The sequence below is a fragment of the Macaca nemestrina genome, chromosome 6 (genome assembly GCF_043159975.1).
Source record: "Macaca nemestrina isolate mMacNem1 chromosome 6, mMacNem.hap1, whole genome shotgun sequence".
Taxonomy (NCBI): Eukaryota; Metazoa; Chordata; class Mammalia; order Primates; family Cercopithecidae; genus Macaca; species Macaca nemestrina.
In genome coordinates, this window is record NC_092130.1 from 118,011,789 (window position 1) to 118,230,520 (window position 218,732).

General features: G+C 41.2%; 1 protein-coding gene, 1 long non-coding RNA gene and 2 pseudogenes across 5 annotated transcripts; 3 read left to right on the top strand and 1 right to left on the bottom strand.

Annotated features, from left to right (window-relative positions):
- Positions 1-1,324: 1,324 nt before the first annotated feature.
- Positions 1,325-4,097, top strand: LOC105499415 (actin beta like 2). 4 transcript variants are annotated; one of them, XM_071097893.1, is made up of 2 exons: positions 1,420-1,651; positions 1,757-2,550. In XM_071097893.1, exons 1-2 carry the CDS (start codon positions 1,420-1,422, stop codon positions 2,548-2,550), a joined length of 1,026 nt encoding a protein of 341 aa, XP_070953994.1. The 4 variants fall into 4 exon arrangements, with proteins under 4 accessions (XP_011770276.2, XP_070953994.1, XP_011770277.2 ...); XM_011771975.2 differs by having other exon boundaries at positions 1,420-1,548; positions 1,675-2,550; XM_071097894.1 differs by having other exon boundaries at positions 1,432-1,554; positions 1,639-2,550.
- A 7,165-nt stretch (positions 4,098-11,262) lies between these two features.
- On the top strand, positions 11,263-20,509 carry LOC105499413 (uncharacterized). Its single transcript, XR_011624285.1, has 4 exons — positions 11,263-11,493; positions 11,672-11,914; positions 15,946-16,025; positions 20,398-20,509. It is a non-coding gene; the product is annotated as an uncharacterized lncRNA (long non-coding RNA).
- Positions 20,510-64,233: 43,724 nt separating this feature from the next.
- LOC105499503 (sal-like protein 4) lies at positions 64,234-150,211 on the bottom strand (annotated as a pseudogene).
- Positions 150,212-150,761: 550 nt separating this feature from the next.
- Positions 150,762-164,525, top strand: LOC105499502 (pre-rRNA-processing protein TSR1 homolog pseudogene; annotated as a pseudogene).
- The last annotated feature ends 54,207 nt before the right edge of the window (positions 164,526-218,732 follow it).

Here is a 218,732-nt window from a genome sequence, read left to right on the forward strand (position 1 = left end):
TCTTACAAAGTGAGCTTTATTGGGAAAGTGAATGAATGAGGAACCCAAATAAAGATGATTTTGGAGAACCCAGATGTAGACATGGAAAATTTCTTTGCTTTACAAGAGCTGACAGAGATAATGATATTCTATTTGCCTAACACATAGGGGAGCAGAAGTAATGAGCTTTCTTAAATGCTGTTTCTCTGTAACACATTGCTGATGTCCTACATTTTACCGTCATACACATCTTTCCAGGTAGTCTGTATTTCTATATGAAACATGGAATCCAAACAAATTGTTGCTATGAAGTGATCAGGGTGTAATATATCTTGAAATGGAAGGAAAGCTGATATAATTCTAGTTGTATATATTTTAATAACCACATAGAGGTTTAATGTTATAATATAGTATATGTATTTTGAAGACCAAAATGTTTTAAGGATTAGTTTAAATATATAATATTTCAAATTTGTCTTATCATTTCATTTTGTTCATTGTTGTAGAACTTAAGAGTTGTTGCAAACAAATAAATTTTTATAACCTTCATCTTAATAAATTATGCAAAATAGTTGACTTTCAGTCATTATACAATTAACATGAACCCAAGGAATCTGGTTCTATGAACAATGTCTAGACACAGTAAATGTTTAATGAAATTTGGTTACTAGAAATTTATATCAGAAAAAAATATCTGTAGGGGTTAAATTTAGTGATCATTCTATTGCTTTCTCTTGATCTCTGATGGAGTAGAAGTCTATTAAATATCTCTACATTTTGCTTGACACAAGTGCATTGTAATTACAGCCATCACGCCATCGTTAGCCATTTATTATTTTCATTTACTAAAACAGTCTCTATGATGATGACATCCTGTGGGATTAGGAATCTAATGGAAACAAAAATCTTGAAAAAGTGAAGTTTGCAGGGTAAGACCCCTCATCAGAACAATATCTTAAGAATGAAAAGGTAAAGCTGGTGTAGGTAAAGTGAAGCCTCAGGGATGCTAAGGAGGGAGACTTCCTCCCAGCAGAGTTGCCATACCTAGCACCAGCTTTCTTTCATCTTGCTTTTATATCCCCCACTGCATCATCATAGGTATCTAGAGACCTCACGAGGCAGGCTGACGGTCATGTGTGGGTTGCCTAATTACAGGAACCTGAGATTTGACCACTCGGTAGCCAATTTTCTCTTTATGTAGAAAGATCTGATGATTTATATAATCATCATCATCATTAATACCTCAAAGGTGACCTCACCCAGAAATGCTGGGAACTGGTGGAGTAGGACAGGGGTGGGGCCAGTGTGTTCCTTTAAATTCCTGTGTTCCCAGTGCAGGCTCCTCTGTCTGAAGGCATTTCTGGAGTGTTTTCGGCCTGTTCACTTTCTCTTACTGTGTTTGACTTCTGTTCATTCGTTTGGAAGATCCCAGCCAGCACCATGACTGATGACGAACTGTCTGCCTTGGTAGTGGATAATGGGTCAGGGATGTGCAAGGCAGGCTTTGGTGGTGACGATGCCCCCAGGGCTGTGTTCCCCTCCATGATAGGGCGTCCTCGACACCAGGGCGTTATGGTAGGCATGGGCCAGAAGGACTGCTATGTGGGAGACGAGGCTCAGAGCAAGAGGGGCGTCCTGACCCTGAAGTATCCTATCGAGCATGGCGTGGTCACCAACTGGGACGATATGGAAAAGATCTGGTACCACACATTCTACAATGAGCTCCGTGTGGCACCAGATGAGCATCCCATCCTCCTCACCGAGGCACCCCTGAACCCCAAGATTAACCGGGAAAAGATGACTCAGATCATGTTCGAGGCTTTCAACACACCAGCGATGTATGTGGCCATCCAGGCTGTGCTGTCCCTGTACGCCTCAGGACGTACCACAGGCATCGTGATGGATTCTGGGGATGGAGTCACTCACACCGTGCCCATCTATGAAGGTTATGCCCTGCCTCATGCCATTCTCCGCCTGGATCTGGCAGGCAGAGACCTGACTGATTACCTCATGAAGATCCTGACAGAGCGAGGCTATAACTTTACCACCACCGCTGAGCGGGAGATTGTGCGAGATGTCAAAGAGAAGCTGTGCTACGTAGCCCTGGACTTTGAGCAGGAGATGGTCAGGGCAGCCGCATCCTCCTCACTGGAACGGAGCTATGAACTTCCTGATGGGCAGGTGATCACCATTGGGAATGAACGCTTCCGATGCCCTGAAGCCATTTTCCAGCCTTCCTTCCTGGGCATTGAGTCCAGTGGGATCCATGAGACAACCTTCAACTCTATCATGAAGTGCGATGTGGATATTCGCAAGGATCTCTATGCCAACACCGTGTTATCTGGAGGCAGCACCATGTACCCGGGCATTGCTGACCGGATGCAGAAGGAAATCATAACCCTGGCACCCAGCACCATGAAAATCAAGATCATAGCTCCCCCAGAGCGGAAGTATTCTGTTTGGATTGGGGGCTCCATCCTGGCCAGCCTGTCCACTTTCCAGCAGATGTGGATCAGTAAGCAGGAATATGATGAGGCTGGTCCTCCTATCGTTCACAGAAAATGTTTCTGAATGGGCTTCCATATTCGTGGGCTTACATTTTCCCTTTTCCTAGGTCACAGTGATGGTACTGCTTTTATCCACTTTCAGTAGAGTACATCACTCTTCCTAGCGTAAACCAGCAAACCTATCACTCCATCCAAGTATCCTGGGCTTTTACCCAGATAACCACATCTGGATCTCTGGCAAGTACAGGTGAATTCTAATACCATGTTCTATTTTCTTTGTCTATACTGTTCAAAGATATGTAGACCAGCTTAAATACATATAAGTGACAAGGAGTAAAATCATGAGAAATGTCATTTCAGAATGGATAACTATAATTATCAAGCTTTAAAACCTAGTTCTCGCTAAAATATTTAACAAGAACAGGCTATATAAACTTGTTTTAAAAAAAGGTGTGTATGCATTTAGCAACCATGTCTTACGTGTTAAGTATCTTTGTTTTGTTTACTTCTTTGTATGGAGATAATGAATTATAAAGTTCAACAATATCCATATATACATAAGCACCAGGAAAATAAAATATATTGTGAAATATACTGATGCATCTAGCTATCTGAACAGCTAATGTGAATTTCTTTACTCCCAAAAGTCATCATTTTAATAGGTACATATTTTAATTGTTTCCCTTGCTAAATAAGCATAATGAGACAGCCATCATTCCATTAATGTTTATAAATCATCTAAATGTTCAGCTCATAGTGGAGTTCTGCTGCTCAAATCATATTTTAATATCTTTCTTATTGAACCTCCTCATAACAAAACTACAGACAACATCTAATTATTAAAAGAGATAGATATGATAATATCAAATTAATGTCATTATGTTACAATTTGACAGAGCTAATATTATTTCTATTTCTTAGCATAATAGCACATCTTGAACAATTTCTGTAGACCAGGATTATAGATATTTCTCTTATGCAAGGATTTCACTGTCGGAAAATATAGCTGCAGCATCTTTATTAATTATAAATTTTACTACCAGTATAGCAACACAATTTTATTCTTGGAAAGCTTTTAGTATAATTCTACTTTATTATGTCCAATAACTAGCAATACTTATTTATGCAAACTGTCTCTGAGATACTAACATCTTTGAAAATATCAATGTATCTTCCTATAATGTCTAAAATATTTTAGTTACTCCAGTGGTGATTTATCAACCAATTTTAAGTACCAGTATATTTATTCCAATCTATGCTTTGATTTCTGAATATTTGGATATCAGCATTATTTGTATTTTTCAGGGTAATTTCTGAAAATTTAAAATATTTATTTGGATTGCTTATTCAGGCATTATCAGGTACTCTGGAGGGAGGAGTCGCTTCTCTTTTCTTCTTAGTTGGGAAACTTGTACTTACGTTATAAATCTTTAAAATGGAATCAGTAAGAATTTTTTGTTTAAGATAATGCTTTTCAAATAATATGATTATTCCTTATTGCCTTTATCTGACAATGTAATTTTTAAAATGCATGTAAGCAAAATTAATCTCCAAAAACACTTTATTTTATATAACTTGCTTTCAGTACATTAAAATTGCTTCATACTTGTATACTTGGATTTCCTGTTTTTTCTCCTCAACCATTCCCTTAGAATTAGAGAATGATCCAGATAGCATCTCTTTTTATATGTGTGACCTATTCATCTGTATGTTACAATTTTGTACCTGATACATTTAATTATGTAAACATTAAAAGACAAATTTTAAAAAAAGGATAGCTAGCCATTTAATATTATATAGATTTCTCATAATCTAAATTTTAAAGCTGGGACTCAGTGGACAAACGGATCTTCAGGTAATTAATAGGCAGAGACAATGTCAACAATAATAATCATAATATTTTGGATTTATATGCTACAATGCATTCCATTTGGAGAGTGAGTAGTTCTCACAAACATTCTGACCTGCATTCTGAATTACCAAAAAAAAAAAAAAAAAAAAATACGACTTCCCACCCACAGAATATATATGGAGCAGGTAATGTGAACATACAAGAGAGTGAGCTATAGAGCCCCACAACATTAGGTGAAAATATGAGCCCCATAATGCAAACTATGCATTATAAATCTTAAATTACTGTGGTAATTTAAGAGTTTATTATAAATAAAATCCACAATTTCTAGATAACAAGTTGGTAAAATGCCAGACACTTAAACCTAGAGTTTTGGGATATTCTCCTCTTTATCAACATTGTCTGACTTATGGATGAGTTCAATGAAGAAACAGCCCATTTCACAACGTTACGTTTTAGAATCAAAGAATGTCATCTACATAGGTAATGCGATTAACATGTTATTCATGTATCACTAGCCTGGCTCATCAACCAAGTTATTTAGAGAACTTTATATAAATATAGGGTCCCTGGCCCTGGGCTCAGAAGGTCTGGTTCAGTTGGTCTAGAATGAGCACTAAAAATCCAAATGCACAGCCAACTAGAGGAATCACAGCTCCACGGAATTCAAAATCCCAGCACATTACAGGCTCCATGGACTGGAAAGCACTCCAGACATTCGCTTCATCCATCTTCCTCCGAGGATGAGACAGCACTGAAGCAGACTTCTCAGATGAATTTCATACCTTTGTAAATGATTTTCATTCTCCCTCTGTGATGCCTCCTGAGTAGCAATATAAAGCCGGGGCTGTATCACAATCCCCTGCACACTGTTGTTATTTCCCAATCACAGGTAATGTTTTTCTGAAAGCATGACTGATCCAAAGCCAGTTCTACTCTTCTTTCCTAACATATAAATGTGCTTAATTTTCAATAGTGAGCTACAGTAATCCTAGGATACAGGTTGAACTATATCCTATCTAGATATGCAGTTCACAATTCTGTAATACAGAGGCCCTAAATATGAGTATTACATTATCCAGGCAATCAAAGGATAATCCTTTCGATGACAAGGACGTTGCCACATTTATTCACTCATTACACAATTATTAATTCAATGTCTTATGCCAGAATGTGCTTAAAGAACAAGTTGTACTAAACACAAAAACTTTTCTTAGGTGTCTCTGGCAGCATTATGATCACTAATTACTGGGGTTGGTATGGTGATCAATTCTTATTTTGAATACTTCTATTGGACTGTACCAGAAACTCATTTTTAAAATGTAAAACAAAAATGTTCACAATTTTAAAGGCTCATTTCAAAAGGATCCTTCAAAGTCTAGAGAAAGATCCCCTCTTCCAAAAAAAAATGACAACTCCTCCCTTGAATCCCTACTGTATTGTTTACATGCATACAGCCTCACAAACACATTGCAAATATGTGTCCTCCATTCCCACCCCCAACATCATCAATATGCACCTGAGGGACAGAAATAGGGACAGCATTTATTCCCTCTTTGAATCCTCCAGGCTTTTCCTAGTGCCAGGCACATCATATTGATAAACATGGTTTGAATTAACAAGTTAGTGAGTTCATGGATTCTGATGTACCTTGTGAACCCAGTTCTGCACTGCCTATTTTTTACCCATCTATTCTCAGCTCCTGGTCTGTTAGCATCTGCTCCTAGTCTGTTAGCATCTGTTTTGTTGGTAGTATATTTCCTCTGAAGCATATTTTCTCTTTTTTATTTCTTCCTCTCTTTTCTTTCCTTTTCCATCCACTTCTCCCATGTTTCTCAACATGTAGAGCTAGATTTTATTTTTTCCCCATCATAATGTTATTTATTCCATAGTCAAAATTATCGCTAACATCATTTTTTAACAAGACATGGGGTTTTATTAAGGGCTTACATACAGGAAAGAGAGTCCAGCAGCAGTGGGCTAGACAGGAGAACTGCCTTACATACAGAAGTGGTCCAGTGGTGGCAGGCTGGAGAAGATACCCACCTTCCATATGGTCTAGTGGTGGCGGACTGGACAACATAACCACACAGCCCAGACTAACAGCATTTTAATACCACTCATTTATCTTGATTAACCCTGATCATCTCATGTAGTTTCTTTATTTTAACTGTTATTTTAGAGTCAGAGGGTACATGCCTCTGACACAGGTTTGTTACCTGGATATGTTACATGATGCTGAGATTTGGGGTACAAATTAGCCCATCACCCATGTAGTGAGCATAGTACCCAATAGTTTTTCAACCTTTGTATCCCTTCCCCGCTCCAGTAGACCCCGGTTTCTATTGTTGCCACCTTTATGTCCATGAGTACCCAATGGTTAGCTTCCACTTATAAGTGAGAACATGAAGTATCCAGTTTTCTGTTTCTACATTAATTTGCTTAGGATAATGGCCTCCAGCAGAGCTGGGTTTTAATAGTCTTTTACTTGTCCATTAAAGTTTGCTATTATTCTGATTGGTCAAAGTATCACCAACTTCATCTTTTGGAACATGTGCCATCTATGTGGCTGCTGAAATTTAGAAGAAAGAAAGAAAGAGAAAGATTTAGAGAGAGAGAGGGAGAGAAATGAAAGAAAAAGGGAGAAAAAGAAAGGCTTTCACAGAGTACAGTAGTATATTCAGCTCTTTTAATCTATCTTTAATCTATCGGCATTCTTGCTGATATTTTTCTCTTTTTGCTAAGCTCCAATTACTCTAGAGTTGACAGTTTCAGATATGTGACCCTAACAATTCAGACATTATAATACATTTAAAAGTGTGCCTTTCTGGTAACTATTCATAGCCTCCTTCCAGAGTTTACAAAAGATTCCTTTCAAAAAATGTTTGAAGTTAGGAACTAAGCATGTGGTTTGCCCAATACTGCTTCCAGATGTTGATAAGTACAGTTGGAATGTCTTTAAAGATATATATGTACATATCAGTAGACAGACTTCTCATTAAAACTAATTTATACTTTAAGACTTCCTTTTTAAATGTAAAAGGAACTGTTTGAGTTATAACTGTCATTAAAAAAAAAAAACTAATCCCATAAGTAATGAAGACTCTAGAGCCTCCTCAAGTTTTCCTGCTTTGTTTTTCTTCCTATTCCTCTGATGTCCTAATCACCTTATAATTTTAAGTTCAGTTATATCTCTTCAACAGATGTTCCAGTATGATATGATGACAGAAATTTTATCTAGACAACACCATAACACTGCTTTAAAAATGGAAAAATCTTATTTAGTTGGCTATTTGACAATATATGTTAAAAGGTAAGTTATTCTCTCAGGAATTGGGAATGAGACATTCATAATCACATGTATACTAAATGACACTGTCTGGTTCAAAAGGAGCAGAAACAGAGCCGACCCAGCAAGAAGGATGAAAGCTTCTACTCATGTCCCCTTTGTGGGTGTATTCCAGTTAAGAAGACTTTTCTTAGCCATTTTATAAGTCGAGAGGGAACAGGCAAAGCCAGACACCAATATGATATTTTAACATGGCTCCATCTCACACCGCATAATCTCTGTGACCCGCTCAAATGTCCCTAAATGTCAGCCTTTCTTGTAGCAGAGAAATACTGGGTTGATGCAAAAGTAATTGTGATTTTTGCCATGAAAAATAATGTAGCTACTCGACGTTGTTTTTTTTTTTTTTTCCATAGTTGGCTGTCAAAGGAAAAGCTGGCCTCAGCAGTAAAGACAAAGTCATGTTCTTTGGTGGAAATGCTGGGATCTTCTAAGGCAGCACAGCGTATTCATAATGGAAGTTTTCCACAGAAATATAAAGTTTTTTTTAAAATCTTGAATTACTCTGGTAATTTAAGAGCTCATTACATGTGAAATCTATGATTTCTAGATAATGAGTTGGTAAAATGTCAGAAGAAATGTAGAACACATCCTTATTTTTTATGAAAATGGCATTTATTCAATGATGAGAATCAAAACATTATATATTTGGCTAAATTAGCCAATTTTATCAAAATGGAAGAAATTATAAGCAGTAAAATAAAGACAAAATGTACAATTTTAAAATTTTGATGGACTCAGAGAAACAAAAGTTGATGTAGAGAAAGGAAATTTCATCAGTGAAAAAGATGGTAAAATACCAATTAAAAAGAAAATTCTTGTGCTACCAAACTCCAGATCTTATTCCTTCTATCTAACTGCATCTTTGTACTCACTAACCATCCCCTCTTTATCTGCACTCCTTCCTTCCACCCTTCCCAGCCGCTGGTAACCATCATTCTACTATCTCATGAGTTCTAGCTTCCACACATGAGTGAGAACATGCAATATAGTTAAGGGTAATTTATCGTATATCTCAAAATAACTAAAAGAGTGGAATTGGAATGTTCCTGACACAAAGAAATGATAACTGCTTGAGGTGATAGATACCTCAATTACTCTGATTTGATCATTATACATTAAATGCTTGTATCAAAATATTACATGTACCCCATAAAAATGTATTACTATTATGCATCCCTGATAATTAAAAATGCTTTCTTAAGTCTTTATTTTTACCTGATCTCAGTAACACTTACTCATTACTTTCATATTTGAGTCACTGTAGCCAAAATCTGTAGCCAGTCTGCTTGACTGCTCCTCAAATATTGCCCCCACAAAGGAATTATTTCCATTCATAGGGTCAAGTATATAGGATGAATATAGTAGATACTGAATGATACATTTTTGTTTTTGTCTTGATTTTTAGCTAACCAGCAACTTAATGCTCTTTTTATTGAACAGGAATTTCCTTTAATTCCCTTTCATGTGAACCTTGATGGGAGGCAAGCTCCTGAGTTGTACTTGTTCATTATCAGCTAGAACTTAGGCTCAGCCTATCAGATACTCTATTCTGAGATTTTCAATACTTAGAATCTGACAAAGTGATGCAAATTTGCAAGAACTGTTGAGAAATTACTCATGCGTTTTGTGACACAGGAACTCATCAGTGACAATGGCGTGCTCCCGTAATAGAGTCCTAAACAGACTATTGCCTTGGCACAACTTAAGCTAATTTTCTTTTCAGTTTCTCTCCATTTCCCAAGAATGGAATCTGTGAGCTATTCACTATTCTTCCAAAACTATTTTTTCCTGCTTGAGCTATCTAAAGGCAATTTCTGCTGCATGCAATTAAGTATGTTGACTAAACATATTTTTGTACCAGGGAATGGAATTGTATATAACAGACCCTTAAAGAATTGGGCAATTTTAGGTTTGGTCATCTGGCTCAATTCAGGCTAACGCAGTTAAAAAAAAAAAAAACCTACTAGCATTCAGTAAGGGGAATCTTATAGCTCATGGCAAACAGGAGAGAAATTGCTCATTAAAATATCTCCTGGGATCACTTAAAATAAAACACTTTTGGGGGGCAAGGCTGTGGGGAAAGAAGCTTTCACTGTCATTGAACAGTATAAAGGATATGAGTAATTTCATGTTGAAGGACGGATGGCTGCCTTCACTGACTCCAGCCAGCTTAAAAGAGAGTATAACAAAGTTAAATTCCTACACATATCTCAAAGCATACACTGAGCTAAAAGAATCTTTTATCTCTTAGAGACATAGGATTGAGTACCTAAAAAACAAATTTCATTGATTGAATTCACAGATTCACTAGGACTTTCTTTTTTTTTTATGTAAATAAAATTTATTACAATGTTTGATATTTCTTGGGGCAATAAAAATGCTTGGCCAATTTTGCACCATTTTTTTTTAATTTATTTATTATTATTATACTTTAAGTTGTAGGGTACATGTGCATAACGTGCAGGTTTGTTACATACGTATACTTGTGCCATGTTGAGGACTTTCATTTTAAATGTAGGGCAAAGATGGAAAAGATTGAGACCCCAAGAACCAGAGTGGCTATTTAGGAGAAACTGAGAACCTGGAGATCCCGAACATCCAGCCCTGCCCCTTTGAAGCCAAAGCAGCCTCTTTTTCCTTGTATGATGAAAGCTTTATCATTTGGTTGTGCACCTAAAACAGCCTTACCTAATGGAAGGTCCTGAAAACAAAAAGCTAATTTTAACAGTTAGGATCCTTGTATGTAAAACAGAGAATACTCAGAGGGTTTTAACTGAAGAAAATTTAATTAAAGACTGTTTACAGAGGTCTAGACAGGATTAAGGAATCAATAAGGTATGATGAGACATCCAGGGCTAACAACAGCAAGAATCCATTATTATCACTAAGCTTGAAGGATTAAGAAAAAGAAGAGGTATGATCATAGCCCAGCAAAAATGTCAAGGAAGAGAAGCTATGGCCATAAAGGAATACAGTCCCAGCCAGGACCCTGGCAAAAGAAAAACAAAGAAGAGAAAATAAAAACCCTGACCTCTCCCCTCCTTCACTCCCCAACAACTTCACTGGGGTCTCCCATTGGTCTAAACCAGTAAGAAGCCAGAGATCAAGGGAAGCCAGGTGATACAGTTCTTAGAGGTCAGCACACAAAAGGACAGAGCAAAGCAGGGTCTTTATTTGCAGTCATGCAAACAATGGATAGGTCTGGAAAAACATAAGAGGTATCTTGTAAGCTGAATCTGGTGGTAATTCAAAATGTGGCTATTATTCTATACATAGATTTTATTTGCTACTTATGGAAGCAAATAAGTAAATTCCCTGTAACTATTAACATGGTTAATAGTTTTTCTCTGAGATAAAAAAATAATCTTTTAGTAATTAGCTTTTACCCTGTATGGACATAGATAACTTTACCATCTTGCTGCAGTTTTAAGACAACTGCCCAATTCTGTAGCACAATTCAGTGTTCAGTGACTGTCTCATAATGCCAGAGGACATCACAGTGGTTTACATCAATATTTTGGAATCTATAGAGCAGAATGCATTATGTAACCTCAGCAAATCTTACTAAGAGTGCAAGGGATAAATCTCACAAAAATACAAAACAAGGGTTTTACTTCAGGAAACCATTTTTTTGAGGGAGGAGGATAGAGATTAGGAAATATTTTTAGACTATATGCTCCAAATAACAAGATGCTATCACCTTTGAGTGATAATTTCTCCAATGGATTTAGGCTACCTTGAAAGCCATTCTGCGACTTGACCCTTACAACCCAGTAAATACAAAATTTCTCAACAATTCTGTGGTAGGTGGAGTTACTTAATAGAATTGGGAAGCATCCCCTAGGGCAGGAGTTCAGCAGCATCCCTTAGGGCAGGGGTCCCCAAACCATGGGCCACAGTACTACTCTGTGGCCTGTTAGGAACCCGGCTGCACTGCAGGAGGTGAGCGGTGGGCTAGTGAAGCTTCATCTGTATTTACAGCTGCTCCCCATCGCTCATATTTTCACCTGAGCTCCACCTCCTGTCAGATCAGCGGTGGCATTCGATTCATAGGAGGGTGAACCCTGTTGTGAACTGCGCCTGTAAGGGATCTATGTTGCATGCTCCTTAGCTCCTTATGAGAATCTAGTTCCTGATGATTTTTCAGTGATTCCCATCACCCCCAGATGGGACCATCTAGTTGCAGAAAAATGAGCTCAGAACTCCCACTGACTCTACATTATGGTAAGTTGTATAATCATTTCATTATACATTACAATGTCATAATAATAGAAATAAAGTGCACAATAAATGTAAAGTGATTGGGTCATCCCGAAACCACTCCCCACCTCCCAATCCATGGAAAAATTGTCTTCCACAAAATCGTGGTGCCAAAAAGTTTGGGGAGTACTGCCCTACGGCTTTAAAGCAACACATTGCCTGTTTCAACAAACAACTCTAATTCTCTTAAGAACGAGTTCTTGGGCTGGGTGCGGTGTCTCACGCCTGTAATCCCAGCACTTTGGGAGGTGGAGGTGGGTAGATCACAAGGTCAGGAGTTCGAGACCAGCCTGACCAAAATGGTGAAACCCCGTCTCTACTAAAAATACAAAAATTAGCCGGGCATGGTGGCACGCACCTGTAATCTCAGCTACTCAGAAGGCTGAGGCAGGAGAATCGCTTGAACCCAGGAGGCAGAGGTTGCAGTGAGCGAAGATTGTGCCACTGCACTCCAGCCTGGGCAACAGAGCAAGACTCTGTCCCAAAAACAAAAGAAAACAAACAAACAAAACAAGTTCTTGAATTGCTATTGCGTATGGGTAGAGACAGAATATGTCATCTTAACATGTAACTTGCAACCTGAGCTACTTATTAAAAACTGGTTCACCAGTCATAAAAATTACCATGCCAGCAGCACTCCATAATCAGGTAGTACTATATTCAGGTTGAGACTGACTCAATTCTGAAGGTATAAATAAGTTGCACAGACAGATTGCTCACACCTAACCCACGTAAGTCCCCATTTTTTACTGGTAGGTCCCCGGGGTAGTGTATGTTTCCGGGAATTAATGTTAACTTAGAACCAGTATCCATCAATCTCTGAAACATATGCCTATAGTATACAGTTACCCTTGTAAATGGTGCAGGGTATTCATATTTAAATTCACGTATGCATCTTCATGAGGAGTTGCCTATAATCAGTTGTCTAAGGAGTTAAAAAAAAAAAAAAAAAAAAAGCGAGCTAGACTTACAGAGAGCTGCCAGCAACCAGAAACGGGCTCTGCAGTGTTCAAACCCGGCCACAGGAATAGGCCAGGAGAGTAGAGAAGGAGGTCATCCTAGCAGGCAGATCTGCAATCAGAGCAGGTTTTGTTACCACTTTAACTTTGAGGTAAGAATTTACATTCATTTCAGGGCAGTGGCTAACAAATAAAAGCAATAAAATTGAGGATGATTGACAAAGAAACTTCAGGGGGAGACATGAAGGAGAACTCAGAAAAGGAAGGAGTATTCATATCTAATGTGAACGCATTCTCAACAGCCCTTACTGTAGAGGAGACTAAATAATCACATCAACCTACTGCAGGATTGTCAGTCTTCTTTCCCAGATGTTCAAGTGCCTGAGCAGTGAGTTCATAAATAAAGAAGCCTCCACAGAAGAGGGCAGAATATGCAGAGGACCTACACCACAGGCTCACACTGCCCAAGGCTACTCTGGCTGCTTCCATGGCTGAGTGCCTGCTTTGCTAACATAAGCAACCAGCCCTAAGCCCTGAAAAGTGACATACCCCAGAGGAGCCAACCAGAGCCCTGATGGCATGTTGATTACATTGCACCTTTTCCATTGTGGATGAAACACTGGAATAAAAAGTGGATTTGAATTTGCCTTCTCCGCCAATCTTGCTTGCTACTATTGCTGCCTAGCAAGAACTCACATTATAGTAAAAAATGCAGGTCAGAGGGTTGGACATTAAAGAGCTTCAGTGTCTAGTCAGGTACCATACCACCCTGAAGTAACTGGCCTTAAAGAAGAATGGAATGTTGTACTGAAGAATCAGCCACAATGCCACTTAGGAAACAACTCTTGAAAGGCTGGGGTGCTGTCCCCCGGGATGCAGTACATACACTGATCCAGTGAGCAAGAAATGGTGTTTTCCCATGACTGGAATACATGGACCTTGCAATGGAAAAATAGAAGTTGGGGAAATACCCCTCATTATTACAGCTAATGACTCCCTTGCAATTGTATTTATCATCCCCATAGCTCTGCACTCTGGTAGTTTAAAGCAGAAGTTGGCAACCTTTTTCTGCAAAGGCCTGGATAGTAACTATTTTAGGCACTGCAGGGCATGCAGTCTCTGTCACAATCACTCTGCCACTATAGCTTGGAAATGGCCATAGGCAATATGTAAATAAATAAACGTGACTATGTTCCAATAAAACATTTATCTACAAAAACAGGTGACAGGCCTATGGGCCATCGTTTCCTAAATCTTGGTCAGAGGAGGAATACTTCTACAAGTGAACATAAAGATTATTTCATTTCATTGTAAACTAAAACCATCCCCTGGCCATTTTTAGCTCCCCTACCAGTGGACAAACTGGCATAAAAGGAAATTACTATTGGCATAAATAACTGATCCTGACAATAAAGAAGTTTGCTGCTTCATTATGGAGACAAGAATGAATATGGATAAGGTCTAGAAAATCTCCTGGAGTACCACTTACATAACTATGTTCAGAGATAAAATTAACCAAAGAAACTATAATTTCATATAGACAGAGCACGAAGGCTCAAGTTCTTTGGTGGTGAAGGATCATCCCACCAGGTAAAGTAAGACCAACAGCTGAGTTGCCCCTCAAGGGTTTCCTTTGGGAAGAAAAAGTAATGAGTTCCAGATTCAAAATGTTGTTGCAGGGTCCAGAAAGATATTGGTTGGTATATACCTGGTACAGCAAGAAGGTAGAGATAGAGGCTATAGTCCTCTTTCCTGCAACTCAAAAAAGACATCTAGACAGAATTGTCTGCTAATGTAAAACAACCGGGACTGGCAGACGAGAGGCAGAGAAGAAGACACCCCAAGTCAACCAGAAAGCAAACACAGCGCTTACGTGGTGGAGTAAATCAACACATTCAAAATCACAGCATAAAGGTGCTGAGGTGGAGAGGGAGGCAGTATGTTTACCTTCATGACCATTGTTTCATTAATTGTGATTAATATGCTCTATGCTAAGAAGATTAAGAATACTAAAGAACAGTAAGCAATGTGTTTGTTCTCATCAGATTGCTCTGGATGAGAATACAAGACATAAGGACGTAAAAAAAAATAAATTAATTAAAATGAAGACAACCGTACAAGTGATATTAGGAAGTACATAAAATTTCTAGTGATAAATTCCACGATGCAATGACCTCTACGAAAGAACAACCAGCTTTGCTGGTGACTGTTGGAGCAGGAGCTGGTGCTCATTGGAGCAGGAGCTGGTGCTCTTGTGTACACATGCTTTATTTTCATAAAGCCATTTAGGGTCTCATGAAGGTGATCTAATCAAGGTGGTTCTTTTTTTTTTTAGAGATGGATTATGTTGACCAGGCTGGTCTCCAACTCTTGGCCTCAAGTGATCTGTTTCAGCCTCCCAAAGCGCTGGGAATACAGGCATGAGCCACTGCACCCGGCCTAATTAAGGTGGTTCTAACAGCTCCTGGAACACTAATGTGTGGTTATTTTTAGAGGACCGAGAAGCCTATTTGAAACAATTTTGCGGGGCGGGGGGGAGGGTTAGGGCTGTGATAAATTGTAATGGACCCAAGAGAGAGCCAGTGTTATGACTTCTGGACTGGAAGTATCACAGAAGACTTCTAGACAGAAGTGAGTTACACTTTGAAGGGAATGTTGCAGTCCTCTTCATTCTGTGTTTAGCAGCTACATTTTTTAAAAAATGGTAAAAACAAGGCATTATCCAGATGAGAACCAGATGTAGTTTAGAATCAGTAGGTCAGCAAAGCATAAAGAATATGGATTGCTGATGAAGCTGGATCCGGGAAAATCAAAATTGAAATTCAAGATCCTTTCTTTTCAGACCCTAAATGTCTGAGGGGAGCAGGTAATACTAGGCTAAGAGAAAGAAATTGTCACCAGCAAAAAGAAAGAGAAAGCAGAAGCCCAAGAATTAACGTGATCCACAACAGGGTAGCCTTGTACTGAGTGGCACGCTCAAGAGAGAGATCAGGCTATGTGTGGGTGGCAGGGAGTCAACTGTATATTATCTTTCAGGTAACTTGAGTGTTAAGGAGTGGCAGGAGGTCTTGCTCACTGCAGTAAGAACCTACAGCATCATCCAACGATTAATATAGGTAAGTTGTTCAATGCGGCACATTTCCCAGGCTTTTAGTTTGAGGACCTGTACCCAGAGAAGAATGACTGTGGCCTGAGAGTAATATGCTTCACGTGGATTTCCTTAGGCATGTGGAATAGAATTTCAGTTGAAAGTGAACATTTGCTTGGAACTTTTAAAGTTTCAACCACTCACATTGGTGGAATCTGTTCTCTTTGAAAATGTGAGAAATGTTTGCCATTTGAAATTTTTATTTCCAGACCCAGAAATATTAAGGTTTACAGCTTTAGAAAAGAAACACATGCTTTAAAATGTGATGAAATATCAAGCCATTCCAGGGAATATGCTTAAGTAACCTTATATGAATCCAACAAGACTTAAGAGTATAGATAACTTGGAGAAGTCATCCTCTTCCAAAGGAAAATCTGCAGCATTTCCACCAATTCTTTTAATATTAACCCATTACACATTGCCATAAATAGTATAATAAAATATAACATATGTAGCTATATTTGATTTACTCCAGGAAATAAAGAAGAATGGTATAAAGAAACACTCTGTACAGTATTTCTAGAAAGACTACCAGGACTACCTATTTAAAAATCCAAATCTAATAAAACTAATAATGAACTCTTCATTGCTAGGCTTCAATTTAAAGACAAAAGAGACTGAGCACTTTAAATTGAGAAGAAAAACTAATTCCGTGGAAATTGTATAAAGTAGGTTGACACTATATAAAACTCTTGAGTTTTAGATAAAAGTGCTCAAGTCGGGTCAACGTTATCTTTTTTAATTCTTCAAGTACAGACAGTTTCAGGAAAAAATGATCTAGTCTTTGCTCCTGGATTTATGATGGAACTTCCACTTCTTATATTTGCCAAATGATTTGAATAATCTCATCACAATACTTTCTTGGAAATTACGGACAGGGACACATTGTGTCTCTCAGTCAATATATATGAGTCCATATATGCATCTGTCCAATCTACCAAGACATTCCATGTCCTTGGCTGTAATAATAAAACGACAACTAGAAAAGAGAATAATGAAATTAACTTCTGGTGGTTTATCTAATCCCCCATATGGGGTATGCACACAAATATGATGCCCTGCACAGAGTCCAGGATGAATTAGACCACAGGACTGATGGGTGCTGTGACATGAGGAATGCGTCTTGAGCATCTGTGAGGTTATAGACTTAACTGTTTCTTCACAAATTAGATTTTATTACTTATTCATATAAAAGCTACTCCCTGAGTAAAATTTTCTCTTATTTTTTTCAATTCTCTTTTGAATCACCTTGCATTTTCCAACCAGCTAATGTGGTAAGTATTTATGGGAGAGGAAATTTTTTAAAAATGAACAGAGCTATTGCTTCTTTCTTCTTTCTAAACGGTTCCCAGGATATCAATACTTCCACAACCCGGGTCCCAGGGACAGCATTGTCCACTGGTGGACTTGTCACTTTCTGACCTCCTTCCACATCTCTGTTCCCTCTTGTTGGACACCCTTTCCCACCTCAGATATCACCTTCAGTCGGTCAGTGCATTTTCCACAATCACCACCAGTTCCAAAGCAATCGTCCACTCCCATCAACTCAACCCTCATTTACTATCTTTTCCAATTCCTCCTCTTTAAAAAGAAAATATTTTGGAGCTGCTAAAAATTCCAGCTTTTTTGTTAAAATATCTAACTGACAAAGATTGTATATATTCAATGTGTACAACATGATGATTTGATATACCTCCATTTGAAGTCGAAGCAGTAGACAATTGGTTTATTACAGAGTCCTGACTACTAGGCTACCCACGAAAACCTGTTTGGTTTCAGCTTAAAAGTTAGAATTTCAAAATATTACTCAAATAACCAAAATGTGTCCCAGGCTTAAGCCATCTTTGTGATTGCTTTGAAAAACTGGTCCTGCTTTGTGTTTATAGATGGAGCTGCTGAGACTTGAGTGTGTAGCGTGTACTCTCCAGATCTGGTCTACTCTCACTAGTCATTACCAATTCTTTTTATCTTAAAAGAGGCCAGTTGTCACATTATGGAGAAGGTCATGGTATTTCAAAAGAAGTGTAAGCTCATTATAAGAAATGCAGCTTGTAAAATTTCTTCTTTTTTATAGCAATCAAACGGGTTATGCATATTCTTACACATACAGATATTTAGCAGCTATTGAACACCTAATGATAACAGAAAGACGTAGCCAACAATGTACGCGCAATTCAACTGTTGCAGTCAGTACCTTATGGAAGAGGTAACTGGGTCCTCGTCAGGGTAAAGTGGGAGCAATGACCCACTTGTTAGCTGACTGCACAGAGGCTGCCTCTGTGTGTTTCTGGGGTTAACAGTCCTCAGTTTCATCAAGCTCCTGAGTTCCTTAATTCTTTTATTGCAAATCCCCAAATCTTAGGGTTAATTCGCACAGTGAGATGTATTCATATCATAAAGGAATTTCATTTTGAAATCCTTATGGCCAAGCCTTGCTTCTTGCAGGAAAAGTATCTTGGATTCTCTCCGCAGGTGAGCGTCCCAGAGGAAAGTTAATAATAAGAAAGCCTGTAGCACAGCTGCAACACACATGAAATGCTTTATGGAGACTTGACTCAAGGCTAAGCATGGCATGAAGCTCTTCAAGACAGAGAGTTGTGTGCAGTCAACTAATCAGTTTTCCCAGTTAAGGCAAGTCCCTCAGAAGCCACCAGCCTGGCCTGTCACCTGGGCCTCTTACACAGATGCCTGTCTGCCTGGCTTACTGGCACGTCCACAGGACAGAGGCTCTCTTCTCCACTAAAATATTGGAGAGCATATTGGGACTTCTCAAAATCTAAGTCCAAAAACTGAGGCTACAGTGTGTGTTACTGGGAATTGGCAAATGATTTGAGCTCATCAGAAAAATTTTAAAAAGCATCCCAAGAGCAGTGGAATTGAGGCTTTGATTTCTTTTTTCTTTTTTCTTTGAATTAATAATTTCTGAAATATATTTTATCTTTACACTAAGATGGTATTTTTTTAACTTTCGTTTTGGACTCAGAGTTACATGTGCAGGTTTGTTATGTAGGTAAACTCATGTCACGGGGATTTGGTGTACAGATTATTTTGCACCCAGGTACTAAGCATAGCATAGTAAACGATAGTTACTTTTCCTGATGCTCTCCCTCCTCCTACTATCCTCCCTCAAGGAGGCCCCAGCATCTGTTGTTCCCCTCTTTGTGCCCATTGGTTCTCATCATTTAGCTCTCACTTGTAAGTGAGAACATGTGTATTTGCTTTTCTGTTCCTGCATTAGTTTGCCAAGTAGGCAACAGGTAATTAAGATGTATGGCAAGGAGACCCCATGAGTTTCCTATTGCTCTTGCAAATAATTACCACAATTTAGTGACTTAAAGCAACACAGGTATATTAGCTCACAGTTCTGGAGGTCAGGAATCTGAAAAGGGTTCTACTGAGCCAAAAATCAAGGTATCTACAAGGCTGTTTCTTCAGGAGGCTCTAGATGCATCTGTTTCCTTGCCTTTTCTGCCTTCTAGAGGCCACCTGCATCCCTGGATTCATGACTCTCTCCTCCCTTCAAAGCCAGCAGTTACATCACTCCAACCTTTGCTTCAGCCCTCACATCTCCTCCTCTGACTTTCCACTTCCTCTCTCACTTGTAAGAAACTTGTGATTACATTGAACGTACCTGAATAATCCCATATCAACACCCTTAACTTAATTACATTGAAAAATCCATTGTACCATGTAAGGTAACATATTCACAGGTTAGGACAACTGAAATTTGGACATCTTTTCTGGGGGAGTAGCATTATTCTGCCTTCCATGGGGGTGTTGCTTATTTCATTTGGAATCTCATGGCTAAGCCTCAGATACTGTGAGAACCACATACAGACAGAAACACAAGACTGAATAGTAGGACACAGTATTGGTCACACCTGGGTGAGATGTGGTGGACTCTTGGCTCATGTGGCCTAGATTTAATTCCCCACCCCAGCTCCTATTCACTGTGTGATTTTGACCATGTAAATTTGCCTCCTCGGAACTCATTTTTCTTATTTGCAAATTAAATCTAAAAACAGAACCTATTTTATAGGATTGCTGGGCTGATTCAATGAAGTAATGTGTATGTGGTACTATGCATGGTAGGCATTAAATATTATTTATAATAGAATACAATCATTATATTATTTATCAATGATGGTCATAGTAAGTATTAAATAAATAATAATATAATAAATAATATGTATATATGTATACATATAAATAAATACATGTGATTCATATAAATAAATACGTATTATTTATTAAAGATAGTCATAAATATGCCCCGAGTAAACAGAAACTAGAAACCAGAGAGAAAAAATAAAATACACAACCCTAATGTTTTTCTGCAGCTGCCACAGATGATGGGGAGGAGATGGAGAGAGAAGAGAAGTATGCTGGCTCAGAGGCTGGCTTGGGGTCACTGATCTCCACGAAGGATCACATCTGAAGTAGCCAATACCCCTCTCACAACCAGGTCAAAGAGCCTCTGGGCAGGGCCTTGTGCTTTAAAAGAACACCCAACTACAAACACCACAGCGCAAATATTTCGTTTCTTTTTGTTTAGTCTCCTAAGAAAGTTTTTTGAAAGTGTGATCATTGATTGAGTGAACGAAAATTAAAGAGGAATGGGCCAATGAGCGCCCTCAGGCCAGATGGAGCTAGGGACTGTGAGCTCTGTGGCATGATGGTGCTGGATCGAAGGAAAGGAGGACTGAGAACCATGGCCTCTGCCCTTGCATTTGCCTAACGCTGAAAAAAAAAAATCATGTAGCATATGTGTCTGAACAGAATTATATCGCCAAATACCTGCATACCCTTTCTCTATTTTATCTTCTGCTCCAGTGGTATCATCTTGGAAGGTGCTTAGAATTACTTGAAATCCCAGATTATTATTTTTTTAATGAGGAAATGCACCCTTCCCAGCTCTCAGGGCACTTGACTTGGTCTGTGGTTCCCTTTATGAGTTTGGACAGCTCCAGAGGCCAACCAGGAGTTCTGGGCACTGATTGTCTCCCCCTACCCCAGTAGAGCCAGACTACTGCTCAGCTCATGTGAGCAGCCTGGTCCCCAGTGAAACACTCTGCTTCAGCTTCTAGAGCACCAGCAGCTGGACCTGGGAAATAGACTATAGGAATCTTTAGCAAGAAGCTGGCCAGGCTTTGGACACAGTTTGGTTTATAGTTTTAAATATTTAGACATATAGTATGTGCATCTCCAGTTGTACTCTTGCCTTGGGAGCTGTAATTGTTAGGGGCAGGTCCATAAGCAGTATTTCCTCCTGCCATCATTAAAGGGATGTTCGTGAACCAGACGGGTGGAATATATTAGTCTTCCTCCCAGCTCACAGAGACATAGACCCAACCACAGAAATTTAAAGAACAGGAGAAGTGGGCAGAGAGAACCCTGCTGGAGAGGAAACACCTTCCAAGTAAATTAAGGTGTCTTCAGGCCTAGAAACATAAAATGTAGTTTCTCTGCAAATCAATTCCATGAATTCTATCTGAAGGTAAACAAAGACAGATTCAGAGTTGAAACCACATCCCCTATGGTAAAGGAAATTGGAATTACATTAACAGAGAGAACGTCCATAAAAAACTCTTCAAATCAAGTCCTCTTTTATGTCACATAGTCTTTATCAGAAAAAGGATAGAGGGGTCCAGGTCATTTCAGAAAGTATTTCAGGGCAAGCATGTCTGATAAAGCCCTGGGACACCCAGCAGCCAGACTTCCTTGGGAATTCTCGTCTGCTGCTCTCTCGAATCCCTGCCAATTCCTGTGCCTTGAGATCCAACCTTCCGCAGGGAGGCTGACCACCCACGGTACATTGTCCCGAACAATCATCTCCAACATTTCTAGTGTAAGAGTTCCATGTAAGAAAGGCTGCTGCACTGGTACAATAAAACGTCTCTCTAAGGAAATGCCCTTAGAAGTGAAAACAACCGAGGGAATCAAAGCTGAGCTGAAAGAACCATGTCAATAGGAAAATCCCAAATGCTCAGCCAGGAAAATGAACACGTGTGATAGAAGGGGTTGGGAGGGAAGCCAATGCAGAGAATACCCTAAGTAGGTCAGTGTTCAGATTATAGCCATCTGCCTGGCAGCTGCAAGCAAGGGAACAGTACAGGATCTGAACACCCCTCCTCAACCATGCTGAGGGCCCAGGGACACACCTCTCTCTCCTTCCCTTTCTCTTCCTCTCCTTTCTCCTAAAGCTCAACTTCATCTCCCCCTTTCTCCATCGCCACCTTTATTCCCAAACTTGCTAAGCAAACGTTCTGACATCTCTGCTATTGCCAAATGTCTAATGATGCACACGGCATATCACAGAAAAGGAATATATTACAGCAACAAGGAAATAAAAAGAAAGCCAAAGTCCAAAGCTTTAACAACAACAACAAAAAATCTATCTGTGCACACAGGAACCGGTTTTAGAGCAAGCAATGCGCAACATTCCACGCTTTTCCCTCAAAGGCCCCGGGCTCATCTGAAAGGTCAGGGAGAAAACGGATGGAGTAGTATAAAGTCCTTTTCTTTCCTAAACAATGTAATCTTTGTAAACTTAATGTTAGGTTTTCTGAAATGCCCTGTAAAACCCTGTGTCTCCCAGCTCTCAATTTCAAAGAGTGCAATTAAGCTCCCGTGTGCAGACTTGCTTTGTTTCACCCACGGGCACGTGTTTAGAATGAAAGGGACGGGCTCATCCATCACCCAGGTCTTCTTCAACAGGACATCAATGGGGCCACAGAGGGGAGGGAGGTGGGAGGTCATGTGCTACCAACCACTTGCCTTCACCAGTGTCTTGTCTTTCTCCTCTGAGACCTCCCTGAGGTTATAGGGCCTTCCTCTCCCCCTCAAACTCCTACATCTACTGTCCTGGATTGTAATTTCAAAGTTTCAGTTTTCTCAGAACGGTTTCCATTTCCCTGGCTACACTGAAAGCTTGTTCAGAATTTACATTTCATGTCAGTCTCACCACATCCCCACTCCCATAGATCCCCTAATACAGAGCTGGTTCCTGACCCAGCAGCTTCTGAGCTGATGTTTGCCGCCTGATGCGGTGCTGAGAGCTTGCTCCCTGCTGAGAAATGATGGATTTTCATGTACGGAGACTGATATGAGTAGAGGCGACTGCTATGAAGCAGCCCCGTGTACTGAAAAAGCACAGACTTCAGAGAACGACCAACCGGAATCTGAATCCTAACTGCCACTCCCTGTAACTTAGGAAGTTACTTTACCTTTCTTTACTTGCTTCTCTGTCTAGAAAGTAGGAAAATAACACCAGCCTCGCAGCCTAGATACATGAGGAGTACAGTAGATAATATATTTATTGGCAAAATAATTGGATGGCAGAAAAAAAATTCACCAGTGCCCTCCTGGAGAGATTTTAGTATTTTTAAAGGAATAATATATTAAGAAAATCAGGAGTTGGAGTGAGAACTCAAAAAGCATTCTCAAGCCATAAAAAGTATTTGGTATATAGGCTTCAATGGAGAGTGAAGGTTTGAAATCTGATAAACAGAGGCTTTTTATTTATTTATTTATTTTGGAGCAGAAGGAGGAGGAAGAGGTTTACACAGCTTTGGAGTAGCACCAAGACAAAGTTGAACAGAGCAACTGAGCTTCACATTACATCCCAGAATTTCTTCAGGAAAATTAAACTTACAGTTGACATGTTTATGTAACATATAGCAAGTCATTTTGTAATATTTTTCCCAAAAATATTGTTCCAAATGAATGTCATCTCATAACTAAGAGTAGCCAATAACTAAACACTTTGTGATTCAGAGTAGGGTCTTAGTAAGTGACTTTTTTCTTTCCTTCTCTTCTGTTTCTCCTGTAGGCATAGGAGGAGAATGAACAATATTAACCTCCTAGGCATAGAGGAGTTGCAAAAGGAAAGGAAGATTTGGAGCCAAAAATAGCCTCAAATTTTTGAAGTCATGACTAGCGCTAAAATATGCCCCTTCCCAGGCAATAACTATTAATTCAATCACTGCTGTTAGCTGCTACACCACATTCCTCTTATTCGGCCACTGTTCCTTCCATTCCATCCCACAAACATTGTTTAGTACCTCTTCTAACCTAGGTGCCATAGGAACCCCCAAAATGAAGAAAATATTTCCTTGCCCTAAAGGTCACTAGTCAGAGGGACGTGGCAGGTACAAAAATAACAGGGGGCTGGACACAGTGGCTCATGGCTGTAATCCCAGCACTTTGGGAGGCTGAGACACGTGGATTGCTTGAGGTCAGGAGTTCGAGACCAGCCTGGCCAATATGGTGAAACCCCGTCTCTACTAAAAATACATAAAATCAGCCGGGCGTGGTGGTGCATGCCTGTAGTCCTAGGTACTCAGGAGGCTGAGGCAGGAGAATCGCTTGAACCTGGGAGGCAGAGGTTGCAGTGAGCTGAGACTGTGCCACTGCACTGCAGCCTGGGTGACAGAGCAAGACTCCATCTCAAGAATAAATATATAAATAAACAAACAAATAAAATAGCAGAGAAGTCAACTGAATGTGCTAAGTCCCTGAAGAAAATGCAAAAGAGCAACAGATATTCAGAGAAAGTACACAAGGCACCAATTTGGTGGAATCTAGAAGGACTCTGTAGAAGAGGTAGCATTCAAGATGGTCATTGAGGCTGGGTGCAACTGTGATATGTAGAATTGGGAGTAGAGAGGACACTCCCACACATCGTGATGTGATTTTACCACCCACCCTCACAGCAACCACCGCCACACCCTCTGTCAGCCAGGGTCTAGGCAAGGCCTCCATGTTTTCTTGGATTCTAATGCACCTCCCACTCAGAGCCTTCAGCTCTGGGTCTCTTTGCTTTATCACATACAGATTAGAAGCTGTAATATAAGCCATATACCTCAAAACACCCAAGACACTCCCAGGTTCCAGCACTTCTTTGGGATCACTCAGCTCTCCCATCTGTAGTTTTCTGTGCCTCCCTTCCTTTTCTCCCTAATAACATGTCCCATTCTTGTCTCTAAACTTGTGCTTTCAAAGTAGAATGCCACATAGGGTAGCAAGAACAGGAACTCTGGAGTCAGAAAGGCCCAGGTTAGAACCCTGATCTGACACATATCAGCTATGTAATATTTAACCTTCCAGAACTTCCAGTTTCTCATTCATAAAATGGGCCTAATAATTTTACTGTACAGATCTGGTGCCCTATAGAATTAGGATTAAATAAAATAGCACATCTGAGAGTGCCTAGAATGTGCTGTCTCATAGAAGATACCATGCTATCAGCTCCTTCCTTCTTTGTATCTATTAAAAGGAATGGCAAGAACCACAACTATTTTTGCACAAACCTAATACAGTGCTTGTTCCACCAATAACATGTATTCAAATTTGCCCCTGACCCTCCAGAAAACTTACCACCTACCAGGAGAGAATGGGCGGCTTTGCCCATGGAGACTGACTCTTACCAAAGCAACTCCTTTCTCTTTCAGTATTTTGCAGGATAATTTTAGTCCTCTTGCTGCAAGAACATTTTGTTCCTAACCAGTTTGCTTATGCTCTATATCTGTTTATATTTGTACAATCACTGATGTGTTTCTTTTTTCTATTTATTCACTAAAGTGAATCTAGCTTAAGTGACTACCACGTGTGCCTAGAGAGCTGAAATCAGCCCTGTTTCACTTGGTTTGCACAGCATTTGGGCCAGGGCAATGAAGAGAAAAGCATTCAGTCAATACTGTCTAATGTTGCTGGACTTATAGTAAACTTTAATACTTTTCAAAAGCTTTTATTCTTCACAATTTCTAGCCCTGGTAGATCTTCACAAAGTGAATCAGAATTATTTTCTCCTAATCAAACTGGGAAATCAGACAGAGAGAGATGAGAAGGCTCACCCAAAGCTGCATGGTCTGAAGGTAAAAGACCCTAGCAGCTGGAGTGTGTGCCTGCTGGCCCATAAAGCAGAGCAACAGGGGCAGCACAGTGAGTGACATGGAGAATCACTGAACCTGGTTCAATCTGGTCTCCACTTCTTAAAACAGTTATGAACATGGACAAGTGAGTCAACTTCTCCAAGTCTCTGTTGTATCATCTTTAGATTTATATTGTGATACCTACACTTGGTAGGGGCATGCTTGGAATTAAAAGAGATAACAAACTAATGTTTCTAGAAGAATTTTTGCTAAATAGTATGCTCTCTGCTACAACAAATATTAGTTCTCTTTCTTTCTCTTTCCTTCTTGACCTTGTGAGAAATTCTAGGGACCAAGAGACATGCCACTTAGAAGGAAATAGATCAAAATTTGAAAATGGTCTTATTTGGAAACCCCTTGGTAGTCCATAACCAGAACAGAGGCTGTAACATGCTTATAGGAAACCTAGAGCTATGTATTATAACCAAGATAGTTTTTCCTTTTTCTGGGCTTTGACCACTGCTTGTGATTTACCCCTAAAATCACTTTCATCCTGTTTCTGGATCCCTCATGAATGAGAGGCATGGAAAGACAGCAGACCCCAGCAAAAAAAGAAAAAATTGGAGGGCCAATACTTCCTCTATAGGAAGAATCACTTACAGACTGGTCCTGTCTGTGCATTTTATCCCCATCAGCTGTCTCCAACTTTCTGATGCAGGGAAATCTGTGAGCGCCAGGCCAGCACTGGCCAGGTCAGGAGAGACTCCTCCAATCAACTCTTGCCATTCCACCTAACCATAAATGACTCCATCTCTGCAAAAAGGGACAACTGACACAGTGAACTCAGCTTCTAAATGGACAACACTCACAAGCACAGCACACCAATTATTGCAGTTGGCACATCTTGAGGCTCTACAATTTAATTTGACAGGAAACTGCCAACTACAATTTAACTTGACAGGAAACTGCCAAATGCAAGGTTATTATGGCTGTCCCGTGCCCAAGGCAGCAGCCAGCAGCATGCTGCAGCCTGGCTCCTTCGATAGAAGTCTATTATTTCCTGCCTTTCTCCACCAGTGACTACTAACAAAAGAGCAGTAGGTTTCATAGGTAACCCATTACATGAAAAGCGTCTGTGTCCAAATTAGGTGCTTCCAAGCACTGTGTTCTCAGCTTATGTCCCAGTGCTGGTTTTCTCTGGCAGAGCTAGTGAAGTGAAAAAACATAGAGGCATTTCTCAGGCTCAAGAATAGATATCAGCAACACATGTCACCTTTTGCACACATTAAAGTCCTTGTGAATCAGGCTTGCCTCCTCTGAAAAATAACAGAAAGAGGGTTTAGCTAGTCGCAGGGAAAAGATAATGGAGTTCAGATCACAGAATGAGAGGTCTTTGGGTAACGTGTCTTTGAGAACTGCCAACTCTAATTCAAAGGTTTGCTTATTTTGACCAGGAATGAGGGTTAGCAATTGTCAGGTCATCCATTGTACCCTACGTGGAATCCAAAGAAAATAAAGCAAAAATTCAGGAGACCACATTTTTTTAAAATCTGGTTTTCTGTGAAAAATAAATAACAGGGTATCACAATAGGAGTGAGTGTTTCTAGAGATTTTGATTATTTTGAATCCATGGTCTGAAGTCTTTGCATTCCACAGGAAAGCTCCTGCAGACTGTGAAATGTTCTAATTTGGTATGACAGAACCCTGTATGGGAAGACCCATCAAGGAGTATTATCTGGCTTCTTGGCTTACGTCAAATACGTAGATCATTCTTTCCTTTCTCCAGTTCTCCTCACTCCTTGGGTTAATCTCTCCTGATTGCCTCAAAACCGTCCAGCCCTTCACCAGAACTTCTCCAGAAGAGATCTGTCTTAGCTGGGCTCCCTCAAATCTCTAATGGCGCTGGGTGCTCTAACCATTTTCCCACCCCCATAATGTTCACAGACTGAATAAAATATAGATCCCTACCCCTCAGATGCATGCCCAGCCCTAGGAAAAATGATGCTTCAAATGCTCCTCCTCCTGGGCCAGTCCACTGCTATCACCCAAGTCCAAGGCCTCTTCATCTCTCACCTACTCTCCTAAAGTAGCTTTCCATTTGGAATCTCCACATTTCATTTCTCCTATCCAATATATCCTCTATTCTCTTTTTACTAAACTTCTTAAACTCAGCTCTGACTATATCATTGAACCGCACAGAACCCTTCCTGGACTCAGTCCCTACTGAGTTGAAGTATGCATTCCCAAACTTCTGCACCCACCAACAGACCCAAATCACAGCCAAGGGGTTGCCAGCACCACCATGTCATAATGAGTATAGTCACTACGGAGAACAGTATGGAGTTTCCTCAAAAAGACAAAAATAGAACTACCAAAGGATTCAGCAATCCCACTGCTAGGTTTATATACGAAAGAAAATAAAGCAGTATATGGAAGAGATATCTGCTCCTCTATGTTTATTGCAGCACTATCCACAATGGCCAAGATATGGAATCAACCTAAATGTCCATCAACAGATGAACGGATTTTTAAAATGTGGTATATATACACAATGGAGTATTATTCAGTCATAACAAGAATGAACTCATGTCATTTGCAACAACATAAATGGAACTGAAGGTCATTATCTTATGAAATAAGCCAGATGCAAAAAGACATATATTGCATGTTCTCACTCATATGTGGGAACTAAAAAAGACTGCATGGGAACAGAGAGTAGAACGATGGTTACGAGAGGCTGCAAAGGGTAGTAGGGAGTGGGTGGAAGGAGAGGTTAGTTAATGGGTACAAAAATACAATTAAACAGAAGGAATAAGATCTAGTGTCCAGTAGCACAATAGGATGACTATAGCTAACAATAATATATTGGATATTTCAGCCGGGCACAGTGGATCATGCCTGTAATCCCAGCACTTTGGGAGGCTGAGGCCAGTGGATCACCTGAGGTCAGGAATTCAAGACCAGCCTGACCAACATGGAGAAACCCCGTCTCTACTAAAAATACAAAATTAGCCAGGCATCAAGGCACATGCCTGTAATTCCAGCTACTCAGTAGGCTGAGGTAGGAGAATCACTTGAACCCGGGAAGCAGAGGTTGCGGTGAGCCTAGATCACGCCATTGCATCCAGCCTGGGCAACAAGAGCAACAGTCCATCTCAAAACAAACAAACAAACGAAAGTATATATGTACATATAGGATGTTTCAAAATGACTAAAGAAGTAGAATTGGAATGTTTCTAACACAAAGAAATGATAAATATTTGAGGCAATGAATACCCCAGTTATCCTGACTTGATAATTGAACATTGTATGCTTGTATCAAAATTTCCCATGTACCCATAAATACACACAGCTGTTATGTATCCATAATAATTAAAATGAAAAAAGATTAAAGAAGCAGGGACATGGATTATCTTAATTCTGTGTCAGAGTAAAGTGAGATAGGGCCCAACATTTATACAGTGTGTGCAATTTATACGCCCTTCACATCCGTTGTTGTACTTGGTCTTCACAGTAATGCTCTGAGGAGGTGATACTGCTTTCCTTATAATAGATGAAAAAACTAAGACTTGAAGAGTTAAGTGGCCTATTTGATGGTGCCAATAACATGGAGGCAGGATGAATTCAGGGCTTTCATTCCTAGTTCAGTGCTAGCTCTCCCCAGCCAACCACAGGGAGAACATGGGCCCCTGGTATGGGAAGCTTCGTGGAAACCTTGAGAACTGAAGCTGCCCTTGGGCTTGAACAGACCTTCAGAGGCTTGGAGACAGAATGGCAGCCTCTTCAGAGAGAAAAGCTGTAATCCAATCCTTTCCTCCTGCAAGAACAATAAGTGTGCCTGTCTCTCCAGGACAAGCAGCCATTCAAGGAGAAAGAGACAGAAGAAACCCAGCCAAAGAAAACCTGCTGTGCCTGGGGAAGGAATATGAAGACAGAAGTTTTTCCCTCTGTGTAGGAAATCAGCCTTGGTGGGTACCTACCTGTTCCAAAGAATAGACCAGACAAGCCAGAAAGGGTCTAAAATGCAACTGAGAAAAGAATTTTTTTAAAGAACAGCGATTAAAATTGAGAATGGGGGTTTTATCAGTTAAAAAAACTTAATTGACTCTTCATTCAGGCTAAATATTTCTTTTCCATGTTCTCTAAAATAGAATATGAAAAAGATAATAAATATAAAGAATGAAATTATTTATCTGGAGTCTACAAGCTTCCCCCAAACGAAACTCAGTGTAGTGAGGTACAAAGGGCCCTTTATATAAACTCTTGTGGTTCAAGCTTTTCCAAGAAAATTATTTCCCAAACAACTTGGGCTGTGGCCTGTTTGACACCCTCTGCTCTTGCCATCACAAAGACAAGACGGGTCCCAGAAGTGTCAGATGAAGGAAGGAAAAAAATGGCTTTTTAACCTCAGGGTAGGATCAACAGTTAAGGGCAACTCAGTTTCTTACATGGCAACTCCCCTCTGGAAAGGCCAAGAGCATGTGAATGCCACACATTTCTGGCCAAAATGTGCAACTCAAGACAAGAGCAGGCATCTTCCAATGCATAGCTTCTACCACGCCTGTGGGATTATCACTGGACGCACACTCACACCCAGAAAACCCCACACTAGAATCTCTCCTCCTGACCCAGTTGCCTGAAGAAATGGGTTCTAGAGTGGAAGTTCCATGAGAGTTTTCTTCACTGCTAAGTGCTTAGAAAAGTTCCTGGCAGGCTGTAGGTGCACAAAAATAAATACCAAATGAATGGGTGAATAAGGATATCAGTAAACTCACTGCATGCCCCTAATAATCCCTTCCCATTTCCCAATAATCCAAGTACTACGTAGAGCCAGTTTAGAATCTCATACACATAGTGGTTGAGAGGAACTTCAAAAGTTGATTTAATTCATAAAATGCAGCCTGCCTGAAATTATTGAGGCTACAAACTCAACCTGGAAGAATCTAGTATTCAACCACTGTTGAACCAAACTGCCTGGTCAGTGAGTATTTCCACTGTCCTAAAGGTATTATTTGATTTTTAATACAGCAAAACTAATAAAATCTGCTTCCATCAAAGCATTCTAAGTAGTGTTGATTGTTCATACTCCTAGAGCAGCCCAGCAATGGAATTGATGTTTTAAATATATATCCTCTTTGAATGCACCTGTTTCTGTCTTCATTCTCCCAGTCACTGATGCTTAGAATCTTGATGCCTTCATAAATGCCTGCTTATGCTTTTCACAAATACAATCAACTCATCCTGGCAGGTCTTTCCTCTGTGTCACTCTCATCACTTCCCAAAGAGCTGTCATTTCAGCAGTCACACCAAGTTCCGGTATCCCATCCTGGACTATGGGATACTCACCCAAGTGATCTGACAGCTTTCCAGACTCTCCCCTTTCACCCATCTAACACTTCCCTGATAGATTTATTCAAAAAAAGAAAATCAGAGCCCTGCTATTTGTCAAGCTGATCTCCTGAATAGTCCCCACACAGGGAAGATGGTATTAGTGCTCTCATTTTACCGATAAGAAAGCAAAGTCTCAAAGAAAGAGAAGGAAATGAACAACTTGGGTATTCTATCACATACCGTGCACTGTAATTGGACAATCCTGTTCTGGTCTTCATGGACTATGGGTTGTACCCCCAAAGATACCAGACAGATTTCTACATATGCCAGATACATTTCTGCCTAAGCTACTCTTCCTGCCAAGAATGTCTCCTCACTCCCTCCTTACTCCTTCCTCCAAGTCATATTTATGTGACTAAAATGGAAAAAGCTTAGGACTTGAAGTTATGGACAAGCTGTATGGTCTTGGGAAAGCTACTTAGCTGTGCTGAGCATTAGTTTCCTTAGCTGTAAAATTGAAATTGTAAAAATAATGGTAATAATAATGATAATATATCACAGGATGGTTGTGGGAATTTAATGAAACCTTGTAAATTCCATTTATAACGCACACTATATGCTAGAATACTCAAGTTGTCCATCTTATTCTCTTTCATTGAGTCTTTGGTTTCTTATCCATAAAATGAGAGCACTGATAACATCTTGCCTGAAGGACTTTTGTGATGTTGAAGTGAATGCAATTGCTTGGATACTGGTAACACTTTGGTGGTTTTTATCACCTTTTCCTCCAAGCTTGACTCACAGGAGCCAATGGGAAGTCTTCCCCCAAGCACCTTAGGGTACAGCGATGCTCTATCGCCTTGACATTGACTGTCTGGACTCCTCAGGAATGTAGCATAGAGTACATTGAGATGTTTTGATTTTTGTTATGCTGAGGTTTGTTTTGGCTTTCTCATAGATTCTCATCTTTCTCATGTGTCCACTCAAATTGATTGGAAGCCCCTGAGGACAGAAACTACATCTTATGCAGCAGCTTCCTATCCCATAGAGCCTCACACACAGTAGGGAGTCAACAGTTACTTGCGGTGGCTGCTGCGGCCAAGGGTGGGACTGGCAAAGGGGGTGAGAACTCCATGGGTGCCAGCTCCAGCTAAGAGGGCTTCTATCTGAGAGGCTCCACGACCTGGTTGAGGCTGCTTGTTCTCACCAATGACCTGGGAACAATGTGCCAGATATTGCTGAGAAATGGAATCATCAATAACATTAGTAGGAATAAGGGAAGGATCTGACTACTGCCCTGCTCCCCTCCAGCACATTCCAATTGTGGGCAACAAACCGTTTCTTCTTCCCTGGAGAAGGACAGTGCAGGAGGAGAGGTAGGGCCTACACCACAGAGCTGCTTCTGGTTCCTGAGGAACACATCTGTCTCCCTGGGGGCCTCTCGGGCCTCAAAGCTAAATGAGGCCTTTCACAACCCCGCTTGGAGTTCCTGTGAGTTAAAATAGTCACACACTCAGGGTGATAACTGTGCAGTTCCCAAAAAGCTGTCATTTCAGCAGTCACACGGAGTTGAACTACCTCCCTTGTACTATTTTTATGTCTGCTCAGTACAATTTTTTTCTCCCACTCAACAGGCCAGGATTTTCCTGTCTGAGAGCAGTGGCCTCTTTCTCAAACACCCTGTAATTTAAGTTGAGCAACACTCCCCCACCTCCCATTTCTTCTTAACTAGCTCTTCCCTGACATTGATGAGAACCAAGACCAGTGAGGGTCAGAGCAGTAAACTCTCATGTCCATGGCTGTCTGTCTCTGCCCATCATTCATCTCTACTCCCTCCTTGCAGAGCCAAGCCACACAGGGAAATCAGAGCTTCTGCATGGCAGAATTACTCCTAGGGCATAAATTCCAACATGTGTACACTGTAAGCCAATTAAGTCACTCTCAGCATTTTCTCCTGTCTCCAATAAATAAGGATTAGGGAAGTCCTGCCAAGCAGGGTCCCTTTATGGAGAAGTTTTATCTCCTAATGGGCCAGGTTACAAAGCATATAGCAGAAGCTCCAGAAGACAAGAAACCCAAGTCCCATTCTCATAAATAAATGTAAAGGGGCAATCTCAGGCCGGGCTCAATTGCCTCTTCCTCCTCATCTTTATCATCTAAACTCACCTGTTGAAAGCAGATAGCAACATCTTTTTTTCCTGACAAAAGGGGCCCAAGACAGGTGATCTCTCAAGATGCCCTCCAGTTCTGGGGTCTGAGATGCCATGGCGTGGGGATGGTAGGAGTCAGGACACATTGCAGATGCATCTAGAGCAGTAGTTCTCAGCTGGAGGCTGCTGATGGTGGGGATAGGGTGCTACCAGCATGTAGTGGGCAGAAGCCAGCAATGCTACTAAACATCCTGCAATGCCCAGGACAGCCCCCCTCAATAAATAATTGTCGAGTCCAAGATGTCAATAGGGCTGAGTTTGAGAAGTTCTAGTCTAAATTAATCCAACAAGGATTTGGGGGAAAAGATAAAATGAGTGCAGAAATCCCAACACTCCTGCACCCTGAAATGAGCTGAAATTATTTCTGAAGGAAATATTATTTCTAAGGAATAATATTTTTTCTAATAATAAAAATTATTTCTAAGGAATATCAATCTGGAGGTAAAAAGAAGACAAAGGCCGAGCGTGGTGGCTCACACCTGTAATCCCAGCACTTTGGGAGGCCAAGGTGGGTGGATCACCTGAGGTCAGGAGTTTGAGACCAGCCTGGCCAACATGGTGAAACCCCATCTCTACTAAAAATACAAAAATGAGCCAGGCGCGGTGTTGGGCACCTGCAACCCCAGCTACTCAGGAGGCTGAGGCAGGAGAATGGCTTGAACCAGGGAGGCACAAGTTGCAGTGAGCCAACGTGGCACCACGGCACTCCAGCCTGGGTGACAGAGCGAGATCGTCCCAAAAAAAAAAAAAAAGAGGGATAAAAATCTTGTAGATCAAACCAGAGAAAGGCATCATTTGTATACTTAAAAGTTAAGGGATTTCTGCTAACGAACCAATGGACCCATACTGAAAGAAAAGGCTGACTGCTGAATCACAACTTTCCTTCCCTAGGAGAATCACAACTCTCCTTCCCTAGGAAATGGTACAACTCCACTTCTTGTAAGCAAAGGAAAACCTGTCAGAATACCCTACTACCCCTAATGTGGAGGGCTGGGAGCCAGAGATGAGGGCAGGCTGAGGGGCAGCACAACCCCATCCAGTGTTCATCTGGTACTAGCTGATGGACAGCTTCCCGAATTTAGCTGAATTACAAGGCCGAAGAACAGACACAGCCACACTAAACCAAGAGCCTGCAGGTAGGAACCCTAAGGAATCCCTGGATGAGGATCATTCTCCGTGCAGTGGGATTCAGTCTGTCTACTCTCCCTTCGCTGGGACGTTCTTCCACAGACACCAGCCTGTTGCTCCAGAAAAGAGGCAAGTTTCAGCCAGCCATGCCCCTCAGCGACCTCAGGTTTTGAACATCTGGCAATTGTGTAGCAACTGAAATGAAGATTCTTCGCTGTGACTCCTTAGAATGCTGCGTTCCTCCCGAGGATCTCCTGGCCCACCAGACCTCTCAAAACATCATCCGAAAGCACAGCCCCTGAACCTGACATTTGGGAGGAAGAATCTAACTGCCAACAGGTGGACACAAGAGGACTCAAACAAACATGTTTGTACTTTTTTAGTTGTTACCACAGTGGGATATTTCTCTTCTTATTCAAAAGTGAATACACAGAAAACAAAATTTAAAAATTAGGGACCGTCAAAGTGTCCTGCAGTGTGGAAGAAAGAGGTACATTTAAAAAAAAAAAAAGTAGAAAAGAGCCCATTTAAAAGAACAGATCTACTGTTGCAAAGAAAAAAACCTTAACGTTTACTATCTTTCTTAACAAAATACAAATCTTGATTAATAAAAGAAGAGTTAAACATAAGAATAAGTGAAAAAAAAACCCTGCAGTTCAGGAAATTATGTAATAAAAAATGTTATAGCAGAATTTAAATCACTCTTTAAAAGAACAGAATTGAGAATGTGGAAAATTAAGTCCTGTAGAGGATAAATACAAAAATTTCTCCCAGAAGCATAGGAAAATGACAAACAGAAAAAAAAACAAATTGAAAGGAAAAATTATTTGTATAGATGACAAAAGTGACCCAATGCATGGATGATTAGTGTTTTTTATAAGAGACCAGAACAAATGGATTCAGAGTAATATTGTAAGAATGATGTCAAAGAAGAAAATCTTCAGAAACTGAATGAGGACTACCTTGACCAATGAAGTATGGTGGTAAGTGACATCCACGGCTAGGTCATAAGAATGTCATGTGCTTCAGCCTTGTTCTGTTGGGTTGCTGTCTTAGAACCTGGCCACCATGCTGAGAAAGCCAGGCAGTCATGTGGAAAGGCCACATGTAGGTGTTCTGGCTAAGCTCTAATTTCCCAAGCAGCAGCCACGCATGTGAATGAGTGAGCCTGCAGATGACTCCACCTTTAGGTGTCCTCAAGTGACACTTTGTGGAGCAAGATGAGCTGCCCCTCCCAAGCCCTGGCCAATTGTGAGTTCATGAGCAAACTGAATGATTATTGTTATTTTAAGCCCCTGTGTCTGGGGGTTTTATTATACAATAATAGACAACTTGAACACCAACCAAAAAGCTTCTCAACTAAAAAGAAGTAAAACATGTTAAGCAGTGGCTCCAGCACAGTGATTTGCTATTGCTGTCTTGGAGCTGAGATATGAGTAATGTGGGGGTGGGGGCAGCGGAGGGTTCAGATTTATAGTCTTCCCCTATAGCATCATGGAAGAGGCAGCCACTGAGCTGTTCTGGTGTTCTGGGCCCTGAGAATAATAAATCCCCAGAGCATTTTTCCAAAATGCCCACTGTGGTTTTCTAAGAGATTCCCTGGCAATTGCCTAGGGGTTGAAATATCTTTTGGACAAGTTTTCTACACACACACACACACACACACAGACACACGCGCGCACACACACACACACACGCACACACGCACACACACACAGGACAGCAAAGTTATTTATAAGACCAACAGGTCATCTTTTAATGTTTATAGCTCAACTTGGAGGGTTCTTTTCCAATGGATTCAGGAGCCACTTAGGTAGGATAAACAAGGAGAGTTATCCTGCAATATTTTTGAACCAACGTAAGCTGCGGCAAACTACAATTCCCAAAGGTATTGTGGGAGGAGAAAGTCAATGCCTTGTGCTTGGAGACCTAAATTATCTTGTGACTGATGCCCTATTCTTTGTGGTTCTCAAAGTCCTGCTTCAGTTGTTTTCTGTGGACAGTTGACACCCACCTGCCTGGGGCCACCTCTACTCTTAGAACCTGAGGCAGCCTCCTGGGAGCTGATAAGAAACACTTCTAGGCAGCTCCGTCACCCACCCCACTGGGGCTGACTCATCCGTAACTTACTCCTCGGAGAAATTGAGAACATCTGTTTAAGACACATGACACTGGCCACGTGACAGACTGGATGGGATGAGGGGGTGAGGTGGATAAAAGGAAACCACTGAACCTTTTAAAAACAAAACAAGGGACTTAATATGCAATGACCAAGTATACTAAATGTATTCCTGATCAGTAAACAGCTGAGCTGAGCCCACTGAAAACACAGGTGTCCCCTTTATCTCAGACAACAAGATTCAGTGGAACTTAAAAATGAGGTAGAAGAAATACAAGGACCAGCCCAGTGTGGTTTCTCCTACAAAGCAGGCCAGGATAGAGGAAAGCATAGCAGGCCTTTCTGAGTGCACACCCAGGATCATCCCTCCACCTGCCCTGCTTCCCTTCCAGCAAACCCCAGAACAATGCCCTCTCCCTATCACTACCACTCCCCACATTCGCCCTCACCTACCCAACTGGGGCAGTCTTCCCCACCTTGCCTCCTTGACTGACAGTAAGGACAAATGCAGAATCCCATTTTAATTTAAGAATTTTATAACAAATTCTGTGAGGAAACTGATAAAAGACCTCAAAAATAGGCAACATAGGGAAGTGACAGATGTCCAGAAGTCTTACAGTCTTACAGAGTTCTAACACCTTGGGGTGAGGTGACACCTCAGGGAGGGGCAGGGTAGGAAGAGGTTGGCCAGGTCCTTGCTGTGGGCTCACAGAGGAACAAACACAAAGAAGAAGACCTTCCTCTCACCATCTTCCCTTCCCTCCTTGGTCAGGCTGAGCTTTCAGAATGCTTCTCCTGGGCTGGACGCGGTGGCTCACGCCTGCAATCCTAGCACTTTGGGAGGCCGAGGCAGGTGGATCACCTGAGGTCAGGAGTTCAAGACCAGCCTGACCAATATGCAGAAACCCCATCTCTACTGAAAATACAAAATTAGCCAGGTGTGGTGGCGCATGCCTGTAATTGCAGCTACTCGGGAGGCTGAGGCAGTAGAATCGCTTGAACCCAGTAGGCGGAGGTTGAGATGATGAGCCAAGATAGCGCCATTGCACTCCAGTCTTGGCAAGAAGACTGAAACTCTGTCCCCAAAAAAAAAAAAAAAAAAACCAAGAATGCTTCTTCTGAAGTCCTCATTGTGGTCTTCATACTCGTGAAACATACTACCTAAAAAAACAAAAACTACATAAAAAGTTATATTTTTAGAGAATGTTCCCACAGGAAGCAATTGCTCCCCTAACTCCTCCCCATCATGCAATGGAAACACGCATGTCAGGTTGGCATACTGTGAAAATCCCAAGGACTTAAAGTCTGTAAGATCCAGAACTCACCAGCCTTGAGAATTTCTCTGCCCTTTTTAAATTTTATTTCCTTCCCTTACAGCCTTCCCTTATAGCCTTCTCTTATATACTTTTTTTTTTCTTTCCTGGCTCCGGTCTAGAAAATTATACTTTTCTTCGTAAGATATCAACATGTCTTTTTGAACCTCCATTCTATACTTAACTTTTAGTCCCTCATGCCCCAGTATTCTTCATCCAGATTCCTATCAGCCACCTGCTCTCATTTTCTACAAAACAAAGATGGTATTCCCACCACAAGGGACTCCTGGTCTCCCAGCCCATCAGTGGGGACATTACAGGGAGCCTCTACTCATAACCACATGACCGTGGGAGGGTCTCAGAATTAGCTAAGGACTCTGAATTAGCTAAGAATACTCATGCCCCATAACACCGATGTAAATCTGAAATCTCAGAAACCTGGTAAAATCTTTCAAGATTAACTATGGTGGTGGGCAGTTCCAAGACGGCTGAATAGGAACAGCTCCAGCCTCCAGCTCCTAGCGTTAGTGACACAGAAGACAGGTGATTTCTGCATTTCCAACTGAGGTACCGGGTTCATCTCACTGGGGCCTGTCAGACTGTGGGTGCAGGACAGTGGGTGCAGCCCACCGAGCGAGAGCTGAAGCAGGACGAAGCATCACTTCACCTGGGAAGTGCAAGGGGGAAGGGAATTCCCTTTCCTAGCGAAAGGAAACCGTGACACACAACACCTGGAAAATTGGGTCACTCCTACCCTAATACTGTGCTTTACAAGGGTCTTAGCAAATGGCACACCAGGAGATTATATCCCATGCCTGGCTCTGAGGGTCCCACGCCCAGGGAGCCTCCCTCATTGCTAGCACAGCAGTCTGAGATCTAACTGCAAAGCGGTAGTGAGGCTGGGGGAGGGGCGCCCACAATTGCTGAGGCTTAAGTAGTAAACAAAGCCACGGGGAAGCTCGAACTGGCAAGACTAATAAAGAAGAAAAGAGAGAAGAATCAAATAGACGCAATAAAAAATGACAAAGGGGATATCACTGCCGACCCAACAGAAATACAAACTACCATCAGAGAATACTATAAACATCTCTACACAAATAAACTAGAAAACCTAGAAGAAATGCATAAATTCCTGGACACATACACTCTCCCAAGACTAAACCAGGAAGAAGTTGAATCCTTGAATAGACCAATAACAGGCTCTGAAATTGAGGCAATAATTAAGAGCCTACCAACCAAAAACAGTCCAGGACCAGATGGATTCACAGCCGAATTCTACCAGAGGTACAAGGAGGAGTTGGTACCATTCCTTCTGAAACTATTCCAATCAAGAGAAAAAGAGGGAATCCTCCCTAACTCATTTTATGAGGCCAACATCATCCTGATACCAAAGCCTGGCAGAGACACAACAAAGAAAAGAATTTTAGACCACTATCCCTGATGAACATCGATGCAAAAATCCTCCATAAAATACTGGCAAACTGAATCCAGCAGCACATCAAAAAGCTTATCCACCATGATCAAGTGGGCTTCATCCCTGGGATGCAAGGCTGGTTTGACATAAGCAATATGCAAATCAATAAATGTAATCCAGCATATAAACAGAATCAAAGACAAAAACCACAAGATTATCTCAATAGATGCAGTAAAGGCCTTTGACAAAATTCAACAGTGCTTCATGCTAAAAACTCTCAAATTCGTTATAGATGGAACATATCTCAAAATAATAAGAGCTATTTATGACAAACCCACAGCCAATATCATATTGAACGGGCAAAAACTGGAAGCATTCCCCTTGAAAACTGGCACAAGACAGGGATGTCCTCTCTCACGACACCTATTCAACATAGTGTTGGAAGTTCTGGCCAGGGCAATCGGGCAAGAGAAAGAAATACAGGGTATTCAATTAGGAAAAGAGGAAATCAAATTGTCCCTGTTTGCAGATGACATGATTGTATATTTAGAAAACCCCATCGTCTCAGCCCAAAATCTCCTTAAGCTGATAAGAAACTGCAGCAAAGTCTCAGGATACAAAATCAATGTGCAAAAATCACAAGCATCCTTGTACACCAATAACAGACAAACAGAGAGCCAAATCATGGGTGAATTCCCATTCACAATTGCTTCAAATAGAATAAAATACCTAGGAATCCAACTTACAAGAGATGTGAAGGACCTCTTCAAGGAGAACTACAAACCACTGCTCAGTGAAATAAAAGAGGATACAAACAAATGGAAGAACATTCCATGCTCATGGATAAGAAGAATCAATATCGTGAATATGGCCATACTGCCCAAGGTAATTTATAGATTCCATGGCATCCCCATTAAGCTACCAATGACTTTCTTCACAGAATTGGAAAACACTACTTTAAAGTTCATATGGAACCAAAAAGAGCCTGCATTGTCAAGACAATCCTAAGCCAAAGGAACAAAGCTGGAGGCATCACACTACCTGACTTCAAACTATACTACAAGGCTACAGTAACCAAAACAGCATGGCACTGGTACCAAAACAGAGATATAGACCAATGGAACAGAACAGAGCCTTCAGAAGTAATACCACACATCTACAGCCATCTGATCTTTGACAAACCTGACAAAAACAAGAAATGGGGAAAGGATTCCCTATTTAATAAATGGTGCTGGGAAAACAGGCTAGCCATAAGTAGAAAGCTGAAACTGGATGCCTTCCTTACACCTCATACAAAAATTAATTCAAGATGGATTAAGGATTTTTATTTTTTTTATTTTTTTTTATTACACTTTAAGTTCTAGGGTACATGTGCATAACGTGCAGGTTTGTTACATATGTATACTTGTGCCATGTTGGTGTGCTGCACCCATCAACTCGTCAGCACCCATCAACTCGTCATTTACATCAGGTATAACTCCCCATGCAATCCCTCCTCCCTCCCCCCTCCCCGTGATAGGCCCCGGTGTGTGATGTTCCCCTTCCTGAGTCCAAGTGATCTCATTGTTCAGTTCCCACCTATGAGTGAGAACATGCGGTGTTTGGTTTTCTGCTCTTGTGATAGTTTGCTGAGAATAATGGTTTCCAGCTGCATCCATGTCCCTACAAAGGACACAAACTCATCCTTTTTTATGGCTGCATAGTATTCCATGGTGTGTATGTTCCACATTTTCTTAATCCAGTCTGTCACTGATGGACATTTGGGTTGATTCCAAGTCTTTGCTATTGTGAATAGTGCCGCAATAAACATACATGTACATGTGTCTTTATAGCAGCATGATTTATAATGCTTTGGGTATATACCCAGTAATGGGATGGCTGGGTCATATGGTACTTCTAGTTCTAGATCCTTGAGGAATCGCCATACTGTTTTCCATAATGGTTGAACTAGTTTACAATCCCACCAACAGTGTCAAAGTGTTCCTATTTCTCTACATACTCTCCAGCACCTGTTGTTTCCTGACTTTTTAATGATTGCCATTCTAACTGGTGTGAGATGGTATCTCATTGTGGTTTTGATTTGCATTTCTCTGATGGCCAATGATGATGAGCATTTTTTCATGTGTCTGTTGGCGGTATGCATGTCTTCTTTGAAAAATGTCTGTTCATATCCTTTGCCCACTTTTTGATGAGGTCGTTTGTTTTTTTCTTGTAAATTTGTTTAAGTTTTTTGTAGGTTCTGGATATTAGCCCTTTGTCTGATGAGTAGATTGCAAAATTTTCTCCCATTCTGTAGGTTGCCTGTTCACTCTGATGGTAGTTTCTTTTGCTGTGCAGAAGCTCTTTGGTTTAACTAGATCCCATTTGTCAATTTTGGCTTTTGTTGCCATTGCTTTTGGTGTTTTAGACATGAAGTCCTTGCCCATGCCTATGTCCTGAATGGTATTGCCTAGGTTTTCTTCTAGGGTTTTTATGGTATTAGGTCTAACATTTAAGTCTCTAATCCTTCTTGAATTAATTTTCATATAAAGAGTAAGGAAAGGATCCAGTTTCAGCTTTCTACTTATGGCTAGCCAATTTTCCCAGCACCATTTATTAAATAGGGAATCCTTTCCCCATTTCTTGTTTTTGTCAAGTTTGTCAAAGATCAGATGGCTGTAGATGTGTGGTATTATTTCTGAGGACTCTGTTCTGTTCCATTGGTCTATATCTCTGGTTTTGGTATCAGTACCATGCTGTTTTGGTTACTGTAGCCTTGTAGTATAGTTTGAAGTCAGGTAGCGTGATGCCTCCAGCTTTGTTGTTTTGACTTAGGATTGTCTTGGAGATGCAGGCTCTTTTTTGGTTCCATATGAACTTTAAAGCAGTTTTTTCCAATTCTGTGAAGAAATTCATTGGTAGCTTGATGGGGATGGCATTGAATCCATAAATAACCTTGGGCAGTATGGCCATTTTCACGATATTGATTCTTCCTATCCATGAGCATGGTATGTTCTTCCATTTGTTTCTGTCCTCTTTTATTTCACTGAGCAGTGGTTTGTAGTTCTCCTTGAAGAGGTCCTTTACATCCCTTGTCAGTTGGATTCCTAGGTATTTTATTCTCTTTGAAGCAATTGTGAATGGAAGTTCATTCATGATTTGGCTCTCTGTTTGTCTGTTACTGGTGTATAAGAATGCTTGTGATTTTTGCACATTAATTTTGTATCCTGAGACTTTGCTGAAGTTTCTTATCAGCTTAAGGTGATTTGGGGCTGAGACAATGGGATTTTCTAAATATACAATCATGTCATCTGCAAACAGGGACAATTTGACTTCTTCTTTTCCTAACTGAATACTGTTTATTTCTTTTTCTTGCCTGATTGCCCTGGCCAGAACTTCCAACACTATGTTGAATAGGAGGGGTGAGAGAGGGTATCCCCTTCTCGTGCCAGTTTTCAAAGGGAATGTTTCCAGTTTTTGTCCATTCAGTATGATATTGGCTGTGGGTTTGTCATAAATAGCTCTTATTATTTTGAGATAGGTTCCATCATTACCGAATTTATTGAGAGTTTTTAGCATGATGGGCTGTTGAATTTTGTCTAAGGCCTTTTCTGCATCTTTTGAGATAATCATGTGGTTTTTGTCTTTGGTTCTGTTTATATGCTGGATTACGTTTATTGATTTGCATATGTTGAACCAGCCTTGCATCCCAGGGATGAAGTCCACTTGATCATGGTGGATAAGATTTTTGATGTGCTGCTGGATTCGGTTTGCCAGTATTTTATTGAGGATTTTTGCATCGATGTTCATCAGGGATATTGGTCTAAAATTCTCTTTTTTTGTTGTGTCTCTGCCAGGCTTTGGTATCAGGATGATGTTGGCCTCATAAAATGAGTTAGGGAGGATTCCCTCTTTTTCTATTGATTGGAATAGTTTCAGAAGGAATGGTACCAGCTCCTCCTTGTACCTCTGGTAGAATTCAGCTGTGAATCCATCTGGTCCTGGACTTTTTTTGGTTGGTAGGCTATTAATTATTGCCTCAATTTCAGAGCCCGCTATTGGTCTATTCAGGGATTCAGCTTCTTCCTGGTTTAGTCTTGGGAGAGTGTAAGTGTCCAGGAAATTATCCATTTCTTCTAGATTTTCTAGTTTATTTGCATAGAGGTGTTTATAATATTCTCTGATGGTAGTTTGTATTTCTGTGGGGTCGGTGCTGATATCCCCTTTATCATTTTTTATTGCATCTATTTGATTCTTCTCTCTTTTCTTCTTTATTAGTCTTGCTAGAGGTCTGTCAGTTTTGTTGATCTTTTCAAAAAACCAACTCCTGGATTCATTGATTTTTTGGAGTGTTTTTCGTGTCTCTATCTCCTTCAGTTCTGCTCTGATCTTAGTTATTTCTTGCCTTCTGCTAGCTTTTGTATGTGTTTGCTCTTGCTTCTCTAGTTCTTTCAATTGTGATGTTAGAGTGTCAATTTTAGATCTTTCCAGCTTTCTCTTGTGGGCATTTAGTGCTATAAATTTCCCTCTACACACTGCTTTAAATGTGTCCCAGAGATTCTGGTATGTTGTATCTTTGTTCTCATTGGTTTCAAAGAACATCTTTATTTCTGCCTTCATTTCATTGTGTACCCAGTAGTCATGCAGGAGCAGGTTCTTCAGTTTCCATGTAGGTGAGCGGTTTTGATTGAGTTTCTTAGTCCTGAGTTCTAGTTTGATTGCACTGTGGTCTGAGAGACAGTTTGTGATAATTTCTGTTCTTGTACATTTGCTGAGGAGTGCTTTACTTCCAATTATGTGGTCAATTTTGGAATAAGTGTGATGTGGTGCTGAGAAGAATGTATATTCTGTTGATTTGGGGTGGAGAGTTCTGTAGATGTCTATTAGGTCTGCTTGCTGCAGAGATGAGTTCAATTCCTGGATATCCTTGTTAACTTTCTGTCTCGTTGATCTGTCTAATGTTGACAGTGGGGTGTTGAAGTCTCCCTTTATTATTGTATGGGAGTCTAAGTCTCTTTGTAAGTCTCTGAGGACTTGCTTTATGAATCTGAGTGCTCCTATATTGGGTGCATATATATTTAGGATAGTTAACTCTTCCTGTTGAATTGATCCCTTTACCATTATGTAATGGCCTTCTTTGTCTCTTTTGATCTTTGATGGTTTAAAGTCTGTTTTATCAGAGACTAGTATTGCAACCCCTGCTTTTTTTTGTTCTCCATTTGCTTGGTAGATCTTCCTCCATCCCTTTATTTTGAGCCTATGTATGTCTCTGCATGTGAGATGAGTCTCCTGAATACAGCAGACTGATGGGTCTTGACTCTTTATCCAGTTTGCCAGTCTGTGTCTTTTAATTGGAGCATTTAGTCCATTTACATTTAAGGTTAATATTGTTATGTGTGAACTTGATCCTGCCATTATGATATTAACTGGTTATTTTGCTAGTTAGTTGATGCAGTTTCTTCCTAGCCTCGATGGTCATTACATTTTGGCATGTTTTTGCAATGGCTGGTACCAGTTGTTACTTTCCATGTTTAGTGCTTCCTTCAGGGTCTCTTGTAAGGCAGGCCTGGTGTAGTGACAAAATCTCTAAGCATTTGCTTATCTGTAAAGGATTTTATTTCTCCTTCACTGATGAAACTTAGTTTGGCTGGATATGAAATTCTGGGTTTAAAATTCTTTTCTTTAAGAATGTTGAATATTGGCCCCCACTCTCTTCTGGCTTGGAGAGTTTCTGCCGAGAGATCTGCTGTCAGTCTGATTGGCTTCCCTTTGTGGGTAACCCGACCTTTCTCTCTGGTTGCCCTTAAGATTTTTTCCTTCGTTTCAACTTTGGTGAATCTGGCAATTATGTGTCTTGGAGTTGCTCTTCTCGAGCAGTATCTTTGTGGCCTTCTCTGTATTTCCTGAATTTGAATGTTGGCCTGCCCTACTAGGTTGGGGAAGTTCTCCTGGATGATATCCTGAAGAGTGTTTTCCAACTTGGTTCCATTTTCCCCCTCACTTTCAGGCACCCCAATCAGATGTAGATTTGGTCTTTTTACATAATCCCATACTCCTTGCAGGCTTTGTTCATATCTTTTTCTTCTTTTTTCTTTAGATTTCTCTTCTCGCTTCATTTCATTCATTTGATCCTCAATTGCTGATACTCTTTCTTCCAGTTGATCAAGTTGGTTACTGAAGCTTGTGCATTTGTCACTTATTTCTCGTGTCATGGTTTTCATCTCTGTCAATTCATTTATGGCCATCTCTGCATTAATTATTCAGGTTATCAATTCTTCCACTCTTTTTTCAAGATTTTTAGTTTCTTTGCGCTGGGTGTGTAATTCCTCCTTTAGCTCTGAGAAGTTTGATGGACTGAAGCCTTCTTCTCTCATCTCGTCAAAGTCATTCTCCATCCAGCTTTGATCCGTTGCTGGCAATGAGCTGTGTTCCTTTGGAGGGGGAGACGCGCTCTTATTTTTTCAATTTCCAGCTTTTCTGCCCTGCTTTTTCCCCATCTTTGTGGTTTTATCTGCCTCTGGTATTTGATGATGGTGACGTACTGATGGGGTTTTGGTGTGGGTGTCCTTCCTGTTTGTTAGTTTTCCTTCTAACAGTCAGGACCCTCAGCTGTAGGTCTGTTGGAGATTGCTTGAGGTCCACTCCAGACCCTGTTTGCCTGGGTGTCAGCAGCAGAGGCTGCAGAAGATAGAATACTGCTGAACAGCAAGTGTACCTGTCTGATTCTTGCTTCGGAAGCTTCCTCTCAGGGGTGTACTCCACCGTGTGGGTGTGGGGTGTTGGTCTGCCCCTAGTGGAGGATGTCTCCCAGTTAGGCTACTCAGGAGTCAGGGACCCACTTGAGCAGGCAGTCTGTCCATTCTCAGATCTCACCTTCCGTGTTGGGAGATCCACCGCTCTCTTCAAAGCTGTCAGAAAGAGTCGCTTGTGTCTGCAGAGGTTTCTGCTGCTTTGTTGTTGTTGTTGTTGTTTAGCTGTGCCCTGTCCCCAGAGGTGGAGTCTACAGAGACTGGCAGGCCTCCTTGAGCTGCTGTGAGCCCCATGCAGTTCGATCTTCCCAGGGCTTTGTTTACCTACTTAACCCTCAGCAATGGTGGGCTCCCCTCCCCCAGCCTCGCTGCTGCCTTGCGGTTAGATTGCAGACTGTTGTGCTAGCAATGAGGAAGGCTCCGTGGGCGTGGGACCCTCCCGGCCAGGTGTGGGATATAATCTCCTGGTGTGCCCGTTTGCTTAAAGCGCAGTATTGGGGTGGGAGTTACCCGATTTTCCAGGTGTTGTGTGTCTCAGTTCCCCTGGCTAGGAAAAGGGATTCCCTTCCTCCTTGCGCTTCCCTGGTGAGGCAATGCCTCGCCCTCCTTCAGCTCTCGCTGGTTGGGCTGCAACAGCTGACCAGCACCAATTGTCCGGCACTCCCCAGTGAGATGAACCCAGTACCTCAGTTGATAATGCAGAAATCACCTGTCTTCTGTGTCACTCGCGCTGGGAGCTGGAGACTGGAGCTGTTCCTATTCGGCCATCTTGGTCCGCCCCCTGGATTAAGGATTTAAATGTTAGACCTAAAACAATAAAAACCCTAGAAGAAAACCTAGGCAATACCATTCAGGACACAGGCATGGGCAAGGACTTCATGTCTAAAACACCAAAAGCAATGGCAACAAAAGCCAAAATTGACAAATGGGATCTAATTAAACTAAAGAGCTTTTGCACAACAAAAGAAACTACCATCAGAGTGAACAGGCAACCTACAGAATGGGAGAAAATTTTTGTAATCTACTCATCTGACAAAGAGCTAACATCCAGAACCTACAAAGAACTCAAGCAAATTTACAAGAAAAAAACAAACAACCCCATCAAAAAGTGGGCAAAGGATATGAACAGACACTTCTCAAAAGAAGATATTCATACAGCCAACAGACACATGAAAAAATGCTCATCATCATTAGCCATCAGAGAAATGCAAATCAAACCACAATGAGATACCATCTCATACCAGTTAGAATGGCAATCATTAAAAAGTCAGGAAACAACAGGTGCTGGAGAGGATGTGGAGAAATAAGAACACTTTTACACTGTTGGTGGGACTGTAAACTAGTTCAACCATTGTGGAAGACAGTGTGGCAATTCCTCAAGGATCTAGATCTAGAAATACCATTTGACCCAGCCATCCCATTACTGGGTATATACCCAAAGAGTTATAAATCATGCTGCTAAAGAGACACATGCACACATATGTTTATTGTGGCACTATTCACAATAGCAAAGACTTGGAACCAACCAAAGTGTCCATCAGTGACAGACTGGATTAAGAAAATGTGGCACATACACACCATGGAATACTATGCAGCCATAAAAAAGGATGAGTTCATGTCCTTTGTAGGGACATGGATGCAGCTGGAAACCATCATTCTCAGCAAACTATCGCAAGAACAGAAAACCAAACACCGTATGTTGTCACTCATAGGTGGGAATTGAACAATGAGAACACTTGGACACAGGAAGGGGAACATCACACACTGGGACCTGTTGTGGGGTGGGGGGAGGGGGGAGGGATAGCATTAGGAGATATACCTAATGTAAATGATGAGTTAATGGGTGCAGCACACCAACATGGCACCTGTATACATATGTAAGAAACCTGCACGTTGTGCACATGTACCCTAGAACATAAAGTATAATTTTTTTTAAAAGTTAAAAAAAAAGATTAGTTATGGTTTTAGAGTTTTTGTGTCCAGTGAGTGGATTTATCTGCCTGGTGTAGAAAAAGGAATGGTAATAGCTAACACTTAATAACTCTTCTATATACCATGCACTGTTCTAAGCATTTTAGATACACTGACTCATTTAAGGATGATACCAACTCTATGAGGTGGTACTATCTAGATTTTATAGAGGAGGAAATTGGGGCTCAAAGAGGTCAAGGAATTTGCACATAAATCTCTCAGCAGTAAATGGTAGAACCAGGATTCAAATACGGCAGTCTGGCTCCAGAGTTTGGCCTCCTAACCATCATACCATACTGGCTGCAAGACCTAGGGTAACAGGGTCTTGGGAAAACTCAACAGATTACCCTTTATGGTAGAAAGAGCAATGATAAGAAAGTTAAAAATCATCTATAATCCAGAATAGCTGAGTGATGTGGAGCAAAATACTTAACTCTCTTCACTTCAGGTTTTTTATTTATAAAACAGGAAGAATTAAACTAAGTCACAGGACGATTGCGAGGATTAAATAAGAGCAAATAGGTATAAGAAAAAGGCATATTAGTTAGGAATTATATCCCATTGGTAATAACAAATGCTGGAAATAAGAAATGTTTCAACAGGATAAAAATGTCTTTCGCTCACACATATTTCTAAAATGTCCAGAGGTAGGCAGTCCTAGGCAGCTATAGCTCTATAGTGTCATTAGGGATCCAGATAACTATCTTTCTCTACAATTCTGATTAATAGTACATGGCTCCACCCTCAAAGTTGCCTTATGATCCAAAATGACTGTGGAAACTCCAACCATTATGTCTGCTTTCCAAGAGAAATAGGGGGAAGGAGTTAAGGAACAGAAAAAGTCTGCCTTAGCTGATGACCTCCCCTATACGGCACTTTCCCAGAATCTTACCCAACAACTTTATGCACATCATTAGTTAGAACTACATCACATGACCACATGTAGCAGCAAAGGAAGCTGGGAAATATGGCCTTATTATTGAGCACACAGCCATCAGAATGAAATCAGGGTCTGGCACTAAATAAAAAGGGGATATGGATATTGGTTAGGCAACAAGCAGTCTCTGGCCATAGAAGGAAGCTAAATTTCATTGAGCATCAACTCCCCGCCAGGCACTTCACATAGGTTTTCTCATTTGACCCTTATAACAATCCAGAAAGATTTAAATGTTATTATTACATTTATAGAGAAAAAAATGAGATCGAAGAGAATAAGCAATACTGTTCTTCATACAGGGAAACAGATTTATATCAGATCTAACTTCAAAACTTGAACTCTATCCCCAACATCATTCAGCCTCCAAAGTTTTCTCTAAGGAAAAGTATTTTGTAAAAGTTCAAGCACCATGTACCAGTATACCTTTAAGACTTCTGTTGTATTAATACGTAAAATTACGTCTCAGTTACTTCCCTGGAGAAAGCAAGGGACCCGCTTTAATTATTTTGTAAAATAGCAGAAACAAAACTGTGTATCATTTCAGTTGGTAGAATAGGAACAGTCACTGAACATACATATATCCTGGTTACAGATGAGTCCATGTTTTGAAAGCATTTCCTGGCCTTTCTCTCCAACAGTCAGGATAAACAGTCAGCAAAGGTCATTCTGCAGAAGGCCAACTGTCACCCTGAATAATATCTATCCCTCCCATTTCAGCCCCTTTTCCTGCAGCCACAGATTGTTTATATTAAAAAGAAAAGATGATCTTTATGTTTTCTCTCTTCTTGACTCATTTTGAAAGGAGGTATGGCAGAGAATATAGAGGAATTGCATCCAAATCCTACAGCTACATTTGCATCCTGAGTCCATTCCAGAAATCTGAGTGTTAAGAGAGTGAGGAAGTGTAAAGCAAGGAAGGAAACAGAAATGCTTGAACCCCCGTAAACAGGGTCTTCCACACTGTGTTTATTCTCCTTCCTGCAATTCATTTTCCTGCCCTAAGGAGAAGACAATCCTGATTTGCACAAACTAAGAATAAATTGTTTTCTTTGCACTTTTTTTCTACAATGTGACCCTCAGTGCCTGTAAACACACACCTGGATTATAAGAGGCCTTGCTTTGCAGAGCCTTTGAATGGCCAGATACAGAGGCTGAGCATTCACCCAACATATTATGACTTCTATGGCCTTTCCAAGTGACCCAGAATACTTGCTCCCTCCAGCCCCCACCAGCAACATTTCTTTTGGAAGTCCAAGTCATTTATGCCACTTTCAAGATACCACAAATTACCTATGAGTATTCTTTCCTGAGAGCTGGTTTTGATTTGATAGAAAAGAGAAAATGGAAACAACACAATGGGGACAACACAAGGTTGGAAAAAGACAGCCTGGTGGCTTCAAGATGAACTTTCTTACCTTACAAGTTTTTCTAATGGATTAATGTAGGGAAAAAAAAAAAAACTTTTATACAGTTCACACAGCTTCTCTGAAGAGAAGAGACTTTTGATGTCTTAAGAAAATGACACAAAAAAGAGTGGGAGAGGTGAGGTATTTTCAAAGTATAGAATGCATGAGGGTGGTGGGGGGTAAAGGTGGCAGATGAGACATGAGAGAATAAGCATCTGACAATTGAGAAGAAATTTCTGGGAGGCAAGAGGGAGAATTGAAAGGAGGCCTAAGGCTCCCCATCCACCCGCTACACAGCATCTCCTAGACCCGGCACTAAATCACAGCTTTTCCCAAGGGTGAATTTGTACTAGGAACTACCTGGACTCCTAGCAGTGAGATGAGGGCAAAATTTAACACAAGGAACTACAAGAGGGAGCCATTTCAGGTCGGTAACATAGAGGAAATAGATTGGTTGGACTCGTTCTACCTATATTGGAGGCTCATCAGTGGAGTTTGTGTTTTTTCTGCAGCAGGTGAGAGTCAGCCCTGAAAGATGATGGGAAGTCAGAATGGATAGACCTAACAACAGTTTTCTACAAATGTGTCAAAGGTACAAAGGAACAGTATTCTCAATGCACCTTTGATATATTTCAGTGCTGTCCTAAGACCCCAAGTAAGAGGAGTCCTGCCTTAGATACCCATCTGTGCCTATGACCATTTTCTATCAGGCAAGGAGCCTGCACAGCCAAGGTGTACTCACATCCCCCTTCTATACTACTCTGTGGGTCCTGAAGACCCTGGAGTTTCTTGCCCAAACATCCCAAGCCTGCTTCCGGGTGTTATGTGGGCTTCCTCCCAGATCTGACCTCCTAAGAATAAACTGCACAGCTGGTGTGTGCCACTTAACCCCAAGAGGCAGCTGTTTGGAGGAGGAGTGGATAGAACTGGAATGTGGGCACACAAGGCCCATTCAGGTGCTGATTGGAGTTGATTCCAGGAAGGGAAATGAGTGGGTCGGGTCCAAGACCCGTTCTCCCACACTACACCATTGCAGTACTCCATAGAGATTTTGAGAAGTCACAATTTAAATCTGACTTTCCAGTTTATTACTAAGATATGTTTATAGCTTATTTAACATCTTGCCGCCTGACTTATAACTTTCAATATTTAGACATAGGGTACATAGGCTTCCATTTGAACTCTTTCCCTAGACCTCTCAAGTTTGAAGATGGGTCCACTGTGTTTCACGAAAAGCTCTCCAATTCACGGTGAGGAGATCACTAGACCCAAAGGCAGGATATAGGGGGTTCTGTCTAGGTTCTGTCACTAGCAGTCAGTGTGCCTGGGGGCACCATGCGAACTCCCTGGCTTCAGAGTCCCCTTAAGGCTATTGAGCTGGAAGTTTCAGTAAGCTCCTCAGTGAACAAGGAATCTAGGGCATAATTCACCAACAGGGAGATGGAGCAAGCAAGGGTTTTGCCAACTTTAAGGTACAACCAGAATGAATGCAGAAAGAATTCCAATATCCTGCTTTTGTGCTGTACTTTTTCCATTGAAAGAACCATTTTGAACAGAGGTCTGAATCATAAGAAGGAAATACTCCCACAGACCTACAGCTATGGAAATTCTTGTACGCCTCGACCCACATGATCACATTTTTCTGTGATTAGTACAAGGTTTCTCAGATAGGTGTTGTTTGCATTATAGAAATCGTTCCAAAATCAATAAGAAGTGTTATACCTTATCTCTCTCCAGATGGGAAAAACAATAAAGAATGCTGTAAACCATGCCTGGGAGGCTGAGAAGTGCATACACTCATGTCAAAAACAAAGTGACCACAGCCCAGGACACAGCATTCATCAGACTTCACTTAGAAGCCAGTTCTTCCAGAGGAACCAGCCCAGAGAAACCGCGTTACAGAAAGATAAGACTAAGAAATGATTTTGTTTTCCTTGCCACATTCTTCCACCCCAAATAGGAAAGAACATCAGGAAGTTAAGATCCCATTGAAATTTATGGGAGTCTATGGTTTCCATGGGAGAACAAGCTTGATTTTATTTGAGTTATACTATAAATCTCTCATCTTTAAGTTGGAAGAAGTGCATACAACAAAATAGGGCAGAGAAGCCACAGCCCAAAGCATAGACATAAATTATATCCAATGAGGATAAAAGATAACTACTCGGGTGGCAATAACATGAAGGGTGGTGTTATAGTCAGTAGAAATCAAAGACACATAACTCATTGCAATAGGCATGGTCCAGACTACAATGATGGCATTAGGAATAGAAGGATGAAATGTAACGTGAGAGGGAAAAAGCCAATGTTGTATTTGGGAAAAGAAAAAGGATGGACTCAAAATTATTATAAACAATGACCTCGAGTGAGTAAAAGAATGATGCCACCAACAGAAATGAAGAAGTCTGAGAGGGACCAGGAGAAATCCATTTAGTCATAAGTTTAAGGTGGCAACTGGGCAAGTGGAGCTGTCCAGTAGGCATCTGCAAATTTGAGGCTGAAGCTGAGAAAAGAGGACATAGTTTGAGCTGTGGATTGGGAGTTATTCAAAATTGATGTCAGAGATGAAGCCACAAAAGCAACTATACGCTAAGAGGAAAAAGTTAATAGAGCCTAAAGAACTATGGGTTAAGAACATTTTTATGGAGTGCAAACAATAAAATGGAGCCAGAAGAAACAAAAAAAGAAAGAAAGAGAGAGAGAAAAAATGGTACCTGGAGAGCTAGAAAGAGAACCAGATCAGGACAGTTATGGAGAAGAAAATTTCAAGAACAAGAGTGCAGCCAGATTTAGCTTAAGGAGAAAGAAACCTGAGAAAGCATATAGGCATCATTTAGAGGAGAAGTCAGGGCTAATGCCAGGATGACACATTAAGGATAAAAGCAGAGAAATTATCAACAACAAGTATGCACTACTCTTTTGAGAAGTTTGGCACAAAAGGGATAATAGCAAGGGATAAGCAGCAGGGGATACAGGAGTATGATTTTAAGGAGAAGGGAACACCAACCAAGTACCTAGCATACAGAGGTGGTGGGTCACTGAGGCCATTCTTACTCCAGGAATGCCTGAGTGAGTGGGTTCCACCACAGTCACTGGGCAAGTGCCAAATGACCCCCGTTGTAGTCCAATCCTGCTTCCCTGCTATCAGAGCTGATTAGACTTGAGTGTCTGGAATGTGCCTGGATTTTCTCAGAAAAAGGAGCAATAGAAACACAAGACACTGTGATAAGCCACACATGCATATGAAACAAAAGTTGGCTGGAGCGATTCCAAAGGTAAAGGTTGATCTTTATGGGAAATGACTCAAATATCCCCATGGACCTATTAAAATAGGGATTTCACAGACTTGAGTACAATAGGCTATCATTATGGATTTGAGACACAGGAAACTCAATTATGACCACAGCTCTGCCATTTTCTTTGGAAGACTCAGGACAAGCTCCTCAACTTCTGAGTTTTAATTTTCTTAACGGAAAAAAGAAATAATACCTCCCTGACCTATCACACAGTGTGTTAGGAGATAAAGATACTTTATAAATTACAGAGGTCTCCACAAACCAGTATTTTGCTTCTTTTGTGGTACTATTGAAACAAATAAAATTGTATCCCTACTGGTTTCGTAAACCTGAAATGTAAATTGTAAGCCTTCTGTATCTTCAAAAAGTTCCATCAAAGTTGTGTTAAAGTCTACCATCTGAAGCATTTAAGGTAGGTTGGGGAAAGCATTTACCTAGCGAGTCTCTCTACCCTGAAGAATGGTGATGCAAAGTTTTTATGTATTTCCCTTAAAGTCTTACTTTCGGGGACTTCAGTGAAAGTAAAGGACACCAGAGTTCTTCTCACTGATTGGGGGACTTTAAAATTTTTTAAGTTTTGTTTCAAACTGTTGGAAAAAATGATTTTTCATTTCATACTTTTTGTGGTTAGTGAATTGACCATCAAGGGACTAATTCAATCCAGCCGTTGTGTTTTATGAGTTCATTTGAATTTCCCAACTGAATTATAGCTTCTTAATTCAGTTTTTTTCCATTTAAATATTGGTCTTATAATACATTTCCATAGAAAACAATCTGGTCTCTTTATGGTAGCATTTGGTGGCCAAAAATAGAAAAATAAATAACTTTTTTAGTTCAAAGAATTGGCAGTTTTTGTTTCTACAAAAGAGAGAGAAAGAGAAAGATGGAGAAATTAGATAGGGTTCAGGTAGGACTAAATACCTAGATGTGAAGACTAAAAGTATTAATTGATTCTTAAAATTTTAAGTAGAGAATACTTAAGATTGAAAAGAAGTAATGAGTTTTCTTCAAGTATAAGAAGGGCCTCATTTCTAATGGAATACCAGTGATATTTTTTTTTCAGTTAAGGGCCAAATATATGTCTCAGCAATTTGGCAGTGTCAAGAACAGAGAAGGTTTTCAATGAATATATATCAAATGTGAGCATTTTTTAAGTGCCCTAAATTACACCATAAGGAACTGAAGTTATATATGAAGAATAATTCCGTGAATTGAATGGCAAAGTTACCACAGGGTGGAGTGAATCTCCTGGACATACTATGGTGTCCAGGCACCTCACTGGGCAATTAAATATTTGGCTGTATTCTTAACTCCTTAACGTGGTTTGCTTGCAGTTCTTCCTAAAGATAAAACATTTCTAGACAACCTTCCCTGACCATTCATTTCTGGGATTCCATAAAGTATCCAAAATTGAAGGTGAAGGAGATTAGGGAAAGTGAAGCAATTGAACCAGAAGGATATTCTTCTTCCCATAGAGAATGTTTTGGTCCATAAACCTACCTTTTTAGGTGAGTTGGGATGCTTTGAACAAATTTTTTTTAAAGTGCCTTCAAAATTCAAAATTCAGTAGCATTGTCAGGCTTGGTATAAGGCCCTATTTGCTTCACTGGACAGAGAAAGGACTATAAGTTGTCTGTATTTAACCTTCTTCTCTATGATATACCTCAGCTAGCTATCAGATGCATTTATTGAGTCTCTACTATGTGTGAATTACTCGCATATTATTCTCAAAATAACTCTGCAAAATTCATAAATGCAGGTAATTTACTTCAGAACACATAGGTATTAACTAGCAGAATCTGGATGTATATCCAAATATGCCTGGTTCAAGGTTCATGTTAAGCACCTCTTCATTAGTATGGCTATTTCTATGTAACAAGAAAATCAAAGAAGATGGTTTGCTATCACCACTTCCTGCTCCTTCCACGTGAAAGAAAACTGTATTTCACGTGATTCCCTGGGTCTGTGGGTGATGGAGTCAGCCCTCTGCGAGCTGGACTGTGATCTCAATGGCCAGTATTGCAAAGCCCCACACACCATTGACACAAAGAGTTAAGAGGGCCCCCTCCTCTGGCAACAACACTCCAGACCAGTCCCAAAGAAAGGGTCATCACCTCCTAATCGGGTCATTCTGCTCCACAAAGTGTTTGCTTCTGGCCCCATGGATAGCCCATGTTTCTATTGGAGCGTTAATAGGATGACCTCGCAACTGTGTTTGCTGAGTCTGGATGTATTTGCCGCCTGATATTCCACCTTTGTCCATATGCCTGAAGGCTTCAGTAGTAGGAGGTATTTACAAATCTAATAAATAATTATATGCAATATTTACTGAGGCCCATTCCTAGTACGTCAGTTCTCATTAAAATCTAGAGGGAAAAAGTGCTGATTCTTTTCCCAGAGCACTACATCACATGCTGTAAAGTATTTCCTTATTAGGCAAAACAGACAAATGGATTTCGGCTTTTTAAAGACCCTTTCCCCTGACTCAAATAAAGCCCTCCTGATATAGAAACTCTTTGAAGGTTTCTTTACCACTTGTTGGTTATGAGTGCCTCTCCTGTTGTAGATTTGAGCCAAGGCTAATAAGGCTGAAATACCAAAGGAAAACCCTTTTTAGTGGAGTACATCATCTTTCCAATTACAATTGGGAAACTCACATTTGAACATTTGCTTTTGAGACTTTTCTGCCTGATTTCACAAGGTGAAGGTCCATGCTTGCCCCTAGATTGGCTTTTATTTCCAAAGTGACTTTTATTCCATTCAAAATATACCTGCTGTGCCCCTCCTTTTGTCTGTTTTCATAATGAGAAGTTGCTTAAGAAAATGTGAAAACAAATTATTGTCTAATAATATCTTGTACTGTGCTTTCTGAAGTTTACAGAGCATTTTCACAAACATTACCTTATTTAATTTTTGTATTATGCTTGCAAAAACTCAGTGAGGTAAATAACATTATAATGATTTTCCAGATAAGAAAACTGAGGCTCAAATAATTCTAATTTTGTGCCCAAGATCACACAACACTGTCAAGAGTCAAATCTAGTTTTTGATAGAAACTGCCAATTGTCCCCTCATATGTCCTCTCCCTTTCTTCTTTTAATAACAGAATGCTCAACTTTTAGCTGGTCATATGACCACCCAGTAGAAAAGACTACATTTCCCAGCCCTTATTAGGGTAGGTATGACTCTATCATTGAGTTTTATCCAATAACATTCTAAAGAAAGAAGCATATGCAGCCTCCAGGAAAGGTCTTTGGGAGGTACCATGCCCTTCTTTATCCCTTTCTTCTTACGACTAGCTAGAATGTGGACATGATGGCAGGAGCAGGAGCAGCCATCTTGGACTACAAGGTACCCATGGAGGTCCTGCACAGCAGAGCAACAAGGTAGAAGGAACTTGGGATCTGCAACGATATAAAATAACCAAACCACCTGGACTGCCTACATGGTGACATTAAAGTGAGAAAGAAATACAAGAGAGAAATTAAAGAGAAAATACCTACCTTGTTTAAGCTATAATTATTTTAATTTTACTAATGTCAACAATTGAACCTGACTTTAACTGATAGTAAGACTCAACTGATAAATAATTTCAATCCTTCTCTACAAGATGATGGAGATAAATGACTGAAGAAAGAAATGATCTGACTAGACTATATGGTTTTTTTTGCAAATGACTTAGAACACCAGCTGCTATGGGAAAACCAGGTGACTTCTGAGGGGTTTGACACAATCACTTGACCAATTAATATATGGAAACTCATTTTTCTATATTTGTCTTCTTGGATAGAAGAGCAACGATATTAACATCCAACCTCTTAAATGTCAACCTTCACCAACTAGCAATCCCAGTGTAAAGAAATCATGGAAGTGGTCAGGCACCATGGTTCACACCTGTAAGCCCAGCACTTTGGGGGTTCAAAGCGACAGGGTTATTTGAGCCCGGGAGTTGGAGACCAGCCTGGGCAAAATGGTGAGACCTCATTTCTGTAAAAAATTTAAAAAATAAAAAAAAGAAAACATGGAGGTGAGAGTTTCACCTCTGATGTGATGCCTTGGAGAATGTGCTGTCTTCCAAACACCAAAAGCCTAGTTCTGATACTAAATCACGCATGAAAGACCACATCTGAAACCCAAGACGTGGATAGGGTGGTCCTGCCATGCATCGGTGCAGCCCAGTGAGGGGCTTCCACTGCCTTCTGTCCCTAGTCTGGGCTGGGGGTCGGCCTGCCAAATCCCAGCAGGCACTGATGGAGACCAGGAAAACAAGACCACCTCAACAGGCCTGAACTAGAGAACATGCCCCTAAAAAGCCAAATTCCAAGGCACAGCCTGCTCTGAGACGAGGCCTCTGTGCCAAAGAGCTGGAGGAAATTTGGCAAAGAACTGAGAACTCCAGATGGGAAGCATGAGAGGGGAGCAGACACTTCTCCACACTTGTCAAAACCCTCTAAATCACAGGCCATAGCAGCGTGCATATACACCTACCCACAAAGCTGAAGCACGCTTCTGAAGGTGGGTGCTTAGACAGGGCTATAAGCCCTGATCATGACCCAGCTACCCGAAGCCCCTCTTTGCTCAGGTGGGAGCCAAGGGATTAGAGAGGGAGAAGGACTTGCCTACAGTCATGCAGATTGTTAAAGGAAGTGCTAAGACCACCAGGGCTCAGCCCTATGCCCACTCCACCCCTCCACTACCTAGCCCTCCATCTCACACTCCACTCCTCAGCCTCAGAGTGGTAAAGCTTTTGAAGCAATTGCCTAAACTCACTCCTGCATCACTTCATCCAATACAATTCAAATGAAAAAAAAAAAAGGTACATGCACACGTATGTTCATTGCAGCTCTATTCACAATAGCAAAGACATGGAATCAACCCAAATGGCTATCAATGATAGACTAGATAAAGAAATTGTGGTACATATACTGTGCAGCCATAAGAAGGAATGAGATCATGTCTTTTGCAGGGGCATGGATAGAGCTGGAAGTCATTATCCTCGGCAAATTAACACAGGAACAGAAAACCAAATACCACATGTTCTCACTTAGAAATGGGAGCTGAACAATGAGAACACTTGGACACAGGGAAGGGAACATCACACACTGGGGCCTTTTAGGGGGTGGGGGGAGGGAGAGCATCAGAATAAATGGTTAATGCATGTAAGGCTTAATACCTAGGTGATGGGTTGACAGGTGCAGCAAACCACCATGGCACACGTTTACCTATGTAACAAACCTGCACGGCCTGCGCATGTATCCCTGAACTTAATTAAATTTTATAAAAAAGAAAAAAGGTGAGTGAGGCTCACATTGCTTTACCTGGAGTGCTCTTCCCTGTGCCTAGCACTCCTCTCTCCATGCAGCCCCTACTGTCTGGGAGTTTAGTCATGTTCTCTCCCCGGAAGCCATTCTAATTTCTCAGAGTGTGCTAAATGCATCTTCTCTGGGCTCCCACAGATGTTGTGCCTGTCGCAGTCTCAAATTTGATCCTGTTATATTAAGATGATCTGTTTGCTTAAGTATCTTCTCCATCGAGATTTAAACTCACTGAGTGCAGCGGCTCACGCCTGTAATCCCAGCACTTTGGCAGGCAAGGCAAGTGGAACACCTAAGGTCAGGAGTTCGAGACCAACCCGACCAACATGGTAAAACCCTGTCTCTATTAAAAATACTAAATTAACCAGGAGTGATGGCGCATGCCTGCAGTCCAAGCTACTTGGGAGGCTGAGGCATGAGAATCACTTGAATCTGGGAGGCGGAGGTTGTGATGAGCCGAGATAGTGCCATCAAAGTCTAGCCTGGGCAACAAGAACAAAACTCCATCTCAAAAAAAAAAAAAAAAGGTTTAAACTCTATGAGGGCGAAAACTCTTAGTTATTCATCTCTAACTCCAACAATCTGTTCTATCCACGTCTTTCACTCATATCATCTAATTCAATTCTCACAACACCCTTATTGTCCCAATTCCACAAATGAGAAGACTGAGGCACAAAGAGGCTCCGGACCTTGCCTAAATTACACAACTAAGCTATCCAAGCAGCAGAGATGGGATTTAAATCCAAGCAGTGGAACTCCTGAGAGCTTCTAATCACTTTGCTGTACTGTTTCTTCTCTGTCAGATTGTTTCATGCTCATATTTCGTTAAAAACCCGTGGAGACTTTGTGGAGGGACTTCATAAACGGAAGAAAAGAGTTGCTTTGTCATAGCATTTCCAGACCTAAAATGCAAGGCTGCTGTAACGGATGTTGTCCATGTCCTGTCCACAACCCTGGGATCATTCACTGTGCTCAAGTGACTCCCTGGTGCTATATCTATATTTCCTGCTCCAGGAGTTTATTTTTTCTAGGAGCCTGCTCTGCCCCTGTGCAGCAGGCCAAAGTACCAGGGAGTTAGCACCTTTTGGGAGCAGCCCTCAACCAATGGCTCTAGGGCATTGGTGTGTAGATGTCCTGGCTCCCTTGCCCTTCGGCTGGGATCATCCTGAGGTGGGGGTTTGCACTGTTCCCCACAGTCACCCCAGGATGAGCTCCAGTTTCCCGCTGTGGTAGCTGGTTTGGTAGCACACCTACCTTAGCTCCCTTTCCTCCCTGCATCGTTCTCTACATCCCTGGTGGTGTTTCCATATTTCCCAAATTAGCTGGGGTTTTTTGTTTCTTGTTTTTGGTGATCAATTACCATTTGCTGAGTGTATATGGGTGATATGATGTAAACTGAGAAATGTGAGTTATCAGAAACTAAAGGGCTAAAACTGACAGCTTCAACACCCACTTTACGGGTGTTTATGAGGACTAACAAATGAAAATATAGCCTGGCTACACAGCTGTTATGGGGAGTTTGAAGCATGGTTTGGGTCACCTGAACTGTCAATTTCAGCCGTTCAGTGTCAGATAACTCACATTTCTCGGTTTACATCACGTCGCCTATATACATTCAGCAGATCGTGATTGATCACTGTTCTCACACCGCTAATAAGGACATACCCAAGACTGGGTGATTAATAAAGGAAAGAGGTTTAATTGACTCACAGTTCCACATAGCTGGGGAGGCCTCAAATCATGGCAGAAGGTGAATGAGGAATGAGGAGCAAAGTCAAGTCTTACACGGAGGCAGGCAAGGGAGTGTGTGCAGGGGAACTCCCCTTTATAAAACCATCAGATCTTGTGAGATTTATTCACTATCAGGAAAATAGCGTGGGAAAGACCTGCCCGCCCCCATGATTCAGTTACCTCCCACCAGGTCCCTCCCATGACATGTGGAAATTATGGAAGTTATAATTCAAGATGAGATTTGGGTGGGGACACAGCCAAACCATATTAATTACCAAGATGTACGGGCTGGGATAGCACAGCACAGGGAGGCATTAGGCAGTCTTATAGTTGCACAGGTACACGAGTCTTTTCAGATATCTGCAGGTAAAGGGCTAACCATTTTTATTTCTACTTGAGAATTTCAGTTAACTTTCTCCCTCTGTCCCCTAACTAACCTTATAAAAATGATGTCAACTCTGTTGTCTGGCACGTTACTCATGATGACAATGACTCTTTATTGGTAACTTGCATCTGGACTGGGCAGAACTATAAATGAACCATAAACACTGGATGGGAGTTGTTATAAGAGGTATTGGCTGTTGTGGGGCATGAGTCTTCTAAATCAGGGCCACAGAGAATGACTCCTGAACAATTGTGAGGATGGTGGTAAAGACTGCTGCAAGGACTCCCACAGCAAAGGAGCACCTGACACTGTGCCCTGACATTATGTAGTTCTTGTCCTATAGCATTTCAAGCAGACTGGGGCCAAGGGGGCCTGTGGTCATGCTGTGAGTCTAAATATTTCATTGAACCTAAGAAGAAGGTGCCCTAGCAGGCACCACGGTATCCATGCACAAACTCTTCATCTAACTCACAAAATACTATATCTTATAAAGGCTATATGTGTGTTTCCAACATTTGGGAAAGATAATTAAATAACCATATACTTTCTCCTGTGCTTGTCCCTTCACCACAACACCTATACTTTAAAAAAAAAAAAAAGAGTCATTATTAATGACGAATCATTTTTACTTTATACGAAGGCCTTTCCTGTCTGTGCAGTCTACCCTCCATCAGCATCTGCTACCTACTAGATATCATCAGTCACACTGCTTTTCACATCATTTGCCCCTCTGGTCCACTTTAAATTCAAATAAAGTTGGCTTTCTTTCTAGCCAGTTACTATGATCATTTCTCACACCTTATTTCTAACTCTTCCTTTGTTCTCTCACCTAAATCTATACTCTTTATGACCATGTTCTTAACTATTTGGTTCTCTTCCTACTCATTTTCTTTTTTGGGGAGAAAAAAATTCAAAATTTATTTACCAACAGACAGCATCAGCAGGTACAACTACAGGGGTTTCTCCACAGATTATACATTCACAAGACATTAGCTCAACATTAAGAAAGCCACTGGTGTGTTTTCTGTAATAATATCCACTTCACAGTGTGAACAGGTACTATTATTGTATTCACTTACAATTCTAGAAGGAAAGGCACAACTTTCCAAAAAAAAGTGAGTGGAGGGAATCCTAAAGTCAGGTGCAACAATGAAAAGATGATACTTTGGCCAATAGTCTTGGATCCACATTTCATCCAGGGCCTTCCAGATAGAGGGAAAGACTTTTCTCCCAGAAGTTAGAGTCTTTCTTTCTCCTTTCTTGTTAAACCAAGAGCAATGTTTCATTTGCTCAATATTACATGTACAAAAGGAAATTGCAGGGGAAAAAAAGACATCACAAAAACATCTTGAACGTTCAGCTCTTCCCACCAATACATCAACTCTTGGTTTTACACAGGGCCTGGGAATATTTTAGTGTAAAATAGGAAAACAGACCCTATGTGTACAAAAAATAAAAAATAAATGAGGTAGATCAGTTAAAGATTTCACACCCAGGACTTGCCTGTTCCAACTTCATAGCCTTCATGAAATATTCAGCAAGAAAACCAAAAACTCTTCACAATTACTTGGCATAAGTTGTAGATGGAAATTCAACAACAACAAAAAGAATTGGCATGTGAACCTGTGATAGGAAACATGCCTTTCCATGAGTTTCTTCTGAAGAATGAAAACCCAGTTCTTCAATAAAGTAGGTACTGGCAAACTAAATTAAGTCATCTGAGATTCCCCGCTCAGATGCCCACCTCTTCTGGAGTTCAGGAAGAGGAAGGCATCTAAGAAGTGTGAGGAAGACATTGACACTCTCGGGGCTCCAACTGAACTGTATTTAAATAAGGAGCAACACACGTATTCACTCCCCAAGGACTAGCATAAGTCCATTTGAAGGCATCCTACTTAAAGTTCTAAAGTTGAAGCAATTTTACAACCTTAGTTTTTTGGGGGTTTTTTTATTATTATTACATTCAAAAAAACAAACAATAAAATGAGGACGGAGTTGGGGCATATAAAACAGTTCCCTAAATAGATGGCAGACCTGCATACAGTTACCATAGAAGTATACCCCTCTCCTCTCAATTAGGCTATGCAGTTGTCTTTTCCACTGTTGTTCAGTAAGTTCCAATGGCTCTACCTTGAAATAGGTAACAGTCTTTGGAAAAAGTCATTCTAGGTTGTACAAAGGTTCTGTGTATACAGTTTGTCACAAGTAACAAAGTTTCTTTCCAAAATTAAAAAAATAAAAATGTCTGTATTTGTTTTGATTTTTTTTTTATTTTTCAATTTTTTGCAAAGCAACATAGCAACAATGGTGATCGTGAAGTTTGCCTGATGTGATCACAACCGTCGTAAACATCATTTGCATATCAGTAAGAAAAACAAAACAGGAGATGAATTCTTACAAAAAAAGCAGATTCTAGAGATTTCACTCTGTCTGCATTTCTCCTTCCATGCAAGTTCTCCTTTAGCTTAGCTGACTGCAATCTTGTTTTCTTCCAAGAAGTGAAGAAACTGGTTTTGGGAACGCTGTCAGTAGCACCTGGTTTTTCTACATCCGCACTGATACCTGATTGGGAGCCATCCATCTTAGAGTAGGCAAATCTGCTACTGCAGCATCACGGCGTTGGCAAACTTGTTCTGGCAGATGGGACAAGAATGCTGTGTCTTAATGGACGTGTTAGTTCAGTGAACCCCGAGGTGTGTCTTCAGGTTACCTTTGGGCGTGGCCACAGATCTTACACTGGATTAATCTCTCCCCACTGTGGGTGCAGTAATGCATCTTGAGGGAGCTCTGGCAGCTTAAGAATCGGTGGCAAATGAGACATTTGTTGGGGTCCATGGTCCTATTCCCTTGGAAGCCACCAGTCCTTGGGGAATTATTGTTTGATCCCACCCCAGGATGTGTGGGTCCACCCTCACTTTCTGGAGAAGGCCCAGGCTGCAAGTTGGTTGGCAGGGGGCCACCCTTGAGGTCCTTGGGGTTAGTCACCAAAGAGGGATTCTCAGGTAGCCCTACCAAGGGGGTTACAAGGACAGGTATGCTGTCTAGAAAGAGACTTGATTCATCTACAGGGAGGGGTACAGAGAGTACATAGGGGATGCCATTGCCTGTTGCCAGTTTGTCCTAGAGCTCAGCCAACAGCTGGGGGTTTGCCTTCACCTAGGGATGTCAGCGAAAGTGCACTTCGAGTCGTTCTTGGTGGCGAAAAGATGACCACAGACAGAGGACACGAAGGATCTCTCTCCAGTGTGGGAGCGGAAGCGGATCTGTAAGGAGCTATCAGTCCCAAAAACCTTGCTACAGCACTTACACCTGTGCTTGGAGAGGACCGCCTCATCTTTGGGTTTGACCTCCTCCACGGAGATGTTCGGTGGCTTCCCCTTCCCTTGGATAGGTCTGGAGCCACAGAGGAGAAAGGGCCCTGGAAGAACACTGAGCCCGGGGCCTGAGGATGTAAAGCACTGGGGAGGCGGGACACGACGTTTGGGAGCACCCAGGTCCCATCCGGCTTCCCAACAAAGGGCGTCAGCCCTGGGGACAAGGAGCTGGCGGCAGAAGGCATGTTGGCGTGAGGTAGCTTGGCTTGTTTCAAGGTGTCCAGAGACAGACCTTGGCTTCCAGCTTTCTGGCTGAGCAAAACCACAGCTGCAGAAACCTCCTGGGACATGTGACTGCCCAAGGTCTTCAGGGTGTCGGCCGCCCCGCTGGAGTGCAGGCATGAGCGGCTCACGTGTTCACCGGGATGCGGATCTGCTCGGTGAGCTGGGTCTGCTGTAGCTGCCTCTGCTGCTGCAGACACAGTATCGGCTCGAGGATGCTGTTGGCGCCAGGCACAGGGGCAGGCAGGGCATCTGCGCTCCGCTGATTCACCGCCACCTTGGTGTCCCGTAGCGCCTGCAAGGACACGTCAGTGTTGGCCACTTTGCCTTTGGGTAAATATCTTATGTACTGGGGGGTGGGTGGCAGGCCCGTCTTTGTCTTTAGATACATCACAGATTCCGCACCAGCTTCTCCTTCATGTCCCCTGAGCTGCTCCCATTCTCCCTGTGACTTTCCTCACTGCTTGGACTGGGTGGCTGGTGGCTCAGTACAGCTCCAGAGATGTCTTCTGAAGGCACTGGACCCTCGCCATCATTCATGATGAAGACAGGTGGATTTTAGTGCAATTTTTCTTATGTTCCAACAACTCAAAGACGCTAAAGAACTTCGCACAGCATTTCTCAGACTTGCGTCTTCTCCCACCGAGCACCAAGCTCCCCCGTCGCCGACGCCGTGGGGGCCACATCTACAAACTCCGTGGTCGGCTGCTGCTTGCCCAGGTCCTCCTCCGCGGTGATCCGCTGGGGTTTTGCCTGCTTGGGCCTCGACGTGGTGCGAGCAACCAGGCGCCAGGAGAGCCGCAGTTATTTGCTCTCTCTGCCACAAATTCCACAGTTGGGAAATATACCCATCTTCCCCGCTCATTTTCATTCTGACTTATCTGGACACTCCCTCTATCCCCAGGAGAATACTCTTCTGCACTGCCAAGAATATATTGTGATCTGAGAATCTTTCTTTAACAAAATTCACATCTTTATTAGTTTTCCGTCATTGTACAAATATTCCTGGCTATGGCTACCTTACCGCCCCTCCAGCCCCGCAAATCCAAAGTATAAATATTAGAAAAGCAAACCTGTAAATATGCCAAAGATGCAAAATGGCCAGTTTTGTCATAGGTCAGTTCTTAACATTGAAAATCCTTCTGCCAGTGTCTTTTATTTTCTGCTATTATCTCAAATTAGTTTTTCACGAGAACCCAGCAGAATACAGAAGAAGAAAACTTAGATCCAAAGGACTCTCAACCAACAGTGGTGCTGGACACTATTTAGTTTTTTCTACGGCTGGAAAAGGAGAGCTCATGTGGGTTTTCACAGCTTCCTTAAAAATGCAGGACTATGACTCCAAGCTCTCAAAATATCTGGAGGGAGAGCTGTGAGCATACTGGAGAATTCACTGAGAAATCTGGGCTCGAAGGAGAACAAATTATGATTCCTTAAAAAGAATAGGAGTGGGCATCTGGGAACTGGTAGCTTTCTTTCTAAGAAAGAAATCGTTCTGCTTTTCGAGTAAGACAAGACAGAGCCATAGGTAAAATTCGATACATACTACTAAGAACGAATTAAACATTTATATCAAATAATCTATATAGTATTATATCTCTATAAGTATATTTATTGATTATCCTAAATCATATTATTCTAAACAGTCAGGGGTTTTAGCTAAAAGATAAGTCTTTTTAATTCTACATAGAATGAAAGACTAGAATTCCCTCTTAGGTAGTATCCCATTCCTACATGCCTTACAAGTTGGATCTCGGAAACATGATGCTCCTGCCACCTCTTTGCTGATGCTAGAGACGATTGCAACTGCAGCTACTGAAAGGAAAATTTTAACTGTGAAGCATCGAAGTTGCCTGGAGCTTTGCAGCTCTGAAGCAGAATCTATTGTTGTTTTGTTTTTGCTTTGTCCATTCCGTTTGACTACATGTAGACAAAGTTTAAGAAGACAAAAAGTAGACAAAAGACAAAGACTAACAAAGGAAAGTCCAGAAAGACCATTCAAAACAAAGACTCTCTAGTTCCAAGTCCTTTCTATTTCTATATAAACTTGAGGCAATCACTCACTAGTCTTTTATATTTCTGTCTTCTTGACTTGAATTAAAATGTGTCATGCTAAGAATCCAATTACTTCACCAGAGACAAAATTTCATTAGTCGCCAAAGAGCAATAAAATGCTGCTGTGTTCAAGGAGGTTCAATGTTGTCATCATTGCGAACTCAGCAACAGTCTAGACTATGTAACCACTTGTTATCAGAAACCGGTCAGAGAAACTCCTGGAAGGCATAAATCCCTCATATGGCTTCAGTCCCACCTCAGCTCTCAACACCCTCACTCTCTCCACTCCAATCATTACTTTTATTTCAGTTCTTCAAATACTGCAAGACTTCTCTTATGTCTGGGTCTTTGGATATGCAGTTGCTTTTGTATAGAATATTCTTCTACTTCTCACTATATTCATTCCTCTTTCAGATCTCATATCAGTATCACTTCCCCCAGGGAGCCCTGCCTGGGTCCCTGTCACAGCATATCACCCAGCAGAGCACTACCGCATTAGTAATTCATGACTTAATGTGTATGGGCCTTGCCGGACTCTGCATTTCATGAAAGAAGAGACTGTCTCTATTACCACCCTATCCCTGAAACATAGTAAAATTCCTAACACTCAGGGACACTCATAAAGATTTATTGAATAAATAGATAAATTGACAGAACCCTTAGATGTGCAACTAAGACTTAATCTAACATCAGATTAATTTATGACTATTCTATATGGACTGATAGAGTCAAGAGTCAGCTAGTGACAAGAAGCACGAAAACAGCTAAATTTCTACAAGGCCAAAAGCAAGGAGACTCTTCAGCCCTTGAGGTCAAAAACCAAATATGAATTTGGAAAATTGTGCCACTAAATCAACCAAGAAATAAAGTTGTTTAAAATGCAAGAAATGATCAACTATAACTCAATTTAAGGTAAGTCCAAGAAGTTGTGTGTGAAGCACTTTTGGTTTGTTCTTGGTTCATTTTCTTTTTTGAAACTGAGTCTCACTCTGTCACCCAGGCTGGCTGGAGTGCAGTGGAGCAATCTTGGCTCACTGCAACCTCCACATCCTGGGTCCAAGCGATTCTCCTGCCTCAGCCTCCCGAGTAGCTGGGATTAGAGGCACATGCCACCATGTCCAGTTAATTGTTTTGTATTTTTAGTAGAGACGGGGTTTCACCGTGTTGGTCATATGGTCTCCATCTCTTGACCTCGTGATCCACCCACCTCGGCCTCCTGAAGTGCTGGTATTACAGGCGTGCGCCACCACGCCCAACCTCTTGGTTCATTTTCAAAACACCATGTGGGAGTCTTGGCATATTGAAGCAAACATGATAGATTAAAAGTAGAAAATGTGCATAAATATTAGATCAGAAAACAAAGGCAAGCAAGTCAAGCCTTTGGAAAAGCAGTTTTTAGAAGGACTAGAAGAGGACTCTAAGTGTTCAAAAGTGATCTAAAAGTGACCTGGAACAGGAATAAAATAAAATAAATGCAGCCTACTTTATTGATTATTCAGTACATGCTTTGCAAGGTGATAAACATTTTGTAGGCATTGCCTCTTTAGTCCTCAGAACCCCCTTGCAATAAGATAGGCACCATTGTACTCTCACTTTATAAGTGAGGTAACAGGTTCTAAACGGTTAAGTAATTTTCCTAAGCTTATAGAGATAGTGCGAAAACCCGTGTTCAAATCCGCATTTCTGGAGCTAAAATTCTTAAACTCACTGCACTACAAATCACCCAAATCTAAGACTCCTGCATCCCGTTTCTTCTAAATCCAAATCAACATCTGCCCCCTCAGTGACACTTACAACCACCCTGCATTGCTTTCCCAAGTGTGCTGGTGAAAGCACTCGGGAAGAGCTATTCTCTCCAGAGCCGCCGCAGAGCATTTCACAAAGAAACGCAAAGAAGAACTCCAAAATTTGGTGAGCCAGTTCTGTGGGCACAGCCTCCTGTTGAGGCTCAGAATGAGACTACGTTAGGAAAATATTTAGGTATTTTTTTTTAACTTTGCACACGTGTCATTGTGTGTGAGTGTGCTTCTATGTGTGTTTGTGTACATATGTATAAGCCTAAATGCTCTGGAAGAATTCACACCAAACTCTAACAGTGGTGATTAATGGGAACAAGTATAGAATTAGAAACAGGAATGAAGAAGAAATGTTTCTTTTTAGGCTTCATACTTCTATCATATTCATAATTTTACTAGGTAATTAAGTCATATTTCAATTTTCTTAAAAGGCATCTAACTCATGTTTCTGCTGGATAAGAGAATGCTCTCATATTAATTGCAGCTATGACAGGTAGCTCTCTCCTCTTCCCCACCTGCAGTGCTGCACAGCTTCCTGATACTTTTCCAGGGGATACTCCCTTCCTTGCTTCTGCTGGAGCAGTTTCAGCCTATTGCTTTTTTTCCTTTCTTCATGTACTAACTTCTACGATCAAAGCCACTAAGACCCCATTTAATTTGGCTGCAATAAACCTATTCTTAACCGCTCCCAGAATACTTCAGGGCACTATGATCTCTTTAGCCACAAAAATTTGGCTGTAACTAGGGCTCAAAGATATTCTGCCTTCAAATAAGCAGCCCATACCAGTGATAGCAGTGGGTTCTATCTAGTCCATTAAATTTCATGTCAACTCACCTGTAGGATTAAACCTGAAATTATCTTTAATTTGTCTTGTCTTTCTCGTTTCCCAAATATCCAGGTTCTGTTTCCCCACATTATCATTTTATTAAATACACAATTAACACATGAATATGCTCTTTATAAAAGAGGAAAACCACGCAGAGGTATATCAAAAAAGTGAGACCATCCCTTGACTTTTTCTCTAATTGCAAAGTTTGTCACTAAAAATTGTTTGTGTGCATCCTTCCAAATACATTCCAATGTGTTTGTAACATAATTACATAATATTGTTTTGTGACTTGCTTTTTTCATTCCTTCACTCCCAATATATTTCAGGTCCTTTCAAGTCAGCATATTTGACTCCGCTTAATTTCTTTTAATGGTTCCATGGTATTTATGGTGTGATCATATCCTAATTAATGTAACCTCTACTGTACTGATGTAAATCTGGAACCTTTCCACATTTAAACTCTTACAAGCAAGGCTGCAATGAACACCCTAATACATAGATCTATATATGAATTTTTAGTTTTTCTCAAGAATAGTTCTTAAAAATAAAATTCTTATTTATTGTCAGTTTTGATAAATATACCGAACTGCCACCTAAAAATGTGCCACTATTGTTTCATTCTCCAGCTTTATGGATTTTTTATATCGGAAGTAAGGAGATAAGCCAAAAGAGTCCCCGCACTCCTTGTGGAGTATTCTTCCTTTTCAAAATTACCTTAGCGCAATTCTCATTTAGTCAACTTCACGATCAGGCTTTCAAGTTCCACGAAATTTTTTTGTAAAGCAAGAAAAGAATGAAGAACTGAAGTTCTTGGTTCCTTGGGCTTGCACTCACTCTGTGTTCCACCCTGTAAGAGAAGCAGCCAGCACCCTGGAACGGCAGACCTCTGACCTGGTGGGCACCAAGGTTGGGAAGGCCAGCCTCATCCTCTTTAGCTAATGTCATGCTCAGGGCAGCCTGGCCAAAGGGCCCTCTGGATCCCACCTTGCCTGTGAACTTCAGGTAAGAGTGGCATCAAGGGTCTCAAAGAGCAAGACAGAATGGACTATGACATCAGCCTGTCCCTGTCATCTATGCGAGCCTAGGGAAGTCACAGCTCCCTCCCTCATTGGTTGGTAATACGGGTTTCACTACTATAACTGCAGCGGCTTGCTACAAGGACTAGAGAGTGTCAGAAGGGTCTAGCAGAGTACCTGCAGCAAGTTAAGTGTACAGTGGTTTAAAAAAGACAGGGGGACTTGTTTTCACTCATTTTCCATCGACTCCTTCAGGAACCTAGAGTCCGGTGATTTCTCCTCTCCACTCCTCAACCCTCCCTACAACTCCTCTGTGAGAGCAAAGTTCACCCTGACAGCAGTTACCACTTGGTGTGAATGTATTAGGGGCAAGGGCCTGTAAAGTCTGTGTCTCAGAAATGACCCAGGCCAGGGAACCTAAGCTCTCATCATCTTCTCCCAGCCACAGCCTCAGGCCTTGAACCCTCTACTGTCTTAAATTGTTCTCCTGTTGGACTGTTTTCCCCATCTTCCTATCATTCTTTCATTCATTCAACAAATACTTAGAGAGCATTTGCCCTGTGCCAGGTACCATGCAAAGCTTGGGGGATGCAGTGGAGACCCAATGTCCGCCCTGCCTTCAGGCAAGGGCAAGCATTCCCCTCTCCATTCTTTTGCACAAGCACATTTATGTGGCTGTGTTCCAGGATCTCTTTACAACATGTTTTTCTCTGCTGCCTGCCACCATCTCTAGCCAGGCTTCCCCCACCTCCCCTGCATGTCCTGCCTCTTTCACATACAGTTGTCATGCTGTGAAACTGTTAAAGGGCTTCTGCTAGCAAGCATCAAGGACACAGCCTTAACCTATCATGTTCTCTAAATCAAATCAACATCAAGGACATCGTACTGAAGAGCCTTATGCCTTAGAATCATCCCCCTCGAGAAACTTTGCTGTTTGAAATCCTATCAGGACCTGCAAAGCCAAAATAAACCAGCTTTAACCTAAGACAGATGGAATGCTGAGTGTGTTAAAGCAGCTCTGTCTTGGTCTAGGAGTCCATCAGTTTCCTTGTCACCACTTCTGTTAATCAGAACCATCTGTGCATTCCTAGTAACATATATTAGCTCTGCTCAAGCATATCTGGGGGAACCGCTCCCAAATGCAGGGCTCACTTGACTGGCAAGTTTAATAAATTGATGTTTGTTTTTCAGAACTCGGGTCTGTTATCTCATCAACAGTGCTTAATCTCAGTGTTTCCATGGACTGGAGTCCCTCAAGTCCTTCATGGTTGAATGACCAAGATGAAATAACTAGACGTGCTACTAAGAGATTTTTCGGGTGAGGGAAGGCGGACCCAGACAAAGAGATGAAAGGAGGTTAGTGCAGAGTCTCCACGCTAGACTTGAACATGATACAAGTCTATTTCCAGTAAATTTGACCAACAATGCTCTCAAGCTCCCATCTCCTATGGGATGAGAAGCTCCTGAAATCATATCTTAAACTACCTCATAACTTTTCAGTCACATACTGTCATGAAGATAGATTTCTTTCATTATTTAAAACTCAACCCAGCTCTGTTTAAAACTTCAGCCTTGGCTAGAGATAGTGTCTGCAGTGGTTCACACCTGTGATACCAGTACTTTGGGAGGCCAAAGCAGGCGAATCACTTGAGTTCAGAAGTTCAAGACCAGCCTGGCCAACATGGTGCAACCCCGTCTCTACTAAAAATACAAAAATTAGCTGGGCACGGTGGTGGGCACCTGTAATCCCAGCTACTCAGGAGACTGAGGCAGGAGAATCACTTAAACCCAGGAGGTGGAGGCTGCAGTGAGCTGAGATGGCACCATTGCACTCCAGCCTGGGTGACAAAGTGAGACTCCATTTCAAAAAAAAAAAAAAAAAAAATCAGCCTTGTCTTTGAGTAACTGCTCTGAGGGTGTATAGTGGAGGAAGTGTATCGTGGAGAGTGTATGGTGGAGGAAGTATCTCTCATGAAGGGAGACACGGCATGTCCTTATCCCTCAGCTGACTCAAGATCATGGCTTCATGCTCTCCCTCCTACTTCTATAGTCAAGAATAAACTAAGGCCTGAATAGTCAAATTCAAGATCCTTGTTCTTTACCTGGCCTAAGTGCTTCTGGACTACATGCATTCTGTGAGAGGACGGGGAAAAGGAGAGATTTCATGCACATTTCATTTGTACATGTCTACTTTAAAGTGAACACAGTTTCAAGAAAAACTTATGATTCACTGTTTGTAGATGTCGAAGAATTAACATTTTCTAGGTAAAACTAATGCCACAAACAATCATTTATGGGTATTTACCAATGTCTGTTAGGCAAACCTGTAACATATCAGATCCATTCTATTAGTAAATCTATTTGATTCAACAAGGAAACTGTGTCCACGTATGCTGAGTGTGCAACTGTTCATATCATTGTCTGCTTGTGACATTAAAAGCATAAAGCAAACCATGAGTTCAGCCTTACATATTATGTAAATAAGATTGGATTTATTCAGTGTGACTGAGGGTACTAAAAATAACATGGCATTTGTCACTGGAATCTGCAGGCAGGCAGCTCAGAATGTTCACTCACAAGTAAAGACACAACAATGAGACATGCACTAGTACCAATTCAAATCAGAAGTGTTCACTCATGAGAAATATTTCCATAACAAAAGAAAGAAAAGAACAGTAAGATAATTTGACTTCTGCCTAACAAGCAATCCAAAAGCCCTGCTCAAAAGATGTTTAATAGTGGAATCTTTTTTATTCTGGTGGATTATTCAATTCTGAGCTAAAAGTACACCTTGAATGATTCATTAACAGCTATGAAGGACATGAATCTAGATTGACATAGAGATGAGTAAGGCAGACAGAATACGAACAGATATAGAAACACATATGCACACACCAGGATGTTGGGAAACGGGCCTGGGAGAGGCCGGAAGACAGGGAAGATAGCACCAGACTGATTTCTTTTGAAGAATTATGGGGAAAAGGAAGCACTGTTGGAGTAAAAAGGAAAAAACCCTGCCACAGAGGCTACATTTGACTTTGGTTCTTGGTTCCCTTTACCTGCAGGTTGAATCAGTGTGGAGCTTGCTAAAAACGTCAGGCTGCTGAGTGATCTCTTTTTTAAGGTTTCTGTTGCCATGGGAACAGTCATCCTCTATTTTCCGAAAGGTGGTTAATAACTGGATTTGAGAGTAATCACATTCTGTCCCAAACTTGAATTCAGCTCACTTCTGTCTCTGATACTGCCACCGTGGGTGTTATTACTGAAAACTCAGAATATGTTGGGAACTAATATCCAGAAAAAGACACTAGGTCTATTCCAAGAATTGATTCAGATTCATTGGTGTGGGTCTGTGAGGTATGACCACAAAATCATGATGCATGTGTTTCAGTGTGAGTGCGTCCTTCAGCAAACAAACCTGAACTTGCAGAAAGAAAAGCACCCTGTGTCTTGCAAAGTAAACGATGGGTATGTGCTTAGTCCAACACTGCTATCATAATTGGAAACTTTTCTAGAACTCTTCTTTTTGATACTATCTTCAGAGTCCCTTTAAAAGTCCCTCTGGGAAACCCATTTCCTAACTTTGTAGAAATGTTTTATGCAGTGAATATATAATTTTATGCCAGTGCCAATGGCCACTGTGATGCCAGAGCAAGAAAGAGTGAACTATTTTTATTTAAACTAGGAGCAGAAGCCACAAGCCATCCTTAAAAATTATATATATGGCCAGGTACAGTGGCTCACGCCTGTGATCCCAGCACTTTGGGAGGCCAACGTGGGCGGATCACAAGGTCAGGAGATCAAGACTATCCTGGCCAACACGGTGAAACCCAGTCTCTACTAAAATACAAAAAAAACCAGATGTGGTGGTGCACACCTGTAGTCCCAGCTCCTCAGAAGGCTGAGGCAGGGGAATCGCTTGAACCTGGGTCTCCAGAAGTTGCAGTGAGCCGTGATAGCACCACTATACTCCAGCCTGGGACAGAGCAAGACTCCATCTCAAAAAAAAAAAAAAAAAAGAAAAGAAAAATTACATTTACACAGACCTATTCTATTGGGATAGCTATTACTCAAAAACTAGGAAACAATGAGTGCTGGGGAGGATGTGGGAAAATTGGAAAACTTGTGCATTGTTGGTGACAACCTAAATGGTGCAGCCACTGTGGAAAAAGGTGTAGAGTTTCCTAAAAAAAACTAAACGTGGAATCACCATATAATCCAGCAATTCCACTTCTAGATATGTATTCAGCAAATTGAAAGCAGAGACTTGAGCAAATATTTGTCCATCAAAGTTTATAGCAGCATTATTCACGATAGCTAAAATGTGGAAACAACCCAAATGACCATTGACAGATGAATGGATAGACAACATGTGTTATATGTATATATTGGAATATTACTCAGCCTCAGAAAGCAATGGAATTCTAATAGGATTCTACAACATGGATAAACCTTGAAGACATTATGCTAAGCCAAACACATAAATTAAGCCCAAAACAAAAGGACAAATATTGTATGATCCCACTAATATGAGGTACCTGAAATAGTCAAATAATTCATTGAGAGAGAGAAAGGAGAATGGTGATTGCCAGATACTAGGGCGAGTAGGGAATGGAAGTTATTATTTAATTGGTATAGACCTTCAGCTCTGGAAGGTGAAAAGGTTCTGGGGATGGATAGTGATGTTGGCTGCACAACAATGTTAATGTACTTAACGTCAAGGGATTGTACACTTAAAAATGGTTAAAATGGTAAACTTCATGTTATGTATATTTTACCACAATAAAAAAATTTCTATAAAATCAAAGCCAGGAGTATCTTAGTTATCTTCAAACCCACCAATTCTCAGTCAATTTCTCACCTTCACAGCTGATATACACAGAAGTTCTCCAGGACCTACCCAAACATTTGAAAATAAGATAGTTTTCCTGGCACCCTAGGCCAGGTCCCGGTTTGCACTAATAAAAGAGAAAAGCAACCTCACACTAATGAGACTCAGTCCTACGTGACATTGCCAGATTTAGCAAATAAAAACATACAACACCCACTTAAATTTGAAATTTAGATAAGCCACAAATAAATTTTTAGTATATGTATACCCTAAATGTTGCACGAGACATAGTTACACTAAAAATTTTTGTTGTTTAGCTGAAATTCACATTTAAGTGAGCATATTGTATTTTATCTGACAATACTAATCCTAAGTGAAATTGCTTCTGGCCAACAGCATCATCTCTTGCCTTTAAACACTGACTCAAAGTCTGCCACTGTCTGAGTCAGCTGCACTCAGGCATAAACCACACTGTTATCAGAACTTCTAGTGCAGAGAGCAGAAAATAAAGCACAGATCTGGTCACGGCCATTTTCTCCCCTTCTGCAATAGTCAATGTATGTCCAAAATCTGCCACTTCAGCCCTTGTCTTCAGCCTTAGGGTTAAGTCATATTCCATCCTACCCATTAGCTCAGCTCTCCATGAGGTCTGGAGCCTAGACCAGCCTGGTGGATTGTATCAGTCTTCCCTAATTTCTCATTAGATTTAGAAATATCACCTTGAAAAGCTGTTTACCATATCATTTCAAGGTCTCTTATATAAATATGTCCATGATGGTTTCCAGTGACAGGAAGGCCATTTTAAAACTATCACTGCCAAGTTTTTCTGTAAATACACCCCCGTGTTATTAAACAATTAGTGCAATTGTCAAGTAAACGTCATGAAAAGAACATTACAGTCTTCATTTTATATCTAAAGAAACAGAACAGTCACTGGCTTTCTCAGTCAATAGTTCACTCTAAATCCATCACTTACTTCTCTCCACCTGCCTTTCCCACCCCCTGGGGTGCTTTTTTTCTTAAAATCTGGTGCCTTAATTGGGCAAGTGTGTGTTTCCTGCCTTGATACCACTTGTTTGTTTTCTTGGGCCTGATGATCCCTATTGTTACATCTGTAAAAAGGAAATATTCAAAAGCATAAGAATGACACTAATATGGAATTGGTCGTGAGAATGGTTTGTCCTTCACTGTGTCACTCCTGGGACAGCTCAAGGGACACACACAACCCTTTCTACAGAGCCTATTCCATTCTTAGTTCCTCAGAGCAGAAATATGCAACTCAATCCAACAAGTACCCATAGAGCTCCTATTATGCAGAAGGCATCACTAACTGAAGCCAAGGAGCCAAATTATTAAGACATTGTCACTGCCCACTGGGCACTTATAAACTCAGGATATTTGCCCTTAAGCTTCTGACCACACCTTTTACATTTTCCCCCACTGCTTTCTATTCTCCCACCTACTCCTTTAAATCCAGGCATTTTGCTGGGATCTAAGCTTGGTCTGCCTCCGTTTTCTCTTCCATTCTGTTCTATGCTTCAACTTTTATGTTTATGTTGTGTCTGCCAAATTCTCTTACTCTGCCCTAGGCCCAGATTTTCCAAATTCCCTTCGGACATCTCTATCTGGATATATTTGTTCCAAGCTCAACACACTTCAAACCCAACACATATTCTTCCTCCCCAAGTCTTGCTTCTGTACTCCTTATGTCAATGGTATCACTATATTCCAAACAGAGGAAACTGAAGCTCTCCCTCCTCACCCTTCCACTCAAGCAATTATAATACCCAGCCAGCTCCACTCCCGCAATGGCCCTCAGCTCTGCCTCTGCCCACTCCCACTAACCATGCCTTGGTTTTTTTCCTTGTCCTCGCACCTGCGTGCCACAGTTGTTGTGGAACTGTCTCCCTAACCTCCAAACTTTCCCTCCTCAAATCCATCTTTCAGGCTGCTACCAGACTTATCCTACAATCACTAGTTAAATCACACTACCCTCCCACTCAAAAACCCTTAGTGTCTCCACATTGCCTGGAGAAAAAAAAATCCTTATAATAATATTCAGGACTCTGCCATCTGGCCTCAATCTCATTTCTCTTTCTCCTACTTCATTGTCCCAAATTTCCTATATGTAAGCCACATAAAACCTTGCATTTCCTCCAAAATTGCTCATCTGGCTCTTCGATGAAGGTGTCTCCTTCTTGTAGACCACCCCTCTCTCCTGGAAAGAGCCCAGGAGAGCTTGAATCAACATATCTTAATTCAAATGCATTTATGTCATATTGGTCAAATTAACTTTACCTGAGTTTCCTTACCTTTAAGATGGGGACAATAATTATGTGTACTATGGAGTTTTTGTAGGATTTAAGAGATAATACATTTAAATAAGCTTAGCATAATGCCTAATGTGCACATTTTAGTTCTGGTCATTGTTATTTTTTCAATTTGCCTGTATTTATCAACTACTACTCATCCTTTAGGACTCCAACAAAATGCCACCTCCCCGCAGAAACTTCCTCAATTGCCTTAGTCAAAAACCATCATTAGCTCCTCCTTCCACCTCTCATCAATAAGTGTGTCACTCCAGATAGCACATTTTTCACTCTACTTTGCATTCTAATTCTTTATTTATAGGTACATCCTCCCAACTCTTCCCTGACCCCTATCCCCACCCCACTCACAAGCTCATGAGTGGCAGCCTCCTGTTAGTGTAAAGCCTTTTGGGGCTCCAGCTAAACGTTTCAATTTAGTACCAGAGGATCAAAAGAAAGTCCTCAATTTTCAAACCTAAGCCCCTGTTGAAAACACTTCTCTCAATTGTACTTGAGGCTACAGAAAAACTTCATTTTCTGTTTTTACTCCAGTTGCTATGGTAAATGGCTAGTTCTCCCTCATTTTCCTGCTCTTGGAATTGGTCCTTAATTACACTAAACTCTTACCTAACAATTGTTTTCAAAAAATATTCAACAATTTTTTTTTAATTCACTGGAAATCACAGCTTTCTCTTCAACTTTCGTTTAAAATCTATAAGAACCACTCCATGGTGACCAAAAAAAAAAAAAAAAAAAAGATTTGAGAAGTGTTGGAATAATATCATTAAACAACAGATGACCAACTACAAATTATACATTTGGGTCTGTGAGCGCTCCCAAATTTATCATCAAGGACACCTCATCGAAGAAATAAAATTTTTCCAAAGAGGTTCATGGTCTAGAGGTAAAATATTTTCTATGTCAAAAACTGCAAATTTTGTTCATTTTTCATTAAGGTATAATGGTCTGCCAAATTAATAAAATTTGGATGGACTTGCTCAAAATTTCACATTCCAATTAGAGAGTAGGCCAAAGTTCATGGAAATTTTACCCAAGCAAAAACTTATAATTTCACATCCAGACCCTGCACTTCATGTTCTTGACTTTGTGAAGGAAATCCTAAGGTAGATGAGTACAAATTAAGCCTCACAGTTTTGCCTAGACGCTTGTTTTCCTTCTCAAGCATTTTCAAATTCAAAATAACCTTAATTTACAGGAAGTTGCAAATCATTCTGTTTATTCCACACGTTTGGGGGATGTGTATACAAATATTTACTGGATGTAAAACTTCAATGTCTTACTACAAACCATCTGACTTCAGAAAACTGAATACATACAGCAATAATTAACAACAGATGAAAATTTTACATTCTCAGAGTTTCACATCTTGAACTTGGGCATACCCTTCAGGGTAGGTACTCATTAGAGCAACAGGGCTTTTGAGAAGCATGTTTTCATTCTGTTTCTAGAGCACCACTCAGACACAGAGGAAAATATTATTCTCTGAAATGAAGTGTGGTTAAAAATAGAAAGCAAAGTAATAGCCAACCTTTGAGATTTCCTGAGTTGAACTTTAATCCCGTCCAAGAAGGGGTTATTGTGAAATCTTTCTTTTTAGCTACAACAAATGAATAACTAAATGAAATTCACCAATAGAAGCACCACGGCATGGAAGTTATGAAGCTCTCCACACTTCCTAGGAAGAGAAGTTTGAGTTTGAGCTTTAACTTTATATGGTGGTGTTTCTCAGATTTCATACTTTAAACCATCTAGGTAATCCACGTCTACCAATGATTCACAGAATCACAGAATTCTGGAATGCAGCCATTTCATTTTACAGATGAAGAAAAGTAGCAATGTGCCCACAGTAAAATTTCTAATTATTTACAATGTTGGGATAGGAACTCAGACTACCTGACCTTCTACCCCAGTACTCCTTTTATTCCAAAACTAGGCATGCCACAGCCCTTCTGCCAAAATCACACAACTATGGGTTGCAGGGCCCTGGAGGACGAGAAAATAAAGAAGCCAGAGTATGCACAGCAAGTTGCCCACACCCCTTTGCTGGGCAGGCCCTGAAATCACCAAGAAAGCAACCACATCCCTCCTACACCCACTCTGAGCATGTGCCCTCAACCCAAATACTCGTGACAGGTGTCTGGAGTGGGAACGGCCAGAGCCCACCATTATGAACCCCAAGGTTGATGTGGGCAGCCACTAGAATTCCTTCTAGGGCCATGCTAGCTGAGAAAACCCCAGCTGCCACCAGATGAAGGAAAGATAGTTGCTGCAGGCTGGAGCTACCAGCTTCTCCCTGGTCAAGATTTCAGCCTTCCTTGTGGAAACGAAGCCTCCTCTATTAGTCCACTAGGGCTGCCATAACAAAGTACCACATACTGAGTGACTTAAATAACAGATATTTATTTTCTCATGATTCTGGAGGCTGAGAGTCCAAGATCAAAGAGATGATTTCTTCTGAGGCCTCTGCCCTGGGCTTATAGGTGGCCATCTTCTCTCTGTGTCTTCAAATGGTTTCCTCTGTACATCTCTGTGTTTTAATTTCCTCTTCTTAAAAGAACACGAGCAGTATTGGATTAAGGGCCACCTGAATGACTTTTTTTTAACTCAATTACCTCTTTAAAGACCCTATCTCCAAATATAGTCACATTCACAGGGACCAGGAGTTACAGCTGCAATGTATGAATTCGGGGATAAAATAGTTCAGCCCCTTACACCTCCTGAACATATCCAAGAAACAACCAAAATAAATCCACTGGTTTTCTTCCTTCCTACAGCTCTTGCTTCTACTAACTGCAGCAGATGCAGACTTATGCTGGTGCCTCTCTCTCTCTCTCTCTCTCTCTCTCTTTCTCTCTCTCTCTCGCTCACACTCTCACTCTTGCTCTCTCTCTCTCACACACACACATGTGCACACATATACACACAAACATACACACACACACAGTATTTTCTGCACTCTCTTGCGGGTCTATGTAGATCAGACTCTTCAATTCTGTTGATATAATCATAGACAATGTCCTAAACTCTGAAAGAACCACGAGAACTTCTAAAAAGCCCTATAGAGATCCACTGGGGAAGAAGCTCTATGAATCCCATTTAACCCACTGTGGTAGGCAGAATTTCGAAGATGTCCCCCCAAGATTCTCATCTCTGATTATTCAAAGGAATATGAATCTAAATACTACTGTGAAGGAGTGTTGCAGAAAGAATTAAGGTTACCAATGAGCTGACTTTAAAATGGGGAGATTATTCTGGATGACCTAGGTCGGCACAATTATGCTCACATGAGCCCTTAGAAGCAGAAGAGGAAGGCAAAAGAGTCTTTCAGAGAGGTGCTACCTGATGGAGGAGACCTAAGAAGAGGTTGGAGGGATGCAGAGTGTGAGAGGGACTCCACCCACCATTGCTGGCTTTGAAGATGGAGGAAGGGGCCATGAGCCAAAGAATCCAGGTGGCCTCTAGAAGCTGACAAAGACCCCTGGCCAAGATCCAGCAAGAAAATGAAGACCTCAGTCCTGCAAACACATGAAACTGAATTTGGCCAACAACCTGAATGAGCTTGGAAGTGAACTCTTCCCTAGAGCCCCCAGGAAGGAACGCAGCCTGGCCAACACCTTGATTTAGGTTTTGTGAGCACTGGAGCAGAGAAATCAGCCTAGCCAACCTACAGTTCTGACTTACAGTAGTGTGAGATGATAGATTTGTGTTGTTTTAAACTCTTAAGTTTGTGATGATTTGTTACAGTAGTGATAAAAAACTATGACACCCATCCTGTTATCAAATGTAATTTCCCTCCATTTTTCTCTTTTAGGAGTAAACTTCTTCTCACATCACCTAAGCATTCTGAATGGTAGGTATTATTATTTACCACTAATTAGGGAACCACATTAAACTAAAAGTTTTGCAGATTCTACAAATGACCCCTTAGTAGTTTACAGCCTCGAACAGGACATTACACATATATCTTAATATATCCACAGTTGTTTCTCTGCCCTGAATTCTGCCTATGACTGCTAGGAGTTGACTACACCCTTTTGATATCACAGATTCCTCCAGAGACCTCTGTCCTATAGATAAATCTTGAATCTGATCCCAGAAAGAACTGCTCTAATCTGCTTCACTGCTATTTGTAATGTTCACTCTTGTGACCTCACATAGCACTTGGAAAAAATAATGGCATAGATGTTTTTTAAAGCACTGTCTTGAAATAAATGAAGTGAAATTTCAGAAAAAATCCACACCATCAAGTGGATAAAAATAGCAATGAGAAAAAGGAACAACCCAAGCTCTAGGCAAGAATCTCCTGAGAAAACAATAGAAAAACACAACTCTGTTTTGGCACAAGAGTCCCAGGAGAGATACTGTTCCAACCCACTTCTAGGGCATGGCCACCCTTGAGCTCTTCCCAGCACAGAACCCGTGTTTGTAACTACAAGCTAGGATTTCTTTGGCCAGCACAAAGAGGCCTTAAAATCCGTAACAAACTCCCATGATTCTAACCACAGTCTCTCCCAAATGTTACCTCCAAGTCTCAGATCCCTGTCACTGGTTGCCTGCTAGACATTTCTTTCCAAGTCTCTCATGAGCACCTCAGACACCACTAGAACATGACAACGCATTGTCTTCCTCTCCAAAGCACACTATTTCTCAACTTTCTCTTTCTTTTGAGCTACCATTTATTGGACATCTGCCTTGTACCTGGCACTGCATTCATATGTTACATACAACATTCATTTAAACTCACAAAACTTTTACAAATGTAGACAGTGTATTTCAGAGAGCTTAAATTGTTTCTTAAGATTAGGGCCAATTTTCCTGGGAATCATCCCTGTCTCCTCTGAAAAGAAGCAGCTTTCTTGCCCTTGTGGCTGCTAAGCTCTGATCTTCTAGTCCTGGACTGCTGGAGGCTATCTTGCCTGCCATGTACAGAAGAAATGAAACACTGAGAGAAATGAGTTAAAATATGAGGGAAGGTGAAATGATGGAGGATAGAGTGTGGAAGATGGAACACAATCGGTCAACATCTTTTGAGTGTTCAGATCAGGTACCTGTAGCCACTTCTGTATTTTCTAGTTTTGGAACAAGCAAATTCCCTTTTTGTGCTCAGCCCTCATTGAGTTAGGCTTTGTCACTTACAACCCAAAGTCTGACTAATGTGTCCCTCTGTTCAATAAAATCACTGCTACCTTTTATTCTCTTTTTCTTTTCATTTTGGTGTTTATGAAACTACGATTAATGAAGTAATGCAGCTACATTGTGGTTTTAGTTCGTAATTAGAATATATCTGGCATATGAAATCACTTGCGTGGTGTTTCCAGGAGTTTTATAAGTTCCTTGGTTTGGTGGTTTGTCTTTTGGTTGTTTGTTTTGTGTATTAAGTTGCCCAAAATTTTATTGGCTACTAAAAAGTATCAATTTTATCCAATAGAATAAATAATATAGTTCATATAAAAAATTAAAATTCCCATTGGAGTTTACTCCAATCTGTGATATATCTGAAGTTTTTCACAAGATGGTATTTTTCCTCAACAATTTTAGGTCTGTAACGAAGTCACGTTTCAATATTTAAATTAGATCTAGAGATTTTTAACAAATATTGAATAATATTTTAATTGTTTACTATTTTTCAAGATATTATTTTTAAATAGAAAAAAATTCTTTTTTGAAAAAAAGAATAATGGTCACTAGTTACAGGAGTAGAGGAGGGAGCCCACATCTAAGGTAATGTCAAGTGAATAGTCAGGATTTGTTTTTCTAAAGAAAAAATTAAAATGCATTTTACAAGTGAGGTATAGTTTTCTAGTTTATGGAAACATAAAGTTTCATTTAGTTAGAAATAGTCCTCCCAAGTGAAAATCAATATAACCTTTTTCAAGGTCACTTTGGCCGTCACATGCATTCCCTCAGCAATTCTTCTCTAGAAATCTGCCCCTCGGATACTAGAAGAGTCACAGCAGCACTGCACACAAGAGGAAAAACTGACCACATATAAATATCCTTCAGTAAGATTAAAGACATTTATATACACTACAAAATACTATATAGCTGTTAAAAGGAGGTACTGAATTGGAAAGATATCCACTATATATTAGTTTAACAAGAGCAAATTACAGAGCCATATATACAGCATATTAGACTATAAAACACACGAATATTACAAAGCAACTTTAACACCTTTTGACCTTGACCCTTGTCATCCAGTCTGGCATTGTCCAGTCCCTCCTGATCTTTTCAAAGATCGTTTAATCATCTCTCCTCCCCACCTCCCCTGCCCCATTCCTTATGAAACTCTCCAATGTCTCTTCCCACTGGTCTAAATATATAGACCCAAGTCCAATCCATGGTCACCATGGATCCTCTCCTGTTTCCGGATTTCACACGAACCTCCTTCACCACCTCGCCTTTGTGCATGTATTTCCATCTGCCCTCCTCCTCACACCCTAGACCTCTGTCCCTGCCTCTTTTCCTTATCAATTTCTACACATCTCTGTTGGATAGTTTCTATTTCCTCCCCAGATCTGCTCTCCACTCTTCCCCGTTCTATTCTCTGCCCCAAGAAGCAAACTTGGTGGGGCCTGTCTCCCTTGCCCACTGGCTTCCCATTAGATTCAGCCAATAGGAAGCCCAGCAGGAGCTGGAGGGGACAGAGGTATTTATTTCCTCAGCTCCTTTCCCTGCTAGGCCACTTCAGGATTTCTGGTCCTTCAACCAAAGATCCCAGCTCCTCTACATAGGGCTCTCTCCTTCTGGGTTCTGAAGTGGCTCCCTAATCCTTTCAGCCCAAGAAATGTGATGACCCCAGTGTTACTATCTTTAGGTGCTTCACTATCCCACATGACTCTCCTACTCCCACCACATCTTTGTAAAGGGTGCCTGAATTAAACTCTCTTCAAATATTATCATCTGTGTGAGCTAGGACTGGGGCATTATCTCAGCTTAACTGCCACTTGTTCGGTGATGGGATCCACAGACTAGGTTGCCCTGTATAACATGGCACCCTGACTATGGATTTATAGCATCCATCAGAGTTTGCAATTGTATTAATTTCTGTAATAAATTTTTATTCTCTCTCTCTTACTCTCGCTCTTGTTCTTTCTCCTTTCTCCACCACTAGACTGTAAACTCCTCGAGGGCAAAGACAATGTCTTTTTATTCTCCCTTGTAGCTACAATAATTAGCTCAGTGTTTCCCACATTGTAATGAATAGTACTTGCTATTGGGCCTAGAATTAAACTCTGTATTGTTCTATTATTGCATATATCCTGGTAGTGTCCTTTTCCCTCAGAAAGAATCAAAGCACTGATTGTCTCTCTCTGTCTGCTTCATTGCCCTGCATGCAGACATGATTAACAAATGCTTGTTGCACTAAATTGAAGGCCTGCAGGGAGCCATGTACACATTTAACCGGATAGTCTTTGACAATATTCACTTTGGCTCTGATTTTGGAAAAATATCAAAGACCAAATACATTCTAAGAATAGTGAGCAAACTGTTTGGTGGGGGCGGGGGGGAATACACTATTCTTAGAGTTACATTTTTTTTTATGATATGAAATTCTTTTTATCTTTTGTCAAAACATATGGACTAAATTAAATTGAAAAGATTATATTCCCTTACTCTGCAGTTTCATGATGTCTTTCTTCAAAATTGAAATCTCTCAGTTGTTTTAAATGTTGTTTTGCTAAGGATTTCTTCCCCTAAACTGACTAAAGAAAATGGAAGTGAAATAAAGTGGACGTAATTATACCCTGAAAGAAATTGTAGCAACTGATGTGGAAAGATGAAAATGCCAAAGGCAAGGGCTTGCAATGAATGACAGGTGGAATTTTTGAAAGCCTATGATCTTTCTACTGTTCTGCTCTCTAGTGTAATGCCTTAAAAGAGCATAGCAAAGCAGATCATTATAAAGGCAAGTAGTATGACATAGATCATTTCAAAGGGCATCTTTATAAAGCAGCTTACATGTTCCCACTAGAACCAGATTATAAGTTAAGATTGAGTCCTCTACTGTAAGACATGGCACACACATAGTGGAAATAATCACATAAGTGATCCCAATGGATGAGTAAACAGATTAGGAAAAAATAGTAAAACTTGTAGAATCATTAATTTGGCCCAAACAAATATTTAGCTGAAGTAATAAATCGTAATGAAACATTTATTTACCATCATTTTGTTTATCTTTCTCCTTAGAATTTAGAAGAGCTCATGCATGATTTGTATAGTTCATGTATCCAAAAAACAAATAAACACTTTCCAAGAGATGTAAATACAAATACCTGTTTCTTATTTGTATGTTTGCAGGCAGAGATTAAAATTGTATCCATTGACGTTGCAACTCTATTCAAAGTAGTGACCTTTCTTTTCGGGATAGCTATTGCAAAATCTAAATATTTGTAGTCAATTAAGAAGCTTAGTTGTGGGCCAGGTGTGGTGGCTCATGCCTGTAATCCCAACACTTTGAGAGGCCAAAGCAGGTGGATCACTCAAGTCCAGGAGTTCAAGACCATACTGGGTAACAAGGCAAGACCCCTTCTCTTCAAAAAATACCAAAAAAAGGAGTCAGACGTGGTGGCACATGCTTGTGGTCCCAGCTACTTGGGAGGCTGAGGTGGGAGGATCACTTGAGCCCAGGAGGCAGAGGTTGCAGTGGGCCGAGATCACACCACTACATTTCAGCCTGGACAACAGATTAAGTCCCTGTCAAAACAAACAAACAAACAAAAAAACCTTAATTGTTACTACCCAAGGAAATCTACAGATTCAATACAATCCGTATAAAATATCAATGACATTCTTCACAGAAATTTTTGTACAAGTTTTAACTTGTATGGAACCAACAAAAGACCCCAAATATCCAAAGCAATCCTAAGCAAAAGAACAAAGCTGGAAGCATCACACTACCTGACTTCAAAATATACTACAAAGCTGGAGTAACAAAAAGAGCATGGTACTGGCATAAAAACAGAACATAGACCAATGAAACAGAATGGAGAACCCAGAAATTAATCACATATTTACAGCCAACTGACTTTTCTAAAGGTGCTAAGAACACTCATTGGGGAGTGGACAATCTCTTCAATAAATAATGCTGGAAAAACTGAATATCCATACGCAGAAGAATGAAACTAGACCCACACCTCTCACTCTATATAAAAATCACATCAAAGTCAAAGAAAGACCTATGTGTAAGACCTGAAACTTTAAAACTACTAGAAGGGCCGGGAGCAGTGGCTCACACCTGTAATCCCAGCACTTTTGGAGGCCAAGGTGGGTGGATTATTTGAGGTCAGGAGTCTGAGACCAGCCTGACCAACATGCTGAAATCTCATCTCTACTAAAAACACAAAAATTAGCTGGGCGTGGTGGTGCATGCCTGTAATCCCAGCTACTTGGGAGGCTGAAGCAGGAGAATCGCTTGAACTCAGGAGGCAAAGGTTTCAGTGAGCCGAGATCATGCCAATGCACTCCAGCCTGGGCAACGAGAGCAAAACTCTGTATCAAAAAAAATAAAAACTACTAGAAGGAAACATAGGGGAAACACTTTAGGACACTGGTGTGAAAAAAGATTTAAAGTCTAACACCTCAGAGGCACAGGCAAAAAAAGCAAAAATAAACAAAAGGAAGTATATCAAACTAAAAAGCTTCTGCACAACAAATGAAACAACAAAATAAAATGCAACCTACAGGATGGAAGAAAGTATCTGCAAACTATTCACCTAACAGGGGATCCCTATCCAGAATATACAAGGAACTTAACCATCTCAACAGCAAAAACCAACAATCCAATCAAAATGTGGGCAAATGATCTGAACAGACATTTCTCAAATATATAACAATGGCCAAAAAATATATGAAAATATGCTCAGTATCACCAATTATCAGAGAGAAATGAAAATCAAAACTATAATGAGGTACCACCCCACCCCAGTTAAAATGGCTGTTACCAAAAAGAGAAAAAATAAGTGCTGGTGAGGATGCAGAGAAAAGGGAACTCATACACTGTTGGTGGGAGGGCAAACTAGTAAAGCCAGTATGGAGGTGCCCCAAAAAGAAAAATTAAAAATAGGACTGCTATATGATCCAGCAATCCCACTACTGGGCATTTATCCAAAGGAAAGAAGATCAATATATCAGAGACATCCGAACCTATATTTATTGCAGCACTATAGCCAAGATACGGAATCATCCTATGCATATAACAACAGATGAATAGATTTTAAAATGTGGTGTATATACACAATGGAATACTATTCAACCATAAAAAATAATGAAATCCTGTCATTCACAGCAACACGGATGGAACTGGAGGACATTATGTTAAGTGAAATAAGCCAGGAACAGAAAGTTGAACATCACATGTTCTCACCCATATGGAGCCTAAAAAAAAAAAAAAATTATCTGATAGAAGTGAAAAGTAGAACAGAGAATCCTAGAGGTTTAGGAAGGGTAGGGGGAAGGGAAGGATCAGAAGAGATTTGTTAAAGGACACAAAATAATAGCTAGATAACAGGAATAGATTATAGTGTTCTATACCACAGTTGAATTAACAGGAATAGATTATAGTGTTCTATACCACAGTTGAATGACTACAGTTAACAATAAAATACTATATAATTTCAAATAGCTAGAAGGAGGATATTGAACATTCCCAAAACAAAGAAATGATAAACCCTGGAGATGATGGATATGCTAATTACCCTGCTCTGATCACTATACATTACATGTATCAAAAAATCACTATGTACCCCATGAATATGTACAATTATTATATGTCCATTAAAAAAATTAAAGAGAGGAACTTTAGTTGTGTGAGTAGATTCATGGAACTTGTATTCATTTATTCTTTTACTTCCATAATATGGTAGAATCTCAGGAGTAAGAGGAAAAGGAGCAAGATGGTTAACTGCCGAAAAGACCTGTAAGTGGAAGTAAGAGAAAAGATTTGGGAGTCACTTCCTTTTGTCAAATGATGCACTCCAGTTTCTTCTGCTTCATCTGATTTGGATCACAGAGCTGAAAAAGGGCAGGCCTGAGGTGGAGAAGCTGGCTCATCTATGCCCTGGCCATACAATCCTTCACGTTCTTAGAGGTTTCATCACCATCCATACATGTTTGGCAGCATTTCCCTCATCAGAAAAAAAAAATGAAGTTGTCAATGGAGGGTATAGATGGATGTGTATTTTTTTTTAAATGTCATCGTAGTAGAGGTTATGTCCTAGATTTTCTACTACTATATGTTCTCGAAAAACTTGACATTTCTGTGAATTAACACCAAAGAAACACATTCTCTTCTGCATCAATTTCCCAGAAAATGCCGCTGATTAGGGCTCAGAGTGGAACTTCAGAAACGGAGTTGGAAAGTCAGGCCTTCAAACGCACTTGCTAATTTAGATCTTCTCCCACAGTCACAAGACAGCGGGGGTGACAAGACCCACCTCTCAGAGGATTCCGTGTAACCTTCACTCTGAGGCCTGAGGGTCTCTGACTCACATTACCAACTGCTTTTTAATTTCCTCCACATTACTAACTAAACGCCAGGTCGTGACAATACATTTCCTAATGGGAAAATGGAGACTTCACAGGCACTAGAAAAGAACAAAGGACATGAGCTGTCTTTAAAAAGAGCAAATTGACTAATGGCTTAATAAATAGGCTTTCTCTACTGAGTGAGGCAAAAATAAGTTGAATGACAATCCCACGTTAAAAAGAGATTGTAATGGAACCAACCCTTGACCCATAATTACAGCAGGTTAGATCAGGAGATGGCTCTCATGAGCAGGAGACTGCAGGAATTAATGACATTTAAATGACTTCTGGCTTAGCATTTTCATAGTATGCTCAAAACCATCTGTGTTATAAACCAGGACTTGTGTCCCTGAGCAAGACATTCAATCTCTCCGAGCCTCCATTCCTTACTTGTAAAATGAAATGGACTTCAGTGCACAAAAGAACAATTTGAGGGGCTGGGCACAATGGCTCACACCTGTAATCCCAGCACTTTGAGAGGCTGAGGCAGGCAGATTCTTTGAGCCCAGGAGCCTGAGACCAGCCTAGGCAACAAAGCGAGACCTTTTTTCTACAAAAAAATCAACAAGTTAGCAAGTCGTGGTGCCATGCACCTGTGGTCCCAGCTACACAGGAGGCTGAGATAGGAGAATCGCTTGAGCCCAGGAGGTCAAGGTTGCAGTGAGCCATAATCGCATAACTGCACTCCAGCCTGAGTGATGGAGGGAGACCTTGTTTACAATAATAATAGTAATAATAATAATAACTGGGAGAGTTTGTTAAAAATGTAAGCTATCAGGTCTCATTCCAAGAGATTTTGATCAGCAGGTCTTGAGCAGGAATCTTATTTTCTAGATATAGTTTCCAAATTTCATTCCACAACATAAGATGTGCATGAGGCTTTGTTTGTTTTTTTAAAACTTTTTCATTTTTATGGGTACATCGTAGGTGTATATATTTATGGAGTCCATGGAGAGGTTTTGTTTTTAATTTTTAAAATTCTACTCTATAATTCTTCCTTAATTTTTAAAAGTATGCCATCTTTTTTTTTTTTTTTTTTTGTGAGATGGAGTCTCGCTCTGTCACCCAGGCTGGAGTGCAATTTTTAAAAGTATGGAATGTGAAATAAATATTTTCTGTTGACAAAAGTTAGCTGTAGATTTCGGCAACATGCATACAAAGAGAAAACATATAAATACCTTTTAACTCAATATGGAAGTAGTCCCTGCTTATCTGCAGGGCAGACACCCCAAGACCCCCAGTGGATTCCTGAAACCACAGGTTGTACTGGACCTTATATACACTATGTTTCTTCATATACATACATACCTATGATAAAGTTTAACTTATAAGTTAGACACGGTAAGAGATAATAACTAATAATAAAATAAAACAATTATAACAATATACTATAATAAAATGTATGTGAATGTCATCTCTCTCTCTCTCAGAATATCTGAATGTACTATATTCAGCTATTGTCAGACTGCAGTTGACTGAGGGCAACTAAAACTTCAAAATGAAAACCTCTAATAAGGGGGGGACTACTGTAATTTTAAGGGAAATATTCCAAGAAAATAATCCCAAGAGCACTCAGAGGTTTTGTACAAAGATGCTCATGAGCAAATTATTTTAGCCGTAAAAAAATTTTAAAAAACCTCAAAGTGGCAAAACCAGAGCAACAGTTAAGTAAGTGATGGTACATTCATAAAATACAATATTATAAAGTAGTTAAAACTGTTAGTATGGATCAATTACAATAATGCATTATTCATATATATTTAAGTTCCATGAAAGTTAAGTTACATGAAAAAAATAGTGCAAACATCATATACACACACACACATTGCCACACCCACACATCCTCCCTACCCTCTATAATCCTACAGAACAGCACAGGAGAACAAAGCCACGGGTTGCCCACGGAGTGATCCTTTCTTTTCTTTTGTTGCCATACTTGACCTGAAACGAATAAAGCTATTTTTCCAAAGAAGTAGTACGGTGAAAGGGTCCACCCACCTGTCTTAATAGGTTTCTAATTATTTAAGGGTGATAAGGCCAAGAGATCAGGAAACGACATCACTGAAAAGATAAAGGTCACACCAGGAACCAGGACCCCCTCAGGAGGCAGAGGGAGGGGGATCTGTGGATGAAAGCCTTTTTTTGTGGCTTACAGGGAAGGAGCCTGCCAGTCAGGGTCAAAAGGCATAGGATGGACTAGTTGGAATAATTTCAGTGGGCTCTGGGGCACAGGGGCTGTCCCTGCTTGTCTGGTACTGGCCCTGGGGTGATCGGGGTGGGTGAACAGTAGCCAGTGGAGGTAGTCAAAGCGTGGGCCAGTCGCCTGTCTAGTCAGGGAAACTAGCCTCTAGACAGGGCCTCAAAACTGGGTCAAGACAGCGTTTAGAAAATGATACTACAACACCTGAAAGAGGTTGCAAAATAAAGGCCGTTACTTTAAATTCTCTAACACTGTAGGTTGGGAAGGGGCACACCCAGAGACTACAGCTGTGACACTATTTTATATATATGTTTTCATCCAAGGTTTCTGGCTCATAACTCCCACAGCCCTTGTGACAGTGTTTTGTTGCAATGTTGGAGCACTTTAGATCCCAGAAGCAGGCCTGGGAAAATACAATCTCTCTCTGACTGTCTCCTGCCCTCCTTTCACCTGCTCCCTTTTTTCCCCAAGGCAGGCCTTAGGAACTAAAAATAGACTCTAATTATTCTCCACCTTTCTGTCTTGCACTGGCCATAAAGAAACTCTCTGACCTACCTTGTCTGACTGTGGGTCATAAGACCCCCATTTCAGAAGGGGTCCTGCCTCATTCCCAGGAGGAAGGAATGCTGCACAGAGAAGCCAAAAAGAATCTGAACAGACAGGCCTTGCTGGGTTTAGAGCATACTCTTCTTATCCAATCACATTTCGACACAGCTGTCCCTGCTTCAATTATGGACAATCAATGCAGCCTCCAAAAAAGGCCCAAAGGACAGGGTTCGAGAGCTTCCGGGGCACTGAACACATGGAGGCTGGCCGGAAGGCGAAGAACTCATCCACCTGCTAGAGTCGGGGCACGTATCCCAGCTCCATAAGGACAGCAGCTCCTGCACTCAGGACCATTCCAGACCTCACCCTATGCATGTTTTCATCTGACTGTTTATTTGCATCCTTTCAGATATCCATCATAATAAACTGGTAAGCACAAGTAAGTGTTTTCCTGACTTCTGTAAGTCACTCCAGCAAATTAATTAAACTCAAAGAGGGGGTCATGGGAACCCCAACTTGAAGCCAGTCAGTCAGAAGTTCAGAAGGCCCAGACTTAACGACTGGTAAGAAGGAAAGGGTGGTCCTGTGGGACTGAGCCCTCAACCTGTGGGCTCTGATGGTATCTCCCAGTAAACAATGTCAGATTTGAATTGGAGGATGCCCAGCGGGTGCCTGCTGCAGAAGCGATTGCTAGCTTGGTGTGTAAGGGAACCCCCACCACCACATTTTGTCACAGAAGTCTTCTGTGTTAATTGTTGGGGTGTGAGAGAAAAGGAAAAACAGAGTTTACTCACACTCAACAGCAATATTTAAAATCGTCCCATTTATTTTCTTACCCACTTCTCTCACCTACCAGATCTGCTATTCTGAAAAGAACCTAAGAAACATCTCCAAACCTCTAGTTATTTTCTTCTCCCCAGTTGCTTCCTTCATTTGTCCCCAGAAAGTCTGAGAACAAGTCTGGGAGAGTAAGGTCTTACTGATGGGGGCAAATGAGGGAAGGGACTGACCCCTGCCCAGCCAGGGACCAGGGAAAGGCTGGGATCACCCTTGAAAGCCAAATAAACTCTGCCAATTGTACCAATGTCAATGTCTGGGTTTTGATAATATTCTATAGTCATGCAAAGTGTTACCATTAGAGGAAACTGGGTGAAGGGTACATAGGACCTCCCCATACATTTTTTGGTAATTTTCTGTCAAACTATAATTATTTCCAAATAAAAATGTAAAACTGAAACATAATAATAAATAAAATTTAGAGAGAAAAGTTTTTTAAAATCTGTCCCAGACTTTTTTTTTCCATCAACTCAGCCATTCAAGGAAGGAATACACAAAAAGTGTATGCAGTACTCCAGGGGTCTTTCAGAAGGTGTTGAAGTCATTCTCCTGGAAGATACGAAAACTGGATGTGTTCTCTTGTGTGTGGCGTATGACTGAGGTGTTCTGATCCTGGCTAGGCAGACAGAAAGACTAATTCATCCCTCAGGGTGTTCTTTCTCCATACAATGTCCCTCTCAAGGGAAACTAAACAAATCTTTACTGAGAACAGAAGGAATTTGGATGGTATTGCCAGTTTAAAGGGGCTCTGCTTTCCCTACCTCAATCCATCCATACACATGCTGAGGACTGAACAAATTGAGAAATAAGATTAAAAAATACATTGGTACAATTAAAATGTAAACTTATCACTGCTAACGCCGATATCGGAAGATGTTGCTTATATTGCAATCCAGGGGCCTCGTAATACTGGTCCTCTGCAGGCCTCCCACATAGCCTGCATGCTATCTGGGGACAGTTCACACCCAAGAGAAAAAAAGAAGGGAAAAGGCTGACATACAAGTGTCCAGTTTATCCTTCCCAGGTCAACAAGCAGACTTAAGTCATTCTTCCTCCCCTGAGTGAGTGACTGAGTGAGTGAGTGGCCAGGTGTGTTACAGTGGAATGCCAATCACATGACAGCAATCAGAGTGAAGAAAACTCCCCCACCACTTACTGTATCCATTTCCTAGGGCGGCCATAATAAATTACCACAAACTGAGTGGCTTAAACAACAGAAAGTTACTCTCTTACAGGTCTAGAGATTGGAAGTCCAAAATCAAGGTATCAGCAGAGCCATGCTTCCTCTGGAAATTCTAGGGTAGGATTCTTTCTTGCCTTTTCCTAGCTTCTGGAGACTCCTGGCAATCATTGGTGTTCCTTGGCTTGTAGCTGCATCACTCCAGTCTCTGCCTCCGCTATCACATGGCCTTCTCCCTTCTGTGTGTGTCTATGTGATCACATGGCCTTCTTATAAGGGCACCAGTCTTTGGATTAGGGCCCACCTTAATCCAGTATGAATTCATCTTAACTAATTACATCTGCAAAGATCCTATTTCCAAATATGGCCGCATCCTGTGATTCTCAGTGGACATGAATTCTAAGGGAGCACTATTCAAGCCAGTCACCAGCCACCAACAAGAACAAGTAGGTTTATCATCTTTTAGAAACATGTTTTTTCCTAAAGGATATAGCACACAAAAGGCTACTGTCATGATTCTTTCCTCTCTTGAAGCATCTTTATATGGGAACTCTAATTCAAAAGAACATGACCAAGGTACTTACACTATCCATGAAGCAGTATTATATTCTTTGAAAGTGGGCTTGGATTCATTGTAAATCTATATTTCAAACTCTAGGGCAAACACTTTAAAAAGTATAAAGATAAAAGGGGAAAAAAAGAAGCAGAATAACCAACATGCTCAGAAAGGGGGAAACATGAAATCATATAAGATGCTCAATTAAAACCACGAAAGGCAGAAAAAGAGTGAAAGCCAAAACTAGGAACGAAGAAAAGGACAACAAATAGAAAACAAAAACGAATATGGGAGATTTTAACCCAACTAGATCTATAATCACTTTAAATATCAATAGCCTAAATTCACCAATTAAAAGACAGAGATTGTCAATATGGATCAAAAAGCAAGATCAAACCATATGTTATTTATAAGAAATTCCTTTACATGTAAATATGCATATAGATTAAAAGTAAAAGGATACATTAATGTTCTTGTATAGAATGACTATTGTAAAAAAAAAAAAAGTAAAGAGATAGAGAAAGATATATTATGCTAACACTAATCAAAAGGAGGTGGAAGTAGCTACAGTAATTACAGAGGAGAGCAAGGAAGTCATTAGGGCTAAAAAGGAGCATTACCTAATAATAGATAGCTAAATTCTCCAAGAAGACATAACAATCCCTAATGTGTATGTGCCTAACAACAAGCACCAAACTATGTGAGGCAATAACTCACAGAATTGTAAGGAAAAATAGATGAATCCAGTATTATAGACTTTCACACTACTCTATTAGAAATGGACAGATCCAGCAGGCAGAAAATTAGTTAGTAAGGACATAGTCGAATTCAACAACATCATGAATCAACTAGAATAATGGGCATCTATAAAGTAATTTATCCAATAACAGCAGAATACACATTCTTCTTAAGCTCACATGGAACATTCATCAAGATAGATAACATTATGGGCCATAAAACAAACCATAACAAATTTAAAAGAAGAGAAATCAGATAACATCTGCTGTCAGACCACAATGAAATTAAACTAGAAATAAGTAGCAAAATGATAACAGGAAAATCCTAAAACCCATGGAGATTAAACAACATACTTCTAAACGAACATAGGTCAGAGAAAAAAGTCCTCAAAAAATTGTTTAATATTTTGAAGTAAATAAAAATAAAAACACATTTTATTAGAATGTGTGGAATAGAGCAAAAGCCGTGATTAGAGGGAAATTTATAGCATTGAAGGTATACATTAGAAAAGAAATCTTTCTGATTTAAATTAACAACCTAAGCTTCCACCTTAAGAAACTAGAAAAAGCAGAGCAAATTAAATCCAAAGTAAGCAGGAAAAAAGAAATAATGAAAATGAAGGCATAATCAATGAAATTAAAAACATAAAATTAATAGAGAAAAATAAATGAAACCAAAAGTTGATTTTTTGAAAAGATAAAATTGATAACCCTCTAGAAAATTCAAATTCAAAACAGGATACAAATTATTAACATTGGAAATGAAAGAGGCAACATTACTACAGACATTATGGACATTAAGAGGATAATAAAGGAATTCTTTTTTTTTTTTTTTTTTTTGAGACGGAGTCTCACTCTGCTGCCCAGGCTGGGGTGCAGTGGCCGGATCTCAGCTCACTGCAAGCTCCGCCTCCCGGGTTTACGTCATTCTCCTGCCTCAGCCTCCCGAGTAGCTGGGACTACAGGCGCCTGCCACCTCGCCCGGCTAGTTTTTTGTAATTTTTAGTAGAGACGGGGTTTCACCGTGTTAGCCAGTATGGTCTCGATCTCCTGACCTCGTGATCTGCCCGTCTCGGCCTCCCAAAGTGCTGGGATTATAGGCTTGAGCCACCGCGCCCGGCCGATAATAAAGGAATTCTATGAACAACACCCTGCTCACAGATTTGATAACCTTGATTAAATGAACCAATTCCTTGAAAGACACAATCTGCCAAAACTCGTACAAGAAGAAATGGACAGTCTGAAAAGGTCATCCTATTAAAGAAGTTGAATTAATAATTAATGACATTCCAAACAGGAAGCAACAGGCCTAGATGGGGTCACTGGTGAATGCTACCAAATATTTAAGGAAAAATTATACCAATTCTCTACAATCTCCTTAAGAAGATATAAGCAGAAGAAGTACTTCTAAGAAGATATAAGCAGAGGAAATACTTCTTAACTCATTCTGTCAAGCCAGTATCACCCTAATGCCAAAATCAAAGACATTACAAGAAGAGAAAACTAAAAACCAACAATTCCCATGAGCATAGATGCAAAATTCTCACAAAATATGAGCAACTTGAATCCCACAATATGTAAAGAGGATTATACACCAGAACTGAGTGGGATTTATCCTAAGTATGCAAGGATAGCACAAAAATCAATCAATAGCACACAAGTCAAACAATAGCACAAAAATCAACCAAGTGGGATTTATCCTAAGTATGCAAGGATACTGCAAAAATCGATCAATGTAATCAATCACATCAGCAGGCTAAATAATGAAAAGCAAATGGTCATATAAAAAATAAAGAAAAAGCACTTTGGGAGGCCAAGATGGGAGGATCACTTGAGGCCAGGAGTTTGAAACCAGCCTGAGCAACATGACAAGACCCCATCTCCATAAAAACTTTTTTTAAAAAATAGAAACCAAGCAAAAATAAATAAATGGAGAAAAAGCATTCAACAAAAACCAATACTCTTTCATGATAAAAGCTCTCAGCAGCCGAGTGTGGTGGCTTACACCTGTAATCCCAGCACTTTGGGAGGCCAAGGTGTGCACATCACAAGGTCAGCAGTTCAAGCGAGACCAGCCTGACCAACATGGTGACACCCCATCTCTACTAAAAATACAAAAATTAGCTGGACATGGTGGTGAACGCCTGTAATCCCAGCTACTCTGGAGGCTGAGGCAGGAGAATCGCCTGAACCCAGGAGGTTGAGGTTGCAGTAAGCCAAGTTCGTGCCACTGCACTCCAGCCTGGGTAACAGAGTGAGGCTCCATTAAAAAAAAAAAAAAAACCACCTCTCAGCAAACTTGGAATAGAGAGGAACTTCCTCAATTTGATTTAAAAAAAAAAAAAAAAAGCTACAGAAAATCTACTACTGACATCATACTTAATGTTGAGATACTGGAAGCTTTCCCACTAAGATTAAAAACAAGGCAAGGATGTCCCCTCTCATCACTCCTTTTCAAATTGTACTGGAAGTCCTAGCTAATCCAATCAGACAGAAAAAGGAATAAAAGCTATACTGATTGAGAGGGAAGAAATAAAATTGTTTTTGTTCACAGAAGACATGATTGTCTATGTAGAAAATCTGAAAGAATCAATAAAAAAAATTCCCAGAACTAATTACTGATTATAGCAAGATTTCAGGATATAAGGTTAAAATACAAAAGTGAATCACTTTCATATATACCAGCAATGAACAAGTGGAATTTGAATTTAAAACACAATACTATTTACATTAGCATCCCCAAAGATGAAATACTTGAGTATAAATCCAACAAAATATGTATAAGATCTATATGAAGAAAATTACAAAATGCTGATGAAAGAAAGAAAATAACTAAACAAATGGAGAGCTATTCCGTGTTCATGGAAAGGAAGATTCAATGTTGTCAAGATGTCAGTTATCCCAACTTGATCTATGGATCAATGCAAACTCAATCAAAATACCAACAAGTTATTTTGTAGATATTAAAAAAAAAAACTGATTCTAAAGTTTATATGGAGAGGTAAAAGACAAAGAATAGCCAACACAAGATTGAAGAAGAGAAACAAAGTTAGAGGATGAATATTGCCTGACTTCAAGACTTACTATAAGGCTGCAGTAAACAAGACAGTGTGGTATTGGTGAAATAATAGACAAATAGATCAATGGAATATAGAAGAAAGCCCAGAAACAGCCCCACATAAAATAGTGAACAGATCTTTGACAAAGGAACAAAGGCAATGCAATAGAGAAAGTCTTTTCAACAAATGATCCTGGAACAACTGGACATCTAAACATGTAAAAAAAATCTAGAGATAAACCTTACACTTGTCACAAAAATTAAAGTTAATCATAAAAGGAAAATGTACCTAAATGTAAAATGTAAAACTCTAGAAGATAACGGAAGAGAAATTCTAGATGATATGGGTTCAATAATGACTTTTTAGATACAACACCAAAGGCACAATTCATGAAAAAAAAAGGTATCGATAAGCAGGACTTTATTAAAATTAAAATTTTCTGCTCTGCAAAAGACACTGTCAAAAGAATGAAAAGACAAGCCACTGACTGGGAGAAAATATTTGCAAACAATATATCTGATAAAGGACTGTTATCCAAAATATATAAAGAACTCTTGAAACTCAATAATAAGAAAACAAACCACTTGATTAAAAAATGGGCCAAAGATCTTAACAGATATCTCACTAGAGAAGATATGCAGATAGAAAAGGAGCATAGGAAAGACGCTCCACACTATATATCATCAGGGAAATGCAAATTAAAACAAGATGACACTACACACCAATTTAGAATGGCCAAAACGCAGAACGTTGACAGTATCAAATGCTGGTGAGGATGTGCAGCAACAGAAATAGGAACTCTCGTTGCTGGTGGAAATCAGAATGGTACAGCAACTTTAGAAGATACTTAGGCAATTTGTTATAAAACTAAACATACTCTTACCGTATCATCCAGCAACTTGCATTCCTTGGTATCTACACAATGGAGCTGAAAACTTATGTGACACAAAAACCTGCACACAGATGCTTATTGCAGCCTCATTATTTCCAAGACATCCTTCTGTAGGTGAATAGATAAACAATCTGTGATATGGCCAGACAATGGAATATTATTTAATACAAACAAGATATGAGCTATCAGGCCACAAAAAGACATGGAAAAACTTCAAATACATATTACTAGATGAAAAAAGACAATTTTAAAAGGCCACATACTGTATGAGTCCAACTATGTGATATTCTCGAAAAGGTAAAACTGTGGAGACATTGAAAAACCCAGGATTACTAGGGAGGGAAGGATGGAATAAGTAGAACACAGGATTTTTTAGGGCAGGGAAAATATTCTGTATGATGCTATAATTGTGCACACAAGTCACTATACATTTGTCCAAACCAACACAATGTAAGACCCCAAGAGTGAACCCTAATGTAAACTATGGACTTTTGGTTATTAATGACATATCAACATAGGCTCATCAATTGCAACAAATGTACCACTCTGATGGGAGATGGTGATATGTGGGAGGCCTGTAATCCCAGCACTTTGGGAGGTCAAGGAGAGTGGATCACTTGAGGTCAGGAGTTCAAGATCAGCCTGGCCAACATGGCGAAACCCCGTCTCTCCTAAAAATACAAAAATTAGCCCAGCATGGTGGCACGTGCCTGTAATCCCAGCTACTGGGGAGGTTCAGGCAGGAGAGTTGCTTGAACCTAGGAGGCAGAGGTTGCAGTGGGCCGAGATCATGCCATTGCACTCCAGCCTGGGCGACAACAGTGAAACTCCGTCTAAAGAAAAATGGTGACAATGAATATTGTGGGTGATGGGACATTTTCCCATCCTGTCTAGTCCTCTTCACCTGTTTTATGTTTCCCTTGTTCCACATTTTCTATGCTGAGACGGTCATTTTTTATATCAGTTCCCTTCTTATTAATCAGTCACAGATTTTCTTATTTTATGTACCTGTCCAAGTGTGACCTTTTACTACTAAATTTTCTATCAACAGTTATTTAAACATCTTGTTTTTTCTCAAGATACAAATTGCTGTGATTCAGTTTTTATTTTTTTTTATTAGAAACCTTTTTTTTTTCTTTTTTTTATACTTTAAGTTCTAGGGTACATGTGCACAACGTGCAGGTCTGTTACATATGTATACATGTGCCATGTTGGTGTGCCGCACCCATTAACTCGTCATTTACATTAGGTATATCTCCTAATGTGATCCCTCCCCTCACCCCCTCCCCACAATAGGACCCTGTGTGTTATGCTCCCCTTCCTGTGTCCAAGTGATCTCATCGTTCAATTCCCACCTATGAGTGAGAACATGCGGTATTTGGTTTTCTGCTCTTGTGATAGTTTGCTGAGAATGATGGTTTCCAGCTGCATCCATGTCCCTACAAAGGACACGAACCCATCCTTTTTTACGGTTGCATAGTATTCCATGGTGTATATGTGCCACATTTTCTTAATCCAGTCTGTCACTGATGGACATTTGGGTTAATTCCAAGTCTTTGCTATTGTGAATAGTGCCAAAATAAACATACATGTGCATGTGTCTTTATAGCAGCATGACTTATAATCCTTTGGGTATATACCCAGTAATGGGATGGCTGGGTCAAATGGTATTTCCAGTTCTAGATCCTGGAGGAATCGCCACACTGTCTTCCACAATGGTTGAACTAGTTTAAAGTCCCACCAACAGTGTAAAAGTGTTCCTATTTCTCCACATCCTCTCCAGCACCTGTTGTTTCCTGATTTTTTAATGATGGCCATTCTAACTGGTGTGAGATGGTATCTCATTGTGGTTTTGATTTGCATTTCTCTGATAGCGAGTGATGATGAGCATTTTTTCATGTGTCTGTTGGCTGTATGAATGTCTTCTTTTGAGAAGTGTTTGTTCATATCCTTTGCCCACTTTTTGATGGGGTTGTTTTTTTCTTGTAAATTTGATTGAGTTCTTTACAGGTTCTGCATATTAGCCCTTTGTCAGATGAGTAGATTGTAAAAATTTTCTCCCATTCTGTAGGTTGCCTGTTCACTCTGATGGTAGTTTCCTTTGCTGTGCAGAAGCTCTTTAGTTTTATTAGATCCCATTTGTCAATTTTGGCTTTTGTTGCCATTGCTTTTGGTGTTTTAGACATGAAGTCCTTGCCCATGCCTATGTCCTGAATGGTATTACCTAGGTTTTCTTCTAGGGTTTTTATGGTTTTAGGTCTAACATTTAAATGTCTAATCCATCTTGAATTAATTTTCGTATAAGGAGTAAGGAAAGGATCCAGTTTCAGCTTTCTACTATGGCTAGCCAATTTTCCCAGCACCATTTATTAAATAGGGAATCCTTTCCCCATTTCTTGTTTTTGTCAGGTTTGTCAAAGATCAGATGGCTGTAGATGTGTGGTATTATTTCTGAGGGCTCTGTTCTGTTCCATTGGTCTATATCTCTGGTTTTGGTACCAGTACCATGCTGTTTTGGTTACTGTAGCCTTGTAGTATAGTTTGAAGTCAGGTAGCATGATGCCTCCAGCTTTATTCTTTTGGCTTAGGATTGTCTTGGCAATACAGGGTCTTTTTTGGTTCCACATGAACTTTAAAGCAGTTTTTTCCAATTCTGTGAAGAAAGTCATTGATAGCTTAATGGGGATGGCATTCAATCTATAAATTACCTTGGGCAGTATGGCCATTTTCACAATATTGATTCTTCCTATCCATGAGCATGGTATGTTCTTCCATTTGTTTGTGTCCTCTTTTATTTCACTGAGCAGTGGTTTGTAGTTCTCCTTGAAGAAGTCCTTTATATCCCTTGTAAGTTGGATTCCTAGGTATTTTATTCTCTTTGAAGCAATTGTGAATGGGAGTTCATTCATGGTTTGGCTCTCTGTTTGTCTGTTACTGGTGTATAAGAATGCTTGTGATTTTTGCACATTAATTTTGTATCCTGAGACTTTGCTGAAGTTGCTTATCAGCTTAAGGAGATTTGGGGCTGAGATGATGGGGTTTTCTAAATGTACAATCATGTCATCTGCAAACAGGGACAATTTGACTTCTTCTTTTCCTAACTGAATACCCTTTATTTCTTTCTCTTGCCTGATTGCCCTAGCCAGAACTTCCAACACTATGTTGAATAGGAGTGGTGAGAAAGGGCATCCCTGTCTTGTGCCAGTTTTTAAAGGGAATGCTTCCAGTTTTTGCCCATTCGATATGATATTGGCTGTGGGTTTGTCATAAATAGCTCTTATTATTTTGAGATACATTCCATCAATACCGAATTTATTGAGAGTTTTTAGCATGAAGGGCTGTTGAATTTTGTCTAAGGCCTTTTCTGCATCTATTGAGATAATCATGTGGTTTTTGTTTTTGGTTCTGTTTATACGCTGGATTACATTTATTGATTTGTGTATGTTGAACCAGCCTTGCAGCCCAGGGATGAAGTTCACTTGATCATGGTGGATAACCTTTCTGATGTGCTGCTGGATTCGGTTTGCCAGTATTTTATTGAGGATTTTTGCATTGATGTTCATCAGGGATATTGGTCTAAAATTCTCTTTTTTTTTCTTTTTTTTTCTTTTTTTTATCTCTCTCAGGCTTTGGTATCAGGATGACATTGGCCTCGTAAAATGAGTTAGGGAGGATTCCCTCTTTTTCTCTTGATTGGAATAGTTTCAGAAGGAATGGTACCAACTCCTCCTTGTACCTCTGGTAGAATTCGGCTGTGAATCCGTCTGGTCCTGGACTTTTTTTGGATGGTAAGCTATTAATTATTGCCTCAATTTCAGAGCCTGCTATTGGTCTATTCAGGGATTCAACTTCTTCCTGGTTTAGTCTTGGAAGAGTGTAAGTGTCCAGGAAATTATCCATTTCTTCTAGATTTTCTAGTTTATTTGCATAGAGGTGTTTATAGAATTCTCTGATGGTAGTTTGTATTTCTGTGGGGTCGGTGCTGATATCCCCTTTATCATTTTTTATTGCATCTATTTGATTCTTCTCTCTTTTCTTCTTTATTAGTCTTGCTAGCGGTCTATCAATTTTGTTGATCTTTTCAAACAACGAGCCCCTGGATTCATTGATTTTTTGGAGGGTTTTTTGTGTCTCTATCTCCTTCAGTTCTGCTCTGATCTTAGTTATTTCTTGCCTTCTGCTAGCTTTTGAATGTGTTTGCTCTTGCTTCTCTAGTTCTTTTAATTGTAATGTTAGGGTATCACTTTTGGATCTTTCCAGCTTTCTCTTGTGGGCATTTAGGGCTATAAATTTCCCTCCAAACACTGCTTTAAATGTGTCCCAGAGGTTCTGGTATGTTGTATCTTTGTTCTCATTGGTTTCAAAGAACATCTTTATTTCTGCCTTCATTTCGTTATCTATCCAGTAGTCATTCAGGAGCAGGTTCTTCAGTTTCCATGTAGTTGAGCGGTTTTGATTGAGTTTCTTAGTCCTGAGTTCTAGTTTGATTGCACTGTGGTCTGAGAGACAGTTTGTTATAATTTCTGTTCTTGTACATTTGCTGAGGAGTGCTTTACTTCCAACTATGCAGTCAATTTTGGAATAAGTGCAATGCGGTGCTGAGAAGAATGTATATTCTGTTGATTTGGGGTGGAGAGTTCTGTAGATGTCTATTAGGTCTGCTTGGTGCAGAGTTGAGTTCAATTCCTGGATATCCTTATTAACTTTCTGTCTCGTTGATCTGTCTAATGTTGACAGTGGGGTGTTGAAGTCTCCCATTATTATTGTACGGGAGTCTAAGTCTCTTTGTAAGTCTCTAAGGACTTGCTTTATGAATCTGGGTGCTCCTGTATTGTGCGCATATATATTTAAGATAGCTCTTCCTGATGAATTGATCCCTTTACCATTATGTAATGGCACTCTTTGTCTCTTTTGATCTTTGATGGTTTAAAGTCTGTTTTATCAGAAACTAGTATTGCAACCCTTGCTTTTTTGGTTTTCCATTTGTTTGGTAGATCTTCCTTCATCCCTTTATTTTGAGCCTACGTGTGTCTCTGCATGTGAGATGGGTTTCCTGAATACAGCAGACTGATGGGTCTTGACTCTTTATCCAATTTGCCAGTCTGTGTCTTTTAATTGGACCATTTAGTCCATTTACATTTAAGGTTAATATTGTTATGTGTGAACTCGATCCTGTCATTATGATATTGCTGGTTATTTTGCTTGCCAGTTGATGCAGTTTCTTCCTAGCATTGATGGACTTTACATTTTGACATGTTTTTGCAATGGCTGGTACCTGTTGTTCCTTTCCATGTTTAGTGCTTCCTTCAGGATCTCTTGTAGGGCAGGCCTGGTGGTGATAAAATCTCTAAGTGTTTGCTTGTCTGTAAAGGATTTTATTTCTCTTTCACTTATGAAACTTAGTTTGGCTGGATATGAAATTCTTGGTTGAAAAATCTTTAAGAATGTTGAATATTGGCCCCCACTCTCTTCTGGCTTGGAGAGTTTCTCCCAAGAGATCTGCTGTTAGTCTGATGGGCTTCCCTTTGTGTGTAACCAGACCTTTCTCTCCAGCTGCCCTTAACATTTTTTCCTTCATTTCAACTTTGGTGAATCTGACAATTATGTGTCTTGGAGTTGCTCTTCTCAAGGAGTATCTTTGTGGCTTTCTCTGTATTTCCTGAATTTGAATGTTGGCCTGCCTTACTAGATTGGGGAAGTTCTCCTGGATGATACTCTGCAGCATGTTTTCCAACTTGGTTCCATTTTCCCCGTCACTTTCGGGAAATTATACCAATCACACGTAGATTTGGTCTTTTCACATAATCCCATACTTCTTGGAGGCTTTGTTCATTTCTTTTTACTCTTTTATCTCCACACTTCTCTTCTTGCTTCATTTCATTCATTTGATCTTCAGTCGCTGATACTCTTTCTTCCAGTTGATCAAGTTGGTTACTGAAGCTTGTGCATTTGTCACGTATTTCTCGTGTTATGGTTTTCATCTCTGTCAGTTCTTTTAAGGTCTTCTCTGCATTGATTATTCTAGTTATCCATTCATCCATTCTTTTTTCAAGGTTTTTAGTTTCTTTGAGCTGGTTACGTTGTTCCTCCTTTAGCTCTGAGAAGTTTGATCAACTGAAGCCTTCTTCTCTCAACTTGTCAAAGTCATTCTCCATCCAGCTTTGTTCCATTGCTGGCAATGAGCTATGTTCCTTTGGAAGGGGAGATGTGCTCAGATTTTTTGAATTTCCAGCTTTTCTGCCCTGCTTTTTTCCCATCTTTGTGGTTTTATCTGACTTTGGTCTTTGATGATGGTGACATACTGATGGGGTTTTGGTGTGGGTGTCCTTTCTGTTTGTTAGTTTTCCTTCTAACAGTCAGGACCCTCAGCTGTAGGTCTGTTGGAGTTTGCTTGAGGTCCACTCCAGACCCTGTTTGCCTGGGTATCAGCAGCAGAGGCTGCAGAAGATAGAATATTGCTGAACAGTGAGTGTTGCTGTCTGATTCTTGCTCTGGAATCTTCGTCTCAGGGGTGTACCCCACTGAATGAGGTGTGAGGTGCACCTAGTGGGGGATGTCTCCCAGTTAGGCTACTCGGGGGTCAGGGACCCACTTGAGCAGACAGTCTGTCCATTCTCAGATCTCATCCTCCATGCTGGGAGATCCACTGCTCTCTCCAAAGCTATCAGACAGGGGCATTTGCCTCTGCTGAGGTTTCTGCTGCTTTTTGTTTAGCTATGCCCTGTCCCCAGAGGAGGAGTCTACAGAGCAGGCCAGCCCGCTTGAGTTGCTGTGGGCTCCACCCAATTCGAGCTTCCTGGTAGCTTTGTTTACCCACTTAAGCCTCAGCAATGGTGGGCACCCCTTCCCCAGCCTCGCTGCTGCCTTGCAGTTAGATATCAGACTGCTGTGCTAGCAATGAGGGAGGCTCCGTGGGCGTGGGACCCTCCAGGCCAGGTGTGGGATATAATCTCCTGGTGTGCCGTTTGCTAAGACCCTTGGTAAAGCGCAGTATTAGGGTGGGAGTTACCAGATTTTCCAGGTGTTGTGTGTCTCAGTTTCCCTTGGCTAGGAAAAGGGATTCCCTTCCCCCTTGCGCTTCCCAGGTGAGGTGATGCCTCCCCCTGCTTCAGCTCTCACTGCTCGGGCTGCACCAGCTGACCAGCGCTGATTGTCTGGCCCTCTCCAGTGAGATGAACCCAGCACCTCAGTTGAAAATGCAGAAATCACCTGTCTTCTGTGTCACTCACGCTGGGAGCTGGAGGCTGGAGCTGTCCCTATTTGGCCATCTTGGGCACGACCCCCCAGTTTTTATTTTTTAATGAAAACAGTTTGTCATACTGTCTTCTGAGAGAGGTTCTCTGTGTCTCTCTTACCTGTCCTCTCTAGGTATATTACTGGATTCTTACAAGTACATGTGAACATGACTCTATCAACACTACCTTGGAGAGTTCCTGGATAGCCCCAAGATTGTAAACTGGTGATCCACCAGCCACATGTGTCTTCAGCCACGTTTGGTTTGGTCATACAGCATTTTTAAAACTTAGACTTTTTTGAAATGGAGTCTTGCTCTGTCACCCAGGCTACAGTGCAGTGGCACGATCTCGGCTCACTGCATTCTCTGCCTCTGCAGTTCCAGCAATTCTCCTGCCTCTGCCTCACAGGTAGCTGGGATTACAGGCATGCACCACCATGCCTGGCTAATTTATTTTGTATTTTTAGTAGAGATAGGGTTTCACCATGTTGGCCAGGCTGGTCTCAAACTCCTGACCTCAGGTGATCCACCTGCCTCGGCCTCCCAAAATGCTGCAATTACAGGCATAAGCCACCACACCTGGCCCATTGCCAACTTTTAAAATTAGAAGAATTCACACAAAAATCGATATTTTCTTCATATCCTCTTGAAAACTTAAATTTTTAAGGTCTGGCAGCAGTGGGCTGGAGGTTAGTAATAATTGCTCCCTTTAAATGAGGCATTTGTGTTTCAATCATTTACAGAAACCACATGGTCATTTAAAACAATTGGGTCCAATCCCTGGTTTAATCACATTATTTCCAACATTATGTAGATTCGCACACATGTAAAGTAGGATGTGGCAGCACTCACTCTGTGGCTGGTATATAAGACCAGCCGGCAGCCCTTCTCCCATGCCAACACATTCCAGATATTGTACATTTTGTCTCTACATGTGAGAAGCCTTGCGGCATTGCTGCCAAAATTCATCCCTCATATGTGGCCTTAGGGACCAAGAACTCTCCGCTCCCTGGCCTTGGCCTACCCGGACTCCCTGACATCCTCAGCAGCTCATCTCATTTAATCTGAAATCGACAGAATGGTGAAAGGTGTTTAAGAGTTATGAAGACCTGCTTTATTTCCTTTACAACCCTATCTTCTCCTCAATTTCCTGTGATTTTTCACTCCATCATTTTTTGCCAATAAGAACATCACTTCTAGGCTCCCTGAGAAGCTTTGACAGGTAGTCCAAAGCCCCATTCTGTTTGGTGCAGTGTACACCTGCAGCTTTGGTGTCGCATTGGTTATAACAGTGTTATAATTCAAGGGTAGCGCCTTGAAATTGTGGTGGGCTAAGGGATAGCACCATTTGGTTGGATCCCCTCTTACTTCTCATCCTCAACACTGCCACCTATTTCCTGCATCAGTGGCAGTCCCACATTTTGCAGAGCTTAGAAAACTAGCCAATAGTAAAACTCAGACAAAGCATTTGGCTATCAGTCTCATAAAAATAGAGTAATAAACAGTGGATTACACTTATTTGGGTAAGGAGACATTTTTCTTACATAATAAGAAAGTCTGAAGGTAGGCTAACCAAGGCTGGTTTTTGTGGTCTTTCTGCTCTAACTTCCTTAGTGTTCTGTGTTTTGCCCTCATGGCTGCAACATGGCTACTAAACCTCCGGGCTTCATATATATTTTCCAGGTGAGAAGAAAAGGAAAGGCTGAAAGGACCCTTCTCATGAAGCTTTTATTTGAATCTTCCCTTTCATCTATCTCCCTTACATTGTTCATCAGAACAGGGTTATGTGCAAACTCTTAGGCCAATCACTGGCTGAAGGGAATGAGAGTCCCTTAACTGATTTCAGTGCTTTATCTTACATGGCTGGCATATGGGCCTATGCTCCCCAAGATCAACCTGCTACACTCCACCTGCTCCCTGAATAAATCAGGTTCTGTAAGCAGGAAAGAAGGGAGTTGAGGAAGAATAAGGCTCTGTTTAGGCAATAGGCAATGTCTGCTGCAGAATGTAGAAGTGGGAGAGACCTATGTAGCTATGTCTGGGTGGAGAGGCTGAATATGAGTGTTTGTATGCTGTTGGCAGTGGCAGAGCTCAAAGAGGGGTGGATCGCTGACACCTTGGTGTCCCAGCCTCCTCACCCACCCCTGCTACACACATACACATACACAAACACATACACATACACGTACACATACACCTGTATACATGCACACATTCATGGCTGGTGGAGAAAGGACCAAGAAGCACAGGGTCAATGAGAGAAGAGTGACTCCTCACTCTCCAAGTGACCCATGGGCAAAATCTCCTGGCAGGGTCCCTTCCAGCTCTACCCTCTGCTGGGCAGGGGCATTCCCCCTTCAAAGGCCAACAGCTTCTCTCCATCTCTGGGCAAGAACTTCATGTTTGCTGACCCATACTCACTTCTCTTGGCCAGAAGACACTTTTTTTAAGACAGTGTCTCCCTCTGTCACCCAAACTGGAGTGCAGTGGCACAATAATAGATAACTGTAATCTTGAATTCCTGGGCTCAAGGAATCCTACTGCCTCAGCCTCCCAAGAAGCTAGGACTACGAACATGCACCATCATGCCTGGCTAATTTTTATTTTTTGTAGAGGCAGGATTTTGCTATATTGCCCAGGCTGGTCTCCAACTCCTGGTCTCAAGTGATCCTCCTACAACAGCCACTCAAAGCGCTGGGATTACAGGCGTGAGCCACCACACCTTGTCTGATGTTGTTGATGCACAGCAGTGTGTTGAAAAAAGGGGAATTCATCTTACTAATCACACCTGTTTGACTTTTTTCATTTTATTTTATTTTATTTTGTTTCAGGATACATGTGTGGGACATGCAGGTTTGTTACATAGATAAACATGTGCCATGGTGGTTTGCTGCACCTATCAACCCATCACCCAGATATTAACCCCCACTTGCATTAGATATTTGTCCTGATGCCCCCAACTCCGCCCTCAGACAGGCCTAGTGTGTGTTATTCCCCTCCCTGTTTCCATGTGTTCTCATTGCTCAACTCCCTTTTGTAAGTGAGAACATGTGATGTTTGGTTTTCTGTGCCCGTAATCACACCTATTTTAATATAAAAGGTTATATTTGGATGATTAGAAATTAGCAACCATACAACTAGTAAAAATTATTGCTCTCTTTTCTAAAATTCTCAGGATTACCAAGATCATTAGCAGCCAACAGAGGCAAAGACAGTGCCTAAGTCCATTTTCAGTGTTTGAGCTTCCTGCACATTCTATCCACAATGATCATCCAGCCCTTAACAGGTCAGCACTCTTTCCCATCAGATCCTGTCCCAGGTGCAGCTCTGCAGCACTGTGTTCACAGGAATCTCAAGAAATCCTGAGACCTTAGCAAAAACTGTACAATGGTTCTTTAAAATGAAAAAAAATGTAAAAAACGTGCATCAACACTATTTTGCATTAGCTGCGTCTATGCATGTCATGTAGGTTGGAAGTGAATCATCATTTAGAAATTATTTTGGTGCAAAAGCTAAACATAAAGACTCCACCAAATAAACAGTTTTTATAAAAAGGTTTTATGTGACAACACTGCCTTCTGGGGCATCAACTCCCGGAAATGATGAAATATGACTCATTAGCATGAAACAACTCATATTCCAAACAGAGACTGCAATTACTGCTGGGGAACTCATTCCCCAGAGCAATGTTCTTATCTCTCCGCCTGCTGGCCAAGAGGCCAACCCCGGGTGATGATGCAGCATCCTTTGCTGTCTTGCCCTTATCTGATCAGCTTTTGCTTCAAAACTGAGCTGGATCATTTCCGCTCTGCAAAGGTAATGGCCCAGCGTGATTCCCACTTCTTTGATGAAAGCCACAGAAATCCCTCAACCTACAGCAAGTTCCCTTTCAGGAGATCAAAGCACTAGTTTAGCTTGTTTATTGCCCACAATTATCCACTGTCTTAATAGTTAATGTCCTAAATAGTTATCTCTCCCTATAATTGGGACCCCCTTTTTTCCAAATTCTAGTATAACAAGACTCTTCACCAGGAGAATTTCTTTGCTGGTTTATGTGAATTATGCAAAATGGAAATTACATGTGTTGAAAACTAGGAAAGGAGGGGGAAGCATAAGGAATAACAGAGAGTGGCGAAGGGGATGGTAGAGAAAGGATGGTAGGTTCATAAGGATCATAGCAGTTAACGTTAATTCTGTGCTTACTGTGTGGCACATACTGTGCTAAGCAACTTGCATGTATTAACATTGAATCATTACCGTAACCCCATGAGGCACGGACTTCTCAGCAAACCCATTTATACAGATGAGAGTCTGGAGGGCTAGGAAGCACTGCAGAATCACCAACCATCTCCTCTTCTGGGTTCACAGCAAACTAGGCTTTTGTAGTAGGTTGAATTATTGGCCCCATTTCTTTCCCTCCCTGTGTATCCACATCTGTTCCATGTGACTTTACAATTCCTCACACTAGAGATAGAAGATAATTACCAATTGATGTGACTTGGTTTTGCTCATGAGATGTGAGCAGACGTAATGTGTTTGCCTGTTTGGGTTTGCCCTCCTGTAGTGTATTGAATCATGTCTCCTAAAAATGTGCATCTGCCTGGAACCTCAGAATATGACCCTATTTGGGATTAGGGTCTTTGTGGATGTAATTAAGGTCAGGATTGAAAGGAATATGATCATACTGTCATACTAAAGTAAAGCGGACCCTAAATCCAGTAAGAGTGCCCTCGTATGAGACAAGACACAGAAACATGAGAAGAATGTCAGAGGCCGGAGGTAGAGATTGGAGTAATGCTGCTACAAGCCACAGAAAACCTGCAGCCACCAAAACTGCAAGAGACAAGAAAGGACACTTTCCTAGAACTTTTGGGGGGATCATAGCCCTGCCTACACATTGATTTTTAACTTCTACCCCCAGAACTGTAGAAGAATAAATTTTCATTATTTTAAGGCACCAAGCTTGAAGTATTTTGTTATGACAGCCCTAGGAAACTAATACCTGTCCTATGCTTCTGCCATTACCTTGACAAGAGCTTTCTTCAGGTTGCTGCTGCCCTTTGAGCCTGGACTCTAACATGATCATATGGGGGTAGATATGAGTCCAACTCACAGCAAAAGGTCAAGCCTAGCCAGGCTTGCAGCTGAAGCAGAGCCACCCAGTCAAGCCCAGCCTAGCTCAGCCAGGCTGCAGCCAACCTGCAAAGTCACGAGAGTAACAATGAATGCTTAGCATTACTCTGCTTTATTAGACTTCTTCCATAATGGGAACAAGGCGGGATAAACACTCTCATTCCCTGTGGGATGAAATGAGGTTTAGAAAGGTGGAGACACTGGGCAAAAAGGATAAGTAGAAGTCACTGCAAACATATTCACCTGCTTCTTGATTTTGTCTGGGGTTTCCCTGGCCAAGGTGATGCTTCTTTAGCTTTCTATACAGTCAGTCTTGCATTTATCCTCCACAGGCAAACTCAGTGGGCTTGTTCACAGTGAGGATTAGAGCCTGCTCTGGGCAACGGCTGGACAGGTCACTTTGGCCCAGCTGCTCTCCCTCAGTTGGTCACCATTGTCAGATACAGAGCCACATTCACCTTGCTGGGAGGTCATCCCCTCCCAGCTTGTCGGTCTTTCAGAGAGAAGGGCTGGGTCTATGTGTGTCCACATTGCCAAAAGTGGGTCAGAAATTTCCTCTATGCTCCATTTTTGCATCAACGGTCCCTGCTGAGTATTGCTTCTTTCAAACTCAGTTGGCTACTGGGCCAATGACTAGAAGACCTAATAGCCAAGGAACTAGAGAGAAGTGGATAAATTTTCTCCATCCATCCATCATCCATCCATCTATCTATCCATCCATCCATCTTTTCATCTATTTGTCCATTCATCTATTCTTTCATTCATGTGTCCAATCTATCACCTTGCTCGTTTCATTCATGTGTATTGAGAACTTTGCTTCTGTGCAGAACCCTGGTTAAATGCTCTGGAGGATATGGCAGTAAGTTAGATATGATCCCCACCATCAAGGAACATCTCCTTTAATGGGGGAGATAAAACATGTACATTAAATTTAAATAATCAGTGAAAATTTATTTATAATCCATTTCACCTGGATTATAATTGCAACGTATTATGCATATGTTAAAAAGTTGAGGGAGACACAGTCTCTTTCTGCTTTCAATAAGCTTACAGTGTGTGACTGGATTAGTCAAACACTAAAATAATTATGATAAAAGGCGCACTGTGATACATGATGTGAAAAAGACACAAAGAAAGTGCCTTGGGAATGAGAGGGAAGGTAATATATTTATTTGGATGGGGTGATGGAGGGGGAAAGTAAAACTCATGAAGAAAGTAGATTTGAGTGGGGTCATGAAACATAAACTAGGTTAGAGAAGAGGGAGATAATGGAGAAGCAAAGAAATAGAAGAAGGACACTAGGCCATGTTTAAGAAAGAATAAGATGTCCAGTTTAAATGAAAGATAGGATAATGTGTAGAGGGGAGTAATGGGAGAGTGGAAAGTTTGGAGTCAATGCGGAGCCATTGAAGGTTGTTGAGTGCGTGAGTAACATGACAGGATCTGGGATCTGGGAAGATTAATGTGCAACAATTCCAGTAAGTAGAAGTCACTGCAAACATGTTCACCCGCTTCATACTTCTACTTCCACTTAGAAAAACTCCATCTTTCTAAACCTCATTTCATCCCACAGAGAATGAGGGTGTTTATCCTGCCTTGTTCCCATTACGGAAGAAGTCTAAAAAGCAGATAAAAACTAATTCCCAATAACATGCTGGTGCCCTCTCAAGGGAATTATATTTTAAAACAGAATCATTGAGAAGGGACAATGTTGCAAATTATAATGGGTCTTAGATTTTAGCTAAAGATGATAATCAGAGCATCTATGAAAATCATAGGATAGACAAGGTTTATTTTTAAACACTGTGTAGTAAAGTCTTGTATCTGATTATCCTACTATCCCATATCTACTGGGGTAATTGGTATGGCAATTTAAAGACATGCAAAAACCCCAACATGCCTTCAGAATAATCCAAAAATATTAAATGCTCTGTGGAATTTTTCTACTAATGTATGTCATTGTGTTCAAATTTTTGGAAAATTGCCACCCTATATATATACATTATGCTATAAGTGACAATTTTCTGTAACCAATTTATTTATTAATTAAGAAGTTAAGTAATACTTATAAAGTTAATTTTCTTTTTCTTTTAAATTTCCTACCATTTTCATCAAAAAAAGAAATCATTTCATAATCACATGGTAAGGATTTTCACCAACCTGCTTAAAAGCCAGAGTACAGGCTGATTGATAGATAAATAAAAGTATGCAAAGTCCCAGCAAGTAGCTGCCTTAGATGAACCAAAGGGAAAAAATGTAAGTATAAAGTGTAGTCTGATTCTTATAAACTTCAATACTGCAATATAGGACATTATTTTCCCTATCAAATTCACAGATTTTGGTAAATTTTACTTTTAACCTAATTCTTGCTTCAGAATTAGTTATTTGACATCACTTGTAAAATACAGAAAAATAATGTTATGCTTTGGCCTCATCAGTAAGGATAAAACAAATTAATTTTAATTAAGCTTCGTATCATTCAAATGTATGCGATCTTGTGACCTGTGCAGTCATTTCCTTCATTATACTAAATCTTATTGCATTATACTACTACATCTTCTACCTCATTTCAGATTACGCATTAATTCAAAATAATGTTGCATGCTTCAAGTAGGAAATCTAAGGTTCTGATTATTGCTACAGGCTAACTTATAAATTTGGGACCCTCTAGTGCTTGCAAATAAAATGAAGCTGGCACCACATCACAATAAAATGTGTTAATCTAACATTCTGGAGTTAATTTTCTATTAACAAAATTGCTTTTAGATATGTCATCTCACATCTACAAAACAACCCCGTAAGTTGGGGATTATTATTTCATTTTATTAACACCATTACTATTTTATAGGTTTGAAAACTATGCTAATCAACTTCCCTGAAGTCAGAGCAGCTAGTAAATGATGAATTCTAGGGTCTTATAATTTAGTATTTCACATTCTTTTCACTGCACTATAATTATTTCAAAAAATATTTCTGCATTTTCCCATTTTCTGCTAGGTTAGTGATTCTGTAGACTCCTACATATAAGTCTTCTAAAAGGGACTATTACTTTCATTAGTCCCCAAACAGCCATATACTAATCAGTGCACTCTGCCTAGCTCTGGGGCCCTCAATAAATGCTCATAACCCTAATAAATGTTCCCTGAATAAGTGAATTCATCTGCATCTAGACTAAATATGCTCACTTATAAGAACTCAATCATTTTCCAGGAAGGAGGAACATTTTAGATAATAAATACACACATATATGCATTTGTGTATCTGTGTGTGTGTGTGCACGCACACACGTTCATGCATGTGTGCACATACCAAATCACCTCTCTCAATAAATTACCACCAAACCCCTCCAGGGGTTAATCAGGACCAAATTTGTATGAAGTGTCAAACTATAATTTAAGGATCTCTGATGTTCATGAACCCCACAATTACTTTTAGCGACTAAACTGGAGGTGCTGACAGTCTCATAAAATCTCTTGTTCCATCAACATTGCTGTAAAATACAGTGGAAACTGCACTTGCAACTTGCATTCCTTAATCTGTGTTGCTTCTCTCTCTCTCTCTCTCTCTCTCACTCTCTTTCTCTCTCTCTCTCTTTCCCTCTCTCTCTCTCTCCCTCTGTCTCCGTCTCTCTCTCTCTCTCTCTCTCTGAACAATACAGCTCCATGTGTTACTGTTTGAAAAGCTCTAATAAATGTCAATGATGTGATGGGTGCAGATTATAGGCTTCTTTCTTCTCATAGAAAAATACTACTGTCTACTGGCTGAAAACCAGCAGCGTGTCATTAACCAGGATTGTTAAGCCACGGCACTGCTTGCCACTTCAGACATAGGTGTTTATGAGGAACAAGAAGCTGAACCTCTGTGTGTTCCTGGAAATCCATTCAGTCCTGCAAAAGCTCACGCATAAATAGCACCAAAAACTCACTCATAAGTCAGAATCTGCATATACAATTGTATGGAAATGCAGTTGTATTAGCCAGGGTTATTTGAGTTGCCCATCTCTTCTGGTATATGAGTCTCTGAAATTAACCTATTGATTCAATTACTAGAAATTTGATAGAGGGAGGTAAGCATTGAGGTAGATATTCTAGAACACAGCTATCCAAAAGAAATACACTGTGGGTCACTAGGTAACTTTTAATTTTCTAATAGCCACATTAAAAAGGACAATAGAAAGAAGTAAAATTAATTTTGACAATATATTGTACTTAACCAATATATCCAAAAGAGTATCATTTTGACATATAATCAATATAAAAATTATTGAGATGCTTTACTTTTTTAGTACTAAGTCTTTGAAACAGTGTGTACTTTACAACTTCATCTTAATTTGGACTAATCACATTTCAAGCACTCAAAAGTTACACGTCCCTAGTGACTGTCATATAGAGCCCTGGATAAGGAAAATGTTGAATGGAAACGCACTCATGTCAGCCAGGATTCTTTGGGTTGCCCGTCTCAGAAATGCAATTTAAATTAGCCTGAGCAATTGCAGGTATCAATACCACTATCAGTCTTGCTTTGGCTACGCGAGGCTCTTTTTTGATTCCATATGAATTTTGGAATTGTCTTTCTTGTTTTGTGAAGGATGATGGTGGTATTTTGTTGGCAAATGCATGGAATTTGTAGATTGCTTTTGGCAGTATGGTCATTTTCACAGCACTGATTTACCCATCTATGAGCATAGGATGTGTTTCCATTTGTTTTATGATTTCTTTCAGCAGTGTTTTGCAGTTTTCCTTGTAGAGTTCTTTCACCTTCTTTGTTAAGTATATTCCTAAGTTGTTTTTTTTTTTTTTTTTTTTTTTTTTTGCAGATATTGTAAAAGGGATTGAGTTCTTGATTTGATTCTCAGCTTGGTCACTGTTTGCATATGGCAGAGCTACTAATTTGTGTACATTAATTTTGTATCCCGAAACTTTGCTGAACTCATTTATCAGTTCTAGGAGTTTTTTGGAGGAGTCTTTAGGGTTTTCTAGGTATATGATCATATCACCAGCAAACAGCAACAGTTTGACTTCCTCTTTACTGATTTGGATGCCCTTATTTCTTTCTCTTGTGTGATTGCTCCAGCTAGGATTTCCAGTACTGTGTTGAATAGAAGTGGTGAGAGTGGGCATCCTCGTCTTGTTCTAGTTCTCAGGGGGAATGCTTTCAACTTTTCCCCATTCAGTATTATCTTGGTTGTGGATTTGTCATAGATGGCTTTTATTACATTAAGATATGCCCCTTCTATGCCAATTTTGCTGAGGGTTGTAATCATAAAGAGATGCTGGATTTTGTCAAATGCTTTTCCTGCATCTATTGAGATGATCATGTGATTTTTGTTTTTAATTCTGTTTATGTGGTGTATCATATTCATTGACTTGTGTATGTTAAACTATCCCTGCATCCCTGATATGAAATCCACTGGATCATGGTGGATTATCTTTTTGATGTGCTGTTGGATTCAGTTAGCTAATATTTTGTTAAGGATTTTTCCATCTATGTTCATTAGGGATATTGGTCTGTAGTTTTCCTTTTTTGTTATGTCCTTTCCTGGTTTTGGTATTAGGGTGATGCAGAGCTTAACTCAGATATTACAGATTGTAGGTTTCTTTTAATGGGATGAGTTAATAAAGGTGACTTGGTGCACTCAATAAGTTTGCTATTGCTCTTGAGTTTATGTTTTCATTTTGATGTCATAATTTTCATTGTTAAAGAGTTTAGAGTGACTTTTGGCTCTATTTTGGTGCCTTATTTCTAGCAGAAAAGTTTCTAAATGCCAGCTTTTTCTTTTAAAAAAAAAAGCATAATAGCTATAAAATCTAAAATCAGACTAAGTAAAAAGAATAAATCTGAAGGCATCACATTACCTGACTTGAAACAATTCTATAAGGCCACAGTCACCAAAACAGCATGGTACTGGTATAAAAATAGGCACATAGACCAATGGAACAGAATAGAGAACCCAGAAATAAAGCCAAATACTTACAACAAACTGATCTTCGACAAAGCAAACAAAAACAACATGGGGAAAGGACACCCTATTCAACAAATAGAGCTGGGATAATTGGCAAGCCACATGAAGAAGAATGAAACTGGATCCTTATGTCTCACCTTATACAAAAATCAACTCAAGATGGATCAAGGACTCAATCTAAGACCTGAAACCATAAAAATTCTAGAAGATAACATCAGAAACACCCTCCTAGACATTGGCATAGGCAAAGATTTCATGACCAAAAATCCAAAAGCAAGTGCAACAAAAACAATGATAAATAGGTGTGACTTAATTAAACTATAATATTTCTGCACAACAAAAGAAACAATCAGCAGAGTAAACAGACAATCCCCAGAATGGGAGAAAGTCTTCATAATCTATACATTCAACATAGTAGTAATTTCCAGAATCTACAACAAACTCAAACAAATTAGCAAGAAAAAAACAAACAATCCCATCCCCAAAAAAAAATAGGCTAAGGAGATGAACAGACAATTCTCAACAGAAAATAAACAAATGGCCAATAAACATATGAAAAAATGCTCAAAATCACTAATGATCAGGGAAATGCAAATGAAAACCACAATGCGATACCATCTTACTCCTGCAAGAATGGCTATAATCAAAAAATCAAAAAATAATAACGTTGGCATGGATGCGGTGAAAAGGGAACTTACCCTTCTGATGGGAATGTAAAGTAGTACAACCACTATTGAAATCAGTGTGGGGATTCCCTAAAGAACTAAAAGTAGAACTACTATTTGATCCAGCAATCCCACTACTGGGCATTTACCCAGGGAAAAGGAGTCGTTATACAAAAAAGATACTTGCATATGCATGTCTATGGCAGCACAATTCATAATTGCAAAAACATGGAACTAGCCCAAATGCCCATCAATCAATGAGTGGATAAAGAAATTGTGGTATGTATGTATGATGGAATACTAGTCAGCCATAAAAAGGAATAAAATAATGGCATTCGCAGCAACCTGGATGGAATTGGAGACCATTATTCTAAGTGAAGTAACTCAGGAATGGAAAACCAAACATCGCATGTTCTCACTCATAAGTGAAAGTTAAGCTATGAGGATACAAAGGCATAAGAATGATACATTGAACTTTGGGGACTTAAGAGAAAGGGTGGGAGGGAAGTGAGCAATAAAAGACTACACATTGGGGACAGTGTATACTGCTCAGGTGATGGGTGCACCAAAATCTCACAAATCACCACTGAAGAACTTACTCACGTAACAAAACACCACCTCTGCCCTAAAAACCTACAAAAATAAAATAAAATAATATCACTATCAGATATCAATCTCTCTCTCATTTCTGCTTCTTCCCCTTACTAGGTTTGCTCCCTCACTCAAACTTTCCTCACAGGCTAGAAGTACAATTGCCAGAAGTTTCTGGACTTATATTACCCAACATCACTCCCAGAACAGAAAAAGTTTTTCTCCATCAACTGCAATGTAAAGAACTCCCAGGGAAGATCTCTGATTGGCTCAGACTGGATGCCGTATTCACTTTTGTGGGTAGGAGGGCAGGGTACTGCCTGGAATCCCGCACTGTGGTATGCATTATATGCTGTGTTCCTGAGAGTTCACATGAGAATCTCATGCCTGGAGTGGAGAGGAGATTCATTAAAATAAAAAAAAAAAAAAGGCTGTGCATTTCCCATAAAATGGGGAGATGCATGCATACTAGGCCAAGAACACTGTGCCACTGTTTTTTAGAGATCAGGGTACAGGGGTTCTCCCTACAAGATTGGCTCCCACTCAAGCAGCCCTTCCCAGAGACCAATCAGGAAGTGCAGCACCATAAAAAAAGTCACTATTCCTGTTCACCCAGAAATAATAGCTGGAGGAAAGTAAAACTTAGATCCACGTTTCCCAGCTGAGAATTCAGCCTTCTCTTCAATACATAGGTGATTGTCAGTGGAAGTTGTATCATACTCTAAAAGGTGTTCTCGATTGTCACAATGACTGGGAGTGCTATTGGAATTTAATGAGCAGGAGTCAGGGATGCTAAACCCTGAAAACTAAGAACTTTTCTGGTCACCATGACTGTTGAACTAAAATGAAAAAAGTCTGCTTCTAATTATCTGAGCCTAGAATCTAACTCTATTTTATATAAATATTTTTGCAATGTTTATATATACATTGAGTTTTCCAGGAATACAACTACCATGTAAATCCAGGGAAGACTGTGCTTGCTTTTATTCCCAACTATACCAAAAATTATTCATTTCAGAGGATTATGTCACAAAGAGCAACACCTTTCATAGTATTTGAGTCATGAAAATAGCACACTTGTATTACTCTGCGTTTTGTAGGGCTCACTCCACTATTAATCTAAGTGCACATGTATATATGTGTACGTGCATGTGTGGGGACGGGGCATGCCAGGACAGCCAGTAACTTATGTAGATGCTTTGTGACCATTTTAAGGCTCCAGTAGACAGAGTCCCAGGGACCCACAGCTTTGAAAGAAAAGCAAGAGCTGCATCGACCACTGGTCCCTCTGCCAGGTGCTCTGGTGCAGCACAGACTGCTTACCCGAGCACAGATGCCTGGATAGGAAGGTGCCGTGTTTCTCTAGTCCTTATTACACAGTGTCACATATATTTTTAAGTATCAACAATATCCAGTTGAATGTTGTCTGCTTCTCTGACAAATGTATTCATCATGTGCCAACATCTGTTTCCTTCTATGACTTCTAATACAGCTGTGCCTGAACATTTACATCGTTTATTTCACAGTGGTTTCCTTTTGTTTCTTCTTTATATTACATCTAGACTATTAGATTAATTTTTAAATTATATGTGTTGAGCATCTATAACCTACAAATTTCATTTCAGGATAAAGGGGACATTACAAAATACATTTTAAAGGGTAGGCATAGACAGGGTTGAGAATCTCTGAACTACGGCAAGCACAGGGGAAGTCCCTGGAGAGAGAGGCAGAAGGAACCAGAACAAAAGAGAGGATAAGCTATGACGGGTACGAGAAGGACTGTATATGGCAGAAGGAGAAAGCCAAGGAAGAAAGAGTCAGGGCAAGGCTGGGAGGGGAAGTCATCTTCCCCAGCCTTCCCTCTCTCCCCCTTCTCTCCCACTGTACAGCGCTGTTCCTCTTGCTCCTTTATCACACCCAGCCTGAGGGTGGCATAAGACACCCAGTGACAGCATACCCCTGGCAAGAACATCTACAAGCAATTATCTTCAAGATCCTAAACAAACTTCCCACTGGCTCTACATCTAGACTGCAAGATGATAACCATCCAGAGGGAATCAGAAGTCAGTGGCCAGACGAAGAAATGAGAAGAAACCCCTACTGGAATATTATAGAGCAATTTCAAAAGATAATCGTGAAGACTAAGTAGGAATAGTGACGTGTGTTGGACATGCCTGAAGTCAAGAAGCAAAATACTTCATTTTGTCTCCCATGTTGCAACAATGTTTCTGAAAAACACATGACTATGGATTTAAAACTTGGTAAGGCAAGGACAGGATATTTTCAAAAAGCAAAAATAAGTGCTGTCAGCCAGGTGTGGTGGCAAGCGCCTGTAGCCCCAGCTATTTGGGAGGCTGAGACAGGAGGATCGTTTGAGCACAGGAGTTCAAGGCTGCAGCGAGTGATGATTGCACCACTGCACTCCAGCCTGGGTAAGAGAGTAAAACACCATCTCTTTTTAAAAATTCAAAAGGTCATAATAATTGCTATGATACTGTGGTAGGATTTGTGTCATTTTTTTCTTTAATGTTTTTCTATTACAATGTAACATTTTCAAAATAATCTGCTCATTTTGGTTTTCTTCTACTTCCCTTATCAAATCATTTCTTTATTACTGGACTTTCTAAAACTTCCAAATAAATTGAGCCCTTCTTCCATTTGATGGTCCTTTTCAATTTCCATAGAAATAGAATTTTTTTTTTTTTTTTTTTTTTTTTTTTTTTTTTTTTTTGAGACGGAGTCTCGCTCTATTACCTAGGCTGGAGTGCAGTGGCACAATCTCAGCTCACTGCAAGCTCCACCTCCCGGGTTCACACCATTCTCCTGCCTCAGCTTCCCGAGTAGCTGGGACTACAAGCACCCGCCGCCATGCCCAGCTAATTTTTTGTATTTTCAGTAGAGACGGGGTTTCACGTTGTTAGCCAGGATGGTCTCAATCTCCTGACCTCGTGATTCTCCCGCCTTGGCCTCCCAAAGTGCTGGGATTACAGGCGTGAGCCACCACGCCCAGCCACAAAATAGATTCTTAAGAGCTTTACTGGGATGTTAGCAATTAGTATCAGTTGCATCAGTATTTCACCCTCAAAATCGTTTCCCACATATTTCTCTCAGAACGTTAACATCCGTCAAACTCCTCTGCCTAATGTCAAAATAAGGCACTCAATTTTAATAAGAGGTGGCAGTAACTCTTCAACATAAAATCCTACAGAACATATACATCAGTTATATGCATCTCGGGGAGGGAAAATCACAGCTGAGTTTAATTTTTAACATATATATAGATGACAGTTAAATGTCTTAATCACATAAACAGGAATCATAGGAGAGTGTATTCGAGCTTGTGAAGGAGAGCTGGCAATGACTGACTCATAGCATCTGCTCTCCCTTAATCCAAGAAGCTAACATGTGGTTCTACTTTACTGACCATAGAAAATTAGACACATCTAACCTGATTCTCCCTGATTTCTCCACGTCCATGAAAACTGTTGACTATTCTCTCCTTTTTAATATCCTTTCTTCTTTTGATTTTCACAAAACTGTACTTTGCTTCAGGCTACTTCTTGTAGGCAAGAACAATTTCACTGTTCAGAAGGAGGAAACAGTGAGGGAACTACGTCTCTAACTGGAATTCTGATCAGTAAGAAATTGGGTGATAAAGTTGAACCGCTGACTGTTCATCATAACAACCTAGGAAGGGATTGCCAGTCAGGGTCAGATGTTTACCTCTGACTGAAGCAAATTAAATGTCACAGAATTCAGAGAAAAAGGAACTTATTCCCTTGGTCACAGATTCTAAAAACCAGTGAGGTTGACACTCCATGGATCCCTGTGGGGGATCTTACACACAGCTGGTCCACCACAGTTGGGTGCCTCTAGTACCCTCAATTACTCCACGCATTCCCCAACCTCCCTCCTGTCTTTCAGACTGAAAATCACCTTCCCACACCTCCTGCATGCACGAATCCTATCTTTCTCCAAAGCCCAACTCGAGGTCTTTTTCCATGAAGTTTCCACGCCCGCCACAGCCTGGGTGATGGCTCCTCCTCTGAACTTGCTATCTGTATTTTTGTATTTGGCACCTAACATAGGGTAGGTTCACATACTTCTCGGTTTTGCACGAGACAAAGCTCCCAAACTGATCAGAAGCTCCTATGGCAGAAACTCTGCCTCTTCACTGTGTAGAATCCTCATAGTCAAAAATAATGGCCAATTGATGTCAGCAATAACAATGTCGCTCACTGTCATTTCTCGACATCCCATTCTATGCCAGGTTAATTTTGAGTGAGATTTGGAACCTGTGTCTGTATCTGTTCATTCCCCAGCCTCCCTTTCAGCCACAGGGTCAAACTTTCTGGAATTTGGTGTCTTAATCTTTAAGGGAGCCACAGATACAACATAGGTGTGGCTCACAGCTCAATGAGTAAGTCTTCATGAATGCTTTGAGTGCTTCTGATGAAAGATGCCACTTCTTAATGTTGTTCCTCAGCGGATGTTGTCTTGTTCCTGGAATATTTTGTGGAAAAACAAACAGACCAGCTAGGTTCTCCACCCATCTCACTGACCCTGCTAGAGTTCCCCTTGGACTTCACACTCTTGACCCGCTATGTAAATAGGACCTAAACTCATTCCTAGAGGTGGCTGGTTCCCCTTCCTCCTCTTCCTGCTCAAAACAGTTATCAGGCTCGAACACAGAGACTCAATCCAAAAGGGAGAGTGGGCCCATATTCCAGGGCCATTTGGATAAACCCTCAAAAACAAAATCACACAAAGGCAGTTTCTAATTCTAAGGAACATTTTAACTGTGACTTATGGCCTAGAGTATCTTACCCCGCTAATGACACCAGGTGCAGATGCTCCAGTACCCTCCAAGGGCCATCATGCCTGGGGGCCCATGCACATTAGAACAGACTGGAACTTTTTAATCAAATTAAGAAAAATAATGTAAAACCTGAAACTATAATTTGCCACCCTGAAAATTTTCTTGGATAAATTTGTGAACCACCTTGAGCTTCAGAGCTTTGTTCTTTAAAAAAGGAAGAATCTAAGCTCTTGTAAAAAGGGTGGCCAAAAATGGGTTTTAAAATGCCTTATTTTGGTAAGCATTTTCCTCCCATCTACAGCTATCCTGTTGGACTGGGGATCATAGAAGCAATTCGTCAGAGATGAGAATGATTCCCCCAGATTTATTTAACAGATTCTCAATTAAACTAATAATACAAGTTTTAAAACTTTCAGACTTTTAGAAAACACAGATAGATGTTTTCACTTGAGGAGCGTGTTTTGAGCCCTAATTTGTTGTTTTCATTGTTCTGCATTAGCCACTCTTTGAGGGTGATATGTATTTTCCCAGTGTTGTATTCTGTGTCTTATTTTGGCTCCCCATTCATGATGATACAAGGCTACTGTGTCACCTGATGCTTTCTGGATCCAGTGTTTAGGACAGTTAACAGCTCATAAGCCAGGATTGATGGCATGCACTAGTAATCCCAGCTACTCTGGAGGCTGAGGTGAGAGGATAGCTGAGCCCAGGAGATTGAGGCTAGCCTGGACAGCATAGAGAGACCCTATATCTAAAAATAAATAACCACACAGACCCTAAATAAATATTAACAAACTGTCACTCATAAATTATTTGAAAATGAGAGCATCTTTTGAGTTCATATTTAATAAATATAATATTCATATCTTAAAGAATACTAATTTTTATCATTCATGCAGCAAAAATTATTGAGTAGCTTGATATTCTGGATATGGGATTGGGTACTATTGCTCCCTTGAAGGAACTCACAGTCTAGTGAGAAAGACAACCAGTAAGCAAGCTTTGCACTACAAATGGCATAAACAATGAATGCTAAAAAAAAAAAAAAAAAAAAAAAAAAACAAACCACGAAGTGCTTAAAAGACACATCACATAAAAGATTTGGGAAGATGATCTGTCCCAATGGGGGACAGAGAAAAGTCAGGGAAGACTTCCATAGTTCAATGACTCCTTTATTGAGTCTTTAAGATAAGTCATAGAAATAATAATAGTAATAATAGTTCAACTATGGACAAAGCATTTTCACATGCATCATCATTTGTTACAGTAACAATTCAGATAAGATCTCTGCATTACAGATGAGAAAACTAAGTCTTTGAAAAGGCAAGACACTTGACAGGGATCACATGGTGAGTATGTGGTTCTTCTAAATGAAATCAATGAACTAGCCAGAGAAACATGAACTGGGGCACATCCAGATTTTCTCTAACTCATCCATCAAGGGCAATTGAATCGAGCTCTTATTACTAGACACATTTAAAAAAGAAATAAGTCAAAGGAGAAAAAGTGGAGGAAATGTATTTAATGTTTCATCCCACCACTTGTGCCCACCTCACCTTGACCCAAAACATCCTACCAAGACCCCAAGACAGAATATTTTCATCCTGAACAATCTTTCCAGGACAGATTCTGCGAGGTAGGTGAGATTTTATTTATTCAAAATAAATCACTCAAATCCAAACTATCTTCAATATCTTAACCTAAACTTTTTCAGAATGATTTTCACCCTACTTTTTCCAAAGGCAAAATTATATACATATTTTAGAATTCCCTGCAGTGGTGAAAGTAGGATTTGAATCTAGGCCTGCTTGAATTCAGAGTCTTACAATAACCAATTACAGACTTCCGCCTGCCCTCTGGCCTGCTGCCCAGCCCCTGTGTGTTTCACACCCACTGACAGTGCCTGAGGCACGTCTCTGTCCATCTGAAAATGCTTGCAGCCAGCCTCCTGGCCATGTGCACAAGGAGCAGAAGTGGTAAACAGGTCCCACCCACCGGATCTGATAATATCTGAAATTCCAACAAAGCCTGGAGAACTCGAACTGGAGTTTTGGGGGCTGAGAGAGCAACAACAAAACCTCACATTTCTCAGCAGTAGAAATTTAAGTAAAACTATGCCATGAATCTATGAAGAATAAGCCTTAAGTGTGTATTTTTTTAATTTATTGAGTCAAACTATTTGTCCTAAGCACCTAGTCCCATGCTAACTGCAAGAGGGGTGCTTGGTAAATATTAACTGATACATTGCAATTTTATTATAGTTTGACCACTGTTTCTTGGAAACTGCCAAAATGCATATCATCAGCTTCTTGAGCATGATTCAGAAGAACTATAGTCTTGAATATTACTTGAGAGAGAGTATTTGCAAGGGTACCATATGAATTGACTTGATTTAATACAGATCAAGAGTAAAATCATTTTAAAACTAAAAAAAAAATCCATTATAAAAGCACTTGTTATGTATAGACACACACACACACACACACACACATATTTTGCCAACCACCTTTTAGTTTGCACATATATCAGTCTAGTACCTTTATTCTTTTCGCCCAGATTCTGTTTTCTGAAACTTCAGTCATCTGTGTATCTGCTTCTGGTCCTCTCCATGGAATTCATAGCCCTTGATGTACACGTCCCGGAATGATCAACAAACACCATCTGACAAATATTATATTGAGAGGTGGAAAAGAAAATTATAGAACATAGATATTGTTGTATAAAACTTTTTAAATGCAAAACTAAATAATATATTGTTTACAAATTATACGTGTGTGGAAAAACATAATCAATGGAATGATAAATACAGAATTGAGGATAGTGGTTTCCTGGGGAGGTGTGTGGAATGGAAAAGAAATGAGATTGGGGTGAAAGACTGACATGGAAGGGGTTAATTCTTATCAGTAATGTTCTAGTTTTTATGCTGAATATTGAATACATGAGTGCTATTTTGCTAGTCTTTATATTATCAATATTTTCTTATATGTACAAAATATTCATAATTTTTAAAACAAGCCACTAAGTTGTTCACTGCAAGAAAAATATCGGCCGGGCGTGGTGGCTCAAGCCTGTAATCCCAGCACTTTGGGAGGCCGAGACGGGCAGATCACGAGGTCAGGAGATCGAGACCATCCCGGCTAACAGGGTGAAATCCTGTCTCTATCAAAAAATACAAAAAAACTAGCCGGGCGAGGTGGGGGGCGCCTGTAGTTCCAGCTACTCGGGAGGCTGAAGCAGGAGAATGGCGTAAACCCGGGAGGCGGAGCTTGCAGTGAGCCGAGATCCAGCCACTGCACTCCAGCCTGGGAGACAGAGTGAGACTCCGTCTCAAAAAAAAAAAGAAAAAGAAAAATATCAATATTTACCCTTTACACGGAAGCTTACATGTCACCACTTGAAATCACTTCTACCCAGATGGTATCAGGTAAAATATCCCCAAAAGAAGCCACTATGGCTTTCAGCAGACAAAACCCAGTAAAGGCTCCTGGTTGTCCATTATCACAAAACGGATACTTTGACGACTGCTAAAACCAGTACTGAGTACTGCTGAAACATTGGCTGGTTATTCATTCTATCTCCAAAGCATTAAAGAGGAAATATAAAATTTTACAGGCTATTATCAACAGACAAGCCAAATGATACCCTTGATTTTGTTTTGTTTTATTTTGTTTACTAGACTCACTTAGCCATCTGTGGAAAATTTTTCCGGGAACACAGCCATTATTTTATTTTTTTTTGTTCTTTGGCTTTAATAAATTAATGAGGTGCTAACCAAATTCACACATGGTAGACCACAACAAATTCACAAGGTCTGAGAATCTGGACCACCCTGCAAATGATTATAACCATCCAGGTGCGTCTTTTCTCCCCCTCCTATAATGTTTTGATATGCCAAACGACTAAAGTCTACCATGCATGCAAATCTTAAAAGAAATGTCCTGTATGTCTTACAGACTAAGAATGCCTCATTAGGGACATCAATAATTTTATCACCTGCACATAATAAGCATGTTAGCTTTGCAACAAGTTTTTAAGGGAGAATGATAGAAAGCGGGAAATATTAAATAAGTGAAAAATTGAGTTCTGAACAGGGATCTTACATAAGAGGAAAGGTGAATTTGTTTTACTTATTCCATCCGGATCCAGAAAGCAGTGAACTTTCCTAGCCATCCTTAGAGGGTGAAAAAACAGATTCTTTTTTGGCGAAGGCAATGCAATCTACCCCTAGTGGAGAGAGGGACCCTCCAATCAGACGAAGCAATTTCTAATTGGTTCTACTGAACTCTCCCACTCTCATATTGTTTCTCTCACTACCCCACAGCCATCCCAAGGGACGTACATTTTTTTTTTTTTTTTTTTTTTTTTTTTGAGACAGGGTCACCCAGGCTGGAGTGCAGTGGCACAATTTTGGCTCACGGTAGCCTCTGCTTCCTGGGCTCAGGCGATCCTCCCACCTCAGCCTCCTGAGTAGCTGAGACTACTGGCATGCACCACCACACCCGGCTAATTTTGCTTCTTTTTCGTAGAGATGAGATCTCACTATGTTGCCAGGCTTGTCTCAAACTCCAGGCTCAAGCTATCTGCCTGCCTCGGCCTCCCAAACTGCTGGGATTATAGGCATAAGCCCCAACATCCCATCGACTTTTTCTGGACCTTTGAAAATAACTTTCCCACCAAACATTCCTTCAGTAACACAGAGATCATTTGTTTTCTTATTGTTTATTTATTTTAATATATACCTACTAACATCAAGACATGGTCTGTTTTGGGCCACGAGATGTGAGTTTTATTGATCAACTTGCATAGCAGAATTAATTATCCATCATAATCTTTGTTAACATCAATAACTCATTTTTGAACACTATGTGATTTTCAAAATAATATTATGAGGATTAGAAAATATCTGGATTCGAAATTAAGTTTTCATCCAAATCACAACTGTTCTTTAAAAAGGCACAATCACAAAATAGACATCAGTCCAGTGAATCAGCCACAGGGATGTGTTAACACATGTTCGTGGGGACCCTGTATTTAGAATGCAGTAAACATAAAGATAATATGTAGGTGTCGTGGGTGACCTTGAAGGAGGAAAATCCATTTCCTGTTTGATCCGAAGTAGCACAACCTGAGAACAGATACTCAACCTCACAACACAAGACTGAATCCTTGTCTTTGCCACATGAGGCAACGTACTTGCCCACTGTGAGTCCCTTTCTCCATCTGAAAGCGAAGAGGTTTAAACTATAAGTTGTTGAGAATTAAATGAGATGGTTTATGTAGGGTTCTGGCAGAAAGTAGGTGTTCAAATGTGCTGATTATCCTCTATGGGGTTTATTTTGCTTACTCACCCAGGCTTCCATCTGCAGACTCATTTTCAAATTATGCTCAAACTCTGTCTCTATATTGAAGGACAGGACTCCTTCCATTGCAAACAACAAATACTCAACACACAGAGTAATTTAAGCAGAAAAAAAGAACATACAGGCATGAGAGATTGAATATACAAACAGATCATACATAAAAGATGAACTCTGATTTACAACCTCTGCAGCAACCATCCTAGAAAGCCAAACCACAACCTCTGCAGCAATCAGCCCAAAACATTAATATTTAGTCAATAAATTCCAGCTTTCCTTCTTTGACCATGCTTCCAACTTAGAACCAACCAGGAAAAAAATATATGTATGTATATATGTTCCCCTAGCCAACCACAAAGGATGCCCCCACTTCGGTTAGCCTGCCTCCAGTTTCCCCATGCCAGCAACTTCCAATCAGGGCATACCTGAAGCCTCCTCATTTTTCCACTGTAAAGCTTTCCCTCTCATCTGCCTGCCTCTGGGTCTCTGCCAAACACAAATCATGGTAGCTGACTCCTTTGCAAGCACTGAACAAATAGTCTTTGCTTGTTCTCATTTGAGTAGTCTTTATTCCCACAGCTTGAAATTAATGGAAGGATGAAGCTAGGGTTCCACTGGATCCAGCAGTTCAAGTGAGGCCCCCAAAACTCACTCTCTCCATTGCTTGCCTTAGCAACCCTCTGAGTATCAGCGCTATTCTCCCCTTCTAGAGTCTGCCTTCTTCCAAGTAGGTATGCAAAGTACCAGACTTACATGTTACAACTTAAGAACTCTCCTCTGCCAATTTCTCTCGTTGGTAATATCCTCAACCACTGCTGTCACCACCAGCACCTGCCCCCTCCTCCAGCCTTAGTTCTGCCATCAGCATATTAGAGAGGTGCACAGAACCCCTGCTCCTGGAGGGATAGTTCCTTCCCCAGCCTCAACACTACCCACGTCACCCCTACAAACTGCCTCAGAGAAGGCCCTAGCCAAAGTCACCAGTGACCTGCACTTTTCCAAATCCAGTGGTCTATTTACACTCCTCACATTATCCAAACTGATTGTCTCCCTTACCCTAGGAAAGCACCACAGCTAATCCCACAGCCAGTGATCTTATTTCTTATTTCACTAAGAAACTAAAAGCAATTAATATGAAATGGCCTCATTTTCTTATCAGCAGTTTTGCCAACTTGGCTTCAACTATACTGTATATTGTAATACATCCCAATGACAAAAAATAAACCATACATAATCCTACCTAAGCCCAAACTCTCCACTTGATACTGATTCCATCCTTACTTTGCTGTAACAGTTATTCCCTCTCTGCCCTACATCTTCAATTTTCCCCCTTTCTATGAGATCTTTCCCAGCAGCATATATACATGCTGTAATACCTCCTTATTAAAAAGCAAAACAAAACAAAACCTCTCCCTTGTTTTCATTCCTCTTCCAATCACTGCTCCATTTCTCTGCTCCCCTTTAGAACAAAACTCCTCGAAGGATTACTATGCTTCCTGCCTCCTCTTGTTCAACCCACTCTCTCCCTCTCTCAACCCACTCTAAGGAGGCTTTTAATTTCCACCTCTCCACTAAAATTGCTCTTATTGAAGCCAATGACTTCCACCTTGCCAAATCCAATCATTAATGCAGCCCTCAATTCACTTGACCTCCAGCATCATTTTCACAGTTGATCCCTCCACCAGGCGGGAGTACAGAGGCGTGGCACAATCTGCTCACTGTAACTTCCAACTTCTGGGGGGATCCTCTCATCTCAGCCTCCGAAGTAGCTAGGATCCCAGCCATGTGCCACCATACTGAGCTAATTTTTCTTTTTTTTTTTTTTTTTTTTTTAGAGATGGGGGTCTTGCTATATTACCCAGGCTGGTCTCAAAGTCCTGGCTTCAAGCTATCCTCTCCCCTTGACCTCCCTCTTTGCTTTCTTCACATGCCTTCAATAAAATCCATATTCTCCAGGCGATTTTGTTTGTTTTTCACTGAGACAGGGTCTCACACTGCCACCCACGCTGGAGTACAGTGGTGCTATCCAGCTCACTGCAGCTTTAATCTCCCGGGCAGAAGCAAACCTCACAGCTCAGCCTCCAGAGTAGCTGAGTAGCCGGGACTATAAACACACATCACTGTGCCCTGCTAACTTTTTGTTTGTGTTTTGTAGAGACGAGTTCTCGTTATGTTGTCCAGGCTGGTCTCTAACTCCTGGGCTCAAGCAAGCCTACCACCTTGACCCCTCAAAGTGTTGGGATTGCAGGAGTGAGCCTCCACACCCAGCCTACTCTCCAGGTTTATTCCTAGCTCAGAACATTTTTCTCCTCTTCCTCATCTTTGAGTGCTGAATGATGCACCAGGACTTCTTTTTTCCTTCATTTTAAATTGTATTTATTTATTAGAGACAGCATCTGGTTCTGTTACCCAAGCTGGAGTGTAGTGGCGCACAGTTCACTGCAGCCTTGAACTCCCCAGGACTTCTTGTATGGCCCTCTCTCCAACTAACAGAGACTAACCCCATAGATGATCTCATCCAGTTCTAGGTCATGCCATTTCCTCAGATGATGTCTAACCTGTCCCCTGAGCTCTGAACTTATATATCCAACTGCCTACTTAACATTTCCTTTTGGATGTGTAATAGACATCTTAAATCTAGTAGGACCCAAATTAACCTTCTTATTCTATTCACTTACTCTTACAGCAGGCTTCCACCATTCAGTAAATAACCCAGTTTGGGTTACATGCCAAATCCTGTGATCCACAGGGAGAGCTCCCCAAATGAAAGATGATGTCATTACCAGAAGGGAGATGGGAAAACCTGCAGGGCAAACCAAAAGCAAGAGTTGTCAAGCCCATTACTAACCCAGCTTCAACTAAGCCCACTCAGCAGGCCACTTCTGCCTCCTGGCTCACTGAGAACATTAAGAATATTTTACCTACACCTGCAACAATTTTAATCTCCTTTCCTACAACTCAAAGCTAGCTCTCCACCTGAGCACTTGCTCTTGTTCCTTCATTTTTCTTCATTGGTACTGTTTTGTTGGTAATCTCCTTTTCCTGCATTTTCATCTTTTCTCCCAACTGATGCTTTCCTGCTAGCCCACAAACATGTCAAATCCGCACCATCCTAAAAAGTTTCAAACCTCTAGCTCTTGTGTGTATTTCCCCTCCTCTTCTCAGTCAGGCTTCTTCAAGGTACAATCCTTACTCTCTGCACTTGCTTCTCATTGTAACCACAATGTCACAGCAAACTCGCTTCTGTATCCACTGCCCATCCACTTCCAGGGGCTTGAACCATGCAAAACACTTCTCCACTCCCAACCCACTTGCTTCAATACCCACACCATTTTGGCATTACCAGTTTCTCTTCTCTCCACCAAGTCTGGACCTTTGGTATCCAGCACATAAAGTCATTCAAAACGAATAGAATGATTGGATTCTCAAAATAATAGGCCAATCAGCCTAACAGGTCAACCTTGAAATAGGTGAGAAGTATTGCTCCAGTGTCCTCCTGGATTAGCTGAGAAAAATATCATATAAACTCTTAATTTGCATTAAATTTGTAATAAATATTACCACTAGAAATAGTAAACTCAACATAACTGACAAACTAAAAATGTGCATAGAGAATTTTTAACAGATTTATTTTTAAGCTTGATTGAAGAATCACATTTTCTCAATAACTAAAAATTGTCATGGGGAAATATTCATCAAAAGAATATGAAACTAGCCACAACTAAAACTTCATATGGTAAACAGTTGACAGACAAGTCCTTCTGCACTGAATTTGGATCTGTAACATTTTAATTGGGCAAATTGGGCTTAGTTGTCATAATAACCACAAAATGAAGCAATATGACAGTAACTATAAACTGGAAAATTGTCCTTGTGAATTTTCCATGAAAAATAATGTTGGTAAAATCATAATGAAAATTGAAAATAATGGATAATTTTAACTGCCCAGAAGATAAAATTGATTAAGGTGTTGAGGTAGCTTTACAGAATTAGCTCCACACAATATGTGGTCATGAAATGTTATGAAAATTGGTGTAATGCTGTTTAAAAGTTTACATTCACAAATACAGAAAAGGAACATCTATGGAGTCAAATTAGCAGGATAAAAACATCCATTTGATTGAAACTGTGGACTTTAAATAGCCTTCCCTTCCAGGTAGAGTTTCTTGATCTCTCAGACTGGCCTACTGCTTCGCTAACCTTTTTTTATTTTTAAAGCAATTACCACCTTGTACTGAAATTGCCACGAGAATGTAAGCCCCTCAAGAGCAAGGTGATTTTATTCATCTTGTCATTCACAATGCCTAATGCAGTGCTTAGCCCATAGTAAATGTTCAATGATTGCCTGACAAAAATGAACTCGGTAAGCCAACACCCAATTAAGACTTCTCAAATTGGAACGTGCATCAGGATCACCTAGGGAACTTCTTTCACATACAGATTCAAAGACCCCACTCCCAGAGATTTCTGAATCACTGGCGGGAGCCCAAAGTGATTTTAAGGGAGGTGTCCTAAAAACCACATTTTGAGAAACACAGGACTAGGACAAAAAGAGTGGTAACTCTGGAGTATCTACCATACATATCAGTTAAGAAGAATGTTTTCTGCTGTAAGTAACAGAAAGCCTGAGCTGCTGAAGCAAGAAGTCTGTAATATTTAGGTTTTAGCACTGGTTCAGCAGTTCATGGATGTTAGGATTGGCATCTCTGAGACTACCTTGGCTTCTTGTTTGCTTGTCACCTCATGGTTAATAATTGCCTGCCATAGTTCCAGACATCACATCATGTTCAAGACAAGCAGAGGAGCAAGCAGTGCAGCTTGCAACTGTCCCTTTTCTGGGGAGAGTTTCACTTATGTTTCATTGGCTAACTGTATAAATAGCCATCACCATCTGCAAGGGCAAACAAATGAGCAAATGTTAGCTTGTCTTGCCTCTGTGGTGAAAAGCTTGAGGAAAAAAAGGGATGGAGAATGACTGCCAGTTTAGCCAAAGAACCTCTGCTGTATTGTAGTCCCCAGCAATTCTTCATCCACCAAGTTCACCAAAGAATAATCCTCCTAACTGGATAGTTAGAGTCTATTACTATTTCTAACTTACAGAAGAAGAAATAGGCACAGATAAGGTAAGTAGCTTTCCCAAAGTCACTCAGCTGGTAAGTGACAGAGTCAAATCCAGGCAGCTTAGTTTCAGAATCCATGCTCTTAACCCCTGCATTCCACGAATTCAGAACTAAACTCATGGTGATTGAGTCTCTAAGTAGCTGTGTCCAGCGCAGCTGTTGTCAACCTTCATTGCACTGTAGCAACATTCAAATACCTACATTTATCTTTAAATCTCTCTTTGAAATGCAGCCCCAGGACAGGGCAACATTTTTAATACGCATTAAAATTCAAAACTTGTCCTACTGCCTGGTTTATTTTGGATCTGGTTATCTTTCATCCTACACCTTGGCACATGAGCCCTGTCCAAACTGCAAGTATGCTAGGAAAGAGTTGCAAATGAGGTCCCAAGACGACTGTAGGCATGTCCTTATTATAGCCTGTCTTCCAAACTGGAGGACATATTCAAATTCTCAGTAACACTTAGTCCCTGAGGTCCCTCTAACAATGAAAGCTGTTTATTCTAACTAGGCTGTATTCAGGAAGTTCAAATGTCCAAAAAAGATAACTTTTCCCTGGAGCTGTGCATATGGCAATGAAAATAAAACAAGGCAAAATTATAAAAATAAGATTTACCTCCTTTAGAGAGCTCAAAAAGTTTTCCCTTCCCTAATCGTAGCTAAATGACATTATCTCCAAATTATTTCTGTGTTATGGAAATTGTAACATAAAGAATCAGGAGGGCAACAGAGCCAGATTCCGTCTCAGAAAAAAAAAAAAAAGAATCAGGAATGCAGCCAGGTGTGCAGTGGCTCACACCTGTAATCCCAGCACTTTGGGAGACCAAGGCAGGCAGATCACCTGAGGTCAGGAGTTCGAGCTCAGCCTGACCAACATGGCGATACCTTGTCTCTACTAAAATTACAAACATTAGCCTGATGTGGTGCTGCTTGCCTGTAGTCCCAGCTACTCAGGAGGCTGAGGCAGGAGGACTGCTTGAACCCAGGAGGTGGAGGTTGTTGCTGTGAACCGAGATCACACCACTGCATTCTAGCCAAGTGAGATTCCGTCTCAAAAAAATAAAAAAAGAATCAGGAATGCATGCCATTGTTTTTCATTGTAGAAAAGGAAGAGTTGCTACACATTTTTTAACTAAAAATAACTTTCTGTACAGATTATTTCATCACAAACCCCTGAGTCACGAGTTTACCCATGCAGCAAACCTGACCATGTACCTCTGAAACGAAAATAAAAATAAAAATATTTTTTAAATAAATAATGTGTCCCCCAAAAGTTCTTGTGTTGGAGGCTTGATCTGCAATGCGGCAGTGTTGAGAGCTGGAACACTCGGGAGGTGACTGGGTTATGTGGACTCTGCCTTCACCGGTTGATTGATCCATTCATGAATTAATGGATTAGTGGGTTGACGTGTGAATGGGTTATCACAGGAGTGGGCTGGGTATCAAGAAGATGAGTCCGCTGTAAAGCCAGTGTGGCTGCCTCTCGTAAGTCGTCTCACCACGTGATGTGCTGCACCATCTTAGGACCCTTCAGAAGGTCCCCACCAGCAGGAGACCCTCCAGATGCAGCCCCTTGACCCTGGAATTTCCAGCCTCCAAAACGGTAAAAAAATACATTTCTTTTCTTTATTAAAAAAATGAAAACAACTTTCTTATTTTCTTATAACAAAAGTAATGTGTATGTGTTGCAGAAAATGTAACACAAAAGAGTAAAAGAGAATAAATATTTTTAAATCCACAATCACCACTGCGAATACCTGCTCATTTGCCCTCTGTTTGTTCTGAGAAAAGGGCAGAGGAAATACAGTCGGCGTTCATTCTGAACAACAAGAAAAGGCTAGGACTGGGGTAGAGACCATTTGATGTGGGCCAGGGGGTCATAGCATCAGATCATCATCATGACTGAGCCAAATAAGGTAAACATACGGTTGTTTTGTGGCATATTCTAATCATTAGGAGTAGAATGGACATTACCTTATCATCCACCATGCTGCCTATGGTCCTTATGTCAGACAAGCTTGCCAAAATGTCATTTCAGGCACACAGTATCAATACTCATCAGCCATTGTCAGGGTGGAAGCCTCATGAGCCAAGTGTACTGGAACCAGCAAGAGAAACCCCCTTCCTCCAGCAATGCCCCTCCAGAGCTGTCTGTTAACAAAGCTCAACATTATCATGTTTGCTGCAGAGGAGAAATGCTAAACAGGGTCCAGGTTCATTATCTCAGAGCAGGTAATGAAGGACTCATATGGAACGGAGAAGCAGTAAGTTGATAACTTACACAAACACCCTTCAGTGGTTTGTAGAATTTGAGTCTCTTTTTCATGTTTCTGTTGTTGTTATTGTTGTTTTAATGAAAACCTTTCTATGCCTACAAAGATTTTCATTGCCAAACGTTTCTTCCAGGCTCATTTCACAATCCTCAAAGCCATAGGGTCATCTCTAGCCCTTGAAATGTGAGTATATTTTATCTTGAAGTATGTGGATTCCAACTACCTCCTCCCACTTCCACCACTCCCACCCTGGTCGGAGCCCTGGTTGTCTCTCACCTAAATTGTTGCAATAGCCATATGACTAGCCAAGAGATCCCCACTTCTACTCTTGCCAGTTTGCCTCCTAAAAACTAAATCAGTTTATTATGTTCATCATCCACTCAAAGCCCTTCAGTGGCTCCCAATTTCACTCAGAGTAAAACCCAAAGTCTTCCAATGGCCTAGTGAGGCCAGTAATGATCTTCCCTCACCCCACTAGAATATAATCTCTGAGAAAGCAGAGATTTTTGTCAGTTTTATCTATTTCCATGTTTCTAGCTCCTAAAACAACGCCTGGCTCATAGTGGATGTATTTGTTTAATAAGCAAATGCCCCATGCCTAGAGCTGCCTCACCTCTGAACTTCTCATTTGTGAAGCCATACCTGTCTTTATCAAAGCACTCCACTTGAATAAAGATATTGTGTTACTTGCAGCCCACTGTATTCTAATTGGTAAAATGAACATCAAATATACTATTCTATGTAATCCCAGGAAATCACCCAAGTAGAATTTACTAGATGCCATTGCTGTCTATAAAAATAGATAGAAAAAGAAAGAAAAGAAAAAAAAAAAAAAAAAACAAAAAAAAAACATTAGTTTGACCCAAAAAGCTTTCTAGTATTTGGTCATTGGATACTTTATTTTCCAATAAGTGATGTTTTCTATAGCCTGGAGCCATTACTGAAGAGTTCAGTGTCACAGAGCAAGGTAAGCAAAGAACTAATGGGATAGAATTTTAAGTATTCAGATCTTTCCTTTGCCTCTCATTCACTCACTTCTACTTTACCTAAAACATTTCTCTTAAAGTTATATGATACTTTCATTATAAATAAATGACAATAGATATTTATTCTATTGTCTTTGGTTGATCTCTATATGTAAATACTGTTCACAGTTCTGCTCATATACCCATCGCACTAGCCACTGTGGAACATGCACTACACCCAGCCCCACAATTCATCACATTTAAGCAATATTAATCACAATGAATGCCTGAGAGTCATAATTTTACCTTTTGCAATTACTAATGTGAGCCAATTATCAAAAGTTTAGGAATATACCTGTAATGGAGGTTATTATTACTTTCTAGAGAAGCAGTAGGAAAATAATGTTGGCCTACTCGAAATCATTTGTTCATCTCTGTAACATTTATGGAACACATCATATGTGCTCTAATGAATAAAACAGAAATATCCCCTGCTCTCCTGGAGTTTACAATCTAGAGAAGAGTCAGCATAATTTTTCTATAAAGAGCCAGATAGTAAATATCTAAGCTTTGCAGTCCATGAGGTCACATACTCTGCCACTGTAACATGAAAGCATCCACAGACAATCCATAGATGAACAAGCATAGATATATTTGCAGATCATACAAAGTAGATGGGATGCCCAGTATGGCATATGGCCATAGTTTGCCAATCTCTGTTCTACCAGAACAGAGATATTAATTAAATAATCCATGAAACAGGTATATAATTGCATACTGTGATGAGTGCTACAAAAAAATTACAGGGTTGAAAAGGCTGGTATAGACATCCCCACAAAGCTAAGATGCAATTGAGAAGTATTTGTTAGGCAGGTTTCCTGGCAGAGTGAGCAGCATGTGCAAAGGCCCTGAAGCACAGGGGAGGCCTAACCTATTCAAGAAAGGTCAAGCATGAGAAGAGGAGAGGAGCTAAAGCTAGAGAGATTATATGGGCCAGTGTGTACAGGGCCTCATGGGTTGTGCTACACATTTGCTCTGTATCCTGAAACCAGTGGGAAAGCATGGAAAGGGAGTAAGACCTTTCATGGAACAAATGCTCATTGCATGCCTGCCAGCACCAGGCACTCATCTATAGTGAATAAAACAAAGTTCCTGCCCTCATGGAGCTTATATTCCAGTGGGAAAGCCAGGCCATAAACAAAAAATATGCAATATAATATCAACTAATATATTTGTCAAGCCTGTCAAGCAAAATAAATATCAAAAAGAATTTGCTAGAATAAATGACTAGAGAGGGGTGGATAGTGCTATAATTAGATTCGTGTTTTAATTATTCTGTATGGCACAGGGTATACTAGTGAGATCAGAAAACTAGTTAAGAGATTTTTAACTAGATTTTTAAACTGGTGGCCCAGTTTAAAAAAAAACATATGTATATATGTGTGTGTTTTAAAAGATATATATATGTTTAAAAATACATATATACAACCACTTGAATCAGAGCAGTGGCAGTGGACATGAGAGAAATGGGTTGGAGATAAATTTATAAAGTATAGCTGATTGGCCTTGGTGATAGATTCCAAAGTGTTGTCAAGGATGATTTCCAGATTTTTTGTTTTATGCAACCATGGAAACCATGGTACTCTTCTCCAAGAAAGGAAAGCTGACAGGGGACAGCCTGGGAGAGGAAGATGCCAAGCTTACCGTTGGACATTTGAGTTTGAGCATCCTTTAGGAGCTCCAGACAAAAGATGTTGAGCAGCCAGTTGAATAATCAGTGGACTTGTGTATCCATGAGCGGTGTTCTAACCAAGTCAGGCAATGTCCATGTGGCAAGAACTGCTCTGCCCTTGGACTGAGCTGAGAGGTCACCACCTGAACTGAGGCTCAAGCTCAAAGATAGAGTCCTGTATCTAGGGATGTTGGCAAGAATCATGACAAATGCTGTGGTTTCATATGTAATATTAATATCATGACACCTAAAATGTACTGAGTGTTCATTATATGTTAGACACATGAATTATCTTATTAAATCTTAACACAATCCGTTAAGGTATAAACCATTTTCTCTTTTAGAAATAAGGAACCTGAGCCTGAGAATTTAACCAGCAAGAGTCACTTGGCAAGCAAAAGAGGCAGGATCTACCCCAAGTCTGTCAGACCACCAAATCTGAGCTATTACATGCTGCCAGCAACCCAGCCAGTGATGCACTCACAAGAAAGTTCTGGTAGCCTGGGCTAGGGGCAAAGCTGCGCCATGCAGGTGAGAAAGCAGACAGCAAGGGGAGCCAGAACTGGGAGCCATCAGCAACAATGACAGCTTCAGAGGGGACACTTCAGACAATTGGGAAGATGAGGCCTCTTCATTGCTGCTAGCGTTATTTTGACACAGATTCCTCCATTTTAACACACTGGGGATGATGGAGTCTGGAGAAGCACCTGGAAGTGTGTAGGCAGATGCTAAGGATTAAGTTAAAATGAGGACCCCTAAACTAGTGGTTATTAAACTTTAGCGTGCTTAAGACTCCACAGGGAGGTTGTTAACATTTTAGATTCCACAATCCCACCTCTAGAGATTTTGATTCAGTGGCTCTGGTATCTGCATTTTTTACAAGCAGCCGGTGATCTGGACTGGACAATACTCAGTACTTTGAGAGCTTTCTCTTCTTGGCCTTTCATGAAAAGCAGTTCCCGTCTCCCTGTTAATTCTGATGAGGTTTTCAGCTTATCCCTATGTACTGATGGAGAAGAAGGAAATTTGCAACAATGTGCAGCAACATTCACCGTAGTAGGGAGCTGGGTGTCAGAGTCTCTTGCATAGCCTAAGTGGTCCAAGCTTACCATAAAGTATCACAGGGACTTTCTTCCTCACAGAGCAAAAAAGTCTCTGGGATCCATGGATCGGTTAATGATGCTCAGAAATTATCAACAGTATTTCTGGAAATTCTTTCACTGACCCATGGGAAAGAAATTTCGGTTACAGATGTCACTTTTATAATGGAATAACCTAGAGACTAAGTCCCCAGGAACTGGATTCCAGATTGTCAACTAAATGGCAGATTCTCTTCTTGGTGGTTGGCAACAGGGTGGCTTGGTATGAATGACAGGTACTCAGCAGGTTGAGCCTGCCACAGCCTGAACAATGACTGGGTGTCTCTCTTTAGTGTGTAGATTTCTCCTTTGCTATGTGTCTATTTGGTCTTCCCCATCTGCCACATATGAATTTTTTTCCAGCAACACATAAGGGTGAAAACTGTGTGCTTCAACACACAGTCAACTTAATTTCATCTTTGTAGTAGGATTTCTTGTTCTGGTAGAGTCAGACACAAGTAATGTCCACCAATCCATCCCAAAAGAAGAAAAGTAAAATGAGTCAGGCACAGTGGCTCACGACCATAATCCCAGTGCTTTGGGAGGCCTAGGCAGGAGGATCACTTGAGCCCAGGAGTTCGAGACCAGCCTGGGCAATGTAGTGAGACCCCTGTCTCTACAAAACAAAAAATAAAAAAAAATTAGTCTGGCATGGTGGTGCTCACCTGCAGTCCCAGCTAATTGAGAAGCTGATGTGGGAGATTAGTCGAGTCCAGGAGTTGAGGCTGCAGGAGTGAGCTGTATTCACACTGTTACACTGCAGCCTAGGCAACAGAGCGAGACCTTGTCTCAAAAAAAAAGAAAAGAAAAAGAAAAACAGTAAAAAGAGGGACAATAAATAGCAGAGCATCACCTCATCAAAAGCTATGAAGAAATAAGATGAAAGCACTAGCTTTATTCTCCTAATTAAGCAGCCAGTGCCAGCATTCATTTACTTGGCTGAACCGTTCACAGCATTTTGTACACGGGACTGCTTAAAGTGTGGTTCTCACACCACTGCCAGTCCCCACTGTTGATTTGCAAAATGTCAGTGCTTAGAAGTGTCTGCAACTAGACCGTGACACGATACCCAAGTACAAGCTCCAGCAGATTCATCTTGTGGAAAAAGGTGTGGGCCCAGTTAGAATGGCGATCATTAAAAAGTCAGGAAACAACAGGTGCTGGAGAGGATGTGGAGAAATAGGAACACTTTTACACTGTTGGTGGGATTGTAAACTAGTTCAACCATTATGGAAAACAGTATGGCGATTCCTCAAGGATCTAGAACTAGATGTACCATATGACCCAGCCATCCCATTACTGGGTATATACCCAAAGGATTATAAATTATGCTGCTATAAAGACACATGCACACGTATGTTTATTGCAGCACTATTCACAATAGCAAAGACTTGGAATCAACCCAAATGTCCATCAGTGACAGATTGGATTAAGAAAATGTGGCACATATACACCATGGAATACTATGCAGCCATCAAAAAGGATGAGTTTGTGTCCTTTGTAGGGACATGGATGCAGCTGGAAACCATCATTCTTAGCAATCTATCACAAGAACAGAAAACCAAACACCGCATGTTCTCACTCATAGGTGGGAACTGAACAATGAGATCACTTGGACTCAGGAAGGGGAACATCACACACAGGGGCCTGTCATGGAGAGGGGGGAGGGGGGAGGGATTGCATTGGGAGTTATACCTGATGTAAATGACAAGTTGATGGGTGCAGCACACCAACATGGCACAAGTATACATATGTAACAAACCTGCACGTTATGCACATGTACCCTACAACTTAAAGTATAATAATAATAAATAAATTAAAAAAAAAAAAAGAAAAAAGAAAAAGGTGTGGGCCAGTTCAGGCATGGAGCTTTCTTGGTGAGTTTCAGGTAGGATGAACTGAGTATTAGCATTGGTGTGTGATAGATTGGGAAAAACCAACCTGGCCCTATAGCGGAGCCATAAATAACACACCATATCCGAAGAGCTGAGGCATTGTGATATTGTGGAATAGTGAGGCACTATCAGAGGAGCTAATTTAAAGACCAGGAATGTAGGGACTCACATTTCTATTATGCTTGGTGGTTTTCTCCAACTTCCAATTCTCAAGTACTATCTTGATGATTTCATGTTCCAGAAAACAATATCCGATACTTACAGGAGAGGAAGCCCTTATGGCCCTGGTTTACGAATTATGGAGGAAGATGGGAAATAACTTTATGAACCAGAAAGCAAACTCCTGATCCTCAAGCATAATGTTAGGCAGAAGAAGAGAAAGACTTAGGGGCCAAGCATGGTGGCTCATGCCTATAATCCCAGCACTTTTGGGAGGCCAAGGTAGGCAGATCCCTTGAGGCCAGGAGTTCGAGACCAGCCTAACCAACAAGGCAAAACTCCGTCTCTACTAAAAATATAAAAATTATCTTGGCGTGATCGTGCACACCTGTAATCCAAGCTACTGCTTGGGAGGCTGAGACATTAAAATTGCTTGAACCTGGGAGGCAGAGGTTTCAGTGAGCTGAGATAGCTCCAATGCACTCCAGCCTGAGTGACACAGTGAGACTCCATCTAAAAAAAAAAAAAAAAAAAAGCTAAAATATACCATTTAGATTCCCAAAAGCAAAGCCACAAAGATTAGGTATATTTCTAACAAAAGCCCAAGTGGGATTACTTACCAACTTCTCCAAGCCCACTTCTCTAGGGTATTTCCACTGTCGTATTTTTTTTTAAGTCCATCGGGGAAGGGGAAAATATACATTTATGCTTTAAAATGCCCAGAATATCACCAAAGAAGACATGAGAAACAGGGAATAGTGGTCATATCCAGAAGGGGCAATACATTCTTAAGAGAGTAGAAAAGAAGGAAGAGGGCTTAATTTTGACCGTATATCCTTTCGTACCTTTTTAAATTTGAAACCATGAACACACATTATATATTCATTAAAAATTTTATTATAATTTTTTAAAAGAATGTGAATGCTCAAGATGATGCAGTGTAAAGTAAAATATGCTGGACTAGTATCCAGGAGACCTGGACTCTATCACTTACATGTTATGAGATCATATGGCGAGACACTTAATATCTTCTTGGATTTCGTAACGGTAAAATAAAGGAATGAATGCCTCCCAAGCCACCTCACTGGGTTTATGTGAGAGTCAAATGAGATTATAGAGCTGCTTTCCAAAGTACAAAGCATTATACAAATATAAGATATCATTATTATTACTGGAACTTCCTTGGTTGTTTTGGCTCCTGGAATTACAAAAGAAGATTGAAAAATTTGGCTTTGAGAATGAGGAGTCACCTAAAAGAGGGAGTAGATTATATCCCTTTTCAAGTTAAAGCCTACATTATAACATCCTTCACTTCCACTCCCTAATCCTATCACCATAGAAAATAATGTCTAGGCTGGGTGCAGTGGCTCAAACCTGGAATCCCAACTCTTTCGGAGGCCAAGGAGGGAGGTTTGCTTGAGCCCAGGAGCTGCCTGAGCAACATGAGACCTCATCTCTACAAAAAATTTTAAAAATTAGCTGGCCGTGGTGGTGTGCACTTGTAGACCCAGACAAAGTATGACTCTGAAAAAAAAAATCCTCGCCCACATACTCTACTCCAATAGACACAATGTTGCAATGTGCTATGTACCAATTAAGGTAAAGGTGAAAGATCCCAGCTCTACCTGATTTCTCTAATCAGAAGAGGAGGCTGTACAAACATTCAAAGGCAAAGAAGAATACCTCTTTGCCAGTTGGCCCTGTTGATAAATAGGAAAACTCAAGATGTCAGAGAAAAGCGCAAAAGCCAGGAATAGTTTTGAACCTCTAGGTATCAGGCCTCTGCCCCTGGAGCTGAGTGTCATGTGCAGTTAGCCTCAAGCCCAGCTAACCTACTCTTTCAAGCCTCCCAAACAGGTTCTGTTGCATTAAAAAAATCTATTGTAAACTGATGCCTGAGAGATTCACCTATTAATCCTTTCTGAAAATGTCACTTATACAGGTTTTGCCTTGTAAGAGTAAGCCAATATTTACTCAGCATTTATTGCGTGTAAGGCTCTTTCAAATATGTAAACTTGTTTATTCATCAAAACCTATGAGAAAGCTACTATTTACCCTGTTTTACAGTTTAGAAGCCTGAGATTCTGAGAGTCCCGATAGAACTGCTTCATGATTGTTCTGCCAAGGTTTGAATCCAGGTACCCAGCCCTAGATCCAGTGCTTCTTCTCTTCATCTTGGTGCACCCTAAATTAAATTTGCCGTAGAATATTCTCAAGCATTGAAACATCGTATGTGAAATATTTAGCTGCAATATACAAAGAGCTACAGTAAAGGCAAAATTCACACCGTGAATCAGATATTTGAGGTTAAGGCATAAGCTTAAAATGCAGATAACCAGAGGCAGTGTGGGCAATGGTTAAACTCCACCTTGTTCTGCCCATCGGTGCTGGAGGTGATTATGGCCCCTCCTAGGGTCACTGCACACAGTTGTGCAAGTTGCATGCGAATTCACAGTATATACGAATGGTGCCCCCTACAGGTATCAGTGCACATCCTCAACAACTGTCCACAGCAGTCCAACTTCCCTTTAGGTATCACTTGCAATTGTAATTATGAAATGCCAAAGTCTAATCTGTTTGGAAAGATAAACTCACCAAACTCTATATTCAGCAAATTTGCACTGTTATTCAAGGTCTGTTGAGGGGAGACAAAAAAAATTGTGGAGTTTTGCCCTTGTTGCCCATGGAGTGCAGTGGCACCATCTGGGCTCACTGCAGCCTCCACCTCCTGGGTTCAAGCAATTCTCCTGCCTCGGCCTCCTGAGTAGCTGGGACTGCAGGCGTGCACTACCACGCCCGGCTAATGTTTTGTATTTTTAGTAGAGACAGGGTTTCATCATGTTGGCCAGGCTGGTCCCAAACTCCTGACCTCAAGTGATCCACCCGCTTCGGCCTCCCAAAGTGTAGGGATTACAGGCATGAGCCACCACTCCCAGCCAAAAATAGCTTTTCAGACTAATTTTAGCCTACAAATTATCTGTGATTTTGTTATTCTTAGGTAAGTTGGAGGGACTGAATAATAAGAGATATAGAAATGACCATCACTAAATGACTTATTCAAATGAACATTAAAGCCCAACACATCACTTTACAAACAAATCACACTCCTTGTCCCAGACCTAGAGCTCCAAATTCCCAAAACTCAAATCAATGTTTTTGTTGTTGTTGTTTGTTTGTTTTGGTTTGAGACAGAGTCTCACTCTGTCGCCCAGGCTGGAGTGCAGTGGCGTGATCTCGGCTCACTGCAACCTCCATCTCTTGGGTTCAAGCAATTCTCCTGCCTCAGCCTCCTGAGTAGCTGGGATTACAAGCATGTGCCACCACGTCTGGCTAATTTTCATATTTTTAGTAGAGATGGGGTTTTGCCATTTTGGCCAGGCCGGTCTCAAACTCCTGACCTCAGGTGATCGGCCCACCTCGGCCTCCCAAAGTGCTGGGATTACAGGTTGAGCCACCGTGCCCAGTCCAAAAATCAATGTTCTAAACTCATCCAAATCTCTGACACCAAGAAGAACTGAGGGAATTTAGGTCATCATTGTCAGGGCTTTGCATTTACCTCCTGAAATTCAAGGCTAAAGAAACTGAACCAGGGTAATTCAATCTCTCGAACTTTATAGCAGATAATATCTTCCATGAAAATGGGAGTATGTGGCACCCGAACATCAGGGTTCCACTGAGAAGCAGATGGCACTCTTCAAATAGCATATTCTGAGGAGGATATACTTACAAAGCTGTAGGTGTAGAGGAGCCACAGAGATAGCGCTGTAACCTGCAGTTTAATAGTTAGTAGAACTGGGACTGACTGGGCCTAAAAAGAAGAGGAGAAGTTACCAAAGAAGAGACTATGCAGAGACCACACCTTGAGAAGAGCTGTGACCTTCCATAGATGCACACAGCAGTTCCAGGCAACCTAGCAGGCAGGGAGCCGGGGCAATCAAAATTTGACCCCATTAATCCCTTCCTTCTCATCTCGTCCTGGGATTCCTTCTTCACTGGACAAACCCAGAAGGTGAAGACATGGAAACCCTTTATGGGTCCATATAGGCCAGTTTTTCTGAGCAGAAAGACAGATGCAAAAAGTGGGAGAATCGGGGAGGGGAGATGGAGGGACCAGGGACAAAAGGAGGCTGGCATAGCAGTTGAACTATCTTTAGAACAGAATCTGTCCCTCATGAATTTCTTCATCTGTCTCTGAACCTCTTTCCCATCTTTATGTATATGACCTGTTAGCAGACCTTTAGAGTTAAGTACTAAGTTTATTCTGCTTTTTTTATTTTTTCAATTTTGAGGACAGAGTTCTAAAGGCATCTCACAAATTCACTCTGCACTCAAGTCATTTCTCCATCAGCACATGGCCCTTGGGAAGATCATATTTGAAAAGGGGTATTTTTCAAAAGGGGTATTTCAAATACTTTCAAAATGTATACTCAAACAGATCATATTTCTTGCCATTTGGGGAAATAGGTGTGTGTAAGTACCTTCAACTCTTCCTAAATAAAGTGCTTTGAATCTGCATCCTGGATCTGAGGGGCAGCCTTGTTGGTAATTCCCTCCCCAGCTTACCCAGCAGGGCCACAAGACACAGGTGGTCTTGCACTGGAATCTTGGAAGAAAAGAGCAGTGATGCCCCGGGTTGAATGTTCTTACTCCACTGAATTGTTACTTGATTGCCCCCTAATTTCTTTCTAGAATTATATTTTAAGGCCTATTCTGTTATTCCATGAAGACCATGAGATAAAATGTTCAATTACCTCAGCTAAGGAGAACATTCCTGAGGCAGCAGTCTTTTCTCTACCCCAGCACATTCAGCAAGCCTTTGGCCTCTGAGAGGTTCTAGACTCCCCTAGAGGTTCAGTAACTCATCAACCTTCAAATTTCAAACCCTTAGAGTATGTGGGATCAGGGGCTAGAAGAAGGAGACTTAAGAAGCACATCCTCCACCAGCCTGGAGATGAATCCTATGCCTTTGTTTCTCTGTAAATTTGCCAGAGAGGTAAGACTGGAGTCAATAAATGGGCTAGAGACCGGAAAATAGCATTCTAGGAAATACCATAGTTCATCAAATCTAAGATGTCAACAATCTGTAAGGTACACCGTTATTGTATGTGCCACTAAGAAAGAAAAAGAAAAAAAAAAACACTGCCAATCAATGACACCAACTCCTTGCTTCTTTGAAATTTCTTTGATTTATTTCAAAGGATTTGGGAATTCCTACTTCCTTTAGTCACATTGCTCATCCTATTATAGGCAATCCTTTTGCACATATCTCAGTAACACATATAACACAGTTCCAACTACTTATCAGTATCTTCCTTTTTTAAGCCCCATAAAACCCTTTAAAAATATGGAATTTCCTCCATTCTGCCAAGACGGATATTTGCTTCACTGACATCAAAATTAAGCTTCGCTGCTCTGTTTCTTGCCTCTGTGTACATAATGACTTCATTCCAGAGCTGAATCATATTGTAAACCTACTGAAATACTTTAAACACCAGTGAGCAGTACCAACAACAAACATAACTCCATTAAAATGAGGACTCCATGACCAGCAATGAATGACCAAGTTCACAGATGCCAAGCCAGTAGCAAGAGTAAAACATCACCATTTGCAAATCTGATCCTGATTTCAGAAGTGCTAAAATATGTGTGTGGGGGGCACATCTTAGAAACACTAAAATATTATGAAAGTTAAAATATACCTGCATTTAGCTGGCTATTGCCCTAATAACCAGGGTACATTTTTAAAACATTTGATCTTAGAGAGTATATGGGTTGGGTCCCAGTAGGAAATAGATGTCACACACAGAAAGGGGTGATTTAAAATAATTTCAATGAAGAGACTATTTATCAAAGAAACTATTTATCAAAGAGACTATTTATCAGGATCGAGGGAAACCAGCAAGCACCTCTGGGCTAGAAATAGCAGAAAATTGCTACAATCCCTGACCTGAAGATCTAAGAGGAAAGAGAGGTCACCTGGACCCAGAGAAACCAGCAATGTAGAGGAGTTCACCACAACAGTGGCTGTGGCTTTTGGTAGAGGAAGGTGGCTGGATAGGGAGGAAGCAGAAGGAATACATATCCTGACCTCTCAGTCAGTCTGTCCTCCAGTCTCCTGCGTTTGGCCACATCATCCAGCAGTCAGAAGGGATGTGGTCCCTGGAGGTCAACCCCAGCACAGACAGCAGGGTAGAGAACAAAAAAGAGGTGGAAGAAAATGTCCAACATTGATAGTTTTAGCTTAAAGTTTAGTATTCTATGGTGGCCTGCCATGAATGTTATGACCAAAGTATGTATTTCATAGCCCCTGGATGAAAATGATAACAACAGCAAGGACCTGGGAACTTGACTGCCCATTTGTCTGACTGTTGGATTAGATCCAAATTTGTGTTCTGAGAAACATCTAAACCCTACCTCTGGCTACTCCAGTTATATATAAAGATGACTGAGATAGAGGTAGGCAGGCAGGTAGGTAGAGAGACATAGACACACAAACACGATCTGACCTCACCTTGTAAGGCAGCTCCAAGTGGCTATGGCAAGAACAGCCAAAGTTAGAATAAGGAGGGCTCAATGGCTTCGAAGCCAGCTTTGCACGTAAATGAATACCAATAATAGGTAATGTGCCCTGAACTTGCTGTGTGCTGGACACTGGGCCAAGTGCATTATATTCAGGCCTCACTTAACCCTCACACAACCCTCTGAAGTAGGTACTATGACTATTCCCACTATACAGAGGTTTAAGAAGAACAGCAAGCATGAATGTCTTCTAAAATAAACTGGATTAGATCACTTTCCTGCCTAAAGTGCTTTCTTCTGCACTTAGGAGAGACTCTAAAGTCCCCATCAGAGCCCACACAACTTCATGTGATGGGACTCCAACCTGGCTCCTGGCTTCAGCTTCTCCTCGGACAACCTGTTTCACAGGCTCCAGCTGCACTAAGCCTCCTTCACTTCCTTGGGTGCTCCCAGCTCGTTCCCTCCTCAGTCCCTTTGCATAGGCTGTTCTTGGTTTTCAGATTGAATGCTCTGCTCCTGTTGTTGAAGGGCAGCCTTCTCATCTTCTATCAGCTCGATGGTCACCTCCTAGAGGCCTCCCCTGACCAACCCACCTGAAGTGGATTCATCCACCTGCATCCCCTGCCTTTTCCTCTCTTAAGCCCTTGTTTGCTTTCTTTGCAGCATTCCACCATGTGTGCAGGTGTGTATGTATGTGTGTGTCTCACTCCCAGTAGGATATGAGTGCCCGGAATGTAGGAAGTATATCTTGGTCCTCTTCCCAGCCCACCCCAGCATCACTCCTTCAGCCCCTCAGTGTGTCCTTTGAAATCTTTATTAAAATTTGCCATTCTTTTCTTTTCTTGCTACTTATTCTTAGACTGTTTCCCCGCAAGAACCAAAGTTCCTTTGTTCACCACCCTATCCTCAGCACTGGAAATTCTCCCTGGCAAGTTGATAGCGAAATTTGCCCAAGGTCTTGGGATCACTAAATGGGCAGGATCTGTACCCAGGCCCTCTTTCTCCAGAGCCCTCCCCCTGCTTCAGCTCGGGGGATTCTGTTCATGAGACTGCCTCACCCTGCAGGGAAGCAGGATACAAATGTCAGGTAGTCTGCCCATGTGGCCTGCCCCTATGGATGGGGAACAGCAGTCACACTTCTATCTCCAGTGTCCCCCAGCTGAGTTGGTGGAACTAACTAAAAAGGCACTGAGCCAAAAAAAGGAAAACCCTGCACCTTCTCTTCAACCCCAGCTATTCTAAGCTGCATGGAAACTGGGTATGTTTCTCCATTAGGCAGAAGGGGTGGCTCCTTTCAACATTAAAAAGACACAGACGGAGGCAGCATCATTACCCCAAGGCATCAGGCTCTGGTCTTCCTTCAGCTTTCCCTCCTTCCCAACATCATTAATTTCTTTCAATTTAACCACAAGAAGAAACAGGATGTATGAAGCCCCAAACAGCATGGTCTCCTTCTACTGGGGAATATCACCATTTCATTTGTATAATGTACTGAAGCTTTCACGTACATCCTTCCTCTGGTGCTGCCTTCTGCTTTTCTCTGCCTTTCTAACTCCTCCACCACTTTCTTTCTGCCAGGGAATTTGTTCAGTGTAAGCACGTGTGCACGTGTCTTTTAAAGCACAACTCTGGCTGCATTTCTAGCAAAGGAGGAAGAAGCCTTTATGGCCCAACTAATTCAACAGGATTCAATTACTCATGGAATATTTATTAAGTGGGAAGAAAGCAATGGTCCAACCATTTGTTATTAATCCCATGATCTGTCACCACAGAGGTCACTTTATCCTCAAATGCAGGAGTGGTTAATAACCAAAACTTGGAAACTGTTTTACAAAGAAGTCATAGACATACATCATTTATGCCTCATGATACAGATAGAAAATAGGCTTTGTGGAAGGGGGAAGATGACAAGCAGAGAAGTAGCACAGGGCACAGAGTTCCCTGAGCCCTCATTATCCCAAAAGCTTCGGCCAGGCATATGTAAGTCCCAAGCCCATGGTCAACTGTTTTGCATTCTTTTATGAAATGTTCAGCCAGGTGCCCAACACAAGAGGAGACAGAGGTGAGTGTCAAGAAAACAAAGTGTATTATACTCATAGGTCCTAGAGACAGGAGCTACAACAGGCCGCTCAGGGCCATGAGGAAAGACACCCGGGTGGTCAGGAAGCAGAAGATAGAAGCAAGTAAAAGGTTTATGCTAGAGTCTTTATTGAAGTTTCCATAGGAAAGACAAACTAGGATTGGCTAGTTTGAATAATTTCAGCAAGCTGAAAGCTATAAGTGTGCCCCTAGTTGCCCGGTACCTGGCCCTGGGATGATTAAGGCAGAAGAATATTGCTTCCTGGGGTGCATGGACCAGATAGAGGAGATGAGGCCCTGGATTGGGCAATTTGAATACCTAGAGCATGCTCCCAGATGAGCCCTTTGCTGTATCCCAGAATGGGCCAGCAGTGGGAGGGACAGCCTATCCTGAGATGGAAACAGATTTTTGTTTTTTGGGGATTTCTTTGCTTTTCGAGATGGAGTCTTGCTCTGTTGCCCAGGTTAGAGTGCAGTGGCACAATCTCGGCTCACTGCAACCTCCGCCTCCTGGGTTCAAGCAATTATCCTGCCTCAGTCTCCTGAGTAACTGAGATTACAGGTGTGTGCCACCACTTCCAGCTAATCTTTGGATTTTTAGTAGAGATGGGGTTTCACCATGTTGGCCAGGCTGGTCCCGAACTCCTGACCTCATGATCCACCCACCTTGGCCTCCCAAAGTGCTGGGATTATAGGCATAAGCCACCGTGCCCAGCTGGAAACATTTTTTAAGATGCCAAAGCATATTAGTATACAGACATTTTAAATATATATACAATACATGTGATGATTAATTTTATGTGTCATCATGCCTGGGCCATGGAATGCCCAGATTGCTGATTAAACTTTATTTTTTTTAGATGAAGTCTCGCTCTGTTGCCCAGTCTGGAGTGCAGTGGCACAATCTGGGCTCGCTGCAACCTCCACCTCCCAGGTTTAAGCTATTCTTCTGGCTCAGCCACTGAAGTAGCTGGGACTACAGGCATGCTCCACCACACCTGGTTAATTTTTATATTTTTAGTAGAAACAGGGTTTTGCCATGTTGGCCAGGCTGGTCTCAAACTCCTGACCTCAAATGATCAACCCACCTTGGCATCCTATAGTGTCAGAATTACAAGCATGAGCCACCACACCCAGCCTGATCCAACATTATTTCTTAGTGTGTCTATGAGGGTGTTTCTGGAAGAGATGAGCATTTGAATTGGTGGAATAAGAAAGCAGATGGCCCTCCCCAATGTGGGTGGGCATGATGCAATCTGTAGAGGGACCAAACAGAAGAAAAAGGCAGAGGAAGGTCCCATTCACTCTCTGTCTGACTGCTTGAGCTTGAATATTGAATATTGATATTCTCTGCCTTTGCCGCTTTTTGTTCTCAGGTCTTCAGACCCAGACTGGAATCTACACCCTGATCAATGCAATACATTGATAGGTAGAATAGAGCTCGCCAGCATCAAGTTCCAAACATTTTTGGGGACAAGGACAGGAAATATCTATATAGCTATAATACTGGGTGCTCTCTTGTCAAGGAAGTGTCCTTATTGGAAATGGAGCCTCTGGAGCCCAGGGCTGGAATCAGCCTGTTCTTTAATCAAGCTAATGCAGACCCACTGAGCCAGCTGTCTGCTAATTTACTGAAAGATCAAAAGAAATGAACCCTAGGGCCACCACATTTTTCTCTCCTCAGAGGTGGAACAGTAATCTCCTGGGAAACAGGGCCTGAAGCTATTGAGTGCACTGGAGAAGCAACCAAACGAGAATGAATCATCCACCAACTCTTCAATCTCAGAACACCGTCGCTGCTTGGTTTGGGATTACTGGTATTTGGGGTTTGACCTGAATCCCAGGCTGATTGCAGAAATGTGGGAAACTTAATCCACATGAATGAAGGATTGAATCCATGGAAGGGACTATGATCTGGGACTCCTGAAAAGGGTGACAGAGGTATCTACCTAGCACTTGAACTAGTCCCTTATAGGTACAGAGGATTCAAAGACCAAACTGGAAATGTGGATCTGGGAATGGGATTCAAAGACCGAACTGGAGATGTGGATCTGGGAATGGGAAGGAGGCAGGAGGAAGGGAGGGAGGAACACCTTTCAGGCAGTGTACATGGTATGAAGATGAAGAGGCAAAAAGGAGTCCTGGTACTCGGTCATCAGAAAAGCGATTTCTTTCCTCCAACCCTTTTGTAGATTAAATATTTAATATGTGCAAACAGAATATTAAAACAAATGTCTAAGGTAAAATGAAACACTCCCTACTACCTCTACCATGTTAAATGAAGTAACACCTCTACAATGGCCAGCACCATGACTGCATGCATCAATGCCCTCTAGAGATCAGCTTCTGCCCCGCCCCTTCTCCTTCTTCCCTTTTCTGATTCTCCCCTGCCCCTGCCCTCACATCCATCTCTATCCACACCAAACCTCTTGTTAATCAGCCAGTACCATTCATAGTGATGCAGAATCTCCTGTTATGGATTGAATGCTTGGGTTCCCCAAAAAGTTGTATGTGGAAGCCCTAACCCCTAATGTGACAGTATTTCACATGGAGGCTTTGGGAGGCCATTTGGTTTAGATGAGGTCATGAGGATGAAATTCTCATGGGGTTAATGTCCTTATAAGAAGAGAAAGAGATGGGAGCTCACTCCCTCTCTGCCATGTGGGAACGCAGCAAGAAGGTGGCTATAGAAGGAGACTATCTGCAAGCCAGGAAGAGAGCCCTTGCCAAAATCCAACCATGCTGGCACCCTGATCTCAGATCTCCACTCTTCAGAGTTGTGAGAAATACATATCTATTATCTAAGCCACTGCATATATGGCCTTTTGTTATGGCAGCTGAACTGACCAAGACACCCTCAAACTTCCTGCAAGAAAAAAACCCTTAACTCCAAAATGGAGGAAAATGTACCTTTGATAAAATTTTCCTGGGCCACGAAGATTAGCAATATGTGTCTCCTTTAATAAATTAAACCAGACTATCTAAAACTCACATTTCCCAGAACACCAGGATCTCTGTAAACTTATGATCCGAGAAGTCAAGACCCTCACCCACACAGACTACCAATATTTCTCAAAATGCTGCTCCTTGACCACTTTTATCAGAAGTAACTCAGAGTGCCTGTTATAAAAATCAGACATCTGTTACTGTATACCTGTATACTGTATACCTGTCACATTGAAAGCGATTGTCAAGATCCTAGAAGTCTGTATTTTACCAAGCTCCATAAGGGCATTCTTATGAACAGTAGTATATGAAAAACCACTAACAGATATACTGGTCACTACCACCCCCATTGAAACCACCTTTGCAAAATTATGATGGTAAGAGAAATCTGACGTAGCTGACTCCATCTTGCTTCTAACCTCCAGGCTGTCCTTGTTCATTCCTGGACAATAGACCAAGCTAACTTTGGAAGGAATTTAGTTTATAATTTACCTTAAAGCAAGGATGACAATAGCTATTCCCAAAACTACCCCCTTCTTGTTGGGAACGGAAACTGCCTGTGTAAAACTAAAGGAAGGCCACAAGATTAGAATTATGGGAGGGGCCAGAACTCCGCTAAAAGTGGGCATACTTAAACAATAACCAGCCATCGTTCGAAGAGGTCACAAGATTTGTAACTTCCCTAATTGCCCCTATAGATAACATCACTAGAGTGTTACCTAAGATGGGTCTTTTGATATTTTCTTTCAGGCCTTTGCATTCTGGTGACCAGCTGACTCTACCTGGACTGGTGAGTCATGACTCAACCGGTCCTAAGGCCTCCACCCAGAAGCTGACTCAGTGCAAGAGGACCATTTTCCCACCCCTATGATCCCCAACCAATCAGCATTTTCCATTCCCTACCCCTCTTCCTGCCAAACTGTCTTTGAAAAACCCTAGCCTCTGACCTTTTAGGGAAGCTGTTCTGAGTAACAGACTCCCATCGTTCTGGCTTGGCTAGCTCTGCATTTAGTAAGCTCTTTCTCTACTGAAACAGCACTGTCTCAGTGAATAGACTCTATTTGTACAGCAGGCAAGAAGAACTCACTGGGCAATTACGCTATCCTTTCCTGAATATCCTACTACAGACTGGGACTCAGATAGCCATAGAGAACGTTCTCTAAACCTTTGCACTGAAAACATGGTCTGTGCAGTGCAGCACTGCGTCACTAGGGACCTTGTTAGAAATGTAGAATTTCAGGCCCTAGTCCAGACCTACTGCCTCACAGTGCATTTTTCCATTAGAGTTTGAAAGTAGTGCTCTTCTCCTGAGAACCTAGGCTGCCTCCAAGAGTCCAGTGAACACCTTCAGGGTTTGCCAAGATGTTCCTACTGTCAAGATTTCAAAATCAAGTTAAAACTGAGAGAAAAACCAAGGTGAGTGTAGAGTGATTCCCTTTGGTGCCTACTCTCAAACGAGAAGCTAACAATGAACAGTTAGAAAGGAAAGTAGTGTTTTCATGGCCAGGGTGACAAGCCTTGTCATTAAACCTCTCAGATGCCCATTTTACTTTCATGGTAGAGACTGCAAGTTGTCCCCTTCTAACCCAATTCCTCTGCTTTCTTCATAATAGAATCCCTTGTATTTCACTAGTGCTTAATGTCCAAAATAGAGACCACATTACTAGCCTTCCCTGAAAGTGGGATGTCTATGTGTAAGTTTTAGCCAATGCTATAAAAGCAAAGGTACTTCTTGCAACTTCTAGGAAGTGTCCTTGTAAGAATAGAATATGGCTGGGCGTGGTGGCTCACACCTATAATCCCAGCACTTTGGGAAGCGAAGACAGGCAGATTGCTTGAGCTCAGGAGTTCGAGACCAGCCTGGGCAACATGTCAAAACCTATCAATACTAAAAATACGAAAATTAGCTAGGCATGGTGGCACATGCCTGTAGTCCCAGCTACTCAGGAGGCTGAGGTGAGAGGTCACCTGAGCCCAGGAGAGGTCAAGACTGCTGTGAGTCGTGATTATGGCACGAGACTCCAGCCTGGGTAACAGAGCAAGGCCGTGTCTCAAAAAATGAAATGTATCTTTCTTTCCTCCTTGCTAGAATGTAGACATGATGGCTGGAGCTCAAGCAACCACCTTGGGCTATGAGGTAGAGAAGCCACAAGATGAAAAAGGTGGCTCCTGACAATGTCATGAACAGGATACTTTCCTCTGAACTTCTTCAATTTCTATTTTGTTTATGCCATTTTATTTGGGGTTTGCCTTCATTCTCAGCTGAACCAATCCCTAACTGATATGCATCCCTTTTATACCATAACATGGGTCAGGCAACATCAGCTGCGTGATACTTGTGTCCTCAAAAAGACTGAGCATCTTGACCAAAAGAAAGAGTTCCATCATTCCGGGAGATTTAGTATAATTCTAGGTGACTATGTCTCCCACAAAGTAGTAAATGAAAAGGCACGCAGGAAAGGGGTAAGGAGCAGATTTTAAAGATCTGGCCAGGTGCAGTGGCTCACGCTGGTAATCCTAGCACTTTGGGAGGCCGAGGCGGGTGGATCACCTGAGGTCAGGAGTTCAAGACCAGCCTGGGTAACATGGTGAAACACCATCTCTACTAAAAATACAAAAAATTAGCTGGGCGTGGTGCTGCATGCCTGTAATCCCAGCTACTGGGGAGGCTGAGACAGGAAAACCACTTGAACCTGGGATGCAGAGGTTGCAGTGAGCCGAGATTGTGCCATTGCACTCCAGCATGGGCAAAAAGAGTGAAACTCTGTCTCAAAAAAGAAAAAAATCTACCCTATTCTTCTACATAGTACATAGGGCTATGTTTAGCCTTTCTGTTGCCATAGATACTCCAGAAAGAACTTCATTAACCCTCCTGAAGCTCTTACCAAGATTTCTTTCTGCTTGCAGCTGGGAATTCTAACCTATTTTCTCTTATTGCAATTCAGACAAGTCTTTCTTCATCATCTTCAAGTGGAAAAAGAAGTACAGGAATTGTCTGCTACAAACAGCATTTCAATATAAAATCCTCTGTTCATCCATTACACAAACTCTTATTTCAGGTCATACTATGTGCAAGTCACTGTGGTAGGCTTGGAGTAGAGTGACATCTTTCTGAAAGCTGTTTTTGATTACTGTTTTTGTCTCTAAAAGCCAAAGCCCTGACTCCAGGCAACAGGCCAATTATTCCAAAGCCAGAGTTTGGACCTTGATCTTAAAAACATTACTCAGGGATTAGACCCTTCTGTAAATCAGAAAAATGTGATTGTTGGGTTTAGGGTTTGGGGATACATAATTACCTCTCTTCTGTTGCCCCTCAAACTCCTACATGACACTCTTATAAATTACCCTTCTTCAATAATTCAGGATAAATTCTCCAAATGGATCTATTCATATTCTCTCTCTCTCCCTCACCCCCCACCCCTCTCTCTCACCTCCCAAGATAAGGATACACAATAAAGAACTTAGTGCATTTCCTGGCTCATTGTAGCTCTTCAATAAATTGTACCCTAATCTGACTTCCTTTGGTTTTATGCTTTATATTCTGTATTCTCTCTTGCACCTTACCATTTAACAAATATTTTTAAGAGTAGGAATTATTACTCTTTTGTTACTTTTTGTTATTTTTTGTTACTTTTTCTATTTGATTTCCTAACATTACTGCAAATCACCAATTATACATATTGATCTTCAGGAGGTTTGTCCAGAAAGCACCATAATTCAAAATACGAGGCAATCCTTGTATGATGAACATTTATCATTGCCATATGTTCCTATGGTTACATCTGAATGTGGACGCGCCTCTTCTGAAACCGTTGCAAGAAATCACTTCAACTAAGTCAGACCATGAAACCATGAATATCTGTACCAGAAGCAACTGGAAGGCTGGCCAGGGCTGTGGTTTGGGTTAAAAGGGAGAAATCCAACTGACACCTTGTTAATGGGGTGTGAAACTGGGATGCTTGTGCTAACCAGGAGTCAACCTCCTTCCCAGACCCAAGCAAATGGAGCTGCCTTTTACACAGCTTGCCTCACCAATTCCCTGGCAGCTAATGAAATATTTTTATTTAAAAGGGCTTTTACCGAGCCAATAGATGTGGTTGCTGTCAAGCATCCACAGGATAATAGGAAATAGCAGTAACTAAGTGGGGCACCCTGCGTTCAGCGAATCCAAAATTATTCCCCAGGGCCAGGCCCACCTCCTGCTTTCTGGGTGGACTGCCTTGGAGTAGACCAGCTCTTACACCTGAAACTTGACCCCCCCCCACTACTTTACAGCCTGGGGCAGCTAGGCACATAAGCTAGTAACACAAGAAGTCTCCATTAAAATCCTGAAGGTAGAATTTCAGTGCATGTCCCCATAACTAAAAGGAACAACTGGGGTGATTTTCTGAAGGCAACCCTTAGTATAAACAATTTAGACACACTTGACAGCATGTTCACTTATGAGAAATTCTCTTACTCGTTTCCTTTTTACAGTTCTGAAGTTATATGCACAAAAAGAAACAGAGCTTTTTCCATTCATCTGGTTTGATGTATTAGTTTTTTCTTATTCATTCTCACAACATCCTGTTGGGCCTACGCTGCTAAGAAAGTCTCTTACATATTTGGGGTGTGTGGGGAGGGGGCAGGACACTGGAAAGGGAGGATGTAGAGAAGCTTGTGATGAATTTTAACAGGAAACGTCTTTAACAAATGAAACCTCTCTTCCCTTGCCTAGTTCTGAAATGCCTCTGGCTTGAAAATTCCCCATATGCTCGTTATTTATGTACACCACGCAAACTCTAAACAAAGAACTCCATTCTTGATCCCCCCCACACAGCCTGGAGCAGCTAGGAAATTTTCCACCAGAGAGATATAGGGGGATCCGGAGCAGAAGCACACCAAGGGTCATTGTACGAGCCGTTACTGGCAAAAGTCAAATATAAGGCTGAGGGACAATGTGGAGTAGATCCACCTGCCACGGAAAAGTTTGTTTATTTCCAGTAAGTCCAGACCTTCAAGTTGGTGCCTGTATTAGTTTGCTATGGCTGCTATAACAAAGTACCACAAAGTGGTGGGTTAAAATAGCAGGCATTCCCTGTTTCATAGTTCTGGAGTTCTGGAGGTTAGAATGCGGTGAGGAAGAATGTGTTCTCTCTTCTAGCTTCTGGTGGTGTGTTGGCAATCCTCAGTATCTCTTGGCTTGTAGAAGCATTGCCCTCAACTCTGCCTTCATCTGAACACGGCATTCTCCCTGGGTGCATGTGTCTGCATCCAAATTTCACCTCCCCCTATCTCCCTTTTTTTTTTTTCTTTTTTTTTTTTTTTTTTTTTTTTTGAGACAGAGTCTTGCTCTGTCGTCCAGGCTGCAGTAGCGCAATCTCGGTTCACTGCAAGCTCCACCTCCCAGGTTCGTGCCATTCTCCTGCCTCAGCCTCCTGAGTAGCTGGGACTACAGGCACCCACCACCACGCCCGGCTAATTTTTTTTGTATTTTTAGTAGAGATGGGGTTTCACCATCTTAGCCAGGATGGTCTCGATCTCCTGACCTCGTGATCTGCCCACCTCAGCCTCCCATAGTGCTGGGATTACAGACGTGAGTCACCACACCCGGCCCAAATTCCCCCTTTTTTTAAGGATACCAGTCACGGCAGATGAGGGCCCACCTTAACTAATAACATCTGCAAAAATCCTATTTCCAAATAAGGTTACATTCACTGCTGCTAAGGGTTAGGACTTCAACACATAAATTGTAGGGGACACAACTCAACCTATAACAGTGTCCAACATGAAACATCCTGACAACAAAGCTGACAGCCCTGCCTGGGGCAGCCAGTGGGAGGATCACAGATAGGTCTTTCCAAAAAAAAAAAATGGCCAGGCATGGTGGCTCACGCCTGTAATCCCAGCACTTTGGGAAGCCAAGGCAGGCGGATCACCTGAGGTCAGGAGTTCAAGACCAGTCTGGCCAACATGGTGAAACCCCGTCTCTACTAAAAATGCAAAAATTAGTCGGGCGTGGTGATACATGCCTGTAGTTCCAGCTACTTGGGAGGCTGAGGCAGGAGAATTGCTTGAAACCAAGAGGCAGAGTTTGCTATGAGCCGAGATGGTGCCACTTCACTCCAGCCTGCTGGGCAACAGAGCTAGACTCCATCTCAAAAAATGAACGTTAAAAAAAAGTGGTCATCCTGGGCTTCAAAGGGCAGTTTTCTGAGCCACAGAAATTCTCAAGGAAGAGCTAACACCTGAAAGATTCTCTTTGAGAATGAGGAATGAGACCATTCAAGACAGAGTGGTCCTGCCTGCGCCCTCTGGTTCTTCATTTTCCTGCTTTTCTTTCAGCAAACAGCTGGGCAAAAATCTCACTAAATCTGATGAGAGCAGTGTGACCGCTCAGCCTTTGCTTCCCCTACTCAGAACCAACCTTTTCTGTTGCTTCCCCTTAGACATTAATGGAAGGAGAGAAGTAAGAGATGGGGCATTAATCACCAGCCTTCAACCTCCAGTCTTAATTCAACTTTGTTCCCCCTTGAAATATTTCCTTCCTGTTTCCCTTCTGCCTCTCTCTCTTCCACCCCAAAAACCAAGAATACCATCCATGGGAAATTTTAAGGAAAACAGTAGAGTGAAAAAGTGAAACTTCTGCAGTCAGCAACGTGTTTGACGTTCCCGAGTCCTCTCTCTCTCCTAGATTCCAAAGCCCATGAGCCCCTGCTTGTGGTGGCCAGTACGGGCATTCTTTAATTCTGATTTTGATTGAACTTTGTCAGGCCTCAAGGGAGTAGGCAAGAACTGCTGTGTAGAATTGTTTTCCAATCATTTGTTTGTGTGTTGGTCGTGTATTATTTGCTCCCTTCAAAGTATCTGTGCCATCCCTCTACCACACAGTGGAAAAGGAGGCTCCAGGGAGAGCAGGTGGATGAGCCACTGCCAGGGCTGAGACAGAGGTGCTGGTCTTTTCCCTCCTTGGCCATGCCCAAGTCAACTTTCATCACTGAATGGGGCTGTTGGGTTGGTCTCTCCCATCATTACTGCCCCTAAGGACAGTCCTGGCCTGCAGCTTATACCTGCTCCCGATTCTGTCCCTCCTGTGCCATTTTAACCACACCCTTGGTCCAGACTGTCACCTCCTGACTGAATTGCTGTTATCACCTCCGTGTCAGAGGGAGTGCAGGGCTTGTTCTCTGACGTCCCAGCCCCCTGCTCCCGTAAAACTTCTATTTTACTCAACTTACAGTTAGCACCTACCCAACGGATAAGAAATTAGATGATCAGTCAGTGCCGAGCTTATGAAAACCAGTCGACACTTTTTCCAGGCCGCCGTATACCCTCAGCATCTACAGGCCCTGGGAGGGTGGAATGCTTTGCAATAGCAGTTAAAAATCAGCCCCGGGGACACTGAGGGCTGTTTGGTAAATTCGTGTTCGTTTTTAGGATACCTGTTCCCTGTTACAATTTAGCTCCAGACTCCAAAGTCTGTTTAGTTGCAGTCTAATGTGTGAATTTAGAGATACCAGTTTAAGATAGTAGGTGTTATTTTTATTTATTTACCAAATATAGTATTCACCATTCACCTAAACTATTCCATGTGCTTTACAAATATTAAATCACTTAAGTCAGCACAACTATATGAGATAGGTACAAGCATTGTGATTCTTGTTTTAAAGGTGAGGAACAAGACACACAAAAAGGTTTAGTAGCTTGCCTAAAGGCACTCAGCTAGTAACCAGCAGAGCTGGGATTCAAACATTGCTAGTCTAATCCAGAGTCTGAACTGCTAACCACTGCACTGAGGACCGATGATAACTATACTATGTCAATGGAGCAAAAAACGAGAGGAAATTAAGTTGCCGCTGAAAGGGGAACCACCTGTATGAAAACTCACTTGTTTCTCTGTGAGGTATTTACTGCACTTAAACACAACCTTTCTCTAGCTCAACTGGGCTGGCCAGAGATTAGACAAAACAGTAAATTTTGGCACGGAAGGATAGTTATGGTTATCAAAAAGGGATGCATCCACTCGATTGGTGGTACTTGAGAGAGTACTGGATCTCCGAGTGCTGCTGGGCTAGACTATATTTCCTCTTACTGCTAAGAACGTTCATTCTTTCCCTGGTCTTCTATATGGGAATTCTAACATGGCAAACACAAAAAAAAAAAAAAGAAAAAAAGAAAAGAAAGCTTGTACAAATTTTATTAAAGGGTATTATTTTAACTCTGGAAAGAAAAACAATATCCAAATCTTCCACATTTTATTCTTTAATTTTTAATTATTTTATTGTATATATTTATGGAGTACAATGTTTTCCACTCATTTGTTGGTGTGTTTGTTGTGTATTATTTGCTCCCTTCAAAGTATCTGTGCCATCCCTCTGCTATACAGTGGAAAAGGAGGCAATGTGATGTTTTGATCTATGCATACGTTATAGAAGGATTAAATCTAACTGGTTAACATATGCATTGCCTCACTAATTTACCATGTTTTTGTGATGAGAACATTAAAACTCTATTTTAGCAATTTTGGAATATGCAATACATTATTGGCTGGGTGTGGTGGCTCATGTCTGTAATCCCAGCACTTTGGGAGGCCAAGGTGGGACAATCACTTGAGTCCAGGAGTTCAAGACCAGCCTGGACAACATAGTGTTGTCCCCGACTTTACAAAAAAAAAATTAAAGAATAAAATAAAATAAATACAATGGGCTGACTCTGTACACGTGAGTTGCAGCATGGCAGTCCACCACTCCAGCCCACTCAAGCCGCAGAATAAAGCTCATAAAAGTGGGTGGCATCAGGGTTGGGGATCTGCACAGCAGGATGGCAAGGGCTGTCTAGCACTGAACACCCTAAGCAAGAAGGTGAGAAAAGAACTCAGCAGAGTAGACCAGAGGCATCCTGCCAGCCAGCTCCAAAAGCAGAAGAAGGAGGCGGTTCTGGCAGAGAAGAGACAGCTGGGAAGCAAGGATGGCCCTCCTCATTAGCACTAGCTGTCCAGGGATTATCTGGTCTCCCACTGAAGAAACAAATAGATGCCAGAAAGAAGCTAAGTAAAGCAGTGGAGAAGCACTTTCTGGATGACAAACTCCTCTCGTTAGACACTCAACAGGAGACAGGGATGCTGGTTAGGCAGTTGGCTAACCAGAAGCAACGGCATCTTGCTTTTTGAGATCAGCAGGCCTACCTATTTGACCATACTGCTGATTTTGTTTCTAGTGAAGAGAATAACTTGGTGGGCACCTTGGAAATTTCAGGCTATGTTTGTGGGCAGACTCTGAATGTAAATAGGTTGCTGCATATCACTGGACGTGGTGATTTCCAGATGAAACACATAGATGCCCCCATGGACCCTTTCCCTTTAAATCCTAGAGTAATTAAATCCCAAAAGGACCCAGACATGGCAACAGAGATTTGTGCCATGGATACTGTCGATGATATGGAAGAAGACCTTAAAGTCCTAATGAAGGCAGACCCTGCTAGACAGGAATCCTGACAAACAGGTTATCCCAGATCCAAGGCAGGGGGAGTAAACCTGGCCCAATGAGGAGGAGTTGAGTGAGACAAAGGATTTCTTGAAGGGAGTTTCTAAAGTGGTAAAGAATATGATGATATAGAACATGAGGATTTTGTGGAGGAGGAATCTCAGGAAGAAAGTGTGAAGATGAAGAAGAGAAGGAATGTGAAACTATGACTACAAGGGAGTCTGTGCATGATGATCTCTATGATGAGAAAGTGGATGAAGAAGCTGAGGCAAAAACGTTGGAGAAATGTAAACAAGAAAGACTGGAAGAGATGTTTCCAGATAAAGTGGACACCTCCCCTTATGCGGCTGCCAGAATTCAATTTCAGAAATACAAAGGCCTCAAGAGCTTCCGGACATCTCCATGGGAACCTAAGGAAAAATCTTCCTCAAGATTATGCTTGAATATTTCAGTTGCAGAACTTTACTACTCGTAGGAAAAGCATCTTTAAAGAGATTGAAGAAAAAGAGGTTGAAGGAGCTGATTTTGGCTGGTATGTCACACTTCATGTCTTTGAAGTCCTTGTCTCAGGGGTTGAGTGCTTCAGGCAAGGAGCACCCTTGACTGCATTTTCTTCACTACCTCATGAACAGAAGATGTCAGTATTGAATATGGTGGTGAGGCATGACCCTGGCAGCACTGACTCTGTGAAAGCTAAGGAGGAGCTCATATTCCACTGTCGATCCAGGCGCTGCCAAGCCTCACCTTTATTCTCTCAGCACGCTGCAGCAGACAAACCTAAATTTCAGAGATTCCTGACTGCTGACATGGCCCTGGCGGTGACGGTATATCTGCCAATCACTTTTCCTCATTCATCTTTGCTGCTTTTCAAGCAGGAAAACAATGGAATGCACAATCTCATTGCTACAGGCCATCTTTTGTTGGTGGATCCAAACAGAATGGTCATTAAGAGAGTTGTCCTGAGTGGTCATCCTTTCAAAATTTGTACTAAGATGGCAGTGGTATGTTCTTCAATAGAAAGGATGTGCAGTGTTTTAAACCGGTGAAATTGAGAACAAAGTGGGGCCGCAGAGGACACATCCAGGAGCCTTTAGGTACCCATGGCCACATGAAGTGCAGCTTTGTTGGGAAGCTAAAATCTCAGAACGCAGAACTGATGAACCTCTACAAACGAGTTTTCACCAAATGGACTTATGATCCAAGTGTACCAGAACCAGCATCTTGAGTGAAAAGTGAGATTTCTTCAACAGTACCTCAGGTGGGCATGGAGTAATGGATTTAAAGAGATTCTGTCTTACTGGTGCCAGTCAGCACTCCAGGGATAGGAGTCACAAGTTGTGACTGGGCAAAGTTGATTTTCTGCGTCAGCCTGTCAGTCTGCTGCGCCATTTTGTGAGACATTTTTTTTGGCCTTAACAAAATGTCTCAGCTAAGTATGGAAGTTTTTCTACTACTTAATCCAAAAAGCTATTAAATCTTACTGAAATAAAAATAAATGCATAAACACAGTGTATTATTAATAACTGTGCTCACCGTGTTGTACAATAGATCACTAAAGGATATTCCCCCAGTGTTGTTGAAACTTTGTACCCTTTGACCACATTTCCTTTTCAACTTAGTCACTGACTTGCTGATGTTTGGCTTTGACAGCAATGTGTTTCCAGAATGCGTTTCCATTCCTGCCTCAGAGCAGGGAGGGCAGTGAGGCTTGCTTCTTTTGCTTTTAAGTTGATTCTTTCCTCTGAGGGAGGGAGCCCGTCATCCTTACGTTCCTCATCTGCTGGGATAGCACTCCAAAGTCACCCTCACCATTTGGCAAATCCAGATTCTGTCAGATGTGCCCACGCGTTTGTTGTTTCTCAACAAATGGAAGAACTACGGTGATTACTGCTGCTCAGTAAATTAAACTTAACAACCTAGTTTATTCCAGCAGGTTCCCGGTAAACAGCGCTGCAGCTGAAAAGGCTTATCCTGTTTATGTTAACATGAAATATCCCGGGTTGAAGCTCCCAGAGCAGGGCAGAGGCTGCACTCCCTGAATGTGAGCTGTTTGAAGGGCTTTCTGTTTTGACAAATGGTGTTTAGATAAGAAAGCCACTGTTGATGTGATGTTTTGTATCAACTTTGAGCTTTTGACGTAGATGGAGGTTGTTCTATTTCAATATATGCCAGGCCTTCTTAAAGAGGCAAATCATCGCTCTGTGTAATGGTTGGAAGTCCCCCATTGGCAAACCCTCCATACGCGGCATGACCTTCTTGAGTTGCTGTTTCCGCATCAGGTTTCTCAAGCTCAGCACTATCACCACAGGACTGAGTCATGCTTTGTTGTGGGCCGTCCAGTGCATTGCAGGATGCTTAGCAGCAACCTGACCTCTACCCATTAAATGCCAGTAGCACCCTCCCACAAGTCCTGACAATCAAAACTGCCTACAGACATTGCCAAATGTCCTCTGGGGAGGGGAGAAAACCACCCTCCACCCACTCACCTGCATTGAGAACTACTACTCAAAGTTAAAAACAACATTCTTTTTATGAAGGCCAGGAAGGACAGGACAGTTTGTAGAACATTCAGGTACTCTCAAAGCATCCTCAGATTGGTCTCTTCTTTCATCCATGTCCACAGGGAATATGACATTGAAACTAGAAAACACAAATATTTAAAAGACATTACCAGAGTCTCACTAAAAATACAAAAAGTTAGCCGGGCACGGTGGCAGGCGCCTTTAGTCCCAGCTATTCAGGAGGCTGAGGCAGGAGAATGGCATGAACCCGGGAGGTGGAGCTTGTAGTGAGCAGAGATCGTGCCACTGCACTCCAGCCTGGGCAACAGAGCAAGACTCTGTCTCAAAAAAAAAAGAAGACATTACCAGAAAAATTAAAATCATCCAGTGAGTATTCAGTATAAGTGTTCTTTATGTGCCCCCAACGTGGTCTCCTGCCTAGATTCTTTAAAAGCTTTCTGTCCCATCAGCCTTAAAAAGGAGGGAGGCCGGGCGCAGTGGCTCAAGCCTGTAATCCCAGCACTTTGGGAGGCCGAGACGGGCGGATCACGAGGTCAGGAGATCGAGACCATCCTGGCTAACACGGTGAAACCCCGTCTCTACTAAAAAATACAGAAAACTAGCCGGGCGCGGTGGCGGGCGCCTGTAGTCCCAACTACTCGGGAGGCTGAGGCAGGAGAATGGCGTGAACCCGGGAGGCGGAGCTTGCAGTGAGCTGAGATCTGGCCACTGCACTCCAGCCTGGGCAACAGAGCGAGACTCGGTCTCAAAAAAAAAAAAAAAAAAAAAGGAGGGAGGCCAGTCATGGTGGCTCACGTCTATAATCCCAACACTTTGGGAAGCCAAGGCAGGAGGATCACTTGATCCCAGGAGTTCGAGACCGGCCTGGTCAATATAGTGAGACCTTGTCACTACAAAAAATTAAAAAATTAGTCAAGCATGGTGGCACACATCTGTAGTCCCAGCTACTCGGGCGACTGAGTTGGGAGGATGGCTTGAGCCTGAGAGATGGAGGTTGCATGAGCTGTGATCATGCCACTGCATTCCAGCCGGGAAAAAAGCAAGGCCCTGTCTGGAAATAAATAAATAGTAAAGAAATCATGTCACATGCTACAATATAGATGAACCTTGAAGACATTATTCTAAGTAAAATAAGCCAGGCAGAAAATGACAAATACTGTGTGATTCCACTTACATAAGGTCCCTAGAGTATTCAAATTCAGAGACACAAGAATAGAAGGGTGGTTCCCAGGAGCTGAGGGAAGAGGGATGTGGGGAGTTGTTGTTCAATGGACACAGAGTTCCAGTTTCTCAAGATGAAAAGAGTTCTAGAGATTGGTTGCATGACAATACGAATGTAACGAACACTACTGAACTATACATTCAGAAATGGTTAAGATGGTAAATTTTACCTTATGTGTTTTTACCACAATAAAAAAAAACTGATAATAATAAAGAAAAATAGCACCAGCCTGGTGCCTTGATGACAGGGCAGTGGTTTATGACAGGACATGGAGTGTTCTGTTGATGGTAGGTGGTAGATGGGAAAGTAGAATTAAGAATTAAGCACGGTTTGGAAAAGGTGTCATAATTCAGGAAAGAGATTCTCTCACTAAAACTTTGGTTAAATTTGGATCCTTTGAGCTGATCCTATTCCCAAAAGTCCAAAAGCTACTGTGAAATTCATCGATCATTCTTTGAGACTTTTAGCATTACATACATATCACACTCATCATTATTTTTACCAGGATCCTAGAGAGGGGTGTGTGTGTGTGTGTGTGTGTGTGTGTGTGTGTGAGAGAGAGAGAGAGAGAGAGAGACAGAGAGAGAGAGAGAGACAGAGAGACAGAGAGACAGAAAGTAGCTGTAGTGCAGTAGCATCAACTTATGATGTCTCACAACCACTTTTTAAGGAAAGGAAGCCAGGATTGGAGAGGGACAACTGCAGCTCAATGAGGATAAATGTGGCCCCCGGCAAACTCCAAAAGCCTCCACAGAGGCCATGCTGAGGAAATGAGGAGAGGGCAGCAGGGATTGGAGGTGGAAAATTGTAGCTCAATGAGGATAAAACAGTGGCCCCCAGCAAACTCTAAAAGCCTCACAGAGGCCATGCTGAGGAAATGAAGAGAGGGCAGCCCCCTGGGCCGCCACCTCCACCCCAACCAGAGCAACTCTACGCCCTGTGCTCTCCATGTGGGCTTCCACCTAACACTCCACTTGAGGAAAGGATTCTTCATCTAAACTTTGAAAACCACTAGATTAGGAACAACTGTACATTCCTTTACCACTTAAACATTCTGTGATCCCAGTAGATCTTGCCTATTATTCATTTGATCATTTTGGCAGCCAATCACCCTCCCCAAAACAACTGGAGTGCCCAGATATTATCCAGGCATGTCACTAAGAAGTAACAAAAAAAAATAATGCAGGCCTTATTCTCAAGAAACGCATGGTGTAGTGGGATCCAACTGCATGTAAACCGAATAACTACTGCTCAATATTCTAAGAGAGGGAATTACAAGTGAGACGGAAGCAAAAAAAAAAATAGCCTTTATCACAAGAAGAAATTCTAACTAAGTAGAAATGAAATGCAGTGAATCTTATACCTGGGAGGATTCCTGGAGTAGTTCACAAGATGAAGGTCAGAACTGCAGGAGCTGGGACCTGGGAATGAGACCCAGAGACTCAGAAGCATGAGGCTTCCATGACACAGTCACCGCAGGCAAGCCCTCTCCACTTCAGAAAAACATATGCCTGGCTGCCTGCCATCCCAGCTTAGCAGCACCAGTGGGAAGAAAGAGCTTTCTCTCCCAATGCCTCTCCATCCATTCCAGGAAGAACCATTTGGGCTCTGTTTGAGTTCCGTGCCACTGCTGGCAGGGGATGCAACCCATCCATTAGCCAGGCCAGGGTCCTGAGCACCCTGCTTATCCCCACACTCATCATTAAAGGGGCTGAAACCAAAAAGAAGGGGGAAGGAAAAGCTACTGAGCAGAACAGTCACCACTACAGGAGGCTCCGAACTACCAGGCAGATGGATCCGCATAAGTGAAGGGTGGCTGTCCACCTTCCTGTCCAGCCCTGTTGCTGTCTGCTCATATTATACTAGTCCTCTCTTATCTGCAGGGGACACATTCTAAGAATCCCAGTGGATGCCTGAAACCACAAATCATACCAAGCCCTATAAATGCTATGTTTTATTCTATACAGTACATATATAATACACCTATGAGAAAGTTTAATCTATATATTAGGCAGAGTAACAATAATACATAGAACAATTAAAACACTATGCCAGCATCACTGCTCCTGTGCTTTGGGGTCATTATGAAGTAAAATAAGGGTGACTTGAACACAAGCGCTCTGAAACCGTGGCAGTCGATCTGATAACCGAGATGGCTCCTAGGTGGCTAACTGACAAGGAACAGAGGCAGCGCTGACACACTGCACAAAGGTATGATTCATGTCCCCCGCAGGACTCAGTGGGCACAGTGCCGGACTTCAGCACTCGATTCAGAATTTTAAAACTTATTTGAATTGCTTATTTTGGGAATTATTCCCTTTAATATTTTTAGACTGCTGTTGACCATAGGTTAACTTAAACTGTGAAAAGTGAAACTGCAGATAAGCAAGGACTGCTGTACACCACCTGGGTCACCTGGAACCATTTCTGTGAAAGAGGCATCCCAGAGGGGGGAACCACGGGCCCAGACTTCATTAGCCATTAGATTCCTAGGGCTGCAAGAACAGAGTACCATAAACTGGGTGATTTTAAACAAAGAAATGTATTTTCTCACAGTTCTGGGGGCTAGAAGTCTCAGAGGATGGTGTTGGCAGGGCCATACTCTTTCTGAAACCTGGAGGGAAATCCTTGCTTGTCTCTTCCTAGCTTCTTCCGGTGGTTGCCAGCAGTCTTCGGCATTCCTTGGCTTGTAGTTGCACCGTCTCCCATCTTCATGGCATTCTCCCTGTGTGTCTGTGTCTTCACATAACCAGCTTCATATAAGGACACCAGTCATATTGGATAAGGAGCCCTGTCCACTCCAGTATTACGTCTTAACTAATTACACTTTCAGTCAACCTGTGTCCAAATAAGGTCACATTCTGAGGTTCTGGAGGCCAAGTCTTCAATGTATCCTTTTCAAGGACACAATTCAACCTGTAATAGCCAAACACCGGGCTTTTATGCAAAACCTCTGAAAGGAAAACTTTAAGCCTTTTCCATTTTGCTTGTACCCAGCAACATCAACAAGGTCAAAGACAGTAGCAGACTAAGATACAACACAACGAAGAAAACAAATAGAGCCCAATCCTTATAAGAGCAAAAGAGGTTAAAAATACATAATGCAAAAAGTTTGTATTAACTTGAAACTATTGAAACTACAAGTAAGAAGTCATGGTCTGTGCCTCTGGAAACCCAGATTTGACCGCTCATAAACATCAGTATTCTGCAATTTGCCTCATTATTCAAGACCATGCAGTACTTTATGGAAACATAAAGTTGGCAACTCAGCCCTTAAACCATGTTTTAATAAGTAGCAGCTAATCAGGCAAAGCGTTTGCATGTCTGTTATTTTGGGACTGTTTCAACATCTCTCAGGGATTGTAAATGTCCTTACTTGCAGCAAACAGTACCCAAGGTAGTAGCAAAATATAAGCCACAGCTACGCAATTATGCTACTGTGAGAATATGTTCTCAGCAGGTGAGAAAGTAAATGCAGGCAAGGTAATTAGGAAAGAAACTTAGCAATGAAGGGAAAGCTTGGGGCAGAGACTAGGTAACGAAATACAGACTTCAAGGAGATACCGTTGAGCTCTAATGCAAAGATTTTAGCTTTGTCTAAATATTGAGAGCTGTCTTACAATGAGATTAGTTGTTTCCAACCTGGGACTGATCATTTTACAACCCTGGTTCAAAGATCAGCTTTACTGACTTTGTGTACTAAAAGAGAGAGACAGATAGAGAGAGAATGTTAGAGAGGTATGACAGGGTTGAGGAGGAATGAGTAAATTGCTTCTCTTTTTTTTCTAAGAGTTCTGAGTGAATCAACTGAACTTCCATTTTTCTGAAATGAGGAATCGTGAACTACCAAGTGATTTTTGCTCCCTGTACACATGATAAATGTTTATTAAGAACATGAGGTCTATCACTCATCACTCAAAGTAGTACGATTTGGAAATTTTCTCCTTTTGCACTCCCAGGGATCATAACACCTTAAATTCCACCAGTAGAGTCATCTGGGGAAAACAATGCTCCTTTTCAGGGGGTCTTGCTTTAAAATGCATAAGTTCAGGCCCAAGACTCAACTCAAGCACAATATCCACTAAGTAGTGCTCTACATTTCTGCTCTAAGCCCCCACCCACAACCTACTGGCTAGGCCGAGCTGTACTGAATAGCCCCTTCTCATTGCTCTCATAGGCCCTGAAAAGACAGAGTGACCCTGCATCTTCCTTTCTATTGATCCACTATAATTTTTTAGCTTTCTCTTTCACTTTCTAAAATTTCTCAATTTTGATTAAAAAGTTCATGGTCAACTTACTTATTCATTCTTGTCCTCTGCCTGCCCCTGCAATAGTGCCTTGCATCTCCCATTAGAATGAAAGCAATAGAGACTGTGTTGCATTTCTTTTTTTACTTCCAGTGGCTAGAGATGCCTGGCATATGGCAGCTAACCAGTAATTTGTTGAACTTAGCTAAATTAAATAGAAATGTTCTTCAGTCATTAACACTATACTGTCCAATCACTTACCAGCTTACCAGAAAGGAGGGACCCCAAATATCAGAACACTGGGGCAATAGAGGATAGATGAACCCACCAAAAAAGACCAGCAAGTGCCAAAAAAGACTTTACCTATTTTACCCCCATCTTAGCCTATTTTCTGTTGCTATAACAGACTATCTGAGACTAGGTAATTCTTTTTTTGAGACAGTGTCTCACTCTGTGGCCTAGGCTGGGGTGCAGTGGCATGATCACTGCAGCCTCAACCTCCCAGGCTCAAGCAATCCTCCCTCCTCAGCCTCCCAAGTAGCAGAAACCACAGATGTGCATCACCACACTTGGTTATTTTTTTTTTTTTCATTTTTTGCAGAGACATGGTCTCACTATGTTGCCCAGACTGGTCTCAAACTCCTGGGTTCCAGCAATCCTCCTACTTCAGCCTCCCAAAGTGTTGGGATTACAGGCATGAGCCACTGTACCCAGCCTGAGTAAGTTATTTAAAAAATAAACGTACTCGTTAAAGTTCTGGAGGCTGGGAAGTCCAAAATCAGGGAGCTGCACCTGTTCAGCTTATTGTGAGGGCCTCGTGCTGTGGTCATAACGTGGCAGAAGTCATCACGTGGTGGGAGCACATGTGAGAGCAGCAGCAGGCACAGGCACAAGAGAGGGGACAAAGGAGGAGGCCAATCTGCTTTATTACAACCAACTCTTCTTGACAATGAAACCATCTCCACGAGAACTAATGCAATCTTGCAAGGAAGACGTTAATCCCTCTGAATGACCCAATTACCTTTCAAGGGTCCCACCTCCCAACACCATTACATTGGTAATTGCATTTCAACCTGAGTATGGTGGGGACAAACCACACCCAAATCATAGCACCACTTCTACCCCACCAGGCAGTCTGTTTCCACCCACCAGCAGGGAGAGTAGTAAACACAAGGCCTGCCTACAGGGATCTTTATCTCAGATACACTCAGGCAGCACCAGGGGTCATATGTGGCCACCTGCTCAGGCTCTGAAGGTTCTTTCTTTATCTCTTTTTTAGACTCTTTATCTTCCCACATATTTTGCTTCTCTTCCTGGCTCCACATGCTTTTGTCTCTGTAATCAGATTAAATCAACCACCCCTGATTTTTAGCAATCATAGCCTGCCACAACTAGCATTTGTTCATAAAAAAGAGTATGTGCATTTCTCAAAGCAAAGTGAAGAATTATCCTCAATGGGAAAGTTCCTCAACAACAGTTATTGATCCTGATGCTGCCTCTCTCCACAAATGGAGTGAGGAAAACCTAAAAGTCAATGGTCCTTACTATAATTCTTACTATAGACTATGATTCTTACTATAGACAGCAGAGCTACCATGAAACCTCTAGTACACCCTAGGAAATTCCATATAGAAACATACAAAAACAACAACCCAAAGAAAACCCCTGAATTATTCAGTCAATGATTGTTTATTAGTTTGTTTTCATGCTACTGACAAAGACATACCTGAGACTGGGAAGAAAAAGAGGTTTAATTGGACTTACAGTTCCACATGGCTGGGAAGGCCTCAAAATCATGGCAGAGGGGAGCAAAGGGCACTTCTTACATGGCGGTGGCAAAAGAAAATGAGGAAGATGCAAAAGCAGAAACCCCTGATAAAACCATCAGATCTTGTGAGACCTATTCACTACCATGAGAACAGTATGGGGTAAACTATCCCCCATGATTCAAATTATCTCCCACCGGGTCCCTCCCACAACATGTGGGAATTATGGGAGTACAATTCAAGATGAGATTTAGGTGGGGACACAGAGCCAAACCATGTCATTCCACTCCTGGCCCCTCCAAATCTCATGTCCTCACATTTCAAAACCAATCACACCTTCCCAACAGTCCCCCAAAGTCTTAACTCAAGTCAGCATTAATCCAAAAGCCCAAAGTCTCATCTGAGGCAAGACAAGTCCCTTCTGCCTATGAGCCTGTAAAATCAAAAACAAGCTAGTTACTTCCTAGATACAATGGGGATACAGGTATTGGGTAAATACAGCCATTCCAAATGGGAGAAATTGGCCAAAACAAAAGGATTACAGAGCCCATGCAAGTCCAAAATCCAGTGGGCTGTCAAATTTTAAAGTTCCAAAATTATCTCCTTTGACTCTGGGTCTCACATCCAGGTCACACTGCTGCAAGAGGTGGGTTCCCATGGCCTTGGACAGCTCTGCCCTGTGGCTTTTCAGGGTACAGTCTCCATCCCAGCTGCTTTCATGGGCTAGTGTTGAATGTCTGTGGCTTTTCCAGGTGCACAGTGCAAGTTGTAGGTGGATCTACCATTCTGGGGTCTGGAGGATGGTGGCCCTCTTCTCACAGCTCCACTACATGGTGCCCCAGTAGGGACTCTGTGTAGGGGTTCCAACCCCACATTTCCCTTCTGCATTGTCATAGCAGAGGTTCTCCATGATGGCCCTGCCCCTGCAGCAAACTTCTTCCTGGGCATTCAGGCATTTCCATACATCTTCTGAAATCTAGGTGGAGGTTCCCAAACCCCAATTCTTGACTTCTTTGCAACATCAGGCTCAACACCATGTGGAAGCTACCAAGGGTTGGGGCTTGTACCCTCTGAAGCCATGGCCCAAGCTCCTTTCAGCCATAGCTGGATCAGCTGAGACACAGGACACCAAATCCCTAGACTGCATGCAGCGTGGGGATCCTGGAACCTGCCCACAAAACCATTTTTTCCTCCTAGACCTCTGGGCCTGTGATGGGAGAGGCTGCCACAAAGGTCTCTGACGTGCCCTGGAGACATTTTCCCCATTGTGTGGGGGATTAACATTCAGCTCCTTGTTACTTATGCAAATATCTGCAGTCAGTTTGAATTTCTACTCAGAAAATGGGATTTTATTTTCTATTACATTGTCAGGCTGCAAATTCTCCAAACCTTTATGCTCTGCTTCCCTTTTAAAACTGAATGCTTTTAATAACACGCAAGTCACCTCTTGAATACTTTGCTGCTTAGAAATTTCTTCTGCCAGATACCCTAAATCATCTCTCAAGTTCAAGTTCCACAAGTCTCTAGGGTACAGGCAAAATGTCTCTTTGATAAAACGTAACAAGAGTCACCTTTGCTCCAGTTCCCAACAAGTTTCTCATTTCCATCTGAGGACACCTCAGCCTGGATTTCATTATCTATATCATTATCAGTATTTTTGTCAAAGCCATTCAACAAGTCTCTAGGAAGTTCCAAACTTTCCCACATTTTCCTGTCTTCTTCTGAACCCTCTAAACTGTCCCAACTGCTGCCTTTTGCCCAGTTCCAAACTCACTTCCACATTTTCAGGTATCTTTTCAGCAATGCTCCACTCTACTGGTACCAATTTACTGTATTTGTCTGTTTTCACACTGCTAAAAAAGACATACCCAAGACTGAGAAGAAAAAGAGGTTTAATTGGACTTACAGTTCCACATGGCTGGGGAGGCCTCAGAATCATGGTGGGAGGTGAAAGGCACTTCTTACATGGTGGCAGCAAGAGAAAATGAGGAAGAGGAAAAAGCAGAAATCCCTGATAAAACCATCAGATTTCATGAGATCTATTCACTATCATGAGAACAGGATGGGGGAAACTGCCCCCATGATTCAAATTATCTCCCACCAGGTCACTCTCACAACATGTGGGAATTATGGCAGTACAATTCACGGTGAAGTTTGGGTGAGGACGCAGAGCCAAACCATATCGGATTATTACATTAAAAGGTCCTACGTGGATCATAGTACTGAGTTAGCTGGTAAGAGAGACCAAGGAGGATGAGTTACAGTCCCTACCTAAGTCTTACAGTCCAAAGAATGGAGTAGACATGGGATTCTCAATTTGGTTTCTCAATTCTCAAAATGTGGTTTCCAAACCAGCAGCATCACATGGAAACTTGGGAGAGATACAAATTTGCAGACACTAGGCAAGACTTACCAAATTGAAAACTCAGGGTATAGTCAGCAATCTGTGTTGTAACAAGCTCTCCTAAAACTCTCATACATGCTAAATTTTGAAAGCTAGTGCAGTTGACACTTGAAAAAAAATGAGAAACTATCATACAAATGCACAGTCTATATTACAAGGCAGTGCAAAAGTAGGCACTTGCTTTGCCTGAGCTACAGCTCAGGTCTGGAGAGCATCGTTTTGTTGTCTTATCTTAGCCACCAGGTGCTTTCCTCACATTTCACAGGCTTGGGATGTTGGCACCAGAGTGAGACTGTAATGGCTAATACTGTACAAGACTCATGGCCAGGCGCGGTGGCTCAAGCCTGTAATCCCAGCACTTTGGGAGGCCGAGACGGGCGGATCACGAGGTCAGCAGATCGAGACCATCCTGGCTAACACAGTGAAACCCCGTCTCTACTATAAAAATACAAAAAAACACTAGCTGGGCGAGGTGGCGGGCGCCTGTAGTCCCAGGTACTCAGGAGGCTGAGGCAGGAGAATGGCGTGAACCCAGGAGGTGGAGCTTGCAGTGAGCTGAGATCCGGCCACTGCACTCCAGCCTAGGCAAGAGAGCCAGACTCCGCCTCAAAAAAAAAAAAAAAAAAAAAGACTCATGCAAGTTTTATTTTGCCTGGCTATGTGATATCAAATCACGGGGCCACAGGACCTCAGGCAATTTGCTTTATTTGTTGCACCTGAGGGCTCTGGTGGGCTCAGCGCTGACTTCTGATGGGCTTTGGAGCAGAAAGCAAGCAGCTGGAAATTTTTCTCTTTGAAGACAGGCACTAGACAGACTTTACAGATCTGTTCCCACATTCTATTTCCATTAAAGATAGACTGGATAATTCAAACTAACTCTTCTGCTGAATTGAATTTTTAAAAGCCAGAGGAAATAGACAAAAAAAAAAAATGTAAAAGGATCAAACAGCTAACAAGAGAGTGAGGAATTATTTGGCCATGATCTAGTAAAAAATAAAAATTCAGAGAGAGGGACCCATACCTGGGCTACCTTTGTCCTGAAGAGACAGATAAAAGGCAAAGCAAGACTTTTGACACCTTATGAGAATAGCGGGGGGAAAGGCAGCATCTAGACCCTGTTAAAAGGAGACTTCAGTGCTTGGGGTTGGTATGCTGAGGGCTGCATCCTAGAAATAAGTGCAAACTGCAATTAAACCTGCTCTCACTTGCAGTCTAACTGCAAGTCATTTGTGTGGCCCACAAAGTCTCAAGCCCTGCAATTAAATTAATGTGATCCTGGATTGCACTTCCAGGTACCTCTAACACCTAGCAGAAGCAAAAGAAAATTCTCCTTGGGAAAATATATATTCTAGGCCTCAAATTATTTCTGCAAGAAATGTTTTCAAAGACAATGGTCCAACATCCAATAAAATATAATCAGTCCTCAAGGAGACAGGGCAACATGAACAACAGCCAGCACAAATGGCAACAGAATTGTACACACAGGTAGTCCAGATAATGAAATTATGAGACACAAACTATAAAACTACTATAATTAATGTGCTCAAAGAGATCAAAACAAAAACTAAATGATTTCAGCAAAGAACTGGAAAAGGTAGAAAGTTACGTTGCAGATTTGAAAAGGAAACAAGTTGAAATTCAGGAAGTAAAGAATACAATAACCAAAATTTAAAACATTGTACTGAGTTATCAGCAGTGTAAAGGAAGCTGAAGAAAGAATTAGTGAACTGGAAGATATGTCACAAGAAATAGAATGAAACACAGAGAGCCAAAGGAATGGAATGTAGAAAGGAGGATGAGAGACATAAAGGCCACAGTGAGAAGATCAAATGTAGGTTAAATTGGAGACCCAGAAAAGAGAAGAGACAATGGGCCAGAGCAGATATGCTCAGGTGACTTCCCTTTTCTGTCAGACAAGATGATGACTTTCATGGGGCTCTTGGAAGTCATTCCACACTCTACCACTTAGTGGCAGACATTGTGCCTGAAAGGGTTAGAGAGGGACCAATAGTATTTATCCATTTCAAATAAATATTTCTTCAATCAATACAGTTGAAATGCTTCAAATATTTACATTATTTTCTCATGACTACTTCAAATAATAAATTTGACACCAGTGGTTAGTTACCAGATTATCCAAAAAGAAACACTCTAATCAAATGTATCATGCAGGGCTGGGCACAGTAGCTTACACCTGTGATACCAGCACTTTGGGAGGCCAAGGTGGGAGGATCACTTGAACCCAGGAGGTTGAGACCAGCCTGGGCAACATAGTAAGACTTCATCTCTACAAAAAATACACAAAATTAACCAGGTGTGGTAGCAGACACCAATGGTCCAAGCTACTCTGGAGGCTAAGGTGGAAGGATCACTTGAGCCCTGGAGGTCAAGGCTGCAGTGAGCTGATATATATATAATATAATATATATTATTATATATTATATAAAATAATACATATGTATATAAATTCATCATGTACATTTATATACTATGTCTGAATAAATCCAGAAGACTGGGAGAAGGGTTTTGCAAGAGTTGATTTGAATGGGCATTATCAGCCGAATGAGTACAGTTAAGGAATCTTGGGTAGCTGTGCCTGAAGGGAAAGACAAAAGAGGAGCCAACAGCACAGTCTGTCCATTGTCCTCACAATCAAGCACCCAAGACTTAGGATTGGACTCCATCCTGAGATGGCCTTCTGGCAGAAGCTATAGGAAGTGCAGACTGCTTTGCTACACATGAGACAGAGGATAGTTCAGAGTTGGCAGTTGGCGGCCCCCAGTTCATCAGGGAACACAGCTTGGCAATTGTTCAGTCAAGATTTTAAGGAATGAAGCAATCAGTCAGCAACTCCGGAGGAGCAAGCAAAGAACCCTGGGCACACCTTTTAGAGGACAGCCCAAAGCAGAGGCAGGAGCCATTGTGAAGCAGGTGCCCATTAGCACTTGAAGTGGATACCCAACCCTGTGAGTAGTGAATTATTATTGTCCATTTAGCTTCTTCATAACTCATGAGCAGGTGAGTCCTAGTAACACACAGGTGAAGTATTTAGGAATCACCATAGAAAACTGAGATCCCTGGGAATGATGTTACTGTAGTGTATTTACTCTGCATAGAGAAAGATCAATTGTTCATATGACTAACTTTTCCCTCCAGAATTGAATGCGACATTAGAACATAGAAATACTGCACAGCCTTTATTTTGTGCTCAAATCAAAACACTGTGAAAGGCAACTCCTAAACAAAACAGAAGCCTGTGGAGAAATAGGATTCACAATGTAAGTAGAAATTTCTCACTCGGTTTTTTTGGTTGTATTTTAGAAAAAGTCTAATGCAAACATGAGGCTAAGTTCTGGTGAAATACAGTAAAACAGTCATTTTAGCATGTTTATGCTATAGATTTCAGTTTTAGATCAATGACTTGATAAGAATGATTTAGTTGTTTAAAACATCGCACTAATGTGTTCTGCCTTTAGGGCATGTAAAAACCTAAAACATCACCAGAATTAAGATGTTCTATACTAATTAAAAGGAATAGTGCTCTTAGTCTAAAAGAAAATTTGTGATTCCTAAAGGAAAAGGTACATGGATTAAACGAGTTCTTGTTGTTTTTTGGTTTTGACAAAACAGTTTATTTTAGATCTAAACATCCCCCTGCCATACTATGAGTCTAAAAATTTTTGTATATTTTAACTAGAAAGAGAAACTAACCAGAAATAAAGAAGATAAACAGATTCGCTCAATAAAGTCTCCTTTTCCAAGCAAAAATACAGGCAAACTGTAAAAAAAAAAAAAAAAAAAAAAAGGAGAAAAAGCAAAAGCCTAAAATGTTTGCAGTTCCAACAGTTGCAATGTGCCTAAATGAGTATTTGTAAGAAAAGCAAAGTCTTGCTATCCAACAAGAAGAGCACAAGTCAGGTGGCTCAAAAATTCAGGTGGCTCAGCTCCTATCCCAGGGATACAAACAGCCTCCAGCCTAAGGAGTTGATTGTAAATGAAGACTGATCACATTTGGCTCACACCTGAGCACAGTAGCCATGTTCTATTCTAAGACGCACACGTACTAACCCATTTTATCTTCACAACAGCAACTCTATGAGGGAGGCACTGTCATGACCGCTGTTCTACAGGTAAAGAAGCTGAGGCACCAGGAGTGTGCCCTCTGCCTGTCACATGGTGGTGGGCCCCAGACGGGAGAGCAGGGCTTCCCAAAGTGTGGTCACTGCACCTGCCCCAGGGGGGGAGAAACATTTGTTCCTGAATTGTTTCCTGTAGTAATGTAAAGTCTCTTTTTTTCAAAGCAGGTGTCAAAGTTTATTTAAAAGCTTTAGAACAGTAAGGAAAGAAAAAGAAGAAGAAAAGTACAACTTGGAAGAGGGCCAAGTGGGCAGCTTGAGAAACTAAGTGTGCCAGTAATGGAAAGTCTTCTAAAGCTTTGACAGCAATTTGACAGACTATTATATCGGTTAAAAATCAAATAATCTTTAAACGGGGCTTGTATTGGGTTTTTTCATTTCATTTTTTACAAAGGCAAAAATTTCTTTTTACACAAATATCAGTCTGTGATGGATTGGAAATTTTGTTAAAGCTGTTCCTCCACCACGGAGAGTGTGAGGAGCCCTGATCCCAAAGCTCAGAGACTGCCCAAGTTCAGTGCTGACGAGAAGGACCCGACATCCCACCTGTCTTCAGTAGGAACCACCGCTAATGGCAGAGCATGTGTCCCGGGACAGAGCCACTGCCCCACAGAGAAGGTATAGGGGCTACAGGAGTTAGTGGTGCAGGGTACGAGGTTGGCCATCTCCTAAGTCATCTTTGGTGATCCCAAAATTTCCGCCACTAGTGTGTGTGTAAAGTTACAAATAAATTGTGGTTCAGCTGCTCGAAGAGCCTTCATTAGAGAATGAATACTAAGAGTGACCCTGATAAGGTCATCTAATGCCTCCCCTTTCCCTTGGGGAAGAGAAACATGAGGAGACAAGGCACCACATTCCCCAGGAACCATAGCATCCTGCTGTGTGCACCTCCAGACCCATTCCATTAGTCTATCTGACATCAAAATGTGTCTCTCAGTAAATATGCTGTTTGTATTCATCCCTCTTGTGAGGCAGGACACAAATGCACCAACCCTTCTTCTCAATCCAGAAAGGAAGAGGGAGCATGATGAGGACCCTCAACATATGAAGCAGGAAAGGCTTAATTTGAGGCCCAAAATGGGGCTGCAAAAGTCCCCCACGCCTCAGGGAAGGGATAAGGAGGACAATGCACAAACACACTGAAGCCAGCATCTCTCCCACTCTGCTTTGTTTTCCTAGAAAGCCAGTCCCAAATAAACCACGATGCAGATTTTGTATCTCCACGGCCACAGCTCACCACAAAGCCTTACATTTACATAGTGGAGAACCATAGTGGAGAAGGCTTCAGCTGAGGCACTGGGGACCACAAGGTGCATTTTTTAGTGGATGAGGCTGGAGGAAGCTTTGGAGAGGTGTCAGCTAAGGCCAATAATATGAAGACATGGGTTGTTACACTTCATGGAAAGTGACAGAAAACCCAGAGAGATTATTCACCACTTAAAAACTAAAACCAAGATCATCTATTGCTACTTTTAAGAGTCATAACCTGAAAGGAAAATACCACTGCCCCTGCTTGATAGAGTAGTGATAGCAATAAGGCAAGATTAATATTAAGGGTTATGGCTCTTTATGATTCACAGCTATGCTGAACGGTGAGTCAATTAAATCTCTTCCCTTTATAAATTACCTAGTTTCAAGCATGTCTTTATTAGCAGCGTGAGAATGGACTAGTACAACTACTTAATTCAATTTTACTCATTTCTTGGTTTATGTGTCCTAGGAGGTCTCATTTTGTCAACTACGGTGAAGTCACTCTGACGTGGAAAATAAATAATGATATTAATGTAACCTAACCAAGTACTTATTACCATATTAATTGGAACACACCAAAAATTGTGTATGTGTGCATGTGTGTGTGTGTGTGTAGGTGTGCTTGGCATAGTCTGTATAATCTATCTGGCAACTTTTTACTGGATCAGAATTCAAAATTGACTCATAAAGACCTTTATATCAACATATTTTTGATGAATATCTGATGAATGAATGAATGAATGAATGTCAGAAGGAATACTAGCAATGATCTAGCCTAGATGTTCACATCCTGGGGAGCAAACCAGAATTACCTGGGGGTCCCCCCACTATTACCACCACCACCACATGCAAATGCACACCAGGGGCCCACCACTGGAGACTGTGAAACTACCTTTGCAAAAGTTACAACATTGAGAAAATCATGACAGTGCAAGAGACCTGAACTAACAAACTCCATCTTGCCTTTAACCTCCAAACAGCCCTTGGTCATTCCTGAGCATGGGCTGAACTAACTTTGGGAGAAATGTAGTTTATAGTTTAAATGATAATAGTGCTTCCCAAAATTATGCTACCTTTGTTAAACTAATAAAAGGCCATGAGTTTAGGATTATGAGAGGGGCCTCAATTCTGTTAAATGTAGGCATAAACGATTACCAGTCATTGTTCCAAAGGTCACAAGAATTGCAGTTTCCCCAATTATTAGAACCTAAGATTGGCCTTTTAAGATGTCTTTTCAGCCTTTTGCATTTCTGACAACTGGATGACTCCACCTAGACCAGCACCTCCTCTGTGGTCCCCACCCAGAAGTGGACTCAGCGCATGAGAACTGATTTACCCACTCCCCTGATCGCATCCCCAACCAATCAGTAGGGTGAGTTCACCCTACTCACCAAACTATCCTTGAAAAACCCTAGCCTCCACATTTTCAGGAAGGCTGATTCTGATCTCCCGTTTAGCTGGTTCTATGTGTATTAAACTCTCTCTCTATCATAATTATCCTGTCTTAGTAAATCAATTCATCTGGGCAGTGAGCAAGAAGAACCCAGTGAGCAGTGTAATTAGTCAGGGCTCTCTGGAGAGATAGGACTAATAGGATAGATGTATATATGAAAGAGAGTTTTTTAAGGAATATTGACTCACACAATCACAAGATGAAGTCCCACAATAGGCTGTCTGCAAGCTGGGGAGCAAGGAAGCCAGTCCAAGTCCCAAAACCTCAAAACTAGGGAAGCTGACAATGCAGCCTTCAGTGTGTGACCCAAGGTCCAAGAGCCCCTGGCAAACCACTGATGTAAGTCAAACAGTCCAAAAGTTGAAGAATGTGGAGTCCGATGTTCGAGGGCAGGCAGCCTCCAGCACTGGAGAAAGACGAAGAATGGAAGACTCTGCCGGTGCAGTCCTTCCACATTCTTCTGCCTGCTTTAATCTAGCCACGCTGGCAGCTGGTTAGATTGTGCCCACTCACATTGAGAGTGGGCCTGCCTCTCCCGGTCCACTGAATTAAATGTGCATCTCCTTTGGCACAGACACAGCCAGGAACAATACTTTGCATCCTTTAATCCAGTCAAGTTGACACTCAATATTAACCATCAGAGGCAGTTACAAATGTGATCCTGTAAAAGAATATGGGGCATGGGGATCTACTTGCTTCAAATCAGATTCAGAGGTGCCCTTCTAGGCTCACTTCCAGGCTCACTTCTTCATTTTACAAATGAGGAAACAGAGGTTCCATGGTCTGTTCAAGGCCACACAGCTCACGGATAAATGACACCATAACCCAATACTCTGGACTCTGATGGCACCTCAGCAGCACTTACCAGAAAACATCACATGGTACCAAGGCCCATATGAGTCCTAGCTGAAAAGCGCCTTCCTCTTGCCAATAACAGCTATATTTGACCACTTCATACAAGCAAAAGGCAACGTGCCTTCTTCACCCGCCCCCCACCAACTTGGACAAATTGTGCAAAGTTTTAATTTGAAAATAATAATAATAATAATAATTTAATTATGCAAAGGTATCCTGTCAAGAAAATGTGGTACATATACACCACAGAATACTATACAGCCATATAAGAGAAGTATATCATATCCTTTGCAGCAACATGGATGAAGCTGGAGGCCATAATCCTAAGGGAATTAACACAGGAACAGAAAACCAAATGCTGCATAGTCTCACTTATAAGTGGGAGCTAAACACTGAGCACACATGCACATAACATGAGAAAAACAGACTATTAGAGGGGGGAGGGAAGAAGAAGGGCATGGGTTGAAAAACTATCTACTGGGTACTATATTCACTACAGGGGTGCAATATACCCATGTAGAAACCTACAGAGGTACCCTCTGAATCTAAAGTAAAAATTGAAATTAAAAATGAAAAATTAACTAAAATTAACATATATTATATAATTACATATATCTTGGGACTAATTCCCAGAGTCCACAGAGGAAATAGGCTTAGGTGATTTAGAATAAAATATCTAGGCAAACACAATGAAGCTTTTGCCTATATGGAACGTCCCTCGGGACAGTGCAAGGTCACCCCTGTGAACATGCTTACTTGAATAGGACCCCTAGAGTTCTCCTATCACCTGGGGGGCAGGAGGAGGTCTTGGCAGAATCTGTATTAACTTAGAGACTGACACGGTTTGGCAGTGTCCCCACCCAAATCTCATCTTGAATTATAGCTTCCGTAATTCCCACATGTTGTGGGAGGGACCCGGTGGGAGATCATTGGATCATGGGGGCAGTTTCCCCCATACTGTTCTTGCGGTAGCAAATAAGTCTGGGGAGATCTGTTGGTTTTAAAAGGGGAAATCCCTTTTACTTGGTTCTCTTTTGTCTCTTGTGTGCCTTTCACCTTCCGCCATGATTGTGAGGCCTCCCCAGCCACGTGGAACTGTGAGTCCATTAAACCTCTTTTTCTTTATAAATTACCCAGTCTCTGATATGTCTTTATCAGCAGTGTGAAAACAGACTAATACAGAGACCCACCGGGTGGAGGCCTCCAGCTCCTCATCCCTCAAGATGCAGGAAGTGAGCTGTTCAAGCCGCCTGTTCCCCCACGAGGTGCGTGGTTTTGGAGGATCAGTGGTAGCCGTCTTTGTGGGAGGCCCTAAGAGGGCTCCCTGTAAGAAGCCCAGTGTGTGAGGTGGCGGGCGTCTGTAGTCCCACCTACTCGGGAGGCTGAGGCAGGAGAATGGCGTAAACCCGGGAGGCGGAGCTTGCGGTGAGCTGAGATCCGGCCACTGCACTCCAGCCTGGGCCACAGAGCGAGACTCCGTCTCAAAAAAAAAAAAAAAGAAGCCCAGTGTGCGGCAACGCTGAGTGTCGCATGTGAATGTGCTCCATGAGAAGATGGCAGATAACGTGTGGAGGGAAATGAAAAGTAAAGACAGCGTAAAAGCAGCCTGACAGCAGACATCTCTTTTTAGATGATGTTTAACAAACACATCACGTGTTCAGGAAAACAATCTTTCGGCCTCACTAAATTTTGTGCAAACGCTCCTCCGAACTGTGGTTTGCTGCCCCCTAGTGTTCGTTTATTTAAACAGTTTAACACACCCTGATAGGAGTCTCTCCTTTTCTTCTCAGCCTCTCCAAGAAAATCATCTCTTGACTGTCACTGCAATAGCCAAATTAAACCACAAATTATGTTAAATTAAAAGCATGGGTGTTTTTATCAACACAGAGCCCCTACATGACAGTTGTTTAGAACAGAAACATGCTCTTTCTGCCTCTCCTCCAGCCACCACCCACTCCACTGCCATGACCACTAAGGTGGGAAGGAATCCAAAGGGCCATAGGACAAAGCCAGAACCACAAAAGTCACCTTTTCTGTCCCTCCAGCAGGGACTTTTTAAGGAGAGGACAACTCCCTACCTAAGGGAAGCTATTAGCTGCCCCGGAGGTTTCCAAACTGGTGATTGGGGGAGCTGTGTCTAAAATACAGAGTTCTGAACCTTAGCCCCAGCGCTGCCTTTTAAAACATTTTATGTTTTTATATACAAAAAGCCTTCTTGCATTAATTCTTTGCATTTGCAGTTTGACAATGTGCGTATGTCATTCTATATATAAGTTAAAATTACTTCTTTAAGAAAATGACCGCTATGGCATTTCTTGTTGGACACCAAATTTAAACATTTTTATATGTGCTGCACTGTTAGGCAAAGGTGATACTGATGCTTTCTCTGACGCCAGGAAGTTTCCAAACCGTGGAAAGCTCTTTGGCCCCCTCTGCTGGTGAGTGATACACTTGTAAAAGAATATTGAAGTCCACTACAGGTGCCTTAGCTAAGAACCTCACCTAAGCTGAGGAACATTTGTTGAGGAGTTTCATTTCTAGGAAAGATCCCATTGAGCTCTCCGGGTGTGTTCTACATTCACTGCCTAAGTCAGAGGAAGAGCCATTTCCATTTCATGTTTCTGTAAATTCCAAAGGCCTTTTCTTTCTTCAGCTAATATTTTCATATGCTCAATCAAAATCTTTTCTGAAACTCAGAGATGCCTTTCTCTCATGCTGGAACTATAAATAAAACACCAAATGCAGGTTGAGCATCCTTTTTTTTTTTTTTTTTTTTTTTTTTTTGAGACGGAGTCTCGCTCTTTCGCCCAGGTTGGAGTGCAGTGGCCGGATCTCAGCTCACTGCAAGCTCCGCCTCCCGGGTTCGCGCCATTCTCCTGCCTCAGCCTCCCGAGTAGCTGGGACTACAGGCGCCCGCCACCTGACCCGGCTAGTTTTTTTGTATTTTTTAGTAGAGACGGGGTTTCACCATGTTAGCCAGGATGGTCTCAATCTCCTGACCTCGTGATCAGCCCATCTCGGCCTCCCAAAGTGCTGGGATTATAGGCTTGAGCCACTGCGCCCGGCCCAGGTTGAGCATTCTTTTGTCGAAATTCTTGGGACTGCTTGGGACCAGAAGTATTTGGTATTTCAAAACCTTTTGGGTTTTGGAATTCTTACTTTACACTGGCAAAGCATCCCCAGTGGGAAAATCTGAAATGCCCCAAGGAGCATTTATTTTATGCTGGTCAGCATTCAAAACGTTTTAGATTTGGGGCCTTTGGGACTTCAGATTTTGAGACTAGGCATACTCAATATGTAGTAAATTTGTGACTTTTTCTTGCTTGTCAGGTAAGTTCCAGGGGACAGAAACAAGCTCTCTAAAGACTCTCATTAATCTTTGCTGTCTGAAGCTACCTTCTCCATCTCCTGCTCACCTGGGAGGACTCCCTGGAGGAAGCCAGGAAAGGTGAAAATCCACGTATCTCTTTTACACATTTGGAGAACAAAGGGAATTCAAGAACAATTTTATGGATTTTCTTTGTTTTTTATTACGTAAGACATGCCTGCTTTAAATTAGACAATAATGTTTAAAATATCCTTCAGATTATAAAATATAAATTGTCATGGCGTCTTTTAAAGGCAATTCTACAGAATATGCTGTAGTCTCTTTTCTTTTAAGTTTTTGTAGAAATGAATTCTCACTGTGTTTCCCAGGCTGGTCACAAACTCCTGGCCTTAGCAATCCTCCTACCTCGCCCTCCTAAAGTGCTGGGATTGCAGGCGAGAGACACCACACTGGGCCTGAATCTACTTTAAAACTATTTTTCAAATGTCATACACTATTACCCAGCAATTTTACTACTGGTGTCTCTCCTAGAGAAACATAAACATGCGTTCAAGGAGGCTTGTACACGAGTGGCCCCTGTAGCACTGTTTCTAATAGCTAAAAAATGGCAACAGTCTAACTGCCCATCAGTAGAGGAATAGCTAAATAGATGGTTATTTGCTAAGGCATCCTATGCAGCAATTAAAAAGGGATTAGAGAGTTTACATGTACTAACATGGACACATAACAACAACAACAAAAAAACCACTGTGGAGTGAAAAGGTGTATTATAGAAAGATCCATACAACGTGGTATCATGTATTTTTAAAAATTCTAAATTCTCCCCATGTACGTATATACCCATGCAAATACACAGAAAATCTCAGGAAACCCACATATAACAAGGGAGGAAAGAGGACCGGGAGTGTATTTAATAGGGCCAGCCTTGGCTCTAAAGTTTTGTTTTCAAACATAATGGCTTTGTTAATTACTTGAGTAATTTAAAAAGGTAACGACCTCTCCACCCCCATCCAATCACACCTTCCCAAAAGTAATCACTTTTAAGAGGCTTTCATAACTTTCTCTATGCTCATACAAAGATACACAAATATAGATGTGTTAGCAGCAGCGAACCCTTAGGGGTCTGCAGCAACTCAATTCTTGCCTCCTCAGAGCAAAGAATATATCCAAGGGGCATAAGGCAAGTTTTTTGAGCAGGAGTGAGAGTCTATTATGAAAGTTTTAGAGCAGGAATGAAAGGAAGTAAAATACACTTGGAAGAGGGCCAAATGGGCAACTTGAAAGATCCAAGTGCCCTGTTTGACCTTTGACATGGGGTTTTATATATTGTCATGCTGCTGGGGTTTTGTGTGTCTCCTCTAATTTTTCCTTGGGCTGGGCTGTCTGCATGTGCAATGGCCTGCCAGCACTTGGGAGGGGCTGCATGTGCAGTGCACTTACTGAAGTTGTACACATGCTCATTTGAGGCATTTTTCCCTTACCAGTCAGTTGTTCCTAGGGGAAGGTCATATACCAGTTAAACTCTGCCATTTTGCTTCTTAGTGCACATGCTTGAGCTCACTCTTCCAACTCCCAAGATCTTATTAGGAAGCTGCTGATCACTAGCTTCAGGTATTTTCTATCTGTTGGAGGTTGCCTTCCCCTGGCACCGCTGTGATCAATTATTGCAGAAAGACAGTTTAACAACCACCTGGTAATCACGTGATGGTCACCTGACATTCCTTTTGGGAGGCTCTCTTGCCCTGCTCATGTCTGCCTAGCTACCTACCCTAACATATGCACATATACTTTTTTCTCTTCTGTTTTTTAATTTTCTAAAATAGGATCAGACTATACATAATATTCTACAATTTTCTTTTTTTACCTAATAAAATTTCAAAGTAATTTGAACTAATATATAGACATATTGGATTCTTTTGTTTTTTGATTTTTGCTTTTCAGATGGAGTCTCCCTCTATCGCCCAGGCTGGAGTGCAATGACATGATCTCAGCTCACTGCATCCTCTGCCTCCCAGGTTCAAGTGATTCTCCTGCCTCAGCCTCCCAAGTAGCTGGGACTACGAGCACAAGCCACCACACCCAGCTAATTTTTGTATTTTTAGTAGAGACAGGGTTTTGCCACATTGGCCAGGGTGGTCTCAAACTCCTGACCTCAAGTGATCTGCCCACCACAGCCTCCCAAAGTACTGGGATTACAGGTGTGAGCCACTGCGCCCAGCCAGATATATCATAATTTATTCTAAATTTCCTTATTTTTGAACCTTTCCATTGTAGAAACAACTGAAGAAACAAGTGATTTTTTTGCTACCATGATACATGTATATGATACATATACGTGTCTTTTTTTTTTTTTTTTTGGTTGAGACAGGGTCTCACTTTGTCACCCAGGCTAGAGTGCCATGGCATGGCTCACTGCAGCCTTGAGCTCCCTGGCTCAAATGATCTGCCCACCTCAGCCTACCAACTAACTGGGACCACAAGCGCATGCCACCATGCCAAGCTAATTTTTTTTTTAAAGACAGAGTCTCACTCTGTTGCCCAGGTTGAATTCCTGGGCTTCAATGATCCTCCTTACTCAGCCTCCCAAAGTGCTGGAATTACAGATGTGAGCTACTGTGACATACATGTGTCATATATACATAACATGGCTGCAAAGATTCAGATGTATATATAGAAATATATACTTATATGAAACAGCAAAAAGAAAAAAATAGAACTAATTATCTTTATATTCTGGCAGTTTTTTCTGGGGGTGCTGGATCAAAGGTGTACAAATTTATGATTTGATTAGATAACGAGGCTATATTCCCAACAGATGCACGTTCCCACCAACAGTGCATGAAGTCCTCATTCCACCACACACTCACCAGCTTTGGATGCTACCCATCTATTACCAAATGTGAGATGTGGAAGGGAGTCTAAGCAAGATTTCCCATTACAACTTCCTTGTTTTACAAGTGGGAAAGCTAAGACCTAAAAAGATTAAGTTATCTACCTAAATCATGCAGCTACCAAAATAATTGAATTGGAAACTAGCCTGCAGGTTCACTTGCCTAAGAATCTGATCCCCCTTTCACCTAGTAACAGCTACCTGATTTAAGGGATGTGGAAGGCAGAATCATGACCCCCTAAAGATGCCCACTTCCAAATGGCTGGAATCTGAATATGCCACCTTACATGACAAAAGGACTTTTCAGATGTGATTAAGGGTCTTGGAACAGGGAGATTATCCAGGTGAGCTCAATGTAATCACAAGGATCCTAATAAGTGAAAGAGGAGGAGGAGTCAGGGGGAGGAGAGGTGAGGGCAGAAGCAAAGATTGGAGCGAAGTGACTGCTGGCTTCCCAGGGAGAAGAAAGCCATGAGCCAAGAAATGCACGTGGCCTCTAGAAGCCACAGAAGGCAAAGAAACAGACTGTCCTGAGAGCCTCCTGAAAGAGCACAGCCCTGCCAACACCTTGATTTTTGTCCGGTAGAAGCCATTTCAGAATTCCGACCTCCAGAACTGTAAGATTAACCAATCTGTGTTGTTTTAAGCCACTCAGTTGGTGGTAAATAGTTACAGCAGCAATAAGAAACTAACATGGGAGGGAACACCACTGCCCACTCCCATCTCTGTAGCTTGGATGAGGACTACAGAAAAGTCAGCCTAGGGCAAATGGCCCAGGCTCTGGTGATCGGCATACATACACCATCTCAGGCCTCTATGATTGGAAGATCTTCAGTATTGACCCATGAAAGTCAGACTCAGAACTTGTATTGGAACTAACTGGAAAACGGAATTTCTATTTTTCACTGGGCTTTACTGGCAAAAATGTAAGCTTGGGGCTGCCTGGGGCCACCATGAGTGGACACTCTGTCTGAGAACAGAGTGATACAGAAATGGACAGAGCTGAGAGAAGGCAGAAACAGGCCCCTCCCCTACATGTTATTTTAGAATTCGATCCATCTGAATGTGAAGACAATTTCAGCTTGTTTTTTTTATCATTTGTAGCCTAAAAAATTTTTAATTCAACAAATTCCCAGTCATGTGCTTTCGTCGTTATGATTCTTTCTGAAGATCATTTTAAGTTTTATTTCGTTTTGAGATGGAGTCTTGCTCTGTCGCCCAGGTTGGAGTGCAGTGGCGCCACCTCAGCTCACTGAAACCTCCGCCTCCCGGGTTCAAGTGATTCTCTTGCCTCAGCCTCCTGAGTAGCTGGGATTACAGGCACTCACCACCACACGCAGCTAATTTTTGTATTTTAGTAGAGACAGGGCTTCGCTGTGTTGGCCAGGCTGGTCTCGAACTCCTGACCTCAGGTGATCCGCCCATCTCAGCATCCCAAAGTACTGGGATTACACACGTGAGCCACTGCGCCCAGCCTTACTACGTTTTTTTGAAGCAATCTCTCACTCTGTTGCTCAGGCTGGAGGGCAATGGTGTGATCACGGCTCACTGCAGCCTCAACCTCCCAGTTTAAGTGGTCCTCCCACCTCAGCCTCCCAAGTAGCTGGCATGATATGTACATACCACCACACCTGGCTAATTTTTTTTTTTTTTTTTTTGTAGGGACGAGGTCTCCTGTATTGCCCAGGCTGTTTTTGTTTTTTGAATTCCTAGGCTCAAACAATCACCTCACTTTGGCCTCCCAAAGCACTGGGATTACAGGCATGAGTCCCCACACGTGGCAAGTTGTTTTTAAATACATTGATATGCTAGAAAACTATACAAAACAAAGAACTACCTGAAAGCATAAGAGAAGTAACTATTTGATAAAGTAATACCCAGGTTCCCAGGCTGGTGGACTCCTTTCCTTGAGTAGAATAAGAAGGATCATGTTTAAGTTAAAAGCAGAATGAATTTAAGTTTGACAGGAAAAAAAAAAAATTGAATGCATAGTTGGTAAGATATAAGCATATTCTAAAAGTACAATGTTCTGTAGAAATTTTCAAGATTATGCAGGTCATTTAGAGATAAATAAATACCAGGATGAATAGTACCTCTGGCTCTTTGTTCTGACCCTGGAAAGAAAGTTCATATTATGGCTGGGCGCAGTGGCTCATGCCTGTAATCCTAGCACTTTGGGAGGCCGAGGATCACCTTGAGGTCAGGAGTTCGAGACCAGCTTGGCCAACATGGCAAAACCCCATCTCTACTAAAATACAAAATTAGCCAGGCATTGTGGTATGTCTGTAATCCCAGCTACCTGGGAGGCTGAGCCAAATGGCTGGTTCATAACATGAACCAGTTATCAGCCTGGTGATCCACAGCAAGGGTGACCACTTGTTTTTATAAATAAAGTTTTATTCAAGCATGTCCATACCTACTTGTTTATATATTGCCTATGGCTGCTTTCTCACTACAAAGGTAAAGTCAATTCACTGCAACAGAGATCAAATGGCCCACAAAGCCAGAAATATTTAGTATTTGGTCCTTTACAGAAAACGTTTGGCAACCCTTGCTCTAAAGGGTTTCCTTATTCTGGGTCAGGCTAGAGAATACCGACTTTATCAGAAGTACAGTTAGGCCAGCGTTGAGGCCCATACAGATATCCTCACATCAAACCAAACACGCCATAATGCTTGCGTGGAGTGGAGTCCCTCAATATACAAATAGAGCATGAGTACCCCCTATGTGCAGGCACTATGCCAAGTGCTGGGAAATGTAAAGATGAAGAGCTTCCAGTCCCTGACTTCTGTGAGCTCTCTGTCTCTTGGGAGAGAGATCAACAAACACAGCACAACATAAAGGACTGGGGAGCTCTCCTTTTAAATGAAACAATGCGTGCTTGGCATGTGAAACAGCCACAGGCACTTTTGAAACCTGGTGAAGGAGAAGTTGAATCAGGGACACATTTAGTTTGGGTTTAGGTTGTAGTGGGACATAGTTATGTTAGTTTGGGTTTAAGGGACATATTTATGTTATTCACTGCCAGTTATGTATATAGGAAAGTTACTGCTAGCAAGTTATTCCTGCTGCCATAGGTTAGTAAGTGACAGGGTCAGGATTCAGACCAGAGTTTTTCCAACTCTGCTGTTAATGACCTTAATATTTCCATGATGTTCTTCAACTGGTTAGGAGTCCATCTTGGGCTTTGGGTTGTTTAACTTAAAACATGATCTCTCTTCAGCACAAACAGCACCTGGCTCCAATATACTTTTTTGGTCTCATTACCCACCTGCTGCCCTGCATGTTCACTCTTCTCAGGCCCCCTGTAGCCCCTGTTTTGCCAGCCCACCCCTCTGCACAGGCTCCTCCTCTGCCCGATCCCATCTATACATTTCTTGTTAATTTATTGCTGATTTTTAAAATGAAATACCTACTTAAAGAAAATACATAATTTAGAACATATTCCTACAAGAACATTGGCAATAAACTGGTTAATAAGTGTCATCATTTCAAAGATTATTTAACATTAGTAACTGAACAAGAAAACTTTAAATGCCTAACAGCTCACTTATATGTGAAACACACTTGATAGAGGGTATCTCAAAGTTAACTGTTCTAAAAGTTTACAAGTCATTAAACCAAAAGAAACTTTTCTTAACTATCAATAATTAAAGAGGGAAGAGTGGATTATCTTTTTATTCTATTTAAAAAACACTAGGTTTTATTCATTCTAAGTATTTTTTTATATGCATTAACCATCCCACTCCTCTCCCCCATCCCACTACCCATCCCAGCCCTGGTAACCATCCTTCTGCTCTCTAGCCCCATGAGTTCAATTGTTTTGATTTTCAGATGCCACAAATAAGTGAGAATATGTGATGTTTGTCTTTCTGTGCCTGGCTTATTTCACTTAGCATAATGACCCCCAGTCCCATCCATGTTGTTGCAAATGACAGAATCTCATTCTTTTTTGTGGCTGAATAGTACTTCGTTGTATATAAGTACTACCACATTTTCTTTATTCATATGATGATAGACACTTAGGTTGCTTCCAAACCTTGGCTATTGTGCTGCAACAATCATGGGAATGTTGATGTCTCTTCAATACGCTGATTTCTTTTCTTTGGAGTATATACCTAGCAGTAGAATTGCTGGATCACATGATAGTTCTATTTTCAGGGGTTTTGTTTGGTTGTTTGAGATGGAGTTTTGCTCTTGTTGCCCAGGCTGGAGTCCAATGGCATGATCTTGGCTCATTGCAACCTCTGCCTCTTGGATTCAAGCGATTCTCCTGCCTCAGCCTCCCGAGTAGCTGGGATTATAGGCATGCACCACCACCACCAGTTAACTGTTGTATTACTAGTAGAGACAGGGTTTTAGCATGTTGACCAGGCTGGTCTCGAACTCCTGACCTTAGGTGATCCACCCACCTCAGCCTCCCAAGTGCTGGGATTACAGGCATGAGCCACCACACCTGGCCCTCTTTTTAGTTTTTTGAGGAACCTCTGAACTGTTCTCCATAGTGGCTGTACTAATTTACATTCTCACCAGCCATTTACAAGGGTTCCCTTTTCTCCACATCCTTGCCGGCATTTATTATTGCCTGTCTTTTGGATATAAGCCATTTTAATTGGGATGAGATGATATCTCATTATAGTTTTGATTTGCATTTCTCTGATGATCAGTGATGTTGAGAACCTTTTCATATGCCTATTTGCCGTTTGTATATCTTCTTTTGAGAAATTCAGACCTTTTGCCCATTTTTTAATCCGATTATTAGATTTTTTCCTATAGAATTGTTTGAACTCCTTATATATTCTGGTTATTAATCCCTTGTCAGATGGGTAGTTTGCAAACATTTTCTTCCATTCTCTGGGTTGTTTCTTCACTTTGTTGATTGCTTCCTTTAGTGTGCAGAAGCCTTTTAATTTGATGTGATCCCATTTGTCCATTTTTGATTTGATTGCCTGTGCTTGTGAGGTACTAGCTCAAAAAGTTTTTGGAGAGTTTCCACAATGTTTTTCTGTAATAGTTTCACAGTATGAGGTCTTAGATTTAGGTCTTTAGCCCATTTTGATTTGATTTTTGTATATGGTGATAGGGGACTAGTTTCATTCTTTTACATACGGATATCCAGTTTTCCCAACACTATGTATTGAAGAGACTGTCTTTTCCCCAGCATGTGTTATTAGCACCTTTGTTGAAAATGAGTTCACTGTAGCTGTGTGTATTTGTTTCTGGGTTCCCTATTCTGTTCCATTGGTCTATGTGTCTGTTTTTATGCCAGTACCATGCTGTTTTGGTGACTATAGCTCTGTAATATAATTTGATGTTAGGTAATGTGATTCCTCCAGTTTTGTTCTTTTTGCTTAGGATAGCTTTGGCTACTCTGGGACTTTTGTTGATCCATATAAATTTTAGGATTTTTTTTAATTCTGTGAAGAATGTCATCAGTATTTTTATAAGAATTGCACTGAATCTGGAGACAGCTATGGGTAGTATGAACATTTTAACAATGTTGATTCTTCCAATCCATGAACGTGGAATAGCTTTTCCTTTCTTCATGTATTCTTCAATTTCTTGTATTAGTAGTAGTGTTTTATAGTTTTCATTATAGTACTCTTTTACTTTGGTTTAAAAGTAAAAGGATGTTGAATTTTATCAAATGGTTCTTTTAGCATCTATCGAAATGATCATATGGTTTTTGTCCTTCATTCTGTTGATATGATGTATTGCACTGATTGATGTGTATATGTTTAACCATCCTCGTATCCCAGAGATAAACCCCACTTGGTCATAATAAATGATCTTTAAGTGTATTATTAAATTCAGTTTTCTAGTACTTTGTTGAGGATTTTTGTATCAATATTCATCAAAGATATCAGCCTGTAGTTTTGTTGTCGTTGTTGTTGTTGTTATGTCTTTGTCTGGGTTTGGTATCAGGGTAACCCTGGCCTTGTAGAATGAGTTTGGAAGTGTTCCTTCCTCCTCTGTTTTTCAGAATAGTTTGAGTAGGATTAGTATTATTTTTTATTTAAATGTTTGGTGAAACTCAGCAGTGAAGCCAAGTGAGGTCACAGGCTTTTCTTTACTGGGAGACTTTTTTTACAGCTTCCATCTTGTTACTTGTTATTGGTCTGTTCAGCTTTTGGATTTCTTCATGGTTCAATCTTGGTAGGTCGTATGTGTCTAGAAATTTGTCCATTTCTTCTAGATTTTCCAATTTTCCAATTGGCATATAGTTGCACATGGTAGACAATAACGATCCTTTGAATTTCTGCACTATTGGTTGTAATGTCTTCTTTTTCATCTCTGACTTTATTTATTTGGATCTTCTCTCTTTTTTTTAGTTAGTTGGGCTAAAAGTTTGTCAATTTTGTTTAACTTTCAAAAAACCAACTGTTTGTTTCATTGATCTTTTGTATTTTCTTCATTTCAATGTCATTTATCTCTGCTCTATTCTTTATTACTTCTTTTCTTCTACTAATTTGGAGTTTTCTTTGTTCTTGCTTTTTAGTTCTTTAAGATGCATTGTTAGATCGTTTATTTGAAGTTTTTCTTCTTTTTTGATGTAGGTATTTAAATAGCTATAAATGGCCCCCTTAGTAACTTCTTAGCACTGCTTCTGCCGTGCTATATATCCTATAGATATTGGCATGTTGTGTTTCCATTATCATTTGTTTCAAGAAATTTTCCAATTTCCTTCTTAATTTGTTACTTGACCCACTGGTCATTAGGAGCATATTGTTTAATTTCCATGTGTTTGTATAGTTTTCAAAATTCCTCTTGTCATTAATTTCTAGTTTTATTCCATTGCGGTCAGAGAGAAAATGCTTAAAATTAGTTTAATTTTGGCTGGGCACAGCGGCTCACACCTGTAATCCCAGCACTTTGAGAGGTCAAGGTGGGCGGATTGCCTGAGGTCAGGAGTTCAAGACCAGCCTGGCCAACGTGATGAAACCCTGCCTCAACCAAAAATACAAAAAATTAGCTGGGTGTGGTGGCAGGCACCTATAATCCCAGTTACTTGGGGCTGACGCAGGGAGAATCACTTGAACCTGAGAGGTAGAGGTTGCAGTAAGCTGAGATCGTGCCATTGCACTCCAGCCTGGACAACAGAGAAGACTCCGTCTCAAAAAAAAAAAAAAAAAAAAATTAGTTTAATTTCCTTGGATGTTTTAAGACTTGTTTTGTGCCAGGCACAGTGGCTAGTGCCTGTAATCCTAACACTGTGGGAGGCTGAGGCAGGCGGATGACTTGAGGTCAGGAGTTTGAGACCAGCCTGGTCAACATGGTGAAACCCATCTCTACTAAAAGTACAAAAATTAGCCAAGCATGGTGGCATATGCCTGTAGTCCCAGCTACTTGGGAGGCTGAGGCAGGAGAATCGCTTGAACCCAGGAGGTGGAGGTTGCAGTGAGCCAAGTTCGCACCACTGCACTCCAGCCTGGGTGACAGGGTGAGACTCCGTCTCAAAAAAAAAAAAAAAAAAAAATTGTTTTGTGGCCTAATATATGGTCTATCCTTGGGAATGATTCATGTGCTTAGGAAAAGAAAGTGTATTCTGCAGCGTTTGGATGAAATATTTTGTAAGTAACTATTAGATCCATTTGGTCCATAGTGCAGATTAAGTCCAATGTTTGTTGATTTTCTGTCTGGAAGATGTATCCAATGCTGAAAGTGGGGAGTTGAAGTCTCCAGCTATTATTGTAATGGGGCCTATCTCTGTCTTTAGCTCTAATAATATTTGCTTTATATATCTGGGTGCCCAGCGTTCAGTGCATATAGATTTAAAATTGTTACATCCTCTTGCTAAATTCACCTCTTTATCATTATATAGTGACCTTCTTTGTCTCTTCTTCTAATTTTGCCTTAAAATCTGTTTTATCTGAAGTATGTATAGCTGCTCTTTCTCTTTTTTGATTTCCATTGGCATGGAATATCTTTTTACATTCCTTTATTTCAGGCTATTTGTGTCTTTATAGGTAAAGTGTGTTTCTTGTAGGCAAGAGATCACTGGGTCTTTTTTTTATATCAATTCAGCTATTCTAAGTCTTTTAATTGTTGAGTTCAGTCCATTTACATGCAATGTTATTATTGATAAGTAAGGACTTACTCCTGCCATTTTGTTGTTTGTCTTGTGGTTGTTTTGCAGTCTTCTCTTCCTTTTTTCTTTGCTTTCTGTCTTCCTTTTAGTGAAGGTGATTTTCTCTGGTGATATGATTTAGTTTCCTGCTTTTTATTTTTTGTGTCTCCGTTGTATGTTTTTTGGCTTAAGGTTACCAAGAGGCTTGCAAATACTATCTTATAAACAATTATTTTTAAGCTAACAGCTTAACACTGTTTGCATAAACAAACAAGCAAGCAAAAAGAAAACTAATAAAGACTGATGCCTTCACTTCATCATCCCACCTTTTTCTGTTGTTTGTATTTACATCTTATTGTACTGCCTATATTGAACAATTGCTGTAGTTATTTTTGGTTGGTTCATTGTTCAGTCTTTCTACCTAAGTGTAGTTTATACACCACAATTACAGTATTATAATATTATGTGTTTTTCTGTGTAGTCACAATTACCTCTGAGTTTAGTACCTTCAGAGGATTTCTTATTGATCATTAGTATGTCTTTCTTTCTGATTGAAGTACTCCCTTTAGCATTTCTTGTAGGACAGGTCTGGTGTTGATCCAATCTCTCAGCTTTTGTTTATCTGGGAAAGTCTTTATTTCTCCTTCATGTTTGAAGGATATTTTCCCCAGATATACTATTCTAGGATAAAAGGCTTTTTTTCCTTCATCACTTTGAATATGTCATGCCACTCTCTCCTGGCCTGTAAGTTTTCCACTGAAAAGTCTGCCATCAGACATATTGGAGTTTGATTTTATGTTATTTGTTTCTTTTCCCTTCTTGCTTTTAGAATCCTTTCTTTATCCTTGACCTTTGGGAGTTTCATTTTTAAATGAAGGTAGTCTTCCTTGTGTTAAATCTGTTTGGTGTTCTATAACCTTCTTGTACTTGAATATTGATATTTTTCTCTATGTTTGGAAGGTTCTCTGTTACTATATTTTTAAATAAACTTTCTACCCCTATCTCTTTCTCTGCCTCCTCTTTAAAGTCAATAACTCTTAGATTTGCCCTTTCGAGGCTATTTTTTAGATCCTGTAGGCATGCTTTTTTTTTTATTCTTTTTTCTTTCATCTTCTCTGACTGTGTTTTTTTAAATAGCCTGTCTTCAAGCTAACTCCTTCTTCTGCTTGATCAATTCTGCTGTTAAGATATTCTGATGCATTCTTCAGTATGCCAACTGCATTTTTCAGCTACAGAATTTTTGTTTGATTATTATTATTTTTTTTTTTTTTTTAGACGGAGTTTCGCTCTTGTTGCCCAGGTTATAATGCAATGGCACAATCTCAGCTCACTGCAACCTCTGCCTCTCAGGTTCAAGCAATTCTCCTGCCTCAGCCTCCTGAGTAGCTGGGATTACAGGCATGTACCACCATGCCCAGCTAATTTTGTATTTTTAGTAGAGACGGGGTTTCTCCATGTTGGTCACGCTGGTCTCAAACTGCCGACCTCAGGTGATCCACCTGCCTTGGCCTCCCAAAGTGCTGAGGCATGAGCCACCGTGCCCAGCCAATTATTTTTAATTATTTCAATCTCTTTATTAAATGTACCTGATAACATTCTGAATTAATTACTTCTCTATGTTATCTTGAATTTGTTTGAGTTTCCTCAACACAGCTATTTTGAATTCTCTGCCTGAAAGATCACATATCTCTGTTTCTCCAGGATTGGTCCCTGGTGCCTTATTTAGTTCACTTGGTGAGGGGATCATATTTTCCTGGGTGGTGTTGATGCTGGTAGATGTTCTTCAGTGTCTTGGCATTGAAGAGTTAGGTATTTATTGTAGTCTTTGTAGTCTGGGCTTGTTTGTACCTGTCCTTCTTAGCAAGGCTCTCCAGGTATTCTAAAGGACTTGAGTGTTGTGATCTAAGCTGTATCTGCTTTAGGGGACACCCCAAGCCCAGTAACACTGTGGTTCTTGCAGATTCATAGAGGTACTGCCTTGATGGTCTTGGAAAAGATCCAGAATAATTATCTGGATTACCAAACAGAGACTCTTATTCTGTTATCTTGCTTTCTTCCAAATGAATAGAATATCTCTCCTTTTGCTCTGAGCCACCTGCAGCTGGGGGTGATGTGACACAACACCCCTGTGGCCACCACCACAGGTACTGCACTGGGTCAGACCTAAAGACAGCTAGGTCTCACCCAAGGCCTGCTGTAACCACTCCCTGGCTATGGCCCATGTTCAGAGCCCTGGAGCTCAAGGCCCTAGGGCTCTACAATCAGCAGATGGCAAAGCCAGACAGGCCTATGCTCTCTTCAAGGCAGCGAATTCCTTCAGGCCCCAAGTAGGTCCAGAGGTCCCATCCGGGAGCCAGGGACTACAGTCAAAAACTTTAGGTGTCTACCTGGTATTTTACTGTCCTGTGGCTGAGCTGGCACTCAAACCACAAGATGCAGTTATTTCTTCCCTTCCCTCCCCTTTCCAAAGGTAGGGGAACCTCCCCCAATAATTACCACCAACACTGGCCCACAGGGAATACTGTCAGGCCACCACCAATGTCCCCTTAAGGTCCAAGTGCCATTCAGTCAGCTCGTGGTGAATGCTGCCTGGCCTGGGACTCACCTTCATGGCAGTGGCTCCTCTCTGGTCAAGGGCAGTTCCAGAAATGCCATCCAAGGGTCAAGTCCTGGAATCAGAGACCTCCAAGAGCTCGTTTGTGTTCTACTCTCCCATGGCTGAGCTGGTATGTAAGCTGCAAGACAACCTCCCCTTTGCTTTTCCCTACACTTTTCTCAAGTGGAAGGAATCTTGCCCTGCAGCAACCATAGCGGGGAGTGTTGCTCAGTCTTGCCTGAAGTCAGCAAGTCTCAGAGGCTCACCCAAGGCCCTTGACGTAGTATCTGGGTATTGCTGCTGGTAATTCAGGGCCCAACAGCTCTTCAGTTAGCAGGTGATAAATCCTTCCAGGACTAGGTCGTCCTCTTCAAGGCAACAGGTTCCCTTCTAGCCCAGGATGTGTCTAGAAATGTCATCCAGGAACTAAGGTCTGGAAAGGAGACCTCACAGTTCTGACTGGTACCCTATCCTCCTGTGGCTGAGCTGGTATCCACGATGCAAGACAGAGTCCTCCCCATTCTCCCCTCTCCTTTCCTCAAGTGGAGGGAAGTAGTCGCTTTTGGAACTGCAAACTGTGCAGTCTGGGGTTAGGGTAGGGGTGAGACCAACACTCCCTTGGCTGCCCAGGTTGGGGTCTCAGTAGGTCACATGCCCCCTTAGTCCACTGTCTCGGCCCAGTTCAGCACTAGAACTCACCTAGGAGTTTCGGTCCTTGTGGCCTAGACTGCCTTTCAAGTTTATTTAGGGCCCCAGAACACTTTAGCCCACAGTGGCGAGGCTTGCAGGAACTCAAGTTCAGATCACTGGGATCAGCAATTCCCCTCTGGTTATGGCTGATTTAAATTCTGCCTCTGTGGTGGACATCAGCTGAGTTTGGTCCAGTTTTGTTTTCTGTTATAATAGGGCAGCACTGAGTTCAATGCCTCACAAATGCTGCAATCTCTCTCTCCCAAGAACATCAAAACACTTGCCACACCATGCCACCACTTCCAGGGGTTGGGGGAGGAGTGGCTGTACTGGCATTGCTATGAAGAACTACCTGAGAACATCAAAACACTTGCCACACCATGCCACCACTTCCAGGGGTTGGAGGAGGAGTGTCTGTTCTTGCATTGCTATGAAGAACTACCTGAGACTGGGTAATTTATAAGAAAAAATGTTTAATTGACTTAAAAGGTTCTGCAGGCTGTACAGGAAGTATGACTGGGGAGGCCTCAGGAAACTTACAATCATGGTGGAAGGAAAAGGAGAAGCAGACACATTTTACATGCCAAAAGAGGAGGAAGAGAGTGAAGGGGGAGGTGCTACACACTTTTTTTTTTTTTTTTTTTTTTGAGATGGAGTTTCGCTCTTCTTGCCCAGGCTGGCGTGCAATGGCACAATCTCGGCTCACCACAACCTCGGCCTCCCAGGTTCAAGCGATTCTCCTGCCTCAGCCTCCTGAGTAGCTGGGATTACAGGCATGCGCCTCTATGCCCGGCTAATTTTGTATTTTTAGTAGAGACAGGGTTTCTCTATGTTGGTCAGGCTGATCTCAAACTCCCAGTCTCAGATGATTTGCCCACCTCAGCCTCCCAAAGTGCTGGGATTACAGGCTTGAGCCACCGCGCCTGGCCTGCTACACACTTTTAAACAACCAAATACCATGAGAACTCTATCCGAAACAGCACTAGTGGAATGATGCTAAATCATTAGAAACCACCCTCATAATCCAATCACCTTTCACCAGGCCCCACCTCCAACACTGGGGATTACAATTCAACATGAGATTTGGGTGGGCACACAGATGCCACTAATATCAGTGGCATTAATGATTCAAGACGGTTTTTTCTATGTCTTCAGTGCTTCTTTCAGTGATAAGTTAAAACCAGGTATTGTGAGTGCTCACCTAATTTTTTGTTCTTATGAAGGCGTTTTTTTACATAGACAGTTGTTAAACTGTTGCCCTTGTTGGGGGAATGATAGGTGGAGCCATCTATTCTGCGTTCTTGCCTGTCATCTTTTTAAATTTTGCAATTTTTTGTGATCTTTCTCATTCTAAATATTCTCTTTATTTTGTGATTTTGAATTTTCCTTAAAGAGAGACCCCCAAAATGCATACATTTTAGGCTCCACAAAACACATATCACCCCAACAAAACTGGGATGGCATATTCGTTTTATATAGTTGCTTTAACAAACTACCACAACTTAGAGGCTTAAACAATACGTATGTATTGTCTCATAGTTGTGTAGATCAAAAGTCCGACATGGGTCTCACTAGGCTAAAATTAGTGGCAGGGCTGCATTCCTTCCGGAGGCTCTAGAGGAAAATTGGTTTCCTTGCTTTTTCCAGATTCTAGAGGTTTCCCCCATTCCTTGGCTCATGGCCCCTTTCTCCATCTTCAAAGCGAGCCACAGCAGTCGAGTCCTCACATCATATCACTCTGGCCTTCTGTGGTCATGCTTCCCTCTGACTCTCTCCTGCCTCCCTCTTCTGCTTCTAAGGACCCTAGTGATAACATTTAGCCAACCTAGCTAATCCAGGATAAATTCTCTATTTTAAAATCAGTTGGTTAACCATTTTAATTTCATCTGCAGTCTTAATTCCCTTTTGCTATGAAGGAAACATATTTACAGGTTTCTGTGATTAAGAAATTAGCTTATTTGGGGGCTTTTCTTCTGCCTATCATTGAGGGTGTAATCCTGGATCAGGCATCTCCACACCCACACCCACACTTGTACCCACACCCATTCCCAAAGGAGGAGGCCATCCACAGAAGTGAAAGATAAACTTCAGGAGATAAGGCAAGGTGTGACTGGGTGAGAGAGAGACCTGATGACACTGAGACCCTGACTCTGCCTCCTGTTCTACCTTGCCATTGATCAACTTCCTTTGCCACTTAAGCAAGCTGGAGTTCAGTTCCTGTCACTTGCCACTAGCGGGGTACTGATTAATACAGCAGTCATTTATTGAGAGTCAGCTATGTGGCAAGACTGTGTTAAATATCTTACAAGTACTTGTTTTTACTGCTCATAACTACTCTGAAAAATATTATTTTTGCATTTTAAAAATGAGGAAACTAAAGGGTGAAGTACCTTGCCCCAGGTCATCTACTAAGGCTCAAACCTAAGTTTTCCCAATGGATATTGGCAGAGTTTATACAGTTGGCCCTCTATATCCTTGGGTTCTGCATCTGCTAACTCAGCCAACCATGGATCAAAAATATTATTTAAAAACCAATGAAGAAACAATTAAAAATAATATAAGTTAAAAATATAACTATTTACATAGCATTTATATTGTATTAAGTATTACAAGTAATCCAGAGGTGATATAAAGTATATGGGAGGATTATATATGTTATATGCAAATCCTACGCCATTTTACATTAGTTACTTGAGCATCTTTGGATCTTGGTATCCGTGGGGGTCCTGGAAACAATCTCCCATGGATATCAAGAAAGGACATTGAAAATGAACCTCCTCATCTGTAGGTTTCTTATTTCTAGAAGTCTTCCAGTAAAGTTCCAGCAACTGTGGTTGCCTCAAGGTCTGTTCTGTGCTTCTTTAAGCCAAAAAGATTGCAGGTTTTCTGTTGGAGTTTTAGCTGTTCCTGATTAAGGCTTGACTTAAAGGCCATGAAAAGAGGAAACTCAGCCAATGCCATTCATTTCTTCCAGGGCTAACTCCCTGCCTGATTTTGCTGGGTGGTCTCCCTCCAGTACACCACTTGTGACTTCTCAAACTGTATGACAAACTGCAATTTGAATGTCTTAAATTCAACATTCAAAGCTGAACTCTTTTTCCCTGCCCCTCAAAAATACACTCTTCTTTTTGAATTTCTCATCATAATGGATGGCACAACCATATAAGCCAAGTACAGCGCAGGCATCCTTATCATCTTCACTCCCTTACCAACCAAACCCTATTGATCTGTCTCCTTAACATCTCAATTTACTCCCACTACAATGACCTTACTTCTTTTTCATTCCTTTGTAGTAGCATTGCAACATTTTAACTGCCTCCATATTTCTTAGTTTACCCCTTCCAATCTTTTCCTTTTTTAATTTTTTAATTTTTAAAAATAATAGAGATGGGGTATTGCTATGTTGGCCAGGTTGGTCTTGAACTCTTGGCCTCAAGCAGTCCCCCCACTTTGACCTCCCAAAGTGCTAGAAATACATGTGTTAGCCACTGTGCCCGGCCCAATCTTTTCTTTATACTGTGGCCAAAGTGTAACCTGCAGTATTTCCTTGGCCTCCAGGAAAGCATTCCAGATGTTTAGTTAGAGTCTCAAGATTTCTACCTGCCTTTCTAGCCTTTTTTTTATTCTATATTTTTTGTTTTGTTTTGTTTTTTGAGACAGAGTTTCGCTCTGTCACCCAGGCTAGAATGCAGGGGTGCAATCTCAGCTCACTGTAACCTCTGCTCCCAGGGTTCAATTCTTATGCCTCAGCCTCCTGAGTAGCTGGGGCTACAGGCCTGTGCCACCATGCCTAGCTAATAATTGCATTTTCAGTAGAGACATGATTTCGCCATGTTGGCCAGGCTGGTCTTGAACTGCTGGCCTCAAGTGATTCTCTCACCTTGGCCTCCCAAAGTGTTAGGATTACAGGTGTGAGCCAACGCAACCAGCCTTTCTAGCCTTCATCTACTCCTCCACATGCACTCCTCCAATGTCGTTCACACACTAGCCCCTCTATTGAAACACCTTTTTTTCCACCATACAGCTAACACCTAATTGTTGTTCAAAACAAAGATCGGATTATTTTCCTTTCCTTTCCTTTTTTGTTTTTAAGACAGGGTCTCACTCTATTACCCAGGTTGGAGTGCAGTGGTGCAATCATAGTGAGAGGTGAAGCCAGCTGGGCTTCTGGGTCAGGTGGGGACTTGGAGTTTTCTGTCTAACTAAAGGATTGTAAATGCACCAATCAGGGCTCTGTGTCTAGCTAAATGTTTGTAAACATACCAACCAGCACTCTGTAAAAACACACCAATCAGCGCTCTGTGTCTAGCTAAAGGTTTGTAAACACACCAATCAGCACGCTGTAAAAACGGACCAATCAGCACTCTGTAAACACTCTGTAAAATGGACCAATCAGCACTCTGTAAAACGAACCAATCAGCAGGATGTGGGTGGGGCCAAATAAGGGAATAAAAGCTGGCCACCACAGCAACCAGCGACAACTCACTCGGGTCCCCTTCCTGCTGTGGGAGTTTTGTTCTTTTGCTCTTCACAATAAATTTTATTGCTGCTTAGTCTTTGGGTCTGCACTAGCTTTATGAACTGTAACACTCACTATGAAGGTCTGAGGCTTCCGGGCTGAAGTCAGCGAGACCCGGGGAACAAACAATTCTGGATGCGCCTCCTTTAAGGACTGTAATACTCACTGCGAAAAGTCAGTGGCTTCACTCCTGAAGTCAGCGAGGCCATGAACCCACCGGAAAGAAGAAACTCCAGACACATCTGAATATCTGAAGGAACGAACTCCAGACACACCATCTTTAAGAACTGTAACACTCAGCATGAGAGTCCACAGCTTCATACTTGAAGTCAGTGAGACCAAGAACCCACTGGAAGGAACCAATTCCAGACACAGTAGCTTACTGTAGCCTGTAACTCAAGCAATCCTCTCAGCCTCCTACGTAGCTGGGATGACAAGTGCATGCCACTGTACCAGCTTGAATCAGATTCTTCTATTAACTTGCTTTTATGCTTGTCATAGCGCTCATGATGCTGCCTAGTTAACTTCACTGTCTCCTTACTAGAGGAAGAGCTTCGTGAAGGATAGGCCTCCTTTTTTAATATCTGTATTTCCAAATACAAAAATATTCCCAGATACACAACAGTTGGAAATTACGTATTAGAGTCTGTAACTATTGGTTGAGCAAATGAATAAACGTTTAAATAATGGAAGGTGGCCATATTGTAAAGGTACTTCCTTGGTGGATGTCTCTACCCCGGACTTTTCCTTGGTTACAGAATTTTAGTCCTCCCAACCTTCAGTTTGATGAACCTCTAAAATACATATATATGTGTGTATATACACACATATATATACAAACACATATATATCCAGGTTCTTCACATATCCTTGAACCTGAATCAAACATCCCTAAAGCAAGTGTCTCACTCATGGTTCATTCCAATATAGTGGCCATTGATTGATCTGAAAGACTTTTTTTTTTTTTTTTTGAGACAGTCTTACTCTGTCACCTAGGCTGAACTGCAGTGTGACAATCTTGACTCACTGCAACCTTCACCTACCAGGTTCAAATGATTCTCCTGCCTCAGCTTCCCAAGTACCTGGTATTACAGGTGCCCACCACCATGCCCAGCTAATTTTTGTATTTTTAGTAGAAACAGGGTTTCACCATGATGGCCAGGCTGGTCTTAAACTCCTGACTTCAAGTGGTCTGCCTTTCTCAGCTTCCCAAAGTGCTGGAATTACAGACGTGAGCCACCATGCCCGGCCTGAAAGACTTTTAACAGTTTGGAGAGTAAAAGGAACTCAATACATCTGCAGTATGTCATCCAATTTGCCAAATTCCTAATCATAATTTGGAAGAGCACCCACATTTTTCATATATCTCAGAGTTCCCTTTGAATATGGCCACCCTCACTCTTTTGATTACAAGTACATGCACCTACAAATTCACAAAGTAAGAAAAAAAAATTCATCTATTTTGGAAGAGGCATTACAAGAAAAAGTAAAACTAAATGAAAATAGAAAATATAAAAATATGCTTGACATTCCTAATACGAAATAAGTATCTGCTCTCAAAAGAAATGCAGATCCATAAGGAAGTAAAGTATGTAAAGACTTGAGTTAAAGGCTGGAGCTAGCTCGAGAACCCTGCCAGGTATATAACTCATTTCTCTTATCTAAAAACTAACTAATAATGAGAAGCACTCAACATTTTATGGCAATGTGAAAGAAATGAAAGACTATGATAGATTGGTCAGCTCAATGAATCTAGTGAAAAATTATATAATGAATAGAACAATTTCAACCTGTATCAAAATAAAATAGGAGATGGAGATGGAATTAATCCAAATAATTTGTTTGACATGTGCAAGATAATTTGAATCAGAAGAAAAGTGTTTTTAATACAGAATGGCAACCAAAATCCAAACTGGGCTCAAGATTTTTAACTAACACGTGCAGTGTTTTTTCTAAGTTGCTTTGCAATATAATGCCACCTGAGGGCACCAAAGCATTAAAAATATTTTTTCCATATTTTCTGCTGAAATGAAAAGTTCAAATTCTTTCAATGAACCTTTTTAAAGCAGTTATAAGTTTTTTTGGTTTTGTAGAAACAAGGTCTCGCTATGTTGCCCAGACTGGTCATGAACTCCTGACTTCAAGTAATCCTCCTGCCTCAGCTTCCCAAAAAGCTGGGATTAAAGGCATGAGACATTGCACCCAGCCACTGTTATATGCTTCATGGACAAGGATCTGTAATAAGGACACAGAGATAAATGAAACATGATCACTGGCCTTGGTCAGTGAGCTCAACATGTGAAGGGGGTGGCTTAGTGCTACAGAGGAGAATGTCATGGTTTGGGTTACTTATTGTCGTCAGGTATAAGCACGTCCAACGTCATTGACAGTGGTTCTCTAAGTAGGGCCCAGACTCCTAGGAGTCTCTGAGATCCTCTTGGGGTTAAGGTCAAAAAAAAAAAAAATTCATTATAATAGTAAAATGTTTTTGCTTTCATTTTTTTAATGCATGTAGAGTGGTATTTTCCAAAGGCTATATGACATGTGACAATGTCGTTGCTATGCTGATGATATGGTTTGGCTTTGTGTCCCCACCCAAATCTCATCTTGAATTGTAATCTTGTAATCCCCACATGTCATGGGAGGGATCTGGTGGGAGGTAATTGAATCATGGGGGCAGTTTCCCGCCATGCTGTTCTTGTGATAGTGAGTGAGTTCTCATGAGATCTGATGATTTTATAAGGGGCTTCCCCCTTTGCTAGGCACTGATTCTGTTGCCGCCCTGTGAAAAGGTGCCTTCTGCCATGATTGTAAGTTTCCTGAGGCTTCCCCAGCCATGCGGAACTGAGTCAATTCAACCTCTTTTGTTTATAAATTACCCAGTCTTTGGTATTTCTTCACAGCAGCCTGAGAACAGACTAATACAGCTGACTAATGGAATGTATGCTTCTAAATTGTGTTTTTAAAGAAATCTCCAAGAGAGTAAGTTTAGCATATAAATTTGTGCACTTTCAGAGATTAACTCAGTTTGCTTTCTGTACTTCCATAGGGCTCTTACAAACTATCTTTAGTAATATCACTATGATCTCTATAACCTTTTTGTCCAACAAATTGTTATTTTGAAACTCAGAAATTTTTCTGAGTTTCTGTAGAAATACACTATTTAATATACTTTGATGTCTTATTTTGCAAAATTTTAAAATTCTTTAGAACTTTTCTAAATTTTTAATTTTTACCTAAAATATTTCAGTTTAATATTTTATACTAAAATTAGCAGCCAGGTGCAGTGGCTCATACCTGTAGTCTGAGCACTTTGAGAGGCCAAGGCAGGTGGATCACTTGAGGTCAGGAGTTCAGGACCAGCCTGGCCCACATGATGAAACCCATCTCTGTTAAAAATACAAAACTTAGCTGGGCATGGTGACATGTACCTGTAGTTCCAGCTACTTGGGAGGCTGAGGCAGAAGAATCGCTTGAACCTGGAAGGTGGAGGTTGCAGTGAGCCAAGACTGTGCCACTGCACTCCAGCCTGGGTGACAGAACAAGACTCCATCTCAAAAAAAAATAAATAAAAAGTTAATTAGCAAAAATAGATTTTTATTTTTATTATAGTTAAGAAGATAAGTTAGCTAAAAATAAAGATTAGAAGAAGAGGCTGGACACAGTGGCTCACGCCTGTAATCCCAGCACTTTGGGAGGCCGAGGTGGGTGGATCACCTGAGGTTGGGAGTTCAAGACCACCCTGACCAACATGGAGAAACCCCATCTCTACAGAAAATACAAAATTGTCCAGGCATGGTGGTGCAGGCCTGTAATCCCAGCTACTCGGGAGGCTAAGGCAGGAGAATTGCTTGAACTCAGGAGGCGGAGTTCGCGGTAAGCTGAGATCACACCATTGCACTCCAGCCTGGGCAACAGGACCGAAACTCTATGTCAAAAAAAGAAGAAGACTTGTTTTCTCAATCAATAGCTGCGCCATCAATATCTAAAAATGTTCAAAGAATGAAATTGACACCAAAGTGTTTTCTAACTCATGGAAAAAGGGAATTTACTTCAAATAAACTGGGCAAAACTATAAATAAACAAAAAGTGTGAGGAAAGTTATTGTGATGGTCAATTTTAGATAACTTGTCAAATTAAAAATTTAGTTGCAAACATGAAGACTCAATAGCTCATCTGCAGAATTGTACTTGCTTTACAAATGGGCAAATCTACATATGTGGCTGAACTTGCTGTTTTACTTGTATTCATGTGATGTCAGCACCAACCAATTATCAAAGAATATCTTCTTTTATGTGAATACTTGCTAACATACATAAGTGATGCTTAAATAGTCAAAGCACTAAATAACCTTTTTTGAATCACACGGTGTTTTACTGAAACAATTGTGTCAAACATTTGCACTGATGTGCACAAGAAATGGATAAAACTGCTGGTGTCTTAACATGAATCAAGAATATTCATGATGGTACCAAAGAATATTAGTAGTCATTGTATTTCTTAGTGACCAGGTATTTAATAGTAAAGGGGAAAAAATGCCAGCTTCACTTACAGATGTTCTGTATAAAACAGTAAAAATTATTAATTTTATTAAGTTTCAAACCTTGAGAACATCTTTTTCATATTCTGTGTGATACAATGGGACATACACCTAAAGCTAAATATTGCAGGTCATATTACTCATATTTTGCTATTTAGAAAGCATGAAGCAAATAAATTACACTAGAACATCTAAGGGAGAAGTAGTTTACGTGACTTGTGACATTTTATGACAATCTTAAAAGTATGAGTCAACATAACCAGGCACAGTCTCTCACACCTATAATCCCAGCACTTTGGGAGGCCAAGGCAGGCGGATCACCTGGGGCCAGGAGTTGGAGACCAGCCTGGCCAATGTGGTGAGACCTCATCCCTACTAAAAACACATAAAAATTAGCTGGGTGTGGTGGCACACACCTGTAATCCCAGCTACTCAGGAGGCTGAGGCACAAGGATTGCTTGAACCCAGGAGGTGGAGGTTGCAGTGAGCTGAGATCATGCCACTGCACTCCAGTCTGGGTGACAGAGCAAGACCCTGTCTCAAAAAAAAAAAGTATGAGTCAACAAATTTCATGTACTTAAAACTATAAAACCAAAATTTAAAAGGCCATTACAGTCATCTTGGTCAAAATTTTCCCAAGTGCAAGATCCTCCACCATATCTAGGAAGATCGGTCACACATCTCCTGCTCAAACCCCATCACTACTCATTCCCTTTTAAGAAAATCATTTTTTTTTAAGAATTCTGGTAGGAAGATTATTTTTCCCTCAGTGAAGTAGAATCTGCATCCTTTCAACATGCTTGGATCAGCCCTCATTGCATTCCTCTTCAATGCAACCCACCCTGCTTTGAGAGATATGCAGAGAATGTAACTTCTCCCTATAACAACCTCCAAGTCAGAACTTCTCGATTTGATACAGTGGAAAGAACATTGCTATAGAACATTGCTATATTTGGAAGCAGAGCCTTTGAGAGGTGATTAGGTGACTAATCACTTTGAGAGGGATTAGTGCCTTTTTAATAAAGGAGACTTTGGAGTCTAGCAAGTGAGTCTTCTTCAGATGCTAAATCTGCTGGCATCTTGATATTAGACTTCCCAGCCTCCAGAACTGTGAGAAATAAAGTTCTGTTGTTTATAAGACACAGACGTTACAGAATTTTTGTTATAGCAGACTGAATGGACTAAGACAAACACTGAATTGAGAAATTAGACCTCATTCAAATTCCAGTGCACTCACACCTGCAAGGTAACTTTGAGCAAATTACTAACTTCCTTGAGTTTCAGTTTATGAAAATAGAGAAGAATAATTCTTTCAACCACCCCCCAGCAGTTGGTGCAAAGATCACTGGAGAATATGTTTAAAACTTCTAGGTAAACACAAAAATAGTGTTCATCCATGCAACATACATTTATTTAGAAACACACCTTGCTAGATTTCTTTCCATGGAGCCATACAGAATTTTAAAGAGCTACTATTGCTGGGCACAGTGGCTCACGCCTGTAATCCCAGCACTTTGGGAGGCCGAGGTGGGCGGATCATGAGGTCAGTAGATCGAGACCATCCTGGCTAACATGGTGATACCCCGTCTCTACTAAAACTAAAAAAAATCAGCCGGGTGTGGTGGCAGGCACCTGTAGTCCCAGCTACTCAGGAAGGCGAGACAGGAGAATCGCTTGAACCCAGGAGGCGGAGGTTGCAGCGAGCCAAGATCGCACCACTGCACTCCAGCTTGGGCGACAGAGCGAGACTCAGTCTCAAAAAAATAAAACATAAATAAATAAATAAGAAGCTACTATTGCTGAACATTGACTATGTGCCAATGTCTCATTCATGGTTTCACTCCTTTTATAAAAAATTCTTTCAAACAATTTAATGGCATAGCTCAAAAATAGTATACCATTTTATACCTAAGGAAATTGAGGCACATACAAGCCAGGTAACTTAACCCAAGTCACACAAAAACAACCTAGTTAGTTCCTCTTTTCCTAACAGCCCTTCAAATACTGGAAGACAGCTTTCCTACCTACTGTCTACTTGCTTTATCTCTGGGGATCCCTGCATACACATTTGTCTTTTGCTCAGAAGAGCCTGGCCAGAGGCCTGGCTCAGAATCCTGGAGTCAATTGGTCACTGGACCTTTTGAGACCCAAGGATGCCTATGCTAATCAGGTTCAGCAAGACAAACATCTGTGAAGTAAATGCAACCCAGCCTGCATTGAGAAATACGCTAGGAGAATCTAACCTCTCTTCATAACTAACTCCAAGTCAAAAAGAACGGCTTGAAAATTTGTCAAAGTTAGCAACTGCAATTTCAGCAGAACACTTGTACACCAAATAGCTAAATCCCAAGGCTAACAACCAGTGTTACTTTTTTTTTTTTTTTTTGGAGTCTCACTCTGTCGCCCAGGCTGGAATGCAGTGGCACAATCTCGGCTCACTGCAACCTCCGCCTCCCAGGTTCAAGCGATTCTCCTGCCTCAGCCTCCCAAGTAGGTGGGACTACAGGCACCTGCCACCACGCCCAGCTAATTTTTGTATTTTTAGTAGAGGCAGGGTTTCACTCTATTGGCCAGGCTGGTCTCAAACTCCTGACCTAAGGTGATCCACCCACCTCAGCCTCCCAAATTCCTGGAATTACAGGCATGAGCTGCTGCACCCAGCCTCAGTGTTAGAGTGTTTATTTCTCACTAATGTCATGTCATAATAAACAAATGTGATTTTTATTTTTTCACACACAAAAACTGGATCATCCAAATGACTATTGGATGACTACCTTCATAGTAGTCACTTTGGTGACTCTGCACTTATTTAATAACACCCATCATAGTACCAGGCACACAGAAGGCATTCAGTCAATGTAGGAATTGTTCTGGTAATGCTGCCATTGCTTACAGCATTTTTGGAATTATTCTTCTGATGTGTCTTCTGAAGTCAAAACATATTTTAAGCATCTTGTTTGTTTTTTGGGTTTTTAGTTTATTATTTTTTTCTTTTGTTATATCTTAAATATCTTTAATAGTAGCAGTTCTTGGCCTTAGAGGACATAGCTTAGCAAATTGTAAAATTAATTTTCTCCCGTTGTGAAACAAACCACAGAAAACTACATTAAACATATAAATTGATTACATTTTTAGAAATGCCAAAAGCACCTATTCAAAAAGAAGTATTCTGTTTTTCTGGACACAAATTTTCAGGTACTGAGAATGTGCCTAGCTATACAGAAAAATCCAAGGCTTGTCTTCCCTGGATTTAGTTATATATGGAAACAGATGTAGATAAAATAGAGAACGTTTCTTGAGGTAGGACCACATTTTTTACATTTTTGGGTCTCTTCCACCACTAGCACTACATTTTGTTTATAGTAATTACTCAATTAATTTTCAGTAAAAATTACTTTGGACAGGGAATAGAGAATAGGCTTATTAAAAGAGTAGAAATTACTTATTAGAAACTCATCTTTATTTGTGAGATCTAAAATTATGTGATAGACTATTATTGAGGGACTGCCTTAGACCATTTCTCTAATTCAGGTCAGATCCTTGGTCAACCTTTCCCCCATCCCAACATGCCAGGAAGTTTGCCTCTTTCATTACTAACATGTCCTCCTCTAGATGACTCCTCACTTAAAGTGACACCTGAATGAAGTATTTACAAGTTTTCCCTCCTCCTTTACCCTGCAGTTTTAAGCAATCATATGTATGGATCTTAGTGTTACTTAAGGGTCTTTAAACAGAAGAAACATTAAGTCTGGTATTCCAGTTTTAACATCTTTGATGGCTCCCCACTGCTTGCAGGATAAAATCAAAATTTGGTCAAAATGGTAGAGGGTCATTCATGACCTGGCTCCTGCTGTGTCACCAGGCTCATTTCCCTTTCCTCCCCTTACACCTATACTGAACTCCGAAAGGTTTCCTGAACCCAACAGGCTATAGTGTGCCTATTGTTAATCAATTGTTAAAACCAAACGATGACATCCTCTGGAAAGCTTTCCCTGAGCTCTCCTACTATGCTCTGTGCTCTGCACACAGCACATACTGAAAAACTCATTTGCAGTAGTCTGTGCTACAAGGTTGTGATCAATTTCAGCACAAGGGTTATCATTATTCTTTGTACCCTCAGTACAAGGCCTAGCTTAGCAGGCCCCTATTTACTGGCTTTATTGCTTTAATTTGGTAAAAGGAGAAAGAATTATACAATCTAAAGAGAAAGCAGAATATCGTTTTAATCTGGAAAGTTGCAGTTACAAGAAATATTTACTACCAAAGAAATCATTGATCACATTTTAATGTAACTAGTGAAGTCCTTCTCTACTTACTCATCATCATGGATCAGGTCCCTTCTCGTGGAGGTTAGATAGACTGGGCTATGTGAACTTCCTTTAGCCCTGCCTCTAGCTAGGTCTAGGAGGGTTCTCAGTGCTTCCTGCAGCAACTCGTTCTTTATTCTTTTCTATGGATTTAGATATCATGTGGTACCTCTGGGGTGGTTTCACTGGCTGAGGACAGTGTTTCCTAATTCCTAGATTTCAGGTCCAGTACACTGACTTCACATCTTTGCCCCATCACAGAAATCTTTCCCTCATCTCCACCCTAGAAAGAATTTGAGTATTGCCCTCTGTGCCTAGTTGTTAGTCTGAAGCATGTGTTACTGATAAGATACTAACTTCATCACCTATAGCTTTCTGCTGAGCTATTATGTCTCACCAGCATCTACTCAACTTTAGTACAAACCGCAAAATTATGGCAACCTGATGCCTTATCACAGCAACTTCAATACCAAACCTTGGCCTCTTGTTTCAAAGCTCTTATCCTATTTTATGATTTCCTGTTGCTGGTAAAGTGATGCCTCTAGTTCTCAATTCATGTTCATAACAAAGTGATGAAATACTCTTCGCCAACAATGTCTCCACTTTGGAGAAAAATAAGCTATAATTTCCACCAAAGGAAGGCAAGGGTCTTCTGTTCAAATAAACGGTCCTTATTATTGTTGGCACAATCCAATCAAGGAAAAAAGAGTTTTTATCTTCATACTCAAAGATACTCAAAGCAGAGAATGCTGGCAGAGTGACAGAAGAAATTACCTCACTTTTGGAGGAGAAAGGGAAGCAGGTCTGTCCTTTGAAAATTATCTCCATGTTTCACAAGTTTTCCCACTCTTTGTAAAAGTCTCTATATTGCACTGATAAATTTGCACTTCTTTCCTTGTGATTTAGGACATACTATATTTTATCCTGTGTGGACACATTACAATCATGTTTTACAAGCGGGAAATAATTGTCTTAAAAGTTAAGCTCTGTACATTCAGAATGTCTGTGTTAAAAGAAAAAAAAAGGTTAGGCTTTCAAATATTGCCCCAGAACGGGGCAGGACAGGGGGAAGCATTTTGCAAGACTGAAAAAATCACACAGGTAATGGTGTAAAGATCAAATATGACAACCCAACTTTCACTTTCCTTAAGTTTCCAAAGGCCTAGTTTTTAATATTTATAACGAGGACCAGCAAACTACTGTCCCTACCCAGCTGGTTTTATTGGAAAAGACACACCTAGCTGTTTACTGTCTGTGGCTGCACTGGTACTATTAGTTGAGTAACTGGAACAAAAATCACATGGTCTAAAATATTTACCCTATAGCGCTTTACAGAAAAAGTTTGCCAACACTCAATTTAGAAAATAATCTTCAAAAAAGAAATTTGCAGATGTCTTAATAGATGGCATGAGCCTCTATGTCTCTATCTGGGGATACAGAATTTCCTAGACTCACTTCTCAGTAGCCAGGTTCTTCTCATTCTGTAAAATGACTCACTCTAATATTCAATAAACCAAAATAGCTTTTAAAAGCTAAACAATGTCAGGACATTAAGTCCAGATTTGAGGGGGAAAATAAGTATCTCTTCACCTCACCAACTTCTCATAACGCAACTGTACCTGCTTATTACAGTATCCAGATTAACTGACATTTCATTGTTTTCCCTTCTGCTAGTTTCTGCGTCTCTCCAGCCATTAAAGAAAACCACATTAGGGTCAAGCGCGGTGGCTCACGTCTGTAATCTTAGCACTTTGGGAGGCTGAGGTGGACGGATCACTTGAGGCCAGGAGTTCGAGACCAGCCTGGCCAACATGGCAATACCCTCATCTCTATTAAAAATACAAAAGTTAGCCAGGTGTGGTGGCAGATGCCTGTAATCCCAGCTACTCAGGAGGCTGAGGAATAAGAATCGCTTGAACCCGGGAGGTGGAGGTTGCAGTGAGCCACATTCATGCCAGTGTGCTCCAGCCTGAGCAACAGAGTAAAACTATCCCCCCCAAAAAAAAAAAAAAAAAAAAATTCAGATTGCATTAAGACTACAACAAAATTATATTCCCTACTTAGGAAAGGTACATCCTGGCATCTAAGAAAAAATTACATACATAATTATAAACCTCTTACACAGGCCGGGCGTGGTGGCTCAAGCCTGTAATCCCAGCACTTTGGGAGGCCGAGACGGGCGGATCACAAGGTCAGGAGATCGAGACCATCCTGGCTAACACGGCGAAACCCCGTCTCTACTAAAAACACAAAAAATTAGCCGGGCGAGGTGGCGGCGCCTGTGGTCCCAGCTACTCGGGAGGCTGAGGCAGGAGATGGCGGGAACCCGGGAGGCGGAGCTTGCAGTGAGCTGAGATCTGGCCACTGCACTCCAGCCTGGGCGACAGAGCGAGACTCCGTCTCAAAAAAAAATAAAATAAAATAAATAAACCTCTTACACAAAAGCTGACACAAACATACAATTTCATTTTCTCAAGATATCAATGTCTACCAGACAACTAGTTTTAGGATATCAAGTGCCCAATTTTAAAAAGGTTAAGTAACCGAAGTAAGGCAAAAGAGTTATATATTCTTGCCAGATACGGTGGCTCACGCCTGTAATCCCAGCATTTTGGGATGCTGAGACAGGAGGATCGCTTGAGCCCAGGAGAGTCTGAGACCAGCCTGGGCAACATAGCAAGACCCCATCTCTTTAATAAAATTAAAAAGTGAGAGGAAACAGTTATATACTGTTGTCAAAATTCTCCAGTCCATTATCGTTCACCTTTAGCATTCCAGAAAATGAGGGAAAACCTTGAGAGAAATGGAGTGCAAGTATCAAGTTAAACTCTTGCTTAATTATGTGCTTACCTACCTTATTTCCACAAAAAGCATAAAGTGGTATGACTAACAAAGGCAATTCTATTTTGAAAGATTTGAAAGCATGGAAACCCGTTCTTGCAAGTAGTTCACAGGACTATGACTTACCATTAAAGTTCAATGATTACATTTCAGATATCTGATAAAACTCATTTTAACGGCTGAATAAAATCAAGCTTAGGTCATGACTGAACATAACACCAAATAAAGCAGAGATAAAACAGTTGTAATTTGCTGTGAGAACTCAGATGTTTCACACTATTTACAACCACTTAGAATAGTACCTGCCTATTTAACAATAGTTAATTTTTTAAAAATAGGTACTGCCTGCTACTGGGAAAGGTCCACTTGAATTATCACTAGTAGTGAATTAACAGCTAAATTTATGGAACACCTACTGTGAACCAGGATTTACACCAGGTGGTTTTCATTATTGTTTTCATCCTCACGATAACACTATCCAATACCTATGAGGTTGCCTATCTGGATTAAAGTCACAGCTAAAGCTGTGCATGGCAGCTCATGACTAATCCCAGCACTTTGAGAGGCCAAGGAGGGCGGATCATGTGAGGCCAAGTTTGAAACCAACCAGGCCAACATGGCGAAACCCCATCTCTATTAAAAATACAAAACTTACCTGGGCGTGGTGGTGGCTCCTATAATCCCAGCTACTTGAAAGGCTGAAGCATGAGAATCGCTTGAACCTATGAAGCAGAGGTTGCAGTGAGCAGAGATCGCGCCACTGCACTCTAGCCTGGGTGACAGAGCAAACCCGTGTCTTTAAAAAATAAAAATAAAATTTAAAAAGGCACAACTGAAAAGGGGCAAAGTGTAGTTTCAAACCCAGGTGTGACTACTTCCACCATACTCTATGTTAATACATTATAACTGGTTGCTGGGCGCGGTGTCTCATGCCTGTAAGTCCTAGCACTATGGGAGGCCTAGGCGGGCGGATCACTTGAGGTCAGGAGTTCGAGACCAACCTGTCCAACGTGGCGAAACTCCATCTCTAAAAATATGAAATTTAGCCGGGCATGGTGGTGTGCACCTGTAACCCCAGCTACTTGGGAGGCTGAGGCATGAGAATCACTGGAACCCAGGAGGCAGAGGTTGCAGTGAGCCAAGATCACACCACTTATACTCCAGCCTGGGTGACAGAGTAAGGCTCCATCTCCCAAAAAAAAGAAAAAGGGTTTTGGGGGGCAGGATTTTTAAAATATTCTAAAGCCCAGGCCATGCCCCAGTCCAATTAAACCACAATCTGGGGTGTTGGTGGGGGCGGGGGATGGTTGACACATTGGGGAAGCTCCCCAATGATACCAATGGTGTAGGTAAGTTTGGGCCCCACCACTACACATGCTCTTATATATTGCAAGTTAGGACACTGCTGCATTGAACATGCTTCAGCAGTATCCTTCAACCAGACCTAATGATGTAATACACTGTACCTCCAATCATTGTGCCATAGTTCTACAAAACAAATATTCCAGAAGGGTAGGCAGAATGAATTTAAAGTGTAAGTTAACTGTACAAGTGAACAAAAATTCACAATTACAAAACCTCTTAAACTAGATAATTACAAGACATTCTCAAGTCCTGAACTACAAGTTTTTCAGGTCGTGTCCCATAATTATATATATATATATATATATATAAAAATGTATATATGTATAAATATGTATATATGTGTGCGTATGTATACACATATACATATATTTTTTGAGAGACAAGACTCTCGCTCTGTCGCCCAGGCTGGAGTGCAGTGATACAATCTTGGCTCACGGCCTCTGCCTCCCAGGTTCAAGCAATTCTCCTGTCTCAGCCTCC

What these genes read in the sequence shown, in the direction of transcription:
- LOC105499415 (XM_011771974.2), top strand. Translation starts at nt 1,420, where the DNA reads ATGACTGATGACGAACTGTCTGCCTTGGTAGTGGATAATGGGTCAGGG.